The sequence below is a fragment of the Mus caroli genome, unplaced genomic scaffold (genome assembly GCF_978045245.1).
Source record: "Mus caroli unplaced genomic scaffold, Mus_caroli_1 scaffold_4, whole genome shotgun sequence".
Lineage (NCBI taxonomy): Eukaryota > Metazoa > Chordata > Mammalia > Rodentia > Muridae > Mus > Mus caroli.
This window is the reverse complement of record NW_028227259.1, coordinates 12,088,582-12,375,367: the sequence shown is the minus strand read 5'-3', so window position 1 is coordinate 12,375,367 and position 286,786 is coordinate 12,088,582. Positions and strand designations below refer to the sequence as shown.

Sequence of the window (286,786 nt, the reverse complement as noted above, 5' to 3'; positions counted from 1 at the left end):
CACTATTAGCTTCCAAGATTCAACCAGATTTTATCTGGCAAGACGTCTCTGTCCTATTCTCATAGTGAACAAGAAAAAAAAAATGTCCTAGGAAATCCTGCCAGTGTGGGGGGATAGATGATTCTCAATAGTGTAGTCTCAAATCTGGGCATTGGGTGCGGCATCTTCCTTTGTATATGTCCCCATTTTCAGAAGCATTGTTAGGATAAAAAAGCCTGGCTTCCATGTAATACTAACTTGAAATCAAGAAGAAAGTTTTGTTTTTGTTTTTATTGAAGTGGCCTACAGTGCCAACATTTCTGATTTGTTATGTATTTGAACACCAGCCAATGATCACATTTTTCTAGGTGAGGGGGGGTAAAGCTTTTACTGGTGTAAGAATAAAGAATTCTTCCTGTGTATCAAAGCAATAAAAATATGAGGCAAAATAACACCCCATTTAAACTATTTAATCCACACCAACCTGGATAAACCTAAACATGTCAACTCTTTTCTAAGATACCCATTATACACAGAATAAGCTTGATCCACAAATTACCTTTCAGACAGTTCTAATTTCTAATCACTTACCCAATTCAAATTCTTGTAAAGACATGTTAACTTTGTAGAACATTTTAATTACTGTTTAGTTTGATTGTGTGAAAATGATTTTTGAAGAGTGAAGACATTAACTGAAATTCTCTAATTTGTAAAAGCATTATAGAATAATAAGAAGCAATGTACATAACACAATGGCTTTTTTATGGCCTCAAATATGCAAAAATTGCATTCTCATTATACTGATAAAAACCTTCTCTTGTTACTCAAAAATTTTTCTCAGTAAATATCAGTATAATGCATATTTGTTGAGCATGGAAATATAGTGTATTCCTTTTGACCTGGGAGGTGCATGGCTTAGGAACTTCCCCACTATAGCAATTGCATGTGTCAGTTGGTCAGAATATATTGACCATCTGTCATCTTTTCCATTTCTCTTTGGCACTACCTGCTGGAACACTCAGGGTGCCTTTTAGTATTGAAATTATCTTCCCATTATGATCTGCTCAAGTCAGAGTGTTTCTCATTACTAGAGTGCATAACTGTTAAATCTATCACTCCTCCTGTCAGGGTTTGTCTGACAGAGCATGCCTGAGCAGGGTGATGTGAGCTTAGTGGGCAAAAATGGCAGCAGCATATCAGAGTTGCCCATTGCTACCAGTAAGTTTAAATAAAAAAAGAAAATTGGTACAACATTAAGAAACTTAGAAAAGAATGCCCAACTGAGAACAAGTTTGCATTGACCTATGAGCGTCCTTGAATCACTACAAACAAAGTTTTAATAAATAAAATACATGAAAATATTCCAGGAAGTGGGCAGATTCTATTTATGGGATTTGGTCATCACCATGGATACATCCTTAACAATGATGTTGATATTTCATTGTTAGCATTGCTCAAGGAAAACATTCCAAGAAGAATCCAGAACAACTGCAGGAGCCGTCTTTTGTCCACTCCACCACATGCCCATTCTATTTTAATTATTCTTTTTCAGTATCCTCTAATACTAGAAGATTAGCAGTTTAAAAATATTTTTCTCAACCATATTTAGAACCCAACATAACTAGATGGATGATGTCTAAAATATCATAATATTACTCCTCTCACTGAAAGATAATGAAAACAATCAACTAATACTACAATACAGATGAAATACGCTCATAAACTATTGCTTCTTCATTCACAATCCACCAAGTATTAAGGTGATAATGTCGATGCTACATGCCACAGGGAACTTGAAGATCTTGTGTTGCTGTTGGAACTGTGAAAATCCACTGTACGGGTCCTGCTCCTTAAGACTCTCTCTGAGATCCAATATTAAGTTCCATAAAATACCGTAAAAAGATAATAAAAGTTTATCGCCATGTTATGGTGATGAATGCAGATCATTTTTTGTTTTTGTATTTCATTTTCACATATATTTTCATAATAAAAATATGTATATTCACAAGCATCTATATACCTCCAAATAACAATAAGATTGTTACCTGCCAATGTCTCTATACTAGATTAAATTACAAATTCTGCAACTATATTACCTATATTTACAACCAAGTCCTGACATTTTCTGGTTATATGAGATTAGGAAAGTTTACCTTAAATAGGATTTTTTGGCCTACAGATTCCTATAGGTGGATGGGCTTCTTTCTCTCATAGGGTCTTTTTGTCTTTTTATTTTATTATATTTTCAGGTAAGTGCATATTGTACATTGAACATAAGGCTCAATGTGAGTGCTTAATCGATTGTCTGCATCATCTGTTTCCTTCTGTCTTTTGATATCAGCACGATGTATCAGGTAAGTACTCAAATAGTGACTTGAAGGATATTTACTTCATCAGCATTTTCTGCTTTGCCTAAATATGACGTTTCCTCTCCTACAATGCTTTACCTAATATCTTTATTTTTGAAATCTACTTCAAAGAGCTAAGTCCCTAGTCACAATGTATTAATTAGCCATATGCACTTGCTGTGTTTTAGCAGACGACTTTTTATATTTTATCTAAATAATCTCATTATTTATAGCTTATTTTATTGTCTTTCCCCTCATCTCCTTCATTTCTTTCAGCTCCATGTGTTCTGAGTATGAGAAAAAAAACCAAAAACCAAAGAACTGTGTTTCATACATATTTGGGGAGTTAATTAGAAGAATGCACAGCCATGCCTTTTGACAATGCCTTCAACTCAGCTCCTGTATTTTCTCTACTGTACATTGTTGCCATATTTTTATCTTGTAGTTAAAGTAGTTTGATGGGGATCCCATCCATTTTGGAATACTACTTTCTTCATCATCAGTTTTCTGAAAGGAAATCTATATGGTGTATGGTCTTGGACAAGAGCAGACTGTAGAGCATTCTTGTTTGATTGCAAGAAATTGTAGTACCATTCTAACAATGTATGAAAAAACCTTACCCACCCAAAATGAATACAATCTTCTAGTAAAAATATGGAGAACTATTAGAACATGCACCAGGTGATACTAACACTGCAACCACGAGGAAATGTTTCTCCATGAAACCAGTATAATATAGAGGAGCCAGACTGTTCTGCACTTGTGCCCATGAACAGGTCTGACACACTGGATCTCATAATAGCTACTTTCAATAGAGATCCTGCTGATTACACTGCTCTCAAACACTGGTGACTAAGCACATGGTGGGTGATGAGACATAAATCCCTCAGGGTAATTTGTTGCCTAGAAAGATCCTAGAACAAGCCCTGGAAAATGGCCAGTGGCCAGGTGCTTTCTCTTCTGATGCTGCCTGGAAGTGTCCATTAACAAAAAGGCTGGAGTAAAGAAACTGAGAAACACATGCAGACTCCCAGATAGCTGGCTGACATTTTCAGACAGCACACATTAGGGAACGTGTCCTGCCATTATGCATGAGGCTGTGGAATTTGCACATTAATATTAGTGAATCCTCATCTGAACCCACAGGCTGAATGAGACGGGCAGATATCATGGCTATCTCCCGGTAATGAAGAAGATCTATTGTCATGTCTGCTTAACTCAGGACACATAATTGCAGTATACATGTAGTGTACCTTAACTTAGACATGCTTTTGAATAACTGGGTTTATTGTACATTTCAAAATACATTCCTCCAGCTATCACTCATTTTGACCACAGTCATGTAAACTGTAGACTTCAGTCTTCACTTGCCTGAAGATACATACAGGTAAGTACCTTGGGATGGCTCTATTTCAGGGGATCAAGAAACCCATTCACAACACTTTAGGAACTCCCAAAACATAAGCCTTTGTGAATGAGTCTGGACTGCTGCTTTTCCTTCTTGTCTACTATGGCCCCAAGCAAAGCAACGATAGCCACCCAGTCTTTCTGTCTATCACACACATGTTGATTTTGCTTAAGTGTTATAAATTTACTTCTGAATAAATCACTAATTATCATATTCCTTAGATATGATTTCATAACATGTTAATAAAACAGATTCTATGAAACAGGTATGTGTTTGGGTTTTACCTTGACTGTATCTGTGTCTCATTCACTGTTGATAATGAGAGATCAATTTCCTTGTCCGCTGACTTGAGAATAATACATAAAACAAAGACTGGCTGTCATAATTGGCAGCATGGCTGGTGCTCTTCAATGGATTCAGATCATTTAATTAATATTTATCAGAAGCCCAGACGGAGCCTGGCAGTCTATGAGGTGCCAGCCAGCCCCACCCTCTCTGCCTTTAAGCCATCTGCTGAATTTATGAGTGGTAGGCAAATGGCCACCTTGGGAAATATGTCCCTAGGTGCCCCTATGCTGCTTCCAGTTTGTTATTCCTTTCTAGTGCCTTGAATAGCTTAGCCTGTATGTAAATGACAAGCAAGGCTCTATGTCTTAGGGTTTTAAATATGCTGCATCTGTAGGGTACTTGAATATCCAGACTTCTGTACTTCATAGAATACAGAAATTTAGGCTTATCATGCCAAACTCAGCATGGCCCTGGTGAGGACAGAGTGACATGGTTTCTGCCCCTGGACAGGGCTCCAGTGTGAGCCTCCAGGAGTGTCAATGGCTGCTGTGGGTGTAAGGCTTGTTTGTGTAAAAATAACATATTTCACATCCCTCAGAGGAATGTCCTCCCAGATAATGTTAATGACTCCATGATAATCATACACCAGGAATCCAGGAGGAGAAGGTGTGTCTATGTCTGAGCAAAATGGATCTTCAGCACAGCCCTTAAGGCTATGGAAAAGAACTGTAAATGCATAGGTTCAAAGCATGCAACATGAATTATGAGGGCTTCATTAATCTAAAGGTACAAAGGCAACTACAATAAAAGCTAGCTTGTGAGAAATACAAAGGCAATCAGATTCCTGCGTTCAAGGTCAGCCTGGAACACCCTGAGGTTAATCCCAGGTGTGGTAGGAATGGTCATCCTAGGACAGCTTTCCACCTAACTAGCTAATTCCTTGTACTTATCAAAGGCCAGCAGATCTCTGAATGCTTTTGCAATGTTAAGAAAAGAATGTGTGCTTGCTGTCTCTTAAGAATTGGAGTAAATGACTGGATTGATATGTAAAAACAAAACAAAACAAAAACAACAAAAACAAAAACAAAACAAAAACAACCTAGACCTGTGCTCTGTGGAGATGAGCTATCCAGAGATCTTTTTAGGTTAAAAAGAAAATTACTTGGAGAACCGACATCTCTCTCTCTCTCTCTCTCTCTCTCTCTCTCTCTCTCTCTCTCTCTCTCTCTCTCTCTCTCTCTCTCTCACACACACACACACACACACACACACACACACACACAAACACAGAGAGAGAGAGAGAGAGAGCAGGGCATGGGCAGAGCAACCTTGAAGAATAGCAAGCATGCAGAATATAGACAGAGAAATCTCCAGAGAGAAAGCATATCATAGAAAAGCAGCCTGTAAAAGTTCTATTAAGCAGAGCATAGGGTGTCAGCTTGAATCCATGATTTGACTTCAAGTCATTCTTTCTGCCACTCCCTTCTCTCAGAAACTGTTTATGAATTCCCCACACCCACACCCACCCCATGAGATCTGAAAAGGACACTGAGTCTGCTGGTGCTGAAGTTATACACAGCTGTGAGAAGCCTCACATATGTTCTAGGAGCTGAACTTAGGGCTTCTGTATGAGCTGTGCCTGCCTTAATACTGAAATATCAGTATTTGTTATTTATTTATTTATTTATTTATTTATGTATACAACTGTGAAATTTCTCTCTCTCTCTCTCTCTCTCTCTCTCTCTCTCTCTCTCAAGTCTACATTTTACATAGTTTTATGTCCAGTACATATTTGAGCAAAAAAATTATAGAAACCCCCTCTATAGCATTGCTTCAGCACAGGCAAGGTATAGCATTCCAAAATGAAGCACATTTAAAATTCAACAATCTATACCTAAAGTCCATGCTCCATGTCCGGTGCTGCACATTCCATGTATGTAAAATAAGTATAAAATATGATTCAACATTATAACCTGATACACTACAGCTTTGCTGCCCTAAAAATTCCCATGGTCAATCTATTTAGTCCCCTTTCACCTATATTCTCACCACTACTAGTTTTCTTGAGCACCTCTAGTTTGCTCTTTCATAGAAGGACACATTCTTAGAATTCATAGTAGCAAAACTTTACAGGCTGGCTTCATAATCATATATATATATATATATATATATATATATATATATATATATATATATGATCATATATGTGTGTGTGTATAATTTTCCCCTATGCAATTGGAATTTTTATCGTCTTTGCATTCTTCTGGTGTGTGTGTCTGCAGTGTACATACAATTTTATGTGTGCATGTGCATGCCTGTGTGTCAGCACCATGTGCCCATATGTGTGTCTTTTGTTGCCAGAGGCTGCCTTGAGAAGACTGTGCTCATTCTGGTCTTATTAGGACAGTCTGTTCATTGAATCTGAAACTTGGTTTGTGGAGGTTGGTTGGCCAGCAAGCTCTAAGAATGCTGCTATCTTTATACAACACTCCAGCACCTGCACTGAGTTTACAGACTACTGCAGCCATACTTTGGTTTCCATGTAGATGTTGAAGAATCAGACTCAAGCCCTCATGCTTGTACAGCGCATACCATTCAGCTACCTCCTCAGCCCACCTATTTGTTGTCAGGCATCTAAGCTGAGTCCACATCTCAGCTATTGAACAATAAACATAATGCATGCAATTTGCCTTTTAAATGCTGGAATCACTCCTTTGGATGTGTACATAGGAGTAACTTACAAGGCTCATATGATTGGTTTGCTTTTCATCTTTTGAGGGACACCCATAATATTCTTGACCCCATGACCCTTTCACTAATTTACTTTTTGTAGATAGTAAATAAAGTCTCTGTCCATTCACATCCTCATCATTAATTTTATTTATGATTGTATAATAGCCATAAAACCAATGTGAAATAAAATTTACTTGCAGTATTGGAAGTATCGTATCACAACTAACATTATTCCACCATTGTTCATACATCTTTTTGCCCTTTTCTGTTTCTCCTTTGCATAAGTATGTAATGAAATCATTTACCCATTTTGATTAGATTTGCAATGAACAGTCCCTTTGGTTTAAACTTTTAAAATTATTTTGGATAGTGATACTTGATCACATGAGTAACTGGCAGGAATTTTCTTTAGAACACAAGATGTAGCTGCATTTCCCAGTATACACAGGATTGAGGCTCAAGTCCTCAGGAAACTGATGCAGAAGGATCATATATTCGGGTCAGACTGGGTTATGTAGTGAATTATGGACTGGAAAAACACACAAACACACAAACAAAAAAGCCTACAACAAAACAAACTACCTTCTCTCATTCTATTCATCCCTTCTGTTGATCGTATATAAAATTTTAATTTGGGTAACTGTTTTTCAATTCTCAGTTTTGGTTCCTGGGCTCTTTGAGTTATGTCCAGGTAATCACTGACTGTGATGATATCTTTAAGACTCTCTTATATGTTAGACTTTAGAATTTTAGTTTCAGAATTTTAGATCATCATTAAAGTCTTGGCTTCATTTTAATTTGATGTTTCTACAGCATGAGCAACGAGGGTCAAGGGTCAGTCTCCTATTTGTGGATATCATACTCTTAAGTGATGTTTACTGGCATGCCACGTCTCCAATCTACATTTTTGGCACTTCTATCAGGAGTTGATTTCTCTGTTCTGTTTTGTTCTGTTCTGTTCTGAAAAAAAGACCTGTTTTCAGTCTGACATTCCTTCTCTTTGATCTTAGTGGTTGTTGAGACATTTAGCACGTTTCAGAACTGACTCATTCGGCTCTTTATTCCTAGAATTTATGACAAGTCCTTTTTGAAAATTGCTACCTTTTGCTGGCTCTTTTCAATTTCCTTTAATTATTTTTCTGTATTATGATGTGCTTTATTTAACCTTTAGATATTAATCATTTTGGATTTTTTTTACTACATTTATTTGGTGTATGTCGGGGGGGGCATATATATGTGCACTTCCCATGGCTTGTAAGAGAAGGTTAGACACAACTTGTAAAACTTGGTTTTCTCCTTCCATCTTGTGAGTCCCAGGGATCAATAAACTTAGGTCCTCAAGCTTAGCAGCAAATACTTTTACCTACTGAGCCATCTAGCCTTCTGTCTTTTGAACTTTTTATCAGGCATTACATAGATATGATTGATATCTATACATTAAAAATTACCAACTCTGGTGTATACAATATTATCTTGTTTCTTTCTCATGTTACTCTCTTGAGGTTTGCATGTTAAATTACATGGATACAGTTAACCGCTTTTATGTGTCAGCCTTCTTAATAGGTGACTTTCTCCAAAAAAGGCATCTTGGATGTGGGTAGTGTGTTTTGATAATGTGTGCCCAAAGTCCGAATAATATAGCCCCACCCTCTCTACAAGTTACAAAGAATGGCTGTACTCTAGTTTAGGTAAGTGAAGTACAGGGGAAAAGTACTGGTAGTGCACCCAGAGAGACTATTCCTAGATAGAAAAGGTGGCCTTGATCACAGGAGTTGTCTTTTGCACCTTGGTAGTTTCTCTGTTACTCTCAGGAGTTTCAGTTCCTATGGAGGTGCTGACCCAAGTGCAGGGCCTCAGGCAACTTTAACAATTGGGGAAGGAATGAAGCCTGAGGTTTCCCAATCTTTCCACTGCAATGCTTGCCAGTGATCATCAAGTGGGAGTGGATATCATCTGGAGCCAGGTAACATTCCTTTTAGCTGAGGCACTTGCTGGGGCAAGGGAGAGTAGACTGTGGCTGGTACCAGGAAAGATTTCTCTTCAGATCTTCTTTAGCTGTGCTCTCCAGCTAAAGGCACATTAGCCTTGGTAGGGACTCCTTGAGTTGAGCTCTTTGAGGAAAAGCTATGGAGTTCTTTCCATTTGGTTAGTGAGTGCTTTTTACAGCACTGAGTGAGTGAGGAGGTGGGATGGGCTGGCTAGTCAGCTACCTGAAGTCCTGTGAAGCCACATGGTACTGATGCAGAAACTTAGTCTCAGATGCCAGGCTTGCAATACTGTTCATGAAGGTGTTTCCTTTGCTCCTTTCCATGTGTCCTTTCCTGTTCCTTATAGTACAGCACTGTAGATACTAGAGCCATTCCATTAAGCCAAGAGAACTTTGAGGCAGAGTTGCCCTTCAACCCAGGACAATGTACCATTATGAATAACCAAATCTGAACTATCCTGAAGCATCCCAAATTCCAATAGGTTCCTTTCAAAGCATGAGAGATTGTTTGTTTGTTTGTTTGTTTTTATTTTTGTTTTGTTTTGCTATAAAATGAACTCCGGTGGGACCTATCTAAAATTTGAGAGACACATCTTCTTTCTGTCCACAACTCATCCAGGGCAGATCTGGTGTTCCAGCCAATCCACGCACTCCCAGAAACAGCACTGTTTGTCCCCAGAAGGCAATCTCTAACCCATCTTACAGAGGTCTTCCTTCCTACAAGGAAGGGCAGGCTCTAGTCAGAGACAAGCAAGGCCAGTTAACACCAGACATAACTAGATGGCAAGAGGCAAGCAGAAAAGCATAGGCAACAGAAACCTGTACCACTTGGCATGATCGGAACCTAGTTCTACCACAGCAAGCCCTGCATATCCTAACATGCCTGACAAGAAACATAATGAAAAAAATCCCATCACATGTAGGTGGTAGAAGACTTTAAGGACAACATAAATAATTTCTGTAGAGAAATACAGATAAACAGATAGAAGCCCATAAAGAGGAAACATAAATCTCTTAATGACATACAAGAAAACACAATCAAACAACAGAAATTAAAACCATCCAGGATCAAAAAATGGAAACAGAAACGATAAAGAAACCACAAAGAAGTCAACTCTGGAGATGAAAAATAGAGGAAAGAGACCAGGATCTACAGATGCAAGCATCACCAACAGAATACAAGAGACAGAAGAGAAAATCTCAGGCATAGAAGATACCATAAAAGTTATTGACACAACCTGAAAAGAAAATGAAAAATTCAAAAAGCTCCTAACCCCAAATATCCAGAAAATTCAGAAAACAATGAAAAAACCAATCCTAACAATAATAGGAATATAAGAGAGTAAAGATTCTGAATTCAGAGGCTAGAAAACATCTTCAACAAAATCATAGAAGAAAACTTTCCTAACCTAAAGAAAGAGATGGCCATAAATGTACAAGAAGCATACAGAATGCCAAATAGATTGGACCAGAAAAGAAAGTCCTCCTATCACATATTAATCAAAACACTAAATACATAGAAAAAAGAAAATATTAAAGGCTGCAAGGCAAAAAGGCTAAGTAACATACAGAGGCAGACCTATCAGAATCACACCAGACTTTTAAACAGAGACTCTAAATGCCAGAAGATCCTGTGCAGATGCCATCCAGATTCTAAAAGAATACAAATGCCAGCTAAGGCTACTATATTCAGCAAAACACTCAGTCACCATAAATGAAGAAACCAAGATATTCCATGGCGAACAAAATTTAAACAATATCTCTCTACTAATCCAGCCCTACAGAGGACACTAGAAGGAAAACTCCAGCACAAGAAAGGAAACTCCACTCAAGAAAAACCAAGAAATTAATCATCTTACAACAAACCCAAAAGAAGAAAACTATACAAACATAATACCATCTCTACCCAAAATAATAGGAACCCATAATCATTGGTCTCTCAACATCCAATGGACTCAATTCCCCAATAAAAAGACATAGGCTAACAGACTGGATACATAAACAGAACACAGCATTTTGCTGCACACAGGTCAGTGACAAAGATTGACACTACAGCAGAGTAAAGGGCTGGAAAAATTTTTCCAAGAAAATGGTCCCAGGAAACAAGCTAGAGTAGCCATTCTAATATCCAATAAACTAGACTTTCAACCAAAAGTTATCAAAAGAGATGGAGAAGAACACTTCAAACTCATCAAAGGAAAAATCCAATAAGAGGAACTCTTAATCCTGAACATGTATGCTGTACATTTGTAAAAGAAACATTACTAAAGCACAAAACACACACTGAAAGCCAAACAATAATAGTGGGAGACTTCAACAACCCACTCTTGTGGGTTTGAATGGGGGCCTGTGTCTGGCCTGGCACAGGGCTAGGGACACTCATGGAGGTGGATACAGGAACTTTGACTGGGCACACTATACTCCTTCATGGGGAGGGGGAGTGGTTGGCTGTGACCATGGCTGGAAGCACTAAGAGGCCCTCCAGTGGGAGGTTAGGCACATGGCTCTTTAGACTAAGACCTGCTACACTGCTCCAGCATGGTGGATTCCAATGAGAAGAGACAGTCCATGGTTTTAAGGCATTTATTCTAGAAAGGCAGAGAGAGGGAGAGAGTAGAGAGAGAGGCAAGAGTAATAGAGTAAGAGAAGGAGGAGGGGGGCAAAAAGCCTCTTTTATAGTGGGCCATGCCTACCTGACTCTTGCCAAGTAACTGTAGGGGTGGAGTTCAGATAGAATAAAAGGGGCTTAGGGCATTGTCCTATGTAAATGATGGTCACAGAATCATGGAGCTGGGACCTCATGTCAAGAACCTGGTGTCTGGGAGTATGGCAAATTTCCTTCCATTCCTTGCAGAGTTATCTGCTGGGTCTCTGGGTTTAAATCTTGCTAAACCAGAAAACAGGCTCCCTTTCATGGTTGCACACACTCTCACCAATGGACAGGTCATGGAAACATAAACTAAACAGAGACACAGAGAAACTAACAGAAATTATGACCCAAATGGATTTAACAGATATCTACAGAACATTTCACCCTGGAACAAAGGGATATAACTTCTCAGCACCTCATGGTACCTTCTCCAAATTGACCATATAATTGGAAACAAAACAGGCCTCAACAGAAACAAGAAGATTGAAATAATTCCATGCATTCTATCAGTCCCCACAGAATAAGACTGATCTTCAAAAACAACAAAAGCAACAAAAAGCCCACATACTCATGAAAACTGAGCAACTCTCTACTCAATGATAACTTGACTATGGAAGAAATAAGTTAACGACTTTCTAAAATTTAACAAAAATGAAGGCACAGAAGACCCAAACTTATGTGACACATGAAAGCAGTGGTAAAAGAATTCCTACAGCTGGTAAACAGCTTCAGAAAATGGCTGGATATAAAATTAACTCACATGCATACATGGTATGCACTCACTGACAAGTGAATATAAGCCCAAAAGCACAGAAGACAGTGATACGCACAGTTAGTATGAAAGTTTAACCAGAAGAAAGGCCCAAGTGAGGATGTGTCAATCCCACTTTGAAGGGGGATGAAAATAATCATGGGAAGCAAAGGGAGGGAGAGACATGGGAGGGAGAGGGGGAGGGAAAAGGTTCAGGATTGGTGGAGTGAGACAAGAGAGAAGGCCATGGGCCAGGAAAATGAATGGAAATTGCATCTGTGGGGGGTGAGGAAAAAAGGAACCTCTAGAACGTCCCAGATACTTGGGATATGAGAAGCTGCCAGGAAATAATGGGGATGAGTTTAGCTCAAATGCCCAACAGGGGGAGATTAAACCTAAAGAGATCACTTCCAGCAGATAGACAGGACCTCAGTGAAGGACCCCACCCATCAATCTTCAGTATTTTTGACCCAGAATTGTTCCTTTCTGAAGGAATTGCAGGGACAAAAGTGGAACAGAGACTGAACAAAAGGCCAGTCAGTTACCAGGCCAACTTGGGATTTATCCCATGCGCAGGCACCAAACCCTGAAACTATTACTGATGTCATGGAGCCTGGCATGGGTGTTCTCTGAAAAGCTTCTACCAGCAGCTGACTGAGACAGATGCAAATGCTTACAGCCAACTATTGGACTGAGTTCTGGGCCTCCTGTGAAAGAGGTAGGGGAAGGATTGAAGAAGCTGAAGAAGATGGCAATCGCATAGGAAGATCAACAGTATCAATTAACTTGGAGCCCTCAGAGTTCCCAGACTAAGCCACCAACCAAAGAGCATACATGGGCTGGACCTTGACGTGGCTCTCAGCACATAGGTAGCAGAGGACTGCCTTGTCTGGCCTCAACAGTAAAGGATGTGCCTAATCCTACAGATACTTAATGTCCCAGGGAATGGAGATATGGGGAAGGGTGGTGAATTGGGGGTGAGTGGGTGAATGAGGGAGTGGTGGAGGGGGCATGGGGGAGCATCCGCTCAGGAGCAAAGAGGAAGGTGAATGGGATGAAGAACTCTGGTAGGGAGAACAACAAGGGAGGCAACATTTGGAATATAAAAAAATAAAATAATTTAATCAAAAAGTTAAAATAAATGAATAAAAGAAAGACCATTGGAGTCATAGGCAACCGACTAGACAAAGAAGGTGGCATTGTTATTACATTAGATATAATCCTATGCTTATAACAAAATTTAAGGACATCTCTTCCTCTTCCTCTTCCAACTTGTAGGTGATATGAGACCAAAGCATATAAATGAATTTCTGTTACTCAAAATATGTACACTCAATGGGAACCAAGATAATAACTCAAAAATGAAATCAGACTACTGCTATAACCATTTCAGTTGATTTTACTATATGGGAAAATAAGTGAACCAGCTGGATTTTCTTGGACTTCAGGTTTATTAAAGCTAATAAAATAGTAGGTGTAGTTATATGAAATACTAAATTAGCCAAATGAATTAACAAGACATTGTGAAAATATTGAAGATGCAAACGAATAGTTCTAACTTCCTTTTGAACTACCCTGGTACTTCCCTTCTCTGTCCCCCTTCATATTTTCTTTCTTTGCTTCCTTCCTTCTTACCTCCCTTCCTTCTTTCTTTCTTTTTCCTTTTTTCTTCTTCTTCCTCTGCCTCTTCTGCTTTTTCTGCCTATTCTTCTTCTCCTCCTTCCTCTGCCTTTCTGCCTTTCTGCTTCTGCTTCCTCCTCCTCCTCCTCCTCCTCCTCCTCCTCCTCTTCTTCTTCTTCTTCTTCTTCTTCTTCTTCTTCTATTTCTTCTTTTTTCTTCTTCTTTTTCTCCTTCTTCTCTCCCTTCCTTCCCCTTCTTCTCCCCCTTTCCCTTCTTCCCCTTCCTCTCCACCTCCCCCTCCCCTCCCTTTTCCCCTCCCCTCCCCCTTCCTTCCCCTTCCCCTTCTTTCCCCTCCTTTTCCTCTTCTTCCTTGTCCTCCCTCTAACATTTAGTGAGCTTAGTGTTTGCAGAGCTAGAGCTTGTACCAGGTGCAGAGATACATATGTAGAGATTAGAGGACAACTTTCAGGAGCTATTTCTCTCCTTCTACTTTGTGAACTCTAGACAACTAACTAAAGTCATTTGGCTTGTTGGAAGGTATTTTCACCCTGTGAGCCATAGCTGGTTCTCCTTTTTTTAAAAATTAGTAATAATTAACATTTTCCACCATGACTGATGGTTAAAATCTAGGTCCTCACACATGCAAGCTAAGTGTGTTATCATTGAGCTGTAGCTCCAGCACTTTTTAATTTTGCTTTTACTTTAAGACATGGTCACATGAAGTTATTCTTCCTGGCTATAGTCTCACTATGTAACCCATTTAACCTTGAAATTTGGATCCTGTAATCTCAGCCTCCCAAGTCTTAGGATTACAAGTCTAAGCTATCTAAATACTATATGTTTTCAAAACAATTGTGTTTCTTTTATGGTATTCAGAAGGTACTCTAAGATGTGTATAATTGCATAGCTACACCCAGGTCTGTTCAATCGTTTAATTATGCTACTGTTTGCCTTCTGGGGCTTTAAGGGGATGATGTAGCATTGTTCAACGAATGCATCTAGCTTTAAATATAAACCATATAGTCCTTAGAGTCTAAGTAAAGGAACACGTCCTAGAAACAACTCCTGAGTATTGCTTTACATATTTCTTTCGGATACCAGGTCTATAACTTGTTACATATAAAGGCACAACAATTAGGGAAAACAAACAAACTACCAAACAAAAACAACAAAAACAAAAACTGAAAAGCAAACAAAAAACCAGAACCACCAAACCAAAATAACAAAAACTCATGCTCAGAAAAATATACTAAAGCTTCTCTCTGTCCAACTGCTATTTCAAGGAAAGCAGGCAGAAGTGAAGGAGAGAATAACTAGATCTTTGGATCAATCTCAAACATGAACTTTTCTGACAGGTCAACTTTGGTGGTGTTGTAACCAGGGAAAACAGTGACTCCAAGTCCTGTAAACAAATAGTTTTTTCTTTTATAGCATAGCACTCATTCTACAAGGGACTTCTTGGTTTATCTTTTATTTCAACCATTTTTATTTTATTTTATAAACATCAGTGGTGAAATGTGATGTTTATATGAGAAGCAGAGAAAAACATAATGTTAATGTAAGACTTCAGGGAAGAAGCCATCATTCCCAGAATACAGTGTCTGTGAGTCATGCTTAATTAGGAAAAGAAAGATTTTAGGCAGTCTGTCTACAAGGTTAAATATATGAAGACAGAAGAATGATAAATTCCTCTCCTCTTTAGTCTAGGATTAATTGAATCTTCCCTTAATGTGGTTCATAAAAAGAATGCCATTGGTTGGGAAAATAAAGTAATGGGACAATGAGGAAGCCATTTATGGAGTAGGCACAGCACCACTATAGGCATGTTCTTAACTAAAGCTGTGTAAATAAAATGTAGAAAGCAAATATACAAGAGGTAAGTATAGTGCTGGCCTCTGAGTGCATAAAAGAAATTAAAGAAATTGCTGCAGCCACTGATCCTAAGGTTTCCTTTCATAAAAATGTTCTATATACATAAAGAGTGATTGTATTATGACAAAAAGTCAACAGTTTGTATTTACATTTATCATTGCCTATCAGGGTTGATCTCACATTGTGCTCTTACTGCTGAGTCAAACACTTTTGTGTAAATATAACTTGAGAAATATATTTTAAAAGTATTATTTCATGGTTGGGTCACAGAGCATTAAAATAATAGAAAAGACTTCTAAGATTATTTCAGGCAAAGCAATGTGGGAAGGCAGGCCATGACTAGAAGTATTTTAAGAAGCAAGGTGGGAATGGGGCCACATTGTTAGTTGGAGACTTTGACTCCTTTCTTAAAATAACTGATATAATCCTTTAGTATGAATCTTTAAAAGAGAAAGGAACTTGAGGCAGTGAAAAAGTTATATTTGCTCCTTCTTCTTTAAATGTCATAATACCTGTAAGAATATAGTTATTCTAAACTCCAAACACAGTGTTAGACTTAGTGTTGGATTCATTAATACTCCACAGATGAAAGCTAAACTTCAACACATTAACTATTATGATTGTCTTAGTGTCGGTACAGTTTTTTCACATTGGTACCATTTTCCTATGATTTTTCTTAGTACTTCAGAATTTAAGATTTCACCTACACCATTGTCCCATATCCAATAATAATATTTTGTTTGTCTATTTATACATCCATGATTCTTATATGAGAGACAACTTCATTCTTTACTAAGGGAATCATTGATTTCAACATTGAGCACGTGTAGGTTTTAAGCGTTTGTGTGTTAGCTCATGTCACTGTGTAAATGTAATCATGCATTTAGCTAGTTTTGTTCAGCTATTTGAATGTGGCCATACCTGTATTATTTTATATGTTTGATTCATTTTCTGGAGACAGCCGAAAATGACCTTGAACTTCTGATGCCTCTACTTCTACTTCTCAAGTGCTGCTGTCAGACCCAGAACACAGTGCCAAATACTTCAGTACTCTACCATGTGAACCACACCCCAACCCCAAAATACTTTCAGCTGATACATATGTCATTTCTTATTACAAAAATCCACATATATATATATATATATATATATGTATATGTATGCAACATTTATATATATTACAGTAGTAAGTTAAAAATCTTTTTGGAAATCTTTTTATACAGCATTTGACTTCCATCTTCATTTTTAAAACCACAAAGGTCTAAAAACTATACACTATACATTAAATGAATCTAGAAAATTAGAAAGGACTTCAAAGAGTGAACCATTCATATTTCGAGATAACTCATAAATTACATTGAGGTTGGTTGCAAAGATCAAGCTAGTGAGTTTCTTTGAAGTTATTTAGCTAGGAAAATTTGCCAATCTGTATTCAGCTCTCTTTTCTGAGGGTAATATGCCTGCACTCAAAAAAAAAAAAAGTGAAAAAAAGGAAGGAAAAGAAAGCAAACATAAATTATTTTTTTTGTTTTTCTTTTCTTTTTTTTCCACAATTTTTTTTATTATGTATTTTCCTCAATTATATTTCCAATGCTATCCCAAAAGTCCCCCATACTCCCCCCCCACACTTCCCTACCCACCCATTCCCATTCTTTTGGCCCTGGCATTCCCCTGTATTGGGGCATATAAAGCAAACATAAATTATAAGAAAAAGTAAATGAGGCCACAAATATTGTATTGTATTGTGGTATATATTTTGGTGAAAATCGCAATAGTTCATTTGGTATAACATAGAAAAAATGTCATTGTACTTAATTTACATAAAGATAGATAACATCTTTTAAAAATATTAATTTATCCCTTAAAGTAGACATGCTTATTTTATTAATATGGACTGATAATATCATATACACTGACTACTTTCATGTGTTTGTCTTATGAAACATTACAGAGATACCTGTCAGACTAATATTTATTACCATCAAATCAAATCTATTTACCCAAAAGCCTCTGAATTTATTCTGAACAAGTTCTTGGTGGTTCTAAACACATTTTACATATTCTTTTTTGCTTAATGCATTGCTAGCCACAGCTAAACTTGGAGATTCATAATGTATCTCTAAAGATACCTGAATCAAGAACTTTGTTTTAGGGTGTGTGTGTGTGTGTGTGTGTGTGTGTGTGTGTGTGTGTATGTGTGTAGGAGGAGGAGGAATTTTAACCCAACAAGATGGATGCTCTGATAATATCCAAAGAGCTTCTAGGTCTGTGTGATTTGGCTGGAATGCAGACTTGCCCATAGTACATACCTTTAATCCCTCTGGCTATAATCCTTTAGTATACACCTCTAATCCGAAACAATGACTTCTAATTCAGGGGGAGACAAAATGATAAATCTGCCAAAGATATGACAGAGTGAGTCAGAGATAGTATACTCCCAGCTCTCCAAAGAGCCACCATTTAAGGGCAGCACAGGGGGAATGAGTCAGTTGAGTGAGTAGACTTCTTCTGTGCATGAAGTTCACTTCAGCCATTGGGAATCAGTGTAGTGGGTGCAATGCAATGGAGTTGAGTTCATTTATGAGTTCATGCTTTTCAGTGCAGGACAGAAGAGCCAGTTGAAAACAGAGAATAAGAAGGAGCCAGAAAATTAGAACAAATTGCCTGAGTTAGTTCAAGGCCAAGCAGAGCAATTCAGAGAGGAGCTGGGGAATGTCTGATTGAATCAGTTATTTTGGAGTGGACTTTGAGCCATAACAGCTGAATTGTATCAACCAGTCAGAGTTCAGAAAGAACTAGAAGGGGTGAGCTTATTCAGCCATAAGCATCTGAGATGACAATTACATCTGGCAAATACAGTGTGTGTGTGTGTGTGTGTGTGTGTGTGTGCGCACGCGCGCGTGTGCGCATGTGTACAGAACATTTCAGCTAAATCCTGCTATTTACTAAATTTAATATTTTAAAAATAAATTATAAACATTATAGATGAATATGAAATACATGCCTCTAATTTAGCATAAAGTACATATTTAGTTGCACTTACTCCTTTGCTTAAGTAGATAACATTGATGCATACCTAAAGTTAAGTATTATAATTATACTTATTGGTAAAATAAATGTCTTTTGCTCCCAGAATTATAGAGTGCTATTATGAGCCAGGCAAAGAGCATGAATCAAAAATCCTAAGATCCCAATTTTGTGAAACAAATGTTTTTATGTAAAGAGAATCATGTGATGCTATTGCTGAGAATACATGAACAAAGATCAAATTTCCTCAGCTAAGAAACGTGTGTTGGACCAAAGGAAGGACAGTACCTGTCTTAATCAGGTGTGAAGAGATACTGAAGAGACACTTAGTTGCTAGGAATTGTCACTATAACCATCACAACTCTTATAAGAAAAACGTTTAATTGTGACTTGGGTATAGTTTTAGAAGTTTAGTCCATTATCACTGTGGGGAAGTACAGCAATGGGCAGGCAGACATGGTACTGGAAAGGGAGCTGAGAATGTTACATCCTGATCTACAGGCAGCAGGATGTGCACTGACTTGAGCATCTGAGACCCAAAGCCCACCCCCTAATCATTTAACCTCCTCCAACAAAGCCATACCCACTCCAAGGCCATACCTCCTAATAGTGCCACTCCTTATGGGCCTACTGGGGTCTTTTTTTTTTTTTTAACCACCATACTACCAAAGTCCAACTTGGTTTAAACAATGAGGTTTGCTGGGGTTATATGCAGGATTATGGGTAAGGGCCTACTCCGGAAGGAGAAATGACTCAAAGACAGTTATCACGAAAAGCTGACCCAGCACGGGTGAAAGCACATGAAAATTGAGAATCTGGAGCACACTACATACCTTGAAGGCAGCTCTGCAGGTTAGAAATGATCACTTTGATATAGCCAAGTTTGCCTGAGACTCTTCAAGGCAGGTAGAGTTGCCTAAGCCTTTCTCCCAAGTTCCTTTACTCTTCACATAAGCTTGGAGGAAAACAAACAAACCTAGTGTATTTGCTTAGTTTCTGGGACTTCCAGCAGCTAATGAGTGCTTTAGTTCCTGAGTGTTAATGAGTGTTAATGAGTGCTTTAGTTCCTGAGTGTTAATGAGCTTCTCTCTAGGTTGGAATGTTTAACCTGTCTTTTATACTGAGTATTTAGGAGCTTCCATCCCAGATAGACTCTTATTTCAGAGAAAATTAATAAACAACAATAAAAATAATTTTAAATGAATAATAATGATAATGCAAAAATGAAATGGAAGGCAAAAGGCATTGTGTAAAGAGGATCCTTTTTTGGGGGGTAGAATAGAAAAAAATTCCAATTTGAGACACTAGATGTATGTATAGAATAGGAGATACGGGATAAAGGCAAAAAGTTCTATGTAAGAAATATGAAAATGTGGACAAAATATATTGGAGCTGTAAGACTGCTAGATTATGGAAGGGGACAGATAGACACAGTTAGAATGTGGAAGAGCATTTGTAGATTGTAGTTAGTTAACTTATAGAAAAGGTTGTATAGGTCAGATATGGTTAGCATTTGGACATGTAGATCACAGTTGGTTAGAATGGAAGAGAAAGAGTAGATGGAAGCTGGTTATAATATGAAAGAGGAAGGGTAGACTATATCTAATTAGATTATGGAAGAGAGTAAATGAATATGAAAGGGTGTGGGTAAATCATAATTGTTTATAATTTAAAAGTTGATGGCTTTATCGCAGTTGGTTAGAATATGGAAGAGGGTGGGTAGATCCTTCTCAGTTATATGGGGCCTGCATGTTATTACCAGGATAGAAAATGTGAGAGATAAAAAATGACACACTGGGAGAAGGAACAAAACCCAAACCAAGTGGGGCTTTACTGAGCTAACCACCAACTGTTGCTCTTGAAATAGGTCTTATTTATACCCACATTGGTGACAGAAGAGAATGTGACAATCTTGGAATTCTGCCTCTTACTGATCTAAATTTATCATATGAGGAGATTTCTCTTCCTCTTTTTCTTTCTGCTGTCTTTAGGCACCAGGTATTTTGTGTGTAAGGCCCCTTGATCTGTCACTAATACAGCAGCTATGGACTGTCATGATGTCAGATGAGAATAGATTCAGTCATTGTGTTGCACTACAGTTTTATTGTTAGTGTTCTTTTCAATCTTACTAGTTTTGAAAAAGATGAAAATCAAAATTTTCTCAACAGAAACTCTCATGACTATGATGTGAGTTATCAAGGTGAAGACATAACAGAAGCATATTTCAAATGAACTATACACAAAATAGAAGGCTAGAAAGCAAAGGTAAGAAAAAGGTGAGAATGCCTTACCAGAGGGGTGGCTGGATGGGAGGTCTTGTACAAAGCATGTTTTGATTCCTTAGTGGACAGCTATAAAGTATGCATTGGAAATTATCTAATTGTTTTATATAAATTGATGAATTGGAACAAAGTGGAGATATTTGCACAACATTCTAGAGTGAGATGAGGACTGGGTGAGGACAAATAGACAGGCTCTACTAAAAATAACGGAGGTTCCAATTGGATGTTAGCAAACTCATTTGGCTTGCCCAGATCTTTGGCCAAGATGGAGTCCACTATGGCATCAAGAGAGATGAACCTTGTTGAATCCAGTTCCTTCTGGGAAATAGAAACTGAAGTTCTGTTCTTCTTAGATGTCTTTGGGCATCTATGTGAAATCAGAGTATTTCTTCAGAAGAGTTTGATGGTCTTCTGCTATGCTAATAGAGACATCCCTCTTCCCACAGAATTTTGCTTACAGGAGCCCCCATTCCATGCACCAATTTCCTTTTTTCTTCTTTTAATTCAATTTTAATTTGTTATGATAATTTTTCTTCATGATCTAGATATTTGAAAATGCAAAGAAAACCAACTTATCATGATAGGTCAGGGACTGCTACTAAAAAAAATTCAGACTGCAAATGAATTATAGAAATGAAATATCAAATGGAGATCCAGTTATCAAAATGAAAGCCCTCAGCATATTAAAAGTTCACAATTATTTGTACGGAGCTCATAAAAAGTCAGCTTGCTATCCAACCGCTGTGCTTTTAAAGAGCTACTGCAGAATTTGAAGAAAATAGACGTATTTGTTAACTTCTAAAGAGGTCAAAGAACCTCCTGCCACTCTCCTTAAACAACTCTTTTCTTTCAGCCTCATGTCAACTCTGGAGATCTCACTCCCTCATTAGTCTCTCACTAATCAGCAGCAATTTTGAAGCGATTAATAAGTGTTTTCTTATGACTGGGAGAGGGTACCAAAATTCTTAAGGATTTTATATTCAAAATAATGACCATAAGGCACAATTGATACAATTTTGTACACTCTACTGGAGTGTCTGAAGACAGCTACAGTGTACTTACATATAATAAATAAATAAATCTTAAAAAAAGAAAAAAAAATTTTGGGGGGGGGTTTGTTTTTGTTTTTGTTTTTGTTTTGTTTTGTTTGTTTGTTTTTGTTTTCCTGAGACAGGGTTTCTCTGTGTAGCCCTGGCTGTTCTCGAACTCATTCTGTAGACCAGGCTGGCCTCGAACTCAGAACTTCACCTGCCTCTGCCTCCCAAGTGTTGGGAGTACACCTTTAGGTGTATGCCACCACGCCCAGCTGATACAATTAAACGTACATAAAATATATAGAACATTGGCATAAGAAATTGACGTTTATCTACAATAATAAACAGAACAGTATTACATGTACACTGTCATTTAGCTATTATTTGTTTTGTAATTTTGAAGGGACTTTAATAGAAACATCTATCTCTTGACCTTTAGGTATCCTAAAGCCCCTGATTTTTTTCAGTGTAGTGTCAAACAAGACAAGTTTACTAATTCACTGTGGATTTCATCTGTGTCTTAGTGAATTCAAGTCAATGAATCCAACCAAGAATGATTTTTCTATTCATAAATGAGAATTTTTCTTGAGTGGGCATTATGTGTTATTTAGTCAGAGATGTGGGCACAAATCTTTCTGGTAAAAATTCTTAGTAAGGGAATTCTATTTAAACTGGAAAAGAACAACTAAACAACCAAATAAACAAAACCAAGCAAAAGTAATTATTATGAGGATCAACAAAGGGAACAAGACTAGACCTTCTCAGCAATAGTCTATTCCCTCCATCGATACTCCATCTCATTTTCAAGTGATCATTAACTTTCAAACTTCAAGGACTCAGCCTGTAGAAAGAAACAACCACCACCACCAACAACATAACCCTAAAACAAATGAAGAAACAGAGTAATCCCTTCTAGTCAAGTATCTTGAAAGTCACTATTTCTTATTTGATGTTTCACTTTTACACCAAGTTAGAAGCAAAAGATGAAGCCATTTGTTTTTTAGCTGGCACAGTCAAAGATGAAATCTTTGCATATTTCTTGAATTATCTCTCTTGTTTTGCTCTACTTGCCATCTAATTTCTGTCTTTGCATTAGGAAATAAAGCAACTGGAGATTTTTATTGCACACACGTAGTTACTTGAGCACTAGTCTCTTTCCAATGGATTTCACTTACCACCAGTGAGAGCTCATTCCAAGTAACCACACAGGATCTCATATGAATTGCAAAGTTTCGTCCTAGTGAGTTTTTGAAGATAAAGAAGAAAAGAGTAACTGATGTGGCAGGCACATTTTCTCATGGATGCTGGACACCCATGTTTATTCATTATCCTTTATGGCTCCTTAAAGCTCTTCAGGAGAAAAACAACTCAAGCACTCCATGTCAGCAATACAAAGCGATGACAAAGTCAGACATTAGGCATTTTAAAGCCCTCATATTAAAAATTCCTTTCCTGGGTGAGGTGGAGGTCATGGCCCTGCTTTGCTTTCCAGATTCTCCAGAGCTTTCGAAGCCAATGTAAATGGAAAAATCCAGAAACTGCATTATCCAGTGAAAAGGAAGTCTAAAAACTGCCAAATAAGCATTGATGTGTAAAGAAACATCCTTTGAGCTGCAAATTATAGTCATGTTAACACTAGCAAATAAGTACAGTAAATTTAATGCCCTGTGCTAATTTTCTTTCTCAAAACACCAACTTTGTAGCATCCTGGTTGGTTTAGAAAATGGGTGAAGATATTATCCTCTATAGATATTTGCAAATATTCACTACTATTATGCATTATTACTGATGACCTTTTAAAATATATTTTTGAATGCGCAAGATTTAATGTTATAAAAATGATGAAAAGAAGTATCTTCCCAAAGACAAGTCAGTTTCTAGAAACTATACAAACCTCAGGGCTACTGTGATAGTCAATCAGTATGGGACCTACCTTGTACTATGAGAGCCTGTGTTTGGTTCTCCGCACTCTCTATGAAGCTACACACAACAATGTGCTTGTAATCTGAGTCTAGCCAGAAGTAGCGGTGTATATAGAGTACACTACAGGTAAATGACCTGAGTCTGTAGGCTACAGGTTTCAATTACAGACCTAGTCTTAACCAAAAAAAGGTGGTGGTGGGGTGATAAAAAATTATCTTAGGTCACCTATGACCTCCAAGTGCATAATACATACATACATACGTACATACATACATACACAAACATGTATATGTTCATACATACATACAAAGGTAGGCATGTATATAACAAATAAATAAATAGAGAAAATGTCATCAAATGCTACCCGATCTTATCAATAACCATCTGTTCTTTTAAGGAAATATTGCTCTTTGTTCTAAAAAGTTGCCTAAGCTCTAGTGTGTGTTTTGACTATATAATTTGCACATACATATGAATTGTGTTCAGACTAATTTATAAAGACTTTTTAAAACATGCTGTTATTTTGATAAATAATAGGACATAAATACTTTAATTGACTACAACTTATTAATTTAAAGGTAAAATTATTCTTTCAGTTCAAGGTAACTGATAGTTATCCGATGATAGTATTTTATAACATATATTTCAGGATGATTGAGAAAATTAAATTCTGCTCTTGTTCATATTTGTCAACTTGACATAAAATAGGGTCATATGAGAACAAGGAGTCTCAGTTGGGGAATTGACTTTCTCAGATTGGTCTAAAGATACATCAGTGGGACATTTTTATTTTTATTTTTGTCTTTAACTTAAAAATATTTAAAGTATTTTAAATGTTATAATTATGTCATTTCTAGTTTTCCTCCCACCTGTCAATATACTACTAAATATGACATACAATGCAGTCAATCCATATAATGCTATTTGTATGTATTGTTTCCAGTGTTAACCAATTCGTATCAATATGTTGTGCTCTTCCCTGGGGAGGATCAGTCCTCCCTCTTGGTTCTTAGCATCCTAAGTTGTCTGTAGTTCCTTCTCTAGGGGCAAGGCTTTAGAAGCCCCCAAACCTAAAAACCTTAGGTTTAGGTGACGGTGGTCTCTGGATGACCTTTCCTCCAATCTCTGCTCTATATATGTCCTTGCCTTTCCTTTAGACAAGAACAGTTCTGGGTAATAATTTTTGAGATGGATAGGTGGCCCCATACATCTACTGGAGGTGGTCTCCTCAGATTTCTCCCTGATGTTGGGCATTTCAGGTAATGTCATCCTCATTGAGTCCTGAGAGCTTCTCACATTCCTGGCATCTGGGACTTTCTAGTGGTTCCTCCTTCCACTCCCCCACTGCTATATATTTCTACTCTCTCTCCTGGCCATCTGGACTTTTGGGTGGGTGTGTGTTACCTCACTTAGGATGATTTTTTTTCTAGATCCATCCATTTGCCTGCGAATTTCATGAAGTCATCATTTTTAATAGCTGAGTAATATTTGTGTGTGTGTGTGTGTGTGCCACATTTTCTGTATCCTTTCTTCCATTGAGGAACATCTGTGTTGTTTCCAGCTTTTGGCTATTATAAATAAGGCTAGTATGAACATAGTGGAGGACATGTCCTTGTTATATGTTGTAGTATCTTTTGGGAATATACCCAAGAGTGGTATAGTTGGGTTTCAGGTAGAACTATTTCCAATTTTCTGAGGAACCACCAGATTGATTTCCAAATGGTTCTATCAACTTTCAATCTCACTAGCAATGGCAAAGTGTTCCTCTTTCTCCCATTCTCACGAGCATCTGCTGTCACCTGAGTTATTGATCTTAGCCATTCTGACTGGTATAAGGTCTTATTGGTGTATTAGTCTCAGGGTTGCTTTGATCTGCATTTCCTTGATGATTAAGGATGTTGGACATTAGCTGGGCGTGGTGGCGCACGCCTTTAATCCCAGCACTCGGGAGGCAGAGGCAGGCGGATTTCTGAGTTTGAGGCCAGCCTGGTCTACAAAGTGAGTGCCAGGACAGCCAGGGCTACACAGAGAAACCCTGTCTCGAAAAACCAAAAAAAAAAAAAAAAAAAAAAGGATGTTGGACATTTCTTTAAGTGCTTCTCAGCCATTCAAGAATCTGATGTGTGCTATTTACTTCTTCATTATAGTCATGCAGCACTCTCCTCATAACTTCTACCTAAAATGTCAGTTTTATAAATTTTCTATTTTATGTCAAGTGTCCAATTTTATTTTTCTAATTTATTTGTGCTTATATTTTCCAAAAGGAATATAAATTGATTCACAAATTAATAAGTAACTATGCATTATCCATTTCAGCATTTTTGTAATAAGTAAATAATATTGATCCCATTTAATTGAAGATAAAATTAATTCACAGACCCTGAAGTCCTATACAGTATATGTGTTGGGGGTCACATATCAGCTGGTGTATGCTGTCTGTTTGGTGGTCTAGTGTTTGAGAGAATTTGGGGGTCCAGATTAATTGAGACTGTTGGTCCTCCTGCAGGATCGCTCTTCTCCTCAGTTTCTTTCAGCCTTCCCTAATTCAACAACAGGGGTCAGCTGCTTCAGTACACTGGTTGGGAACAAATATCTACATCTGACTCTTTGAGTTGCTTGCTGGATCTTTTGGATGGCAATCATAATGGATCCCTTTTTTTTGAGTGCTCCATAGCCTTAGTAATAGTGTCAGGACTTGGGGGTTCCCCTTGAGCTGAATCCCATCTGGGGTCTGTTGCTGGAAGTTCTTTTCCTCAGTCTCCCCTCCATTTCCATCCCTGTAATTCTTTCAGACAGGAACAATTATGGGGTTAGAGATATGACTGTGGCATGGTAACCCCATCCCTCACTTGATATCCTGTCTTCCTGCTGGAGGTGGGCTCTGTAAGTTCCCTCTCCCTACTGTTGGGCTTTTCCTCTAAGGTCCCTTCCTTTGAGTCCCGGGAGTCTCTCACCTCCCAGGTCTCTGGTGCAGTATGGAAGGTCCCTCCAGTCTCCTATTTCATACGGTTGCCTGCTTACATTCTTTTTGCTGGCCTTCAGGGCTTCAGTCCTTTTCTTATACCCAATACCAAATCAGATTCCCCTCCCCTCACTCTCCTCCTACATGTCTACTTTCCCTCCCAGGTCCATCCTTCCCTCCCAACTTGTGATTGCTTTCCTGTCTCTCCTAAATAGGACTGAGGCAAATGTGTTCATTTAGATATGATGCACCTAACCCTCAAGAGACTGAAAGCCACAGGGAGTTTTAGGTCAGGTAGGGTGGAAGGTGAGGGCATCCTCCTGGAAACAGAATGGGGTGGGGAGGAGGTGTGGGATATGGAGCAGTCAGAGAGTGGATAGGAGGCAGGGAATGGAAAATGGAATGTAAAGAATGAATTAAAAATAAAATTAAACAAAAAGAAAAAAGAAAAATTTAATTCACAGTAATGTTACTCTGATAAAAATATAAAAATATATTTAAATACTGTATCTCTGAGCTGAATATTATATAACATAGGGATTTAAGAAAGGAGCAGTAGTTAAATAATCAAAACACAATATTTCAATGTTTAGAAAAAAATTATTGCATATATATATATATATATATATATATATATATATATATATCCAAATCCATTTCAGTATCATGGAAACAAATGTAAAAAATACATATTATGGTGGTTTGAATATGCATGGCCCATGGGAAGTGGTACTATTAGGAGGTGTGGACTATGGATTGAATATCTGAACCTGTTAGCCAGCCCTAATTAAATGTTTGCCTTTATAAGACTTGCCTTAGTCATGGTATATATGACTAAGCAATATAAAAGTTGTAAACTACTAAAACCTTGACTCTTAGCATCACTCATGAACTGAAATCAAATTCCAAATTCTAGTGAAGCATATGTTCTAATCCAGAAAGTCTGTGGAATAAATGGTTTGCTGCAGAGACTATTTTCTAACTAGGCTTTATTTTGTAAATGAAGTTTTACACTAAACAAAGCTGAAGAATAAATTAAATCATAAAAAAGAGATCATGTCATTATGAAGCAGCTCTAGGATGCTTGAAGGGTCACCTCCACACTATTACTCCTCCATACTCTTTGTGGCTATCTATGAACTATATCTGTGGTCCAACATGTCCTTGAGGAATCCTGATTTTAGAAGATCACCTACAATATAATTAATAATAATAATAATAATAATAATAATAATAATAATGCAACATCTATAATGTAATAATAGATGGAACCAAACTAACTGTCTTGCAAAATCAGAAGATCTAAACAAAGCATACATAGCAACCACAATAAGTTTAAGCTTTCAAAACAACAGAGATGAACACACACCAAGCAGAGATTTGAAGGAAAAGAAATCTCTCTTATAAAATGTTTTTCTTGCGTTTCTCCTAGTTGATAGAGTATAGAAAAAAATTCTAGAATTTGGGATCTATGAAACTGGGATCTCAGTATTGGGTAAAGATGTTGTGTCAGAAGTCAGTGTTTATGGTTGGAAAAGGCTGGAAATTGTTAAGATAACTTGAAAATAAGAGGGCTACAAATAAGAACAGTTATAAATCTGTGAATAAAGACTCTTTACGTCCTTGGCTGGACCCTTAACTGTGTTTAAGCAGAAACTCTACAAAAAATAAAACAAACCAACAAACAAAAGATAAAAAGAAATTAGAAATCTAAAGGTTATAAGTAGAAAATGCTGATAAGATTTCAATTGTTGATAGCCATACTATAAGTTACAAATTCTGAATGTACTTGGCTATAGGGGTTCAAATGAAACCATAGGGCCCATCAACATCCTTATTAAATTTCAACTCTTCAAAATCAAATCTATCTTATACACATTAGCTAATCACAAATACAGTAACCCAGCCTCTTGCCTAATTCTTTGAGAATGACAAAACTTGTTTTTGTCTGTAATTTCAACTTACTTTTTCTTTCTCTGTGGCTCTCTGTGATGCAGCACACTCTCCATTGGGGATCTGGAGTATGACAAGTTATCTTTCAATCCACATTGTCACCTGGTCTTTTGTTTACACTGGGCTTGAAGGCAATAAGGCACACATAAGCAGCTTTTCTTGCAGATGCATTTTCAGAACACTTACGGCATGGCACAGGGTCCTCCCCAAGGCCTTCCCATGAGTAGGCTCATAGTGGACTCCATGATGAGATTTCCATACCTACCAAGAGGTTACTTTCTGGAAAGTTCTAAAGGGCCAATTTCCTTTCCCAGCAGCTCTCTAGCTTTCAATAAGTCAAAGTGATTTCTTCTCCCCCAGCCTGGAGTCAGGCCTGGGAAAGAAGCCCTAGTCCATGAATACCTATCAGCCCCACAGTATTGACTCTCCCACGAATATCCTCGAGACACATTTGAACTTTCTCTCATGTTTACTTGAAGTTCTTCTACTACGCGAATCCCCTATTAAAGTCAACACATTCTCATATCAAACTTTTCCTGTTCAAATTAGAGTATTGTTTAATCTTCTAAGTAAACTCAGATTTTGACTATGCTTAGATACACAATATTAAGACATTACAAGTGATTCTCTCTCCTTTCCACATTCAGTGGAAATTAGATATTTAATAAGTGCTGGTTCTAATGTTAAATACTTAGCAAATGCGTTTTAAAAGTGGCTGTTTAAGCTAATATTTAGCACATTGCTTTGGTTGAGAGGAATTATTTAATGAATTGTCACAAAGTAATTAAGTCTTTATATTCCTTTAATGAATGAATCCTCACAATGTAACATTGTTAAAAACTATTGTGCACTGCTATGCATTTTGCTACACAGTTACCCAGCACTCAAGAGGCAGAAGAAGGCAGATCTTTTTCAGGTCCAGGCTAGTCAGGACTACACAGTGAGACCCTGTTTAAACAAAACAAAACAAAACAAAAGATCTGGGACTGCACCTTAGTGTCATAGTATTTAGCTAGATATGCCAGCCAGCCAAAACGACAAAATTTATTTTTAAAATGTTCATTACAACTACAAAAATTACAAATCAAAACAAAACAAATATTTAGCCAGACATGACATTGCACATCTTTAATCCTGGCACTCAGGCCTCAAAGGTAAGATGTCTGAGCTTGAGAGCAGTGTCTGGTCTACAAAGCAAGTCTCAAGAGCAGCATGCTAAATGAAAGCTGTGATCCTCCCAGTACCACAAGGCTGATGAACAAGAAGAGCCCTCCACTGACTGCCGCCCTCACAAAGCTGCCCATAATTTTTGTGTTACTTTGGTGTCCTTTTTAGCTAGATACCTTTAGACTTTGATGGTATCCTGTGTGCTGCTTAATTGAAATTGTGGCTTCCTGATATTTCCTTATACATGAAAGGTAATGAGACCTTTTAATATACCAAATCCACTATGAAGGAAATTTTATTAAGGCCATTAAATGAAATTCTAATAGGAATAGTATAGAATTCTCATGTTATGCCATTGTTAAACTTTGTTTGAACTTTCCTATTCTGACAACTGAACACCAGGGACTATGAGCAGTTCCTGTAGGAAACATATATCTTTAAATTCTTATTTACTTTTGACCTTATAAAACTACAATTAACAACTGAAAATTGTACATATTCAGGATATACAACAGGAAGTTCTGATATGTGCTTTAAAGAAATAACTAAGATCCTGTAGTCATTAAGAGTCATTAGAGTCATTAATGAATCTGTCATTTAAGCAGTTGTTTTATCCTATCATAAGAGGATATATACAAAGATTTCTCACCTGAGGAATACCGAATGGCTGCAAAGCACCTGAAAAAATGTACAGCATCCTTAATCATCAGGGAAATGCAAATCAAAACAACACTGAGATTCCACCTCACACCACTCAGAATGGCTAAGATAAAAAATTCAGGTGACAGGAGATGCTGGCAAGGATGTGGAGAAAGAGGAACACTCCTCCATTGTTGGTGGGATTGCAAGCTTGTACAACCACTCTGGAAATCAGTCTGGCGGTTCCTCAGAAAATTGGACATAATACTACTAAAGGATCCCGCAATATCTCTCCTGGGCATATATCCAGAAGATGTTCCCACCAGTAAGAAGGACACATGCTCCACTATGTTCATAGCAGCCTTATTTATAATAGCCAGAAGCTGGAAAGAACCCAGATGCCCCTCAACAGAGGAATGGATAAAAAAAAAATGTGGTACATTTACACAATGGAGTACTACTCAACTATTAAAAAGAATGAATTTATGAAATTCCTAGGCAAATGGATGGACCTGGAGGGCATCATCCTGAGTGAGGTAACCCAATCACAAAAGAACTCACACAATATATACTCACTGGTAAGTGGATATTAGCCCAGAAACTTAGAATACCCAAGATACAAGATACAATTTGCTAAATACATGAAACTCAAGAAGAATGAAGACCAAAGTACGGACACTTTGCCCCTTCTTAGAATTGGGAACAAAACACCCATGGAAGGAGTTACAGAGACACAGTTTGGAGTTGAGACGAAAGGATGGACCATCTAGAGACTGCCATACCCAGGGATCCATCCCATAATCAGCTTCCAAACCCTGACACCATTGCATACACTAGCAAGATTTTGCTGAAAGGACCCAGATATAGCTGTCTCTTGTGAGACTATGCCGGGGCCTAGCAAACACAGAAGTCACAGTCAGCTATTGGATGGATCACAGGGCCCCCAATGGAGGAGCTAGAGAAAGTACCCAAGGAGCTAAAGGGATCTGCAACCCTATAGGTGGAACAATAATATGAACTAACCAGTACCCCCCCACACCCAGAGCTTGTGTCTCTAGCTGCATATGTATCAGAAGATGACCTAGTCAGTCATCAGTGGAAAGAGAGGCCCATTGGTTGTGCAAACTTTATCTGCCTCAGTACAGGGGAGCGCCAGGGCCAAGAAGTGGGAGTGGGTGGGTAGGGGAGTGGGTGGGGGACTTTTGGGATAGCATTGGAAATGTAAATGAAATAAATACTTAATTAAAAAAAAGAAGAAGATATATAATGAAGTCTCCATAAGAGTTCAAGTACAGAACACGTTACTGGCTCTAGTAACTACTGTAGGTTTCTGAAACGTGCTATCTCTAATTGTAGGCTTACAATTCTTGATCAACATCTCATATTCCTGATCCCATGAGTGCTAGAACCTGAACTTGTCTCTGTTTTTATTATTTCAATTTTTCAACTAAAATAAATAATTAATTATAAGTTAATCAAGTACATTAATGTAAAACCAGTCCATGCTTCTGTGGGCAGATAAAATGAGCATTAATTCTTTATCATTTACCCCCGTTCCTCTGGGAAATTTGTCATTGGGATCTATTTGGAATTATTGATAAAGCCCCACAGATGAGTTTAAAGGGGGGATATCAGGCATTAAACCTTTGGCTTCTTAAAAAATAAAAACCTGTTATTAGACAACCTGTTAATAGACAGTCCTGGTTTTTACCAGTAAAATTCTTCACATCAAAAGAAAAATAAAGCAGCTATTTAAGGCAAATATATGAGGCTCTGGAGGAACAGGTGTGAGCTGGTCCCATGAAGTTTTTCCATGTGTGAAATACTAAACTATTAAAACACATTGCAGATCTCCTTGCCACGGTCCTCATTACTCTAAGAGTTCTTTGTCCTTGCTCAGAGCATTCTGTTTTGTCCTCTGCATGTAATGAAAACTTTGCTTCAACGGGAGAATTTGACGGATGGTAAAGTTGAAATGAGGATTATTTGAAAAAGTGCCCCCCTGCATCCTGGTCTTCATGTGCTTCATTCTCACTGCGGCACTGAAATCTTACAAGGTCCAAGTGTAAGACCATGGGCATCTTTGGAAATTACTTTTTTTTTTTTCACTCTTAAAAGTTTTATTTCACTAACTTCAGGTCAAATTTCCACAAAATTGTTTTCTGGTCAATTACTAACCTTTTTTTGGCTTCCCAAAATCGTAGTAAAAGAAGATTGTGAGTCAGTGAGAAGAGATCCCTTTAAGAAGTACTGCATTGACTCATCGTCCACAAGGCAACAGAGTTGGATATCTGACTGTTCAACAAAACAAAGCCTTAACAGCATCCATGAGTGCAGACAGGCAAACCAGGCTGTAGATGCTCTTTAGCTTGTCAGTAATCCGACCAAGGAAAACCTATTCCACACTGATATAAAAGGTACTTCCTTTCACCTCTTCTTTTCCTGTTGTAGCAACAGTTGTCTCCTTTTAATTATTATATCATGTTGTTTCTCAAGTCCTTCCTTTAGGCCATCTCCTATGATAGCACATTTTTTAAAATGAAAGAACCAGTGTTCATTAACAGAAGTGCTTTTTCTGAACCCAAAGTTGTAGTAACTGCGTTCAACCTTGCTTGCCTGTTATCACATTTTAAGATATGATTGTCAAAGCCATGTCTTTCTTAGTTATCAACTTGGCTATAAAATATACAGCAAACGGGACATTTCAGGACATGCCTCCATTTTCCTAATCCACTATGTTCTGCATTTTGTTTGTCAGTTACACCTTAACTTTCTCAGCTGATACTCGATCATAATATCAAATATGTGTTATGTCTATGTTATAGTACTGGGCATAGCTCATAATTAGTACAATCCCATCCTGCCATAAATTTTAAAATTTATCTTCGTATTCAGACCACCCACTGAGGTAATTACGAAGTCAGTTTCCTATCTCCTTATTTCTTCCCCAGTTTCTCTTAACTCAGATTACTGTCTCAGTCCTGGGAATTCAGATGTTTAACATGTTTACGAAGGAAGCAAAGAGGAGAATAACTGGAGAGAAATCAAGTATGGGGTCTTTATTTAGAGAATCCTTGATAGAAGCAGAGAATGTATTTATTCTAAACCAAACTGGGCAAAACACTGAAGGACCTAAGACAGGAAGTGGGTTTGCTGTGGTCCCTGGGGGCCAAGGGAGGGATGACACAATCATCTCTCTCCATTTCTGCCTAATGTGATTAAACCACATGATCTTTGGCCTTCTCAGAGACTTTGCTGAAGAAGAAACCAATTGGATGCAGTGAGGATGCTGTGTTACCATGTTACCTGCTCTGGGAGTTTGTATGAAACTCCATGAACTTCAGCTGTGTCAGCAGCTGGCAGTTGATAATAACTTAAATTTCTATCTAACCTAGGCAACAAGTAAATTATGGACACAAGGGCAAAGTTGCTTAGGAATCCATGGAGGCAAAATACCATACGCAAATAGCTTTTGTCTTCATCTTTATTTTTTCCTTCTGGAATTTCAGCTGTCATCTTTATCAGGCATATAATACAGACTCCCAATAGAAGAACAAACAAGGTACTTTTAAATTATAATTTAAAGTGCTTTGTATAAAACAAAACTGTAGGCACTTTGCAAATCTTTACTGTAAATGTTTACTAACATAGCTTTACTGTAAATGCTTAACATGTAAATGCTGGGTATTCTATTTTCTTAGCTGTCAGTTGGCATCTTAGTTTCCTACATATACCACTTAGTCTGGTTACAGCCCCCTTTCAGTTTCCTCATGCCCTGAAGCTGGCAAGAAGCCTTCCGACTTGGCATTATCAGTACCAGTACTTCTCTGGGGCATCTTTCACCAGTCTGCACTCCTAACTCTCTTCATCCGACCCCTTGGCTCTTTGGCTGCCTTGGCTCTGTTTAATACAAGATCCCCTGTCTGTGCTGTTTGCTGTGTGTGGGCACTCCTCTTTCTCTTCCTGGCCCTGCTGGAGGTCTGGAGCTGAAGTGTTGGAGTGCAGGACACTGCCCTCAGGGAGTCTGTCTAGGTCAGAGGCCTAGCACAGCTCTTACTGTGCCTCTTTATGTCCTGTCATGTTCATTATGGATTACAATCTTTCTGCCTAACTGAAATCTAAGATTTGGCAGAAGGCAGGCTTGAGATTGTCTAGTTCATTGTTCACTAAGCATAGTGTGCCAGATATTTCTTGGTGAAAAATTAACAAATTAATTAGAGGAAAGTCAGTTACACAATATCAGTATGAGATAAGTGAATAAGTGAATTTTGTATAAGTGAATTTTGCAATAGGAATGAACGTTTCTATAATTTTAAGCAAGTAAAAACAATTTCAGTATTTCTCATGCCATCCTCTAACATCTCATCACAATGAGTTATTCAAAATTACATTATGAAGTAAAAGTATAGTAAGTTTTCAAATCACATCTCTCAGAGAAGAAAAATCAAATCAGCAAACATTACTTACCAGGTGAAATTACCACACATTCAGAAAAGGAAGTAAAACCCGAGAAAACCCAAGATGACAAGGCACTAGTGACAGCATATGTTGGCAAAGAGGTGGAGAAGGAGGAACACTCTTCCATTCCCGGTGGGATTGCAAACTGGTACAACCACCCTAGAAGTCAATCTGGATGTTCCTCAGAAAATAGGAAATAGATCTACCTGAAGACCCAGCTATAACACTCTTGGGCATATATCTAAAAGATGCCCCACCATACCACAGGGGCACCTGCTCCACTATGTTCAGAGCGGCCTTATCTGCAATAGTCACAAGTTAGAAACAACCCAGATGTCCCACAAGAGATGATTAGATACAGAAAATGTGGTTCATTTACACAATGAAATACTACTTGACTATTAAGAATGGGGACTTCATGAGTTTTGCACACAAATAGATGGAACTAGAAAATATCAACTTGAGTGAGGTAACTCAGACCCAAAAGGACATGTGTGGTATGAACTCACTACTAAATGGATTTTAGCCAAAGAAGTACAGAATATCTAGGATATAATCCACAGAATTAAAAAAGGTTAATGAGCAGAATGGCCCAAGTGAGGATGCTTCAATCCCACCTGAGAGAGAGAAGAGAACAATCACAAGAGGCCAAGGGAGGGAGAGACCTGGGTAGGAGAGGAGATGGAGAGGAGAAAAGGGGAATATGATCAGGTATTGTGCAGGGGGGTGGGGTCAGGAGAGAAGCCCTGGGGGCCAGCAGAATGAATGGAAATATACAACCTTGGGGGTGGGAAGTGGTGGCACCCTCTACAGTGTTCCAGAGACCTGGGAAGTAAGAGACTCTCAGAACTCAAAGGGAGGGACCTTAGATGAAGTGCCCAACAGTGGGGAGAGGGTTGATTTGTAGAGTCAACCTTCAGTACAAAGAAAGGGCATCAAGTGGAGGGATGGGGTTGCATCCCACAGCGGAAGAACCCGGACCCAGAATTGTTCCTGTCTAAAAGAACTAGAGGGACAAATATGAAAAAGAGACTGAGGGAAAGGCAATCCAGTGACAGGTCCAACTTGGGATCCATCTCAAGGGGTGGGTCCAAGGCCTGACACTATTACTGATGATATGGTGTACTTACAGACAGGGGCCTAGTGTGGCTGTCATCTAAGAGGCCCAACAATCAGCTGACTGACACAGACGCAGATACAGTCAACTAATGGCTGAAGTTGGGAAACCCTGTGGTTGAATTAGGGAAAGGCTAGAAGTTGAGTAGGAGGGTGACCCCATAGGAAGACCAGCAGTCTCAACTAACTGAGACCCCTGAGATCTCACAAATACTGAGCTACCAACCAGGCAGCATGTATAAGCTAATCTGAGGCCCCTGACACATATACAGCAGAGGACTAACTGGTCTAGCCTCAGTGGGAGAAGAGGAGCCTAACCCTGCAGAAGACTCAAGGCCTCAGAGAGTGGGGAGGCCTGGCAGATGGGAGAGTGGGAACATCCTCCTGGAGAGAGGGGGAGGAGGAATGGGATGAGGAACTGTGGGAGAACAGACTGGGAGGGGGATTAAAGACTGAACTTAAAAAATAAAAGTAATAAAAATAATAATTACTATTATTATTACTATTATTACTATCTTAGAAAATAATAATAAAGCCTTCTAGAATCTAAACAAAAATACTTTCAAATCAGAGGACAGGGTGGGCAAAATAAATATTAGTATACTATATAGCCAGGGCTTATCTCTGTATGCTTCAATTCTGATCTACCAAATAAGATATGACCATTGGTCTAACAGCAATAGGATTTCTTGAGTAACCAAATGATCTCTTGCTTGGAATGGAAGTCTGTTTAACAGGGGTAAATTCCTTATTGGTACTGAAAACATGGCCAAAAGTCATGGCCACTGAAGCCACAACCCCCAAAGAATCATTAAATGATGCTAAGTGTTTTGTTGTCAAATTGCCCTCTGAATACTTATGTTCATATTCATAGATATATAGTGCTTTCAATGATGGTCAGAAAGGCTTTTTTTTTTTTTTTTTTTTTTTTTTTGGTTTTTCGAGACAGGGTTTCTCGGTATAGCCCTGGCTGTCCTGTAACTCACTTTGTAGACTAGGCTGGCCTCGAACTCAGAAATCCGCCTGCTGGGAAATCCCCGAGTGCTGGGATTAAATGCATGCGCCACCACGCCCGGATCAGAAAAACTTCTTAAGTGGGCACTACTTAATGTAGAATCAACACTATTCAGAGTATTAACTGTCAGTGCTCAGTTAAAGATGAATCATTTTATACCAATACTCTCAAGGATCAGAAAATGTAGAAATAATATAATAGCAAGGAAACAAAGAATAATGCTGTAAAATGATGTCTTCTGGACATGGCATGCCTATTGTAAACATTAACCCACAGCGGCTGTTACTGCCTATGAGATCAAGCCATTTAACATTCTGTTGCAAAGGAATGAGGGGCTTGGGAGTCTGTACCCTTAGCTAAGGAACTGCTCACAGTGAATGACTTCCAGGGAGGAATCATTAACAGCTGAGAAATTGTGGAAGAAGTAGAATCCCCTTTCCCTGGGAGTGGTTCTTTGCAGGTGCATGGCCCCTCATCTGTGTGCCTATGGCTAACAATCATTGGAAAAGAGAGATGAGAAAATAAATGAAATTTGTGGAGAGGTGTTTTGAAGATGGAAGAAGTTGGATGGGGAGATTAGGGAGTATATTTGATCAAGATATATTGTATTCATGCAAACATTTTTCAAAGAATAAGTAAGGAGCAAACAAATATAACTTTGAAATAATGAACTACTGAAGTGCCTTTGTAGAAAACAGCCATGATCAAAAACTACTTTCTCAAAATCATAGTTGGGTAACTTAAGAAATATTACTTCATTCCCAAAGAGGGAAATAATGTTATAACCCCCTCAAAGGCTTCATTCCCATACCCTCATGCATTTGCTACCTGGTTTGTATAGGAGGATAACCAAGTACGTTGGTAAATTGACAGATGCACTAACATATCTTTAGAGACCCGTACATAGATTCCCAGGGAGTCCGAATTTTGCTGCTTGTGTAAAACCAATAGAAAGAAAAGCCACAGACCCACTCTAACCTTGTGACTATTCAGAAAAGCAAAATATATTTTTTAAAAATCTGTTTCCTGAAGTTATATAAATCTGAGGAAAAACACGCGTCCGCATTACAAACTCCAAAGCCTGGCATTATCAGGAAATGGTACTGATTTTAATGTGACTGGAATGTTGTAGGATTAGAAAGTGCTATTTGCAAAAGTGAAATGGGTTTTATAAGTTGCAAATCCTCCCCGTTTTTCCATTGGTGATGAGTGTTTATCATATATTTTGCTTATTTTTTTAAGTCTAAAGCCTGTAGAACAAGCCAGGTAATAGAAAACAAAAACAAACAAACAAACAAGCAAACACCAGATTGCTTTGGTTTGTCTTTTGTAGACTGTGGTAATCAAAATGAGTTCAATTTCTCAGAAGTGCAGTTTTCTAGCACTTTACAAAATCTCCAATATTTTCTCCAAATATTGATTTCAGGTCTTCTGACATATTTCCTGATGACCCGTGATATTGTCTCACTCCCTAAAATATGAGGTCACCAGTGATTTCTGCCCTGTATATGACATGGGCTGTGAGAAGATAATAAAGAAACCACAGCAATTCTTAGCAATGCACTTTCTAATCTATCAATTTCATTTGCACAATAGTTTTCTAACAAAGCAATTAACAGCTTTCATTACAGTTCAGACACATGGCCACATGTTAACGTGTTACACTTAAGAGATAGCATAACATTCATGTTTGGTTGCATAAAGGAAACGAGTGAGTTATTTCCCGATAGAGCCAACAGTAGATTTCCAACACAAAGCTGCATTTTGCTGACAATCCCTATTGAAGAAGCATTATCTTACTACTCTACATTTGCATCTTTATTTTTGACTTGCTGTAAACAACTTTCCCCTAGGGATTTTAATTTGTTTTTATTATTTTCATTGGAATCTCAAGTCATAATTCAACTCACGTTCTGACCAATTGTTTTCTGGAAATAATTTGCACAGGCTTTTAGGCAAAAGAAAAATATAATTGGTTTCACAAGAATCTCTGCCATCATCAACTTGTTATCCCATCTGTAATCTTTTTTTTTTTTTTTTTTTTTTTTTTTGGTTTTGTCAAGACAGGCTTTCTCTGTGTAGCCCTGGCTGTCCTGGAACTCACTCTGTAGACCAGGCTGTCCTAAAACTCAGAAATCCACCTGCCTCTGGCATGCTCCAACCCGTCTAACCTTTTTTTTTTTTTTAAATAAAATTCTGATTTAAAAAAAATTAAAGCAACTTGAGGTGCATAATTGAAATATATTAGCAGAAATTCTTTTTTATAGACTTATAACTCAATATTTTTTGAGTTAGGCAAAATCGCTGTATATACTATAAAAATTTTTAAATTAAAACTATGTACAATTAAAAATAAGCACAAAGTTAGAAATAGGCTTAACTTATTGACTTGCAAAGTAAAGAAAATATGGTCTATGTGGCTTGTCAAAGCATTTGATAAGTATTTGATAAGACACAAAAGAATCTCTGGAATAGAGAGAAACACAAGGAAGATCAATGAAAAGTCAAACCATCATTACACAAACAAGAACATTTAGGAAGAGGAGCAAGAAGCCCAGGAGTGTAGAATTCTGGCAGGTGGATAAATGTTCTATATAATTTCTCATTTGCTGTGCTTTTCACATTCTCTTTATCCATATTTATTCCTAATCTTCCTGTGAGGAGAACCGTGGGGTGTTTTCTCTCGGACACATGGGACACATGCAGTCTTCAAGAGTGATTTGTTCTCTGAAGCATCCCTGACCCACCCAGAAGACAGGACTCTGCTACCAGGAATTCTAATTGGCTCAGATGAGCATGGTGTTAAGCAACTAGTATTCAATCTTGAAATCTTATTAAAAGCATCTGGAAATAAAGTCTACTGTTGTTCAGACTGCACACTCAGTCTTCATTTATTAAGATGGAATGAGTATACTGTGGGAAGATAAAAAGGAACAGAAGAAGAATGGAATGAGTGGGAAGGTGTGAACGATGAAGAGGGAACAAACAAAACCTCCAGTAGCAAGTATGATGTACATAAAACTTCAATAATGTTGTATGTTACTTTAGTTCCAAGGTGTAACTTATTTTCCTTATGTATCTTCTACTACATGTTGAGGTTCTAAGACTCATTGTCTTCATGATACTTGTTACCAACTGTATTGGCTAGTTTTGTGTCAACTTGACACAGGCTGGAGTTATCACAGAGAAAGGAGCTTCAGTTGAGGAAGTGCCCCCATGAGATCCAGCTGTGAGGCATTTTCTCAATTAGTGATCAAGGGGGAAAGGCCCCTTGTGAGTGGGACCATCCCTGGGCTGGGAGTCTTAGGTTCTATAAGAGAGCAGGCTGAGCAAGCCAGGGGAAGCAAGCCAGTAAAGAACATACCTCCATGGCCTCTGCATCAGCTCCTGCTTTCTGACCTGCTTGAGTTCCAGTCCTGACTTCCTTGGTGATGAACAGCAGTATGGAAGTGTAAGCTGAATAAACTCTTTCCTCCCCAACTTGCCTCTTGGTCATGATGTTTATGCAGGAATACCAACTCTGTCTAAGACAAATTGGTACCAGCATAGTGAGGTATTTCTGTGACAACCTGACCATGTTTTGGGGAGGACTGTGGAAGGACTTTGGAACTTTAGGCTAGAACTAGTCATTGTTAAGAGCTCTGTCAGATGTTGTATAGGAGCTTGGAAGATAATGTTGAGAACAGTGCAGAAGATGGAGGCCTGGCTTGTGAAATTTCAGAGGGAAAATTAAAAACTCTTTTCAGGGCCATTGCTATTTTGATTGTAAAGATTCTGTAGTTCTGGTTAGCTGGGGCTGAAGAATCAGCTGTGATTAACAAGATACCAGAACTACTAACGCAAAAATTTTGCATTGCTATTGACTATTGATGCTGGTTAGCTGAAGCTAAGAAATTATCTTCGATTAAGAAGAGACTGGCATCATTGAGGTAAAATCTTCTAGGAAGTGTTTTCTGAGAGCACAGTGGCTGTGTTCCAGACATAGCCAAGGTTGTACCTTGTGCTGTGACTGGACTTGGTAATGTGTAAGAGTCACCCAGGTGGTACTAGTTTTGAAGGCATGAAGAGGTCATGAAGAGCAGCTGAGGTTTGGCACTGTGAGAGGCCATGGAGGGCCTTGGCAAAGGTGCAGCCTCAGTAGCAATTGATGTCCCAGGACTGAAGGGGTCATGCAAAGGAGTTGAGGCTTAGCACCATGAAGAGAGCCTGTGAGAGACTATTAGTGAAGCCTAGTTACAGCAGAAGATGGCAGCATTTTGGAGATGCCAGTACCATGAATGACCACCAAGAACAGCAGCAACAGTGGAGTACAGGCATCTGGAGCCTAGAGGACGAGGTGTCTGCTACAAAGGGCAGAGCAGGAGAAGTGACCCAAGCCCTTGGAGGAGTCTAGAAGATTGTGAGTTGGACCCCAGACATTGAATGGTTGGAGATCAATTTTGCTTTTGATTGTGACTGTGTCCTGATATTTATCCCTCTTGAAGGAAGTATTTTAGTGGAATCCACAGTTAAGAAACTTTAATTGTAAAAAGACTTTGGATTTTAAAAGAGATTGGATATTTTAAGGAGATTGAAATTTTAAGATTTTGCAAAGACTGTAGGACTTTTAAAGTTGTTTAGATCTTGGGGATAAATAAGAAACTAAGTGTTGAGGCTTACTAGTGATGTGTTTGTGTGTCAAGTTGACAAGGGGTCAATTGTACTGGCTAGTTTTGTGTCAACTTGACACAGGCTGGAGTTATCACAGAGAAAGGAGCTTCAGTTGGGGAAGTGCCTCCATGAGATCCAGTTGTGAGGCATTTTCTCAATTAGTGATCAAGGGGGAAGGGCCCCTTGTTAGTGGGACCATCCCTGGGCTGGGAGTCTTGGGTTCTATAAGAGAGGAGGCTGAGCAAACCACGGTAAGCAAGCCAGTAAAGAACATCCCTCCATGGCCTCTGCATCAGCTCTTGCTTTCTGACCTGCTTGAGTTCCAGTCCTGACTTCCTTGGTGATGAACAGCAGTATGGAAGTGTAAGCTGAATAAACTCTTTCCTCCCCAACTTGCCTCTTGGTCATGATGTTTGAGTAAGAATAGAAATTCTGACTAAGACACCAACCATGAAAGAGAGAGGTGAGGTCTAACCACTGACTCACAAGGATGCATGCTTGTAGGAACAACTGAACCAAAACTATTCCCAATAGTACTGTGGTGAGTAAATGAAACATAATGTATACAGACATGGGACAAAAATTGCAGGCAAAAGAATATGATCTTTCAAGAATTATCACTTGTGCATTGTAATTGTGACATCCACTAAGCATTCTAACTGATTTACTTTAGGTCATTAATTTTCAAAACATTAAAAAACTAAGTGTTTGAATGAATAATAAGTATTATTAATGTCCTTTTACATATGAGGACGCTATAGTTCTAGAGTTTTGCTAGAACTATGGAAAGCCAAAACCAAGTTAGGAAATGTTGTTTTAAATAAAAAGCATCATTTTTGAAAATACATATAAAGCAACAATTAAGTAAGAGCAAATACATCATTGTTAGACTCATGTAGTATATGTGATGGATCAAAAAATATTTAAGAACACAGAATCTGATTTTATGCTAGAATAAATAGTTTAATTTTAAAAAGAAATACCCAGATGGTAAGAAAATCCTAAGGGACAATTTTCTTTATCTGGAATATGATTTTCCTTGGATCTAATTAGAGGGCTGTTCAGTATTGCTCAAGCACATCAGATTAGTTTCCTTAAGTTCAAGACATAGGCAAAGATGTCAACTGTCACCTAGGTAATACACAAGACAGGAAATGTGCTATAGAACACAGAACAAAGCTTTTTTTACTTTTTAAACCAAAGTAGCCAGAAGTTTCAAGACAGAATTTATATTCTCACAATTTTTAAATTATGTAGAATATACACCAATTGTGAGTTAAACTAGATAAAATAATTAAATAAGTGGATTAAATTGGAATAGTTACATTAAATGAATAACTAGTACTAACCATCAGGATGAACATTAGCAAATGATTCTATTTGTAATGGCACCTAAATATATATCCAACATTTCTGTATAGCATATTTAGAGAGAAAGATACCTAGATAGATAGATAGATAGATAAATAGATAGGTAGATAGATAGATAGATACATACATACATACATACATACATACATACATACATAGATGGAATTGAAGTAAACTAGATCACTGAATGGAAAGTTTTATTTTGTAAAAACTATTAAATTACTTGAATGTGCAAATTGAACATTCCTGAAATCACTCCTCAGTAGATGATTTTATCAAGGTGAGAAAATAATTTTAAATAACTCACATTAAGACAAATAAAAATGAAAGATAATTTGCTTAGTGACAAAAATTAATTAAAATTATAAAAATTATAATAAAAATCACATATGCATTAAGATTGTTATAAGGTACTCTAAATTAGACCTAACATATAAGGAACATGATATATAATAAAAGGAACCTCACAAATTGATGATGTCCATATTTACTTTTTAACATTTGTAGAGGAAAAATTGACTTGTTACCTTTTACACCAACATTAATTACATACTGTTATATAACCCTGATTTTAAGTGAACCCATAATGCTATAAGAAGAAGACATGGGGAAACATTTAGATGTTATTGGTGATTTGAACCTTTTCTTTGATGATTCTGCTTTAGAAATCTATTAGTCTTGTAATTAAATGAGTGCCTATGGGTTTCCATTGAGAAATGCATGGAAACATACACATGAAGAGAAAAAAATTCTACCTATAATTATAGCAGGTACACAATGAATAAAGGAACAAAGGACTCAATGGTAGATTAATGAAGCACATGTGATTACTCTCATCTTCTCTTTCAGAATCAATTTTCCTTCCAGTTGTCCCTCATAGCCTTGAACTAAATTCAATCTCACTTATGTTTTGAGATAGTAGAAAGAAAGTTAATTGCTAATGAGTAAGGATTCAGATAATGTTACTGAGTGTGTGTTGTATTTTATTTCCCATATTAAGCTACTTGTACAACCATATTCTCTCTAATATTTGAAAAATGGCTAAAGGGAAACTGGAATGTTCCTGGGAAATGTGATGCCCCTGGGTTTGTAAAATTGTCTCTTTTTGAGTTAACTATCTTTATTTGCTTCCTTGTAACTTGAGTGAAATATTTCCTCTGGAATGTACCCCCTGGATGAGGTTTGATGTGTGCCCTGGAAGTTATAGTGATAGAAGCTTGGTGATCACTGTGGTGGTGTAGAAAGATGGAAGAAGTTCTGAGATTGGGTCTAGTGGCCCTTAGATTAGTCATTTCTAGTACAACTTGAACCTTTAATACTCTCAGGGATTCTAGGAGTTCTCAAAATGGGTTGTTATAAAATAGAAAGTCCACCTCATCAATCTCTCTGCCTTCCTTTGTTACCATATGATCTCTTATGTGTTCTAACCATTATGTCCACTGATATAGAACAGAGTCCAAAAGACAGAGTGGATCTTGGAACTCCTACACTCTGAGCTAAACTAACTTTAATCCATACAATACTCTTCAGTAGAATTTTGCCATTGCAATAGAAAATTGATATGTTATATTAGCCCCATACATGTTATTTTTGCTTTATTTGTATTTTCCATAGCATAAACTTATTGAGAACCGAGTATACATTTGTTTTAAAATTTGTTTCCCAGAGCCTACTCAATATCCAGGACATCTCAGGTATACAGAAAAGTAGATGTTAAATAAGAATGAAGATAAATTATAAATTCACATCTCTTCATAATGTAACATAGTTCTAACATGCCAAATTAGCTCATCCAAAAAACTGGGTGACAAATTTTAACTATTCAATAGAATTTATTCTCATAAAGAAGAAAAGAGTCTAAGATTATTTTAAGTAGCCACCTTGTAAGATTTAGATCCATTTTGTCTCATGATAAAGGTCATTTAATTCTTACATGGTTAAATGAACCAAGATTCAAACTATGAGTCCCCTGCTTCTTTCCTAGTAGCATCAGCTGGACAGGCATTGAATTAACAGATATACAAAGTCAAAAAGGGTTTTGTCATAGACTCTCTGGAATTTAAGGATCAAGTTTCAAAAGACTTAAACAAGCTCTAGCAAATCTTGGCACTGGTACACAGCAATCAGAGTAGGCGAGGAAGAACCAGTTACAGTTGGGTGCTTTAAATGCTAAATTCTGTTTCAGATGAGCTTAGGCGTTATCAAATTGTCATTCTTATCTAAGAGGTTTTAATTCTCAACGATGTCTTCTAAAGCTAACCCTGGAGCCATAATTGTTATTAAATGTTAGTTTAATTACCAGGTTTCCTATAATATATTTAAAAGTAGTCAGGTTTCACAACATTTCTAGACATTTTAGAATTTTGTCACTATAATTAATAATTAAAGGAGCTTTCCTATCTATGTTAACAATGAATAAGTAAAACTCAGAACTCCAAAAGATTAATGTAATCATTATCAAATTTCTTAAGTCAAAGACACAGCTAAGGAAAAAATTCTAGCAATTAATTTGAATACTTATTTTTGTATAATAATATTTAAGGTTTGTATCATTACATACATTAGGATGTAAAAAGTTCTGTTTTAAATTCTATTAAATATAACTTCATAAACAGTGTCTAGGAAACAGAGAAAAGGCATGCATTATGAACTTTTATCCTTATTTTTTAAAGTTACTGATCTTTTGATAAAAAGTTCCCCCAATGAAAGGGTTTCTGGTAAGGTTTTCCTGTATATACAGAATTGGTTTCCAATGAATGGGGTGCCAGAATAATTCAGAGAATAACATTTTTGGTGAATGCATGTGCTGTGTCTCTGCATGGATTTATTTCTGTTGTGGGTCCATGTTCACTGTATGTTTTCAATGTTTGGTGGAGTTTTTGTGTGTTTGTGTGAGTGTCACTGGGGGGTATTGTGAAATGCTGAATATAAACAGGTCCAAATGGCAAGTGTAATGATGAACTAGGTTGGATGATGAACTTTGTTGGATTTTGAGACAATGATAATGATTTGGAGCAGGGTCTTAACAAATGAGCTCTTGAAACCCAAAGTTCTATTTTAATTTCTATGTACATAGTGTCCCAATTATAGTTTTACCTACTCATATAACGGCTGGTAGTCTGCTACCCAGTCATCATCCTTCAGGAATTTTTAACACTCATGTCTGTTGATCCTAGTCTTCACTGTGAACTCACAAACATTTCACCCCCAAAGATAGACACCCACATATGCTTATGCATGAGCACAAAATTTCAAAAATATCACCACTTACTTATCAAATATATTTATGGAAATACAGCAAATAACCTTTGTCCATAATGTTTCCTTAACCACATTTTTTGTAGTCTAATGCATCCAGCTCTAATAATTCCTGGGGTATGCTGATACATGTTTATGAATCATAGGGACCGAGTCTTGATTCATAGTTCACATACCCACCATGACTAATTTAAGTCTACCAACATGTTATCAATCATTAGAGTTAAGAAGTTAGGCATAAGAGTACATAATCAGGGTAGCATTTCACAATGCACAGACAATAGATCAAGTTTCAAAAGCATGAGCAATAGCATGTAACAGACAATTAGAAAAGTATTTGTTTGGTATGTCTATCACTGCTCACTATAATACAATATCTTTACTTATAAATTTATATAACTTATTTTTTAATAATAAACTGCTTAACAATGGTAGCAAAATTTCTGAAAATTTCACAATTATTTCTAGAAGGCTAGTACAATCTTGTTTCAAGTTCTTAGAACTCCCCTGTCTTCTACATCTCTGCCAGTTCTGTACAGCAACAAAACAACATAAGTTCAAATTAGAGGTTCTGCAGAAAGATGACAAAGGGTCACTGTCACAGTCTGCCAAAACATGTACTCAAGGTCATCGTCAGGATATCCTGTGACATTTTCATCTTTCTTTCTATAAAAGACAGCAGCAGAGCTGTGGCCATCTGTCATTTCAATGCCAGAGATGTCATCAGGTTTAAATCCAAGTGTGAGTAGGGACGCCGGCCAGGGACAGACACATCACATACCCTCTCTTGTATAACTTTCCTGGAAACACCTTCTGGCCAACAGTAGTCCTAAGAACACTGATCAGGATTCAGAATGCCAAATGCTTTTATTATTAGCACAGCCAGTGGAGAAGAAGGGACAGGTCCTCTATGAAGATCTTGTTCTGATGCAAGTTCAGTTTTGTGATAAGCTAATAAAACACGTTATCAGCTAATCTCATTATTTTCTGAAGGTCTTAAATCTCCATTTTAACAAGAGAAACAAAACGCTTAGAGAAATTACGTCATTTATTCATGGGAATAAATCACATGGAAAGATTTGAAGTTAAATGTGTCTACTCCCAAGTAATTGTACCATTACAACCTACGGTAGTGATGACATTTATAGTAAAAATTGACATTTGAGTAGCACTTATAGTCTAAGCAATAGTCTCAGTGCTTCACAGGCACTAAGTTAATGCTCATCATATCTAGACATTAATTAGCACATTTTGTCTGTTGTAAGATATTAACTCTTGCAGACATATCCTTGACTTGATAATAGGATTCATGAAAAAATGTGTAGTGTGAGTCATTGCAATTGTACTATCCATCCCAAATCAATAGTATTTAAACATACAAAAACTGACATTTCAAGATTAAGGAAAAGTGATGCATTACCCCTTTTCTACTAGAAAGCAAAACAATGAGAATCTAAACCAAGAAATACAAGAAATACGAATAATACAAAAGCAGAAATGTTATACTATGGATAGTTCAATTTGTCAAAGTCTCCAAGAAGAGTGGTAGAACATTTTATTACTTTCTTTAAGTGAGGTCATAGATAAAAGAATGCTTTTGATTTGAAAAAAATGAAAAACTGAATGATTGATCCTTAAAGGGTAAGAGACAAATTTCAGGCTATCCTTGAGGCACTCTCTTTATATAGCTCTGCGTGCTTAAAACCAATTAGAAATGAACTTGGACCTTTGGGGACCTCTGAGTCTGAACTACTAACCAAAGAACATACACATGTGCAGGCTGGATCAAGGCTGTCCTGCAGATTTGTAGCAGATGTGCAGCTTGGTCTTCATGTAGGTCCTGATCAACTGGAGTGGGGCTTATCACAAAAGCTGCCTGTCTATGGGCTATGTTCTTCTAACAGGGATTCCTTGTTAGTCCTCATTTGGGAGAGGAATGCCTAGCCTTTCAGATACTTAAAGTGCCAGGATGGGAGGATACCTGGGGCAGGGCAGACACATGCACACTCAGAGGAAAATGGAAGGGGAGGTGGGGGGAGGGATAGAAAATGAAAGGCTTGTAGAAAATAACTTCATCTTTTGTTTAGAGGCTTAAATGAGGTCACCTAGATTAAGAAGAGATTCATCATAAACATGTTCTCTTAGTTACTGACTGAAAGTCCTGTTGCATTCACCGAGACCTAGAAGACAGAGCCTCATAAGGGGACATTTCACATGGCAGGCATTTGTGAAGCCATGTTCCCTACTGCACTTTGGAAACAGTCACTCCTGAAGTTCTACATGCTGTTTTTCTTTTCTTTTTTTAATTTATTCAACCAGAGGTTTTTATCCCTCGACTCCTTCCATTCCCATTCATTACACTTCCCTTCTTCCCTAGATCCACTCCTCTATCTGTTTACACACACACACACACACACACACACACACACACACACACACATACACACAAACCAGCAAACCTTCCAGAGATATAAACCATATACAACACAGCAAGATACAAGACTAGGCACAAACTTTCATATCAAATCTGAATGAAGCAACCCTGTAGGATGAAAAGGATCTCAGGAGAAGGCAAAAGTGTCAGATATCCAGTCACTCCCACTATTAGGAATCCTATAAGAATTCCATGCTAAACAACCATAACATATATGCAGATACTCCGTGATTGCATCTTCAGTCTGTGAGTGTCTATGAACCCTGCTTAGTTGGTTCTGTGGGCCATCTTCTCCTCATACCCTCAACTCCTCTGGCTCCCATGACCCTTTATCCCCTCTTCTGGTGGGTTCCATGAGCTCTGGTTAATTGTTTGGCTGTGGGTTTCTATATCTCATCCCATTAGTTGCTGAATGAAGCCTCTAAACAATTAGGGTAGACAGAAATATATGAGTATAACATAATTACATTAGGACATTTCATTGATATTTTTTGGCTGGCTGGTTGGTTGGTTGGTTGGTTGGTTGGCTCTGTCCTAGGATTCAGGGCCATCTAGTGTCAGGCTTGGACTCTTATGGTATGGGTAATTTAGATCAGTTATTGGTTAGCCACTCCCACATGTTCTGCCCAACAATTGTCCCAGCATATCTTGCAAAGGCATATCTATGGTTTCTGGCTGAGTTGGTACCCTAGTCCTACCCAAATTCTTGCCTTGTTAGCCAGTTCAGGCTCTGAATCTTCAATCGTTAGGAGACCTGGCTAGGGTCACCCTCATAGATTCCAGGGTCTTTACATTGCATTAGATTTCTATATAGTCCCCCAAATGCTCCCCAATCCAGTTGTCTCTTTGTACTTTCTCCCTCTACCACTATCTCACCTGATCCCTCCTGTTCCCATCCCCACCTGCCCCCAGTCCACCAGAGATATCTATTATATCCCCCCTCCCCCCCCATGGAGATCCAAGCATCACCCCTGAGAGGCCTTCTTATTACTTAGCTGTCCTGAGTCTGTGGATTGTAACATGATTCTTTACTTAACAGCTAATATTCACTTGTGAATTTATACCATGATTTTCTTTCTGGGCCTGGGTTACCTCATTCAGGAAGATTTTGTTTTTATAGTTCCATCCATTTGTCTGCAAATTTTATGATGTCATTTTTTTTTAAACCTGAGCAATACTTATTGTGTAAATATATATCACATGTTCTTTATCCATTCTCCAGTTGTTTCTAGTTTTGGGCTATTATGAATAAAGCTGCTATGGACATAGTTGAGTGAATTCCTTGTGGTACAGTGAAGGGTCCTTTGGATATATGGCCCAAAATGTTATAGCTAGATATTGGGGTAGATCAATACCCAGTTTTCTGAGTAGCCATCATATGAATTTCTATAGTGGTTGTACAAATTTATACTCCAACAAGTAATGGAGAAGTCTTCCTCTATTCCACATCTTCACCACCATGAGCTGTCACTTGTGTTATTGATCTTGGCCACTTTGACAGATCTAAGATGAAATCTCAAAGTAGTTTCAATTTGTATTTCCAAGATGGCTAAGGATGTTAAACTTTTTTTAAGTGTCTTTTAGCCATTTGAGAGTCTTCTAATGTTAATTCCCTACTTAGATTTGTACCTCATTTTTAAATTGCAGTGTTTGGTTTGTTGATGTCTAGTATCTCGAGTTTTTTATATATTAACCCTCTATTTGGTGTGGTGTCTGAAAATCATTTTCCAATGTATAGGCTGCCATTTTGTCAGTTTCAATAATACTTCCTATTAGTTGTTGATTTTATTCCTCGTATTATCAGTGTTCAATTGTCTCCTGTGTCATGTATTCAAATCTCTTCCCTACTTTCTCTCCTATGAGGTACAGTGTGTTTGGCTTTATGTTCAGCTCTTTGATCCACTTGAACTTTGTGCAGTGTAATAGATATGGATCTATTTTCAGTTTTCTACATACCGACATTCAGTTAGACTATCACCATTTGTTGAAGATGCTATTCTCTCCATTGTGAATTTCTGGCTTCTTTATCAAAAATCAGATGCCTTTAATATTGTGCTGTAATAAAGCTTTAAATCTGGGACCATAATATCTCTGAGATATCTCTTCTACTGTTCAGGAATGTTTTTTTAATATGAAGTTGAGAATTGTCCTTTCAATGTCTGTGAAATGTTTTTCTGCACTTTTGATGAGCATTGTCTGGGATCCATAGGCTGCTTTTGGTAAAATGGCTGTTTATACTGATAATCCTACTGTTCCATGAGCATGTAAAATCTTTCCATCTTCTGATATCTTCATTTTTTTTTTCTTCAAAGGCTTGAAGTTTTGTCCTATAAGTTTTCCACTTGTTTGGTTCAAGTTACCCCAAAATGTTTTACTTGAGGCTATTTGTGAAGGGTGTTGTTTCCCTGATGTCTATCCGCATCCTTTTGTCCTTTGTGCATAGATTAGCTACTGATTATTTTGAGTTTGTATGTGTGTGTTTGTGTGTGTACGCGTGCATGTGTGTATCTGTGTATGTGACTATACATCATAGCTTACATAGCGTGGTGAGATAATTTGTGGGAGGCAATTTTCTACTTTGCCGAATGGAATCTAAGAATTGAACTTAGTTCTGGCAGTAAGCATTTTAAACATTTAATTCTTCTAATAATAGTAAATAGATATGATTATATTCCTTGTAATCCAATGTGATTTTCCTGTGACTCAGTAAGAAATTGTTTTTGACTCCATAAAAATAAACAATAATATTATCTACTATTTACCCATTTTAGATATTATAGTATTATTTAGTATAGTATTTAGTATAGTATTATAGTATTTATAGTGACCCATGGTTACTTTTATATCAATTATGTGTCTACTAGCTTTCTTTTCTCAGCTTCATTTAAAAGAAATGAATGTGATAAGACACATTTTTCTAGTCTTTGGGAAATTGTCCTCAACAAAACCATCTATCTTTAGCAAATACTTTTGTGTAAAAGTACTTTGCCTATTTATTTATTTTTATTTATTTATTTTCCAGAGAACAGATTGTTTTCTCTTATCCTTTCCAGGATTTTAGTTCATCACAGAGGGGAAGATACAGCCGTCAGGGCAGCACACTTTGAAGAGGCCATAGAGCAGAGAAAAGCCTGTAGGACAGATTGCCTTCCTCCCTCTTCTATTCCCATGTAGCATTCTCACACTGGATGGTGATTCCATTGAGTCAGTCTTATCTCCCTCATTAATCCTCTCCGGAACCTCCCTCCCAGACTCAGAATGTCGTGTAGTTTACTCATCCCCTAGGTATTCTCAATCCAATCAACTCAAACACTGTTCTTAGTTTGCTGGTATGCAGGCTTCTCCAGATGGTCAGTTGCTTCACACTTATTTCTAGGTGGATTACCTGATTCTGCTTCCTCTCTTAGATGTCAGTGTGTAGTTTGTTAGCCCAGACCCCTTGGTCATTTCCTTTCTGTCCAAAAGTCTGCACCTGTGGCAGATTTCCTTCAATGGCTTCATTCTGTGTGGATAACACATACAGAGAATACCACCCCCCTTTGTCAGCCAAGCTCCTCATTATTTTGAACATAGACTACTGAAAAGTTCTGCTCAGTATTGCATAATTAAATGCAAAATATCAGTATTATAAAAATCTAGCCAGTCTCTAAATCTCTCATCATTTTAATCTACTTTTGAACATATTTTTCTGAGCTATGTTTCTCTAGAACAAAACCAACAGAACAAGTATATTCTAAACAGCTTATTAGATCAAATATGTAACACAGTCAGAGTAATCCAGCAATAGCTATCTTCATATTGGGAAGGATGAGAACAGATAGTTGAAAAATCCATGAAGTTGCATGTCTCATAGCCTGATGCTGAAGCCCTGGAAGATTCCCAGAGAGACACTTGTTTTCAGTTCTCCATCAAAAGCACAAAGAAGCTTCATTCTGATAGCAGAAAGGAAGGTAGCCGTGGCAACAGAAAAAGGACAGATAAACTCCCAGTTACATGTAAAGTCAATGAAGCAAAACAAACCTCCTTTGGACATCCTTTTATCTGAGCAACAATCAGAAGGGCCACGTACAGTGCTGTGGATCTTCTCAATTTAAATTACATGATCAAGAAACTCTTTCATAGATGCGCCTGGCAGCTTATCTTCTTTGATGCCAAATCCAGTCAAATTGAGTAGCCTAATCATCAACCCAAACCTTCCCGCCTTCTTCCTATTCTAGGCTATACACTGTACCACATAAACATAGGGCCTTTGATGAAGTTCCTCCCTGAACCTAGAGTCAGGCCTTCCAGTCTCACTTGCATAACCACTTCCTCCTTTATATCTAGAGTAAACACGAGATCCTCATTTAAAAAAAAAAAGCACACACACAAAAAAAAAAAAACATGGGAAAAAAAACCTTTCCTGAAGACAAACTTAGATTAATTTTTTGTGCACAAAGTTCAGATTATAACTGAACAACAAATACTTGTTTTAAAATTTTGTGAAACCATAGTTTTCTTTGTGTGTGTGTGTTATTTATTTTTTGTCCCCAGGATGGATAGGTACAGTAATCTATTTTGTCATTTCTTCCTTGCATAGTATTTTACACCAAGAAGGTCATCAGCAAACATTTCTCAAGAGATGATGAGTAGATGAACAGTGAGGTCTGGTCTGGTATGTGATCCTTGTAAAAGAGCTGTCTTTGCTACAGAGAAACGCTAATCACGTGTCTGTTTTCCAATAGTTATGTCTACAATCAATCTTCTTTAATTATCTGATGTTTGGGGTTCTCTTCTAATGCTGCTGTAAGTATAATTAGTAGTCAAGGCATTCCCAGGCAGGTTTGCAGCTGTCAACACATTACAACAAATGTAAAGGGAGATAAAGTGATGTCACTTGGACAGCTGGCACGACAAAACTTCCTTTTGTTCAACTCACTGACCCATACTCAAGTAGAAGTGTTGATGTTCTCCCTGGCTTTGCCCTGTGCAACTTAAAAATGATGCATCATTTCCTCTTTCCTCACCCCAAACCCTCTTCTGGACCCTCAACCCTACCCTCTTTCAAAGTCTTGGCCTCTTTTTCTTAAATTGTTGTTAGCACATATGTGTGCATGTATATATACTATACATATGTATATATGTATCTATAGATCTGTATACATAATATATGTACATATACACATATACATATACATAATCTGCTCAGTGCCCACATGTTTTCAGGGCTGCCAATATGTTATTAGCTGATCAATTTATGTGCTTATCCCTAAAGGAAAACTTTATGCTCCCACTACTACTTACTTGCATGTTGTACTTTGTCTAAGGTTCAAGATATTTGAGTGATTATTTTTCCTTCCACATAAGCAAATCTATTTGTGTTGTTCAGGCAGCCATGTTGGTGTTATTTCTGACAATTCTAGGAGACAGTATATCACACAAACTTCCTGTTCCTCTGAGTCTTCCTATCTTTTTGCCCCTTCTTCCTTGATCCTTGAACCTTAGCTACAGAAGTTGTGTGCCTTCTCTATTAGCTATGATTGAGTTCCATAAGTATTCATTTTGTTTGGTTATATCTTTCTGTGATTATCTCCATCTGTTGCAAAGAGAAACTTTCTTCATGAGTGATGAGAATTACACTTACATGTGGGAATAAAGATAAATATTTAGAATGTAGTTAGAGACTAGGCTGTAGAGTGGCAGTTTCTCCCTAGACATCCAGGATTTTATTATCTCTGAGCAGTAGACTGGGTTTCCCCTCTGGTAAAGTGGGCCTTAATTCCTTAAAGAGCCATTGATTACCACCAAGATATAAGTGCCATTATTGCTCCTTTAGGGTTACCGTGCCTTTGTGGTGGCTCAACTCCTCTTTGCTTCTCTCCTTCAGACGCTTTCGTGGGCATCTTCTAAGACCATGAGAAGGTTGAGGATTCGTAGATCCTTTCTGATGATCATTTGCTTTTAGAATTGGGTTACTTTTTCCTAAGGTACAGGTTCAAAATTACAAATAGAAATAAACCATGAGTGTTCACCTTTAAAAGTTTCTGAGGGCTGGTGAGATGGCTCAGTGGTTAAGAGCACCCGACTGCTCTTCCGAAGGTCCAGAGTTCAAATCCCAGCAGCCACATGGTGGCTCACAACCATCCGTAACGAGATCTGGTGCCCTCTTCTGGAGTGTCTGAAGACAGCTACAGTGTGCTTACATATAATGAATAAATAAATCTTAAAAAAAAAAAAAAAGTTTCTGAGTTTCAGAAGGAGTATACAGCAAGAAGTAAAAGAAAGTGTAATTAACTTATTTAACAAGTCTAATCACATCAAATTAAAAGTTAGGAAGAAGTGTGACTGTAGGAGAGAGTGAATTTCGTGAATGGAAAAACCAAAGGGAAGAAACTGAGGCATGAGAAGCTATGGTGTACTGAAAGCCTGAACCCAGGAAGAACTTATAACTAGGGTCACAATAGAAAGCACATTACTGTGCTTAGAAACTTCTCTCTTATCCTATAGGAAATAAACACTCAACATTAAATAGGGAAGTGGAATACAGATTTATTTTATGCAAAGTAACAATAATGGACTAAATTGAATGACTCCATAAAAGAAGAGATTATAGCTTTCTTAACCATTCCCCATGAACCATGGCTTGCTGATTATACTTACTAAAGTAACAATAATAATAATAATAATAATAATTTTAGATCTCTCTCTCTGTAGAAAGCTCTGGTGATTCATTGGCAATAACTACCTGTGTGTAGGCAGGAACTTGGCCATGGGTAAGAGGACAGGTGATAGTGGCAGAGAGTGAGCAGGATATCAGATCTGAAGCACTGGGATATTTGGAAATATATATCACTTAAGATAATGGATATAATCTTCCAGAAATCAGAAGCTGCATAGAATCACGGATAAAGAACTAGGGTACAAAAATGTGGATCCCATTTATTATCTGAAAGGAAAGTATCCATTTTTGAAGTTTGAAAAGAAAGAAAAGAAAAAAGAAAAAGAAATGATTCTTTTCCCTCACTATCAGCACCTCCACCTACTCTGGAGAAGCCTTGGCTGCAGGAGCTATAGAACCCAAGCCTAGTCCAGAGTGCTGAAGAATCTGCAGGATCTCCAGAATTACTAAAAGATGGCATGTCTTATGGGAAGATGCTTTTTAAAAAGTGGTCTCAGGAAGCTGGAAAGAAAGCTGCGTATGTGGAAAATGGAGATACTAGATATTAAGTGACAACGTAGGTATAGGAGCAGTATAGGAGCACAAACGAGGTTGGTTCTCAGCAGGCTGGAAGCATGGAGCTGCTACTGCTGCAGCCCTTGCTACTCACCCTGCTGGGAGGAAGGGAGCTTGGGGCGGTGAGCACAGTGGTCAATTGGTTGTGCCAGTGAACCTTAGGTCTACCAGTGCTGAGAGTTAGAAGGTGTGTGATGTCCTGGAGCTTGCTCAGATCCTGCCTGGGATGCCCTGCTTAGCCAGAAGATCACCCCGACTCTGGTCAACAGCAGAATAGTGTCAGTGATGGTTCAGTATTGATGGTGTTTCAGAAACCAGAAACCTTGAGCTAGAACAATGACTGGTTACAATGAATATTTGCAAGTAAAGCTGTTTGAGCAACCAAAATATACTGTGTGACGCTGCCATTTGCTATGCCACTTAGATGTACAAATATGCAACGGAGAGGTGGGGAAGAGGTAGAAACTGAGCATTGTGTGAACACTGAACAGACGTGACAGGCGTAGAACTCTGGTGGACAGGGGGACATTAGGGCCACCGGGCTCTGCCACTGAATATGTTGCCCAGCAGCAAGATTGCCCTCTCTCTGAGCATCAACAGGATGTCTGAGATGGAAAAACTTTCATTTTCCGACTTGGGCCTTCTGGAAAGACCTCTATGGTCCTTGCTGCTCCCAATGACTTGTGGTATCCATGGTCGGTGCTATAGCTGGGGAATGTGCTGGTGTTCTGGTCCATATTGCCACTACAGGCCGTGTTGATGCCTGAGGTCTATGTGGTGGTCCACGGTCTGTACTTCTGTTTGAATCAGTGTTGATGTCCATGATATCATCAGGGTCATGAGCCGTGCTGCTGCCCGGGTCATGTTATTCGTGGGCTGTGCTTTCTCTGAGGGATATGGTGGTGTCTGTAGTACATGTCTGTGGTACATGCTGTGGCCCAGGGCTTTGTTGATCTCTGTGCTCTGTTCTGCCACAGGAGACCATGCTGAGGTAGGTGGACCTTGCTACCCGAGGCCATGTGGAAGTTCATGGCTGGGATGTCACTGACTGTAAGTGGACAAGGAAGCTTTTGTTGCAGAGCTATTGATGACTGAAGAGTCACATTTGGTAACGAGAGACTTAGAAGGCTTCTGTGACAACCTCAACTCCCCACCCCCAACCCCCCCAAAAAAGAAACAGTCTAGACAGGAAGCCATTGAAGAGAACTCTTCAAAATTGTGATAGGGACACTGAAGTGGAGCTCTTCACGTTGATGGCTTCTGGCAGAGGTGGAGGTGGAGAAGGACTTGGATTTCTGGAAGGGACTGGCCATTGGACTTTGAGCATATTCCAGGGATTTTATGTATGGGGCTTGGTAATTTCTTTTTTTTTTTTTTTTTTGGTGGGAGGTTACAGGGTTGTGGAGTGGACCTGAAAGAACTGAGAGCTGAATATGAGCAGGGTGCATTATGAGAAATTTCCAAATAATATATAAAATATTATGTTTGGAAAATCTAAATAATCTTCATTTTCCTCAAGTATCTGTTGCTACTATTTAATTAATGTTGCCAGGGACATTTCTTAATGTTTTAACTTGGCAGCAGCAATTTTCCCCTCAACCCTTTCCTTAGACAAAAGAGTAGAATATTATTATTTTTAAATGAATATAGTATTTACCGACTTAGTGTTTTACATGTAAATTATTATTTTAGTTATGGTGTCCAATTAATTCTATGTTCACTTACTAATTTCATGAACAATTTTGATTAAACATTAAACATGGGCATATATTTAGTCATGAGATAAATCTGAAAAGATGGATAATAGAATCTCCAAGAAAGGGAAAAGTAGCAATTTCTTGTCTTGAAAACTCTACGTATAGCTCAAGTTTTCATCGTCGTATTAATTTCTTAAAACTATCCTTTGACCATAGCCCCTGCAAGCCAATGTACTAACCACTCTTTGATTGCAGGAAGGAAGTGGTTCTAAGGCTATGAGCCAAGAATTTCTCATTCCATTCCACTCATTGCTTCTGTTACTGATTTATTGAGTAACATTAAGTAGCAGTTCTGTAGAATTTCCCTTTGTCCTACTGAACATGGCAATGCACAGGAAATTTCAGTAATGTGGCCACAGCCTGAGGCATGACTAAAAACTAGGTGGAGATCAAAAACACATCTCTGGCATGTCTTCACAACGTGCCTAGAGACGACTCATTACTGAGTAGCAGCAGAGAGACATGACTCAGCTGGTTTCTACAACAGACTGTCTGGGGCAGCTAAGAAAAGGCAGGCAGGCTGCAAGGAACAGTGTGTGTGTGTGTGTGTGTGTGTGTGTATGTGTGTGTGTGTGTGTGTGTGCTGACCATGCTGACTGTGGACGAGAAAAATGAATCTGTTAATTAGAACTGGGGCTCTTAGGGAACAATGTGATTATAAATGCTTGGATTTTTGTCAGTGTAGCAGCATTAAAATGAGTTCAAGTTTGCTCTGTGCTTACAGCTTTCACCAATGCTGTCAACGGATTTAAAAAGCCTAGAGGCCAACTCTTAATTTCTAGGCATTGGCATTCCTCTTTGCATTAAATATTTAGTAAAATTATGGAATTTTTCCCATAAAAAGTGAAGAATATTCTGTTGACAGACCTGTTAACTTGTTTCTTTAGAAACAGATACTAGATATGATATGGACAAATGAATAGGAGTGAGAAAACAGGCAAAGAGAGTCATCCAAGGCCACAGCCCAGGCAGCATTTAACTGATAGTGTGAATCCTAGCAAGTGATGCTGGATATGCAGTTGATGGGAAACTTGAAAATTTGACATTTATTTGTGACTTGTGTGCCACAGTCTCTGTTGTACATAGATTTTAAATGTTGTTGAAAATGAATGTCTGTGTTATTCATCATCTCTCTTTCACAATGGAAAACTGGTGACTGAGTCAAAGCACAGTCTCTGTATTTACTTTATTGAGCAACAGCTGTACAGTCCTCAGTTGTGGAAATAAGTGAATCAAGACTCCTAGGACAATTTCAGTATGGTTCTGAAACAGTGCTACAATTGTGTTTTCTGGGTCTCTACTTCTGTTACTAGTTATTCATTTCAACAATGTTGTCATGTTTATGAAGCTGAAGATGGTCAGTGGCTAACTGAAAACCTAAATTTCAACCTCCACAAAGGTGACAGCTGTTTCCAGCTGAGACAGGCAATTGAAATTTTCATAAGGCTAAGCATTCCTATTCTAGTTAAGTCTACATAAGTTTGGGCTTTGAAATTGATAGTGTTCTAGAAATCACTTTGGGTGGAGAGATTTGTCATCCAAGTATCAGTTGGTGTTTCCACACACATGGACTGGTTCTTATTCATTTTTCCATTTTCCAGGAGGCTGTACTGACATTCTTGACCCACAGGGCTTGTATTAAGTGTTCCTTGTCTACTAGCTAGTCGAGTGGTTATGACAATGACAGGAAAACTCGTGGAAAGTGGCATGTGTGGGAGAGTCCAGATTCAGTACATTACACACTTGTAGTATACTCTATAGGAACTTCTTACAGATCCTTTTTAGTGGATTTTTTTCCCCCTTTGGGAACTGAGGGGAGAGTTTTTAGGGCTTGAAATAGAGTCTGTCTATGACCACTTAACAGTGTTGAAAGACCAAAAAGATCATAAACTTCCCTGTGATCTAACTCTCTTCTCTCTGGTTGGGGAAGCTCTAGGGAGAAACATACACTAAAGAGCTCATGCAGTCACACTACAGATAACTTGTCTGTCTTATTCCTGAGGAAGCCCCTGTGCCATCATTTTACTTGCTTCCTACCTCCTCGTACTTCTTCCTACTGTTGGAATAGTAGCCTCCAGAGGTACCTCCTTAGTAAATCTGACACCATGAGCTTCTGCTTAACCTGACCACCACAAGGGAGAAGAGAATGAAAACTGGGGAATGGGGGAAGCACAACTAGTAGTTTGAGAAGGAAAAGTAGAGCATAGGGAAATAGGCTAGGAGACCACAAGGTGAACTGGGAAGAAAGGCCTACAGTATGTGGCAGCAGGGTTCAAAAGGGGCAATAGTCAAAATAGTTCAAATCTGGGGCCACAGTCTGGGTATGGGGGGCCTGAAGCTGCTTAAGCACAAGCCTTGAATGTAAACTCATTGAACAACAAATTTTAACATTTGAATTTCATAAGCACATAGTCCTTATAGTCTAGATAAGTGTTTTACTCCATAAGCATCTCCATTCTATCTATAAAATGAGCTAGAATTGTTTATAGTTAGACATATTATCATGTATGTGAATAACATATTTACTATGGAGCGACTTAGAGATATAGTTCCCCAGTTCAGGTACTAGGGAGAGAAGTTTGAACAGCTCAGGGATGAAAAGTTACATAATACTGTCAGAGTAGTAAAAAGTTTACATGACATGGAATGACAAGCATAGCAATCAACAAAGAAATAGCCACACAAAAATGTTAATAGCACTCATCTGAGAAGCTCAGATATAAGAAACAAAACCTTTGAAGCAAAGAAGGACTTTAAAAGAATAGAAAACACCAGGCATGGTGGCACGTGCCTTTAGTCCCGGCACTTGGGAGGCAGAGGCAGGCAAATTTCTGAGTTCGAGACCAGCCTGGTCTACCAAGTGAGTTTCAGGACAGCCAGGGCTATACAGAGAAACCCTGTCTCAAAAAACAAAATCAAAAACAAAAAACAAACAAACAAACAAATAAAAAAGAATAGAAAACTATGCAACAAATTACAATTTATCTACTAACGAAATAAATATGGTATCATTGGAAATACATAGTTTAAAGATATTTATTGGCATGTATGATGAGCTTAACACTACACAGAATATCCTTACGGTATTAAAAATTAGGAAATGTACTTATTCATTCAATTCTATGTTTCGTGAGCCATTTTATATAGTTATTTGACTAGAGATCATAGAAGACAGACAACTATGTATTCTTTGCATGGAATTGACATTCCATTGGAACAAAAAAAAGAGAAAACAGATTTAATTCATATTTAAATCTATATTAATCAGATGCAATAATACATAACACACACACACACTTAGAATACAGGAGCTAGATGGCTAATTGAATGGCTATTAACTTTGTCCTTACTCAATAAATTCAAGGACTCCCTGAATTTCTACGTAATGTCAAATGACAAATACTTATTTTGATACATGTTGTTAGTTCTCTAAAGCAGTGAGGAGAGAATATTCATCCAGCTCACTGAGCTTTGGGGTGAAGAGAGACATAAAATGACGATGGAGGGAGTGTTAGTCAGGTGACGAACGGATACGTTTTCTCTCTGAGGCTCTGCTGGACATTAACCTTATTGTACTTACAATTTTCTAGGCTGACTGTGGGAGTCCCGACCTCCTTCTAAGTCTAGGATTATAAATGTTAAGGTAATTTTAAAGTAAAGAAATATTCAACCAGATTTTAATGTAATCAAACAGAAACATGTTTAGAAGATAATACTGTTTTCCATCCAAAAGAAAATTAAGACTATCTTCTAAACTAAGCAAAACAACCGTTTATAATTGTTGCCAAGTTATGAGTTATCACAACCAAAACAATGAACACAAACCTTCTGCTTTCGTGCATTTGCCTTGAATTCAGCTTTTCCTGTGCATACAGAAATGAAGACGGGCAGCGTTTTATAATAAGTTATTTACAGACCAGCTACTATATAAAGAAACCATAAATACTTCCAGTAGAAAAAGATAAGGTGGCCCACACCCCCAGTGAAATGACCACACATTAGATAGAGTCCAGTCCTGAAACTGGAAGTGGAATGTTCAAATGCTCAATTCTAAAATGAACTCACCAATGTTTTTCTGCCATAATTAAAAGAAGTGTTCAGTCTCCATACTAAATTATAGTTTGACCTAAAGATACTTACAAGTATGAGTTTATCATATGGCAAAAGCAATGAAAGGCAGGTGAATAATGAACCAACATTGTTCCACATAGGCCTAATGGTTTACGGAAATTCACATACAAATAAGATAAGGTCAGGGTCAGGATCCACTTAAAACCCATTAAAATGCCATCAAAGCTACTGATCCACTGCACTTGAAAGGTCATTATACTGCCTGGTGATAAAGGAAAATATTCCTAAAGAAGCTTGTTGACAGAAAGTTCAAGACTAGTGAATGATTGAAAAGTTTTAACACTGAATACCTACATTCTTGTTAATTTATTAAATGAAAGAGCACAGCACTTAAAAAAAAAAAACTGTGAGTGACTTTAAATAGAAACAGTGTGTGAACAAATTCTGGGACTTTTTTTTTCAGTTGACTTAGCACAATCACTTATGGAAAAATTTTGGAGTGAATCTTTAAAATGATTTTTAAATGTTTCCTTATAATTTTGATATTTATGAAAGCAGATGAATACAAAATAATATCAAAGGGTCATGAGTAAAATTCAGTACATCCAACTAAACAGGATTGTCCAGTTAGATTTAGTAATCCAGAATGCCAGCATCCAGGGACTGAGACAGAGGAAGTATGTTTTCAAGGCCATCCTGGGTTATTTCAAAAGACCATCCCTCAAGAACAAACAAAATAATTTTAAACACAAAAATCAAAGGGGAGATTATATTTTGAAATTTTCATTCTGTAGATAAGGAAGAAGTACCCAGAGTTAAAAGTGAATGGCTTTTCTGGACAAACAATGTTGTTCATTTTAAGGAATTTTCAAGTTTCTCATGTGCAGCAACCTCTTAGAACAGCCAGTATTTAAATAAGTTCTACTGTGAACACGTGTGAGCACCTGCTTCTTAATGGGCAAATCTTCCTCGTGAAAGCAAGAAACAAACACAAATACCAATATGACAAGACAATGTAACAGCCCTTTCATGGAAAAAGGAGCAGGTGTGAGTAAGAGGAAGGAAACTTGTTTAAAACTATTGGCAGACCATTTGAATCAAGTTTGTTGTTTTCAATAACAGAGGGCTATCATATATTACTGTTGAAGTATTTAAATGTACAACAGTAAGGTAGACAGAGTAGAGCTATTCATAGGCTTTCAACATCTTTAAAAGACAGAAATCAGTGGGCAGATATATGTGGGTATGAGAAGGGAAGAAGCTAGCACCTGGGCAGAGGGTCATTAGGCACTGCAGAACTACAGAGAAGTTCAGGACTGCAGACATCCTTCACTTGTTTATTGATCTTGTCTTTCCCACAACTGATTATAGAACATCTGCAAATTCTGTAAAACCAATTGTTCAGCCTTCCAGTTGATTTACTTCATCTGGAAGCATAACCCAGAGACTGAATACTACTGAACCACAGTCATGGACCAACATAACTGGATAACCTAATTTGACTGGACAACTTAAGAACGTTAGAAACAATAAAAACCCAACATAAATAAGTAAATTACCTAGAAGAAATTTACTTCACAGAAGAGGAGAAAACAGCCACAAAAATAACATACAAATGTTATTTTCAAAACTTATTTTGAGACATAGTTTCATGTAACTTAGCCTGGCCTTGAACTCATTATATTCTAGAGGATGATCTTGACCTAATGACTTTCCTGCTATCACTTTTCTTTCCAAGTGTGAGAATTATAGACACTACTAAAAAAATAATGATGAAATAATTTGAAAGAAATAAAAAACAGTAAGTGGAAGGTAAGGAGGAAGCAGAAAAATGTAGAGAAAGAGGAGAAGTAGGAGAAAATAAGAAAAGAAGAAGATGAAAAAGAGAAGAAGAAGAATGGACAAAGAAGACAAACCACATTAAATTTAACATTGAAGTCATAATTGAACTGTGCAAAAGTGATTGCTCATATTATGTTGAATATAGGTTAGAAGGATGAGTTATTTCAGGAAGATCCAAAAGGAAGTTGGCTCATAGATTCCAACAAGTAAAGACTAAACAAACACCACATTGTGATTATACTTGTCTGTCTGTCTAAGCTGAAATTTAAACCCTAATTGCTGAAGATACAACATGCTTTAGATAGAGTACTTGGAGGAATTGAGTGGAAATGACCTGGAAGCCTCCTCCTACTCCTACCTCTGATTGCAGATAAAGATGCTATGCAAGCTTCATATATATATATATATATATATATATATATATATATATATATATATATGGGTATTTATTTCATTTATTTCATTTACATTTCCAGTGCTATCCCAAAAGCCCCCCACACGCTCCCTCACCCACTCCCCTACCCACCCACTCCCACTTCTTGGCCCTGGTGTTCCCCTGTACTGAGGCATATAAAGTTTGCAAGACCAATGGGCCTCTCTTTCCACTGATGGCCAAATAGGCCATCTTCTGAAACATATGCAGCTAGAGCCACGAGCTCGGGGGGCTGGGGTATTGGTTAGTTCATATTGCTGTTCCACCTATACGATTGCAGATCCCTTTAGGTCCTTGGGTACTTTCTCTAGCTCCTCCAATGGGGGCCCTGTGATACTTCCAATAGCTGACTGTGAGCATCCACCTCTGTGTTTGCCAGGCCCCTGCATAGTCTCACAAGAGACAGCCATATCTGGGTCCTTTCAGCAAAATCTTGCTAGTGTATGCAATGGTGTTAGCGTTTGGAATCTGATTATGGGATGGATCCCAGGATATGGCAGTCTCTAGATGGTCCATCCTTTCGTCTCAACTCCAAACTTTGTCTCTGTAACTCCTTCCATGGGTGTTTTGTTTCAAATTCTAAGAAGGGGCAAAGTGTCCACACTTTGGTCTTCATTCTTCTTGAGTTTCATGCGTTTAGCAAATTGTATCTTATATCTTGGGTGTTCTAAATTTCTGGGCTAATATCCACTTATCAGTGAGTACATATTGTGCAAGTTCTTTTGTGATTGGGTTACCTCACTCAGGATGATGCCCTCCAGGTCCATCCATTTGCCTAGGAATTTCATAAATTCATTCTTTTTAATAGCTGAGTAGTACTCCATTGTGTAAATGTACCACATTTTCTGTATCCATTCTTCTGTCGAGGGGTATCTGGGTTCTTTCCAGCTTCTGGCTATTATAAATAAGGCTGCTATGAACATAGTGGAGCATGTGTCCTTCTTACCGGTTGGAACATCTTCTGGATATATGCCCAGGAGAGGTATTGCAGGATCCTCCGGTAGTACTATGTCCACTTTTTTGAGGAACTGCCAGACTGATTTCCAGAGTGGTTGTACAAGCTTGCAATCCCACCAACAATGGAGGAGTGTTCCTCTTTCTCCATATCCTTGCCAGCATCTGCTGTCACCTGAGTTTTTGATCTTAGCCATTCTGAGTGGTGTGAGGTGGAATCTCAGGGTTGTTTTGATTTGCATTTCCCTGATGATTAAAAATGTTGAGCATTTTTTTCAGGTGCTTCTTAGGCATTCGGTATTCCCCAGGTGAGAATTCTTTGTTTAGCTCTGAGCCAAGGAATTAGAAAGGGCAATTTGCAAATTCATCTGGAATAACAAAAAACCTAGGATAGCAAAAACTCTTCTCAAGGATAAAAGAACCTCTGGTGGAATCACCATGTCTGACCTAAAGCTGTACTACAGAGCAATTGTGATAAAAACTGCATGGTACTGGTATAGCGACAGACAGGTAGACCAAGGGAATAGAATTGAAGACCCAGAAATGAATCCACACACCTATGGTCACTTGATCTTTGACAAGGGAGCAAAAACTATCCAGTGGAAAAAAGACAGCATTTTCAACAAATGGTGCTGGCACAACTGGCAGTTATCATATAGAAGAATGTGAATAGATCCATTCCTATCTCCTTGTAATAAGGTCAAATCTAAGTGGATTAAGGAACTCCACATAAAACCAGAGACACTGAAACTTATAGAGGAGAAAGCAGGGAAAAGCCTTGAAGATATGGGTACAGGGGAAAACTTCCTGAATAGAACAGCAATGGCTTGTGTTGTAAGATAGAGAATCCACAAATGGGACCTCATGAAACTGCAAAGCTTCTGCAAGACAAAAGACACTGTCAATAAGACAAAAAGGCCACCAACAGATTGGGAAAGGATCTTTACCTATCCTAAATCAGATAGGGGACTAATATCCAATATATATATATATATATATATATATATATATATATATATATATCAAGAAGGTGGACTCTAGAAAATCAAATAACCCCATTAAAAAATGGGGCTCAGAGCTATTCAAGCTTCTAAGGGAAAAGAGAAGTTAAAATTCCTAACCAGCTTTAAAGTCTATGGACCATAGCAATGACCTATAGAGGATGTCCAAAGATGTAATGGTAATGGTTATATGTTGAATGTAACCAATGATCATTTAATTAGAGATGAAGATTGCTCAACAGGAGGAGATTTATGCCTTATTTTAACCTACCAAAGGCTGATGAGGTAAATGGTGGTTTTCCCGAAACCAATTACATAATCAATTATTCTTGTACTCTGGGATAGGTATAGTTCTTACTTCTCATTAAAGAAGCTTATTTTACAGCAGGCAGAAACCATTACTGAATTGTTAAGTGTTAAAATATAAAGAACAAGTTTCCATAGGGTGCCCATACATTCCCAGGGGATATATCTACAATCCAGTGTCTACACCTGAGACTCAGGAAACAAATCAGGAAAGGGAAAGAAACATTTATGAGCTAGAGCACCGGGATGGATGCTGTGAGATAGTGCCTTTGGTATATGACTGGGCATTTCATCCGTGAAATCTTAACTATACAAACCTGCACAATGACTATACCAGTTGACATACAATGTGGATGAGAGAAGTCTCAAAATATTGAAGAGCTATAGGTTAACGAGATAGGGCAAGTCATTTTCCTCTAGAGAAGAGCCTCCTGATAGGTTATTCAACACCAAATGATCAGACCTACAAGCATACACATGTAACAAATTATGTGTATAGTGTTATATGTGATATATCTATACATAGATATATAACTCAGCAAGTTATATTTGTAAAAACATATTTAAAAATCTATACATATTTGTGGTGTTGGGACTGACTGTTGTTTGTGTGGTGTGTTGGCTTCTATGAATATGCAATTGATAAAAATATATACATGTATATGTATTTGTATGAGTATGCATCTGTATATGTTTGAACTTGTATGTAAGTATTATAAAGGGCTTTCTAAAAAATCAGAAACAACAAAACTTGTATACACACTCAATAACATTTGAGAAGCCAGAAGTCTATGACTCAGAGAAAAATAAAATATTTGTCCAAGTTCTTGTAAAATATTAATTTATAATAAGGAGTGTGTTTCATAAGAATGAAGATGCCAAATTTCTAATGTTAAAGCCACAGAATTAATATTACATAAATGTATCTGTTTTCTGTAACAACACACCACCAAATGGGTGGACTCGACAGCAGAAACATATCCTCTTGTGTGTCTTAGGTTAGAAGTCTATCCAAGGTGATAGCAGGCTATGTTCCCTCACATTGCAAAGAGGCTGCTTATTTGATTAAACTAGCTAAACTTACTTCAGTGTTTCCTTGGGTTCTGATCGTCTTTTACTCTTTCTTTCTTCACACAACCTTCTTTAAAAATATGCCAATCATGTTGCATTAAGCAGCCCACCTATTGTCAAATTTGATTACGTCTACAAAGATCCCATTTTCCCAGTAGGTTCACATCAGAGTAACAAAGGTGCTAGAAGTTCAGTCTCTCTCTCTCTCTCTCTCTCTCTCTCTCTCTCTCTCTCTCTCTCTCTCCCTCTTTCTCTGTCTCTCTGTCTCTCTCTCTGTCACTCTTTCCTAAGGGGAACTCATTTCATCCCATAAATTCCTTTGACAAATGCAGGCATCATCCCAAGGGCCATTGAATTCTATATTAAGATGATATGCCATTGGCCTACATGTAGATACCAAGTCTGTAGCAGGGCTATATAGTGACAGCCTGTGACCTGTGCCAACTGCTAGATTCCTTACTTGTGACTATGAATGGGAGAAAAGGACTGTAGTTCCTAAGCACAGCACTTAGTCCTTCCCATGAGTCTGTGCTGTTTACAACTTTTCCTGCAGCTTCAACTTTAGTTTCTTCAACTCCAGGTTAAGGGATGCGAGGTAGGAAACCCAAGCTGTAAATACTGAGAACTGCTTCTTTTCTAAAAAATTTATTAGATATTTTCTTCATTTACATTTCAAATGCTATCCCAAAAGTCCCCTATACCCTCTCCACACCCTGCTCCCCTACCCACTCACTCTTACTTCTTGGCCCTGGAGTTCCCCTGTACTGGATCATATAAAGTTTTCAAGACCAAGGGGCCTCTTTCCCAATGATGGCCAACTAGGCCATCCTCTGCTACATATGCAGCTAGCGATACGAGCTCTGGGGGTACTGACTAGTTCATACTGTTTTTCCACCTATAGGGTTGCAGACCCCTTCAGCTCCTTGGGTGTTTTCTCTAGCTCCTCCATTGGGGGCCCTGTGTTCCATCCTATAGATGACTGTGAGCATCCATTTCTGTATTTGCCAGGCACTGGCATAGCCTCACAAGAGACAGCTATATCAGGGTCCTTTCAGCAAAATCTTGCTGGCATATGCAATAGTGTCTGCATTTGGTAGCTGATTATGTGATGGACCCCTGGGTGGGGCAGTCTCTGGATGGTTCATCCTTTCGTTTTAGTTCCAAACTTTGTCTCTGTAACTTCTTCCATGAGTATTTTATTCCCTATTCTAGGGAGCAATGAAGTATCCACTTGTTGGTCTTCCTTCTTCTTGATTTTCTCGTGTTTTGCAAATTGTATTTTGGGTATTCTAGGTTTCTGGGCTAATATCCACTTATCAGTGAGTGCATATCAAGTGACTTCTTTTGTGATTGGGTTACCTCACTCAGGATGATATCCTCCAGATACATCCATTTGTCCAAGAATTTCATAAATTCATTGTTTTTAATAGCTGAGTAGTACTCAATTTTGTAAATGTACCATATTTTCTGTATCCATTCCTCTGTTGAGGGACATCTGGGTCCAGCTTCTGGCTATTATAAATAAGGCTGCTATGAACATAGTGGAGCATGTGTCTTATTACCTGTTGAAATATATGCCCAGGAGAGGTATTGCTGCATCTTCCAGTAATACTATGTCCAGTTTTCTGAGGAACCCCCAGACTGATTTTCAGAGTGGTTGTACAAGCTTGCAATTCCACCAGCAATGGAGGAGTGTTCCTCTTTCTCCACATCCTTGCCAGCATCTGCTATCACCTGAATTTTTGATCCTAGCCATTCTGACTGGTGTGAGGTGGAATGAGAACTGCTTCTTTAAGTCAACTGAAAACAGTTGCTTGAATACATCTCTGCTTGGAAGTAACACAATTAGGATGCAAAGTATTCTTCATTTACCCCAATTGGCATCATAGAAAACAAACCTTTGATCCTTGGAGGCATCCATACTTCAACAGCTGGATGAAGGTTGTCTCAGAGCAAGGGTGGAGGCAGAACAGTGAGAGAGGAAAGAGACAGTAGCTTCCAGGGGAGCTGACTGCATCTGTGGACAATATATCAAAGAAACACTGGGTACTGTTGTCCTCTCTCTCTCTCTCTCTCTCTCTCTCTCTCTCTCTCTCTCTCTCTCTCTCTCTCTCTGTGTGTGTGTGTGTGTGTGTGTGTGTGTGTGTGTATGTACGCATGCATGCATTAAGCTGCCCTATAAATTAGCAGCTTCAACAAGACTGAGAAGACACTGGGTCTTGAAGAGGACTTTCATGCCTGTAGAAAGTAGATGTATACATAAATCGAGGAATTTGGGATCTAAATTTTATTGTAGTGAAACCCAGTAATGAATTTTTTTTCTAGGCTAAACATAGGAAGACATGTTTGACTTTCAATGCAGAGGACATTTGTTTGTTCTTTAAGATATTTAACAACTTCATTAGTTTATGAATAGATGATCCAATGCTTGAGATTATAGCTCATTGCTCACTGCTGCCATTGTTTAAAATGTCACTAATGCCTAATTTCTTTGATATTAATAATTTTTTCCATTTTACTTTGAAAACATCTTCCTCATACTTTGGGTGCACTCAACTTATTACATTAGATTTAAGAAAAGGTTTGGAAGACATGAGATAAAAGCAAGTTATCGGTGTGCATTTCAAGTCCTGCTAGTGAAAACTCAAGGATAAACAAACTATTTTGTATGGCTTATATAAATATCTCATGCATCTAAGCCTCCCATATTCCAGGAGTACGTGAGCCCATAAACAACTTTGATCTCAGTGCTGGGGTCTGCAGCAATTGAGAATCCTTTCCAGTGGGTTTCTTATGGACACACAGACAAAAGCTAACACTGATAAACTATAGAAGGGTATGCAGAGCTATTAAATACTGTGCAGCCACAGTCAAGACTTTGATGTGTCTCTGCTGTCACAAAATCACAGTCGATTAATGTTTGTAACCATTTTGATTCCAAAGAGAAAATCTTGTTTAAAATCTTGAAAATAACATTTATTTTCCCCCAAAACATGCATATTAAGACTGTAAAGGCTGAGATTTTTAAAGCCAGGAAAAAAATGATTTTGAAAAGGGAAGTTCTCTAGATAAAATATTACCCCCATGAAGCAAATAAAAGGTAAGAATTCTAGGGTTACAGGCACACATTTATTCTAGAGGACCTTGAAGGAAAACTCCAACTGTATTTGACTCTATAGCCACAGAACAGTCACTCTCATCAGGGTTTGCTCTTGCAAAATGATAGGTGACAAGTGTTATACACAGTTATAAAGCACTAATGACTTCTTTTCTACTTTGTAAACATTAACTAAACACAAACACCTGACCTTAAAGAATTACATTAAGAATGAAAATATCGTAAATTTATCTTTCTACAGTTCTTTAGACATATTGAAGAATTCTTTTTAAAGGACAATTTAAAATCATTGATTATTAATATATTAGATAATTACACTTTTATATGAGTTCTTGGAGTAACCTATAGCTATCTAAAAATTAAATAAAGAAATAAAATGATGAGTAACCTTTATAATTTAATCAATTAAATTTAAACGTAAAATTAATAAAATTCCAGGCCTTAGAAGATTGTATCTTATTAAGATTCTAGTAAAATAAATTTAAAATGAAACAAACTAAACTTAAGTATGAGAATAAATAACATATTCAATTTCTAGAATGGATAACTAGTTTTCTCTTTATGTTATATGATTTTTATAAAATATTTTTAAAATTGTAATCTGAGAAATCAAGAATATTTTTAGAATTTTAGCTTTAAAAATATTTCAGTGACGAATTTAAAAATTAACTCATACCATTTGTTTTTAGTAATTGATTGCCAGCTATTAAAAAGTTCTTGAAGTTTGTTCAAAACAAGTATAAACTTCCAATGTGTTCTAAAGGTGGAAATACAAACTAAATACTTTTGGTGACAAAATTGTGACCCTCATAAATACATTACCTAAGATGTCTCTCCTAATCTGCATTTGTCGAATTGCCCTACTATAAAAGACAACAAAATATTTTATTTAGGTTTCAAAAGTCCACAAAACATCCTTTAAACAAATGTTTAGTTGAATTTAGCAGCCAGCTACCAAGAGGCGATGTGTGCCTAAAATTCACTCTGTTGCTAGCTGTAAAATGCCCAAGAACTCAAAAGGGACATCTCACATCATGGTAACATTAAAGAACATAGAAGAACTAATGTTATAGTAGTAAGACAGAAAACAGAAACTGTTAGCACATTATTGTATTTAATTAACCAATAAACCTAACAATAGATTTAATTCATATTTTCAAGCAAAACTTAATGTCAAACAACTCCCCAAATACATAATTAGTAGGTTAAGAATTAGAAATAAATGTCAAACATACTTGAGATATATCGGAACTGATATGTTACTATATTATAACTAACACCAAGTGATGTGTTTTGCTGAGGGTTGAAGAAAGGACTGCAGAGAGATCCATACTTGAGGTGAGCTGGTTTGCCTGAGGGTGGTTTGAGGGTAGAGAAAAGCACATGTGCAGTCACAGAACTGGGAGGAGTCATGGAATAGTAAAAAACTGAAATAAAACACACTTCACCAAGTACATTTATCTGGAATTGAAAGGTGACAGCAAAAGACTGAGTTAGAGGTGGCAGAACACTGGGAAGGGCTATGTGAACTGTGCAACTGAGGTGGACAACCACCTTTCAATCTATGAACACAAGAGTTCTAGGCAACCCAGCTGACAATTTTCAGACTGGGTCCATTCTGACTTACGGTTTTAAATCAGCCTAGCCCTGACAGTGATGAACTTAGGCTTGCATGGACCATGAAGCTGGTTTCTTGATTGCAATTAAACCTGTCTTCACTTGATCTTAGCCAAAAGGCCGAGAAGCGATTAAACCTATCTTCCAAAGCAACAAATTAGGTGTTTGCAAGGAATACACTGCATTTATGTAACTATGAATGCACTTGAATGGATGATGATATTATTTGTATTCTTTCATTACTGGTGGGGTATTTTACCTGGGAACATCTGACTGATTTTCTTTTCCCTTCTAAACATATTTCTTACATTTCTAGCTTCCTGTTTCCCATGTATGTTTTAGGTATTCCTAAGGAATCCAAAAGAGAATGAGACACTGATTTTTCTCTCAGCCTGCTTGTTCTTCCATAGCAAAGATATATTGTTTATATTTGTTAGTCTAGTTGGAGAGACAATAGGACAAGTATCCAAAACAAAATCCTTCAAGATAAAATCTTCCAAAGTAAAATAAATCCTTCAAGATCTTAATAAACTAAGAAGAAAGTAAAGGCTTTGAATCTATTTATGTACTTCTTTATTAAACACAGACACCATGAGTCTTGAAGGCAGGAAGCATACTGGTTTTTGTACAGCACAACTGAATTTGTTACCTGGGGCCCAGGTAGAAGAAGGCTGCTTAAATCTCTGAACCAGATTTCTTTTTGCATGCCGGATATACTTCCATCCTTTTTTTTTAATGTTTATTCTTGAGATTAAGGGAGCTTTGCACATGTTTATAGAGCTGGTGAAGGCCACCTGAATTTCAGGTGGTTAAGTATTGCGACTAAAAGCAGGTCAATTAAACTAAGTCAATGCTTCAGGCCCTTCAAGCTTTCTGCTCTCACCAGTCTGTCTAGTGGAAATCCTTGCTAGACAACACAATCAAGTTTGTCATATGCCATTCATTATAAGAATGTGTCTGCCAGGGCAAAAGTTGTTTGTGCAATTTAATACTCTTTTCTAGTCGAGCATTAAAAGTTGAAGAAGAGTAGGAAAGTAGTGAATTCTGAAGATTTCATGGAAAAGGCTTTGGAACACGTTGAAGGGTTATAGATGGGACTCAACTAGCTATAACGAACGGTTCAGCACTTACTTCTCCAGCTGTTCGTATGCCTCAGTCTCATTCCTCATACCTGACAACCAGATGCACTTCCACAGGCCTCCCGTAGCTACTCCAGGGAAATGGATGTGGGAAAGGGTGAGGAGAAAGCTTTAGCTACAGCAGTTCCACAAAAGCAGTTGCTTTTCTCAAAAGACTAAGACCAAGAGCATGTGTACAAAAGAAACATTATTCATTAACTATGAAACACCTGTAACTGCAGTTGTATCCACTTAATCCCAGAGGCGCAGACATCAGTCTCACTGGGCTTCCTGCCTGGTAGGTACCATAAAGACAAAGAGTTCACATTTCACCCTGTGATGAACTTGTGGATGATTGCAACATTCTTTTACCATTGCTGTCAGACACGTATGACATTTTTGAAAGCAGAACACACACACACACACACACACACACACACACACAGTCTTTCTACTGTCATTTTTTTTTCATTCTACCTTACAAACTAAATACTCTTAAACATAAACACTGTAGCTCTCACTGTCCTTTAGATGCACACACTAAACTGCATCTGAGATGTTTAACAGTGTTTAAAAAGTATTGGAAATTTAGGCATGGTAATTTTAATTAATATTTATTTACTTGCTGTGCCAGAGGGTTTTCTGAGGCCTCAGACATATTAGACAAGCATTGTGCCATTGATCTCTCTCCCTAAACTATAAATTCTCTATATACATGTCTTAGTGAGGGTTTCTATTCCTGCACAAACATCATTGCCAAGAAGCAAGTTGGGGAGGAAAGGGTTTATTCAGCTTACACTTCCATGCTGCTGTTCATCACCAAAGGAAGTCAGGACTGGAACTCAAGGAGGTCAGAAAGCAGGAGCTGATGCAGAGGCCATGGAGGGATGTTCTTTACTGGCTTGCTTCCCCTGGCTTGCTCAGCCTGCTCTCTTATAGAACTAAGACTACCAGCCCAGAGATGGTCCCATCCACAAGGGGCCTTTCCCCCTTATTCACTAATTGAGAAAATGCCTTACAGTTGGATCTCATGGAGGCATTTCCTCAACTGAAGCTCCTTTCTCTGTGATAACTCCAGCTGTGTTGACACAAAACTAGCCAGTACAATACATATACCTTGTTTCAAACTGTAATGTCAACAATAAAAGTATCTTCCCAGTGAGTCTTTTCCTAGAGAAAACTGCTGTCATTGATGGCAATTCATCATCTTTTCTTTTCCTTTTTCTCCTCCTTGTTTTTTCATGTTCTTCTTCCTTTTCCCTGAGATCCGGAAATTTGAAACCCTAGAGTCATAGAGAAAGATTGACATAAGAAAAAGATGGGCAGGGAGGCAGGCAGGCAGGACTAAACGGAAAAACAAAACAAAACAAACAAACAAACAAAAACCTGTCTTGAAAAAAACAAAAGAAAACTGGAAAAGAAAAAGAAATAAGAAGAGAAAATGAAAATATCAACAGTCACGGATAGCGAATGGCAGTGAATTGAAAGAAGGTGGAGATACACTCATCCTATTTAAAACAAAACACAACAAATCAGGAATGATTTTGATGAAGGAAATTCAAAGCCCATCAGATAGCCATTCCACTTACAGATTTCTAGGACAGGTTTGTTTGACTGGCCTGGTCTCAGAGCTTGTTTGTCTCGTTCATACTTCCAAGATATATGGTGGTCCTTGATTGATGGTGCTTCAAATTGGGACTGGTTCTCCCTAAGACGTTTTAATGAGAAAACCTTAGGGAATTAGCACCTTCCAGATTCACTTGGGGGTGGCTCCTGCATGTCCACTTTTGGAGCACTTTCTCCAAACAGCTTCTAAAATTAATGTTTTTTTCCCATCTGTAGGGAGAGAGTAATAGACAATTGCCTAAAACACATGAATCTCACCTGGATCCTGTACAGTCAAAGCGTTCCAGACTCCTGGGCAGCTTGGAGCCAATCTCTGATATAGCTAAACATTTTACACTATTGTTTCATGTTCAGGTAAGCCTGGGCCCCAGTTATGTCCTTGGGCTTGAACTTTTCCTGGCTAGTGCCTATCAGTATTACTATGACTCATTTAGAGGTGTGTCCAAACTGCAAATGTTTCACGGCTAAGTAAATACCATTAAACCCCAGGCTCACATTGAAAACTATGTACTCAGGCTTGGTAGAGAGGAACTTGGTGCGAGTTTCACAGGCTATGATTAAATAGAAGCTGTTCGTCAGACCCTCCAAAGCTGCGTGAGTTGTCACGAAAGACAGAACTGATACTCTGGGATTTTGTATACCTAGTTTTAAGTTAAAATCCCTCCTAAGTCAACATTTGATTCTTATTCAGCTTGTGGTTTGTCTTCATCTCCTTGATATTTACATAACAATGTGTAAGAAAATTCTACTTTACCTGAGTTTGTATATTAATTAGTGTCAAATAGCTTCACAGTTTTCAATTGATAGTTTAATCATCTTCCTATTAATTCAATTTAGAATTGCATACACTTGAAGATACAGATTCCGTTTTTGCTTACATCCATATGAAAACAACTGGAGAAGACTTTTAACAGTGACCTTAATTTCTTAAAAACATTAACTACACATAATGTTTATTCCTGATTGCTTTTCAATATAGTCAGATGTTTCTGGTTTGCCACCGTGGTTTATAAACCTCTGTCAAGAAGCTGCTCACATTTTAATTACATCTGTGTCCTAAAAGATAGCTTAATCCTTTTTATATTGACTTTTGAAAGAATACATCTGTTAAATAGAAGCTTTTTTCAAAATGATCTCATATAAGTTGGAAGATAATTCATGAAATATTATTTTTGACTTGTGGAGTTTAACTTGTCACTGTGTAAAAAAGTAGACTTAATTTAATTATGCATAGTCAAATGATAGTTGTATTTGCTGGAACGTGTAGTGGCATGACATCTGAACTTAATAAGGAACAATTGCTAATTATCATTTAATATTTCAGGTGACAATGGTAGAAACTTATTCTTTTACCAATATTGAAAGCATACAATTCAGTTATCCATATGCACCACACTGTGCCATTGAATGAGAGTCAAACTATTCATCTGGTTTAACTCAGTTTCCATCACATCCCCTGTAGTAGCCTCCTTTCTAATCTTTGTTTCTTTGAGAAAATGGCTGTTAATTGTATAGATAAATAAAGACACAGAACATTTGCCTGTTTGCTTTAGGCCTATTCCACTCAACCATGGCATTCTTCATGTTTGTGAAAAAGGTAGGCGTTTTCTCTTCTGTAACTCTGGAAAGTATATACAGTGGAAGTTATGGTATGGTATCCCGAATCCAGGCACCATCTCTGGGTTGGTTCACGATGACTGTAACTGGCACCCAGGCTCACTGGCTATTATGAACATTGGACCAAGGGACATGAAGAGACAGAGATGTAGATCTTCTCATCTCCCGTACTTTGGGTAATACTCAGAGGGGGGTTGAGGGGTTATATGCTAATTTTATCTTTAGTTTATAAAGATACTTCATACCGTTTTCCACAATAGTTGCCCTAATTCGTATCATCTCCCACAGTCTGTGCAAACTGTCCGCAAGTTTTTTCTTCTTTCTTTGTGGTATTAACCATTCAACAGCTTTGAAGGGTTATCTCTCGGTGGCTTTCATTTGGATCGCTCAAGTGATGAGTGATGTGGAGCCTTTTGTAGCATCTCTTGCCCATTCATGCTTGTTCTTTTGAGGGAATCTACTTAGGTTCCTTGTCCACTATGTACTTAGGTGTATACCGCAGAGATAGTCCACCTTAAAATGCAGACCATCACAGTCAGGTGAATCCTGCAACGATTATGAACTTCTTTAACTTGATTTTCATATATCTCAAATATATGGCAAAAATCAGACAATCCTATCTACTGAACATCAGAGGCGGTGTCTACATAGACACAAAGAAGATTCTGCCCTCTAATCACTAACTCCAGCAACTCTCCTTCTTGGGTCCGACTGAGCGGGGATTCTCTTTTGTAATCTTAGAGGTGTTTCCCGCGACAGCTTTGATAAGAATGTAAAGATTCTACTTCATTTAGTAAGGCAACTGAGGAAGTACACAGGAAATAAATTGCATTCAAGGGTCCCTCACACAGTGACACCTACTGGGCTGAAGCGCACAGTGATTTTTTTTTTTTTTTAAGCCTGCTCTGCTCAGTTTACAAGGAGTGAAAGTCTTTTCTTTTGATGTTCAATCATTTAATTCACTCTAGTCAGAAGAAGAACCCCCCTTCCACACACACACATCAAAGTCAGTTGCACAGCTTAACGAGTTTTCCTGAAAGCAGAGCTGCAAATAACTCGCCTGTGTGTAGATTTATGAGTCCCAAACAGCATTCTTGAAAACAAAACAAAAACGTGAAAATTCTTACAACTTCTGTTTTGGGAGTGTCCCGGAGAGGAAGGTGCTGGATATGATTCAGTGTGGAAAGGTCAGCATAATTACTGATTTCAGGACTTTAGGGAAACGCGGCAGGAAACAATAGTCAACAGATTACACTTCTGGGAAAGGGAGGTAGGTTACTCTCCTCTAGCTTTAGAAATTTTGCTTCAGGGTGAAGACAAGATCCGAGCCGGTTTAAAACGGTAACTCTTTGCCTTAAAAGGATGCAGGGAATCTTCCTCTGGCAAAACAACTGCTTTGCACTCGGATATTTACAGCCTAGCCAAGCCTGCATGCTTTTCAAGAGGCGCGCATAGCAAAACTGTCTGAGCGCGCTCAGCGACTGTTCACTGCGAAAGGCAGTGCTACGGAGAAGAGTCTAGCCTGTAGCAGAGCCTTCCCGCGCCGAGGCCAGCCTGTGCTCCGCCCTCAGGCTCGCCGCCACCGGCGGCCAGGCGCTCCCTGGGTGGGGCGGCGGCCCGTGCAGATGCGGCGGGCCACGCGGGGCCGCTGCTGCAGCCGGCTGGGCGGTGCGCCCGGGCAGCCTCAGCCGCGCGCCGCGTCGCTGTAATCGGACACCGAGCGCTCGCCCCCGGCGCCCGGCCACTTGCCATTCACTCCGTGGTGCGGGGTTGAGCGACGTGGAGAAGGGCTCCGGGTGCCCCGGCTCTGCCGCCCGGGATTCTGCTACAAAGAAACTCAGCACCGGCCGGCAGGAATTCCACCCTCCGGACTCACTAAGTCTTTAAAGGTCTTCTGGGGAAAGGACCTAGGGGACTGGAAATCCAAACCCGGAGCAAGTGGCTGACTTCTCCTGGATCTTTTCCCACCTCGGTAAGCCGGACTCAGATTTTCAGTCTTACTCAGTTACTGAAATAGAACTTTTCTGGGTCTGTGTACTGACTTGTTTTTCCTTTGGTGTGCTCAAGTCTGAGTATTTTCTTAGGAGCCCACGCGGCTCATGAGGAAAGCGCTCCGGGAGGAGCTGAGCCTGACTGGAGGCTGTGGCACCTGCCAAGACTTTAAGTTGCACCAGTGTCTTCTAAGGGGAAAAAATCGGTGGAAGCTACATAACATATTTATACTCTCGTATTTACTCATAATAGATGACCAAGCACTAGCCATCACTTTTAAGTGTGCGACTTAAAGGGACTAAGTTGTAAGGATTTGGGCGGGGGATGGCAGTCACAGCCCATCACTAGGTGGGACTGAAACTAGGGTATTCTGATAGATCAGAGCTGTCTGATCTTCCATGTCATCTAGGCGATGTTCTTCGCAATTTATGGAGCATATCTTTTTTTAGGAGAGGCATACCGGATTATGTACTGGTAATAGCAATATTTAAAAATGTACAAATGTTTCTAACTTGGTTAATAAACAGACTAAGGTTGGACATATTAATAGTATCCCTTCCCCCTGGTTTTAACTACTAAGTCAACAAATCCCAGGGGTAAAATTCTAAGGGAGAGTCACCCATAAAAATCAATTTTCTTCTAAGTTAATTTAGGGATGACAGGGTGAAGAGGTTGTGGAAGCAGGAAGAAACTGTTTCTTTTGAAAATTACCAACACAAACATCTCTAGGGTCTCCTCCATCTGTGTGGTAGAGGCAGAGAGTTTCATGTTGCACTCTTGCAGCATACGTGCTACCAATGAGACCAGTTTAGATTTTTCTTTGAGATTGCATTCTTTGTTTAATTGTCCTTTCCTTCTGTGCCAGAGAAACAGCCTTTTCAATTTTTAACCTCACTTCCTTATTGAATAGAATCAATAATGTATTTTCAATTTAAAAAGCTATATAGCACAAGATCTGTAAGGTTGCATTTCCAGACTAGACCTGCTTGTCATTTTACTGTATAATTACACTACATGAGAAGTGATGGGATTTGTGATGGCCAGTGGGGCTCATATAGGTTTGTTCTAACAGTACCTGGCCTCCCTTTATACTTAGACATTAGTTAATAGCTTATATTAATTTTATAGCTACAATTTTCAAACAAGAATATTGTCTCTTTGATTCATTGTTTGAAATTTTGATGGCGCACTCTTGGATGATTTACGTAAAATATGCCTTGGTGGATATGAGGCTGATTTATGTAAAATATGCCTTGATGGATATGGGGCTCCAGTGGATTACTCACCACGAGGTCATTGGTTTAAATTTGGCAGGAGTCCATGGTTACCTCATCTGCATCACTTAACCACTGCCTGGTCATCTGCATACACTGGCAGATAACTGATTGGGGTGATTTAATAATCAGGGATGGAGCACAGGTAGATTTATGTATGGAAACACTATTTCAGAGGCAATTAATCCAGAAGAATTAGTGAGCATGGAATGAATGGGTACCCATGAATAGGATGGTGGAATCTACTGTATTTATTAGGGAGAGTATTTTCAATCTTCAATACTCTGTCAGTATAATTGAATGGGTTCTATAGAGATGAGGTATTGAGATTCGTTGGAGGGAATCAATTAAGTTTTTTCAGATGCTTTGTTCTGCTTTGATGTCAGCATCATTTTTATGGGATGATAAAAGAATTGTCTGTTGCAAAGACTTTCAGACACAAATAAATTCAAAGGTTTCCATTTGAGAAGTAAAGTCATAGCACCTCCTACTGCTTGCTGACTGCAGACCTTAAGCTGCATTTCTCAAAGCTGTTATCTCTGGTTTACCAAAAAGTTAAAGAATATTCCACAAATCTCTTCTTATCTTTCCTCTAAAGGTATTTTCCCTTGGATATTAATTCCCAAATCAGAAGAAATGGCATTCCGGGCGATTTGTGTGTTGGTTGGAGTATTTATTTGTTCCATTTGTGTACGAGGATCTTCCCAGCCCCAAGCAAGAGTTTATTTAACATTTGATGGTAAGAAATTTGATAACACTTTCAAAAAACATTGTTGGAGGTCTTGTTTTTCTTTTTTCTTTCTTACTCAGATGAAAGCTTAACATACTGAAGAGATTCAAATCACATTATTTGGCTCTCAAAATATTACCAGGCTACTCTTTAAATGCCATGATATTTATTATTGGTTAACATTGCATTGGAGGAAGCATTTATGAAATGCGTGTGCTACCTTACGTTTTCCCCTTAAGTTTCATCTGGGTTGAACGCATATTCCAGGGAGATAATAAAGAGCTTAAAGTGTAGCATCTTCTATGTCATCTGGTTGTGCTGGAATGCAGCCCCTTCTCGACAAACTTCATAAATAGAATGGGCTACATGGGCTTTGTCACTGTAGTAACTCCAGTAAGTTCCAAGTTTTTGCTTCAAAACTGGAGTTGTTCTAAAGTTTGGGTTGTTTTTGGTTTTGTTTTTGTTTCTATTCCCCATGGTTGGTATTTTTTTCCTAGTGAGGTGAAAATTACATAAAAATATTCGGGACAGTGCATTGATTATTGTTGTATAAAACATTGTTTTCTTAAGCTTAGAAAAGTAATAATTTCAAATAGTGATTTATATAAAAAGCCATATGGTGCTTTGAGGGTGTGGTTACCAAATGTGTACATGAGGTTAATGTATACTGCTCTCATCCATTCTAGATGGGTGGTTGGGTTAGTAATGTAACCCATATTAACTTGGCAGATAAAATATGAACTAGATGAGAAATGTCTTCAGGACCATTTGTGTTTACGTTTCCAAGTTTTACACAAACCCTGTCATTGCATGTGCTTAGTTGCTTTCGATGAGGGTACTCTAAGGCCTTCACAGAGGAATTGCAGAAAGCACATTGATTGACACTTACCAGTCCTTTTTTCCCTTTCTTTTTACGTTCTTAAGTGCTCCCCTAAGGTCACCGTGAGCAACAGAGAAGCCATATTTAGAGCTTATTGAGTGTGAGCTTCTAATTGCACCTTTAACCTTTGTGCCTGACATTTACCCTTGAAACCATAGTCATGCTGTTTAGATGTGAAGAACAGGGGCAACAATAACTGCTTTGGAATCTTTCTACTTTTCTTGAATCACAGAAACATTTTACAGTTGTTTGTATTTTGTTTCTGAAGTTGACATTATCAATGCAGAGAAAGAAAGAAAGAAAGGAAAGAAAGAAAGAAAGAAAGAAAGAAAGAAAGAAAGAAAGAAAGAAAGAAAGAGAGAAAGAAAGACAGAGAGAAAGAAAGAGAGAAAGAGAGGGAGAAAGAGAGAGAAAGAAAGAAAGAGAGAAAGAAAAACGGAAGAAAGGAAGGAAGGAAGGAAGGAAAGAAGGAAGGAAGGAAAGAAAGAAGGAAAGAAACCTCAAGGAAAAGTATAATTACCTATATTTTTCTTACAGTGGAAGGAGATGACATGGTCTGGTAGACCAGTTATCTAAGGCTGGTCCCTTCTATGTCATTAACACTAACCCAGACTTTCTGTGTAAATGCAGGAGTCATTGCAACAAGTCATTAGTCACTTAAGATACTTCAGCAAATTTGTCTTTAAAGAAACAAGTACAATTTATGTTTTCCAGAAAAAGTTGTGTCTTTAGAAAACAGTGTCAGTACTCTATAGAGAATGTAAGTTATTATAGACTTTATATTGTATGTCTATTGCTTAAACAGTTTTAAATCAAAACAGATCCACAAAAGATAGGTTGCCCTAATGTGGGAGTTATGTAGACTATGGCATGGCAAAATAATCAACCTATAAATAAATAGTTCCTCACACTTGTTCATCTCAAAATTATTAGGACTCAACAGTTAGAATAGAATTACATACCATAGAGCCATCTTTCTAACTCCAATACTGATTTGAAAAGATATACCCACAAGAATAATCTAAATTAAATTCTTAACTTTTAAGATGATAGCTTCAAACATTCCTAAAATAAAGTCATAAATATTAATCAATATGTTATGAAAAATAACTTAAAGAAAAATAGTTAAAGTGTACAAGTTTCAATAATTAATTTAAGATCAAATTCTTGAGAGTTTACCATTTACCTAATTATCATGGATAAATTTCTTATTATTTAAGAGTTCCATTACTTTTAGTAACTATTTTAGAATAATGCAAAACAAGTTACAAAGTTTCCTCCAAAGTGTTTTTCATTCAGGTATTTTTTGAGACATTGTCTAACACTGTAGCTATGTGGGCTTGGAACCCATTGTGTAGCCCAGTCTAGTCTTGAACTTCTGATAATTCTCCTGATGCAGCATTATGACCATTGTAATTTTAGCCTTGATCTACAGCCACTAACTTTGAAAAGTTCATTCTTAACATCAAGGTATAAATGTTAGATGCAGGGTTGTGGGGTATATGATTGCATATTTATTTAAACACAAACCTAGGTCTTATTTTATATTTCAAATCTTTGGCACTATTTTTTGACCCTAAAGTCTGGAATTGGAAGGAATCCGAGGAAACTATCCTTGCATCAGACAGAGGTTTAGTTGTTTCACTGGTCTTGTGTCTGCAAGCCCTCTTTAGTACCTTGTCTGCTCCCTCTTTTGTCTTCTAATCTTCTCCCTCCCTGAACCTGGGTCTCCTGTCCGTCTCTTCTTGGCTAAAACATGATTAAAAACTGTTCAGACTTGTCATACTTGAACTCCAAGTAAACACTGGTGTCAATGTAAAGGTGTGTGAAAAAGAACTACCTTCAGCATCCACATTCCGTCCCTCCTTGCAGTGGAGTGATGGAGTGATAACATTTGGAGAACTGTGATTGACTGGCTGGCTTTCTATGTTGATCTAGTGCAGGTCAAGGAGATGGCTATCAGTCCTACCTGGAATGTATGTCAGATGATGTAAATTACTTACATTCCTGCTAGATGAATCCTTTATATTATTAAATGGAGACTTCTATTAGATACTTTGTAAGTTTTACAATTCTTATTTTATTCTGAATATCTTTGAAACACATAGAAATGTTCTGCCAGTGCTATTTGGACTGATTATTGTTGCCTTAAAAACCAATAAGATACACAGATTCAGATTTCCTTGCTTTATTTATGTTGATCCTTTTTTGTCCATATCAAAAATATTACAATCAGTAAGGATTTTGTGGAAAGAGGTAAATACCCGTGTTCAAGGAGAGAGCCTAGTATACTAGGCAAAGCCTTGTAAAAAGTTCTGTCTTCTCCCCAGAGGTATTCTATTATATATTATTTCCGGAAATTAGTGACTTGATAAAATGAATCAGCTATCTTTAAATGTTTAAGAAAATGTTTCTGTGCTTCAGATAATGTTTCCATATTGAATTATATAAATCCAATTATTGTGGTAAATGGTTTAAATATTATTTCTTTTTGAAAACAAAATATAGTCTTAAAAATAAAAGTTATTTATCATATTTCATTTTATCTTTCCTTAGTCTGTAGGGTCTGTAGTAATGTTCTCCACTTCATTCCTGAGATAAGCACCGTGTACACATAGTATGTCTTAGTTGATTAGCTATCTCTTTAAATATGCAGAATTAAAATTTTTTTCTCATGTTTTCTGTTAAATAATCATTAATTTATCCACTAAAATTTACTATGAATTATTTTTTTCATATTGAACATTGTTCAATATGTTTTTCTGTTGGAAAATTCCTTGCATAGAAGCTCACCTAATGGAATTTAGTTCTTTCTTCTAGTATTTTTATTCATGCTATATATTTTTCTTAAATGTCTACCACAGACTTTGTTAACGTGCATTTATTCAGTCAGTTTTTTTTTCTTATTTGCTTAGCTATTTCTTCATTTTACCTCTATATTGGTGATTCATCAATATTTGCATTTAAAAAATATTTTTGTAGATTTCTGACTTAATTTCCTGAAAGAACACATATTGTGTGTTCACAATTATGCAAAATTTATTTAAACATTTTATAACAGAATTTGGTCTATATTGAAAATAATGTATATTCTGCTTTTACTGCACAAGGTATATGAAGAAACACAAGTAGAACTAGATGGTTAATAATGTTTTTATATACTTATTTATTTTCTATCTATTTGTTTTTCAATTGCTAGCAGAAGCAGATGGACTCTTAAACTATGTATCTGTGTGTTTCTCCTTCATATTCTGTCAGGTTTTGTTTCAGGTCTTTTGTTTCCATTTTTATACTGACATATTTTGAAGAACTGTCCTCTTCAACTGTTGAATACATTTCTACTATGAAGCATCTCTGATTAGCTCTAGTAAAAGTATCACATACAGTTGTGATGTGTATGACATTTACCTTTGTATAAAGTAAAAATACCATAATTCATTTATAATTAAGTAAGGGATATTCATTATACATTCTATGATTTGATAATATGAAAATATTTGGACATATATTTAAATAGGCATATATGTATATATATGTGTATATATACATATGCATATATATACTAATAGCCAAATTCCTTTAAAGATGGCTGTAGTTTAAGCAAATTCCTTTAAAGATGGCTGTAGTTTAGCTAAGGTATTGTATGATAGAAAGATATCAAAACTTATTTTAATTCAAGATTCACTCATTACCATGAATATCTGTTTCTAGAGTGGCAGTTAGGGCTCACCACAAACAAGGAGCTGCTCCCTGACATCATGATAATATCAATTATATGTATGAAAATTGTCTATGAAAAATGAGTAAATTTCCATATATATACTTTAGAACCTCATATATATCTTCTGATATATATTATGCAAAATATATATATATGGGGGGTTTTTTGGTTGGTTTGGTTTGGGTTGGGTTTTTTTTTTTGTTGTTGTTGTTTTGTTTTGTTTTTGTTTTTTTGAGACAGTATTTCTCTGTATAGCCCTGCCCTGGCTGTCCTGGAACTCACTCTGTAGACCAGGCTGGACTTGAACTCAGAAATCCACTTGCCTCTGTCTCCTTAAGTGCTGGGATTAAAGGTGTGCGCCACCACTGCCCGGCTATATGTGGTTTTAAAGTTTTAGATATTTTTCATATCAAATGTGAATATATTGAAATCCCGAAATATTTGCCTTTGGAATGCGTTCAGTATAGAGAACTGAAAAGGGATCCAGCTTCAGCCTCACTGTGGCTTAGTCCTTAGAATAATGACTTTGATGTGAGCTTATGGGGACATGTATTATTGTTACATCAAAATAACAAACTTTAAGTAGCTATGTTTTACCACTGAGGGGTAGCTGAGATTATTAAGGTGGCTCAGTAGAGACAATCTCTTACTAAAGACATCACTATGCCCTGTGTCACGGCCCACTCCTTTACGCTGAGCACTCTTAAGACAGAAGCTTGTAAATCCGAGGGAATTCAGGGCCACCCTGATTTATAGATGAGTTCTAGGACAAACAGGACTACATAGTGATACCCTGTCTTGAAAAATGTACAAAAGAAAAAGAAATAATTTACTCACATGGAGGTTTTCTGGCCTCAGAAAACATGTAAATTACCAAGCACTACCTAAAACATAATACTAAGTGCTAAGGCATCTCTTTTGCTGAATGTATTCTTATGTCAAGGAAATAATATCTTAAACTAAATAGTATAAGACTAAGTTGGTCTAAATAAGCCATCGAAATCATTCTGTCTGTCAGTCATCTCCTTCTATTGGCTGAAGTTTAGCTGTCTCTTCACATTTTCTTTTGGCTTAAAATTCATAACTATCAAGGTACTCATGAAAAAACAGATGGTAGAGAAGTTGACTATATGAGTCTGTAATTCATTGCTGGTCTCTGCTCACTAGAATAGCAGACATCCCACTGGAAGATTGCTTTTTAAACATCAGCTACTGATTATGTTACGTGGACCTCAGAAAGGAAATGGCACTCACAGGATTGAAACTCCCTGAGGATTTCCTATTTCATATCTTTTTCTTTGCTAACACTGACAAATCTTCCAGCTCAAGCCTAAGTCTCACCACTAGATAAGAATGCAACTGGCTTCAATGCACAGAGGTGATTGAAGGCAAGTTCAGAGTTTGGAAACAGGAGCATAAAGGGTAGGGACAAACCTTGCCTCGGACCCTTGATTTACTCTTCACTCTGTCTTCCTTTTTGCCTTTTTATCCACTGCTGAATATTCAGTAATAAGCTGTGAAAGTCCTCAGGCCATGAATAGTATGCAAATGAGAGAATTTCACTTTGGATTAAAAAAGACAAAACATCTTTTATCTTATACTATCTGCCTCGTTTGACAAGCACCTCAGTTAATTAAGCAACACATAAAAGGACCCTGGAGAATTAGTGAGCCACATGCAAAGCTGGAAGAACTGTTATTGGATAATAAACTGAAAATAATGAATTAGTTTTTCATGAACTCCGCTAACATTGACATTAGCAGGCACAGTTGTTGAAAACAGATTGTCTTGTGGTTACCCCGAGAGATAAAAATAAAGCCGGTTGTTCCTGATTTCTCCATTCATTCGGAGAATGCTCATTGTGGATGCAATAAATCTGAAGTTTTTCCTTCTCAGGAAAGCAGGGGACTGCGGTGCCTTTGTAGGCTCCTTCCAGAAGCCTAAGTTAAGTGCCATTTAAGGATCTTGCTCACCTGCAATTTTTGTAATGAACCCAAACTCAACAAGGGGCCCAGAATAAATAAAAAAAAATACTTAACTCTTTCTTTCATGACAATGTTACTGATAAATGCAAATGTGGGTCAGATGTCACTAAGACAGAACACTGAGAAGGGTAACTCTAGGATTTAATGTAAAACAGCATGTTGAGATCAATTAAAAGATGAGGAGATGAGAGAAAAAGAGCAGAAACCCAGTTTTTCCTGTCTATGACTATAGGAGTCTGGCAAGCTCACATAGAGTCAATCTCATTCATAAGCCTGAATTGAAGAGAAGAAATTTAAGTTCAGGTATTACAAAGGATGACTTGAAAAATATTAGAATGGAAATAATTTCTATGATATGCTATTTATATATTCTCAGAAATACTTAGGATGTATTTGAAAGTCTGTGTATTATTCTTGAAAGCATTATTTTTATTCTTGGCAAATTTCCTCAGATTCTATTAAATCTTGTTCTGATATCAAAATATGAGGTTATGATATTATGCCAGTATAAAAGTACATAATGCCCCAAAGGGATGGAGAGGGAGTGTCTCAGATCAGACAGGTAGAATTTTGTCTTTTACTCTTCTTCTTAATTCTGAATTTTTTGTCTTCTATGTTGATAAAAAACTGTTTAGTAATTTGTATTTATTTTATAGCAGCTATCATTAACGTGGTCTCTATTGCAGGAAATATTCTATATAGTGTGTGGTACTTCGTGTTACTCTAAAAATACTGTATGGTAAGCAATATTTCTAGCCTCAAAATGCAGATCAGAAAATTAAGTACCTGGCTTGATATCCTAGGAATACAAAGGGAACATATTAAAATAGAAGTTGTCATGTCAGACTGGAGAGCTCTGGAGAGCTGGAACCATTTCTACAAACACTTGTAGAATTAGTTCCAGGACCTACTAAAATCAAAACGAAGATGGCATTTCATAAAACTCGCTCTCTCCCATTACGTCAGAGAATAACACAGCCCACTGCAGAGTCCAACAGGTTGAAGTGGAACAGAGAAAGTCAGGATAGGAAGATCAAAAATATTATGCATACAGTGTGAGCAAATTGCTCAGTGCTCTACACAGCTCAGAGGGTAGTCGTGGATCACAGTAACCTATTTATTCCAAGTATTCCAATACACAGATCTGATGGGCCTGTGGAACAGTTCAGTGAAAAGCATGTGCCAAAGAGCCTGAGTTTAATTTGTATCATTAAGTCAAATGACCCTGCATGCAGAAACTACCGAGATATGGGAGCCAGAAAAGAAGAGAGCTAAAGGGTTTTTGCTGTTCCTTGAAATGGCAAACCACTATGAAGTACCTGTGAATCCTTCTCCAGAACATAGATGTTTGTTTGCTGTGGGAAAGATCTGGTATTGTGACTGGGAGAGGAAGCAGAGCTCAGGTGAAAGTACTCTATGGAAAAACGTATCATTTACTCTCATCATTTGTCTTGGAGAGTGATCAAGGGACATTCCGGAGGGTCATGCGTCTTATGCTTTCTCGTAAAGAAATAGTGATGCTCATGCCATCTTCACAGACCTGCAGCGTTGCCTAAGAACCAGAATTTGCCTAGTTTTCCCACTTCCTCCACATGTTTTATTGGAGGACCCCTAAGAACACTATCCTTTTTGTTTTCATCCCATGACTATGAACAAAAATGATTCATAAACGATTGGGTGAAGATGCTTCACATCCCCGAGAAGATCCCAACACTCCTTTGCTTTCTGAACTTTTATATTTGGATTAGGGCTGCTTCAGTTGTCAAAGAGAACACACTACAAAGGGAAGAGAAGAGAGGTGAGACGGTTGCTAACACAGAGGACCAGCTGGCAAGAAAAGTCCAGGACAGGCAGAGCCCAGGGCTTAGCTATGTGCTATTTTAGGTCAGGGAGCAATGTGCTGAGCTATAAAAATGGCAAGTCCTCTCTTCACATCCAAGGGGCAGGCTTCTCCTCAGCCATCATTTCAAGCCTCCCTTCTTATCCAGTAGGAATTTACAGCCTTGGAGAACTCAAGGTTAATGCATGAATTCTGCAGAGTGCATTCTCCTTTTTGAAGAATTCCATGTTATCTCTTCTGTTACAGAATTTCTCTGCACAGAGGCCCTAAGAGACTGAGTCATTGCTCACCTCACACAGCTTGATAGTAGTTCTGAGAGTACTAGAGGATGGAAAAGCATAAGAAGAAGATTAATCATAAGCAGAACATGAGCCAAAGCAGAGGCACTCTACAAATCAAGGCACTAAATCCAAAGAAATAGCAGACCATGAATATGAATGTTAACAAGCTTAACTCATGATATTTTCTCTAAAGTGTACACAACACTTAGCTTCATTATATCTTAATTTTTAAATTAACTTTAATTATATTAAAATTTTAATTAGATCTTGATTTTTATATTTTAAGGCAACTACACAACAGATTTTTATCTTAGTTATCTAATTAATTTATTTACAGTACTAAAATCAAACCCAGAGTCTCAGTTGACTTGAGAAGCATTACACAACTGACCTATGTACCCATAGACCCAGGCCAGTAACATTGGAAATAATTTTATATAGCAAACATATTTCTCTTAAAGAGATTTCTAAGACTGAGACAAATCAACTATCATATTCATTACTTTAAAAAGATTAATCATTCTTTTATATCATATGCCCTTCTAAAAATTATTTAATTTTTGAGATAATAATGTAATTGCATTATTTTTCCATTTCCTTCCCTCCCAGTCTCTCCCATATCCCTCTCCTTGACCTTTTTTACATTCATTGCCTCTTTTTTGGTTAACTGTTGTGACACCACCAAACACTCATATCCATGTATAGTCCTAAATTTCAAAGTAAAATATGTTCAGTCTGTGTATGTCATGTAGGCTTCAACCTTACACATGCTAATTATTTACATTTATATTCTTTAATTTGTGGAAATTAATTAGAATTCCTCGCTTGTCTTTTCCATGTTGCTGCTCTTGTAATCAGGTTAATTTGATGTGCTCCATGTATTAGAATTCAGGTTTCCCATCACCAGTTTGTAGATGATTCTTCCTACATATTAAGTGCATCTTCCATACTGACTTGAAGTGATGCCAGTAAATGCTAAGTATTATGGACTAGCAGGTGAAGCACTAATAATAAAGTATAAAAATGACAAATACCTCAGTATTTGTCAGTATTATATAATGCAGTGCCCAAGGTCTTTCTGGCAGAGAGAGATCAAAGAAATTAAAGGGATATGATTTTACAGAAAACAATATCTATGATCTAAGAGGAAGTGCAGAATATTGACCTATCAAAATAAAAATTTGACTCAGTGTCAGGTTAACCATACTAAAAAAGCGCCTGACAGATTATTTCATCAAGCATCTTTCTTAAGATCAAATCTTTACTGTCTAAAAAAGTGAATGAATCTTGGAGAATGGTTCTGTATCCGAACATAAATGATATGGTTTAAATTAAGAGTCTGGGGGAAAAAACACATTTTAGTTTAGCACCCAGGAACAGACTGTTGATCTGGGAGCTGGCTTACCAGGTAAAGACACTTCCTGTCAAGCCTGACACTCAATCTCTTGAACCTACATGGTGGAAGAGAAGAAGTGACTCCCACAAGATATCTTTGATCTGTACACTCTGTGCTCTCCCAGTGACACATGTGTGCCTCTCTGTGCTCTTGTCTCTGTCTCTTTCGCTCTCTCTCTCTCACACACAAATATATGTAATATAAAATCTTTATAGAACAATAATACTCTGTTGAAAATAAAGAGAAAAACAAATTCTGACAACCAAACACTAATTACAGTAAGCCCATGGGAGGAAAATGATGTAAATTATTCTTTAATTTGAAAACAATCATTGGAAGATTTAATTTGTGTCATTGGGCAATCAGACACATCACCATCCTTTGAACACCATCATTGTGTATCTGTATCTAAAAGTCGTAGAAAAAGAATGGGAAGAAATTGGAGTCTCGCTGCCATTTTACAGGAATGTGAGTTTGAAAATAACCATTCTTTATAGAGTCAGTCTCTCTGGCCTCAAGAGCTTCCAATTTTGTTGATCCTTCTAGCCAGATTGTCGCTCTATAAATATAAGCATATGGGCTCCTTTCCCTTTCCCTCAACAGTAATACTGGGGACATTTCAGGAGACCAGAACGTTGAACTGGAATAAAACAATGAGTGTATTATCATCACCAAAAGAGCATTTTGAATTTTATTAGAAGAAACCAATTAAGATGTTATTTTCAAGCAAAGAGCTTGGCATGGCTTCAGAAAATTACTTTCCAGAGTCAGGCAGGGGCTTAGCTGGCACAGAGAGCCAATCTTGCTTAGAGTTTTGACAGCATTAATGCACATGCCACTGGGCTTTTCTTCTTTAAGCTGATTCTCCTAAAAGCCATGCTTCCTGCCACTGTTCTACATAATTGCCTCAATTCCAATTTCCATTAGTCCAGCAAACCTGCTGCTACTATAGTTGCAAGGCCTCTGTGTGAAAATCTAATTATACAAAACCTTTTTCAAGGCAGTCTGCTAATACCCATGATATAGCTATATTTTGAGTTTCTGATATATTAAACAGGATAAAGAATAATTGTTTATGCCATTTTTGTATTCCTTGTTATTCATTTAATCATTTTGACAGCAGTAGTGTAATGACTTGTCTATTATAGAATAAAAATGCACTTGGTGGCTTTATTTGGACACATAAAAATGGTACACGTGGATTAGCTGCAGGGCATTGAAACATTTGAATCAGAAACTAAAGGACATGATTACCTTCTTTCTGGTTATGTTCATAAGGTCTGTGTCTCCTTTAGATCTGCTTACTTTCACATTTGCTTCCTAGAAACTTGGTCATAAGCCACGTTTGTTTGGTATAGTGGGTGAAGAGCTTACCATATGAGCATCAGGAATGGAGTTAGTCCCCTAACATCCATAAGAATGATGGGTATGTAGAAGGATCAGTTAGCAATGCCAGCATTTAGGAGACAAAGACAGGATATTCCTATTCCTAGCTAGCTAGACAGACTAGACAACCTATTCTGCTAGAGACCCACAGTCATTACCTAAGGTGGAAAGTGATGGAGGACAACAGCTCCCAACAACCTCTAGCCTACACAAACACACACCAACATAGACATGTACAACTGGATATACATGGGAACATGCATACACATCCATGCACAGACATGCCTATAAATGTAGACATTTAAATGCAATGTACACTTACTTATGTAATGAAGGATGCTTGGTTTGCTATAGCTTTTTGTTTATTTGTGTATGAGTGTTGACATAATGGGAGACAAAGATGATCATGCTGACCATGACATTATTTTTAGGATCACAAAAATCTCAGCCTCCCTTCTTTTAGCAGGAATGGAGTTAGAGGAAGTTATGTGCTAAGATGTGCTATTTAGTCACATTTGGAAATCAATATCAGTGCCAAGTGGCATTTCAGTGAAATTTCCTCTAAGATGACTGGTTTCCAAATTTCACAGTCGATATATGCAACTAAGACAGAATTTAAAACACTTTCTAATACTGATTCTGAGGTGGGGAAAAGGACATAAAGAGAAAGGGGATATTAGAATTTTAATACCTGCAGGTAACTTTGCCGAAGCTCACTGCCCAGACATTTCCAGGTAATGTACTAATAGTCTGGCACATCCATGTAGATCTCATTCACTTCAAATTGGAGACTAGAAAATACAATTGAGTAGATTGTCAGAAACGTAAAGATCAATATGAGAAAAAAGTTGTCCTCTTTCATGAGCCACTGTATGTCCTTCTGTCTCATTCTTTTCCGTACCACTCATTCTCCTACCTGGTTTATGTGAGGACATCGTCTAGTAAATACGTAAAAGGAAGACAAGATGAACTACATTTAGTTTTTCAGGTATACTAGTCCAATGTTATGTTTTGTATCTATATATACAAAGAAGCAACACAACAGTCTTTTGGGAGGCTTCCCATTAGAGTAAACAGAATGAGTCAACCACACAAAAACCTGCTACACCAGCCAAAGCCTGGGGGGGGGTACCATAAAAGAGGCAAAGAGACCATACAGAGGAGGTGTTTTATGAAAAATGTACATCTTAAATGAATTCTGAATTTTAGCTTCATACCCCATGACTATAGATATAGTCATGTCTATAGCATTCCTGTAGATGTATCTCTGTTGTAGACAGAAATAGTGCATAAGTTCGAATACCAAAGATAAAGCTATTGCTTAGCTCAAGGGCTCCAAAAGTCCAAGCCAAATTGCTCTTATTAGACTTTGTTTTGATTTTACCTCCAAATTCCTGCCAGTGCTTGTAACTCTGTAGTCATTATATCTGCATGATTTATCCTTGACAAAGTTAAATTCTGGTTGCAAAATTGACTCTAAATACCCAAATCATTTAATGCCCAAGGCCTCCGTCTTTCTTCTACCTCCTCCTATAACAGCTTTGTTTAAGGATTGAATCAAGAAGGGTATCTGCTCACTGAACTGGTGCTCTTGCCTTTGTCTTTGTTTTCCTTCTTCGGAGCACAGGATCTGATTCAGGTCCCCGTCCTTGCTGGGCAAGCTCCCTACCACTGGGCTGATGCTGCACAAACTTACACCTCCCCACCTCAGCTTCCTTGAGAACCTGGGGATGTCATGATATTGTGAATATCAGGCACCTCAAATGAATTTGTCAAGATGAACTGAAACATCTTTCATACTTGATGACAAATTCTGTGCCCAGAGTTCAGATGTTTCTTTTCTGTGAGCTTTATTCTCATTGGCTCTTTGCCAATCACTGTAAGAATATAACACGTGGACTTAGAAGAAAATTAGACCGTAAATCCTGTAAAAATCTATAATTGTGAATTTTGAAAATGACAGGTAGGTTTGAACTATGACTGTAGAACAGTGATTCCAAACCATGGCAACCGACTGCTCTCACGTCAAGGCTGTTAAAAATCTTAATCCCAAGATCCACCTCAGACTAACTGGTAATTTGTTTTATTGTAAAAAGTCCTGCAGCTCTGAGCTCCACCTTTTTCTCCCTGTCTCCTTCCTCATCTTCCATCCCTATCCAGAACCCATTTCCTTTCCCTTTCCTCCCAGGGAATGAGGCTGTATATTTCTCTTATTTTAAAATGACTGTATCTTAGCTATTGTTCTGTGACAGCATGAGATTGCTCATCAAGTAATGAAGAAAGAAATTAGTGGATCACATCCTATCCTGGCTTTTCCTTCAGGTCATAAAATGTAAGTGATTCTAAAGTCTGCCCTAATGTGTTCTCATCCTTCTTAGTAAATTATCTTGACTTAGGTCTTAAATCATTTTACCAATGCTTCTACTGCCATAGGTCACTTCTTGGGTGCTACTACTGCTGTGGAGGGAGTAACAGATTCCTGTCGTAATGGACCAGATTTCTGCCTTAGTAGATTCTATACTGTAAAGAATCATTGTTCAAAGATATGTCGGAGTTTGGTCCAGGAGTCCATTAAAAATTACCCAAAATTTTATTGGAAAGGAAGATGACCCTTCTTATTATAATTATACATAAATTTTCTATGATAGTATGATGTCATTACTACATGTTCTTTGTGAAGAATCAACAGTGTTGAAAGTGAGTGTGGTATGGTGTGGGGTGAAAACGGGTTACAATAAAGAAACTTAGAGTTGTTTTGTGTGATCAGTTGGTTATGTAGACTTTGAAAATATATTGCATACAATTTGGTGAGAAATTAATTCATTACAATACAAGCAAATTAAGGTGTTTTTATTAGCTTATGAAACTTAGCTGTATGTTTACTTCTGAAAAAGGGAGTTATGAAGTAGAAATTACTTAAGCAGTATAATAGGCAGGTTCAGGTTTATTTAAAGTAGCCTAATGGATAGCTTCTTGCAAATTGATTGAGCCTATGAAAATGTCAGTATTTGCTATGGCAGACTTGTCATCTTGAAATTTTGAACATTAATTAAGATTTGTATATGTTTTCTTAAAAGCTTATGCCATTCTGAGTATCATGTCAACAAAATGAACACATATGAAACATTTTAGTTGATGATATAAACATAATATTTCATTATCTTCAATATCCCTATATTAGGGTTCTCTAAGTCACAGAACTTATGGAATGTCTCTCTATATTGAGAGAATTTATTGTGATGACTTGCAGTTTGAAGTCCAACTAACCCAACTCCAGTCAGCTGTGAATGGGAAGTCCAAGAATCTAGTAGTTGCTCATTCCCACCAGGCTAGTTGTTTCAGCTGGTCTTCTGTAGAAGTAGGTTCCAACAGATGTGCTGGCTAGTAAGTGCAAGAATTTTCTTTTTTTCAATGCCATTATGTATGCCTCCAGCAGAAGGTATGGCCCAGATTAAACGTGTATACCACAACACATGGATCTGGAGATTGCTTTGTAGCAGGCTGACCTTGATTCAGAGATCTCCTTGCCTCGGTCTCCTGGGATTAAAAGTGTATACTACCTTGCCTGGGCCTAAGCTTTTCTTAGCCACTATGCCTTAAGATCTCAATACCATGATCCAGGTCAGAAACTTGTGTGTTGCAGCCCTCCAGTTCTGGATTATAGTTCAATAGAAACATAGCAAGTTGACAACCAGGAATAGCCGTTACATTCCCTAACAGAGAACATGATCAGGAGCTTATTTTGCTCATTGTACACAGTATAGGTGGAAAAGAAAAGATGACAGTAATTTTATTAAATTTACAACAGGTGATATCTTAGGATACTATGTTTTTGAAACTATATCACATAAAACAATCTTGTTTCTAATATTCCATCCATGTATTTGTTGCTTTGATATTTAATAAAAAGATGTATTCCTCACCTTCAAAAGACATATGGTTTTCAGGAAACCTTGCACAGATGGTAGACAAAGAGAAGCAATAGACAAATAAAAAATGCTTAAGACATATCTAGGATTAAAATGTCAATATCCAGCTTGGTAAACTCTATTAAAGACTGTAAAAAAATCAAAATGTGAATTGAATAACTATACTTCCTTTTAATGGAGCACAGGGAAATTTACATTCTCAGCAGAAGGTATTCTGCTCAAATAGAAATTTTAGTATATTACAATGGTGCAGATAAAGAGAGTTATACTGTTTCACACAATAGTTGACTGATTTGTAGATTGGAACATTGTTGACCAAGCTAAATCAGTTTTAACTATAATTTGACAGTTTGGAAATCTGTGTGATTTTCTTATAATCACCATTTTCTACTTTTATTTCTCGAGTTTATCCATCTAAATTAGACGTGATAATTCCCTGTACCACCCTCTAAGTAGGCAAATCTATGACTCACTTTCCCCCACCCAATGAGAGCAGATCTGTTAAGGGCAGTGTACAAATGATCTGTTGCTGCAGTATTTCCCCGTTTATCTTTCAGTCACTCAGCCAACCGTTTATACAACATCTTCTGTCCTAAGCAACATACCCTGAAACATAAATTACACATAGATGAATACTTCATTTTTTTTCCCTCCATGTCATGTCAGCAATAAGGAACAGAAACTCAATAAACAAAGCAAAATGGAACCGAACCAGAACCAAAAAGCTCACAAGCAAACCAGTGCAGAGTTAATCGTGCAATGGGAAGAGCTAATCATTAAATGATTTCATTCATATCTCCATTTATCACACAAAGAAACTTTTCTATTTTGTATTTAATAGATGGTTTATAATGCAGAAGGAAATAGTATTCATGGCAGTAACTTATGTTAATTGATCCAAAACACAAACAATTGATTCTGCTTTGCACAACCTTTGCTAGCTAAGGCAAGCACAGAGCCACTACACAAGGCTCATATTTCTCTGCCATTTAACAACATGTAACTTTTGTAAGTTTCATTGACTAGTCTATAAAATGTAAATGATATCAATATATTCTGACCCGATATTGTAATTGTGAATATCAAATGCTGTAGTATTTATAAAACAAATGACATACAGTGAAAATGCTGAACATAATTATTTGATATAAAATACGGAAATTAAAAGAAGTACTAACTTAGGGAAGACAATAGTTGCTGGTGTAGAGAGAGTGTTCTTGGCTTCTATACTATTTGAAATCAAATTAACAACTGACACGGACAGGGCTAGAGATGTTAATGGGCAATCTTGGTTTCTCATTTTCTTGAAGAGCCAGTGGATAGTGGTGCTGGTGAGATCTAAGCATAGCTTCTATCCCAGATTTCTTTCTCCTTTCTCCTTTCTCTGACCTCTCTGACATCCTGCAGCATACAGTTTTATTCTTTGTAGTGACACACAATAACAGAAAGTTAATACCTAAATAAAATGGTAGTACCGGTAAGAATGCCATCTTCCTGATTGTATGGAGGTAGAGGAGAACCCACACCACACAATGCCACACGGGTTTTTATCTTCATTTTCCCTCAACCAGTTATGTCTCTTTGAATCTCATTTTTATATTCTTATCTTCTTTCACATGAACAAATCTTTTCTGTGTCCTTGATTATCTTTGCAGCCTTCATTGTAATTATCATTTTCCTTTCTGGGCTCCCTGAAGGAGGATAAAAGTGGCTGAGGTTGTCAGATGCAAGGCCACTCCTTAAAGCTTACATCAGTAGCCCTTTTACTACAACATTGTTTCTGCCGTTTCCATCCTCAGAGAGAGATATGAAGTGCCCATGGATATCCATGTCTCTCTCTCTTTCTTTCTCTCTCTCTCTCTCTCTCTCTCTCTCTCTCTCTCTCTCTCTCTCTCTCTCTCTCTCTCACACACACACACACACACACACACACACACACACACACATATATATATATATATATATATATATATATATATATAGAGAGAGAGAGAGAGAGAGAGAGAGAGAATGAGTATTGGTTTGTGTTTTTTCTTACTTGTCTTACAGTTCTGGTAGAACTCCTCCATTTTTGTTTTCATACAGTGCCTACAACCAATACTGAATCTAATAATTTTATCTGTCATAGAGTTATACTGTTGTTTTTCTAATAGTTACTAAAGGGGACTTATAGGTGGAAAAGAGGATATTCTATTTTAGACATGTAGGTCAGGGGAGCAGCCTAGATTTTAAGGCTGCTGATTTCTGAGTGTATGGTTGAGGGGTTTAGCATAGCCTTACAGTAGGGTTGTGGTTAGTCTTAGCATCCCAGCAACACAGAGGGGTTTGTGGATTTTTCTCATTGATACTCAGACCCTACAGAGCCTTTCCATTCACCACACATAGACTCTTTGGGTTTTCTTTTTCTTTCCTTTTTTTTTTTCCTTCAAATTTTAGCATGAGCACTGGTAAAGATGAAGAAATCCACTTACCTTAGGAGAAAAGTAGATACTAGAAACTAGTCTTAGATGGTCAGAGCAAGGGGAAGTTCCATTTGAGAAAAATTAGAAAGTCAGCAGACAGGCCAAAGTGTAGGTTAGGTGTATTAGAGGATGCCATAAGCTAATGTCTAGCAATAAATTCTGTAGCAGCCACTTCTGAAGAGTAACAGGTAGGGTGGAGAAAGAGAGTCACAACATACCCTTTGCTCCTACAGGAGCTTAGTCTAGTAGAGTGCCAGATGATCCAAGAAGCTGAAGAAATGGTTTTGTGATTTTCTTTTTACTTCATAAATGCATGCATGCATGTTTACATACACTCATACACTCACAGACACACATAGACACACACAGACACACAGACACAGACACACACACACACACACACACACACACACACATGCACATATAACTTTGACCAAAGACAATCTGAGATGTCCCTATCCTTGACGGTAGGATTGACTGAGGTAGCAGCCTAGCAAAATGATACTGAATATGGGGAGTGAAATATCTGAAATTTTCTGGCTTTAGTAATGGTTGTGTGTAGACATCAAAGTCTTTTCTATTACCTTGATGTGACACAAATGCTTATATAAAGAGGCACCCATCGTCATTTGTTTATGACCTTTTCTTTGAAGTTCAAAACGTTATAAGTTTTTTTATGACTGGATTATGTTATTAAAGAATAATAAGTATATCTCACACTAAGAATTGAAAAGCTGTTTTAAAGGAAAGGGTCTATTCCCCCGGGGAACTTGAAAATTAACGCACATAGAAACCATTACAGAGTGTTTTTCAGCACTGAGATCATGATAGCTATAGGATGGGGCTGCTACTAAGTAGAGTCAACACAAAAATAAACCAGAATCTGCAATTTCTTTTCTTGTGCTCTGTAATTTCCCTTTTTGTCATATTCTTTTAGAAAATTGTATGACATCTTAGAAGTTCCTCAAATTGTGTTTACATGCTTAGAGATAATTGAAATGCTGTGGTAGACTGTAGAAGGTTTCAAAATGAGAGTCATTAGCACATTTTCTATATAACATATTGGTTTTGGCTTTATTGAGCTTTAAATTGAAGCATCACCTTGACTTTTCAACATTTCAGTGTTATATTTGAGATTAGGACAAGTGTTAGAAAGTCCAGCAAGAGCAGGGTTTTTGGCATTGTCTACTATGTGTTTTCCAGGAGAGTCTATTCTTCTTGTCATGGACTACATTTTTAAAGACCATTTATTTCCTTACAGCTCATAATCTCTGAAATGTTTGGGATGTTTTTCTGTGCTAGTCATATAGTTTGATGTGCATATTTAAGAACCTGAATATGTTTTGTTTATCAGAGGTTTGAATTTCAGCAGATGTTAGCACCTTTATGAAATGTTTCCACTTATTGAATTTCTGGTGCCAAGAAGTGTGTTATAAAAATTGAGACATCACTGTGTAGGGCCTTGGGACACATTTCATAGGATCCTATATTGTCCATATAAATAGAAGGATTTAATGAGATGATAAGCAAAGACATTTTATTTTATTTGTCAGTATAACAGCTAAAAAACAAAAACAAAACCCATATCAAGACAAACAACAACCACCACCACAACAAAACTCAGTTGGCTTCTACTTTCATTGCTTTCTGATGTTCAAATTTAGATTTTTTTTTTCATTCATGACCACAAGTGTACCACACACCCTCTGTAGTGTGCTACTTTAAACCACATGGAGGTTACAGTTTATTTGTAAAGAATGGGGTAGGAAATGGTTTAACTAAAATAAATGTCCCTTTCAAAGAGAATGTGGGTTTATGGGATCCAAGTTTGTTTGTGTACTATTCAGACAAATAAATGACTTGGTATTAGGTAATTAAAACCAATGATGGGGCATGCTTTATGTTGAAGCCTTGTTTCTAACAGTTCATATGAGGCAAAATGCTAAACAGTATTTCTGGTACCCAAAAGGAATATGTACCACTTTCCTGTATTTGGAACTAGAATTTTGTTGCTGACAGAAATACTGGATTCCATCTAATCTATGCCTTTTATGGTATAGCTGAATGACAGCCAAAGAGATTAAGAAACTCATGATCCACCTGTCTTATAGGCCAACCACCTTCATATATATTTTAAAAAATGGTTGTAAATACAAATATCAAAATGATGTACTGAACTTGAAAGCAATAGTATATTATATTCTATACTATGTGTGATTTCTCATTTTTATGAGGTCCTCAAATTCTAACACTGATAAAAATTATTTTTTGGAAATGAATTTTCAAATGAATCAACCTAATTTCACAATCTCTGAGGTTTACAAATGATTTTCCCAAGTTTGCTTCTAACTAATTCTGCAAGAAGGGCAGAATGTTCTCTACAAACTCAAGACATTTATAGTTTGCTTTCCAATTTAAAGTTCACAGTTACCTTTAAAATGACTTTTAAATCAATAAACAACTTCCTTTAGTCGTAGTTTGTGTTTGTTTTTATTTTTTTTTTCTCAGATAGGAACTCACTGTATAGTATGGTCTTACCTTGAGGTTCGTATGTATTCTTGGATAGTTCCAATCTGTGATGTCTCTCCTATGTCAGATTCCTGAAGGTGGGATTGCAAGCATGAACCACCACATTCAATGTCTCCCAAGCATTTTATTACATAAATTGAGAAGATAATAATGTGAGTGGAGGATACATATGTTTCCTTTCTTTCCTTTCTTTCTTTCTTTCTCTCCTTCCTTCCTTTCTTCCTTTCTTCTTCCTTTTGTTCTATTTTCCCATATCTCCCCAAGCTTTTCAAATTATTGAAGAGTTTTGGACAAGTGTGCTTAATTTTGTAAATTTTAGCAGGGGTGGGAGAAGATATGGTGTTTTTGTCTTGTTTCTATTAAGGAAGCAGAAGAAATCCTGTGGGCCATGAATAGGGATGGGTAAGAGCACTGGAGTGGGGCTTACTCTCTAACAGACTTTTCATGGAGAGGGTGTACATAGATTTGGATCTTTAGCTCAAGAAAGGGAGTTGTAATGGGGCTTGGATGCTTGTTTTGAGTTCTCTTATTTTATTCATGAACTGTCAAAAAATTAGCCAAGTATCACAAAATTCTGAGTACATCAGAAATTTCCATGAAAACCAACATGAAGTCTTAACCCATCTTCTATCAAACAGATAGCACTGAGCCAAGGGATAAAACAATCTACATAAGAAGGACGGATGTGTGCTGTTCCTAAATGTTAATCTTGTTAATGCAGCAAAGCCTGAAGTGCAGTGTGGAGATTACAAGTGTGTGTTTCTCAAAGGGCTAAAGTGTCATGCTGCAAAGTTGTAAAGTAACGGTGTCGCAGTAGATGATTCCTGCATTTGATGTGTAGGACATTGGCTTAATGTCCTTAGTTTTTGGAGATAACCAATCCTGTGCTACAGATATCACATGACCTAGAACAAAATGTTTAAGAATCTTGCCAGTCTGTTCAATTTCTCTGAAGAACTCGTTCTAAGCTCTGTTTCTGCTTTGGTGTTTCTGGAACTCCGTGAACTTTGTATTTTCTCATGTGTCAATATCATTGGGCAAGTCCAGTCTCAAAAAAGTGCAGGCGTTCAGCTTTCAGAACAGCAGATTTTAAAGTAGAAAGGACATTTAATAGAGTAATTTAGCCTAATCTAAGTAAGAAGCATTGTTCATCCTGGACCCTGGGCTGTTTAGAACTGTATTCTTGAAGGTGTTTTGTTTTGTTTTGTTTTGTTTTGTTTTGTTTTGTTTTGTTTTGTTTTGTTTTGTTTTGTTTTGTTTGTTGTCTTGTTTTTCCAGATGCCTCTTGAAAACAGTCAGCTTTCTGAATCTGTTTTCCTTTTATTTTCCATACTTTTAGCCTTAACAATAGGCTTTCCATTAATAGCCCAGGGATGTGTGAGAGAAGAATCTGGGTGTAATCTCTGACAGCCTGGCAGCCTTGTAGGGCCTCATCTTCAGCTAATCTGAACTCATAAAGTCAAGAGAGCTTTTTTTTAAATATTTTTATAAGGTATTTTCCTCATTTACATTTCCAATGCTATCCCATAAGTCCCCCATACCCTCCCCCCCCACTCCCCTACCCACCTACTCCCACTTTTTGGCCCTGGCGATCCCCTGTACTGGGGCATATAAAGTTTGCACAACCAATGGGCCTCTCTTTCCAGTGATGGCCGACTAGGCCATCTTCTGATACCTATGCAGCTAGAGACACAAGCTCTGGGGGTGGGGGTACTGGTTAGTTCATAATGTTGTTCCACCTATAGGGTTGCAGATCCCTTTAGCTCCTTGGGTACTTTCTCTAGCTCCTCCATTGGGGTCCCTGTGATCCATCCAATAGCTGACTGTGAGCATCCACTTCTGTGTTTGCTAGGCCCAGGCATAGTCTCACAAGAGACAGCTATATCTGGGTCCTTTCAGCAAAATCTTGCTAGTGTATGCAATGGTGTCAGCATTTGGAAGCTGATTATGGGATGGATCCCTGGATATGGCAGTCTCTATTCGTCTCAGCTCCAAACTTTGTCTCTGTAACTCCTTCCATGGGTGTTTTAGAGCTTTTAAAAAGATTCTTTTTTCTACTCTCAATTTATTCATGAAAATCATCAAAAAGTCAAGCCAGCCAGTGTTAAAGATTTCTCTATTAAAAATGTAATACCTTAAGTGGGTAGAGGGCACAGCTATCAGATGATAGACTTTTAGCAACAAGGTTAATTTCTCCCATGTATGGAAATTCTGAAAACCAATGCTTTCTATTAAAGTATATCTACTTTGATTCATCCCATCATAGTTTAATTTTTTTCAGTTATAATAATAATAGACTACACCTCAGAAAATGATGATTTCAAAACTGAATTATTTAATCAAAAAGTGCCTACAGGTTTCAAAGATACAGTTTACACGTCTGCCCACCTTAACTCTAGATACTTGACTTGGTTAGTTATTTGTAATTACTTAGTTAGTTATTAAAAAATATCTGGGTGAAAACTTTGTTATTATTGTATAGTTCTACAAATGAATCTTTGTCCACTTTTACAATATTTAACTTATTGTTATATTTACAATTATAATGGTGTTTAGATGAGCTACATATCCATTTTTAAAATACAGCATTCTTTGGCAAAATGTGTGCTCACACAGTTTTGAGTTTATCATAGACAAAATAATATAGACTGTTATAAACAATGTAGTATCCATACTTCTTCGCAAAAGATATTTTAAAGATTAAAATACAAGTTAGAACCTCTACTATGCATGATTTGAAAATTCTGTCACAGAATTTAATGCAAAAAAGAATATAGGGGTATAATCACATGCAAATACCAGTAACTTGTAGTTTTTTAAATAATATTAAAAGGCAATGTTATAGAATAAAAACTCTACAGGATTCAAAAACAGATACCTGGATCTCGGAAGATCCAAGTTGGTTCCTAGCACTCACATGGTTGCTCACAAATCTCTCTAACTGTAGTTTCAGGGGATACAGCACCCTCTCTGTCCTCCATAAGGTCTTGCACACATATGATTAACCTGAACTCACACACACACACGCACACACATACACAAAGCCTAAAAATATAAGCCTGGGTATCTATAATGATAACACTTCAAAAATCTATATATTGTGGCTGGAGAGATGACACAATGGTTACACTGCTTGCTGTGGAATACTGAAGTCTTGTGTTCAAATTCCAGAACCCAGCTAATAAGCTGGACAGGGCACTGTATGCCTGTGCTCAGCACTGTGTGTAGTAGGAGCAATCCATCACTGTTGCTTGATGGCTGCCTGCAGATTCATCAAAACATGAGATTCAGGTTAAAAGGAAGACCTGCCTCAAGTAAATAGGACCTAAAATGATAGAGAAGAGCATTTGACTCCTTTAATTGTCTAATGTGTACAGGTCTACATGTGTAGGCCTATACCAGACACACATACATCATTCATATTGTTTAAAACCCTATTAGACCATGCTTAACACTAGACTATTTCCTTACAGAGTTTAATATACTTAGAGGATTTTAGACTTTTTTCTATAACATATAATGGCTAGTATATATCCACTTTGACATGAACTTTGTATTTAAGGTAAGCAGGTCTTTCTAGTAACTCAATATATTCGTGTTCTCATTACCTCTAAGACAAGCAAAACCCATAACTAACATCTTTATAAGGAGATTGACAGATTAAAGGTATTAGTGTTTAAACTTTGCCTCGGGTTACTGTATTATTTAAAACTATAATTTGTTAGACGCCATACAATGTTTTGATTTAGGGATTTGATTCATCCATTTAGTCGTCAGTTTAATCCTTCTGCCTTATTTTAAATTCAGTTTCTGAAGGTAGAGTTACTATGAAACGACTTTAGCATTTTTTACTCTTGTCCAGGTAGTCTCTGTTTCTGTCGTCACATTAAAATGGTTTTAAATGAGATCTTACCACTGGTGATAATTTTTCATAGAAAATTTACAACAAGATTAGAAACACTGAATTTTTAAATACATGTTTAACCTAAGGTATTTTAAATCAATTGGTATATCATACCTTAAATTTTAGACATGCTCTGTGAAATCACAACACGTTAAAATAGAATTTTTGTCATGGAGTGTTTTTATTTAACTTGTTGATAGCTGTGTGTGTAAGACATAAAGAAATACATGGCTTACTTAATTAATATAACCTGACAATGATTTTACACTTGTGTGTGTGTATTTCTGGAGATCCATTAAGCCATATTAGAATGAAAGAACTACTAATCATTATTTATTACTCAACAACACAAGATTTCCTGTCTTACAGACTTTGGTATTGAAAATACTTATTTAGTGGAATTACTAATTTAATTAAATTGTAGAATTAATTAGTGAAATGACTAATTTCACTAAATAAATTCAATTTTTTTAGTTCCACATTCAAACTCTATTACCATTTTTATTTTTAGGGACTGAATACACATTGACAGATTTTAGCGGAAAAAAATTCATAAATCTTATGACATTGCCTGTGACTAGATGAACTTTAGCTATCTGAACCCTAAACTACCAACCGTCTAAATCATTTGGCATAGTAAGACTAGTGGATGGCAGAGTTCTTCAAGGAATCTAATTTGAATGGGGCTGTTGAGATAAATCAGTGGGTAAAGGCACTTGTCAGCATATCTGGTGATCTTAGCTTCATTCTCAGAACCTAAATGGTGGGAGTTGTCCCCTCACCTCCACGTGCACACTGTGGCACCATACACAGCCACACAAACACATACACACACAGTAACACATTTAGAAAAAAGAAAGAAAGAAAGAAAGAAAGAGAGAGAGAGAGAAAGAAACTTAATTCAAGATGTAAAAACCCAATCAAACTTTTTCTCCCCATTAATTTGTGGATATGTAAAAACACAGATTGTGTGTGTGTGTGTATATATATATATATACATATATATATATATACATATATATACATACATATACATATACATATAAACATTGACCATCGTTGTATAATAAACATATTACCAAATACTAGAAATAAACCCAAACAAGTAAACAAAATATATTTTATATATTTTTGGTTGGTCTTTACTGTTCATATCTTCACTAACATAAGCATTCCCTAATGATGTTGTATACCTCTGTCTGAAGGAATCTGATAATCTGAGTATGTTATAGACTTGGTAGAATCTTATAAACACACAGCTGCTCAGTCTCAAGGGAAAAAACTGGCTCAGAAAAAGAAATCCATTCTCAGGAGGTTTGTTGGAGTAGATGCTTAGCTCAGCAGGTTTGTGTAAACTAGCAGCACACTGGGCAAAGACATGACAGATTAGAGAACTGGGTAAGGAGACTCCCTGATCTGGGGCAAAGAAACCCTCTTCTGAGGGAATTAGGTTGGGATGGAGGCACAGGACAGAGTGCATTAATGCCTTTGCTTAAGATAGGATTTGTGGGAGGCAGAGGCAGGTGGATTTCTGAGTTCAAGGCCAGCCTGCAAAGTGAGTTTCAGGACAACCAGGGCTATACAGAGAAACCCTGTCTCGAAAAACCAAAAAAAAAAAAAAAAAAGATAGGCATCTTAATGGATTTTAATATAACAAGTTTACATGAATGCAACAGTTGCTTTGAATCTACATGTTTATATCACATCTCAACGAGACTCTTCATTTTTCATTCTTAACAGTAATTGCTATTTGAACATCCCAATATTTAGAGACTTTAAAGGGGCTGATATAGCCCTCTTTCTTGTTTATATAGTAGGCATGGAGATAAAATGGGAGATGAGGTATATACCAATGTCTCAAATGAAAAAAAAAAGACATTATGTATCTTTTTCAGACACCAGGTACAATTCTCTTACAGAAATAATATAAGAAATAATTCTGAATTGCAAGGATATAAGCCAATTAGCACTCCTGATCTTCTAATCTTGAGAATTTTCCATGGTCCTATTGCAAAGGCAATGTTTTCATGGAAGTACAGTTTATGGAAGCCTTGCGTGGGAAGGATTTCATACATAGGGTAACTTCAGCACAACATAAAACATTAGGCTGACACTTCCTGGGAACACAGGGTTTCTTAAAGTGTTTTCAAAGGTTTGCTTCTGTGTGTCGCTACATTGTTGCTCCATATTCTGGTCTTAATGTTTATTATTCTCCAGTGCCTCAGACAGTTTTCCTGTATTATCAACATATACAACCTGGGTTCTGGTTGTGTCATCGCAATCTGGTCACCTTTCAGCAGATATTTATGGTGGACATCAAAGCAGTCATAAACACATAAAGACATTCCTCTGCACAGAAAAGCTCTCACTTCGCAGTTGTTATGGAACATGTGGCCAGGGTTTACATCTGCAGTACCTCCCTCTAGTTTATTTGGAAAACAGTGTTGCCATTTGTAAGGGGTTCACTGCTTATATTCGCATCAACACTTTTCCCCCCAAGCAGTTTCACTGCCTGGCCTTCCTGTTTACATGGATGAAAAATACTGTCTGCTTATCTTCATCATAGACTTGTCACACAGAAGTCTGTGACACATGCGAGGCATGTATTTATTTTCCATGTTGCCGCACAGTAGTCTTTTTTGTGCTCCATCTTTTATTAGATATTCTTCTTTTATTTTATTATTGTATAATTGCATAAACTAATGAGTTTCATTACTTTAATAATTTTCAATCCCCTATTGTCAAATCCTCCTTCCTCTTCTGTTGTTCCCTTTCCTGTACCTCTAGTCTCTCCTTCTGCCTTAGTATCTGTATCCATTTCTTTTTTGCTTTAATTATTATTGTACTTATTTTTTTTTTTCGAGACAGGGTTTCTCTGTATAGCCCTGGCTGTCCTGGAGCTCACTTTGTAGACCAGGCTGGCCTCGAACTCAGAAATCCGCCTGCCTCTGCCTCCCGAGTGCTGGGATTAAAGGCGTGTGCCACCACACCCGGCTCTAATTATTATTGTAACATGTATACTTGGTTATCCAAAGTTTCCATCCCCAAATACAGCAACACTAAATAAATACATCAGATATTCTAGAGTGTCTTATTTTGAAAACTGAGATGATGAGGTTTAAATTTTTGTAGCAATTAATGACTAACTTTGCAGGTACAGAGTCTGCTGGAATAAGAGGTGAAATCAACATTATCTTAGGGTTCTTTCTAAATATTATCTGTAAATTACAGTACTTCAAAGGTAGAGTTATAATTGAAATATTTCATACATTTAACAGTGAAACTTTACTTGTATTTGCATACACATGAAATTGCAGATAAATTTCTTTGGCATAACTTCTAGAGATAAAATCAATATAAAATACTTTTAGATTTTATCAATTTATTCTGGCATATTATTCAATTTAATAAATTCAAGATAAACATACTAAGCCTAAGAACATTTGGTGAAATAAAATTTCTTCTCCCAATGTGGCCTTGAAAATCAGTGGCAGTGATAGAAACCTCAGAGTTCCAGGAAGGAATGCCCTGGGTTTAGATATGACAATGACTCTGATACTGAGGACTTTTTAGAAACTTTTCTTGAAGGGAATTAATGATGCCTAATTGAAGAAAGAGGTGATTCTTTTGAATTAGGGAAAACTGATGGCATAAATGATGAGTTGATACTTTGCACCATTTCCTTGTGACTTAAAGTTGTTTTTTTGATGTTGGGAAGGACTCCAGAGCAGAAGTACTTGCAAAGGTCCTGCTTAACAGTCCTGAGGGCACCCTGACCCTGCACAGGTGTCCTCTGTGGGAAAAACATTGAGCTAAGACAGAAGCAGAATTGTCATTCAAAATGACATGTTGATCTTATGTCTGGATATTGAAAGCTGCCTTGAGTGAGTGAGAGACTGGTCTCAAAGATGCGTATAATAAGAACTGAATCAAAGCTGCATGTAATAAGAAGAACTGACTCTAAGGTGTGTGAAATAAAGAATGCATCAAAATTTCCCCTGAGAAGCCTATTCTGAACGATTATAAAATTATTGTCACTTGAATATTCAAATGATTTGCCTCTGATTTAGTTTTTAATAGCTCCAGTTTAGTGGAGACCAAGGACAGCTATTCCTGGAGCTGGGATTTGCCATGTGTGTGCTTAAGTGTTCTGCGACCTGCCAGAGAGTCTAAACTCCATGTTCACATACTGGGTATTAAGAATCAACTATTTTATTTTTTATTAAATTAGGGTTTACTTTGTTATAATTATGTGCATATATCTGTCTGTGTAGGGATATGTGCATGTGAAAGCAGGTGCCCAAGGAATCCAGGAACAATTATTATGTCCCCTGGAATCAGAACTGGACATGGTTGTAACCTGTATGAGAAAAGAGCAGCAACCACTGTTAATACTGAGCCATCTATATCACCCCAGAAAAAGATGGGAAAAGGATGATGTATTAGAAATGTTTGCCCATTCATGCATTTTTGATTCATTACTAAGTAAAACAATGAACTTAAAGTGATAAGAGGCATCTTAGATGACTGAGAAAAAAAATCTAACCTATGGTAATAGAAGAATGTGTTTCAAGCAGTTCACACATGAACTTTGGACCACCCTGTTTGTGCTGTGTGTCCTTATTCAATTCCTATAGATGTATTTATCTTCCATCTTTCTTTGTTGTATAAAAGGATTAGGAGAACATCACTTCCTGGTCTAGGTCTTTCCTTTATAGCTTTTTCTTTTTAAAGAAATTTTATATGTGTATATCCATTTTTATGTGGAATGCATCCAAATTAAACACTGATGTATAAAACTTTCCCAGATAACACTCAGTTTTCTATTGAATGTCTTTACTCTATTCTATGGTTTAGACAAAAAGAATAAAGAATACATCCAATTAAAACAAGAAAAGAACTCTTGAACTTAGCCATGCATGCAAGAAAAATAAATTGTTTGAAATGAGATATGAGGTAATCGTGACTCCTTCAGGGTAACACCAATTCTAGTCTGCCCTAGCATAGCTCCTGAGATGAAATTGTTCACTGACATTGTGCTTAGCTGATAACCAAATCTCCAACAAGCACTTCTATGCTTGTTAAGTGGTTTTTTATATGATTGTATTTTAACAAACATGGAAACTATATGAGGTATAGCTTACCCCATATGAAATACCAGAAAATGTACTCCTTAAAAGTTCTAGAATGTAGCTCCAACATATCTATTTGTAAGACCACAAATTGCATGCCTGGTACCACTGTTCCATTGAATACTACATACTACATACATATTTTGCTTCCTGCACTCTTGCCAGTCAACACTAGACTAAATCTCCACATCTCTGTCTTGTGCTGAGGCATTGGAGTCACCGCACTTGCACTATGAGATCACTGTCAAGAAGAACTAGGATTGTATGAATACAAATGCTGTGATAGAATAAAAGTAACTGTTTTAGTGTTACTATTGCTGTGATGAAACACCATGGCAAAAAGCAAGTTGGGAAGAAAAGGGTTTATTTGGGTACATTTCCACATCATAGCCTATCACTGAAGGAAATCAAGACAGGAACTGAAACAGGGTAGACACCTAGAGGCAGAAGCTAATGGAAAGGCCATGTACGGGTGCTCTCCATTACTTGCTTAGACAAATTTCTTATAGAACCCAGGACCAAGGAGTATCTCTACTCACAATGGCCTGATTCCTCCAACATGAATCAATAATTAAGAAAACATCTTTCAGGTTTGGCTATAGCTCGGTCTTTTTGAAGCATTCTTTCAATTGAGTCTCCATTCTCTTCCATGACTTTAGGTTGTGTCAAGTTGACACAAAAGCAGACAGTACAATAACTCAGTTGGCTATTTAATAACTAAAATTAAGGTAGCAATATACACACAACATGGATACTTTGAACAAAAGGATCATTTATATCATAGGAAAGATGAAATAGGTATAATGAGTTATTTCATCATGCTGCTTAGAACAGCATACAATTTAAAATAAGAATTATTTCCTTCTGGATCTCAAAATTTTCTAAGTTCCAACTCTGGTTGACTGCCTATTACTAAAACTTAGAAATCCAGAGCCACATTCAAAAAGGACTACTATATACTAATTCAAAATGTGTGCTTTAATATAGTCTGCAATAAACAAAAACAATTGCATCAACTTGAGTTATATTTCAGTCTTATAAGTTGCCTCCCAGAACATGAGCATTGTTTTGACAGAAACAATACAGAAAATTCCTTCAATGGAGAATATTTAATTCTTGGAGAGAGACATTTCAGTCATCTAGTCCATACACTAGCATCAGGAGCATCAGTAGCATTTTGGAACATGAATGTAGTGAATTGTATTATTGGTTGAACTGATCAAAGTCAGCATTTATTCTGACTCTTTCATGAATGGTCAGGGGAAATTCTGCATTGGATATACAGAATTGAATAGAACATAGCTACTTTTCTGTACCTTAATAATCTGTATGCTGCAGCATTTTTTCATTTATTAGAATATTTCCACTTGGGTACATACAATGTATTCAGAATATGTGCTATTAAATAGCAAAATACTAGAATAAATAGCTTCATTCATTACTATTTGTTTATTTTCCTTTAAGCTGATTTTTATTTTATGTACATTGCTGTTATGCCTGCAAGTCTGTGTGAGGGTGTCAGATCCTCTGGAACTGAAATCTCAGACAGTTGTGAGCGGACATGTGGGTGCGCGGAATTGAACCCAAGATTTTAGGAAGAATAGCAAGTGAGCCATCTCTCCAGACCCCATTTCCTCTTTAAGTCACATTTGTACACACAAATAAAGAATAAAAATCACACACAAATAGACACCCTAAGGGTGTTAAGATACTTGGATACCATTCTTTCCATGACAAATGGTTTGTGTCTTGACATCTTGTCCCTCACACTGTCTTCATTTTCATGCACTGGCTGATTAGAGGGTTTTAGCACTACTAATTGGTTATCTGCTCAAGAGACAATATGAATACAATTCAGTATCCTTATTTCAACTCACTTCTGCTGCTATGCAGCCAATTGCAAATGCAGTTAATTGTTCCCATGATCGCTAAGATAAACATCACATGTGGGAGAAAGAGGCTTAGTTTTTTCCACACTACAAATGATAAGCTCAGGCTGAATGTAGCAACCCTGGCATTCACTTTCCTAATCAACTACACATGTAAAGGCCTTTAGCAGTGCCAAAATTGTCCATTATTTTTTGTAGGGATTGTATAAATCACAGAGTGCACTCAGAGGATGTATCAATTAGATTTTCTTGGAAGCTAGTGGTGCAATGCTAGTAGTAAAAATGACTTCAACTTAATGTGCATTCAAACCTCCCCCTTTCTTACAGTTATTTTCACATATAATGATAGAAGAGTAGCTATGAAACTGCAGGCAAAGTTATATTTGAAGTTCATTTATAAAACATATTTATGTCATTCTTATCAACTCTTGCCTGAAACATCTAAAAACTTGGGAGAATGTGTGTGTGTGTGTGTGTGTGTGTGTGTGTGTGTGTGTGTAGGCCAGGGGTCGATTTTGACTGTTTTCTCAGTTATTTGCCACCTTATATATTTGAAGTATGGTCTCTCACTGAAGCTATAAATCACCAGATCAGTTTGGCCAATGAGCTATGAGACTCCACTTGTCTCTGCCTTCTCATCCTTGGGATTATAGACCCCCCCCATCACACATCACTTTTCACAAGAAATACAGAGACATCTAAACTCAGGAGGGCCCCCTACTTGTATGTCAAGCCCAGTACTCATTGAGCCATCTTTATATTTATCATAAGTGATGTGACACTTCCTAGGAACAAGTTATATTCAGTTAAATGCTACCCAGTAATAAGTCTGCAAGAATGATTTCTACAGAACAATTTGAGCATAAAGAACACCCCAAAAAACTATAATGGAGTACAGCTTTCTTCCTGTCTTAGAAGAGTGTGTAAGTGCAGATAAGTATGAGGTTGCGTTTCTGGTCTAAAGGAGAAACCACTGAAAAGCTTAGACATGTTGAAGAGTTCGCAGATAATGTAGCATGAATTTCTAACCTAAGCAACTGCGATGATGTTAAGCATTGCACCTCCCTCAACACAGTGTCACTGTGGACATTTAACACTGATTGTTTAGCACCACGTCCCACTGGTATTAATACAGATGTGAAGAACACTGATGCACAGTACTGTTATCATAGAGGGCCTTATGTTCTTATGAAATCAGATGGATAGACAACAATAGCATATAAATTAGCAAATATTTCCATATGATAGGTATTCTCACACACACACACACACACACACACATACACAGAGAGAGAGAGAGAGAGAGAGAGAGAGAGAAATTAGTGGGTAGAATAATAGCATTTAACACTATTATGGGGAAAGGAAAGCTACAATATTAAAAGCAGGCCATGAATTGAGTTAGTCATGAAGTATAGTTACTTATTGCTTGGACTTATGGTAAGATCCTCTCATAAAAAGTCTTCTCAGAGTGCTTTTTGTGTCTGGAATCGAGTCCATCATTCTTCTACCTCTACAGCATTTTGGATAGGACAATCAGATGTCTGCAGTCTCCCTACTTCCATTTCCTTTGCCTCCTGCTTTCCCTGGGAGCCAGGTATCATGTATCATGTGCTCTCCTTGCTTAGGCTGCTTAATTACTTGTACCTTGGAAACAAGCATGATTTCTGTATTAGGGGAAATATGCTCCATCACTCTGTCTTTTTCAAGAAGCCCTGCTCAAAGGATCATTTTCATTTCTATGTGTTCATATAACATCTATTCCTTTTAAAAAAGAGCCCTCCTAGGCCCAATATTGCAGCTAGTCTGCATTTTGAGATATACCGATTCTTTGTACACATTCTGGTGGGTGATATTTGTGAACCTCTCTCTAGCTTATTGATTTTTCAGTCCTTGGTAGTTAAGATCTTTCTCTAAACACCTCATTGGAAGAGTCACTACTCTCCCTACAATTCCTTTTCACATTCGTCTGATTTGAATTTTTTCATCACATTTAATACTGTAAAAAAAATCTTCTCTAGAGCTACAATGATGGTGTTGCTTCATCTCATGGGGTTATGGGTGTTAAAGTCACATTATGAATCTTACACTGGCTGCAAATTTTCTGTCCTCTTGGTTCTGCCTCCCAAGTACTGGGATTACAAACATGCATCATCATACCTGGCTGTTAAATGTACTTCCAAGTCTTTTCAAAATCATCCTATTGTTCCTCCTATTTGTATTTTCTGGGCAGCATTATACCCTGCCGTGGCCCCCATGACATGATCTTATCAAGGTCCCTTCTTTTTTTTAATATATTTTTATTACATCTTTTCCTCAATTACATTTCCAATGCTATCCCAAAAGTCCCCTATACCCTCCCCCCCACTTCCCTACCCACCCATTCCCATTTTTTTTGGCTCTGGCGTTCCCCTGTACTGGGGCATATAAAGTTTGCATGTCCAATGGGCCTCTCTTTCCAGTGATGGCCGACTAGGCCATCTTTTGATACATATGCAGCTAGAGTCAAGAGCTCCGGGGTACTGGTTTGTTCATAATGTTGTTCCACCCATAGGGTTGCGGATCCCTTCAGCTCCTTGGGTACTTTCTCCAGCTCCTCCATTGGGGGCCCTGTGATCCATTCACTAGCTGACTGTGAGCATCCACTTCTGTGTTTGCCAGGCCCCAGCATAGTCTCACAAGAGACAGCTATATCTGGGTCTTTTCAACAGAGGAATGGATACAGAAAATGTGGTACATTTACACAATGGAGTACTACTCAGCTATTAAAAAGAATGAATTTATGAAATTCATAGCCAAATGGATGGACCTGGAGGGCATCATCCTGAGTGAGGTAACACAATCACAAAGGAACTCACACAATATGTACTCACTGATAAGTGGATATTAGCCCAAAACTTAGGATACCCAAGATATAAGATACAGTTTGCTAAACACATGAAACTCAAGAAGAATGAAGACTGAAGTGTGGACACTATGCCCCTCCTTAGAATTGGGAACAGAGCACCCATGGAAGGAGTTACAGAGACAAAGTTTGGAGCTGTGACGAAAGCATGGACCATCTAGAGACTGCCATATCCAGAGATCCATCCCATGATCAGCATCCAAATGCTGACACCATTGCATTCACTAGCAAGATTTTGCTGAAAGGATCAAGGTCTTTTCTTGTATTATCACCAGTATATGTCTTGGATGTATCAATGTCTTCATATCTATCCTTATGCTTGTGCCTGACATGAACCTGGACATTGAATACTGTCAACCTTACCACCTGAGTGGCTGCCTTTGCTCCTCTCCCCCACCACACCCGCCCTTGAGAAGTCACAACTGAAAGCTTCCTCGGTCATCAAATTTGGGAAATTATATCAATTTTCATTTTGTATAATTAGAGACAAAATAAACTCCATTATTAAATTATTCAATCTCATCTGAATAGCTCAGAGCATAAAAGGAAGTTAAAGTAAAATAAAGGAGAAACATTTTAAGGTTTTCATTGTATATGAAAAATTACATGACAGGTAAGAAAATGGTTTCCCCTTGTGTGTGACTTAATATGCAATGTTTTGAGGAAAAATTTTTTCTTTCTTGTTTTATTGCTTCCAGTATATTATATCCCACCTTACATATAAATTAGTTCTTACATTTCAAACACACATTTGGGGGAAATTTTTTAAATACTGTGGCATAAAAAATATCAATGCATAAAAATCCAGATAAAAATAATTATATAATTATTAAATATGTGTAAATGTACTGTTTGTGAACAGAGAAAAATAGTGTAAATATATCTTTTTGTTGCATCTGACAACTAATATTTGCATTTAGTAAGAGTGTAAATACTGTTTAAAATATCAATGCTCACTATAGACAAGTGGCATGAAAACCCATATTAAGGTTAATTATTTTTTCTAAACTGTGTTATAAATATTTTTGAAGATAATTAAAAAAACACCCAAATTAACCAATCCCAAAGTCTACACATCTCAATGATCCTTTATACAGTTAGAATAGCCATTCAGAATAGAAGCTGTGGAGCCTCACATTATATATTTTATGCATTTATCTACCACCAAAAGAAAAAATCCAAGACAGAATTAGAACTATAAAATCAATGAACTTTTATTTCCTTTTTCATAACTTCTTCCCATTACCCGCACTCAGGTCTTTCTCATCTCCTTACATTTGGCCTTTCTTGGTCTCAATTCCTCATGGACATGAATTTACACACATATGTAAATATGTGTGCTACATCGTGCATGTGTGAGGAAGCATGCAGATACATGACACAAGATCAGACGAGGACTTCTTATAACTAAAATTTACATTATACTCTATGCTATAAGGGTGAAATATTGTCTTTCCATATGAAGTCTTTCTGTCAACACTGAAGAACTTACATTCCAAGGAGTTTGGAAACTGGAGTCAAATATTCAGATATGAGAAAGACTTTACTTATTAGGCATAGCTCACACATATCCAATGGTCACAAACATAATAAATTGGGAGTCTTGTTAAAAAATACACATTCCTCTTTGTAGAGAAGGTTTGTATGTAATTAAGTGTGTTCCCACATATTTTTTCCTGTGCTCTTCTGCTCAGGTTTACTCAGAAGTCAATTGTGGAATGACTGGAAGTAGTCTGTGCATTGACAATATCTACTGCTAAGTGGTGCCATCTGACCTGACAGATGGCACCCTGCCTGTCCTCAGTGGCTCCTGGGATGAAGCTGACCACCAGCAATAGTGGGATACAATGACTGTAGTCTATTGGGTCCAGTTTTACATGTCCCCAAAGCATCGTCTCAGGAATTGCTGGCAGAAAGGCAAGATGCAGAGAGCTGTAAAAGAGTGATTTAGAAGGGAAAAGCATGCACACTGTACTGAGAAGAGTTTTCACACTTCAGGAATGTGGATTTAGGAGACAGGAGCATGTGCACTGTACTGAGAAGTGTGTTCACACTTCAGGAGTGTGGATTTTCCAAATTGTACACCAAATGGTCAAGGGAGCCGAAAAACACGTGTGACTTTGTGTGGCCTAGTTATTATCAAAGTGTTTTAATTTATACTGTAAAGGAACCCATTTTATGATCAAAATACATTTGAACATGTATTTCAGTGATTAGAAAGCATCAATTATGTTTTAATAATTTACTAAGTGATACATTTTGTAGTTCACAACAAAAATTAGAATGCATCTCTAGAATTCCTTAATTAAAAAAAAGCCATAAGTTAGACATTCTTAGTACTTCCCATATGCAGATGAATATAGGTGAATGAAGCTGTGAGGTAAACCCCAAGGAGGTTGGGTAGAGGTTGTTTTACACACACACACACACACACACACACACACACACACACACACACACACAAGGGAGATGTTTCAGGGCTCAAAACAACCATTTGTTTCCAGAGACTCCATTCTCAGTCCTGTCTCTTTTCTCCATGCTGTCCTGCATAATCTTTTAAGTCTTAGTCCACCTGCTCATCACGATAGAACAAGGACTGATTATATGCCATGAAACCTGATAGACAGAATTCAAATTTATAAAGTTACTAAGCTATTGATCACCAGAAAAATACTATATAGAATGCTTTTTAATATAGGACTTAATAGCTTATGCTTTTCCACATATATTTGTGTATATATAGGTAGCTGTGTGTGTTAGAAACATCTAATTAATGAAAATACACATAAAAGAAGATATAGCTCAAGGTGACCTTTAATGAAGAGGATATTTGTGAAAATCTCAAAGTATGTTTTTTTTACTTATTTTGCATAATATAGATGACTTATCATTACTGTTATATGCAGGAGAAATACCCAGGAGGCTACTGATGACACTTAGCATGTATAGGCTCCCCAGTCAACAAGAACTTTGTAGTTTCTGTGGATGATTTCACTTATTCTGTAGAGCATCTCATAATGAGTGATATTTACTGTCACACCACTATGCCGGTGAAAGAGAAAGACAGATGTATGTGAAGGGTTTAGCAGCACATAAAGCAAGACAGTGACTGTGCTATCGGTGATATCACTCGTGATGTTGAATCAAGATTGGTTCCCATGGATCTTTTCTGTTCACATGTCATTCAGCTGATAGTCCTGAAAACACAACAGTTTATCACTCCATGGAACATCATAATTCAAGGACTTTGAATTGGAATGAAAAGCCAAATGCTACAACACCCCCCCCCCCACACACACACACACCACTGCTCACAGCATTTCTGCTGGACAGGAAGGTCTCCAGGGAGAGTAGCTATGTAGAGAGAGAGTTTGAACTTTGCCTAGGCGATAAGGGGTGGTGGGTGGATACTATAGCTTTCTCCTATGCAGTAGGCTCTAGGCCTGACACTCTAATTTGCTTAAGAGGATTCAGATTTTTTTGTGCAAAAAAAGTTTAGAAGTTGACTCACATCATCATTATAAAAATAGTAGCAAAGGGACTGTGTAGACTCAGCACCCAACATGTGAGACAGATGTCAGAGGAGAACTCAGGCTGCTGGCTGAGGCCTCTGTCCTGTGCAGTCTAACTCTGCTTGTGTTGTGTCCATAGTTCCAGCTGGCCTGCCCCCTGCCCTCCACATTCTCACCATAATGTCCTCTTTTCATGTTCTCCAATATTTCAAGCCCCTGGCCACTTTAGGTCTTGATTGCTGCTCTTTTTCCATGGTTAAATTTGGGGCCCTTGCATTTCTCAAACCTCAGCTCATCTTTCAGTTCTTTCATGTGAAGCCTCATGAACCCACATATTAGCTCAAAATGACTGCCACCCTTTGCTTTCAATCTCTTTATCACCTGCTTGTGGTTTGCAGTTTGTGCTTCTGGGCATTCCGAATTCTGAGACATGGAAAACACCAACAAAGGTTTCATGAGCGAGTGAGATACAGCTTTTTTTCTGTTTCCATTCCTTCTGTTGTGAATGCAGAATTGTTCAGAAAAGATACACACTTGACCTTGAGACAGGCTGAATAAAAACATGGTAAGGAATTCAGACTTCTATTAAGCCAGATGTCAAAGAGATCGATGAAGACACAAAACATTGTCAGCCTTCTTGATATTTAAAAGTCAGTTTTCGTAAAATTTTATTTTTCAGTAAAAAATGATTATTTTAGTTCACTTCGCCTTTCAAGTTTAACTTTTTATTATGCTTAAAAATATTCAACAGGTGTAGTTCAAAATTTTCCTTTACCACATTCAAACTATAAACAGGCTTGAGACTAGAACATTTGAAAATTACCTTATGGAAAAAAATCAGATCCTAAAATCATTTTACTTCTTTACTCAGTTTATTCTCTATAATGTAAGCATTATGAGGGAAGGGGTTGTGAGTGCTCACTACCTTCTTAGCACCCACAAACATCCAGAAGAGCACCTGAAGCGTAGAGCCACAGTGAGGATATGGGAGTGAGCCAATCAAGACATCTCGCTGGGAGCTTTAATGAGCAACATAACTTTGAGCTGGCTGTGTAGAAAGCTTTGTATTCATAACAGCAAACATGAAACTGTGAAATCAATGCAGAAAAGTTAAAGATCTTTAAAAAGGCAAGTTGCAGGGTTAACGCGGTATATTAGAAATATTACTCTATAGCGAAAGGCAGATGACATAAAGTTCCCATTTCCATCTCTCTTCCACTCTCCTTCACAGTCATCACATTTCCTCACAGACATTCTGAGAAGATGGATGTTTCTGAAATCTTAGTGATGTTTTTTTTTTCCCTCCAACTATAAATACATTATGTGCTAAGGACTGAGGTCACATTAATTAAGTGGAACACTGACAGAAAACACAATTTAGCTCATTAGTTGAGTACCACAAATTTATAGGCAGAGAAGTAGGTTGACTTTTACAGGAGAACATAAATTTAAGGTGGCCAAGTCTTATTCAGACATCCAATATTAAACTCTGAGCTCACTGAGGCAAAATTACACATACCCTTTTAAGGCAAGCCCTAACTGTAAAGCCAGGAGGCAAGTTGCCTGGGCTCTGGAGTAAATTGCTCTGTGGAGGTCTTTCTCCTTCACACCCAGGGGCAGGAGTGACTAAAGTAACTAGAAAGTTTAGAATGTCATTAGTGAGCCACTCTCCCAAGTGCTTCTCTCTCTTCTGCTTTTGAAATACAAATCCTATAATAGAGGGTATTAAGAATTTGGAACCTGGTGCCAAGAGACTATATTTAACTGGCTCCATGATCTTGGGTAATGTCTACAAGTCTTTGTGCTTAGGTTTTTGCATTTGTAACACAGGGTTTCATATCTAGTTGTGAGAAATAAATAACATATGGAAATATAAAAACCACCCTGAACACATAGGAAATATATCCCCTTCGATATTAGTGGTTCTTGTTGAGACAGGACGAGGAATCAGGGGTTGTTGTCATGGACTATCAGCTAAGGGACCCTGGATAACTCTGGTTGTGTCTGAGATTTAGTATCTTTGTATAAAAAATAGAGCAGAAAATAAATGTATAGTTTTTGTGCTTAAACTGATAAAAATCTCTATCAAAGGGATTCCTTGCATGAGGTAATAGGGTTCCTGGTTTTAGGCAGTTTTGAATCTTACAAAAAAGGAATTAGTACAGCCTAAGAGAGTATACTCATTCTTCAGAGTCCTCAAAGAAGCACTGATAAGATGCCGTGGTAGAGAAAACAATGATTTCCATTGGTGGAAACAGACAAAACATGGAAGAGAAACCACATTTAAGTTGGATTTTGGACTCACAAGGAGAACACTGCCACTTCCTGTGGCAGCTGAGGTCATTTCAATCATGACAGCAAGGAATGACTGGTGCAGAGGAGACTCAGGGGAGAATATATTAGAACTTCTGACACTACACATACAGGTTTGACTTTTATTCTGCAAGAAAGTGGAAGACACAAAACTCTTGAGTGTGCTAGTTCCCTTTGTCATATAGGGAAATAAAGGTAGACTTAGGAAGTAGGCAGTACAGGTGCCTGCAGTGGCCATTAAAGACCGGACGGCAGGTTCCAGTCCATAAGGTATTTGTCTCTTACGATATTTAAAAAAAGGAATAACGTGTTAAAGTTGAAACTAAGGATGCTTGAGGAAAAGGAAAGGCTATTTGTGAAAGGAAACAACTCACATATTGACACAGTTCTTTAATTTTATCCCATCTTAAATACCATCTCTCTCTGTCAGGGTTTCCATTGATGAGGAGAGACACCATAACCAAGGCAACTCCTATAAGGGACAACATTAATTGGGGCTTGCTGACAGATTTCAGAGGTTCACTCCATTCTCATCATGGCAGGAAGCATGGCAGTGGCCTGGTAGATGCGGTTGTGGAGGAGCCAAGAATTCTACATCGTAATCTGAAGGCAGTTAGGAGAAGACTCACATCCTCAGGCAGCTAGCTCCCTTCCACAATGGGTAGAGCCTGAGGATAGGAAGACACCTACAAACACAGGCCACCTCCCCATTTCCTCCAACACAGCCACACCTCCTAACACTACTACTCCCTATAGGCCACGCATATTCAAACCACCACATCATCTGACGGAAACCCTCCATCAAGATATACTTGGTTGCCAAAGGCTCCTCTGATCCATTTATAGTGCTTAGTGTAGAAAAGGATACCAACCAATCATTATTTTCCCTTTAATACTGATTGTTTTGGTGTGGAGTCTGCAAAGGTCCAGAATGTTGTGAAAGAAATGGAGCTATGTAGAAAAATACCTTCAACTCCACATTATTCTTCCTTCTGTGAAATTTGGTGTGGCCAAAAATCTGTGGAGAGACACAGCTGCTCACGTGTAAGAACTGAGCTGTGAACTCCTAGGTATGCATATCAAGCTACTCTTGTAATGAGATGCTGATTGTCTCATATTAACATTTGCTAGCTAATTACAGTTAATTGTGAACATTAAATTCATATGTGATTGCTTGTAGCACTGCCAAATTGGTATGTGTGGATAAAGAGGAAGGAGCTATACAAATTCACTCATGCCTGTTAGTGAGTACTGTGATAATTTGGAACACTAGAGTTTTGTATAAAAAAAAAAAAAGGCATGCTTTTGAAAAATTGTCATTATCTCATTGTAATTAAATTGTAGATATTTGTAATTTATTTCATTAAAATGCACAGGAGATGTTGAAATTTTAAATAGGAATTTAACTTGGCTTTTAGGAGTAGTCAGCCATGTTTTCAATATGTCTAGTTTTAAAAGTACATTTTAATATTTATATTTAGTATTATTAATATTTATGTTTAATATAAAAATAGTGTAATATTAAAAATATTACACAAAAGATTTTGCTTTGAGGAAAGAACTTGCTGTGAAATACGTAAGGTTCATTCCTGATTTATAGATGTGTGGTTTGCAGAGTATCATTGACTGTTAGCTTCAGTACTTTATGATACCTGGGGTTTTCACAGTAGCAGTGACTGAAACCATTCAGTTCTTGGCTATGACTGCTCCGTAGGGGATTCCCTGAGACTCTCAGTGCCTCCCTTCCTCATGACACAAACAATGGGGTTTGTTTAAATTTTATGAACAGCCTTTATGTTCAGAGCATACACTTGGTCATCATTAGGTTATGAACATATGATTAGCAGTTATGTTAATAAATCAAAGCTCTGTTTTGCAATACAGGAAGCCAGGACAGGAAGGATTGTCTTTTGCGCTGCTGCTCTCCCAAGTCTCCATTTCTTTTGCTGTTATTGAAAGAGAGTGTGCAGCAGCCTCTAGCATGGAAACCCAAAGTTGGTCAGATTAATTCATAGATGTCTACATGGCCTATACAGGATAAGACCAATGGTTTGGCTTTCAGTAGTTTTAAATGATAAAGATTTCATTGTGAAAAATACATCATCTATTTTCCCTAAAAATCTAACAACCAAGAAATGATTAGTCTTGTTTGATAAAGTAGGCTTCCTAAGTTCTACTGTGTTCTCATTGGCATCATCTGCCATTTTCTAAACAGTTAAACACCCCCTATTTGACATCAGTTGCACCTTCCCTTGGCTTGCTTAACCTGTGTCAATAAAACTGCCCACCTAGTAACGAAGCAGTGAATCCCGTAGCAGGTACAGTTGATGTCTATCTGGCACAGGCTGGAATGGGAGCAATAGCAGTCAGGCACATGCACTGGTAAGGATATTCTAAAGTGATGGCAAGTCTGGTCAGAGATATGGATTTGGGAAAACAGAAATATGTTATTCCCTCTTTTAAAAAAGATGTATTGCTTGACAGAGTAGCAGAGTAGTGAGCCTGTTGGTAATTACCCTGGAGGTCAGGTCAGGCAGGAGAGAAGGAAAACAAAAGGCTGGCAAGAAAACAACCAGAGGAATCAGAAGTAGAAATGGTGCTATTTTCAAGTCCAAGGTAAAGAATTCTTTTTAAAAAGTGGTAAAAGAAAAAACAAAAAACAAACAAACAAACAAAGAAAAAAATGTGGAAAACACTAAAACTGAAAACCAGATTTTTTTTTTGACTCAGCCTGGAAGAGGTTCTTAGGAGTTTGAGAGGCAGAATGAGATTTTCTAAAACCTATCACATACTCTCCAAAATCTGAATATGCTATGTGACTGGGCGAGATCTGTGTGGGTAAAAGGCTTCAGTGAAATTAAAATTGCTAATCAGGTCCAGAAAACTGTGACACCCTGTACTATCTGAGTGTCCCCAAATAATCACAAAGTTCTTAAGATGGGAGAAAAATGGAGGAAGTTTCAGAGTGGTGTGGTATGAGAAAGCAGTAATTAGCTATTGTTAATGCTGAAAACAGAGGAGGGGCTGTTTTACCTTTCTTGTCACTGTAAAAAAATATCTGACAAGAAGAAAAAGAAGAGGGAAGGTTTTTTTCTGGCTCACGTTTGAGAGAGTACAGCCCATCGTGGTTGCACAGCATGGGAGCATGGGCCATGAATCACCCCATTCATACCCAAGGAAGCTGGGACCAGAAACAGGACTAGGGTGACAAGATCTGTGAGATAGAGACCCATTTCTTTCATTTATGGCTGGGGACTGGATTATTTCTGGCCTTAGTAAATCTGGCTCTGTATATAGAAACTATATAGAAATAATAAGAAAAGAATAGTGGTGAACAGATAACTTTGAGTGACAGTCCAGTTGTTACTATAGCAACACACAATGGAAAATATTAGACAAAGCCTTGTCACTTACTGTTGTACCTTCCTATGTATTCCATATAAGGATTAAATGAATCGAATTCTCATCATTATTTTCTGGTGTAGACAAACTGTTCTACAGATGGAGACTGTAAGGAACAACCAGTCTATTTGTCCAAGGTTACATCAGGGCAGAGTAGAACAGTGTCAACTATGAGTACTTTGTATCCCTTTTGAGAGATCACAAATTTACAGAGCATTTAAAGAAATAGTCCAGAAATATTAATGTACTTACTTAGATTCAAAGGATGCTTCCTAACTTAGAAGCTCTTTGCAAATTATACCTACTGGGAAAGAGACCAGTTTCCTTCAAAATGACATCAGTTATACTCTTGGGCAGGCTGCACAAAATAATACTTCATGGTTTCGGTATGCTTTTTGTCTTCCTTTGGGGTGTATTTTTTATTACTGAGCTTTTTGCTGTTTTATTCTTTGGATTTCAGTGGGGTTTGATTTTATTTGGAGAAATAGCATGAAGTTAAATGGGTAGGGTATTGGGAAGGTCTGGGAGCACTCAGAGGGAGGGTAAAGATTATAATCCAAATATATTGTAGAAAAAAAAATTTTTTTAAAGATTTATTTATTTATTATATGTAAGTACACTTTAGCTGTCTTCAGACACTCCAGAAGAGGACGCCAAATCTCGTTACGGATCGTTGTGAGCCACCATGTGGTTGCTGGGATTTGAACTCTGGACCTTCGGAAGAGCAGTCGGGTGCTCTTACCCACTGAGCCATCTCACCAGCCCTAAAAAATTTTAAATAATAACAGATTGTCAAAATTAAAGGATTGAAGGTAAACAATGTTTCCTTTTCATGAATTTTTCTTCAAGGAACAGGCAATATGTATATGCATTTCATGCATATGGTATTATTTCTGATATATATATATATATATATACATGCACATATATATCAGATGGCATATATATCTTATGATATATATGCATATATATGTATATATACACATACATATGTATCAGATGACATATATATCTTATGATATATATATAAAACAAGATTGCTTTGTTACTGTATCACTACTTTGTAGCTCAATTCCCTTTCAGCATTCACCATTATGACTACTGTCTAAATTTATAGAACTCTTGGGAGAAGACAGCCTACTATATAAGAGTCAGGAATCCAACATGATAGAAAGATGTGAGGACATGCTTAACCTTATAATGCTATGGTTAGGGATTTCCACACCGTATTGTTTTAAATACATTTTTTTAATGGGTGGGTCTCAGTAGGATCAAGAAATCTACCTTATGGGTACTTCAGTAAAATGTGACTTCTGACTATTATTAAAGGATACTTTATTTAAAATATTTTATAAAACATTAATTATAAGATATTACTATGAATCCCATAATAACAGTAAATTTGTGATTTAGTTGTATGTTGCATAGATTAAAGAATGAAAATTCCAAGTATAAAATTGCCCCAATGAGTGTACCAGCTCGTCCTCTTCTGAAATTTCTCTCTTTTCTGAATTTTCTTCTGTGATCTGAAACCCACCCAAATTTCTTTCTAGCATTTCACCCTCATATAACTTCCTGCACATTCTCTAAGCACAGGGATCAGCTGCAAAGAACCAAGATTTGCTTCTGTGGAAAGTTCGAATCTTTATCAATTTCCTTCTCAGAAGTGCTGGTAAACTAAATAAGTAGGGGTCTTCCATGTAAAAATGAATGCCCCCATTAGTACTATGATTGATGATATGCATAAGAATTAAGGCTCACTTAAACGTATAGATGTGGCCTGGGAGAGATGGCTCAGCTGTTAAAGGCTAAGCTCACAACCAAAATGAGAGATTAAAGGTAAGATAATGTGATCTACCAATTAGACTACATTGAAAAGTTGCACGTATAAAAGTCAAGAAAAAAAATCCTTAGGCATTTGGAGAGTGGGAACTAAATAGCTCAGGAAAGAAGGAGACTCTAGAGCACCAGGTCTATGCAAATCAATGGGGATGAAAGCAGCTTTGCCTGAGTGTTTGGTGGATGCAGTCAAAGGTGTTAGGACACTTTGATCTTTATATCCCTCCTTTATTGTGTCTCACCTTCCTCAATATATTTTTTGAATCTCTAGATAATTGAAACCCTAATAATGTTCAAACATTATTGTCTTAATCAGGGTTTCTATTCCTGCACAAACATCATGGCCAAGAAGCAAGTTGGGGAGGAAAGGGTATACTCAGCTTATACTTCCACATTGCTGTTGATCACCAAAGGAAGTCAGGACTGGAACTCAAGCAGGTCAGGCAGCAGGAGCTGATGCAGAGACCATGGAGGAATGTTCCTGACTGGCTTGCTTCCCCTGGCTTGCTCAGCCTGCTCTCCTATAAAATCCAAGGCTACCAGCAGAGGGATGGTCCCACCCACAAGGGGCCCTTCCTTCCCCCTTGATCACTAATTGAGAAAATGCCTCACAGCTGGATCTCATGGAGGCACTTCCCCAACTGAAGCTCCTTTCACTGTAATAACTCCAGCCTGTGTCAAATTGACACAAAACTAGCCAGTACAATTATGTTAGCAGTACTGTTATACCCTTACATCATTTAACTAAGCTCTGAGTAGAAATTCACTAAGGAAAGGACACTGCTTAATTCAATACAGTAATCTCAGAGCCTAGTACAGTGGTTGACACATAATACATCCAAGAGGAATCCTTGAAACACTGACATCTATGTCAATAACCGTTCAGTTTTATAACTTTGTAGATCTTCTTTTAAATTATTTTATTATCTAAATTTATAGATACTTAATATGTGAAGAAAGAGCAAGATTTTGTTCTAAAGTTGGCTTGTTATATGTTTAACTTGATATTTTTCCATAAATATTTCTTGTAAAAACATTATGGATACATAAAATTAAGCAACCTTTAAGATTTGGACTGTGTAATGTATGTTGAAATCACAATCTAGAAAGCTGAAAGTAAGTATGGAAAATCATGATATTGAGTGACAAGGTTAACAAGGCTTACATAATATTCTGTACAGCTAACAATCTTTCAAAACTCACAGGTTCTGAAGCATTAACTGTTAAAAGAATTTGACAGATGGACAGATTGATCCCTCTCAAGGACAAGCATTCTAATAATTTAGAGATAATGGTTCTGTTAATAGATTTTAACAACAAAGTCTTGCTATACAGAAAATAACTTTATGTTTTTTTGCAAATTATACTAAAAATTAGTTCTGTAATGTTTATTTCCAGAAGGCAAATGGCAAAGTAACATTCTTATTTGTATGTTTTCATGTGCTCATGAAGTCATTTAGTCAACTAGATAAAAGCATTGTGAAGTAAGTGAAAATCCGTATCACATTCAGTGTGCCTTTGATTTAAAATTACATGGAAAGGTATGACACTGTGGCAAATATCTCTTCCAGAAGCAATAAGCCATCCATGCATCTGAAGTACACCCCAACAGTGACCAAAGCTCTCAATCTCCCCAACAGAATTTTCCACACCACAGAACACCTGACTTCATTGTATCTTTTGAAAAGGAGCAAATAAGCAAAGCACTGCTTGCATGGGTGGCCTGCTCTTTGCTCATCCTCTACTTTGATTGAGCTCTCGGGCCTTTTTTGTTGTTGTCACCACAGAAGAATAATGGACATGGACCCTTGACCTTTGCAATTTGGGATCTGAAACATCTAGCCTGGATTTTTGCAAGTTAAACTTGGAGCCCTCCTCCCTCTCTTCTCCTCTTTCTTTCTGACTGTGATTATTTCAAGCCTACCAAATGAGCACAGGGCAATGCCTCCGTGGCTACAGCAGCTGAACCCAGTGCTATAGGCTTCATCATATTACTCTGGCGTCTTTCCTAGTCACATCAGCTTTTTCCTGGTCATGGCTTCATCTATTGTATGTGCAGGAATTTAGGCTTGTTATTAACTACATAGTGTTGTGCTTCCATGAAAAGGAGATATATTAAGAAGGTGATATATTTGGGGAGGAAATGAAATGTATTATACATTATCAACGTCAAAATGAAATAGTCAGAAATACTCTTCAGGAAAAAATTCATAATCATGTAGGTTTGTGTGTTGGTGGGGTAGGGGTACTCAATACAGTGACTTAGGAATGACAGACAGGTGCTACACTATTGAACTATATTGAAAGCACAAATAATCTATTTTATAAAAAGCTGTTTTAGAGATATAAATTTATATAGTCAGACAATGGTCATGATTTCTGAGGTAAACATTAAGCAATAGTTAATATGTCCTAGGAAATGGAATGATAGTGAGTAGCAATTACTTTAAAACATTACAGTGCCGGGCAGTGGTGGCGCACGCCTTTAATCCCAGCACTCGGGAGGCAGAGGCAGGCAGATTTCTGTGTTCGAGGCCAGCCTGGTCTACAGAGTGAGTTCCAGGACAGCCAGGGCCACACAGAGAAACCCTGTCATAAAAAATAAATAAATAAATAAATAAAAAAACATTACAGTTTATATTCACATGGTAATTCCAGGGTTATGTGAGTAGAACTAAGATATTCAAGCAAAATCTTAGCATGTGCTCCATAAATAGACACTTGTTTTTTATACTTACAAGTGTTGTTTACAAAGGTTAAATATGGATTTGTAGCCCAATGAATGAAGTGTTCTTGAAACCCAATTATTAAAGCAAAATAATAATTTGTGTCTGGCAGACATACAAAGATCTCTTAAACCAAAACAGATGTGAGAGGCGTTATAGATTTCCCATGGAGGTCTCGTGCAGGAACATTAGCTGCCAGCCATGAAGCCGAAAGTGAGCTCTCATCACCAAATAAGGGGCTCAACTCTTGCCTTGTCAGGGAACCCCAGTGGAAGCTAAGTGGGGGAACTTAATACAGGTGCCAGGAGCAGAGGCTGTTTTGGGAAATGTGAACGCTCCTACAAGCAGCCACATGAGCTTCATGGTTGATGTCACTCCCTTTGGTTTCCCCATTTACTACACACAGAACTTAGTTCTCAAGGATGTTTAGATGAAACAAAACCATGCCTGAGCTGCTGAGCTGCTCCCCTGTCTCAAACAGGCTCTCTCAAGCATCCCTGGCATCATTTTCCCCAAAGCTACCATACTTTGAAGAAAATCTCCAGGAAATTTTTAGAAATAATAGGACAGATATGGAGTATTTTCTTAAAAGAGTCCTAATTATGAAACATGTATTACCAAACGTAGTCACTTGAGGAAATGATTGCTTTGACTGAAGACATGCAAGCCCACCATCACATCTAATTTCACATACCGTACTGGCTGGATTTGTGTCAACCTTACACAAGCTGGAGTTATCACAGAGAAAGGAGCTTCAGGTAAGGAAATGCCTCCATGAGATCCAGCTGTGAGGCATTTTTCCAATTAGTGATCAAGGGAAGAGGGTCCCCTTGTGGATAGTACCATCTCTGGGCTGGTAGTCTTGGGTTCTACAAGTAAGCAAGCTGAGCAAGCCAGGGGAAGCAAGCCAGTAAGAAACATCCTTCCATGGCCTCTGCATCAGCTCCTGCTTCCTGACCTGCTTGAGTTCCAGTCCTGACTTCCTTTGCTGATGAACAGCAATGTGGGAGGTGTAAGCTGAATATAAATCCTTTTTTCCCCAATTTGCTTTTTGGTCATGATGTTTTGTGCAGGAATAGAAACCCTGACAAAGACACATACAAAGTTTTCCCTTTGCTTTTATTCACTTCTCTTTTATTACGCATTTAAAATTAAAACCCAATGAATAAAAGACACTGTTTCTTGGAGTCATTTATCAGTTCTAGTTTTTCCAATTTCTATCTCCACTTCTGCATATAAGTCTTGGGATGTGGGGTTGATGATGACATTCTACTTAAGACTGAGTGTTCCGAAGTCCCTGACTCCCTGCATCATATCTAGTTGTGGGTCTCTGCGTTCATTCTCTTCTAGTTCAAGAGTAAGGTTCCCTGATGAGGGCTTGCTGAGGTTGATCTATGGTATAGCAGTATGCCAGTAGACATTTGTGGGAGGTGTGAACTTTTTAATTTGGGGGGACATTTTTTTATCTCATTTGCTTTTTGCTTGTTTGTTATCATTTTGGATTTGTGGATTTTTTTTTAAAGAAATACTATAGAGCTGGTTGAATAGAGTAGTTATGGAAGGAGGTTATGGAGGGGAACGTATAAAAATATGTTGTAAAATTCAATTTTAACTTAAAAATATACAAATTAAAATGAAATGTGATGAATGCTTGTATCAAGAAAGATCTTGAGATATAATTTTAAAATGATAAAAAAAATGTCAAAATGTAAATTTAAAAATCGGATAACTAAGAACTTTTTCAGACTTGGTGTGGATGAGAAGAATCAACTCTGAGGAGCCCAAATTTCCTCCTTTTTAAGGACCATCATATTCTCTCTAGGAACATCACTAAACCTGTAGAGTGGAAAGATTTCCTTCCTCTTCAGAATAAGACTCTAAAAATAAGTAAAAACATGGAATGAAGAGAGAGAGAGAGAGACAGAGACAGAGAGACAGAGACAGGGAGAGAGAGAGAGAGAGAGAGAGAGAGAGAGAGAGAGAGAGAGAGAGAAATGAGAAGCGAGAAGAGAGAATAGTGAATAGATAGCTATTCTAGCCCATGCTTGCTCTGTGAAGTGCTACCTGCAGGCAGAGCTGAAATGCTTCTTCTCTAAGCAATGGCCCTGGGCTTCAGGAGGTGACCATTTCCATAACCTTTTCCAGTGCATAACTGATAAATGAAATCTTCCGAGCTTTGATTGTTCAGCCTACTGCAGCTCTGCCTTCTTATGTCTGTTTGTTCTCACGTGCTGTGCTTTCATTTGCATTTGATTTGTATGCTTTTCTTTGAACATGAGCGAACTGTAAGCTTGGAGAGATTATGTCCATCATTATTTAATGCTTTCCTCACACATAAAAATAAGAATTTTCTACATTCAAAATTATGTTGGTTTATGAATTTGCAATTTCAAACACTAATATTAAGCAATTTCAACAGAAATATACTATTTTTTTCGGTTTTTTTTTTTTTTTGGTTTTTTTTTTTTTTTTTTTTTGGTTTTTCGAGACAGGGTTTTTCTGTATAGCTCTGGCTGTCCTGGAACTCACTTTGTAGACCAGGCTGGCCTCGAACTCAGAAATCCGCCTGTCTTTGCCTCCGGAGCGCTGGGATTAAAGGGTGTGCCACCACGCCCGGCCTTGAAATATACTATTTTCCTATACATTATTTACAGAGATATCTCAGTTTGGAAGATGCTTATATACATGTCCATATAACGGATATTTTCCTGTGGAGTCTTGTGCCTTGTTATCTTTCAGTCCTGGTGGAAGCTCTGCAAACGAATGCCCCTATTCCACCAGCGTGCAATCCAGTGTTTCTCCAAGCTGCTCTAGTCTCACTGTAATCTAGAAGATGTGCACTCAAAGGAATTGTGACTCTATTGTTTAAGAGATTTAAGCACCTACCCTCATAGGAAGTTCTTTTAGAAGCTCTCTTCATCTGAAGTTATTTTGAGAAGTACATCTTTGAGAAGAAGGATTTTTTTTCCTTCAATATGGCTTGCTGTAAATGTGATTAAGGTAAAAGTAATATTATAGAGCAGAGCGAAACTGTGCATATTATGATTCAGTTTTAAAGCATTATGGACATCTTGAACGAAAAACCTATTTACTAAAACGTACATATTGTGACCATAAATTATTCATACCTATAGTATCAAATATCACATTTAATAAGTGCATACTTAGGTAAATAAGGCACTACAATTCACTTTTGAGTTAGTGAAAAACCTCAGTGCAATTAATAATGAATTTTGAGTTCTTTATTATTTTCTTCAAGTTTACTCCTATTCATAATCAAAACATTTTCTTCAAGTATTGGTAAATATCAAGAATTTACACCTATACTCTAAAACTATTTTCTGATAGATCTGAATGTTTATACATATATGATATCAGGTTGTAAGAATATTTCTTGAGTAGAGAACTATTTATATCAAGTAATTACTACTAATTAAAGCTACCAATCCTGGGGTGGTGTGCAGTTCGTTGGTAGAGCTCTAATTTAAGATGCACAATGACCAAGATGCAGTCTCCAGCTCCAAAGCTACAAAGTAACCCTGGCTTTCAATGCCTGATACAAATACTTTTTAAAATATGGATAATTCTAACATAGCCTCCATAATTTAGCCAGGAGCAATGCACTTTAGGTCTTGGGTTTCTGGATTGTGAAGGGGACTTTCCTTATGGGAAAAGAACCACAGACACACCACCACCATCACCACCACCACCAACAACAACAACAACGACGACAACAACAGCATCATCATCAATAACAACAACAAAAGCTTGTCTTTTTCCTTCTCTTTGTCTAAAAATTCCCTGAGAAATTTTTATCTCAAGGGATTAATAACATATGATTCATGAGCTGTCCTGATATTTAAACCCCCTGTGTCATTAATGTAGCACCTACATTACTTGAAGCATTTACCAACTTTTCTAAGAAGTGCTGTTTATGGCAAGGATATGACCCTGACAGAGAAATATACATATACAAAGAAGGGAAAGCGAAATCCTAGTATCTTCCATTACAAGAGCAATGGGTGGAAAGGTCGAAGTGGAGGTGCAGAGATTTTCTCTTCAACTCCGAATGGTGGAGAAGTATGTGAGGTGAGGGTCACCAAAGTGACAGAGCCTTCCACTTCCTGGTAGCATGTGGTGGTTAGGATGAAATAAGAGGGAGGAAGAAGAGAAGGACACAGTGCAGAGATTGTATTGACTTTTACTTGAAGCTCAATCAAGGGTCGTGATTTTCCATGCTGTGAAGGAGAAATGGAATGGCCATTTCGATTGATAACACTTTGACTTTCAGCCATGACTCACCATGCAAGGGCTGAGTTGCCCCTTGTTCCCACCACACTCGGGCCTCGGTCAGATAAAGGGTCACATACAAATTCTCTTCAGCAGTACAGTTAGGTTCAGTTGAGTTTTTGCTGGGAACAGAAGTTCCAGGAAGATAAATAAGAGAAGGCTGTAACATTTTTATAGAAAAAAATTACATTCACAATGTCCCTTTGTTTATTAATCCCTTAAACACTAAGCCTGAAGGACAAAGAGTATTTTCAGCTTAAATTCCTCTTCTTACCGGCTTTCCCCACCACTGGGTTGCTTGCCTTTTGCAAACCCCATGTAGGGCCATCAGCACAGCTTTGATTCTGTGCATCCAGGCAGTACCACCCTCTCTGCCTTTACTAATCCTCCCTGACCCAGGGTTATAATTTTGCTGGTTGATTATTAATTAATCTTTCTTGTCCTTTTTGTTCTTGTGTGGGTGTATTTTCTTGTCTCAAAATTAAAAATGCTTCACTTGCTCTTTAAAAGAAAATGGAAAAAAATCATCAAATATCCCAAAATACGACTTTGAAAAGTTCAGTTTAAGATTTAGTGCTCTGTCAAAGTCATTATAATCCTGACACTTTTATATAATTACAACAGTTGAGATTTCCCTGAACATTTATGGTGATCTTATTAAGAAATAATAAAAATTAGCTTGTTAAGAAATCATAAAAATAATTAAAAAAAACAACTTAAGTTTAATTAACTACTATTGATGGGAATTTCTTTTGCTAACTAATAGAAGGCCATTGAAGTTGTGTTATGTGATTGTGTATAGTCCAGACACCTCTCTACATATGCCCTCTCCTAAGAAGCAAGGAAGAGATTATAAACTTATCTTGTACATACATTTCTGATAATGACACTGCTAAGTACATACCAAAGTTAATTAAAATTTAGCATGATTGATTGAAGGTTTGTTTGGTTTTTGTTTGGTTTTGTTTTCTCAAGACTTTTATGTTGAAGTGAAATTTTACACAAGCAAAAACTGCTGTAGTCCTGGTTCAAAGTAGTACTTAGCATCTCATAGAAGGTAAACTGTCAAACTGTGTGTCTTTTAATGTGGACACACTATTGAAATTCCTGTGCTCTCACCTTCTTCACCTGTAGCAAGAGAAATATATCTCTCACCTGAGAGTAACCAGTCATTGTAGCTTACCAAGAACAGCCGTACCTAGTTGTACTAATTGTTGAGAAGTCCTTATTCCCAACTTTGGCTCCCCATACACTTGAAAATGATCCATGTGATATGTTCTATTGAGATTAATGTATACATACTTTACTTGCATGTTAATATAATGTTTAAATGACATGATTTGTAAGCAAGGAGATACAGAAATATTGTTAATCAATTGTATTGATTACATGGTATTTTTATTATAATTCCAGTGCAAAGAAATATAAGTTGCACAGGAAGTTCTAGAGTCACAGACCACTGAAGCAGACGTAACAGACAATGGAAAAGCATGAGCATATGGGAGGCATTCAAAGTATCTACAGGCCATCTGATAATGTCTTATATTTATCTGCATACAGGCCATCTGATAATGCCATATTTATCTGCATTTAAAACCCTGTGGTCTCTCAGTGAGCCCACATTCCAAACATTGCATAGCACTACAGTCATAAAATGTGAAAATAGGAAGTGATACTGTTGGTAGAAAATTTGCTTGTCTTGATCTTTCAAGTGCATATTTTAGGTAAATGGCATGCTATGAACCAGGCATTAGTTAGCTCATTTTAATTGCTGGACTAAATATTTATTGTCTAGATAAGTGTTAACAATATTTTAATCAGTGAAAAACAGAATGCAATGGATGCCCACCTTCTTTCAAGATATAAAGAACTATCTAGGTTGAAACATACTAGGTGACTTTTTTCCATATTGGTACTCTCAGCCATTGCCAAGAACTTTGGGCTAACACAGAGCTGACACTTAAGAGGTTCACTTTTAGCTCAGTACAGGGTCAGTTACAAGCCAGGGCTGTAGGCTTTCTCAGGGGAGATCCTACCCCATCTTTGAACATCATCACTTGAAAGTGACAAAGGGAAATGACTGCTCTCTAGAGGACAGTCATAAGAAGGGATATAAGCTCTGCCTTTTTATGCACACGAATAATCTACTTTTTTTAAAGTTCATGTCAGGTCTGCTTCAAAAGTCATCTCAGCCAAAGACAGATAGAAAGTCTTGAAGGCTTTTTGCTGCTTTAGTACAGAGCATTTTGTTTGGGCTGATACAATGTTGCATAATAGTAAGAGAGCCAAGAGTGTATTCTTTTTAATCTCAAAAACCTCTCTAAAAGCACAAATGTGTTCCTTCAGAATCTTTCTTTATAATTTCTAAGTTATTATCACACCATATGAGGGACAGCAAAATAATTTCTTCAAAGTACACTAAAGTTTTTATTATAGATAATGCAGCATTATTTTTCACTGACAGGATGCCAGAAACAAGTTTAGTTTCTGGCTTTTTATTTATTTATTTATTTATTTTAATCTGTTTTATTGCCCCAAATACATTTGTGAATAGCAAATGGCCAAAGCGAATGTACAGAAGGATAGGACAAGGCATTTCAACCCAGTAACAGGAGTAAGGACAGGAATAAACTCTTCTGTAGAACAATGCTGTGGTAAACTGGTACAGGAGAGGGTCTTGCCTCTCCATGGGAACTTCTGGCAGACATCCAGTCAGAAGCTCTGATGAAGGGACTCATCTACTGACAAAACAATGTGCCTAGGTCTGTTGATGGCTGTGCAAAGAAATGCTGTATTCTGGCCACACAATCTATTGTGCTTGCATCTCCACAGGACAGTGATAAACAGAGGCATTCTGGGCTTTAAGTGTGTGAAAGAGCAAGTCATGTCAAACGAAAGTGGGCAAAGGTCTCCTTCTGCCTTAAGTTTTCCCTGTGCCATGTTTTCTCTATCTCAAGACCATGACAAAGGTCTTCTGTATCATGGGTTTAGATATTTTTTGAGATGAATTTTCACAGTTCTGTCTTTATCATACATGTCTTGCAGGAACAAAATTCTAATCAGTATTTTTACCAACACATCTTTTTTCACCTGTATCCTCACACCTGTTTATCTTCCTTCTCTTGAGTATCTCTCCTGGAAAGGTGGAATGATTTCTGCGGCAGTTAATAGCACCTACAATTATGAAAATGCATTTTGTTATTCATGAGGAAGAGGTTGTGATATGATATTATACAGTTAACTCATTTAAAAAGGAAATACTAAAACTTTAAAATCAAGGAAAATATTTTTTTCAGCCATGGTACTTTTTATATATCTTCCAGGCAAAAGCATCAAATGTAATTAATTTCAGCAGTTATGAAAAGCTAGGTTTATAACTTCTGTGGTGTGAAATTTCAAGTGGAAAAAAAATCTCGTTATAAGTGGTATACAATGAAGGTCAAGTAAATCTCATTATAAGTGGTATACAATGAAGGTCAAGTAAATAAACTTGGATACTTTTCCCTAAAGAACAGTAAAAAATAATAATAATAATAGTGTAGATTCTTCCAGAGTATAGAAGATTGAGCAATTATCTACTCATGGTACAATTAGGTAGACACACTTGAAGGCTAAATTTAGAAGCTTAGCTGCAAAATGATGCTGCAGATAACATTCAAAAGATGGATTAAAAGGCAGTAGTATCTGCTGCATTAAGAAATGTGTCGCTGTGAAGCATGATGGGGAAAGGGTGTTGAAGTGGGTTTCTGAGTGAACTTATCAACTCCTGTGTAAAAGACTGCTTTTAGTTCCAAGGGAGAACTTCCAGACTTAGAAAATGACAGACCTCCTTGATCTACATTCTACAGCATAAGTGTCATCAACACGCCCACCCTGCATTGAAAACTGAATGCAAATATGGCATGTAAAATGACAATTTTCTATAGAGTACATGATGGCATAAATTATGAAAAGGGAAGAAACACTAAATAAGAATCCGAAGAAAGGATAAAGAAAACAAAGCTAACTTTGGGGGAAATTTTACACTTCACTGAACTATGTCTCTTTCTAAATATATTTCAGAGAAATAAAAATCTTAATACTTTGAAGAATAGAAATGTCATTAACTATAAAAACAGGGGATTCAGAATTTATTTTAGTCTAAAGAAGGAAATGAATGTTTCCACAGACATGCTAAAGGCATGAATTATTTGGCAGAGTAGAACAGAGTGCCTGCCCCTGACATGACTGAGCTTGCTTTTATTCCTTGTCTAAGTAGTCCTGAAGGCAATAGAACTATCATGTAAAATTAACTTTTAAATGAGTAGACTTTCAGGATTGCTATAGAGTAAATAGGGGAGGAACTTAGGAAACTTCACTTTCTTTGTATGTAAAACATTTTATTCAAGGATACACACTTCTATCAATAGTAGCTCCTACTTAGAGCTACTGTATCAGTTATGCAAGTGTAGGTAAGGGGAGCGTATCTTCAGAAAATGGATAGTACTTTGGCAAGATTACCAACTCCAAACTAAAGAAATTCTGGCTTGTATTTGGATGGGTGAATTTTAAGTTTTCCATTGCCTTAAAATTTTATTTTTACTGTGTGTTGCATAATTGAAACGAATACCCTAAGGCACTTACCCTTCCCCAGAGACCATCTGAGAGCAGTCTATACTGCTTCCAACTTAAATTTCCTGCCTGGTAAATGAAAACTGCCACACAGCACTTAGACTTGTGATAAACAGCTCTTTCTGTTCTCTTTTCCTTTCCTATCTCTCAAATAGAACAGAGAATTAAAGTCTTTACCAAGGTCAGTTTAAGTAATTGTCATTAAACACACATAATCAGCCAGTCTCTTAAAATATTTGAGACTTTCTAAAATAAATGCAGTAACATTTTAAGCTGTGCCCACAAGTATGGATAAGTGAATCTACTTTGCCTAATATAGAGCCTATGAGACCCACTCAGTGTATAGGAATTCTACAGGAGTGTGCTACAGTGTTGAGAGCTCACAATGGGTTTGCACAGCCCTTCTAGAACATTCGAATCATATGTTCTAGTGCTACAAAGACATCCTTTCCATTTCTCCCTCAGCAGGGTTTTGTTATTAGGTGACTTTGAAAATGTATGGCTACTTTAAGGATGATTAACACTCTGGCCAGAAGATGAAGATGATGTCAGTAGTTACAGTGCTCAGAGAGATACAGTACAAATCCACCTATTCTGCTGTAATCTGTTGACTTTAGCCTAAGAGACCTGAGAGATGGAGAATATCAGTATCCTTAATTTATCAATAAGCAAATTAGGCTCCAGAGACCAGAGTAACTACTAATTACACAAGTGTGTGTGCACCTTTACCACAGGGCCCACATTGTAGACTCTTCAATACCTTATAAGACGATAATAAGGTAAATGTTATTTCATCTGGAGTTTTCCACAGCAATGTGGGGGACACATTTTGTCCATTAGTGTTATTGGTAACTTTTAGAGGAAAATTTGCCAGATGGGCCTTTGGAAACAGAGCTGAGGGTCTTAGGATAATATAAACATGAAATACTGTGTAGGAAAACAGTTTTGAAGCTCAAATAATTGATCACATCATGAACTTTTCAATGGCTGTTCTATGTAGAGTTTTATGAACAGCCCTGGAAGTAGGGGGAAGCTTGTCAGTGCAGGGGTTTACACTGTCGGCAGGGTTTCTGGAGCTGCCCTGTTTCCATCTCACACATTGTCAAGGCTCTTGCTAGCCTCCTGAGGGAACGGGGGAAATGGCAGCTGTAAATTACCACTGATCTTTATGAGTTCTAATGGATCTTGGTTTCAAATATGGGGCACTGTTAGCACTCTTCACAGATGCATAGACTTCCGTGCACATTCGGATAGTTAGGTACTGACACCAGTTCTGCCTCAAATCATGTATGTAAAAGGAATTTTAGACAAGTTCAGAAATAATTGAAGATTGTGAGATATGACTGTGTTAGAGAATGTTATCAGCACTGTTTCTTTTTTTATTAGATATTTTCTTTATTTACATTTCAAATGTTATCCCCTTTCCTAGTTTCCCCCTGAAAATCCCCTATCCCTTCCCCCTGCTCCCCAACCCACACACTCCCATTCCTGGTCCTGACATTCCCCTATATACTGCGGCATAGAGCCTTCACACACCAAGGGCCTCTCCTCCCATTGATGACCGACTAGGCCATCCTCTGCTACATATACAGCTAGAGCCACAAGTTCCACCATGTGTTTTCTTTGATTGGTGGTATAGTTCCAAGGAGCTCTGAGGGTACTGGTTAGTGCATATTGATGTTTCTTCTATGGGGCTTCAGTCCCCTTCAGCACCCTGGGTATTTCTCTGGCTTCTTCATTGGGGACCTTGTGCTCCGTCCAATGGATGACTGTGAGCATCCACTTCTATATTTGCCAGGCACTGGCAGAGCCTCACAGGAGACAGCTATATCAGTCAGCACTGTTTCTTTACATGAGATGTTGGATGATTCTTCTTAAAACGAAAGCCCTGATTTCTGAATCTCATAAAGAAAACAACCTTGGGAGAACGTAGGCTGACTTTGGGAGTGGCCTTGATCCTCAGGCTAGATTGATAAGGTTAACAGATATTGATGCGAAGATCCTGTAAGTAACTCCTTGTGAAAAGAGCCATTTTTATCCCTAAGAAATTTTACATGCAATTTGCATATCATTTTTGCATTGAAATATGAAAAATCAAAGTTCCCACAGGGACAGTGATGGAAGCCAAGCCCCTCGACTGAGGATAATCTCACCTTCCACAAAAAACCAGGGGACTCGCTTCCTCCAGACACCTGCACTTTGTAAGAACAAATTAGTAGGATTGTTGTGGTGGCTAGACAAGACACTGCTTGTCAAATATTAATAGAATATATAGGTATTTTGTATTGATACAATGCTGGCACAAATTTTGTTGTGTGAATGGTAGATTAAAAAGGCAAATTGGACAAAATCAAGGAAATTGTTTCTATTTTATCATTTACTTTTATATTGATAATAAGAATTATTTTTGTAAAAATTTTGAGGAGTTAAACTCATTTGTATGATAGACTACACCATAATAAAGATAAGAAAATATTACATCAATTTTTATTAAGTACAATTAGTACTTAGACAACTCAGGATTCATAATTTAAAGCCTGAAGAGTACAGCAATACTTTATTTATTGAAACTCCCATTTTGATGTGAGGAGCCCCAGCTATGACTGACAACTACAAGACTGGGGTCCGTCACACTTATCTCCTTACTCAGTTAGCTCCACAGTCCCAGCAGACAGGCAGTATTATAATTATTCAGATAGGGATGCTTAAGCACCAGCAGTTTAAATAACTTGCCGAAATCAGCATTGCTAGCCAAATGCAGAGCCAAGATCCAAGGATAGATCTATCTTCCAAAGCCAGACTTTGTTCCAGGAAAATGGATTCAATTAGCAACAAAATCCATTTATCTGTATGGTTTTTGAGTAAGTTGATTTTAAACTTGGATTGTCTAAAAATGTAATTTTCTGCAAAGTTTTAAAAATACACCCTTTGTTATTTTTATGTTAATTATTGCTGAAGTAACAAAGGCTGCAGCGTATTTTAATCTGGGGAAGTACAATGTGTTCATCTGCGATGAAAATAAACCAGAGGCAAATACCTGACAGGAACCCTGCTTGCCTATTCTTCAGCCTGTACAGCAAGACGGCTGCCCAGACTTAATTGCATTAAACCACCTAGATGGTTGAGGAAACAGTCCTTCACCTCATCACAGCTATTAAAACCAGCATTTGATCAATAAAATAGATTTTGCTTTTAAGGCTCACAGTTTAAAATGGCTATAAGTAAATGGAATAAAACATTTCCATACATTAAAGTATGATCCTGATTCATCAATATTCAGATTAAATTTAATATTTCTGACACTTGCTGTATCCTCTTTTACATACACTTGTTTCCACCACTTATGAATGTGCTTTGTTCCCTTTTGTACGTTGAAAATGAAAAGGACGGCCATGGTTAATGTTTACGCCATGATGGCAGAAGCATTTGGTAAAATAAACTTTGAGTTCTACTTTCTGACTCTCTCCTTGAAGAGCATGAAAACAATGATAAATGTTATGTTTTCAGAGCAAAAATAAAGAAGTGTAACACTGAAGGGTTTTTTGTGGGACACTGAGTGATGCATTCTCAGATATCATCCTGAAAAAGAGAAAAATCAAATGTTTTCCCAGTGTAGTATGAAAGTAAGGAAATATATATGATTTAAATCCACACGGAACAAAGGTGGTTCCATTGTTATTCTGTGGATCCTTTGTTATTCTCTTGAAAATAATGAAAAGGCAGTGAAGCACACTCCCAATAGCTGAGCAGTAGACCCCACCGTACTGACTGATTTTATGTTTTAGACTGTGTCTCAAGAGACAAAGAGAAGACCACATGGAAAACAGAACAGGGTCCTGCGCTGAAGACTGACCAATGTGTTTAAAACAAGTGAACTTGTCCTCTGTAGCTCTCCAAATTTGTGTCTTGTTTTAAAGCCAAGTGCAATAACTTGGCTAAACAATGAGTCACATTGAACAAAATAATATTTAGATAAAATGGCTGTCACTTTAGGGTAAATATCTCCATATCGCTTTGTTCATAATATCTGACACTTTAAATTTGAGGTAGTGCAATATGCAGTTTATTACATTTTTTCCTGTTCTCAAGTTAAAAATGGGCTTTAAAAGGCATCAAATGAAAGGGTAGTTCAAGAACTCGCAGTGGTTGGGGGAGCCAGGTTGTTCAGTCCTGAGTAAAGCCGGGTGGTCTTATTTTGAAGGAATTAGAGATAGAGAAGTTTTGGCAGTGTGCAGCTCCTTCCCAGTTAGTAATTTGTGTTTCCCTCTTCATATACTTCACTCATTTGTTAGGTACCATACAAGCAAAGCCTGCTTGAGGTTGTATATGCACCACAGTGGTTTGTTCAGAAAGCTCACACACCCTGAGCATTAACCAGCGGTAATTACATGTATATGAACTTACAAAACACTGAGAGACCTATCAGTACTCCCCATTTCCAGGCGAATGAATCATTAAGAAAATTATTTATAGGTCAATATTTCCCAGATCCTTCCTATGTGTATTTTATCTGTGGAAGCATGCAATAATCCTGGCATACACACAGTCTCTTCTGTATGCTCTTAATATTTCATTGAAAACAATCTCATACACTGTTGTCACTAGCTAAGACTGCCATTCCAAAACTTCATCCATGATTATCTTGCACCTTCTCAAGCTATTTGTTGCTATCTCTAGTGATGTGGGAACAACCTGGCAACTCAAGTTTGGCAATTATTTAAGATTTGCATCTTTAAAGTCTGTTTGTGAGAGTCAAGGAATTTGTAGCATTCCCTTTGCACATTGATGGGGAGATGCTTCCACTCAGAGCATCAATCCAAATTGCCTTTGTTAATCCCAAATATGCCAAACCACCCTTTGACTCTTCCTCAGCCGGTCTAGTTTTCTATGCAAGCTCAGTGTGTTCTCTGGGTAATGCCTTTCACTTCATTGACTTTATTTGTCTTCGGGTCACTGTTTGCTAGACACTTCTTGAGCCCTGATAAAAGGCAGCTATCCTTGGCTTTAACCATTTTTCCCCTTTACTTCATTTTATGCATTTAATACACTGAGCTTTATCATTGAGAATGGCTCAGCTAATATTTGTTGAATAAAAAAAAAAAGTCAAGTATTTCCTTCTGTCTAATTAGGAAGCCTTAGTCATTTTTCTCTAGTACTACAGGGTCATCTTGTTCAGTGTGTGTGTGCACACACGTGTGTGTATCTACCCTCAGGTGACCTTCTTTGAGGGTACCAAGATTTTCTTTCTCTTTTTTTGTTTGGGGTTTTTGTTTGTTTGTTTGTTTTGTACTAATCCATTGACTAAAATATTTGTTGAAAGGTGAAATAGATATGCTTCAAATAATAATTTATAAAGTAGAGCCAAATTCATTATGTATAAATGTAGGCTTTTTGTGTAGAGAGACTCACGGCTAGAAGTACTGAAGATGTTCATAAAAGTCAACTGTGAAGACATCAACCAACATGTAAGACCACTTCCTTTCATGTCTATTAATTCTACTCTCTAGAAGTTCCACTCCAAAATTACCACGTGTCCTACAAGGTCCAACTTAATGGAAAACAAACAAATATGGGAAATGTGGAATAGACAAGTGATAAATGTCACTGTTAGAATCATTGCTGATGCTGTTACAGTGGAAGGTGGTAGGAAATAGATTCATGTTTCTTTTCTAGGGATTTGCTCACCAGAAAACATAGGTCCAGTCCTCAGCCCTGCCCAGTGCACACACACTGCTTGAAGTATTTTTTTTTTTGTCATTAAGTTTGTTCAACCACTCAAAGTCTGTGAATATTCATGTTTTACATTATTCCTTTCCTGATCTTATTTGAAATTGTTAATTAATTCCTTTAAAAACAACAACATGAAAAAAATAGCCTACAAATCTTTAAAACTGTATGTAATCAAATATATTAAGAAAGTAGTATATTTAATAGATGTCTAATCACTAAAGCAGTTTCTTTTTTATTAGATATTTTATTTATTTATATTTCAAATGCTATCCCCTTTCCCCTCTGCTATTCTATCCCCCCTATTCTATTCTATCTCCCCTCCCACTACTTCTATGAGAGTGTTCCTCCACACACACTAAAGAAGTTTCTAATAATCTCTTTGTCTTTGTAATCATGCCTCTTCTGCTACACTGGGTACCTTGGGACCACTGTTGCTGAACATCTTGCTCCAGCGTATCTTTACCAGAGGAGTCCAGAGCGGTCAGGGGAAAGTGTGTACTGTTTCACAAGTGTATTTCTGTATTCACATCTCTAATGGGAATGCTGAAGGAGGTGTCTTCTGAGCAAGGAGCAGCATGAGTATGCATACTCAGTACATTTATGCTATCCTCCTACAGCTTAGGAATAGCTTCAGATTTGAGTCTCTTTCCAGAAATTACTTCCTTCCATTTCAGAGTCTTGAAAGGCATCTGAGAACCAAATCTTCTTTACCTCAAGTGATCTTGACCATTAACTCCCCAACAAGGATCCTACTGTTTGTGCCCAGACATTCTAAATGAGCTTAAAAGAAAAATCAGAAGTTAAGATTTCTTATTGAGTTAAAGCACTCATCAGAAATGCAACATGAATTTGATAGAGAAAGAAAAAAATCTTGTTCTTTGGTGTAGCACCATCTATCTTGAAAAGAATACACACTATTAACGATGCAACTATATGTCTAAGAAAAGGTTTTAGAGATAATTTTTATTCTTTTAAGATTCATAAAAGAATATATAAAGTATATCAGACCTAGGGATATTCCATAATGATATAAAGAAACATTTGTAGTGGATGACAGTTGTAATCAATATAGAAGTAATTTTTTCATAGATATTTTACTGCTGTATGAAACATAAGAGCTCATTCTAGTTTTTAATTCCTTAGCCTGCTGTGTCCCTGTTACGACAAAAAAATTAAAGGAGAGAGAAATAGTTCAATTTATACCTGGAGTGGAAATATGCCATCGTCACTGGAAATACATGGCAGCAGGAGTAGGCACAATTCACCCACAGCTGGAAAGCAGAATGAGGCATACTTCTTCAGAGCTTGCTTTCTCCTCTTTCAGTGGGGACACACAGCCCTAGTTTGCTACTACCACATTGTTGTGGATTTGGCTTATGGCTTATATAATGTTAACTAGGTTCAATTACATGGGAATTCGCACATCTACATCCAAGACACCATGGGTCCCTGTCTCCAGTTGACTCTAATAAAGTTGCTGGTGGCCAATAGCTGGTCAGGGAGACAGAGTCAGGACTTTAGATTTCCAGGGCAAGGGAACTTTGGGAAGAAGGCTTGAGTATGGCCATGCTAGGGAAGCAGGAGGATTAGGCAAGAGAGCTGCAGAAGACAGAGTAAGAGTCATGTAAGAGCTGAAGAAAAGCAGACCCAAGGGCCCTCCCAGATTGGGTCTTGGCTAGCAAAGATGGAGTGTAGATTTTAGTAAGTAATAATTCAGGGGTATTGGAAGAGAGGCATTAGCACCATGAAAATTTGGGAGTGAGGGGCCCTGCCATTGAGCTGCTAAGGACATATTAGAAATAAGGCTGCATGTGTGTGTCTTTCATTCAAGAATCCAGAGCATTTTGGCAGGTGGTGAGGAATGCACACCACCACAGGCAAGGTGATTTGAGTAGTGATATTAATTAATATAGCACCACACGTACTGCAAGTCAGCCCACCTCAATGAACATAACCTAGATAATCCCTCCTAGACATATCCAGAGGCTAACTTAGTCTGTATAAATCCTCACAGTCATCAAAGAGGCTTGTCTTCCACTGGTCCCTAGAATGTGGCCAGTAGAGAACATCAACCATCCCACTAAATGACAACATCCTCTCTTAAGTTTTCTAGATGCTGATTTGAAGGCACAGAAGCAGTGTGTGAGAGAGACAGAGAGCCTGAGGGAGGGAGCGAGAGAGACAGAGATCTGTGAAACACAACATAAATGGAAAAATACTTTAGTCTCATGTTTAGAATCTTAAGTTAAAAAAAAAAAACAAAATATGTTTTAGCAATGGAGTCTACTTCATCTTCTGACTTTCATACATAACAACCTGAACTTTTGCAAAACTTTCAAAAGAGGGAAAAGCCCAAAGGGAAAAAAGCAAATATCAGCGACAGAAGACCTGCCAGGATCTGAAAACGCACACCATTTTTAACAACTCAGCCCCATTTAAATTATGTTTAAATTCTTACTTGAGTTATGCATATAGTTAGAGAATGGCAGGAAGAATCTTGTGATCCAGAAGAATAATGTATCTCATGGCCTTGAGGCACAAAAATGTAAGGCAAGTTTAAAGATGAAAAAAGAAAAAGCCAGAAATTACACTAGTAGCACTGACTGGGTTTTTTACTGAAGTAAATGCTAGCTAACCCATAGCAGGCATTGAAAGACAGGTTAAAATGTTGGCCTTGTTTCCATATGTAATAGAATGCTATTTGAGAAAGTTATTAAGTGGGAGCTTTAAAGTACAGTGAGCATATAACTTACCATCTAGACCATGAGTGTTTTGAGAATCAAAGGGGCATTATTGGCAATTAGGCTGGAAAAACAGGCACAGACTGGGTCTGTCTGTGGCCAACGGGAGTGAGACTCGTTTTTCATAAAGGCCCCTGTATGTTTGTTAATCTTCTCCCTTATGCAATGCCTGGGAAATCCATTTTGCGTCACAGTTGCCTTTCCCTGGCCAGACTCACTGAATAGAGCTGTTTCCCTTGGTCCTTTTTTTATCCATGTGCTACTTTCGTTCCTTTGCTGTAATCTCATTCATCCATCAACAAGCAGAAGAAAGAACCTTTTATCTTCTGCATGAACCATGCATGACCATACTCTCTGCACCAAGCCTCCAGGCCCTGGCACAGATTAAGAATGGCACCGCTAAGCTGTGACATTCTTGGGTGCCAGTTGCTTGCCGTGTGGTCTTTGCATTTTCCAAAGGGGCAAAGAAAATTCAAGACATTGAAGCATTTACATTGCTTCTTTCATTCTGCACAGACTCATGTGCAGGGCAAGAGCATACCAGAACTTCAAGGGTGCTGTGTCTTTGTGTTTAGAAAAACGCTGACACCATTGCATACACTAGCAAGATTTTGCTGACAGGACCCAAATATAGCTGTCTCTTGTGAGACGATGCCGGGACCTAGCAAACACAGGAGTGGATGGTAACAGTCAGCTATTGGATGTATCACAGGGCTCCCAATGGAGAAGCTAGAGAAAGTACCCAAGGAGCTAAAGGGATCTGCAACCCTATTGTTGGAACAACATGATGTACTAACCAGAACCCTGGAGCTCTTGTCTCTAGCTGCATATGTATCGAAAGATGGCCTAGTCGGCCATCAATGGAAAGAGAGGCCCATTGGACTTGCAAACTTTATATGCCCCAATATAGGGGAATGCCAGGGCCAAAAGAATGGGAATGGGTGGGTAGGGAAGTGGGGGGCGCTATGGGGGACTTTTGGGATAGTATTGGAAATGTAATTGAGGAAAATATGTAATAAAAATATTAAAAAAAAAAAAGAAAGAAAGAAAAAAAAAAAAAGAAAAATGGGGTTGAAGCTATCTGGTTCTGCTCTCAAATTAAAAACCATCTTTGCTTTGCAGATATTCCAGTCTTGTGACCTGGTTTAAGATGACCAGAGAAATTCACTGAATTGTAAGGGTTTGGGGGAGGTCCCAAGGCTGATACAGAAGCTTGGAATAGAAACTGAGTGAGGAGAGTGTTTAAAGCTACATTCCTTGCTCTCCTGATGAGCCCACATGTGGCTGCTATTTGGGGCTGTTAATTTTGAGCAAATGTGATTTTAACAACCTGCCTGCTGCTCTCTGTTTACATTGGGAATTAAGCGCTATAATTTTACTGAGCTGCCCTTCCAACTCCTTACTTATCTAATGTTTTTTTTTTTTTTTCCCCTGAAGGGACAGGTAAAATTCAGTTTCTAACCCAGTTTCCAAACAGTGAGCCTCAAGGAGCCTTCTCTACTTAAAAACCTTTCTAAGACAAGACATCCGGAAGAGGAAATTATCCTGTCAAAATCACTACCTCTGAAGTGAAAAGCACCAAAGCTTTGCTATCTGTTGTGTGCTTTCTGCCTGAGGCTTGGAAGACGTTTCTCCCAAGACTTTCTGCAGGCTAGCTCCATAAAAGTAATAGAACAAAGGGCGGCGGGGTTAAATTGTCACGAGAGCTTATCTTCTTACCTGCATCACGTATTTAAGCAAAGCATCTAGCCTACAGTGCTAAGCAGGCCATAAATATGTGCTGAATAAATAAACTGATAGCACAGCCTGAGCTTTAAATATAATTAATGAGTAACCATTATATCTGCCTCTAACTGAGAGAATCCTGGGAATTGATTTTCACTGCAATATTTCTTTACCTAATCAGGACTTTTCTAAAAGACAGAAGACAGTGTAGTATTCTTAGTAAATGATTTCCCTGAGTAATGTTTATCATTCATAAAAGGATCCCCATGCATTCAACCAAGATCACATATCTGAACATATAAATACATTTTTAATGAAGAACACTCTTCACAATATAGTTGCACAGCCTCTCAACACTAAATTATTACTATTGCTGATCTAAATTGCTTCTCATGTGGTTAGGTATATTGCATTACTGACAGACATAATATATTACATACTGACCCATATTCTCATTGCAGGAATGATATTTTAACTACTGCAGTCTGGGGAGCTTCTCTTGCTAGGGACCCTGTTGTCCTCCCAGTTTTAGTTACAGAGTCAGGGCTCACAATGATTTCTATTATAGAAATGTTCATCTGAGCATGCAAATGTTAGGTAAGCATATTATTCTGGAAAATTTCCCTGAAACAGCTTTTGCCTAGAATACATTACAGTAATTTTCCATCATAGACATCTACTATGATGTGGCTATCAGGGCAGGAATATGTATTTTTAATGCTCTTTCCCAGGAGATTTTCTCAGGACCTTGAAGACCTATACTGCCCTTGGTGGAGCCACTGAGTTTTCTAACTTTTCTAGTGCTACAAACTGTGTCCTCAGCCAAGCTCCTTCTCAACCATGTCAGCATTGCCTGAAAACAGTGCCATGGCCATAATTCTGAGCAAACGATATTATCATTATTGACATTTAAAAGAAGTACAGGCTAGCCTCATCTGTGGCCTTGTTTAGAGACAGTTCTTTTTTTTTTTTCTTTCCTTCTTTTTATTGGATATTTTCTTTATTTACATTTCAAATCTTATCCCCTTTCCTGATTTCCCCTCTGAAAAACATCCTCCCCCTATCCCCTCCTCCCTCCCCTTGCTCACCAATCCACCCACTCCCACTGCTTCCTGGCCCTGGCAATCCACCACACTGGGGCATACAGCCTTCCTAGGACAAAGGGCCTCTCCTCCCATTGATGTCTGACTAGTCCATCCTCTGCTGCATATGCAGCTGGAGCCATGAGTCCTACCATGTTTGCTCTTTGGAGGGTGGTTTAGTCCCTGGGAGCTCATGGGGGGGGGGGTACTGGCTAGTTCATATTTTTGCTCCTTCTATGGAGCTGCAAACCCCTTCAGCTCCTCCTCGGGTCCTTTCTCTAGCTCCTTCATTGTGGATCCTATGCTCAGTCCAATGGATGGTTGTGAGCATCCACCACTGTATTTGTGAGGCACTGGCAGAACCTCTCAGGAGAGAGCTATAGAGACAGTTCTTACTAAAGAGAGTGATGTCTTCCCTTCCTGGTAGTCCAATAATTAGACCAGTCATTTGTTGGTGTGACAAAGCCACTCTGTTATGGCTCCTCACGTTGGAGCCACATAGAAGAAAAAAACAGTTTCTTGGGTTGTTCTTTTTGTGAATGAAATTCTCCTTGCTTTGAACTCCCCCTTTTTTCGTGCCCACAGTTCCAAAGTTCAGCTATCACTACTCACAATTATTTAAGTAGCATTTTAACAAAATACCCAGGGCTTCAATCACAGAAGTGACAGTTGTGAAGTAAATTTTCCAGGATAACAACTGTCAACTGCCAATGGGCTATAAATAATTAAATCTGAAGATGCTTTATGGTCAGAAAAGCCAGATAAAAAAGGTCTTTAAGTTGATGTGGTTACTGCCCAGTCTGGCACCAACTTTGTTTTCTGATGAAATAGGTAGAGAATACCTGCAAATTCCATTCAGTATTTATTTCCTACCAAGGACCACATGCTTGGCTTTATTTTAATGCAGATTGGGCAACCAAATGGTGAAAGAACCTAATGAAGGAAGGAAAGTGGTGGAATGAAGAAGAAAAGAGAAGCATTTGAGAATCTAACTACACTGTTGTGTTAGGCAGCTGAGAAGGTGACAGGAGCTGTAAATACAAAAGATAGAACTGTTAGCAAAAGAGCCTAGTCAAGGTTTCTACAAACATACGGAGGCTTTGGCTCTGAATTAGCCCAGCAACTGTGCTAGTCCAAGTTTTGCCTGAAACTACTCATCCAGAGTTAATATTATTAATTTCATAATGACTGGAACTTCAACATTTTTACTCATTTTAAATCTCTTCATATGTTAATTCATTTGTTTCCATGGGACTAGTCATGGGATGTTACTGATGCAACATGTGTATGTGTATACATATGTATATATACATCTATACATACACATATATTATATACACATATATACATATTTAACAACAATAATCAAAAATAAAGACTATTGTGTGGATATGAATGGAAAAGGTTTGAAGCAGATGTACGAGGACACAGAAAGAAGAAAGGACAAAGTGATGTAATTATATTTAATTAAGACACAAAAAATTTAAAAAATTAAAAAGAAAGGTAGCTGAGCAATCCATAAGCAAGCCACGGGGAGTCCATTACTGCGCAGTGCTTCTCCATGGTCTGTGCCTCAGATCTTGGCTTACTTTTCCTGCTTTGGCTTCTCTTAATGCTGGACTGTCATATGGAAGTGTAAGCAAAATATGTAATCTTACACACACACACACACACAAACACACATACCATAAAAACTAAACTCAACTCATTTACTGAAGAAGAAATGGAGGCACAGGAAAGTTAGTTTGTTTATTTTTAAACACAGCCATATATCCTATTTCATTATCCTTCCATGTTATTGGCTAACACTGTGTGACTATATCATGGCACCATTCTGAAGTGGTGAGCTGAACAACCTGGCTAAACATGAGTCTGCTCGGCCATCCAAGGTGTGTCTGATGCACACAGATGGGATCCTTTGCTTCCTATAGCAATCTTTATTCTGTTTTATTTTGCTGTAAGCCAAACTGTGGCCATTAACAATTGTTCTAGAAATATGACACATGGTCTATGCCGACAAATGAAAAATCAATATGTCATGAAATCAGAAACCTTAGAAAGGTTTAGAAAATCTACTTTCAAAGATCACCACTGTTTAAGATCATCAGCACAAGAGCAACGGAATTTAAGGACTAAAAAGCAGTCGTAGGTTTTGCCTCTGAGCCTCGTGCCTGCAGAGAAAGCTGCCTGCATCATGAGTGTTGATTTCCTTATTGTTCCAGTGTCTTCCTTGCTTTCAGTGTTCAGCTCACAGAAAGATGTTCAATGTACAAGGAGCAGATTAAAGGGCCCAAGTCACTGATCATTGGGAGGTTATAAATCTGAGGATGCAAGTAACTGAATCCATGCATTCCTTTTGACATATTCATAGACACATTATCATTCAAATGATGTTGTCTCTTGAAGGAGAAACAGGAAAATAATCATTTACAAGTAGAGTATATTAAGTCAATGGAAATTGCTTTGAGGACATGTGTCAGTTATTCAGTTATTTGGAGATGATACTAAAATGGCCAATGTACTGCATTTGAGAGCAAGACATGAATAAGTAACATACTCTTCACATTATTGATTTCTCTTCCTACTCACTGTAGATATTTACATTTTAACTGGCTGATGGCTTCTGCTAATAAATATGAGATTCTTGTAAATGAGAATAATCTGTGAATCTTATGGAGTCAGCATGAACTTTAATTTGCTGATTTATTTCAGCAGAAAGTCAAGAACTAAAAATCTATGTTAACAAACATTACTTTTAAATTTAATTCTAAGACCTTTGTATATGACTATTTCATTTATATCACTTGTTTTCCTCCCTCCTCACTCTCCAACTTCCCCATGTTCTCCACTTCCAAATTCATGTTCTTATCTTCTTTAATCTTATGTGTGTGTGTATGCACACAGATATGCATACACACATTTAATGTTGCTTGTATGTATATGTCCAGGAATGACAAACTATGTGGGTACTTGTAGCTAGAGGAAATTGAATCTTCCTTTCTTGGCAGCCACTGACCATCAGTAGCTGTTCATCTAGCAGGAGGATATTGTGGAGTTTCCTCAGTTCATGTTGAAATGTCAATTTGTGCTGCTCTTCATCAAGCCTGTTCAGGCACCTCTATTGTTGAGAGTCTATGGGTGCCTTTTCATTGTCTAGAGGGAACTTTCCAGTAACAGGCATCCTAATCCTATGGTTTTACAATGTTTCTTTCTCCCCTTTTCTAGTATTATGTGTGCTTTAGGTGGAGACTTTGCACTGCTGCTGTATTCAGGGGTTTTAGACACCAAACAAACACTTATCCTCAGCATTTCAACCAATTGGAAAACTCTGTAGTAGTCTCCATCAGATGCAGAAAGCTTATTTGAAATAGAGTAAAAATTACACTATTTACAATGGAGTTAGAAATTGTATTAATTTAGGGAAATCACCAGGCTCTCCTATTTAATTCATGACTTTTTCAGTCACAAGTAGGTATGAATTCCCATTTCCTCAGAAGGCCTGAAGTCTAGTTTGACAGCTGTTGGTTATGCTAAAGTTAGTAATAAGTGGAAACATTAGTATTGTGGAAGATATGTTTATGTTTATTTTTGCTTTTTTGGTAAAGGTTTCTCTAAGAATTTTCAGTATAATCATAGAATTATAGAACCAACACACCTTCTTATCATTCCTTGTTTTCTATTTCAGAACTTCGAGAAACCAAAACCTCTGAATACTTTAGTCTGTCCCACCAGCAGTTAGACTACAGAATATTACTGATGGATGAAGATCAAGACCGGATATACGTGGGGAGCAAAGACCACATCCTGTCTTTGAATATCAACAATATCAGTCAAGAACCTTTGAGTGTAAGTTTATCATTTTCTTGAAGGATATCTTGGTATTATAGTTATTTAAAAAAATTCAATGTAATGAATATAATATGTAATGGATTAGAAAACCAGAAACTACTAAACACATGGAGTAACACACACACACACAAACACACCCCTCTAAGTTATTTTTTACATCACAACTGAAACAAATGTTTAGTTCAATTCCTCCCATTTCATTTAAAATGTTTTAGAAATCAATTTAAACTGCTGATGAATAAAAAAATAAACATGTCTTGCATGTCCTGTATATTTATGTATTTAAAAGAAAAAGCAATGTGCTGAGGGAAGTTTCCCATGCAAGGCCTGGTTCAGATAAAGGAAGAAGTACCATATCATCGATATGTATCCAGAGAGTGTGAGGAATAGTGCTATCAACTGCATGGATATTTGAATAATCATAACCTACATTTGTCATTTAATTTTCCAGTAAAAAAGCAAAATTAACCATCAGTGGAATAAAAGCAAAACTGTGTTAACTCTTAAAAGAGTAAAACGATCTAAATTTATTATAGACAGGACACTGCACACTTATTTTATTAACGGCTGACAACTCAAAAAGTATTTTTCTCTGCCACACATGACCCAGTGCAGTGATTTAGAATGCAAGAACAATGCTTCAGTGAGACTCTGTGGTTATGTGTTACACTAGTGTGTTTCATTGTTAAGGTATATGGAAGCCCACTTTAACTAAACCTGTCAGTCTAGCTGTGTGCTTTACCAAAGGTAGCCTTGAACTAAGATAGCCACATAAACCTGACCCATAATGATATCAGCAGTTGGTAAAACTATAAGTCCAAAGGGCAAATGGGCATTGTATTTTGCACATTTATCTTTCTAATACCTTTATTTAAATACACAATCACAAATTCTCATGTGTTATTGAAAAGGTTTTGTTAAATAAAAACGGATTGGATAAGCAAAACATAAATGGTATAATAACACAATAGCCCAATAATTTGAATTCAGAAGGTATAGGAAGAATTTTGAAAATCAAAAATAGTAACTCCTTAAAGAAATCAGATAGTCAAAAGCAAACTAAGAATATGCTGTTAGTGTGGACCTGATACAAACTTTATTTTTCTTTCTGAGCAGGTTTTCTGGCCAGCATCAACAATCAAAGTTGAAGAGTGCAAAATGGCTGGCAAAGATCCTACAGTAAGTAGTTAAAGCATGCACACACACACACACACACAAACATACACACAATACATATAAACACAGAGCCCCTCTTTGGATACATCATATATATACAAATATTCCCACCTACGCACACATTCACACTATACACCACACATGCACACATGTGCACACACACACACACTTACACACAGAGATAATTAGTCTTCAGATGTACATACTTAGAGAACAGTGGAATCTGAGATTAGTGGTGTTAGGGAGCCTTGGCAGGACTAATGTTGAAAGTGTAAATGTGGTGGGACTGGAATTCTCGTACCATCTGTAACTTTAGAATTCCTGACTGCTTAAACTTTCCAGCCATGCTTCATTATTTAACACAGACACTTTTCATGATTGATTTCACCAATAAATCTTGTACCAAGTGGCTCCAACCTACAGAACTCTCAGCAGGCTGCTGAAATAATGATGCTGTGAGTGTCTGGAGTAACTCCCAGATACCATGGGAACTATTCTTAAGATTCTTGATAGAAAAATAGTCATGAGCCTGCAAATTCCAGATAAATAAGTCAACAATGATGAATAGTACATTTGTTAATTAAAACAATTGCAAACCACAATCAAAGCAAATATTGACAAATGGGCAGCTCAACACTTGTGCAAAATGGATTCCCTTAACTGGACTTCAGTAGAGAGTCAAGTAAGGAACCTGTATTGATCTCTGTGCATGACTTACTCTCACTGACACTAAATTATTCTTGAATATTGCATAAGAAATGCATTGAGCTAGTCTTTGATGAACACAATCATGCATATACATATATATATATATATATATATATATGCATTTTTGCTTCAAATCATGACAAATACCATGATGAGATTAGTATCAAAGATACAAATGCCCTTTGACAAATAATTTGATAAAAGTTCTCTCTTTTCATTTATATTTACTCTCAATTTTTCATTTGATAAAGTACATTTGATAAAGAACCAATTGTATATTTAGCATAATTCTAGTTATGAAAGACATAATTGGTGTAAACATGGACCTATTTTTGCTTTTCTTCCCCATATCTAGTTGAAAAACTTTGACCTATTTTAAATAAGCAAGAAAATAGATGCAAATTAAAGAATGCAATAGAAAAAAAATATTGTGTAGGAAATCTAATATACTTACACTTATGCATCTGGTTTTGAGATCATATTAAGTATTAGCATTAACTTTTTGTCTAGAAAAGTCTGACTGAGCACATTGCAGTAGAAACAAGAGGTGCTGAAAGGATTGATGTCTATATGGAGCCTTGAAAGGAAGTGCTCCAGAGAGGTATTGGGATAGGCCAGTCACCATCAAAATGAATCCATAATGAGAGGAACTTTTTTCAGTGTGACAATCTCTGAAGACAGTCACAGATAAAAGCTTGTGTAAAGACTGAGGAAAGTCCAGGCAACCAAAGGCTCTAGAGCAATGACTGTCAGTCTGTGGGTCCCAACCTTCTGGGGAGCAGTTAGACTTCACAAGGATCCATAAGGCCATTGGAAGATGCAGATATTTGCATTGTGATTCATAATGGGAGCAAAATCACAGTTATAAAGTAGCAACATAGACAATTTTAAGGTGGAAGTGTCACTACAACATGAGGAACTGTTTCAAAGGGTGGTAGCATTGGGAAGGTTGAGAACTGCAGCTCTAGAGTGAACGATCTCACAGTAATAATCCACAAGAGTTCTTGCAAACCATTTCCAAGCATGACCCAGGCCTAAGTCTTACATTTTCAATTTATATTTCATCCAGAAAACAGAAACAGAAAAGAGGTAGAAGAAACAGGACAACACATAGTTATAATGTAATGGAAGCCTAGTGGGTAAAAATCCAGGAGAAAAATTGGACATTTTGTTGGCCATCCAGGGAAGCAACCGAATGTGGGGCAGTGCTATGGACAAAGGTGCTGTTCTGGGGGTATTCTTTCCAAAATTGCCCATGTGGTGAACAATTTTCCTCCACTTCCTCGTGACAACAGTTTCTCACTGGTGCGTGTCTGATCATGTCGTGCCTTTCACCACAACAATATCCCATGGCAATATTACTGAATTTCCTGGTACTTTGTTCAAGAAGGTTTCATTTCTGATTCACAGCAATTGCTACAGGGAGACTATGTAGACTGCACATTCAGTTTCCAAATAGTGATTTTGATGTTTTTCTAATGTGTCTTAGCCAATTCACTTGGCCATTTTCCCCCTTTGGTGAAATAGAAACCTATTGTTATATGTTTTGTGATGATTAAAAGTTATTTAATAAAATCTTCAATCAATACATGCCTGCATTTCCCCACAATTCTACTGTGCTGTAGTATCAAGCATGCATATTGTTAATTCTTCTGTATAGCCAGTAGCGATACACTTGGGAGGTCATCCATGGAGAGATCTGTTCTATGAACTTTGATGACTAAACTGAACGGGTTTTGATTTTGCAGATAAAACTATTAAGACCTTGGAAACAATAGTCTATGAAATTCTTTCAGCTACCTATACTACCTGTGTAGGAAAAGAGAGAATCCAACAAATACAGCTTGTGTGCTATGGGTGCAGCCCTTACAGAGACCTCTTCTTAGTTTGACTTCAAGAGAAAAGGCTAGAGAATATAAAACAACCGGCAATAGATAAAATGAATGTTCTATAGACAACATATTGTGTTTTACTTCTCAATGACACCAAGTGTTTGCAAATACACTCACAGTGTTGAAATACCTGCTACTGAATTATGTACTATTTTACTTTTAGAACATAGAAATTGACTATTTTATTAGTTGTTTAAGAATTTCACACGTTTTGTTTGTGTTCATCCTCTTCACACACACACACACACACACACACACACACACAGGCACAGTGCTGGAATTGGCTTAGCATGAATAATGGAATTCCCATCAGGCATGATAAGTGACACAGGCCATTACCTGGCAAGAACCAGGGTAAGCAGATACCTAGTGTTAATGGTCTGGCTCTAAAATGCTCCTTACAGGCTTCTGTTTTGATGTCTCAGTATTCATTATGCGGCACTATTTTAAAGGTTAAAGTACATTTAGGAGGTGGCCCAAACTGGCACAATAAATACTAGCCTTGGAAAACTGCAAGCATTTTTGCTTCTGAATTTCTCAGTCGGCTTCTTGGTCCTGGCTGTGTGAACACTTGCTACAAGTTCCCACCTCCACAGAGCCACAGCACCATTTTGCCATGCTTTCATATCATGATGAAACCCCCCAAAGTGTGTGTGTATATATATATATATATATTCATATATATATATATATATGAATAGCCCATATATATGAATAGCCCATATATATGAATAGCCCATAATGTTGTGGGAATCTCTCAGACATCCCTGTCCAACAAATCATGTGAATGGGGGAACGCTTTTGAGAAAACAACTCAAGTCAAAAAACACACCAAGTGATTATCAAATACCTATGAGACAGCCCTGAAAAAAAAAACATGTAACACACCAAACACACACACACACACACACACACAGAGACATGGACACACACAGGTAACAACAAATAAAGAAAAATGATTCTGAAAGAGAATGGAGGTAGAGATAAATAAGAAGCATTGTAGAGAGAAAAAGGAGGGAAGAAATGATGTAATTATATTAATCTCTAAAAAACCAAAAAATTAAAATGGAATAGTTCATATTTATTTATACTAAAGTCTTCAATACCAAATCTTTTCCATATTAGTATTATGAACAGGACTAGTACTAATCTCTAAAGGACACATGGCCTACCCAAATCAAAATGTTCATACTACTTTATTAATATGTTGCTCAAAACAAATGTTATTACTGTCATTTTCCTGCTACAAAATTTGAACCATAGAAAACCTATATAATGGACTTAATGACATTTGGAAAAACTTAAAGCCAGAGTTTAAAACCAGGTTCTGTTCTGTGATCTGCATATTTGGTTAGATTTAATCCTATCAGTATTAAATCCTATCAGTATTCTGTGTATGTGAAGACAATGACACAATGACAGACCAACTCCCATGACTTCCTTATGTCATGGCATGGGACTCTGAATTCAATGTAATCCTAGGACATTCACTCCAAAATAAAGAAAAGCCCACCAATGCATGCACTTGCTTTGTTTTTATCTGTTTATTCATTTCTAATTATAGATATGTGTCTATGTCAGTGTGTGGTTATGTGCATGTGAGAGCCTCCCTGCCTAGGCTAAAAGTTGATTTCCAATCCATTGGAGCTGGTGACACACCTGGTTGTGAGCCGTTTAATGTCAGTGCTGGCAACCAAACACATATCTTTTAGGCAAGCCACGGAGCTATCTCTCCAGACTCATGACTTCGTTGATTGATTGTACTGATTTCATTTGGAAAATTCTTTCATTATGTATCTTGATTGTTAACATTATTATACCAGACCAAGATGAAATTATATTTATTCTAAAGCTTTATACTAAGTTCATATATGAATATATTGATGCATGTATGTACTAGTATAGAACCCTATGATGACTTCGTGGATCTTACCACAGGATTGATATATTCTCCTCTTTGTTTGAAGGCAGAAAGTAGATTAGGCATTCAAGTGTTCCTAACCCTAAATACAGTGTCTTAATAAATATTTGCTGAAAAGGATTTTACACAGCAGTTTATGTCAGAATTGATAAGGTCAAAAAATGATGCTGTACAAGGGAAAAGCAGAGCTCTCAAGATTGCCTCACCTGTTCAGCATCACTTGAGTATTCTCTAGAGGAGGAAGGAGGAGGTGCATTGAGTATCACATAGTAGAAATTTGTCTGCTGATAGTGAAAATGCTGGAGAAAATATAGACAATAGTAGTGGCCAGAGTCCCAGTCCAAGGGGAAGACTCCATTTAATCTCTTTTGGAGATAAACTTCTTTATTAGTAAATTGAAATTCAGCTACTTAATTGAAGCATTGCTGTGAGACTAAATGCAATCAAAGTATGTGGATAGAGGAGCCTGAAAATGTTAATAATATAAAAATGCTAAGGTTGCATAAGTATTAATAACTGTAAAATTAAAATGTGGGTTCTTAATCTGTGATATATGATAAGATGGGTAAAGGTATGGATTAATTATTATACATGTGTTTGAAACCTTTCTTACTGTAGCTATCTATATGAATAAAGGCAACCAAAGTATCTTTGGTTTATTTTTCTAAGGAAACTGAGATGCAAAAAGAAAAAAATAATGAATCATGAAAACTCCTTAAGAAAAATATACAAAATGCTCAATACATATCTGTTATAAAGTGAAACATTGAGTGTTCTAGGAAATCATAATAGTAAAGTAGAGGAAATAATTACTCCCATGCCTCCTATCACATAAGAAAGAAAGTATTATCGATAATAAATAGACATATGCATAGGATGAAATAAGTATAGTTCTATGAATGAAAATATAAAATGTATTGTTGACTTTTTTCCTTTTACTATAGCAACGATTTATCCAAGTCAGTTGTCTACAGAGCTCAAGGCAAAGCAGCTGGAGACTCCCCTTTCTAAGTTTTCACTGAAGCATGTCTTGTTGGAAGTTAATGTATAGAGAATTCCAGAGTGACTAAACTTGAGTGTGAAAAAGATAACCACATGTCTCTGCCCACAAATCTTACACAGACATGTAATACACACACAATCTTACACAGACATGTAATACACACACACACACACACACACACACACACACACTACTCTTCAGTGAGGCAGTTTATTCCAGGTATTATGTTATCATCTTTGGTTATATACTTAACCTCCGGGTACCTCTAAAAGCAGGGGTCAAGAAATAACACTGTGTATTTAACATAGCCTACTACTGTCTTAACTTTAAAATAAAGTGTATAGTCTGGGTTTTAAGGATTAATTTCTTTGACATTAGAATTAAAGTTTTATTAATAATTTATAGTAGAAATATTTGCTTAGAATTCCCATGCACAAAAAGAAATATATATTTGCTGACAAGTAAAAATGAATATAAAATTGATGGAATATATAAGACAATATAAATTTTTAATCAAGTTTAGCTTTTATTGTAGCACTTTGTTGTACTGTGTAGTAACATAAATACTAGCTATATGGTGGACCCAGAAACAGTGAAAGAGAAGCACATATTATAAACTATACAGAGAGACAATGCCATTAAATTTGATATATTTATAGCTTTTATTACACAATACTCACCTCAGATGATAAAAGTATTTTCAATAATGTTCTTGGAGAGAAAAATGACTTTGTAGAGGGAATATCATTCTGTTTCAGGCTTGATTAATTTATAATCAGCAAAAGTAATGAGCTTATCATCTGTGGAGTTTGGAGTGATTAATTTGGCCATGGAGAACTTACAGACTCCTGAAAGGTCACAGATAATTAGAAGTACAGCAATGACACCCTTGCCCATTTAAACTGGAACCAAGTGAGAAACAGGAAATGAAAAGCTTATTTAGTGGGGATGCTGGACAGACAGAATGATTCCACCATCCTTTATAGAGAGCTGCAGCTTTGCATGTATTCTAAGATGACTTTCATGTATTAAGTAGAAAAGGTGGCCATGGCTACCATGGTGAACTCATGATAATATGGAATATGAGTGAGCACAACTTCACTTCAAACATGTTTATACAGTGTGTGTGTGTGTGTGTGTGCGCGCGCGCGCGCGCGTGCTCAGTGTATGTCTGCATTACTCTTTTGAATCTATCTATCTATCTATCTATCTATCTATCTATCTATCTATCTATCTATCTATCATCTATCTATTTTTCTATCTATCATCTATCATCTATCTATCTATCTATCTATCTATCTATCTATCTATCTATCTATCTATCTAGTTGTGTGTGATTTCTGTAAGTACAAAAAAACAGAAGTGGAAGTCTGAGAATGTATTTTTTTTCTCTTTTCTTTTTTATTTTTCTTTTTTCTTTTTTTACACTGTACTTTCTGGGGATGAAACTCAGGGCTTCGGGCTTGGTGAAAATAAACTTTGCTGTTGATTCACCTTGCTGACTGGATGTTGTATGCCTGCATTTCTGAACTTGATCATATAAAAGAATGAGCTTGTAAAACTGTTCAGCATAAAACCTGACATAGGTTCAGCTTAGGTGACAGATGAGCTGTTAAAGCATTTAGCATGTAAGCAGCAAGTGTGAAGACCAGGGTTCAAGTCCAGAGAACCCTTGTAAATGCTATGCTGGGTGGACTTAGTGGCAGAGTCACCTGTCATTCCAGTGCTGAGATGGTGACCATAAATTTTTCAGAATAAACTGTCTGGCCAGTTTATCCATATTAGTGAATTCTAGTTTTAACTCTATGAATACGTTGAAGAGTGATTGAGAAAGACTCCTGACATCAATATCAAGTCTCCATACACAACAAGCACACATATATGATTGTGCATCAACACAACCACCTTCCCACATATGTATGATGTAACCTCATACAGCATATGAAGCATTGCAGTAAAAATGATTTATTTTAATTGATACTGCTTATTCACAACACAGATGATTGTAATAAAGCAGGTTGTTCTCTTATTGTTTTGTTGTTGTTGTTTTGGATTTTTTTGTTTCTTTGTTGTTTTTTGGTTTTTTGTTTTGTTTTTGTTTGGTTTGTTTTTTTTTGAAGATGCCCCCTAACAATAGCATTAAACAGGTAGAAAATGTGCAGATGAACATGTCCAAACTTAGACTCATTAACATGTTGTGGAGAATAAACTCGAGAGCATTTTCACCTAAATTCCCCGAATTGGGAAAGATGAAGTAGAAACAGCAAAGACTGTATGAATCCCTCCTTTTTCCACCTGAGCTCTGTAAGAGAGGCTTTGTCTGTTCTAGTCACAGAAAACGCCTGGTGTCCTGAGATCACCAGCTTAGGTTTGGTAAATCTCAGTTGAGGTATCCTTCTGTACTAATGCTGTAGCCATCCACAAGCAGCTAGACTTTTCAGCTGCCAAATTTCAACATCTGATTTCTTCTTCTGTAAGTTAGATGGGTGTTTCCAGATTGCCTTTCAAGTTGTATACAGTTTCTGTAGGATTTGATAACAGCAGAGGTCAGCTTCCACAGCAGAGCTCAGGTTAGCAGAGCTGCTGTAGACAGTAGGAAGATGTGGACTCACTAAATGGCTTTCTTTTGCCAGCATGGCTGTGGAAATTTCGTCCGGGTTATTCAGACCTTCAACCGTACTCACCTATATGTCTGTGGGAGTGGAGCGTTCAGCCCAGTGTGCACTTACCTGAACCGGGGAAGGAGGTCAGAGGTAAGCCTGACAGTTTCTACTGTCAGTTTTGGTGTTACTGCCAGAAACTTGATAGTATTTTAGAATTAAAGATTTGGGGTTATCAGTGATAATAAAAATATTTTCATATTTTTAAACACAGAAATATATTTTATATTGATGTTGTCTGTCAAGGGAAGCTAAATTGTGTTTATTGGACTTTCAAGTTAGATGTTTTTACTATTTTCTAAACATACAAACTTTAAAATAAAGGAAAACTGTAATTTCATATTGTATTAAATATAAAGTATTAAATTCAGAAGCAAAAAATACCATGTTTATTCTTATTTCTTTTAAATATATATTCATTTCACTTATATTTTAATTTCAGTTCACCCTTATGGATATATATTTTAAGATGTGTTTGAAACAGGATATTACATGTTTTGTTGAAAAATAACTTTCTAAATCGATAAACCATGCCTTCATTTAAAACTAACATTACCCTATGTTCATTCATTCTCACCTCACACTTTTATTGCTTAAGGTGATATGACTTACTATGGTGTGGTGTTTGCGTAATACTAGTCAAACAGTCAGTTAATGTATAGTCAAACAGAAGGCTGGCTGCATTTGAACTGTGCTATCAAAGGCTGGGTTTGTTTGCCCAGTACAGCAGAAGACTGTAGAAGCCATGCAGAAAAAAAAAAGCCATGCATGGAGCCTTACCCAGCTTTGATTCTTTATTTCCCATAACACGGTTTTTTAGAAACTGAATTACGTAAAGTGATCTTTAGTTTGTTATTTAACTTAAATTTAGAAAGTCCAGTTCCTAAGTCATGTCTTAAGTGGCTTTTAAAGATCAGAATTGTGGATATGGAGCTCCAGATATTTCTGTTCGTGTTCTTTTTGAAATTATTTTTCCTTAGTCAGCAGCAATGTCCTTTACTGCTAACATAGGTGGACAGAGATTACTGTCTAGTACATTTCATATAATTTATATATGAAATATATATATATATATATACTCATATGCAATTAGATGAATAAAAGTCATATGGTCCTCCTTTTTCTCACCATTTAATCTCATTTCCATTTTCAGACAGAACTGTTTCCTTTTGTTAAGTTATCTCTGTACTGTAACTTCTCGGATTTCTCCTCCTCTAACCATAGATAAACTTCTCAGGCATGTAGCTTCTCCTAACAACTCCTCTTCCAGTTATCCAGGCCTTGTCAAACATTTTACATAGAGCTCTTCTTCCACACAGTCAGAAAACCTGATGAGCGGCCATGTTGACTCTCACCTGCTCTTTTTGTCACTGTGACTTCATGTATAATTAACTGTCACCAATTGTATGCCGCTAGAGTTGTGCATTCTGCTCATTTGCTTTGGCTACTCAGGACCTTTTTGTTTCTATATGAATTTTAAGTTTGTTTTTCCTAATTCTGAAAAATGCATTATTGATATTTTGATTTTGTTGAACTTGCAAACCACTTTTAGATATAAAGCCATTTAAACAATGCTAACTTTGTGGATTAGTAAGCATAGGAAGTCTTTCCATTTTCTAGTGTCTTTGTACAATTCTCTCTTGAGTATACTAGTCTTCACTGTAGAGGGGTTTGCCTACACGGTTAAGCTTATCCTCGAGGTAGGCTGGAAACTTTTGTGAATGGAATACTTTTCCTAATTTCTTTCTCAGCAAGTTTGCTGTTTGTGTACAGAAAAAAATGCTGTTAAGAACACAATGAGAATGGTGTTGTACTCCTTGCTGATGAGAGCTCCTGCATAGCTGCTTAGGATTAATATGGTGGGGGGGTTGTTTCAGAGGGGAAATGAGGAAAGGGGATAAAATTTGAAATGTAAATAAAGAAACTATCTAATAAAAATGGATTAAAAGAAGATGTAGGCAGCACCACTATAACCCAGCTATTCTACTTCTGAGTATATAGAGAGGACACTGCCTTGCTTTCTTTTCTGTTGCTGAGGTAAAATACTCTACTCTGCCTAATGCAACTAGAGAGAGAAATGGTTTCGTCAGCTCACAGTCCCGAGTCACAGGGAAATCACAGCAGCTGTATCTGAAACAGCTAGTCACAGAAAGGTTGACAAAGACAGAGAAAAAACACTACATATTTCATCTCACATGCACATCATAGAGTTTAACTTTATGTGCGAGGGGGGCAGTGGCGTGTGGGTGGTGATGGAATATCTGAGATATGATAGCAGGAAGGGAAGAGAGTGCTCAGTGGGTGCAGAGGGACAGGTGGATGGAGTCAAGGGAGGTATAACAAAGTATGTATATAAATGCCATAGAAGAGCTAATTCAAATGTTATTAAAATGCAAAGTTAGGACTCAAATATTACAAAGTCAAGTGCACAAAAACTTAGAAAAGAAGGATTACTGACGAACCAGGGAAGAATAGTGCTGAATTCTTAGGAAGTAGATGAAGAGTCTTATTTCTTATTTCTTCTTGAAGTAGATTATTCATATTTCACCACTGTAGACTGTAACTAGACTGTAATCAGGATCATGGAGAGGAGATGATGCCAAGTGGTGAAGGAATGAGCCACTAGAGACCATCTAGGCTATTTTATCAGTTCCTCCTCTGCCAACACTGCCTTATCCAGGGAAATCAGCTCCTGCCTCTAGGACCACAAGCAAGATTATTCAATTTTCCTGCTTTCTTTCAGTTTTATAATTATTTTCTTCATACAGCAGATGTGTTAGGTGTCAGGAGGCTGAATTTGCATTCTCTTTTTATCTTCACTTAGCTATTATTGCCTTGGGATAACTCCCACTATATCATACTTCATCTATCAAAAGCAAACTAATATTTTCTATAAGTAAAGCAAACTTCTGGCTATGTATTTTGTCCTCATTTAATAAAGCCATTTCTAACTAGCCTCTCAACTCTGATTACCATGATGCAAATTCTCTTATATTTTAAATTTTTTTTGCCATGACCATTGAGGTCAACGAAGGTCAAATGATTGTCATCTACTACCCAGATTTTATAAAATTAAAATATAATGACACAATTTCCCTCTTTCTCATCTTCCTGATACTTCTCCCATCTTCCCCTCTGCTACAACCTCTCAATTTTATGGCCTCCTTTTATTTAACTATTTTTATTTCATGTACAAATAAATCTTGAAAACATGTTCCACAAAAATTAAATAGCAACATAGAGCTTTAGGGTTTTTAAATTTTATTTTATTTATTTATATCCTAGTAGGTGACCAATTTGTCCTATTCATTATGTCTTTTGCCTTACAGAAGCTTTTCAGTTTCCTGAGGTCCCATTTATCAATTGTTGATCTTAGAGACTGAGCCACTGCTGTTCTGTTCATGAAAATTTCTCATGTGCCAATGACTTTAAGGCTCTTCCCCACTTTCCTTTTTAATAGATTTGTATGCCTGGTTTAGTTTGAGATTCTTGATCTACTTGAACTTGAACTTTGTGCAAGGTAGTAAATCCTGATCTATTTTCATTTATCTACATACAGACTGCCAGTTAGACCAGCACCTTTTATTGGAGATACTTTCTTTTTTCCACTGTCTGATTTTGGATTCTTTGTCAAAGATCAAGTGTTCATAGGTGTGTGGGTTTACTTCTGGGTCTTCAATTCTATTCCATTGATTGACCTGTCTCTGTTCCAATACCATGTGATTTTTATCACTATTCTTCTGTAGTACAGCTTGAGGTCAGGGATTGTGACTCCCCCAGAACATTTTTTATTGTTGAAAATTGTTTTGGCTATCCTGGGTTTTTTGGTTTTCCATGTGAATTGCTCTTTCCATGTCTGTGAAGAATTCTGTTGAAATTTTGATGAGGAATAATTGCATCTTTAGGTTGCTTTTGGTAAGATGGCAATTTTCACTATGCTAGTCCTACCAATCCATGAGCATGAGAAATCCTCCCGTCTTCTGTAGTCTTCTTCAATTTCTTTTTACAGGGATTTGAAGTTCTTGTACAGTTCTTTGACTTGCTTGGAAAGAGTTACACCAAGATATTTTATAATATTTGTGACTATTGTAAAGGGTGTTGTTTCCCTTGTTTCTTTCTCAGCCTGCTTATCATTTGTATAAAGGAATGCTACTAATTTGTTTGAGTTAATTTGTGTCCGACCACTTTGTCACTTTGCTGAAGTTGTTTATCAGTTGTAGGAATTCTCTGGTAGAATTTGGGGGGTCACTTATGTGCACTATCCTATCATCTACAAATAGTTATACTTTGAATTTTTCCTTTCCAATTTGTATCCCCTTGATATCTTTTGGTTGTCTAATTGCTCTAGCTAGAACTTTGAGTACTATATTGAGTAGATGGGGGAGAGTGGGCAGCCTTTTATTATTCCTGATTTTAGTGGGATTGTTTCTAGTTTCTCTTGATTTAATTTGATGTTGACTGTTGGTTTGCTGCATATTGCTTTTATTATGTGTAGGTATGCACCATGAATTCTTGATGACTCCAGGGCTTTTAACATGAAGGGGAGTTGTATCTCACCAAAGGCTTTTGCAGTATCTAATGAGATGATCATGTGAGTTTTTTCCTTAAGTTTGTATACATAGTGTATTACATTGATGGATTTTTGTATGTTGAACCATCCCTGCATCCCTGGAATGAAGCCTACTTGATCATGGTGAATAATTGTTTTGACGTGTTCCTGGATTCAGTTTTCAAGAACTTTATTGAGTATTTTTGCATCAATATTCATAAGTGAGATTGGTCTGCAGTTCTTATTCTTTGTTGAACCTTGGTTTGGTGTAGGTATCATAGGGACTCTGGTTTCTTAGAATGAATTAGGTAGTGATTCTTTTGTTTCCATTGTATGGAATAGTTTGAGGAGTGTTGGTATTAGGTCTTCTTTGTAGGTCTGCTAGAATTCTGCACGAAATCATCAGGCCTTGGGCTAATATTTTTGGTTGAAATGTTTTTTTATGACTTCTCTTTCCTAAGGGGATAAGAGATTGTTTAGTCAGCTCACCTGACCTTGGTTTAACTTTGGTACATGGTATCTGTCCAGAAAAAACATCCATCTCATCTAGACTTTCCAGTTTTTTAGAGACTAGGCTTCTGTAGTGCCTTCTGATGATATTTTGAATTCCCTCAGTTTCTGTTCTTAGGCCTCCCTTTTCAGTTCTGATTGGTTAACTTGGATACTGTCTCTGTGCTCTTTAGTTATTTTGACTAAGGGTTTATCTATCTTGTTGATTTTTTTTCTCATAGAACCAGATCTAGGGGTTTTTAAATTATTATTATCATTCTTTGTATCATTCATTTTGTTCCTAACTGGTTGATTTCACTCCTAAGTTTGACTATTATCTGCCTTCTACTTTTCTTATGTATGTTTGCTTCTTTCTGTTCTATACCTCTCAGGTGTGTTGTTAAGCTGTTGTATGGAATCTCTCCACTTTCTTTATGAAGGCACTTAATGCTATGCATTTTACTCTTAACACTGCTTTCATTTTTGTCCCATAAGTTAGGGTATGGTATCTCTTCATTTTCACTGAATTCCAGGAAGTCTTTAATTTCTTTTTTTATTTCTTCCCTGAACAAGTTATTATTGAGTAGAGTTGTTCAGTTTCCAATGCTATATGGGTTTTGTGTTGCTTTTGTTGTTAATGAAGACCAGCCTTAGTCCTTGGTGATCTGATAGGATGCATGTGATTATTTCAATCTTCTTGTGTCTGTTGAAGCTTGTTTTGTGTCTGATTATATGGTCAATTTTGGAGAAGGTTCCATGAGGTAGTGAGAAGAAGGCATATTTTCTTGTTTTGAGGTGAAATATTCTATAGATGTCTGTTAATTCCATTTGGTTCATAACTTCTGATAATTTCACTGTGTCTGTGTTTAGTTTCTGTTTCAATGACTTGTCCATTGGTGAGAGTGGAGTGTTGCAGTCTCCCACTATTATTGTATTAACTTCAATGTGTGTTTTAAGCTTTTGTAAAGTGTCTTTTATGAATATTGGTGCCTTTGAACTTGGGGCATAGATATGCAGAACTGAGACTTCCTCTTAGTGGATTTTTCCATTGATGAATTCCCATTTCATTTAATAACTTTTTGTTGGAAGTCTATTTTATTAGATATTACAATGACAACTCCAGCTTATTTCTTTTGACCATTTGCTTGGAAGACTTTTTCTTAGCCTGGTACAGTGAGGTAGTGTCTGTCTTTGTCACTGAGCTGTGTTTCTTGTATGCAACAGAATGCTGGATATTGTTTATGTATCTAGTCTGTTAGCCTGTGTCTTTTTATTGGGGAATTGAGTCCATTGACGTTGAGAGATACTAAAGACAGATGATCCTAAAGACAGATTATTAGTTCCTGTTATTTTTGTTGCTGGATGTGATATTATGTGTATATTATTGACTTCTTTTGGGTTTATTGTGAATTGTATAGTTTCTTGTGTTTTCTTGAGTGTAGTTACCCTCCTTGTGATGGAGATTTCCTTTCAGTATACTCTGTAGGGCTGGATTAGTACAAAGATATTGTTTAAATGTGTTTTTTTTCATCTATGGTAAGTGAGAGTTTTGCTGGGTATAGCATCCTGGGCTGGCATTTGTGATCTCTTAGGGTCTGGATGACATCAGTCCAGTATATTATGGCTTTTAGATTCTCTGTTGAGAAGTCTAGCATAATTCTAATGGGTGTGCCTTCATATGTTACTTAGCTTTTAATATTCTTTCTTTGTTCCGTGCATTTATTGTTTTGATTATTACATGACTAGAGTATTTTCTTGTGACCCAATCTATTTGGTGTTCTGTAGGTTTCTTGTACAAGTATGACCATCTCTTTCTTTAGGTTAGGGAAGTTTTCTTCTTCAGTTTTGTTGAGAGAGGCAAACAGGCTATAAGGGGTGGGAGAGTATTGGGCCCACTGATTTGGCCCAGGAGAAATGTGGACCTGAAGGAAGATGGACTTGGCAGGGTGGATAGGTCCTATGTCAGCTGGACTCTGTGGGTATTTGGATGTGATTCTCACCTATGTCTGGTTACTGCGGATCTGCTGAGAGGCATGCAGACTGTAGGGTGTAGAGTGTACCTATCTGGCTGATGATCTGCCTTGGTGGGAAAGCAGACCTTAAGGGAGCTTTAGTTTTAAAATATCTTATTTTAGAGACATTATAATCATTGCTTAGATTATTTAATTGTTGTTCCTTTTCTTCTTTTGGATAAGGCTCTACAAACATATCCAACTATCTGTATAATGATTTTACATTTTCAAGAGTGGCTTAATGATGTTGACTTCAGGAATGTTGTTCTTAGGGCTATAAAGTGTGATGAGGGTTAGCCCTGCTGATATTAGAGCATAGTAATTTAGAAATGGATTGTTTCATAGAGGGCAATTAAGTCTTAATATAGCACATTGAAAACATAGAGGTAGAAAGCATCTTTTGAAGATGGTTTATTTTATTTGATAACAATCATTTAAAATAAATTAATTATAATTATGTTTCGTTCTACTCACTGGATAATGTAATATTATCATCTGATACATTTTTCTACTACAAAGGACCAGGTATTCATGATCGACTCTAAGTGTGAATCTGGCAAAGGACGATGCTCTTTCAACCCGAATGTGAACACTGTGTCTGTTATGATCAGTAAGTAGGAAATGAAGGGGGAGAGGGGATTAAAGAATAGAGAACACACAACTTATAAATTAGTTTATATGTTTGAACTAGTTATTGATGTACATGAGAAGATCATGAATCGGTGTGTGTTTATTTGCCTTGTCAAAGGTTTATCTCCATAAAATTGCATCTCATTGTTTGTGTGGATCTCTCAATGTACTGTAAGGATTTGCTATGTCCATTTGATTGAAGTCACAAAATAATAGAGAAGTTTCAAATATGTCTATCAGTTAAATGATGATCAATGTTATGAATTAGAATAACTCTGTTTTTTACAATACACAAAGCATCTGCTCTCTCAAGCCTGGCGGTCTTTTGCTATTTAGGGTTCTTATTTAGGACATATATATGTATACATATATATAATCTGTCTGCTGCTAGAGGCACTGAAGATATGAAGAAAGACATGAAGTCAGTTTGACAATTAGGCTTTTGTAAGGTTTTAGATATAATTGATAGTGTGATATTTGATAAATGGGGTTTGAAATTTGTAAGCCAACTTCTAAATTTCTTTCCTTTCCCTCTCGGGTAAGTATATATAACCAAAAGCTGTGTTCATCAATATTATTGAACAGTGGAGATTTACAATCCCTGCTTTTATGACTAATAAGCTATAACAAAATGGGAAATGATATTGTGTTATATTGACTTAATAGGCAAATCTGTGTACACAACAAATATTCAAACAAATGTTTAAACAGCTGAACTATTTAAAAGTGCTTGATTCTTATTTTCGTTGTCATTTTCTAAAGTGTCATCATGGGCTTGTTGTTCCTCCTGGGAAGAAGAAATGGATATCAAGAGGCCTGTCATTCTAGGTTCTTAACTGATAGGGGCTCTCATACAAAACCTGATGGGATCATTTTAGAAACATTTCATTCTGTAGTCTGTCCTGTCCAACAGGATTATTGAGAATGGCTCAAATGTCCCAATCCTGAGAGCAATCTAGAGCATTGCACAGAAGCAGGTCAGGTCAATGGGTCAAACATGAGGACTTGACACTCGCTCCAAATGTTGTCCAGCTGTTTAGTACTAGAAGGCTATGTTGCTTCTTACCAAATCAATATTTACAGCTCCATACTTAGGATAAAAATTTAAATTAATCTTCAAAGTTTCTAATGATATATATGTATATTTGCATGTGCATATATATTTATTCTAATGACAAATATATCATATACATTAATTTACATATGTGTAGACACACATATATATGTAGATGTATATTAAACTAATTGAATAGGCCAGTTATGACAATTGTTTATTTCTTCCCTATTGGTTTATTTTTTACAACAGAGTTATGGCTGAAAAAGTGAGCTGTGTTTACATTACCAGTAGCCTTGTACCACCGAAGATCAAAATGTAGGATTTAAATGATTAGTTTGTTCACCAATATTGTTCATTACAATATTATTGTACTTTCTGTGTCATCAGGTAATAAAAGTACTATGTCCATCTTTTAGGCAAAATCCTAAGTTTAACATGTGATGCGTACTGTTATGATTGTAGCTCATTTCTGATAATTTATGAATAAAAACGTTAAGATTCAGTGTGTTGAATGACATGGCCCTACATCCAAATTTGTTCCTTACTTAAAATTTTGAACAAGTAATTTTTGAATTTGTTCTAACCATATAGAATTATCACAATAAGAACATATTAAACCAAGTGTTTTGTAAATTGTAGACAAAAGAAACTAATTGATAACTACAAACCTCTACTAATAATTGGGACAATGTATTTTGCTAAAGCTCCTTGAATGTTAAAGTGAGCTCAAAATGCATTAGAATTTCTCTGACAAATTTTCCTTTTTCCTAGATGAGGAACTCTTCTCAGGAATGTATATAGACTTCATGGGAACAGATGCTGCTATTTTCCGAAGTTTAACTAAGAGGAATGCAGTTCGAACTGATCAGCATAATTCAAAATGGCTGAGTGGTAAAGAAACATTTACTCCATTTTCTCCTCTTATATCTTACTTTAAATTAATATTTAATTATATGTTGGTAATAGAAAAAGAAATTCAAAACTAAAATATTAGGATCTTACATGAGCAGTTATACTTCTATACTCAAAGTGACCAATATTTAAGATAAATAAATAGCCATCATTCGTATTCCAATTGATTGATTTATAAATGATACAATAATTGTAGAGCTGTGTAAATACAAATGTCAGTGATAGCCATCATGAATACTTCTACTTGTTAAATGGTAATATGTTTGTGTTTGTTTACACTAAGAACCTATAGTGATAGAGAATTAGTTATCAATTTTTATTTTTAATTTATTCATTCATTTTACATTCTAGTATCAGCCACCCTCTCCTCCAAGTACCCCCTCACACAAATCCTCGTCCTGGTTATCACCTCCTCTTCTCTTCTGAGAAGGGGAACCACTTCTTGTTTGTTTCCTGTCGTCATCTATTGTCCTGCCCCATCCCCTATCATCGTGTCTGCTCCCCACTACCCCACTACATCAAGTCAATGCAGGACTAGGTGCATCCTCTCCCCAGAGGCCAGACAAGGTGTCCCAGCTAGGGGAATGGGGTCCATAATCATCAACAGAATCAAAGTCAGCCCCTACTCCAGGTGTTGGGGAACCCCATGAAAACCAACCTGCACATCTGCTATATATTTGCATCCCTTGCTCTCTTTAGTTGGTGGTTCAGTCTCTGGGAGCCCCCAAAGGTCCAGGTTACTTGACTCTGTTGTGGATTCCCTGTCCATTTTGGGTTATATATTACTGTCTTAGTTAGGGTTTTACTACTGTGAACAGACACCATGACCAAGGCAAGTCTTATAAAAAATTGGGGCTGGCTTACAGGTTCAGAGGTTCAGTCCGTTATCATCAAGATGAGAGCATGGCAGTATCGAGACAGGCATGGCACAGGCAGAGCTGAGAGTTCTACATCTTCATCCAAAGGTTGCTAGTGGAAGACTGACTTCCAGGCAACTAGGGTGAGGATTTTATGCTGACACCCACAGTGACATGCCTACACCAACCAGGTCACACCTATTTCTACAAGGCTACACCTCCAAATGGTGCCACTCCCTGATCCAAGAATATACAAACCATCACAATTCCTTTTTAAAAAAGTGACTAATATAAAATATAGGTCAAAGGTATAATGATTTTATGCTAATACTTGTTTAGTTTCAAATTCTCTGGGCCACAAAGAATTTACACACTGAAAGGAGAATAATTTGATTTTCCTGTAACATTACAATCAGTCTCTGTCATGTAGAGGGGAAGGAAACCACTGAGCGCTTGCCATTCAACCCCCAGGGAATCTGCAAGCTCACTCAAAATTGCCTATTTAGTTAATGATGCAGTTTACCATGAATCACCATAATTAAACATTTTATTTCACTGATAGGACAACTTATGAAAGCACTGATTGTCATTTTACTTCTTCACATTATTCTGTCAGTGTATCTAGAAATAGAATGTTCTAAAAAGTTGTTTTGTTCCTGAAACAAGGAAAGCTTCTATGGCTGCACTAACCACAATTTTTCCCTTGGGAAGTTTACTCTTCACTTCATTGGCCGTCATTTAAGGAAAGAAAGTGTTAGGGTTCTCCTGCCCCATCACTACTATGACCTCCTCTTTTCTCCTCCCCCTCCTCCCCCTCTCCCTCCTCCCCCTCCCCATCCTTCCCCTCCTCCTCCCTCTCCTCCTCCTCCCTCTCCTCTCTCTCCTCCTTCTCCCTGTTCTTCTGATTAAAGTTGTATCTTGTTTCCCTTAATTGAAAAGACTTTTTTTATACAATATATTATGATTATAGTTTTCCCTCCCCTACTCCTCCAGTTCCCCTCCATCTCGTCTCATCCAGAGCCACACCCTTTCTATCTCTTATCAGAGACAAAGAGGCACCGAAGTCATACTAATAAAGTAAAATAAAATACTGTAATATAAAGAAAAACAAGTGAATTCAAATAAGACAAGACAACCAACCGTGAAAACGAGCCAAAGATAAGCACAACAAACTCACATAGACACAGACACTAACACATTCACACACACTGAAGAGAGTGGATGTTCACAGTCAGCTATTGGATGTATCACAGGGCTCCCAATGGAGAAGCTAGAGAAAGTACCCAAGGAGCTAAAGGGATCTGCAACCCTATTGTTGGAACAACATGATGTACTAACCAGAACCCTGGAGCTCTTGTCTCTAGCTGCATATGTATCGAAAGATGGCCTAGTCGGCCATCAATGGAAAGAGAGGCCCATTGGACTTGCAAACTTTATATGCCCCAATATAGGGGAATGCCAGGGCCAAAAGAATGGGAATGGGTGGGTAGGGAAGTGGGGGGCGCTATGGGGGACTTTTGGGATAGTATTGGAAATGTAATTGAGGAAAATATGTAATAAAAATATTAAAAAAAAAATAAAAAAAAAAATAAAGGACAAAAAAAAAATGAAACAAGTATAAACAAAGACCTATAAGGTAAAACTGACACAAACCAAAAGAATTCCCTGACCTAACATTAGGGGATAGAGCCCCTCCAAAAATCCCATTGAATTGGTATTTTTGGACATCTACTGCTAGGCATAGGGCCTGCCTCTAAGAGTGGTTTGCTTCTTGACTTCCTTGAAGAAAACAAACATCTGTCAAGCTAGAGTTCTAGTTTGGCATGTGTGATACTCTCCATGAGGTATGTTGATACTACTTTTTGCAATCTTGCCTATATACAGTGGATTATTTAATGTTGAAATGGGTCTGTGTCTATTTCAAAGAATGGTATGTGGGTTTTTAATCATGAGAACATTATCTTTGTATCTCTTTTGCAGAACCCATGTTTGTGGACGCACATGTGATCCCAGATGGCACTGATCCAAATGATGCTAAGGTCTATTTCTTCTTCAAAGAAAGACTGACTGACAACAATAGGAGCACAAAACAGATTCATTCCATGATTGCAAGAATATGCCCTGTGAGTGAGCTAGAATATCTACTTAAAGAAAGATTTTAAATAATCTATATGCTTTCCGATATTTATTTGTGTTTTTATTGCTTAACGTTATCAATGAGTAAACTATAGAAAGAAGATTTTTAGTATATCATGCATTTTACAGTGTGTGTGAGACAACTGTACCACATCTCAGTAGAAATATTCAAGGAAATATTTTGATTATTGTTCTAAACATAAAACTAATTTTGGCTAGTTTTGTAATTTCCTACTGTGCTGCATTCACACAAATGGGACGTTGCATATTACCAAAGAAAACAAAATAATTCTTGTAAATAAAAGACACTTGAATCTCAGTAAGGCGTAGTTATGGTGGAACTGAATATACCAGTGGAAAATTTAAAAATACGTTTCTACTTTTAAAGAGCAAATCATCAGTATATTGGCAGTGTATATAAAAATATTGTCTAAAATTCATGACTTTATCTTCTATAGGCTTACTATAAACTTTTGTTGGCTTATTTATGATAATTTGTCAGATGTATTTATTGAAGTGTCCAGTTCCTACTTATCTTTTATTACCTCAATATTCTGTGGACTAGAACACAACTATTTCTTAATAATTTTCATCAAAATAGCAAAGTTCACAGAAATGAAAAGGCCATTGGACACAGGGGAAGACAAAACTCATCAGTAGACTGTATGAAAGAGCAAATCCAATGCTCTGTGTGTTAGCCAAGAAAATGTATATAATAAACAACCCACTCAGAAATACTAAGGATTAAGTAAAAATACTGAGAGAACAGAGGTAAAGTAGAACTATATATAGCCATGTGATATGGAATATACCTATTCTTCTGAATATAGTAAGCTCCGAAAGCTAAACATATTTTCATTTATATTTAAGAGAATAAATACTTGCTTTGGGAAGAGGCAAATATTTATCTATTCATCACATATGAGAGTTTATGTAACATACTGTAACACTTGAGCCATATACTTGTATCTCCACACAGTCCATTTGTTTCTGGCATTGTACTATAAAAGATTATATAGCCTACTCTTTCTGTACAATGACTGTATTTTCTAATCTTCATATTACAATAAATTATGAATTAGAGTTTAAATTTAAAATTTAATACTCCAATCATCTGAATTGTGTTTATAAAATGTTTTCAGAATGACACTGGTGGACAACGTAGTCTTGTCAACAAGTGGACCACATTCTTAAAGGCAAGACTTGTATGCTCAGTCACAGATGAAGATGGCCCAGAGACACATTTTGATGAACTAGGTGGGTGGATGTAAGAATTCACATTGTTCCTCAGAAGACTTTAGGAGCATCTAGTGGCTTAATGAAGTCTCAGAGAGGATGCATCTTCCTTGGATATTTACAGTGTAAAAGGTGTTTCACCTTGAATGGGGAAATCACGCACTGCTCACCAGTATATTTAGTATTTTCATAATTTCTTTTACCATTGAGTATACTGTTGGACATGAAGGAATATAGGGTGGAAGGACTTGTATAATTTATATATAGGTAATATGTTTACTTCTTTATATATAAATCAATATTACATATATATGTAATATTCTGATTTAAATTTAAAAATTTTAAATCAGATTATTATATAATATCCTTAATTATATTCTGATATGATTTAAATCAATTTATATAATGACATGCATGTATATTTATATAACTACTACATTTAGTAGAATATTTAGTAGAGTTTAAGGAAAATGGTCAATTATAAATTACAAGCATTATGCTCCTAGCTTGGTTCTTCTTGGTGATTTAGACTAAGTATTCCTCCTATGACAGAAGGCTTATGGTCTCCATATCAAATAAGGATTAGTAGTATAGCTATGAATAACTTTCTATATTAATGTGATATGTTATATATCATAATGCTGTGGTAATTAAGCTTCATTAAGAAGCAAATCTTTTTAAACATTGTCCATTGAAATGTATGAGACATTCATTCTCAGATTTTGATTAATATGAGTTGAAATATAAATATTTGTTACAAAATCCAATGTTATAAACCCTAAGGAGACTGTTGCTCACCTTAAAAGGGACTTACTATCAAATAATCTTTGGTTGTTCAGGAGTCAAAATTCATGTGTGAATTTATTATATTATAAAAACATATGACTCTGCCTTATAATATCCTTTAAAGTCTTGTTAGAGGAATTGTATTAGGTAAGATATTCCTGAAAATTTTAATCATAAGCCTATATAAAGTTCTATGTCTTATGAAGGAAGGGCCTTATGAAAAATATTATCTTCAGCATTATAACTTTAAATCATAGGTTGAGAGGAATTTGACAGTTTCATTATTTCAAAATTAAAAAAAAAAAGTCCTTTACTGTTTCATCAGTATAGGATTTTGAGAAAACACAGAAACAAGCAACAGGAGAACAGCTGTGTCATTCCCACCATAGACAACTATGTTTTCTCTTGTGTCTTGTAGAAGTAAGGTTTTCAAATGTCCACATTATGTACAATTTGGGGTTTTCCTCTTAGCATTTATACATCATCATTTTCATAGAGATATAGTCTACATAAATGCCCCCAATGCCAGGCTAGCATTTTATTTAAGTATGCATCATCACATTATACCAAATTGTATTGATTCCAGAAACAGCATCCTGAGGACTCCCTTTCATACTTGAAATTTGTGTCTTGGGGTAATCAAAACTAAGCAATTAAAATGTCATTGAAAGATTAAAAGAATGTCCTTTTCCTTTGTATAGAGGATGTCTTTCTGCTGGAAACTGACAATCCAAGGACAACACTGGTGTATGGCATCTTCACCACATCGAGGTAACTGGAGCACTCACAGCTCCTCATTTAAACAGTTCCTGCTCTTTACTTGTTCCAGATTACCAAAATATATTTGATCTTACGGAATTCTTTCAAAAAAAGTTTGCAAAGAGTTAAATTGTTAAAAACAATTATGTGTTGTTCTTTAGAAAAAAAATGAAACTATAAATTAAATTGAAGAAGTAAAATGCTTGAAGTAAATACTTCAAGCATTTAAATAAGTAAATATTTAAATAACAAAAGGAAATTCTAATAAAATCTATAGAATCTTAGGTTTTAGTAATGATGGATCTGTTTCTTTCCTGAATTTTGGCAGTGGTAGCACACAAGTATATACAGAGAACCCATAAAAATGTGTATATTTAATTATTTAAATTTTATAATAACTATGCATTATGAAAACTAAAAAGAAGTTTGAATTTGCATTGCAATAACTTTCAGTTCTTCACTAATCTACATCCTTTATTATGAGGATCGAACAAAAACTGAACTGGTTCTATTATTCTATAATATGATAATATTTTTGCATTTCAAAATTGGCTTAATAGGAGTGCAATGTCAACTTTATCATGTTTTGCATGCCTTTCTCATAGACCCAAAATTTCATGTGTACATTTTTCTGTAGATTAGTTTTGTACTAGGGTGTTAGTGTGAATTCAGTCACAAACTCCAGATGTGTCTATTGAGCCTTTAGTTGTATGCATTGGTTCCTTGTTACTTAATAGAAAACTTCAAAGGAGTTATTGAAACAATTCTTTTATAAGTTAATTTTAAATGAGGGAATTGCCTGAGGAGATGCCTCAGTGAGAAAGAGATCTTGCTGTCCATGAGACCCTGACCTCTATGGAAACACACGTTTAGCCCTGGGATTGTTCCAGATGTAGAGAGGGTGGGTCCTGAGCAGTTTGCTGTTTAACTAGTGTCATCAAAATGGCAAGTCTCAGGTTCATTGTGAGGCCCTATATTAAGGGAATAAGGCTGGCAATGATAGAGGACTGACTTTTGAATGCACACATACAGTTGTACACTCGTGGACATAATATGTATAGACATATGCATATGTGCAGTCACTCATACACCACACACAAAATAGTTTTAAAAAGGAGCATAAGATGTGGTGGTACAATTGTAAACTGCTATGAGCCTTTCATAATAAAAGAGTTGGCAGGAATAGTGAAGAACAATCACTTATGTTTGCCCTGGAAGAAATTCAGACAGGCCTCCCGGACAGTAGGCTCAGCTCCTGTTCTAGCAGATAAGTAGTCTCACATTGCTTATCAAGCAGCAAAACTGCCAAAATTTCAATCAAATATTGATTTCAATATAATTATGTTCTACTTTTATATTTGTCAAAAACATGATTTCAATTATTCTGACCTAATGATAATGGAAATAATTTTTATTAAGAATGTAAACAAATTTATGACTAAATAGACCTTAATAAAATGGCCTTGAATCCTTTGGGAAAGCATGGGTGTGCTCACATGCCTGACTTTGCATGCATCTTGTTATGTGAGAGTACTTATGAAACGCTGTGTGTGCATGCATGCGTGCGTGCGCGCATGTGTGTGTGTAAGCCAGAAAAAAATCTCAGTTGTTCTTTCTCAGGAGTCATCATCCAACTTGCTTTTTCAGACAGAGATTTTCAGAAGTCTGCAGCTCACCCAGGCTGCAGGCTGGACAGGTTGCAGGTGAAACCCAGTGCATGTCTCCCCCTCAGTGCGGTTATCAACACACTTCACTAATCACTCACAGTTGTTGTTCTTTCTTCTGTGGGTACTGGGGATTGATCTTAGACTCTCATGCTTGCAAAGTCAGTGCTTTATCAATTGAGCTCTCTCCTCATCCCCATCCCTGGATCTCTTTCATAATGTGACTAAAGGAAAAATACACATACAAAGACAACATGGACTTCTCCACTTGCCAGTCAGGCTCTCATAGAAGAACAGCCAAGTTATGATAATACTACTGTAAGGAAACATGATGTTCACATATTAATGGGAATTAATAGAGCATGAAATCAACATTCTGTTTGTGGTTGATTAGAGTAAAAATTCATAGTTTCGGTTTTTTATTTTATTGAAAATAGATTTTTTTCCTCACATAATATATTCTGATTACAGCTTCTTTCCCTCTACTCCTCCCAGTTCTCCCCAGATCTCTCACATCTGGATCCACTACCTTTCTGTCTCTCATTAGAAAACAGACTTCTAGGAGATAGTAATAAAATTTAATATAATAAGATAAACCAAAAACTAACACATCAACTGGACAGAACAAACAGACAGAAGTAAATAGCCCAAGAGAAGACATAAAGCCTGACTCACTCATTTGCACACTCAGGAATTCTATAAAAACATTAAATTGGAAAGTCATACTATATACGCAAAGGAACTTTTGGGCGAATAGAGATAGGAAAAATATGCAAGTAAATGAATGTTAAAACAACATTCATAAAATATTTTTTTGTTTTTAAAATGGAAAAGTCCTGACATGACAGTATTGAGACAGGAACCACCAAAGATGTCCTTGAGTTGATTTCCTGTTGGCTATCACCTGTTGGGCATGCAGCCTACCCTTGAGAAGAGGTCATTTCCCCAGTCAGACTCCCTTAGAGAAAACTAAATTTGCATTTGCAAGGGGTTATCAACTGGAGTTTGCTTCAGAGAGAAAGATGGGGGAGGGGTCTATGTCTGCTTCTCTTAGCTGTTGGTTCTCATCTAGTGCAGACCCATACCCTGGTCTCTGTGAGTTCATATGTGCTCTGATAATGTTGATTTAGAGGGGTTTGTTTCTTGATGTCTTCCTTTCATTCTGGCTCTTGCGCTAGACCTTCCACTGAGTTTGCTGAGCCCTGTGGGGAGGGATTTGATGGACACATCCCTATCAGGGAAGAGTGTTACAAGTTCTTTTACCCTGTATAATATCCGGCTATGGGTCTCTTGGTTGGTTCCCCTCTGCTTGAGAAGGAAGCTTCTCTATTGCTGGCTGAGCAAGGCACTGATCTGCTTCCCTGGCCAGAGTGCTCACATTCACATTGTTAAATTCAATCATCGCTGAATATTTGTTGCTGCTAAAATAAACTAGAAATTTTAGAATTCTAATTTTTGGAAATGTTAAGAACTTTGTTCTAACTTATTATTGTTTACTCCTGAGTTAATTAATTAAATATGGCAATGGTTTGTAATCTATTACTTATTTCAAAATAACTGGATATTATTAAATTTTTAAAGTATACAAAAGTACTTAGCTTTTAGCTAAATATCAGCTTTTTATTTGAACACTACTTATGTGTAGTATATATTTTTATCACAGGCTTCTTTATTTATTTTGTGACACACACACACACACACATATATATATATATATATATATATATATATATATATATATATATGCATGACACAGCACACATGAAGGGTCAGAGCATAACATGTGGAAGGTAGCTTCCTGCTTCCATATTGTGTGTTAACAGAATTCAAACCAGGTTGTAAGACTTGGTGGCTGATGTGTTTACCCACAGAGCCATCTTACCACAACAACTGTAATATATTTTATGAAAAATAAGAGACTCTTTTTTTCATTTTCAGCTCTGTTTTTAAGGGATCGGCAGTGTGTGTGTATCATTTATCTGATATACAAACTGTATTCAATGGGCCCTTTGCCCACAAGGAAGGGCCCAATCACCAGCTGATATCCTATCAAGGTAGAATCCCATATCCTCGCCCAGGAACTGTAAGTACCCCTAAAATGTACTCTCATCATACTTAGGCAAATATTACATTTACATTATTAAATATAACTGTGGTCCTATGGGTATGCTCATTATAATTTTTCAGGTTTATGGTTCCAGATTAATCCTTTTGTGGTTTGAGATTTTGCTAATATGCCATATATGTTATAAAATGTGTTATAAATATGTAAAATATCTGCAATTTTTATAAGCACTATAATTACCAACAAAATCGCAGTGAGATCCCAAAGCAACTTCGTTAAATATGATAGAGATTTTTTTCTAATTTTAAAGCTCTAACGTTGTAAATTTCAGTTGAAGACTAAATATTTTAACACAATTGCTAGCACGCGTACGCATGCATGTGCACAGACACACTTACACACACACACTCACATACACTTTTCTTTTCTTTTCTTTTCTTTTTTTTTTTTGTTGATAATGTTCCAATGTATAGCCTCAGCCAACATAAATAATCACTAAGTAGGCCAGGCTGGTCTTGAACTCACAGAGATCCACCTGCCTCTGCGTCCCAAGATCTGGAATCAAAGGCATGTGCCACCATGCTAAGCCTGCTAGTTGTGTGTGTATGTGAGTGTGAGTGTGAGTGTGTGTGTGTGTTTTATATTTTATATTAAAATTTTCATTTTATATATGATCACATGAAATATTAACTTAGAGGTAACTCAATTTAACTATTTTTAACTTATTTGTCTGCTTGAATTAAGAGTAGTTAATTGAATAAGATGAGAGAGCATTTCTTTTAAATCCTTGTCAAATGAACAGGCACAACTTTCTAGGACCTTTGGGAATAAGGTTAAGTGAGTTCTAAAAGGAAATTTGTGACTGGGAATGTTTGCATTAAAAAGTTAAAACGGAATTAGAGAGATGGCTCAGTTCATAAGATCACTTCTTGCTCTTGCTGAGGACCCAGCACCTACGTGGTGGTTCACAATCATCTCCCACTCCAGCTGCAGTGAATCTAATGCCCTCTTTTGAGTTTTGTGTGTACCAAGCAAACACACGATGCACATTCATGTAGGTGAAACACTGACACATAAAGTAAAATTAATAAATACTATAAAATGGTCTGGAAGCAAGGCTCAGTAGTTAAGAGCATTTGTTGTTCTTGCAGAGGACAAAGGTTTGTTCTCAGCACCTATATGCAGGTTTACAACCATTCATACCTCCACTTCCAGGGGCTCAATGCCCTATTCTGAACTTCCTATGGACCAAGCACACATGTGATGCACCTACATTCATGCAAGCAAAAGACTGACAAATCTCATTAAATGAATAAATCTAATAAAATATCAAATATCTCAAATAACTTACCCTGTGCTTAAAAGTCTAGGAAAAGTAAGGCCAACATAAGTTAAAGTAGTAGGCAGTAAGAATAAGAGAGATCATGGCACATTTGTTTGTTTGTTTGTTTGTTTGTTTGTTTGCTTGTTTGCTTGAGCAGAGTTTTTCTTTGTAGCCCTGACTATCCTACAATTCACTCTGTGTACCAGGCTGGCCTCTCAAGTGCCAGGATGAAAATATGAGCCACTACCATCTATCTTCATGGCAGATACTAACGAAATGTACATGTAAAGAACATGTACATGCAAACAAGCAAGCACAATATGGTTAATAGATACATGAGGTTTACTGATCCAAAGCTGAGCTAACAAGGAGAAAAGGAAGACTCACAATAATTAAATTAGAGACTACTCCACGAAAATACATATAACAGGAAATACTGTTATATCCCAGATATAAATCTTGATAATCTAGAGGAACTTGATAAATTATTACACACATATGACCTGCTAGAGTTAAATCAAGAAAACACAAACAACAAGGAACAACACACAAGGAGACTGAAGCAGCAATAAAAACTCTCCCTACGAGGAGGACCAGATGTGTTCACTGCTCCATTCTACAAAACTTTTATGGAAGAGCTGACAAGATTACTGATCAAGCTGTTCATAAAATTTTTAAAAAAGGAAGGAACACTACCAACATTATTCCACTGAAGTAGTATTCTCTTGAAGGAAAAACCACATAAAAACGTAATGAAATTAATTAAAACCTATGAGCTGCTCTCTCTGATGAACACAGATAAAAATATTCCTCCCCCGTTTTATTTATTCTTCTTTCATACAACACATCTCACCCACAGTTTCCCTTCCCTGTTCTCCTTTCTGTCTCCCCCAACCTCAAGTCTCTCCCAGATCCATTGCTTCTCTCTTTCCCTTCAGGAAAGTCCAGGCCTCTAAGAATGTCAACTTAACAAAACACAACAAGCTACAATAAGACTAGATCCAAACTCTCATATAAAGCCTGGATGAATCAACCCAGTAGGAATAGAAGAGTTCTAAACATAGTCAGAGAAATCCCCATTTCCAACGTTAGGAGTTTCACAAAAAAAAACCCAAGCTAAACAACCACAGTATGTTTGCAAAGGGTCTAGTCAGTTCTACTCAGGCTCTGCGATTGCTGCTTCAGCCTCTGTAAGCCCCTGTGGGCCCTGCTTGGTTGACTGCGGGCCTTGTTCTCATGGTGTCCTCAACCTGTCTGGCACCTACAATTCTTCCTCCCACTCTTCCCTGTGGACAAGTATGTTCTTAATAAAAGTCTTAAAAATCATATTTAAGATATGAATCTTACTAGGCTTTCTAATGTGTTGATTTACTTTAATTTTACAGGACAAAAGAGCAGTTTTATACTGTCCAGTCCTTTGTTTTCTGAATGTTTTAAGTTATCCTGTGAAGTTTTTAAATCATCCACTAAGTTTAAAGAGACTCTATCTCCTGAAAATTAAAAAAATAAAAATAAAAGACTTAGACTGAACACATTGGTGTGTGTGTGTGTAGAAGAAATAACTTTTGGTTACTATTGAAAATTATTTGAATTGCTATTGATCCCTAAAAATATTGTACTTAAAATATTATAATTATCAAGTCTAGCAACTAGCTTGATTTAATTCCCTTTGAAAAGAGTATCTCCTTGATGTTTACAGCTCAAAATAACCTGGGCAGAACACTGACTAACTGCTTCTAAAATGAAGAAAAACTATCAATAGATATAGTCATGTCAGGGTACTTAAGTCTGATAGTAGATCGGAAGCAAAACTGACCTAGGAGGAGAAAAGGTTGAGAAAATTTCATGGGAGTAAAAAAATCTTCAAATTACTCTATATATTTCCAGAAGCCTCAATAATAATTTATTCAAGGATGAATTATAATCGTAAAATGATTAGTATGTGACCTAACTAAGTTTATACTTTAATACAAGAAAGTAAGCGGTGATAGTGATCTGGTGTAGTTTCTCCAGTACGTGAACAGATAGTACAAGAGCAATGAGCTTGCAAACTCAATAAAACTCTATGCACCCCCTCCTGTTACTTAAGTGAAATCCCCATAAAGCATTTAAAAAATTTAAAAAAGTACATTTATTAAACCAAGGGCTCAGATGCTCATGAACAATGTTCTGAGGCTGTCTTTCTTCTCTCCCTAAACTGACATTTTATATGATTTGTTCCTTTCATTAACCGAAGACATCCAAGCAGTAACTTAAAATTAGCCATGGTGGGAGATATTCACGCAGCTGAATCAGCCTAAGTTCCCACTATGACTCTTTACCCATGTGGCACCTAAAAGCCACATGGACATGTGTACAAGGCCCTGAGCATCACACAGAAAACCACTGTTGAAAAGCAATCATTGTGTACACTGTGGGAAGAGATCAACCCCTCTCCACAAATAAACCAAGGCTAAATTAGAAAATTCTGCTAACAGTCTCATTTTTTAAAAGCTCTTAAGAATAAGCATTTTCCTCCGTTCTAAAACAGTGTGGAATGAGCCAGGGATTAGTGACACACATCTGGAACAGACTCTGCAAAAGGGGAGTAGTCAGTACTTAAGACATGTTTCTATAATGTGGTTTCTTACATCTGGTCTTGAGACCACAACAGCTCCTCTAAATCCAGAAATTGTCAGATGAGTGGTCCTTAGGGAATCAAAGGGGCAGGGTGGAGGAATGACCCCAAAACTCCTCCTAGAGAAGTATGCTTCCCTGAAGATCTGGTCACTCCACCCTGAGCCCAGCAAAACAGCATGAAGTCAGCTTTCTAACTCAGTTGCCAGTGGAGGCCTCAGCTCAGTGCTTCCTGCTTCTGTAGCCAGAAGATCTTTAGCCAAGTGAACTCGAGCAGTCCTTTACCTCTAGGGTTAACAATGCTGTTCCTGTCTCTGAAGTCTTCCCAATGAGGGATCAACTGTGATTGTCATTCTTCATTTCTGCACACAGTAGTCAGGTTGCTGGGTCAACCTCATAAATATATAACTTTGTTTTTAAGTAAAGGACACGGGCAGAAATCTTATACCCCCATTCTCGTGTTCCCTGTAGGTGTTTCCTTCAAAGCAGGGTGTGTAGCTGTGCTAGCAAATAGCCCAACCAGCAAGCACAAGTTAAGTGCTGGGAAGACTGCCAATTGTGTCATAATGTTTTTCCATAAGTATCTCAAGTTTGTGGAAGAAACAAGACACCTTTGGTATGTTGCAAAGGGCATCCAAAGACTTCAGACTCTCTGTGGCTGAGCTAATGCGTTCCATTATCCTGTTGCTGTGAGGATAAAGCTTCTGTAGACTCCATGTAACCTGTACATCCAGCTGAAACAGAACCTAATAATGTGTTCATTCTAAACTCCCATTTAGACCTGTACCAGAACCGTATCCTCCAGTGTTCCAAGGACAGTTCCCTAAAGAGCTCAGTCTGTTTGCTGTTCTCCAAGTTTCTTCACTGATCCTAGAAGTCATATTTACCCATGATTCTAAATTTGTTTTCTTTTCTTTCTTTTTGGGATTACAATTTCAAAATTATATCTTTCCTTTCCTTTACACTCTCCAAGGCCTCCTTTACTCACTTTCAAATTCATGGCCTCTTTGTTGTTTCATGCTAGTTGGGCTGTTTGCTAGCACATGAAATTTATAAATTTTTAGTATTTATAAGTGTGTGTGTACTCATAAATACTACCTTCTCAGTCCTGTAATGTTACTTTTATATTTATTTTAGTGAGGTGTGTGTGTGTGTGTGTGTGTCTGTGTCTGTGTTTTTAGGTAAATAGGTACGTAGGTAGGTAGGTAGGTAGGTAGGTAGATAGGTAGGTAGGGTCAATTTTTAGCTTCTACCATGTAGGTAGAATGGAACTCAGGTCATCGAGTTTGGCAGTAAACTTGCTGAGCCCTCAGTACCTCTGTAAATTGGTTTTAAAAATACTGACTCATTCATGTTTATGACAATTATTCCTGAACCATGATCTGTCATTTATATTTTATGTATGTCTCCAGCCATTACTTTGTTGTCACAAAGCTGTTTTTCTTCTTTATTAGTGTGCTTATATCTGTAAAGCCATAATCTCTTGTTCTAATGTTCACCACAGGACTCATCAAATGGCATTTAGAAAAAAATAAATATTCAAAGCATATTTATTCATCTATTGCAGTAGTCTAGAACTGCATTGGAACTGGTGGACCTCCATCACAGATCTGAGGAGCAGAACATGGGAAGACTAGCGGCAGGGGTGCTATGACCACCTGAGTGTAACCCAGGGGTTAGGGACACAACTGTTAATGCTCAATGTTAATGTTAATGTTAATGACAATCTTTGTTTTCAGTTTCTCCCTTGGCATTTCATCATTAGTCAAAATGTCTCAGAAACTGGTATTTACCTCTGCTTCAAAACAGGATAGAATAACTGGGAAAACAATACTTGAGTTTATCTAAAATTACTTAATGCTAATCTGTATGATAAAAGTAACCTACAGAATGGAGTTGTTTTATGATAATGCTTGTTGATTCTGCTATCATTTTCTTTTTGTATTTGCATCATTTCTACCCCTTTGCCCCTTGCAAATTCTCCCATACCCCAACCCTCTCAAACCCATGACCTTTTCTTTAATTATTATTGTTTCTATTATCATTGTTGCACACACAAAAACTTATATGTCCAATGTGTTTTAGAGGTGATTACATGGGATTGACTAGCCTATTAGGGTCAGGTCTGACTCCACCCCCCACCCCTTTTCATCTAGTGGTAAGTTCTTGTGAAATTTCCCAGCTGGTATCCATTATGCAGGTCTTGTTTATGCAAACAAATTATTGAGATCTCATAGGATCAGCTTTTCTGTCATGTTTAGGGAACACTAGCTAGAAACCGTTGTCTTCAGACTCTTACTCTTATAAATCTATTACCCTTTCCTACTTGGGGCTATTCTATCCTTAGATGGAGGGTTATATTGTAGATATAGCTGGGTTTGGGTACCCTCAATCACCTACTCTTTACATTTTGACCATTTATGAGTCACTGTAATAGTGTTCATCTGCTCAAAAAACCTTCATTGAGGTTTGACATCCTTCATGAGGGATGACAACTGTACTTATCCATAGATATAAAGATATAGATTTACAATGCCATTAAAAATTCGATTGTTCTAGGAGAATTTCAATGTAGGGTTCTCCCCTAGAGTCTATGATCCCTCCAGCCTCAGGCAGTTGGATAAATACATAGTAAAATAATGGTCCCAATTTAATTTACAGACCCTTAGTTCCGATCAGATAGTTAAAACTGGGTACCTATCTATTATCCTGAACAACAATTAACTCTGAAAGAGTGCAATTGAACTGCTGAAATTTCTTGAAGATAACTTACAATATCTCAAGGTCCCAATGTGCATACTTACCTATACCTTAAGATGATACAAATACTATTATACACTAAATATTTGGCAGGATTTCACTGAGGAAATGCACCAGTGCAGATAGAGTTTGAGAGGAGGAAGACAACTTTTTATCTTGTCACCATTTTCACAACTCAATTTGCCTTGAATGCTAATCTTATGGCATGAAGCAGGGGAATGTATGATTCATACCATAATTACTTCTTTTCTAAACTTGAAAATGATGTCATACTGGGAAAGTCTTATTTCTAAGGGAGGAGTACATTGTGCATCCATAGCAAAAGTAGAAGATGAGTCACTGATTATAAAAATGTAAAGATCACTGATTAGGGGCTGGCAAGATGGCGAAGCAGGTAAAGAAAGTTGTCTTGCAAACTTTATCACCCGAATCGATTCCTAGCACCTATGTAAAGTAGAAACAGAGAGCTGAATCTGCAAAGTTATCTTTACAGCACACACACACACACACACACACACACACACACACACATACACACCACCACCACCACCACTACCAATATCAATAACAATCATAATGCATATAACAATAAAAATAGTTTTTGAAAACTATTGATTTCTGTTACCTGTTTAACCAGCATGATTTTGAGCAACCTTAACAAAGCTTTCATTAAGATCTTTATTTTTAAGTAAAAGTTCTAAATAGGATACTGAAAATTTAATAAATCATCACTTACACGTGTATAACAATTAGTGGAAAAGGAGCCAAATATTTAAGAGAAAGCAAGAAAGGATATAGAGGAGAGTGTGCAGAGAGGAAAGAGAAAGGCATAAAATTAATTATAGCATAATCTCAAGGAACAAAAGAAAGAATTATTAAAGGAAATCATAAATCATAAATCAAACTAACAATTGTAAATTGTACAAATTGCCAAGCAATGTGTGTTAACTGTGGAGGTTTTACAGTGTACCAGCAAGAGTTCCTATAAACACTTAGGAAGGTGGCTCCGCACAGCAAGCTGTAATTAGTGGTGTCTTCTGCATGTCTGGAGCTGCAGAAATTGCCCTTGCATTGTTCTTTCCATAGTTTCATTCAGTGCGCATCATATTGCCCTTTTTCCACTTTGTGTGAAGAATGAGGGTTGAAAACAGCAGAACCCATACTTTGAAGAAGAATGGAACACAACTGTCAGCTCAGAACAACCTCAACTTAAATTCTTTGTCCACATTTGGCCTTCATTTTAGGAAATTTAGAAGCAGGAATATTGAATTTTTTTTCTTGTAATGAAAACATATTCCCAGATCATGGGAATATTCAGGGACAGGCTGACTTTTATTATTTATTTCATGAATCTTTTCATTGTTCCTGTTGATTTTCTCTAAAAACAGAAAGTGTGTGTGCTTGTGTGTATGTATGTTTGTATATGTGTGTGTATGTGTCTGTCTGTGTGTGCCTGTGTGTGTGCGTGTGTGTGTCCTATAAAAAGTTTTGGTTGAGTTGATTGATCTTGGTCTAAAACTTCCTGATGACAATAGGTTTGTATTGAATTCTGCTGACAGATTTGAGTGAATGTTTGCCTGTCGTGTTGACACAAAGACCCTGGCATCATTGACTAGCTAATGCAAAGGTTTAACACAGAGGATGGTAAATCTTGCTTGGTTTCCAGTGTAGCTCCTCTTTCTTAACTAAATCAGCAGTAAAGATCTGACAGATTTCCCCATTTCTGCCTTCTGTTAAAATCTAGCAGTGTTCATCCTATGTACCTGATAGAAGTAAACAGTTCATTTTAAGGGTTGCTGTCAACTTTGAGTGAGGCGTAACATTCTAGAGGGTCACAGTCCTTATATCATATCACAGTTACCAAGATGCTAAGAACAGCAGTTTTGTAGAACCTCCTTAAATATTACATAAAAACTACAGCAGAGATAATTTATTTCAAGAGAAACATAAAAGCCATCTTTATTTCTGAAGATACATTTTGAAGTATTTAATACATTTAGGCACATGTTCGTTGTACAATTGTATTTGACAATTTGGCTCACAGGACTTAACTCTTGAATGCTATTGGTTACTGTGTTCGAACTTCAAGCTTCAGCAGTTCCATTTTACCTGAAAGTTTGGTCCTGGCTAACAGTGGGAACTTCTTCCTCTGAATCCATTGTTGGGTCCCCTTACAGAACTGTGGATCCTTCCCAGTTAGTTGTCCATGTTTTTTAATGTCATCACTGCTTCCTGTCTGTGAAAACTTGAGGCTCTTCTGGATAGAAGGGAATCTCCCATTTTATCGAGTCCTTATACCAAGATTGCAGCCACCACCATCTAATGAACACAACTACATTTATCAGACAGTAGTTGTATTGACAGTTTTGTTATATGCCAATATACTAAACAGAATTGACAGATCTAATGCTCACTAACACAGCTTACAATCCAGACAACAAACATGCAAAAATGATTAAAGCAGTCAAAATGAAAACAATTTCATAAAGGGTTGTGAGGGGGAAATCCAGCTAAGGAGACAGAGGAGAGATGAACATGAGCTAGTCCCATAGATGTAGTCATCCTGGAAGAAGACTGGGCCTAGGCTGGAGCAGAAGCTGTGAGGTAGACAACTGTGGGTGCCAAGATCTAAAGAGAATTGTGCCTGACATTCTGGGATAGCACTAGCTATAGAGGCAACCTGGATTCAGTGTAGAGAGGAGATGGCAGGCCATTCTAAAAGCTATTGGTGTTTTGCTTTAAAACCAATGGACATGGTAGAACTCTCTTCCAGAATAAGTTATCAGATCTCACCCCCAACACTGAGCTGAGCTCCAACTTCAAGATCTCTCTAGGGAAGGGAGATCATCTGGAAAGAGATTCTTTTACATCAGAATTCCAATTAAATATGACAATGGCAATCTAATTTATTTTTATATGATCGCAGCACTAGGTTGTGCCCACGGGTGTTCTTGCCAGCAATAAACTTCTGGATACAAAATAAGAAACAGAGCAATGACTGCTGAAAGGAGTAAAAGGTTAGGACATTTTCAAAGGTGCATCACGTCTTCTGTACAAGCGCTCTGGGACAAGGAGACAAAAATTATTCAGTTACCTAAGGAAATGCATGTTATAGAGTAACTTTCTACAGACAGTGAATTCTCTGTCACTAAGATCAGACTCTTCCTGTTCTTCTCAGCAGATCTTCAATGTACTTTGAACAAGTCAAGTTGACTTTTTAAGTGTTTTGGAAACGATTATCACGACAAAGGGATGCTTTTTATTAATTTATTCCTTTTCTTTATTATACTTTTTTCAGTGCCCAGGAGGGGCCTTTACACCCAATATGAGAACCACCAAGGACTTCCCAGATGACGTTGTCACTTTTATTCGGAATCACCCTCTCATGTACAATTCCATCTACCCCATCCACAGAAGGCCTCTGATTGTCCGCATAGGCACTGACTACAAGTACACAAAGATTGCTGTGGACCGTGTGAATGCTGCTGATGGGAGATACCATGTTCTGTTTCTGGGCACAGGTAGGTGTTTAAGCTCATGTTGTACTGTTAAAGACTATGCAGAAATTTAGATGAAAAGGTAAGACCAAAATACTAAAATTAAAAGGATATCAATGTTTCCTTTTGTTTGGTCTTTGGCGAGGCATTTAGTCTCTACCTGCCTCCTTTTCTACAACTGTAAATGGAGTTAATAAGTTACTTATGAGGCTGTGATGAACAACCGAAGTTCATATACTCAAAGCATCCAAAATAGTTCCTTAGCTGTATTATAGTGAAAAATAAATATAAAGAGGGCTAAATTAGGGGCCAGAAGGGAGTTTTAAATATGATAGTATCCTTCTGAATGGAGCAGAATCTGTGACTTCTTAATAATGACTTGGAGTCATTTTCCAGAATGAAAATGATAGACAAGACATTCTCGTCGGTAACCTTGGTAAGCTGCTTGAAGTATAGACAGATATTTGGAAAATATTAAAGACATTTGGAAAATATTATGGCTGCTCTTTTAATAGAGCCAGCATCCTAAATTTTCAATTTTTTTTTACGAGAAATTCAACAAAAATAGTCTTATTTACAAAATCTTTCCTTACTGGGGACAATGAGTGTTTTATAGCATTAGTTCTCACAGTGTGGTCCTCAGACTAGCAAGATCAATATCACCCAGACCTTGTTAGAAGTACATCTGTAGGCAACTCCGCCAAGAATGGCAGATATGAAACCAAGCCATCTGTGCTTAAGCAAGCCCTTCTGGTGTTTCTAATGCACACTATGTTTGCAAAGCACTAGAAGGGAGAATGTAGTCTCTGCATGATGGGTAGAAAAGATTACAAATTCCATGCCTGCCTGATTCCACTTACACAAAGTCTCCGAGGTTCCTCTATATTGTCCAAGCAGCAGGATCTCACACACTTTCTGCCCTTGAGGCAGCAATACAGATCTCATCAGTTGTTTTTCTAGAATGTAAAAACAACTCCATGAAGTATGCAGTGTCTTCTAATTAAGGAAACAGACATAAAACATGCCTGTGAAAGTCACTGTAAAATGTGGTGGTTGTGGAACATGTAGTCTGAACTGAAGGAGTAGTGCTAAGATTTCAACCAACTTAAAAAATGTGGTAACTTTTTCTTGGCTAAATAAAAATTTCAGCCTGCTTTTCTTATGAAGTTCTTATTTTATACCTTCTTATGACAAAAACCCTGGATCTGAATCTTCCATTCACACATAATTTTTGTTTGAAATCCTAGAGACAGAGAATCTTCTAAAATGTATTCTTTGGCACGCCTAGAAGAATCTGGAAGAATTCTGGTCCTGCTTTGTTTCTGTGGCTTCTGACACATAAAATCCTTCCTTCCTAATCTAATCGTTCCTTATCTCTTGTCTATCCTGCCATCTCTAGGACCTTTGCTGTCAATCATCATCTCAATCCCTAGATCCTATTATTTCATCCTACACCAATTTTGGCTTAGGAAGCTTCTTCCCACACACAAAGCACTAGTGAGTATGCACCCTGCTGCCAATGCTATTTCACTACAGACTTCTTGAATGTTCTCATGCTTTGACCACTAAAATACCTCCCTGCCCTTGCACTTTAGAATCTATCCTTGTTTGTTACTTCATCCATGGGGCATACAATCCTTGTCCTCATTCTTCTTGTACATTGGTGTATCTGGAGGTTCTTTCTGTCTTCTTATTCTTATAGATTCTTTGACCACATTTAATTATGTAGCACGAGCAAACAAATTTTAAATGTCAGTAATCCTTGGCAAATGAATGGATGAATTTTGATTTCAAATTCTGTGATGCAAACTCAGTTTATACTCTTCCAAGACTTTCTAACTAATGCTTAATATGCGTTCCCATATTGCATTCTCTAGGGCATATTGTTCTCATGCTTTGATTTCTTTGTAACCTATAGTTTCTCTATAGGCATATCACAGGCATTTGATTATGTCCACTCTTACCCAGGCTCTCAGAAGACAATATTCATTTATATAACCATATGGTCTCATACATGATTACTAAATTAAATTAATCGTTTCCTTTAGAACGATAAAATATTCAAGGTGGAATTTTCATGAAAAAAACCTATATTTCTCAAAAGACAGTGCCATTTTGGAGTTCCACTTCTCTCGGTGTCTGTTAATTAGATGTTTGTCGTCTGTTTGCTTCTTTTGAAACCTGTTTAGGAGGTGATTGTTGATGTCATTCTAGGATTGCTTTCTTGTGAAAATCTACATAATAAATGTAGATTTCATGGGTGGAATGTTCAAGTCTTTTAAAACTGTTCAGCAATGTTGATTTAAATAGAAGAGAGCAAGAAGTATTCTGCAAGGATGCTTTGGCTTTTCTTCCCACATAAGTCAAAGACTTTTTATGTGTGTATTTAAACATGTGTGTCATTTCAGAAACTGTGTTTGGGCATATGCTTTTAATTGTAGTGGAGACTTCCCTAATGATTGTTACAAAGCCTCAGGAGTGTCATGAGAACTCTGTCCAAGTAGGAGAGTGCATGTTGCGGCAAGGCCTCTGCCCACAGCACCATTCTGGAAAGATGGCCACTGTCTTAACCACTAACCATTACTTATGTTGACCAACCAGAGAACACTGTAATTTTTGGACAAATGTTTCAACATTTATGAAGCTGGGATAAATAGTACACTGATATGAAATGACGTTTCTTTTAAAAATATTTCTTTGTGTATATCATCAGAGAATCAGTTAACCTTTTCTGAAGTGGCTTTTGAGAAAACCATTTAATCATTGTCTTAAGTGTAACTAAATCTGTATGTAAGTAGGGGGAAGTCAAGTTCTTTGGATGTTGCCAAATTTTTTTTAAGTACAGGAGAGTATTTCCATTGTCATAAATGAATATGGTGCAGTGATTATGGTGACAATGAGGAAAGCTATTATCATGGTTTCACTTACAGTCTGCTATCTTGAGACCTTCAGGAGGATTCAATGCAAGTGTCTGTTATCAAGAGAGTTTCCATAGAGAAAACTAACGTGAAAGGTCATTGGTATTCAAATAGGATAGCATGTAATTATGTAAGTGTACCCAGTATGAGTATTATGAATGACACTGTAGTTCACAGAACCTCCAATTTGGCTGTGTAGGCTCAAACCCTGATTATTATTTAACTCATTATCGTTATAAAATTTAGCTGAGTCTTGGATGCTGATAATTAAACTTCATCATCAGACTAAATTATCAGGCTATGGCTCATGACCCAACGCACAAAAAATAAATCAAATTTTTCTTTGTGTGTCATGAGGTCAGAAGAAAATAATTAAATAAAAGGAGAGACAAGAGAGACAGAGAGGATAAGAGAAGAGAATCAGCAGGGTTGGAGATGGGTTACAGGCAGCAAAGCCTATAGAGATTCATTGGTCTTTTATAGAAAAAAATACCTTCCCTTATTTGGGTTGATAAACATAGAAATTCATAAAATTAATCTTTAAAAAAGTATTTTCTAATCCATGGAGACTGTGTAGATATTCATGTTTTCCCAAATAAAATTTATTTTGTGGTAAATTATATTTACCACATGCTACTTTAGTAAAGTTTTACGTTGAGTATACTTAATTATTTTCTAAAAGTTCTGGCTAATAACTTTTAAGAAATTGTGTGTGTGTGTATAAGTAAAATCAACTATTTGTTTTATTCCTTAATATTCAATTTCCTTTTTAAAAAATCTTAGTCTTTAGGAAGGTTGGTAAATGCTATCATGGGATTAATAATTCTCCTTTAAGTTTTCCACCTACCACTAGCATCCAGACCACTGACCCAGAGCAGACTTTATTACACAGTCAAGAGATTTTTGGCTGTTTTCCTTTTACTTCTGGAGTTATGAAAATATTTAAGTGTCTGGGTAAGGTTCAGATACATTCTGTCAAGTTTCCATTCTTAGCACTACACGTGAATCAGGATGCGATCTTTGATGAAAAGGTTAGTGTTCTTGTGAATGGTGTCAAAGATTTAGGATGATTTAACAGCATTGTGGGATTTTTAGGGTAGGATCAGTGTGAGTGGTCTTCCACCACAACTCCTATATGGAATATACCATTTCATGCTTCTTATTAGCTTCCGTTTAACTGGATGAGTACTGAGTTGAAATGCTGGCTCCAGGAAGTCTTCCCAGTAGGCAGAGTTTTGAAGTGTGTGCCACATGTGTGAGCAGAGCCTGGAAATGCCGGCTTGGCAACACCGCAGAATAACTGCTTTCTTTATAACTAGAGGTGTTGGCAGTCACTGCTCTTGAAATGGCATTCTGAATGAGCTGCTGCGCCAGGAAGGCTGAGTTTCAGGGAACTCTCAAAAATACTCATGTAAAATTTGATAGCTGTAGAAATGTGTTTGAGTTGGGAACAGCCTACCATCAATTGAGAACTACACATGAAAATACTCCAAGGATGATGCACACATTTCTCTGTCATTTTGGAGCAGAGAAAAGGTCTCTTTAAAATCAGTGGGCTTTTATAACAAAGGGGGTTACTGCTTGTCACAGCGGATCTCCAGAGAGTAATCAGGGCATACTTGGAAACACTCACACATGCTCATGAAGGTCTATATGCATGCACACACACTCATCTCATACATACACAAGAAATCTATTTAAGATAATAAATTATTCTATGGGATGATACTTTACTAAAACCAAAATATATTTATAATCACTGAAAATAATTATTTCAAACACAGCATATCTTCCTATATGCCATTCTTTGGGAATGAATTCTTTGTAAGGTAGAAAAAGTCTCATAGGTTATCTAGACTGCCTAAAATATGCACTGATTACATTGTGTTAAGTAAATAAATTAATATTAACCTTTCCGAGATATCTTATTATTACAATGATGCTTGCTTTTCCCAGGCACATGAATAATTTTATTTAACCATCAAAATTTTTCTCTGAGGAAGTATAAGAATATAGGCTCCATTGAGTTGGAAAGATAACTTGGCCCTTAAAGGCTAGTCTCAAAACCAAAACCTGAAGATAGACTTTGTGGGTTCAGGTGACTTGATTTGGTATATTTATTATTGAGCACCAAGTTACTGGACTGAGATATATCAGGAAAAGTAGCTGCCTTATAGGAATTACTTTGGTGAGTGAGAAAATGAGTTTTGTGTATCATCCAACATTAGGTCAGACATCATTCTAGGTCATGTAAAATTATTTCTGTGTTGGCTGCAACAGATTCAGAATACAAATAGCTGGTGACTAATTTCACATTGTAGACATTTATCTTCAAGTTCCTATTTTGTTTAGCATAGACTATTTACATTTCTCTTTTACTAAAGATAATTTGATTTTCATTTTCTTATTTGACTTCAAACAACATGTTTTACCTGCACTTGCCAAGTAGATGTTGCTGATGAATTGACAGAACACTGGCCTTGGCATTTCTTTGTGTGAACAATATCACACACTTAACCTCATCTAACTGTTGTCACCAGGTCCTACATGTGAGCCAGATATACCTAACAAGGCGAGAGAGAGAAGACAAAGACACACTTTTCAATGAAGCACACTGGATTTTTGTGTGTAAATTAACTGCTAAAATTTAACCTGTAAATTTAATACACTCTTGTCTGCTATATTCCATTTTGACATGAAGGTATACACTTTTTTTGATGGAGAAACGTAGAACTTCACCTGAGTTTTTGGAATATTGCTACATTTATTGAGATTATACCTGTATCCAAAATGTTTCAAACATTTGACCAAACACATAGGAAAGCCTGCCAAGTTTCTTTTGCTTCACTTGAATGGATTTTGTAAATGGATTGATGTATTTGAAGGGGTTCTGAGTATGCAAGAGCATAGAGCTCTCAGCAAGAGATGGAGTGATTTGCTCTGTTTTCTACTTAATCACTGGTATTTTCTAGCTGGTTTGAGGACAACTAGAGTCAAACCTCATCACGGTTGCCTCTGTTTCCTCCTGCTCACGTAGGAGCATCAGTGCTGATTTATGAAGTCTGTTGTCTGTGTGTCAGGCATAAATCACCATGCTAGGTTTTTCTTCTTGCAGTACTGCCAGCTTCCTGGGGACAGCCCTCGAAGTCCTTGTCCTAGAAGAAATGCCCAGCAACCTGGACTTCCTATGACTCCCCATAGGCCTGTAGTTGTCTGTCATGTCTGTAGTGAGTGTTTGTGTAGGAATCAGGTCTGGCAAAAACAAAATGATTGCTCTTGGGAATGTTTAAATTTTAGAAAATTGGAGGAAATGCTTTTATAATGCAGTGGACATTAAAAGTAGAAATGTTTTAACACAGAACTTCTGAGCTAAGTGTATGGGACTAAAATTGTACGTTTTACTTTTCAAATCTGCATGCTTAGTTTTCTTTCCCACTCATGCAGTTGCAGAATATTGAACACCCAAATATCTCTTCCTCAAAGGTCAAACTGGAGATGATGGCACTTAATTAGCAAAGGGTTTCCCAGGTGTGTTTAATGTTTCTGACCTTGAGAAGGGGGACATTTTTGCAAACAGTGTGAGTGTGCTCAACACAAACTTGTGTCTCTAAGAAGGAGAGAAAGAGAGAAAGAGAGAGAGAGAGAGAGTGAGAGAGAGAGAGAGAGAGAGAGAGAGAGAGAGGAAGGAAGGAAGGAAGGAAGGAAGGAAGGAAGGAAGGAAAGAAAGAAAGAAAGAAAGAAAGAAAGAAAGAAAGAAAGAAAGAAAGAAAGAAAGAAAGAAAGAAAGGAAGAAAGGAAGAAAGGAAGAAAGGAAGAAAGAAAGAGAGAGTAATTGCCCTTGGCTATAGTAAAAAAAAAAGATGGAAGGCATAGGAAACAATGTCAAAAATGTAACACTGATGTCCCTGGAGATGGAAGAGAGCAATCATGTATGGAGGAATATAGAAGTCTCTAAACAATTGTAAAACACAGGAAACCAGTTCTCCTTAGAACATACAGAATATAAGGCTGAAAATATTTATTTTGGCATACTGAGATCCATGTTGAATTTCTAGTCACCATAATACTAAGAGGAGCAATGTGTGCTATTCAAAAACACTAAATTGCTAATAATTGTTTATGTAGCAATTAAAAACTAATTCAATCAGCTTTTGAATTGTAGCGTACTTCATTAAATATAAACAACTTTAAAATAATGATTAAACAAATATTCTGTTTTTAGACTCTGAAAGGAAAGCCAGCACTGACTAATGCATAAAGATAATATTATATTTCAATTTAAGCTTCTTTTTAAATTTCTGAGATACAGCACAATAACAAACTACAAGACCTTGTAATCACAATGCTTCATTGGCTACATTAGGGTAGACAGGGTCACATTCTCCATCTGTTAAAGCTGAGAACCATACAATGCACGCAGTCATGAGACTGAGGTTCTATCAGACAGCATTTCGCTATTGCCTACAGACAACATCACGTGCTCCTCCATGAGTTGAACAAAGGGGTGACTTATAGGGTATTTACTTTAAATATGCCAGACACACTTATATTAAATTTAAAGCATTTTTATGTTAGGTTTTAATGTATATTTTGCAAACATGCATGCATGTGCTTTCATGATGTAGCATGTATGTGGAAATCAGGATTCCGACTCAGTTGAGCAGTGACCATCGCCCACTCAGCCATTCCATCTACCCCATAATACGAATGCAGGAAGTACATTAAAATGGCCAAGAGGAAAGATAGCTTTTTGTATAGCAAAGGTATGAAAGGGTGCCTATATAAAATAGAACCTGGAATTTGGAGATAGAAAGGGATTATCTAAATTAAAAAATATGCAGAAGAAGAGATGAGATGATAGCAAATTCATTATCATCACATGTACACACATATGCACACACACACATACACACACACACACCGTGGCTTTGCTAATAGTTAACACTGAGTTAACTAATTGAAATTCTTCCCTTTTAAAACTCTATAAACAGAGAATTTGGTTAACTAAATGGCTTATTTAAGATTGTGGTATCTTCAGAAACAGTATTGAAATAAAGCTGATTTCTCCCTCACATTGGTTTGAAGTTTTGGTGGACTCTCCAGATGGATAAGTCAAAGAAGGTGTTACTACAGATGCACTTCAGCAGAGAGTGCTGAGCTACAGATAGAGATAGGAGCCTCATTAGCCAAGTATGTGTTAGATGAATCCCTGACAGTGCTGAGACCCAATGAGGAATTGTAATTGTAAAGATGTAACTGAGAATTCCATGGATGAGTAAGAAAGAGTATTTCCTAATAAGAGTGAAGATTGATGATGAAATAAGTGTAGAATCAAAAGAAGTGATATTATACTGACCTTCCGAAAAGAGCGGGGCAGGCAGGAAGATGCAGTGGACAAGATCGTTACATTTGCATGTACTTGTTGCATGCTAGTTCCCACATTACACTATCTTCTTATAGTCTCATTGAGGAGGGAATAACCATTTCATTAGTATATAAAGTGTTGCGGCCCGCCCGCGGACCACAACACGAACGGTTCAACTGAGAATGGCAGTTCCCTGCAAAGAGAGGTAACTAGATAGGGCGGAAGAAACAATGGAGTCAAGACAAAACTCTGATCAAGACTCAATTTAATATTTCCAGACACTCAGTTTATAAAGGAAGGGGGAGGGAACCCAATTTCCCGCCAAGTAACTCAGGGTCCAGTAGCAGGACGAACACGTGTGTGCCTCCAGGCAGCAGAGGGCAGGTTCCAGCAGTGGGCGTGGCAGGACGAATGAGCCGGTAGCTCCACCCTAGAGCAGGCAGGTTCCAGGCTGGGGGGAAGGGAGGCCACATTTCCCCCCATTAGATAACAAAACAAAAATAAAAAAGAAGGGGTGGCCTGAGGCAGAAAAATTATCTATGTTCAATAGTTCTGCCTGAGTTCCTAGGGCTAAAGAAAAAACCTATTTCCGTGGGATTCCCTAACTATTCTAATGGTAAACTGTATCTGGCTGAGACTGTCTTAAAAGCACTAACTGAAATACCAGCACTGGGCTGTAGGCTCTGACTTTATAATGCTAATTAGTGCTGAATAGGTAGCTACCTGTTTGCCTTTTAAGTAGGGCGTTGGAACCCTGGCTGAGTTTAGCTAAACAATTTTAGAATAACACTGAACTGATAATTAACCACAATTTTGGGTGACAGGCAGGGGAAACAGTGAGAAGCGATTAAGACTGGCTGGCTCCTAGTACAAGGCCAATTGGCTTTTTTATTTTTTGGGTGGGAGGCAGTGAAGGGCCTGCTCTTACAACAGCAAGGTCTCCAATCTCTCTCCCCCCTATTAATTAAGTTTAAATAGGCAATGCTTAACAGAGGTGATCAAATGATTTTCTCATCCGTAGATGAGTGGGCCTTTAACCTTGACTTGGGTGGACATTAACCTGATTCCTCCCGTGAGTATCGTAACAACTCACATCTGTGGCTCTTGGTATCTTTTGGGGAGGGGAGGCAGAGCCGTAAGTATTTTGGTTTTTAGCTGGAGTCAGATACCAACCTCTTTCAAATCAGGTGTGTCGCACAGGGAACTCAGAAACGGTCAAACTGGACCTTCCCTCCGCAGTGATCTCCTGTGCCAAGCGGTACCCATACCGTATTCATATGATTATGAATCAGTATCGCAATTCTGAGTTATTGCGAGGTCTCTATGTGAGACTTGTCAACCTCAGATTTAGCAAGGCCTAGACAAGAATTATGTCAGTATTAACACCATTAATTTGGGTTAAAATAGGAGCTGAAAGTCTTTCCTCTTCATCCCTGTTATTCCCAGTAGCCTGAGGAACTAAGGACACCTTGCAGTAACAGCAAGGGTGAAAAGCCAGAGGCCAGCTAAGGGACTAAGCCTATATCTATCAAAATAAGAACTAATCTTTGTAAATATATATGAAATTTCTACTTCCCTAGCTCTCCTGGTAAATCTAAATCTTATCTTAGACTGAAAAGCCACATGCTGGGATGTCCCTGGAAGGGAGATTAGCAGAACCACCTGTTTGCTCTTAGGGGCGGAGAACCGGAGAATGTAGATTGACCTGCTTGAGAGAAGGAAGAATACTAAACAATTAGAGTGTAGTAATGTAAATTTTCTGTTTGGAGAAGTCAAGGTACTTTATTTAGATGCAAATTGTAAAGCTAAAGTTTATCTCCGGCCTTTTGTAGGGGAATTGGCTCAGAGGAAACAGTGTTTTGTGAGCTTCCACTCCCAGCTCAAGAGGAATTTTAGTTTGTAGAATGATACTTACGAGGAGAGACAGAATCTGTGTTTACCTGACGAATTAATCTCTCTGGTAGCCACCGTGCTTCATCTTCATCTCGTGAAAAAACACAAACCGAGCCTCTTCCCCAAATTAGGACTGGATCTGGACCCTTCCATTTATTAGTCAGGGCGTCCTTCCATTTTACCAATGCATAAGAATTAGAAGTAACTGGGTGCCAGTGGCGTTCCGCTGCAGACTGACCTTTAATGTCAGTTTGCAAAAAGTTTAGGACAAATAAGGTAAAGGCAAGGTGAGCCTTTGGTGACCTTGGGGGATATGCTCTGAATTAACTTTACTAGGTAATTTAGAATATAGGAATCTCTAATAATTGAACTGAATATTAGACCAGTCTAAGATTGAGTTAGAATGGCTGGTCACACTGAAGAAGAGTGAAAAATCATTATGACTCTATTAAATGACTAATTTTACTAAGTCTGAATATACAGTCTCTGATGTACTATTGCCATAAAGTTAAAAGGCTAGAAGCTAGTCTAAACTGGAAAAATGACAAGCAAGTATGGATCTAAAACATGAATTTAATCTTTTAGTCCTTTTAATCCGGACACTGAGTTAACTTACCTGTCAGCTCAGCACACGAATTACCAATATGCTTCTGTAGAGTTCTGTGGAGAGAACCTGTTTTTCCCTTTCCTAATAAGGTAGCTGTTTTAGGATTAATCTATAAGCCAATAAGTAGATCCTTTTAAGATACTAAAAAGCACTTATTAAATTTGACATTTTAATCTCAAATTTTGAAAATAAAGGTATGTTTTAAATAGTGTGCATGGAAATGCACTAAATAGTATATATGGGGATACAATTTCTCTTTTTTGTCTTTTAAGAGGTTAAAGTTTAAAATTTTACAATATCTAACCTTTTGAATTAATAACTTTTTGGACAAGACATTTTAAATATTTGGCTGTAAAGGGGCAGTGACTAATTGCACTTTCAATTATTTTTCTTAAGGAACGGTTGTAACTAGAAGGCTAGAAAAGTTATTAAGAGTCACACGTGCATAATTTATTTATTTATTAACTAGAAATATGTATAAGCAATTGTAAATTTGAGAATTAATAGTATCTGAGGGACGAACAATTTTAAGTAATTATGAGCTCAGAGATATAGCATTGACTATTAATATATAAATTAAGGTTTGATTGTTCAGCATTTTAAAACACCATCTACAGCACACAACCAGATTATTTGTGCTGGAATAGGGGCAACTGTGTGTCTTAAGACTCCGCTCCACAGCAGCTAGTTGGGCCCACGTGGGCCAAACGATCGGCTGGGAGGATGAGAAAAATGACTTTACAATAATGTTTTTTCTGGCCAAAGAATTGTCTTGGGCACAACTAATTTTTAATTACCAATTAACAACAATTATAAAAGCTTTCTTTATTTCCTGCAAAACCCCTTGCAGCAAACCAAAACACCAAATAACAAAAGGATACTGTCTCTGAATCTTTTGGGTGAGAGCAAGGATTTAAGGTAAACTTCCCTTGAGAAGCATTAGTTAATAAAATACTTTTCACTTAGGAAACAATATATACTGAAAGATTAAAACTTTTGGCTTCTTGTAAAGAAGCAGAAACAATAAACATTTTTCTTACATAATGTAAAGCTATATTAGCCATACATAGAGGCAAAATTTTCTAGTGATTACCAGTTTACTAGAAGCAAAAATCTTTGAATTTAAGCATTATTTTAAACATCTGAATAGATCTGTAACACTGTTAAAAAGAAATTTTCTTGAACACAGGGAAAAACTTTTTTAGGCATTGTTTGCAAAACAAAAGAAAAGGCCACAAGCCGCTCTGGGACTGCCCAGAGCCCTGTATTGACTCAAAGGTAAAATACTTTTTAATCTGAGCATTAATCTTAAATTTGCAATCAAACTGCAAGCTGCAGTCAATGGAACAATGGCAGTTTTAACCATAATTTTTAAGTTTTTGTGCAAGGTTAGGATAATACAACTTTGGGAAAGCAAAACCTATGTTTAAAACAATTTATCACTGTTAAATCAATATTAGAAGCATTACTATCATATTACGAAGTTTGGATATCAATTAATACCTATGAATACCTATTAAAGCAAGCTTTAACGCTTTAATAAAGAGGCATTGCTTTATATCTTATCTTAAATTTTACTATTTAGGATAGGAACCACATTAATCATTATCTAAACTAGAAATATCTTAAGAGACTCAGCCTCTGAAGCTTAATCTCAAACTTTAACTCGCTTCAGGGCCTCACCAACTTTCTCTCAGGTTCCACAATCTATCGTTTCTTCTTCTTTGAACCATGGACAACAGCTATCTATCTTATCTAAAAAATTTCTTACTAATTGTACTTCAAGCCTTACTCCTTTTTCCTTAAGCAACTCCTGAAAACTAAAAACAATTGCCTGATCCATGATTTTGAACCCTTCTTTCTTCCACCTAAGCAGTTTTCTAAAAAAAACTGCGGCACACCGCCTGTCTCCGTATCTAGTTCCGATTTACGAACTGCTGACCCCAAGCAGAACCAGTGTTGGGTCAGCACTGCTTCAAACTTGTTCGTATCCTATGGCATCCCCAGCAACATTTTACAAAACTGAAATTTTTTAGGCTAGCGCTAGCATGTGTACCTGTCCGTTGCTCCGATGCTCCTCCTCCGATACGACGATTCTTTCCTTTCTTGTGGAGCTCCACACAGCAGTCGTTTCTCTTAACATCCCTCTGCCATTCTTCAGGTCCCAGTTCTGGCGCCAACTGTTGCGGCCCGCCTGCGGTCCACAACACGAACGGTTCAACTGAGAATGGCAGTTCCCTGCAAAGAGAGGTAACTAGATAGGGCGGAAGAAACAATGGAGTCAAGACAAAACTCTGATCAAGACTCAATTTAATATTTCCAGACACTCAGTTTATAAAGGAAGGGGGAGGGAACCCAATTTCCCGCCAAGTAACTCAGGGTCCAGTAGCAGGACGAACACGTGTGTGCCTCCAGGCAGCAGAGGGCAGGTTCCAGCAGTGGGCGTGGCAGGACGAATGAGCCGGTAGCTCCACCCTAGAGCAGGCAGGTTCCAGGCTGGGGGGAAGGGAGGCCACAATAAAGGAAACCAAACTGTAGGGAAAGGCCAACAAGGGGAAGTTAAGGTGGGTCTGGATATGACCACAGGGCAATGAGGGCTTCTTTATTTGTAAATCTAAAACTAAGGTTGTTTTAAGCCATTGTGTGCAAACAATTTGAATGTCAAAGCTAATGCAGATGAGTGCATCTTACAATTAAAATAGTGCTGGAAAGAAGCTCATTAATGACCATACAACCCTTTGATTTCAGAAGAGAAATTCTGTCCCTGAGTAATATATGAGATTTACTAGAAAGGCTTATCTCAGTTCTCTGTTTAGAAATGTGTTGTAGCTTCCAGAATAGGACCTGAAGAACCTTACATAATACACTGGCATTATTTGTAGAAAGTAGGTTTGTTTGAAATTTGAACTTATTTTTAAATGTACACATATGTGTGTAAAGTATTTGTGTTTGCACAACACATAGATGTCATGTGTTATCCTCTATCACACTTCCATAGTTTTATTTGTGACATAGTCTTTCTCCAAGCTCAAAAATCACCAGACAAATAGCATGGTGGGACAATGAGCTTCAAAGATTCACCTGTCTCCCCTCCCTGGCCAAGCTAGAGTAAGAGATGCTTACCACCAGGCAAAGCGGGTGGGGAAAGCAAGGGCAGAGACAGGAAAACAAAAGGAATAGCAAGAAAGGGAAAGAGCAAAGCAAAGAGAGCAAAGAAAAGAAAGAAAAGAAAGAAGAAGGTGTTAAAAGAATAAGTTGAAAATAGCTTTAGTGACAGATCATTGCTGGAGCTGCTGGTGGCAGTTTAGAAATTAAAGAACAAAGCACTGCTTTATAAGATTGGATGTTGTGACAGGTGGAGAGGCTAGTAGTAATAAGGAGAGGCCAGGAAAAGGAAGTCCGTTTATCTACGCTTTCTCTAGAGTTTTCAAGGAAGGTTCATACAACTTGTCTCCTTTGATTTGAGCAGCCTGTTAGGTGTGTTGGGAAATTGTAACATCTGTATTTTGTAGACAAAGGAATTTTTTAGGCCACAATTTTGGATTACATGGATATGAACATGATTTACTGATCAGCCGTTCAAGATGTGCTGCTCACTGGGCTACTAGGCAAGCAGCTGTTTCGCCATTGGATGCTTACTGCAAACAACCATTACAGAGCAGAGCGGTGCTCATCCCAGATCAAAGTTCTGGGAAACATGCTTTCCAACAACTGCTGTTGGGGAAACACAGCTGTGGTATCCTTAATTAGCAGGGAACCCTAAGCCACTCCTCTTCTGGGGATGTACAAACTGTGTACTTTAAAACATGGTCTGATTTCACTCTGTAGTTTTACGTAACTCAATCTCCTTTTTGTTTGTTTATTTGTGTTAAGTTGTAAACATTTATTGTAAAAACGTGTTTACAAAAGAAGAAAAATAAATTACGGTTTACCATCCCTTATTTCAAATCAAATTGTTATCATCTAACCATCTCAATCTAACTTTTCTTTTCTGGGAGTTAAAGACTTAGAAGTCTGGGAAAATCCCAGGGGAAGTATTAGGCATAGCAGAGTCAGCTGGCAAAGAAATGCTTATTCTACCTTAATGATCCTGGTTACTGGGCTGTTTGTTTGTTTGTTTTGGGTTTTGTTTTTGTTTTGTTTTTAGGTTAGACCTAAACAGGGTCTTGCTTTTAAATATGATCGACTTAAATCTCTGTCTTTGGGGGAGACCAGAAAGTTATCAGTGTGTTGATAAGATCTGGGTAAGGCTCACATTTTGGCTTCCAAAAACATTGCTTTCCTTCTTCCCTCCCCCCAACTGCAGAACCTCCCATATATCCTCTCTGCTTGTTCACAGTGAAGATACCCATCACCTTGTCCCACAAGTCTTTCCCAGCTGCACTGTCTTCTAGTGCTCCAAATTCCAGTGTCGGCTCCTTACCTCCATGTGATCTCTGTGCTGTGCTTGCACACTCAGAACCTCATTTTAGGAAACTGTCCCCTAGCAGGGTGAACAGTGCTCCTGAGGATGGAATCCTGTGCCATATGATTAATGGTAATAATAATAATAATAATAATAATAATTATAGAATTGCCTCTGGGCCTGTAAAAATGGTTCAACAGGAAAATTCATGTTGTATCCAAGCTAAGAAACCCAAATTTGATTAATATAAATCATATGATAATCAGAGAAAATATACCTCTGATCTCCTCACTTACACCATGGCAAATGTATTTGCAACTGAACACTAATACATGAATACAATTAATTAATGCAATTAATTATTGATATTAGAAGGAGTTTCTCATATGGTTTACCTTACAATGTTTCCTGTAGGAAACTTTTTTAGCTTCCTTGACTCCTTGTGGCCATTGATCATAAGTGCTGTCAAGAAAAATTGTCCTATATTTCTTTCAAAAGTATTTGAAATCCCTCTCTCCTTATTGCCATATCCACTCCAGTTTTAACCAATAAGAGTACTATTAGAGATTGAATATTCTTGTGAAACTTTATAATCATATGCTTGAATTTTTAAGTATCTAAAATTTACTGATAATAATTTCTCATAGAAGTTTTATATAATATTTATTTCATTGTACATGAGATATTTGATACATTAGTGGAAAGTGGGTTATCTTAGCCTAATGTATACAAAATGGAAATAAAGTTCCACAAATATAGATTAGAAATGATTTGTTAGTTCTACTTATGATGAATATAAGCAACTACAAAGAAGTTAAATACATTTATGACAATTATTCTGTTTGAGAGTCTCAACCACTTGAGCAGGCATATGTTTCTCTGTAAAGTTTATACATATGTAGTACTTCTAAAACTGCCTTCTGTAATTTAGCATGGGAAACATCATCTGTATTTTTAGTAAACTCTGTAGGTGACTTTGGCTGAGGTGATATGAAGGGCATGTGTTTGAAACTTTATACAATTGAACATGACTAGAGGTGCTAAGGAGCCAAAAACTAAATGCTATCAGCAAGTGAAACTGAAAATCAGTTAGTTCTATGCTGCGTATTTATTTATAATGCACAGAGGAGTTTTAGCTTTCTGAAAGGTTCTTCCCCAAGGAAACCTGTTTTAATTTAGGTGTACACGTACTTGAACCATTATATGACCCGAAAGACTCTCATGACAACCAACTCGAGAAAAGACTGATGGCTGCTGGTGGCTCAAGTGTGTCCCCTTAAAAGGAGACACTTAAGATGCTACTGATGGCCAAGAATTGAGTAGGGTCAGCACCTATGACTGGGGCTGATGAGATTGTCAACAGTTCTTCTGTCGTCTATCAGGACTGTGACAAAGACACTTGCTTCCCCCTTTTATTTTCACATTATAGAAGTAGCAACAAAAGAATACAGCAGCAGTGGGTTGGTGATCAAGCAGGGAAATGATTTCCACTTGGAATGGATGTTTAACCTGACTTCCAAAGAGGCAGCCACTTAGTTAGATCCGGTTTTGAAAACTGCTGAGGGAGGGAGTTTAGTTACACTTCTTTAAAGCTTCCATTTGCCTGAGATTTTACAGCTTTGCCTCCGCTCTATCATTTTGGTGCTTCCATAAATGACATGACTCTGAAAATGATAATAAGGGAGTGTGGACATCTAACATACTTGTGTATTATTTTCCAATGCTTGACTTTTAAAACAAATACTAGACCTTGCATGACAATTATCTCTACCTCGATTCACTGAGGTAAGAATGGAAAAGGGAGAAATTAGTGTGTCATTTGGGATTATGTGTTTGTCTTTTCAAAAGGGAGCAAGGACAGCATCTCACCTGACATGAATGATTACTCATTAGCAAGCCCTCAGAATCACAACTGTGTGCATCATTTGTAGGATATGGCATAAAATAGAATTCAGTGTCTATTCTTAAAAAAAAAAGTTAGCCTTTAAGGATAAGTGATAAAGGCCACTAAATCAACCTTGTGACCTCCCTGGGCACAGGTGCCTATGTGACTGGGTCACACAAGGAGGAAGCAGGCTTGACTAGAATTCTTTCAGGAGTTAGCAACCACTGAGGGGGAGGGGGGACCTAGACCTGATTAAGGAGGCAGAGTTTCTCCAATTCAATGGCAGGCACAGCTTGTTTCCAGGGAAACCTGGGGACTTCAGTTAAAATGCAGGCAGGGGGAAAAATACCAATGATGACTCTGGTGACCTGCTGAGTAAAGAGCTATGCATCATCACTTGCTTGAGACAACCAGCACCTACTGTGTAATGCATGCAGACTCTGGGTTAGACAGAAGAGCTCGAAGGATTATTGCTGTGATTCCTTGTATTACAATTTCTAAGAAATAAAAATAAAGAATCAGAAAGAATGCTTATTTAGGGAAGTTTCTTTATATGTTGGATAAAGAGGAAATTAAATAACAAATGTATATTAATGATTCTTCTGTTATCTTTGTGTGTAAATTTGCATTATGGAAATCACTTCTAAAGTTTGTCTTGGTAAATCACACATTCATGAGTGCTTTAATCTATTTAGGGATCTATTATCTATATAGTCTAGATGAAGAAGATAGGTTCAATAAAAGACAGATAATTCAATATATCCACAATTTGGTAGGTCAGATTCATAGAGGTAAAGTGGTTTCACCTTCTGAGGATACCTTATGTGCCAGACCAGACATGGTTTTACATGATTTCTATATTATTGTTTCTTAGTAAAAACTCAACCAAAATGGCCACATACCTTACCCAGGCTAGTTAACACAACAAAAGACTTCCTATTTGGGAATTTAGAGAGCAGAACTTCACTGTAAGCATCTTTCAGCTCTGTCTTCTATGAGGCTAACACTCCCAAGGGGTTTCATGCACAGTAGCTGGAAGGACTCTAGCAAGGCTATGTGGAAGTATTTAATACCCAGATGAAGGAGACTCATGCTGTGGCCTACTCCAATGCCCGAACTTGTTTATTGGCTTTCTCTGTGTGAGCACAGAGGCAAAGATGCTGTTATGGGGGGTCTCCTTGGAGCTGTTGAATGCAGAGGTATCCTTTACTATGTAGACTCAGAATGGAAGACATGTTCTTTCCAAAAGCTGCTTGTTGATATTAGTGTAAGGATGGAAAAGGGTTCGATATAAGTTGTAGAAAAAGACACCCACTGTGAAAGTATTGACTGTGTACACACAAGCCAAGTGAAGCTGGAGAAGAAACTGAGAGACTGCACCACTGTAACTCCATTGTGAGCATGATGCCTTTTCCAAAGAAAAAAACCATGGTTTTATAATGGTGAATACTTTCAAAGAAAGCCATTCTTAGTACCCCTAAAAGGAAGATATCTGATAACCATATTTTCTTCAAAGGGAACGATACAGAGATGGCTTTATGTGGATGTCAGTACTAGGGAACTTTATGGCCATTCTGGAATGTATATCTCACAATGCCTAACATTTTAATGTGAACACTCGACTTAAAACCCATAAATTTTAGACCATGGGCATTTGATTCTATTTATCTTTTTATCTTTACAGTCTTACTCACTATCGACCTTTGATAATTTTCTACTAAGTCAATGAGCTTAAATAAATGGCAGATAACCAAAATCTACTTTATTTTTACATAAGTTATACATCCTAAGATACTGTAAATGTATTTTCTACACAATCACCAGTGCCAGATAAATTTTTAAAAATCTAAAATAAGAAAACCAAAAGACATTGTATAATGTACGTTTTGTTTTAATGAGTCAAATGCATATTCTTCACCATATTTTATGAGCCATTTTTTTCATATTATGGATAAGTAGAGTATCTCTACCAAGAACCTTTTAGAAGTGACTGATGATTCATAAAACAAAATTGCTTTTATAGTACATTAACATATTAGAAAAATAGCAAGAGACTTCTGACAGATCTGAAAACATTTAATTATTTGTCTTTTATATTGAAAAGTGGCTATTGTTCACTTGTTTTGTAAATGCACTGTCACTTGAGACATGTATACATTAGGCAATGGCTAAAGCAACCTAACTATTTGAACCTTTCACAGCTGTGTTATGTCTTTGAGAGATATTGCAATCAAAATACACTTTGGTGGAGGAAGTCTCTGCCACTGTGGAGAAGGCTGGAATGCTAGTAGTCCTTACACACTAAAATAAGGAGCCAGAAAATGTTATGACATTTATCATGCATAATGTCAATCAAATTAAATACTCCCACTCTTGCCCTGATTTTTCTAAGCCCTTGAAGATCATTGACTCACGTATACAGCAGGAGCATCTACATAAATGTATATGCATGTATGCACAGAGACAAACACACACACACACACATACACACACACACACACACAAACAGAAAGAGAGAGAGAGAGAGAGAGAGAGAGGTGGGGGGTAGGGGAGAGGAAGTACACATCTTTTTCTAAGATATCATGGTCTCCTGATTTTCTGATTAGGACTTTTGGTTATATGCAGTTCTTCTGGATGTCTCTACTGATCATTTTGATGGGTAGTCCTTTGAAAATGAGGAACTTCTGTAACCACATTCATCTATTTTCCATTAAAACATATTTGAGTGGCATCTCTAAGAAGTTCCTTAATTCATTACCTGGGCTGATTCTAAGGGAGCTGCTCAGAGAAGCAAATATTGTGTTTGTAAATTGCACAAGGCACGTTCAATGCTCTGGAACCATCATTAACTTTTGGTTGGCTTTACACAGTATATTGCACTCACAGAATAACCTTGAACACTTCTGAAGTCACACTCTCATGTGCTGCACCCTTCTAAGTCTAGTGATTGTGCTAGCATATACCAGCTCTTTCTGTTCTGCCTATCTTTTAGTAGTGTTTTTCTTTTTTCAAACCATTGTATTGGTTTGTACCATTTTGTAAGCCATAAGAACTTTTGTAAAGCTTTTGATAAGGTTCATAAAATATGAATTGTAAACATAATTACTACTTTTAACATTAAAGTAACTTATTAACAGATTGATACCAGTTTTAGGTTGTTAAGATTTAAGACTTGTAGTATCAAAAATCCTTCACAGTTTGCTTCTAGGTAACTCTTCTTCTGGACATTTCTCAGTGAAATTTGTTAAAAAGTCATCTTTTCTGTTGAGGATGGTGGATAATTGTAAACTCTAAGTTCATAGTTACAACTGAGAATGTTTATAACTTGATATTTATTATTCATCTTATGAATTATTTAAAGAGTAACTTATTTTAATTAGTCCTTACATTTTTATTTACCAAATTCCTTAGAGTTTTTTTCATGTTCTCATTATTAAATCTGAACTAGTTTTCTTAGATCTAAAATTCATGTAATTGGTAAAGTAAAATAATCATGTGCATAAAAGTGTCTGCATGACTTTATAAAACAATCTGAATTATACATCTCAGCTTAGAAACTATTTTCTGTAAGTACCATTATTATTCAATACGTCTATAGGATACAAGAACTTTTTTTTTTTTTTTTTGGTTTTTCGAGACAGGGTTTCTCTGTGTAGTCGTGGCTGTCCTGGAACTCACTCTGTAGCCCAGGCTGGCCTCGAACTCAGAAATCCGCCTGCCTCTGCCTCCCGAGTGCTGGGATTAAAGGGGTGCGCCACCACGCCCGGCTGAACATTTTTATTGTACATTACTTTGGGCCATATAATTTCAAAATTTCCCTTATATCTTAAGAACACTATAAGAAATATTGTCAAATGATCAGTAAAATCATATCAGTATGATTATTTCATAACTTTCTTTTACCAAAAACAAACCACACTTATTTTTGTCATTTCAACTGTACATTATAATGGAAGTAAGATATTTTACCTTGTATAAATTGATAATCATCGTTTGTTGTCCAAGACTGGTGACTTTATGCTATTTTGATAGCCAACCATTTCTTTAGGACTTCCTCAGAAAAGGAAACCAAAAGGAGATTAAATGTTAACAAAATGATAGGAGTATCATTTTATAATGCTAGCCTGGGGAAGTAGGAATGTTTTTCATGGCAAAACTTAACGCTTCCTATTATATTTCAAGAATATATACCTGGTGGACAACTTCTTTTAAAGATTTATGCATAATTGTGTGTTTGCATGCGCATGCAAATGTGCACACACACATGTATACACATGTATGTGAGTATGGATTCCTGACTGACAGCTTTTGATTTAAGACATGTGGATAACGTTTATAAAGATATGTGTGTCCTAGGATAGCTATGACTCAACACTAAGCAAAATATAAGATCCCATATTTTCCTTTCAGTTGTATCTATCCTCAATTTAAATATATGGGATTAGACAAATTCAGTGTATTATAGATGTTTGACCTGTTTGAGGACTGGGCTCTTGCATTAACACTATTCAGGGTCTGAAAGCAATATTCTACAGCATCTCCTATCTCTCCCATCTAGATCGGGGCACCGTGCAGAAGGTCGTAGTCCTTCCGACCAATGGCTCTGCCAATGGGGAGCTCATTCTGGAGGAGCTGGAAGTCTTTAAGGTTTGGTCACCTCTACTGTCTATCTCATCACATGCATGACGACATCATCCCTTTCCTCTAGCCAATAAAAATAGCCAATAAAAGATTAAGTAAGCAAATGTAATAAATTTGAAGAGCAGGAAAGCATCAATTAAAAGGAGAGAGAACAAATATTTTCATGAAGTATTTTCTTACTCTTCAAGTGATCCCAACATAAAAGGCTGACATTTTTTTACCAGCTATCATCACAACTCAAAGAGATTTGGTCATAATTATTTTAAAAAAATGATGCCCTCTGGCCAAGGTCTAGGGGAGTCTGTAATGAAGGAGGCTTTATCATTCCCTTCTCATGCCACTGTAACCCGAATGCTTTGACATTAGTGATTATAGATAAGCTTCCTCATACTTTCACAAGCAGTCATTTCCAGAAAAGCTGCTGCTGTTCGATGGCATTTCACTCAAATACCAAGCTGGTTAAATAAAACAAATGTCCCTTCTTAGCACTTGAAGGCTTATGTTCTGTCCGTACTTTAGATTCCACTGTATTGTAGTCCTTGAAGCTTCGGTTTTTAAAAAGGAAATAGAAAAAAGAAAAAAAAAGCACAAAGTGTCCCCTGGAGCATTTCACTTCATTAAGATCTCTGCCATTCATGACATGGGTCCAGATACCCCTTTCTTCTTGATAACTTAGACAATCTGACAGGCTGACCTCCAGCTTCCTATCTGCCTACTTAATTTCCCAAGTGCTGCAATAACAGCCTGAGGCCACCATACACTGCTGCCTGTTTTTCAGGTATCTGGGAACTCACAGAACCATTCCTTGCTGGTCCTAACTAGCTGCTTCCTTCCTAGCATGACCATTGCTCCTTTATAATGGTCTTTGTCTGGAACCCTGGGGAAAACACAGCAAACGAATTGGAAGGAAACCTTAGTGAGGCATCTAGGCTTTCATAGACTGTTCGTTACAGCTATGCCAATTAAGAGACATGGGATACTGAAGAGCGGAGCTAGCCTCTGACTGAGGATGTTGTTACTCGGTAGTACCTCGGAACTCCCAGAAGTAAACACTCTCTCTCCCACTTATGTTTTGCCTAGCTGACTTGACTCAAAACAGATTGTCTCATTAAGATCATTATTGTGCTTACTGAAGATATTGGTTTCATAAGCATCTAATTGCTTAAGAAACGACACTGGTAGATTTTGCAATTAAATTTTAAAATTGAAGAATATAACAATGAATGGTGTCCAATATCAGTTGGAGATTCTCCGAATACTATCCAGGGTATTATTACATTTATAACTTTTAGTACGTGATTCTAAATTGCACTAGGGTTTTTGTGACGATCACACTAAGATAAATATTGATCGACAGTATCTATCCCAGCGGGTTTCACCTGCTTTGCTTTGTAAAGAAATGGAATGTCTCACTGCACTAACTGAAATTGTATTGCATAGTACACCTGTTTTCATGCAACCAACCAGGAACAAGTTGATGTTTCCTGAAGAAAATAAAAAGTTCTATAGCATAAACACTTCATTTTTAATACTGAAGTATCAGTTTTGGTTAGCAGATAATGTTTAATGAAGTGAGTTTGACACAAGTCTAAACATATATATTATGGAAAATCTGTAAAGACGTTAATGTTATTCTGATCAAGTGAGAACTATGTATGGACTGTTACGTGATTTGTTCTGTTGTTATCATCAAGAAAAGAAGCTCCCAGTGGAAATACACAGTCACAATTCACGTACGGGACATCATTTGAAAAGGTGTTTGAGCTTACTTGCTGATGCTTGTACTGTTATTGAAACAGCAGAGTCAAAAGTCACTATTGGCAACTGCAGTAATTGTCTTAGGCATGTGTTTGCGTCACATTTTTGAGGTGAGGTTAAAAAAAATCATTGGGTGTGTATGACATATTATGATGGTCCTGTAAGGATAAAATAGATTTAAGTAGAAAATATCCTTAGTTAAGTGTCATATGGACATACTGCAGAAATATCAGTGTAGCTTTTCAAAAGAATTAGAGGAATTATTACACAGCACAGAACCATAACCTCCTCTTTAATCCTTTATTCATGTTTCTGAAGGTGTCTAGTTTCTTTAAGCTGAAGTTGAAATGAGATACAAGTTTAGCAGTTGATTCAGTGATTGTAAACCATCACATCGTTGCACATGTGTATGTGAGTATGTTAATGAAGGATAATACAAATCATGGCAACTGAAAGTTAGCGAGATCACCACTGTCCATTTTAAATGTTTACAAATATATGCAACCCAAAGGAATTAGAGTGGTGGGAATCATTGGATTTGGGAGCTTCACCCTTCTTGAATTAATCGTGGATCAGCAGCAGAACATCAGAAATTTAACTTTAAGTTTAAAATTAGGAGGACAGTGACCTGCCCTGCAGGGAGCGCCATCTTGGCTCCGGGACTCCACCGAGCTTAGTCTCTACAGGTCAGAGTGGGGACCACGGGGGCAGACGGCTTCTGGGACAGGCAGGAGCCACAGAGCCGCTGAGGCAGCACCCTTTTGGGGCCGCAGACTTCCGGCACCCTCCCAGCCGGAGGACAGAGACCTGCCCTGCAGAGAGCGCCATCTTGGCTCAGGGACTCCGCCGAACTTAGTCTACAGGTTAGAGTGAGGACCACAGAGGCAGACAGCTTCTGGGACAGGCGGGAGCCACAGAGCCGCTGAGGCAGCACCCTTTTGGGGCCGCAGACATCCGGCACCCTCCCAGCCGGAGGACAGAGACCTGCCCTGCAGAGAGCGCCATCTTGGCTCAGGGACTCCGCCGAACTTAGTCTACAGGTTAGAGTGAGGACCACAGAGGCAGACAGCTTCTGGGACAGGCGGGAGCCACAGAGCCGCTGAGGCAGCACCCTTTTGGGGCCGCAGACATCCGGCACCCTCCCAGTCGGAGGACAGTGACCTGCCCTGCAGGGAGCGCCATCTTGGCTCAGGGACTCCGCCGAACTTAGTCTACAGGTTAGAGTGAGGACCACAGAGGCAGACAGCTTCTGGGACAGGCGGGAGCCACAGAGCCGCTGACACAGCACCCTTTTGGGGCCGCAGACATCCGGCACCCTCCCAGTCGGAGGACAGTGACCTGCCCTGCAGGGAGCGCCATCTTGGCTCCGGGACTCCACCGAGCTTAGTCTCTACAGGTCAGAGTGGGGACCACGGGGGCAGACGGCTTCTGGGACAGGCAGGAGCCACAGAGCCGCTGAGGCAGCACCCTTTTGGGGCCGCAGACTTCCGGCACCCTCCCAGCCGGAGGACAGAGACCTGCCCTGCAGAGAGTGCCATCTTGGCTCCGGGACTCCGCCGAACTTAGTCTACAGGTTAGAGTGAGGACCACAGAGGCAGACAGCTTCTGGGACAGGCGGGAGCCACAGAGCCGCTGAGGCAGCACCCTTTTGGGGCCGCAGACATCCGGCACCCTCCCAGTCGGAGGACAGTGACCTGCCCTGCAGGGAACGCCATCTTGGCTCCGGGACTCCGCCGAGCTTAGTCTCTACAGGTCAGAGTGGGGACCACGGGGGCAGACGGCTTCTGGGACAGGCGGGAGCCACAGAGCTGCTGAGGCAGCACCCTTTAGGGGCCGCAGACATCCGGCACCCTCCCAGTCGGAGGACAGTGACCTGCCCTGCAGGGAGCGCCATCTTGGCTCCGGGACTCCGCCGAACTTAGTCTGTACAGGTCAGAGTGAGGACCACAGAGGCAGACAGCTTCTGGGACAGGCGGGAGCCACAGAACCGCTGAGGCAGCACCCTTTTGGGGCCGCAGACATCCGACACCCTCCCAGCCGGAGAACAGTGACCTGCCCTGCAGGGAGCGCCATCTTGGCTCCGGGACTCCGCCGAACTTAGTCTGTACAGGTCTGCTGACAGAGGATACTCAGAATCCCCAGAAGAACAACCTCTGAACAGAGACAACTATAACAACTCCAGAGATTACCAGATGGCGAGAGGTAAAGGTAAGAATCTTACTAACAGAAACCAAGACCACTCACCATCATCAGGACCCAGCACTCCCACTTCGCCCAGTCCAGGGCACCACAACACACCTGAAAAACTAGACCTGGATTTAAAAGCATATCTCATGATGATGGTAGAGGACATCAAGAAGGACTTTAAAGAACTACAGGAGAACATGGCTAAAGAGTTACAAGTCCTTAAAGAAAAACAGGAAAACACAACCAAACTGGTAGAAGTCCTTAAAGAGAAACAGGAAAACACATCCAATCAGATGATGGAAATGAACAAAACCATACTAGACCTAAAAAGGGAAGTAGACACAATAAAGAAAACCCAAAATGAGGCAACACTGGAGATAGAAACCCTAGGAAAGAAATCTGGAACCATAGATGCAAGCATCAGCAACAGAATACAAGAGATGGAAGAGAGAATCTCAGGTGCAGAAGATTCCATAGAGAACATGGGCACAACAATCAAGGAAAATGGAAAATGCAAAAAGATCCTAACTCAAAACATCCAGGAAATACAGGACACAATGAGAAGACCAAACCTACGGATAATAGGAGTGGATGAGAATGAAGATTTTCAACTCAAAGGACCAGCAAACATCTTCAACAAAATTATAGAAGAAAACTTCCCAAATCTAAAGAAAGAGATGCCCATGAACATACAAGAAGCCTACAGAACTCCAAATAGGCTGGACCAGAAAAGAAATACCTCCCGACACATAATAATCAGAACAACAAATGCACTAAATAAAGATAGAATACTAAAAGCAGTAAGAGAAAAAGGCCAAGTAACATATAAAGGCAAGCCTATCAGAATTACACCAGATTTTTCACCAGAGACTATGAAAGCTAGAAGATCCTGGACAGATGTTATACAGACACTAAAAGAACACAAATTCCAGCCCAAGCTACTATACCCAGCCAAACTCTCAATTAACATAGATGGAGAAACCAAAGTATTCCACGACAAAGCCAAATTCACACATTATCTCTCCACGAATCCAGCCCTTCAAAGGATAATAACAGAAAAAAACCAATACAAGGACAGGAACCACGCCCTAGAAACAACAAGAAGGTAATCCCTCAACAAACCTAAAAGAAGACAGCCACAAGAACAGAATGCCAACTTTAACAACAAAAATAACAGGAAACAACAATTACTTTTCCTTAATATCTCTTAATATCAATGGACTCAACTCCCCGATAAAAAGACATAGACTAACAAACTGGCTACACAAACAAGACCCAACATTTTGCTGCTTACAAGAAACTCATCTCAGAGAAAAAGATAGACACTACCTCAGAATGAAAGGCTGGAAAACAATTTTCCAAGCAAATGGTCTGAAGAAACAAGCTGGAGTAGCCATTCTAATATCAGATAAGATTGACTTCCAACCCAAAGTCATCAAAAAAGACAGGGAGGGGCACTTCATACTCATCAAAGGTAAAATCCTCCAAGAGGAACTATCAATCCTGAATATCTATGCTCCAAATACAAAGGCAGCCTCATTCATTAAAGAAACTTTAGTAAATCTCAAAGCACACATTGCACCTCATACAATAATAGTGGGAGACTTCAACACACCACTTTCACCAATGGACAGATCATGGAAACAGAAACTAAACAGGGACACAGTGAAACTAACAGAAGTTATGGATCAAATGGATCTGGCAGATATCTACAGAACATTTTACCCTAAAACAAAAGGATACACCTTCTTCTCAGCACCTCATGGTACCTTCTCCAAAATTGACCACGTAATTGGGCACAAAACAGGACTCAACAGATACAAAAACATTGAAATTGTCCCATGCATCCTATCAGATCACCATGGACTAAGGCTGATCTTCAATAACAAAATAAATAATAGAAAGCCAACCTTCACGTGGAAACTGAACAACACTCTTCTCAATGATACCTTGGTCAAGGAAGGAATAAAGAAAGAAATTAAGGACTTTTTAGAGTTCAATGAAAATGAAGCCACAACATACCCAAACTTATGGGACGCAATGAAAGCATTTCTAAGAGGAAAACTCATAGCTCTGAGTGCCTCCAAAAGGAAACTAGAAAGAGCACACATTAGCAGCTTGACAACACACCTAAAAGCACTAGAACAAAAGGAAGCAAATTCACCCAAGAGGAGTAGACGGCAGGAAATAATCAAACTCAGGGGTGAAATCAACCAAGTGGAAACAAGAAAAACCATTCAAAGAATCAACCAATCAAGGAGCTGGTTCTTTGAGAAAATCAACAAGATAGATAAACCCTTAGCCAGACTCACTAGAGGGCACAGGGAAAGCATCCTAATTAACAAAATCAGAAATGAAAAAGGAGACATAACAACAGATCCTGAAGACATCCAAAACACCATCAGATCCTTCTACCAAAGGCTATACTCAACAAAACTGGAGAACCTGGATGAAATGGAGAAGTTCCTAGACAGATACCAGGTACCAAAGTTGAATCAAGATCAGGTTAATGATCTAAACAGCCCTATATCCCCCAAAGAAATAGAAGCAGTCATTAATAGTCTCCCAACTAAAAAAAGCCCAGGACCAGATGGGTTTAGTGCAGAGTTCTATCAGACCTTCAAAGAAGATCTAATCCCAGTTCTTCACAAACTATTCCACAAAATAGAAACAGAAGGTACTCTACCCAACTCATTCTATGAAGCCACAATTACTCTGATACCTAAACCACAAAAAGACCCAACAAAGATAGAAAACTTCAGACCAATATCCCTTATGAATATTGATGCAAAAATCCTCAATAAAATTCTTGCTAACCGAATCCAAGAACACATCAAAACAATCATCCATCCTGACCAAGTAGGTTTCATCCCAGGGATGCAGGGATGGTTCAATATACGGAAATCCATCAACGTAATCCAGTATATAAACAAACTCAAAGACAAAAACCACATGGTCATCTCCTTAGATGCGGAAAAAGCATTTGACAAGATCCAACACCCATTCATGATAAAAGTCTTGGAAAGATCAGGAATTCAAGGCCCATACCTAAACATGATAAAAGCAATCTACAGCAAACCAGTAGCCAACATCAAAGTAAATGGTGAGAAGCTTGAAGCAATCCCTCTAAAATCAGGGACTAGACAAGGCTGTCCACTTTCTCCATACCTATTCAACATTGTACTTGAAGTCCTAGCCAGAGCAATTCGACAACAAAAGGAGATCAAAGGGATACAAATTGGAAAAGATGAAGTCAAAATATCACTTTTTGCAGATGATATGATAGTATATATAAGTGACCCTAAAAATTCCACCAGAGAACTCCTAAGCCTGATAAACAGCTTCGGTGAAGTAGCTGGATATAAAATTAACTCAAACAAATCAATGGCCTTTCTCTACACAAAGAATAAACAGGCTGAGAAAGAAATTAGGGAAACAACACCCTTCTCAATAGTCACAAATAATATAAAATATCTTGGCGTGACTCTAACTAAGGAAGTGAAAGATCTGTATAATAAAAACTTCAAGTCTCTGAAGAAAGAAATTATAGAAGATCTCAGAAGATGGAAAGATCTCCCATGCTCATGGATTGGCAGGATCAACATTGTAAAAATGGCTATCTTGCCAAAAGCAATCTACAGATTCAATGCAATCCCCATCAAAATTCCAAATGAATTCTTCAACGAATTAGAAAGTGCAATCTGCAAATTCATCTGGAATAACAAAAAACCTAGGATAGCAAAAACTCTTCTCAAGGATAAAAGAACCTCTGGTGGAATCACCATGCCGGACCTAAAGCTCTACTACAGAGCAATTGTGATAAAAACTGCATGGTACTGGTATAGTGACAGACAAATAGACCAATGGAATAGAATTGAAGACCCAGAAATGAACCCACACACCTACGGTCACTTGATCTTTGACAAGGGAGCTAAAAACATCCAGTGGAAGAAAGACAGCATTTTCAACAAATGGTGCTGGCACAACTGGTTGTTAACATGTAGAAGAATGCGAATCGATCCATTCCTATCTCCTTGTACTAAGGTCAAGTCTAAGTGGATCAAGGATCTTCACATAAAACCAGAGACACTGAAACTTATAGAGGAGAAAGTGGGGAAAAGCCTTGAAGATATGGGCACAGGGGAAAAATTCCTGAATAGAACAGTAATGGCTTGTGCTGTAAGATCGAGAATTGACAAGTGGGACCTCATGAAACTACAAAGCTTCTGCAAGGCTAAAGACACCATCAATAAGACAAAAAAACCACCAACAGATTGGGAAAGGATCTTCACCTATCCTAAATCAGATAAGGGACTAATATCCAATATATATAAAGAACTCAAGAAGGTGGACTCCAGAAAGTCAAATAACCCCATTAAAAAATGGGGCTCAGAACTGAACAAAGAATTCTCGCCTGAGGAATACCGAATGGCAGAGAAACACCTGAAAAAATGTTCAACATCCTTAATCATCAGGGAAATGCAAATCAAAACAACCCTGAGATTCCACCTCACACCAGTCAGAATGGCTAAGATCAAAAATTCAGGTGACAGCAGTTGCTGGCGAGGATGTGGAGAAAGAGGAACACTCCTCCATTGTTGGTGGGATTGCAAGCTTGTACAACCACTCTGGAAATCAGTCTGGCGGTTCCTCAGAAAATTGGACATAGTACTACCGGAGGATCCAGCAATACCTCTCCTGGGCATATATCCAGAAGATGTCCCAACCGGTAAAAAGGACACATGTTCCACTATGTTCATAGCAGCCCTATTTATAATAGCCAGAAGCTGGAAAGAACCCAGATGTCCCTCAACAGAGGAATGGATACAGAAATTATGGTACATTTACACAATGGAGTACTACTCAGCTATTAAAAAGAATGAATTTATGAAATTCCTAGCCAAATGGATGGACCTGGAGGGCATCATCTTGAGTGAAGTAACACAATCACAAAAGAACTCACACAATATGTATTCACTGATAAGTGGATATTAGCCCAAAACTTAGGATACCCAAGATTTAAGATACAATTTGCTAAACGCATGAAACTCAAGAAGAATGAAGACCAAAGTGTGGACACTGTGCACCTTCTCAGAATTGGGAACAGAACACCCAGGGAAGGAGTTACAGAGACAAAGTTCGTAGCAGTGATGAAAGGATGGACCATTTAGAGACTGCCGTATCCAGGGATCCATCCCATAATCAACTTCTAAACGCTGACACCATTGCATACACTAGCAAGATTTTGCTGAAAGGACCCAAATATAGCTGTCTCTTGTGAGACGATGCTGGGGCCTAGCAAACACAGGAGTGGATGTTCACAGTCAGCTATTGGATGTATCACAGGGCTCCCAATGGAGAAGCTAGAGTAAGTACCCAAGGAGCTAAAGGGATCTGCAACCCTATTGTTGGAACAACATGATGTACTAACTAGAACCCCGGAGCTCTTGTCTCTAGCTGCATATGTATCGAAAGATGGCCTAGTCAGCCATCAATGGAAAGAGAGGCCCATTGGACTTGCAAACTTTATATGCCCCAATATAGGGGAATGCCAGGGCCAAAAGAATGGGAATGGGTGGGTAGGGAAGTGGGGGGCGCTATGGGGGACTTTTGGGATAGTATTGGAAATGTAATTGAGGAAAATATGTAATAAAAATATAAAAAAAAATAAAGTACAGTTAAATATTAAAAAAAAAAAAAAAAAAAAAGTTTAAAATTAGTTGATAATATTTAGGAAGTAAAGTTATCAAGTGGTTTTCAGCCAGATTAGCATCAAAGTGAATCCTTTCACAAAAAGACCCTTATTATAACTATATATGTCTCTGTTTTTACCAATGAGAACTCTATAGGATGGTTTACCACAGCAGGTCTTTCCTAAACAACTCTTGAGAGGTGAATAGTAACATCTCGTGCAGAGTTTGCACTATCATGGCCTCCTCCTGCATACAAATCCAATGCTCAAGTCAATGCTCCAAACACTTTTTTGAATGATCTCATTTGTCCACTTTCATTTTAATGATCATTGTTATTAGTGCATGATAATTATACTTCTTTCAAATTTAAACACGTTATATGAGTCTATCGATAGCCCCAAAGAAGAAATATACACGTCACAGAAACTATATGCACTGAAAACAGATATGACTTTTGAATTTTTACATCTAAAACCGCTTCTAAAGATAAAATGAGCAAGTAATGTATATTTTCTAATCTTTTAGAATCATGTTCCCATAACAACAATGAAAATCTCATCCAAAAAGGTAAGAACTGTTTTTATGTCATATTCTATGCATAATAAAATATTACAATCAGGATAGTATGTTTCTAACTTCGGAAAGATGAGTTTTATTATTGACAAATAATCATCCAGAATTCTCTCTGATTTGACGTAGACCTCACTTGTCTGTCAGTGAAAACTGATTCGAAGATAATGAGAACAAACCACATATACAAAAGTCATTCCACCTTTTTATATATGCTATATCCTTAACTATGATGGTATGTCCATGCTAATAAAAATCAGTATTCTAAAAGGAGGCAGCATAATTTTTGGGCTACTATAATGTCAAGACATCCTCAAGGACTAGAGTGAATAATCCACCCACTTCTGATTTCCTGCCAGTGTTACATCTTTAAGAGAATTATGCAATGTTATTTCCTACAGTTTATGTATATCTACAAAACCCTTACTGTACCCTATCAAAGGGATGTGGATTTGGAAAAGGACTGAGTGATGGTGATTATCAAGAATTAAGTTAATCTAAGTTTCTTAAACATACAAATATTCAATGATCACAAAGAGGAGATGGCAGTTCTAATTTTTCATGTCTGTGAAGCACCCTGCTCCAATTCCTAAAGCCTCAAGGGTTACCTCCCTACAGTCAGAATGAGTCATCTTCACATGTACTTTAATCTCTACTTGACTATAAATTATAGGGAAGTTGTTTAACTTCCCTGACCTAAGTTTCTACATCTAGAAAGCAATGCCTTTCTCACAAATGATGTATGTAAATTGCCTAGAATAAAATGGCACTAGCTAGTGCTGTCTTTAAGAACCTTGGGTTCTATTTTTCTTGGAACACAGACTAAAGATGTTAGATGTTTGAACAACTGACTTTATAATTGCAGTGCTCTTTGCCATATCCAACATACTAGACATGATGTGGTACTCATAGTCAGACTTCTGATCTTTACACTTGACTGAGTTTTATGAGAACAAATAAATATGACATAATGGAGCTAAAGATCTCATCTGTAAAAATGTTTGCATGGTGCATAACAAACATTTTCCCAAGTAACAAAAAGTCATTTGTCATTTTGCTAATGTCCTATGGAGCTGATCTCAAGTCAGAATTGTCTTTGAAGCCAGCAGGGAAGCTTTTAGTTTACGATGGCTTAATGGAAGGACACAATATAGAAGCAAGATTCAAAGTCTTCCCAGTCATTTGTGTGGCATCCTAGTCGTATATAAAATGTATGTCTCCGCGTCTTAATAGGTCATTTGTTATGTTGGTTTTCAACATCTTATACTGCAGATGGTTTAAAATGTTTCAGTGAAGCAGTGAATGTCACAGCTAGGGTACTGACTTGGTTTTCTGAACATCTTTGGCTTTGCTAAGTACTTTATTACTCTCTGAGGTGGGAACACTGCAGTTTGCGAAGAGAATGTTATACCTGTTTAGTTATGAAATTGTTTTTCCTAGTACTCAAACTATTTAATCATATATCTTGTACTTTTGTTTCTTTCAATTTACTCTTTGTACCAAATTGCAAAAATATTGACATTACTAAAAAATTAAAGTACATAGAATAAAACTACGTTTTCCCTTTTCTCAAATAAACTAGGATTGTTAAAATATTTTAATGCATCTGATACTTTCAATTGCCTCTCTTCTTGAGATACACATTTAGTTGGCAGTAAACACTGCTGGAATAGAGGCCTCCTGCATAATAAGTGTGTTCTACCACCGAGTTACATCCCTAGCCTTCTTTTTTAACTTTTTATTTTGTGGCAAAGTCTCAATAAGTGCCTGATGTGGCCTTGTAAAGTCACTCTGCAACTAGGCAAGCCTTGAACGTGTCACTCTTCTGATTTAACTGATCAAGGATTAGAATTACAGATCTCTGCCACAGGGTCCAGTGGTGACCATTTATGCTCAGTGTTCTTGGGTGAATGATAATTGGCAAAACACAGAAGAAGCTGTTGTTTTCTCGAGACTTAGATGTATACATAGAAATCTATCAGTTTCCAACAATTTCTCAAAAATCAATAAACTTGAATATTGTATTTATACTGGATACAATAGGCTGAAATATTATTCCTGTGATTGGAACTGAGACTTACCGATTGTTAGTTTGCTCATTGATATTTTTCTTTTCTTTTGTAATTAATCCATATTCATTGTCAATTCACTTCTGAGCATTTTATTATCCCTGGGACATTTATGTCATAGAAGAATACTACAACAATGAATTCATACAGTATATACAATTCTTAAATAATTAGTAAAAATCTGTTTTTAAAAAAATGTCTCAATGTCTTACAAATGAAGGGGTAAACTATTTTTTACTCTATTATGGTAATAAAGATTGCTAGACAAAGAAGAAGTTTTGAATCATGTTTAAATGTAAACCTTTATATTAGGGCTGGTCACATAGCCTTACTAGATAGCAAGAGGTTACTTTGGGCACAGCAATACCACAGAAGCGAGAGGAGGATGGCAACTTTCCACCACAACTCCAGGTGCAGTGACTTACTGAAAGGATTATGGCACAGTGTGATACAGAAGTACCCAGGATCCTCCTCTGGCCTCTGCATGAGAACACAGGCACACACACTGATGTAAGCATGTCACATACATGTACATCCAATCCAAATACCCACACAGAACAAACAAGTACATTTTCCAAATAATTGAAAAATAGTTTTAAGTATTATGTTACTTTCAAAGACATGTATCCAAATGTTGTCACTTTAAATATGACTGATTATCGAGAACATTTTTTCTTCTGAACACAACTGCCTTTTATTTCAAAACTGACTTGTGCTGCTCTACTTGAAGATTGCAAAAGCTTTCTTGTCATTTGCTAAGAGATGGCATTCAGAGGAAAAAGAAAACATCATAATTTAAATCTGCAATAAATAGGTCAAATCTTAGAGAACAATGGACCCCAATGTTTAAAACACATTGCCATTCTACATAGTACACTAAGAGGTATTTTTTTTAACAGAAAGTGGTAATATTATAGGTATATAAATATAGGAAAAGTCTATTTATTTTGGCTTTATCTTCTCTTTGGTTCTTGTTTTGAGTCTGTTTCTACAGAAATCCATGGGTTTGTGGCTATATATTATGTGTTCGTGCTGAAAGCTTTTTAACTTTTACCTCTGAAATAAATCATCATGGTTCTTCTTGTAGCAACAGTTGTACGTGAGCTCCAATGAGGGGGTTTCCCAAGTCTCTCTGCATCGCTGCCATATCTACGGCACAGCCTGTGCGGACTGCTGCTTGGCAAGGGATCCATACTGTGCCTGGGATGGCCACTCTTGCTCTAGGTTCTATCCCACTGGGAAGCGGTGAGTGCAAGCATGTGTGTGAACATCCAAATGTACTTCACAGGGCAGGGTAGTCAAGGATGAGTTCTATGGCCAGTTCTTTCTAAAAGACAGTGCAAAATGAAGCCATGTTTACCATGGCATTCAGCTTTTCAGGGATGACTACAGTCTTAAGAAACATTGAACTGTCCAGGAAAATTTCAGGTTTTTAATTGTTATATTTTGATAATTTAAAACCATTTTTATTTTTAAATGTATCTTCTCATCCTGCAAGTCCTTTCAGATCTTCCATCCTACTCACCCAACTTCAATTTTTTTCTCCAAAATCAAAAACTCAATACAATACATCCCTCTAAAACCAAGAATACAAAATAAAACCATGACTTAAAAGAAAACAAACAAACTGTAACTAAGTAAAAGCACACACATGCACACACACACGCACACACACACACATACAACTTTGGAGACCATTATAGTTGGTTTTTAAGCTGTACAAGACCCATGCTATTTTATTTTCATATGCCAAGGGCATCTTGTCCCTTTTTTTCTGTTAATTCACCAAATATTTATCTTGAAACAAATCCTTTTCAGACACTGTTGTAGAAAAATATCTACAAAATATGAAAAACAACAACAAAAATAAGAAATCCGTGTTTAGGTAAAAAATAGTCGCCAGAGAGAAGATAGACCCCAGATAGAGAAGGCTGCCAGTATGTCAAGTAATCACAAGGACTCTGGATGGGAGAGTGAAAGGGGGTTATATTATGGGGGAAGCAGCTTCTGAAAGGTCAAGAGGATGGTCAGAAAGGGCCATGGTTGGAATAGAAAAGTAAAACCAGGAGAAAAATGTGCGAAGGGCAATACCAAGAAATTCTCTGGAGGAATAGCACTCTAGAAGTGTGCTAGCAAACATTCAAGAAAAAACATCAAAGATCATAACAGGACTTGGTAGCCTATAAAAGGAGAAGGAAGGCTGGAAAGAAATAAGTTTGCAATGCCAGGTAATGAGGACTGTATCAGTAATCTATCAGAACTCAGTTTTGTTTATAACGGAGGTGGAGATGACTGATTTAGGGGAACATACTGACATTATCTGACTCTTGGTTCGCAACACAGCCTGGGTCTTTCTTTCCTTGGAAGCAGTTGAAACACAGCAGAAGGACAAAGGATCCAGACGTCGGTTATAATCTTGGTCACATACAGGAGTGGTTTGTGTGGGGATGGGAGAGGCAGCGGTAGCAAAAGAGTGCTCTGCGTTTGTATACTCGCGTAAGCACTTTGTTGAAGTATTTGGCGTGGGAGCTTAGAAAACTAGAGAGGTAAAATACTCCCAGTTTCTGAAAGGCAGAGCAGTAGGAAATGTGTGATGTCTGAGAGTTAACCCTGTAAACGGAGCAGTTATGAGGGAGAAAGAAGACATTAAACCACATACGCCTATGAGACACTCCCGCAAGGCTATGGAGTGGAGAAAGAAGTGTGAATCTGGAGTAGAGAGGAGTGATCTTTACATGCATGAGTTTGAGGACGACTCCATCTTTAACCCAGAAGTCTTACTTTCTCCTCAGATACCCAGTGTTCTCCCATATTTGTCATAGGAGTTGGGCAGGAGGTCCTTCGCTTCTATCAATTTTCCTTCCCCAGCAATTGTTTTTATTTGCATTGGCCAAAGAGATCAGAACCTGAACAAGGCATGTGAGGGAGTTAAATTTCAAACATAATCTCAAATAAATTTGATTTTGTAGCTGTCAGTAGATTCTTCAACAATATGTGCTTTCTAGTTATAATATAATAAAAGTAGTATTTTGAAAGTGTCCCCACAGCTTTTAACCAGAGGACACATTTTTCTTCGTAAGAGTTCTAGAGCTAAGTATAGTGTCTCTAACACCAGAATTAGAGTCCTGACCCTTTAGCCAGATTTAATGCCAGACAAAACTCACACATGATACTTTCTGCAAAGTAAAGTGGGAATTATAAATAGGATATAAGCAACAGCCTATATGTAAGTATATATGCTTGTAATGTGAGAAAATAAAAGGGCGGGGCCTCTTCCTTGCAAAGACTTTGTCCTAGGCTGATAGGAATCCTAATTTTCACACAAGCAATGCATCTGAAGTAAAACTTCATTCCATGTGAGGAATATCAATACATAGTTGTGATGCTGCCTCTCCTATTGCAAATCCAGTTACATTTTCTAAGATCTGTACTGTAGCACGGTTTCATTTTGCCATTCGACCCCCACAAACCATACATTTTATCATGGCTCTTTATATACAAATTATTGAAACTGTCTTACATTGATTTCTCTTCCTATTGTGCCTAGTATTAAAACATACATGCTGGTCTGGAAAATAAAGTGTCAACTCTTTAAATAACTGTTTTGAATATCTCAAATTCTATGACAAAGACCTACAAAATACAAAACACACACATACATGTGCACACATGCACATGGGGGGAGGAGGGTGTGGAGATGAACTTATCCGTATTTATAGCTTACCCAGATTTCTTTCTGGCTAGTATAATAGAAGTTTCACTAATATTATCTGTGTTCTTTAAACATTCCAAAATATTTTCAACTCAAACATGTTTGGGGAATGTAAAGTGTTTTTGCAGAATAAATTGATTCATTCTCCCTATTTTTGTTTATACAGATTAAACAGTAGTTGTGGAAAAGACCATTTTTTAATATTTTCAGTATTCACTTCCTTTTCTATTGGTGTTATCTGTCTTTATTGTCCTGGAATTATCTCTCTGTAGCAAACACTACATAGATGGATTTATTGTAACTAAAGAAAAATTTACCTTTTACATACAAGCAGAGAAGTACAGTTACAGCCAAAAAACAAAATCCATACATTTACACAGCATTAAATACTGTCTAAATGATTTCTTTAATTTGAAAGAACCAGGCATACAGCAAACAATATATACATTTTCTCGATATCTGTGTGTATTAGCCTGAATTCAGGCAGATAGTAAATGTAAGATAGGGTAATCAGTTCAATCTTTATAAACATCTTTTCTGTGAAAGTAGAAAATGATTTCATTGTTTATCCAAAAGAATTGAGACTAATGATGAAACCTCAGCAAACTGAGCCAAATCCCAACTCCTACATGTAATCTAATATCATGCTCCCTACCAGCATGGCGCTGTTACACGCCAGGAATGTTTGCAAGAGAACTGACACATCCCAAAGGCTCTCGCTGATCTCATCATTTGAAAAGTGTTATAACAAGGGTTTCCATTTGAATGTCTGGAAGTTGATGTGGCAAGTTCAGTTCGCCTAGGAGAGTTGATGCACCGTGAATGAGTAGCACCCCATGGTGCTGACTACAGGACAATAAATTTACACATTGTGAATGGTATTGAATATCTAGAATCAGAAAGTGGCCAGGTCAGCCATAAGAACACTCAGAAAGTGTTGTTTTAGTATATATTCCCAGGATGTACAATAGTAAATAATGCAGATCCCTGGCAGGAAAACTGGCATGGAGCTAGTCGAGAAGAGGACACTGACTATATTTCATTATATAAGAGTGAATGGTATGTCTGCCAATCTGTGTGTGAGGGAGATAATATACACATAAATAATGGAATTATAAACCAATATTTCTTTTAACATATTGGCGACCATAAAGTACCTACCCTTTTTGATAATTTTACATGGAGATTTTAAAATTATGGGTGACTGTGAGATTAATTATCACTGTGTACATTTTTATTTCTGTTAATTTTGTTCAATATGTTATCATCAGGCCAAGATATTAGGACTTAACACATAATCAAATTAATACTATTCTCATTTATAAACCATTTAGCTGTGCATTCCCAATATTTAAAGTGAGGGCCCATATGATTTTCAGTGTTGGCTATATGTATCCAGCTGCTCCCCTCTCCATTATGAAGTCGAGACTAACAGACCTCATGAAACTGCAGTGCACACAGTGAAATCCATAGTGAGCAAATCCAGATAATTTATATAACGAATCTTTCATTGACAAGGGTTCTATTTAAAATGTTTTTCCACAGCCAGGCATGGTGGCGCACGCCTTTAATCCCAGCACTTGGGAGGCAGAGGCAGGCGGATTTCTGAGTTTGAGGCCAGCTTGGTCTACAAAGTGAGTTCCAGGACAGCCAGGGCTATACAGAGAAACTCCGTCTTGAAAAACAAAACAAAACAAAACAAACAAACAAAAATAATAAAATAAAATAAAATAAAATGTTTTTCCATTAATATGTTCCTAGCAAAGAATCTATTTGACTGGGAGCAGAGTAAACCTTAAAAATCTCCTACTAAGTATTTTGGGGGACAGAGAAACTAGTATAGCCTATACATTTAATGATGATATTAAATAAATGTCAGTATCATTAGAATAAGAATATTACCTTACTAATAGGGTAAGATATCATATCTATATCTAATTGTCTAAAGGTTTTCATATATGTTCATATATCTTTAAATTTGCTAGTCTACTGTATAAATATATGTATACTTGTATGAGAAATGTATGTTTATTGTTTAGGTGTTTTCATGTTAGTGCATTTTGGATTAACCACTGTGAAATAAAATTTAATGCAGTTATTTAGACAATCTAGTATCAACTAGAGATTTTGTGGCTGTCAGCTCTCAGATGATTCAAGGAGAGGGAATGACTAGATGCCAAGGAAAAAGGGGTCCCACCTATCACACAGTCACAGGCAAGGTCAGACCCCTGAGTGAGATAATGAGACTCTCCTATCGGCTCTCTAAATTAAAGCCCAGGCAATCTGAAGGCTGCCAAATTTAAACCATAATATTTTTAATGTCATTAATGCCAACTTTTTTGAATATTGTTCTGCACTTACAGGAGGAGCCGAAGACAAGATGTGAGACATGGAAACCCACTGACACAATGCCGAGGGTTCAATCTGAAAGGTACAAGAAGGGAGGGAGTGTTAATCAGGGTGCACAGAAACAACATTCTGTACGTCGGTTAGTAAGGGACCTTCACCCACGACATTCACTCAAGAGTGTATCCTCCTAAGTTTATGATTAGTATTTGTTAATGATAATTATTTACGTTTGTAAGTGTTCTTCATATGGAACCACAAGACACAAGACTTCTGGAGCAAGCGGTTGCTAGTGTATGAGTGGGTAGGTCTCATGTACAAATGGCCAACACAGATTTTCTTAGCTACTTATTTCTTTCTGAGGAAAAAACTGTAATTTTAATATTGACTAACAACACAATAAACACTATTTTATTGAAGAAAATAGATGTAAGAAAACATTTATGACTTTAGTTATTTTGAACAATAGTACTTAGTACTTAGGTTAGCGATTTTGAACCTCTGTGCTGTTTAGAGCATTCATACTTCATGACAATCTGCCAGGCATTGTATGATGCTTACTGTCTTCCCAAATTTGTACCCAGAATTTATTGACAATTCACTAATCATCCCCTGTCCCCTAGTGCTGGCCAGGAGCTGTCCTCCTTTCCTAAGCGTCTGAGTGTTCTAGATACCATGTACAATGGACGCACACAGAATCTGCAGTTTCATTTCACTCTTTTCAGATTTTCAATCTCTTGAAAACACATACAATTTTTCCTATTTATAGAATTCATTATATGTTCATAGCACAGTTTGTTTATTTACTTATCCCTTTCTAAAGACATATACTGTTCCCAGTTCCATAGATGCAGAGAATAAACCATCAGAGGTCCAGACTGAGACTCAATCGCAGGCCTATGTCCTGTTTCACAGTTAACCCAACGCTGTCCTGACAAAGAGTCCATTTTGTTAAACTATTCCTTGATCGCTTTCCTCCTCAAACAGCTCTTCCTTCTGGCTGCCTGGAGCTGCAGGCATGTGGCTTTAAAGATAAAACTACCCTGAAATTTTCATATAATAAACTTTATAAAATTAAAACAACAGCAGCAGCTGAAGGGGAGAGTGTCAGCCAGGTCTGTAGCCTCAGGAATCAGGTTTTGGGGACAGCAGTCCTGGGCTAGAGAGGAAGACTCACAGTTACCACACAGTTGAGCCTGGGCCTTCATGTAGCAAAGAATGCCATTCCTCTTCTATTCTCATTCATACTATGGTAACTGCAAGATCTCACTATGAGGTAGATTTTTATTCCATTGTTTTCTACATCTAATTCAGGGGCATGCATCTGCTTTGCATATGTTATGCACAAAGCATTTTTATAAAGCATTATGCCAGTTCCTATTTATAATGTCCATCTTGACAGTGGTGAGAACGGTGGCATTTGTCAAGTATTTGTGCTAACTTTGAGCTTTGGCTCAAGTACTTTCTTGTGATAGCCTCATTCATTGTTTAAAACCTATATCAACATCGATTTCTATCCCTGATTTATAAATAAAGCAGCCTGATGCTCATTTAACATCTGTCTCATTTCTGTAAGTACTTTGTTTGCTGTAAAGCTTTTATTGAAGTTTTAAAATGTTATAATCTATGATTTAGAAATGAATAAAATGAGCACAGAGATGGTTCAAGTAACTTGTCTCATGTTACACAGCCAGTAGTGTGGGTGCACAGGAATTTATCCCGTGTTCCTCTTACTCTAAAGCCTGGCTACTCAATCATTGCATCACACTGGATATACTGTGCTTTCTGGTTGATCTTCTTCTATTCCACACTGAGTATGGTTTCATGGGTGGCATGAACCCAGATCCCATTTTGCCTGAAACTTCACACTTCATTCACAGTGTATTTCTTCATATAGCACACCACACACACACACACACACACACACACACACACACATACACACACAAATGTGTGAATATTATATTATAATTCTTTGTGACTCTTAACCACTTTGCACAACTGAGAAAATCTAACTAAAAGGCTATTATAATTAGATAGTCATATAATAATTAGATAACTAAAGCTACATTACAATCCTCAGTGCAGAGCAATAAATGTGTACCAACACAACCTTAGATAAATTGTTTTAGGGTTTATATCATTTTACATTTAAACAAAACTGCTAGAGCCTATGGAAACATTTTATCATGAAAGTGTGCCTACTTCCTTTTGGTGACAGCCATCCTGAGCACAGTCTTAGAGAAGCATTCACATAGAAGAGTCATCTTTGAAATCAGTTCTCTCTGACTCTGCTGCGATTTTTGCTTTTCAGCATACAGAAATGCCGCTGAAATTGTTCAGTATGGAGTAAGAAATAACAGCACTTTCCTTGAGTGTGCTCCCAAGTCTCCACAGGCATCTATCAAGTGGTTGCTGCAGAAAGACAAAGACAGGAGGAAGGAGGTGAGTGGCCGGCCCCCACCTTCCCAGCCATCCATCACTGCTGTAGAAGGAGCACTAAATCACCACTCCTCAGGGAGGCACAGATGAAACTGGGAAAGAGAAACATAGAGACATCCTTTTGATGTCAGTGGCATGTCAAGTGCCATCTCCTTTAAAATCCTTTGCCCTTAGAGTTGAAGGATTAATTAGAAATACTCTATGCCAGCCACCACTATAGCCTAGTGTTTGTAAAAAAAAGAGACAAAGTAAAAAAAGAAGCATTTGTGAAAGATACAAAATGTGTTCAAATTCAGAAGCTAAGACTGCATACAACAGCACCTTTGTGTGACTCACAAGATTAAAAGACCTTTAAAAAGGTTCCATTTTCCTCAGCAAGTAATTACATTGAACTTTAATCCTTTGGAGCAAGGAGCATTTTTTTTGCTGTGTGGTCATGTTTCCATTGTATTAGAATTCATGACCCTTGTATGTCACTCAGGTAATTTATGCAATCATTGTATGTGAGACCATTGGATTTACTTATTAGTATGGGAAAAGTCCCCTAGATTTGCAAATAAACACATTCTTACCCTAAATTTTCAGTTATTATAAAAAATTTAAAAAGAATGACATTGCAAATTGGCATAGAGCAACACATACTGAATTCCATAATATTGTTAGCATCTGTCTTGACAACTAAGAAGAAAATATTACATACACATATATGCAGCCCCTAATTCTAAAGTTGCATGTTGCTAATACACTCTGAATTTTGGTGGAGCCAAGTGAAAATTGGACAAACCCCTGCATTTGTGTGGGTTCTAATGAAGGTGATTATATTCCTGTGTATTGTTAGTTAAGTCTGTGCAAGGGCACACTACTGAAACCTGTAGTAGACAGATACTCTCGAAGTGCCTGGGACTTCAGCTCCACAGGAAAAAAAAACATGTCCAACTCTCACACTTGTCTCTATTCAAACATGTTATGTAGTCTTTCACAACTTGAATGCCGTGAGGCTGAAACATTAAATCATAGGCTGATGACCATTTATACAAATGGAGATTCAAGTCTGTAGAAGAAAGGACAGGGTGGATGGGCTTTAGACCTCCCTATGTCCTCTGAATTAGTTTAGATTTTGTTCAGGGGATTTAGCAGAGAATCCAGTTTTGGTTCCCTGCACCCACATCAGGAAGCACACAAACTCCTCTAATTCCAGTTTCTGGGAATCCTAATCACTCTACTCTCTGCAGGATGGAACATGACCCATAGTAACTCACTCAAGATTACACATTTTAAATCTAAATACAATCTTTGACTTGGACTCTATTAACAATGAAATGTATTTTTGTACAGAACTTTCATAATATAAAAATATTTACCTGTAATGCATTACCTCTTAATTTTGGTGATATTTCTGTTTTTGTTAAGAGAGAGAGAATCCAGAATATAGATGTCATCAAATTTCCCTCCTCATGTATTATAAATCTTTTCATTGACAATACAACACCTACAGTTGTAAACCAAATTAATGACTTATGTATGTAGCCAATATCCAGCCACTGATCTCTTTCTGTTATATGCCTTGTAGTGACTAAACATTATCACATGTTTTTATTACCTTGTAGAAATAGCATTTCTTGAAAGTCTTGTAAGGTTATGTCCTTGCAACTTATTTTTAGACATTCTATAGTGTGTGATAATTGGATGAGGCTATTGAAAATATTCAAAATTCTGTGTGTGTGTGTGTGTTCTGAAAATACTTATTGAAATAAAAAGAAATGAACCACATCATATTTGTTTTGGGCTTTTACAAGTGAGTAATTTCTCAAAAATAAAAAATAAGTTTAGAACTAGATACCATATTAGAGTTCCTTTAATACAACCATTTCCATTGAATCAGGTACAAAAACAAAAACAGAAACAAAACAAAACAAAACAAAATAAATAAAACAACCTACCAATTTTGTGTTTGTGAAGAGTGAAACTGCATTTGGCTGCAGAGAACTGACTTAGTTAAGGTTACTGTTGCTAAAAGAAACACCACTTTGGGAGGAAAGGGTTTTATTTAGCTTGCACTGCTTATCACTGCTCCTCACTGAGGGAAATCAGGAGAGGAACTCAAACAGGGCAGAAACGTGGAGACTGGAACTGATGCAGAGGCCATGGAGGAGTGCTGCTTACTGGATTGCTTCCCCCTTCCCCCTTCCCCCTTCCCCCTTCCCCCTTCCCCCTTCCCCCTTCCCCCTTCCCCCTTCCCTTTCCTTTTCTTAGCATGGATTATATACTATTTTATTTTTAATGTCATAAGATATATAATGAAAAGAGAGCACATCAGTGTGATGCATGTTCTTTCCGTTTAATATTCTTGTCCAGTACAATACACATTAACCATAGCCTCCTCCCTTCCCTCCACGTCTCCCAGCTACTCCTCCCACCTTCTCTCTCTCCCTGGGATTCACTGCTTCTCCACTTCCCTTCAGAAATGGTAGGCCTGTCAGAGATATTAACCAAACGTGGTTTAACAAAAGGAATATGCCTAGACACCCATCCTTATATCAAGGCTGGATATGGCAAATCAATAAAAGGAAAAGGGTCCCAAGAGCAGGCAAAAGAGTTGGAGACACTATACTCCTACGGCTAGGAGTCCCATTAAAATTCCAAGCTAAACAACCGTAACATATAAGCAGATGACCTAACACAGACCCCTGAAGTATTTTGGATTGTTTCTCACTACTTCCTTGTAGAACTCAGGACCATCAAGCCAAGGATGATGTCACCAACAATGGGTAGGGTTCACTCCTGTCAATCATTAATTAAGGAAATGACCTACAGAAGGAGCTTATAGAAGCATCTTCTCAAGTTGAAGTTCCTTCCATTCAGATAACTCTAGCTTGTGTCAAGTTGATAGCCAGCACAGAAACACATTTCAGGTTTTCTTGTTGTGTCTTACTGCACTATGTCTTAGTTCAGAACCCAGGGGCCAAGATTATACACTGAAGAGAAAAGGGTACATGTTCAGTGGATCTAACCAGAATGCTGTATACTTTAAGAAGGAAGATCTCAATGCTCTTGCCTAGCTGTGAAAGTCAACCATGCATTGTATATGTTGACTGTGTTATGCTAAAAACTTAGTATTCCATTTGGGATATTCACTGTGTTTCTCTCATAGGTTAAACTGAATGAGCGCATTATAGCTACTTCCCAAGGACTACTGATTCGCTCTGTTCAAGATTCTGACCAAGGACTCTACCATTGCATTGCCACTGAGAACAGCTTCAAACAGACCATAGCCAAGATCAACTTCAAAGTTTTAGATTCAGAAATGGTGGCCGTTGTGACAGACAAGTGGTCCCCATGGACATGGGCTAGCTCTGTGAGAGCTCTACCCTTCCATCCAAAGGACATCCTGGGGGCATTCAGCCACTCGGAAATGCAGCTCATCAATCAGTACTGCAAAGACACCCGGCAGCAGCAGCAGCAGCTGGGTGAAGAACCACAGAAGATGAGAGGGGACTATGGCAAGCTGAAGGCTCTCATCAACAGCAGGAAAAGCAGAAACAGGAGGAATCAGCTTCCAGAGTCATAAACATTCATCCATGAAGTTTTGCTTCCAGGAACAAATGCTCTGTCTTCACTTAGTCAACTATTAAATAAAATCTTGTGCTTTACCCATGAGAAATTTCTGACAAAAGCTGGAGACTCACTCTAAAGTGCGTTCTCTGTGAACTGAAAAGAGCATGCATTTTCTTGTATGATACAGACTAGCACTAGACATGTCATGGTCCTTGTGGTGCATAAAAATATTTAACTTATCCCAGATTTTATTTATATCTTTATGTGTCTTTTCTTCAAAATCAATGCGACAACAGAAGCAGAACTGTTACATCCTCGGTTGAGCGAGGGCCATAAATTTCCCTGTGCTCTTCCTTCTGTGCTCTAGGGGTTTAGCTTTCTAATGGTCACTGGTTTTTATACATGAAAAAGAATTCCAGTTCACAATTTTCACATAGTAAATGTCATATAAATGTGTGTGACATCCAGTGTCATGTAGGCTACACAAATGACAGGGAAGAGAGCATCCAGATGTTACGTAAAGTCAAGAGTGACTCATAAAGAGACAGTGATGAGTTCATATGCTTCCAGTGATTTATCTTCTTGCTTGTTCCTTTCTTTAAGATTGTAAGATGTGTCGGTTGCTGATATCTGCCATCCATTTTTGTTCTCTTGTTTCAGAAAAACAAAATGAATAGCCTGTACCATCCTTTGATGGGAGATCTATCAGTGAGACATTGATATTTCTACTGTTATGTTATCATCTTCCAAACAAAAGCGCTTTGTTTTTTGGAAGTTATTTAAGTTATTATAGACTTACATAAACTATTGCATTATTTAATTGATTTACTGTTTTGGTTTTAATCCCCTAGTCTACCTGGAAAATTAAAGACAACAGGGATGCAGTATTATTAAAGCATTCAACGTTTCCATGCAGAGTGAAGCTATCCAAAGGGAAAAAGAAGATCAAAGCATACAATTTGTCATGTAAAGGAATTAGTAACATGTAGCTTGTTTTCCATGTTAATAATCAAATTCTAGGAGTAATTTGTACATCCAAGGAACCAGTTTCACAAAGCATAATGATTTTTCAGGCAAGGTATCATGATTTGTAAACATATCTGTGATGGGAAAGTGATTATTACATCAAGAAAGAAAATCTCAACACATTATAAACAAAACAGACTTCTTCTTTTAAAGACTATTTTCACCCAGATATTTTTTCCACTTGATAATACTTCTTTAGGAATGTTGATACACATGTTTAAGGACCTGTGTAACCATTGGAAAATTTTAGCACTATCTTCTACTTATATACTTGGATTGTTTCATGAGAAAAGTATAATACTAAAATTAGTTTCTCCAATTTAAATGAATAAAATATAGGAGATTTTCTTATATGTCTTTTAATTATACAACTTTCACTTTATTTAATTTTATTTTAATATGTTTATATTTTCAGATAAAAAGAGAAGTTTTACTAAAACACCATTGAAACATACTTCTTATTAACAGTCCATCTAGAATGTAACTAAAGGGGATCTATATCATTTTATAATGCTGTGGAAAAAACTCCAGGAAGTAAAACTATGGATAGCAGTGTAAGTTGGTAGTAGACTACGTGTTTAGCATGTACAAAGACCTGGGCTCAAACAGAAAGAAAGGAAGAAAGATACCGAGGAAGGAGGGCAAGCAGGAAAAAGAACAGACTGACTGGAGAGAAGAAGGGCAGGAAAGAGGTAAAGAAGGCAAAGAAAGATGGAGGGAATACATTCATTATCAGAAGATTAAAAAATGTTAGTTAAATGATGGTCAATTCTGGTGTTCTTAAGAGTGCACCTCAGTGTTGTAGAAAACACCAGTTATAATAGCATAAATGTACCCAAATGTGTACAGTGCTACAATAATCTATAGTGTTAGCATATGCAAACGGTTAGCATGTTTAAAATGTTCACACTTTGGGTTTTCTTATACATATAAAAATAGCCATGTGCTCACATGTGATGCTAACACCATCCTCTTTCTGTGTTTGTGATTAATCTATTGTATGGAAAGAGCTAAAGTAAAATGATTTCCAAGGCACACTTCTCCTTGCTCCACTTACCTTCAAACTGCCAGTCACTGATGCTTAGATCTATGCTATTAGTTGTTCCAATTATCACCTCCTGGGTTTGTTTTTAACCATAATTACATTTCAAATCTTCATTTCTTTTTCTTAAAGATATAGAAATTACTGTGCAGCATAGCCCGGCCAAAAGTAAAACATATATATCTCTCAAAGACATAACGAATACATATTGAGTATGGGTGATTACTCGGTTTTATTTTGTTTACTTGGGAAAATTAATGATTAAACATGTTTTTCTTTTGTATTGTACATAAAATTACCTAGAAATGCACTTTTCCTCCAAAATGTAGGTTCGTGAATAGACGTAGCATGATGAAGCTGTCTTTACAGTGAATGCTTATAGTATGTAGAGAAAGCAAACTAGATGTAGTTACCACATGAGAATTTAGATGTTGAAAAAAATAATTTGTCTGGAAAAATAAAGCATTCAATCCCGCCCCCAAAGATGTCTTTCACTTTTCTTTTTAAGGTGGTATGTGTTAACGTGACAGAAACTGTTGAATTGTTATTATCATTTAAAGAATTAGTTATCCAATGTTATAAAAACAAACCATTAAGTGCTTCAGAATTTAACAATTACGGTATATGTATTTCTAACTATTAGACCAGCAGTTTTCATTCAAGTCCAAACTTGAATCATCCAGTGTCATTCATCTCCTATGCATATTCATAAAAAATATATTAGCATATGAAAATCAACACATTTTTAGACTCAATATTTTATATTTACTCTTGCATATATAAAATTTTCATGATATATTATGTCTATAATTTGAAACAGTCATAGTTTAGGAATGTATATGATTAAATCCACTCTACCTACATTTTAATTCCAGGCTAATGATTTTATTTTGAGAAAGATTTTGCGTTTCTCTCTACCTCAGCATTCTGCATGAGTCCCCACCTGGAAAGTGTTTGGACAGAACACATCATATATGCACATGTTTTCAAAAATGTTTTATGACATTGCCATATTTGCTAGAGCAATAAGGAGGATTTGTATTCTATGTAAAATTCAACATCAGTCTTTCAGGAAGAAAATCTGTGGTCAAAGGATCAACTGGTCCCTTCACAAGTAAGAAAGGCAGTTATAAACACGGGAGGAGGAAGCCACAGATTAGCACAAAGAGCCCATCTGAGTGAGAGGACCATTGCCACTTTGTTCTGTCTGTTCCAGGGGAATCTATCTACATCAACATGAGCAGTAAGAAACAAATACTTGCTGAAGCATCACATCCAACATGATTACTCAGCTTTCCACTGATGGTCTTATTGTTCCTCAGTATCTTTCTCACATACGAATTAAAAGTTGTCCTTTAAAAAACATAATTTAATGAGCTTAAAAAGAAGCTTTGATATATTTCTGATCTTTTATGCTTCTTATCTAAATGAAATAAATAACAGTTCTGACATGTTTGGGGCTAGTTAAAGCCAGGAGAGGGAGCCAGCTTTACTGTGTACTTAAGGCTATTAAAAAGCAAACCGTCTAGACAAAGACATAACAAGACCAAGCAAAACAGAGTGCTTATTTAACTGGCTAGTTAGAGGTTTGGGTGGATATCTATGCATAACAATACAGTCCTGGAAGATCACACACTATATCTATATACATGCCAACTGGTGAATTTTTCCATCAATCGGTTGTTCACATTGGTGATCATTAATAGACATTCTTATTTTCATGGTTCCACTATGATAATATCTTTAGTATACAGGCATCAAGAGGCAGAAGAGCAAGCGTCATAATGTAACAAAGGTTGTCTTCTAGTGACTCTAATGTATTTATTGATTCGCCTCATAAAGTCCTACTTTCCAAATAGTTAGAATTGTGTATTTCTCAGGGCTATTATGTTGCCATGCCTGAGTGTTACTTAAGTAAAGTGCTATTAAAGAATGACATTATAACAAACATATTACAGCTGTTTATTCTAGGTAGGGTTACTTCTCAACCCCAAGAACAAAAAGAGGGTGTGCTTTTATTCAAATGCTTTTCTTGCTTTTGAGTAATTAGTGTAAAAAATACATTTCAAATAGCTTATAAAATCAAAACTGAATTATTTATTCAAGACACAATGGATATTTGATGAAATTGTTATGAAATTACGTCACCGCACTTGCTACTCTGGGTGGCATTCCATGTGCACATGACACTGTGTCTCATGAAATGGAATGATTTCTCTCTTTTCTCAGGTCTTGTCATAATTTCATTCCTCCATTTCAAATAAGAAAAACAAGCTACATCTTTTACTTTTCTTTGTATTCATTTTGAAGATAAATCATTATCTTCTTTACTAGCCATTCGCATCTCAGATACTAGGACACAGAATGTAGACTGATGAGATCATTTGTTTTGAGGCAATAGGAACTGGCAGTTGATAGGAGTGATATGATGCCAATAGATTGTGTCATGGACAGGGAAAGATGGCCACAGGAAACAAACTGTATCAGAGACCCACAAGCCTTGGACAGTCCTAGTGATTTCTTTATGGACTTGTATGTATAGGTGGATTTATGTACTTATATTTACATATAGGCTACATTTAATTTATTAGATATTAAAGAAGAAATTTCAATTTCTGCTTCAAATATCTATTCCACCATCTATGCTTAGAAATATTTCCAAACCCCTCTCAATAAACTATTACATTTTTGTTTTAAATCAAATTTTGTTATTATTGTATGTGGATAGATTGCATTATTGTATGTGGATATATATATCCACATACTATATATATATATATATATATATATATAGAGAGAGAGAGAGAGAGAGAGAGAGAAGTCATAATTCACCTACATGAGACGGTAGGCATTCCTGCTCCTAGAACTCTGGCTCTTACTTCTCACTCTCTTACCTCTTACCCCTCACTCTCACCCTCTTTCCTCTCTCTTTGTCTTCTTCCCTCCTCTCTCCTCTCTCCTCTCTTTTTGTCTCTCTCTCTCTCTCTCTCTCTCTCTCTCTCTCACCTTTTCTACAATAAAGCTCTACACCATAGAATGTCTCTGTTCATCAAGGCTCACTGCACTTGGAGGATGGAGCAGGCTTTCTCCTAATGAGCCGTTTCTAATCTTCCATTAGAAGGTCTTCCTGTGCTCCAGTCAAGATCCGCTGCCCTCACTCTCGCAAGTGTTGGGAACCTCTCTTCCCTCATCCCTCTCTCACATAACCCTGGTGGCTTTAGCAAAGTAGTTCCAGGGATCCCCAGGTAGAGCTGCCCCTTAGCCACCCCCCTAAAGAGTGGGTCAGAGGCTTGAAGGCCCACCCAGGGCTGAGTGGAAAGTGTATGGCAGATCTCCCACACCTGACTGACCAGAGAATAGGTGGAGCTCATTGATGAAAGGGGTTTTCCCTCCCCCCTCTTCTTCTGGGCCCCCTTTTGGTTCCCACAGATAGATAGATATAGACATAGACATAGACATAGACATAGACATAGACATAGACATAGACATAGACATAGACATAGACATAGACATAGACATAGACATAGATATAGAGATAGTTGTTAGCTAACGTCTGGGTGCTGGCAATCCAATCCAAGCTTTCTAGAAGAACAACCATTCCTCTGAACTACACTCAGTTCTCTTCTCAGCCCCAGCAGAGTAGGATCTTATTTCACACAGTTCAGTCCTCTTGATGGCTTTGTCCTTATAATTAACCAGGTATTTTGGAGCATCAATCTGACTTAACCCAGGAAAAAAATCTAAACACCACCATGCAAACTTATCACTGCTGCTCTTACAGCAGCATAAGGGTTTCCATTCTTCTTACAAATGTTCGTTTATGGAACATATTCTCTGACAATTTCCATATGAAATTCATTTCATAATTATCTGTTTTCTTTTCAGGATGTTATGAAAGACAATACCAATGAGTAGTATGCCCTCTGTTTGTTTGTTTATTTATTTGTTTATTCATGTACAACCCAATATCTTCCCCCCCAAACCCAGCTCACCCCTCACATAGTCCCTCCCTCCATTCTCTCCTCACCTTTTCCTCTGAGAGGGTAAGGACTCACTCTCAGCATCCCCCAGTCTGAGTCCATTTAGGTAAAAGGGATCCACACACAGTCAACAGTATGAGGAACAGCCTCTGCTCCATTTGTTGGGGAGTCATGAAGACCAAGCTACACATCTGCTACATATGTGCAAACATCCAGTTAGACCAGCACCTGTTGTTGAAGATGCTTTCTTCATTTTTAGAAAATGATTCCTTTCATTTAGATTTTTCAATTTAGTGGAATACAGTCTTTTGAAGTAAGATCTATTGATTTTATGAATTTCCTTAGTGTCTGTTGTTATATCTACCTTTCTATTTATGATTTTATTAATTGTAGACTGTCTGCCTTTTAGTTAATTTGGCTAAGGCTTTGTCTTTCTTCTTGATTTTTTAAAAAACCAGCTCTTGGTTTCATTGATTCTTTGAATTGTTCTCTTCGTTTCAAATTGATTAATTTTAGCCCAGAGTTCCTGCCATGTACTCAACTTGGATGTCTTGGCTTCTTTATGCTTTCTATGGGTTTCGACTGTTCTGTTAAGTCACAAGTAAAAGATTTCTCCAATTTCTTTATGAAGGTGCTTAGTGCTATGGACTTTCTTCTAACCAATGCTTTCTCTGTGTCCCATAAGTCTGGGTCTGTTGTTCCTTCACTTTCATTTAATTCTAGAAAGTCTTTGATATCTTTTTTTATTTCTTCTTTGTCTCCTTTGTGTGGAGAGTTATTCAGTTTCCATGAATATGTAGGCTTTCTGTTGTTTCTGTTGTTAATTCCAGCATTGTGCCATGGTAATCTGATAAAATGCAAGTGGTTATTTCTAATCTTTTTATATCTGTTGAGGCTTGTTTTGTGACTGAGTATATGATCAGTTTTGGAGAAGGTTCCATAAAGTAATGAAAACCAAGTATATTCTTTTGTGATTGTGTGACCTATTCTGTAGATGTCTGTTAGGTTCATTTGAGTCATAATCCCTTGTTACATTATTTCTCTTTATAGTTTTTGTTTCAGTGATAGGGCCATTGGTGAGAGTGAGGTGTTGATGTTTCCCCATTAATGTGTATGGTTTGATATATGATTTAAGTTTTAGTAATTTTTCTTTAGAAATATTTGTTGCCTTTCATTTGGAGCATAAATGTACAGAAGAGAGAAGTTCTCTTGGAGGCTTTTTCCTTAGATGAGTGTGAAGTGTCTTTCCCAATCTCTTTTTATTACTGTTGGTTCAATGTATACTTTATTAGATATCAAAATAGCTATTACAGTTTGTTTTTTGGATCTGTTTGCTTGGAAAACTTTTTTCAGCCCTTTACTCTGAGATTCCTTTGTTGCTTCAGTCTATTTTTTGTATACAACAGAATGATGGATCCTGTCTATGCATCTAATTTCTCACTCCATGTCTTTTCATTGGTGAATTGATATTGAGAGGTATTAATGGCCAGTGGTTGTTAGTTCCCTTTTTTTTTATGTTGGTGCTGTTAGTGTGTGTGTGTGTGTGTGTGTGTGTGTGTGTGTGTGTGTGTGTGTGTGTGAAAAAGAGGGAGAGAGACAGAGAGAGACAACACAGAGATAGAGAGATTCTTTTCTTTCAGTTTTGCTGTGAAAATAATAATTTCTGGTTTCTTGGGTATACTTAGCATCCTTGTGTTATAGTTTTTCTTCCAATATCTTTTGTAAGGCTGGATTAGTGGAAACATTAGGCTTGCTATTATGTCACTTGGCCTTTTCCCCTTGGAGCTTGGAGCTGTCAATATTCTTTCATTGTTCTGTACATTTAGTGTTTTATTCTGTGGTAAAAGGATTGTCCTTTATGGTACAATCTAGTTGATGTTTTGTAAGGTCCTTTTACGTTTATAGCCATTTATTTCTTTAGGTTAGGGAGTTTTCTTATATGATTTTGTTGAAAATATTTTCTGAGTCTTTGATTTGTGAATCTCTTCCTTCTTTTCTCCTTATTATTCTTAAGTTTGGTCTTTTAATAGTGTCTCAAATTTCCTCATGTTTTGTGTTAGAAATATTTTAGATGTGGCATTTTCTTTGGCAGATGTATCAATTTCTTCTATCGTATCTTCTACACCTGAGATACTCTCTTTTGTCTAATATATTCTGTGGGTGATGCTTGTGTCTGTAGTTCCTGTTCTCTTTCTAGATTTCTAGGTTTTCCACATCCAGGATTGCCTCTTTTTTGTTTTCTTTATTGTTTCTATTTCCACTTTCATGTCTTAAATAGCTTTGTTTCTTTCTTTCACCTGTTTGATTGTATTTTCCTGTATTTCTCTCTTTCTCCCTCTCTCTATCCTCTCTCTCTCTCTCTCTCTCTCTCTATATATATATATATATATATATATATATATATATATATATATCTGTGTGTGTGTGTGTGTGTGTATATTCATTTTTATCTTTAGAGGCCTCTATACTCTTCACAAGTTGAGATTTAAGGTCATAGTCTTACTTTTCAGGGGGGTTATATCCTGGGTTTTCTATATTAGATTAGCAGGGTTCTCGTGGTAGATATGAAAATCCTAGCAACCATGAGGTCTGCTCCGTCCCATCTAGCTCCATCTTCTGGTCCACACCTCTACCTACATTCCTGGATCTGCACTCTATTCCCAGGGCCATAGCTCTGTCTCCTCCCTCGTTTCTTTTTATAAAAGGCATGGATATCAACCAGCCCTGGCAAATCAAGTTATAGTAAGACTAGGTGCATCTTTTATGGAGGCTAGATGATGTGAAAGTAACTTTTATTCTCCAGATGTAATTTTCATCTTAGAGGCTTACTGCTAAATAAACTCTCCTTTTCTAGTTCTTTCTGAACTAGGACTGGCTGGTTCAACTTAGCTGTTCTGGCTCAAACTTCTTTACAACTTGACTGACTCAATCTGGCTTCTTTTGGCTTCTCACTGAATTTCTCTGCGTGGCTTCAAAATAACTCTGCCAATTTGTTCTAATGTTCTGGGTTCTTTTCGTTCTCTAGTTCCTTCTGTCTTCGCCTTCTACCTATTTCTGTAAAAACTGTCTCTCAAGCTTGCTCTCTCTCTCTCCCCTCTCTCTGTCTCTCTCTCTCTGCTTTTCTCTTAAGTTATGTCTCTTTCCTTAATGTTCTCCTGAGAATTTAGCATATCCAAACTCATTCTGTCAAATCTATCACTTTATCAGCCACTCAATTATACTTGACTTGAAACACGACTGCTTTCTTCTAAATATAAACTTATTAAGGGCGTGTCTATCTTCCAGTCAGATCACACAGATCCAGAAGGTATTTGGATGTGATTTCTTGCCAGAGCACCCATTTGCTGGATTAAAATTTCTGTACAAGATGAGGCAACCCAGTAGCAAGAAAGGGTCCTAAATGCAGGCAACAAACTCATAAAGAGCCTCTGTTCCTGCTGTTAGGAGTTCCATATGAGAACAAAGCTACATAACAGATGAGCAGAGGGCCTAGATCAGACCCATGCAGGCTCCCTAGTTGCCAATTGAATCTGTGATTCCCCATGGGCTCAGGTTACTAAGCTATTACTTTTAACTATGATAATCTTCAATTATAATTCAAATCCTAGTCCTATTGTCAAGGTTAATTGAGATTTTTCACATAGAATGCAGAGGAATTGCTTGAGTTAAAAAGAACATCTTAAAAATTTTGGACATTATTTTTCCTGATTCTGCTATTGAAAATACTATTTGTTAATTATTTCACCAAATGTTTATGGAACACTCACTAGGTAAAAAAATGCTGACATAAATATCTTAGTAGAAAATATATTGATAATTCTATTGGCTTCCATGCATACAAAGAGATATAGCCAACTGTAACAGTCTCTTCTCTGAAGCACCTGTGAAATAGAGAGAAGAGATGAAATGCACTGATTTCCAACCCCTGGGGGTTAGAAAGAGTTGCTCTATGGGAAACACCAACATCAGAAAGAGGTAAGAATGCTGTAGTCGTGATCCTATAACATATAGAAACTGTCATGGGGGGGTAGGTTATCCAATAGTATCCAGGGGAATAAATAGCATAGGTTTCACTATGGGAACCAAAGCAGCCATGGTATAGTATGGATGCTAGTGTCTAAGGCCAGCTATGTCTTATGCACAGTGGATCTAAACTTGGAAGCTGTGATTCCATCTCTGGGTGACAGGTCACAATAAACATTACCTGAAGATAAAATAGTGAGGTTCAATTTATCAATTCTCTGTAAGGCCTTGTGCTCATTTCTCAATCCTGATATTATTTACAGGGAAATGCATTTTGTTTCTGGATTTGGAAACAAGCTATCTAAGTGAAAGGGCATTTATACAATGGAGTTTGTGATTTTGTGATAAAGTTTGTGATAAGATATTCCTTTACAGAAAGGGCAGCATTATTTATTTGTGACCTCAACCTTTAGTTAAGGACCAGGAGTCTATACTGAAGCAGAACACCCAAACTGTTATGTCTCAGTGTAACTTCTCCACAGAGGGCTAGGTTAGTGAAGGGGAACAATTTCTAGAAAAAAAATGGTATCCAGACTTCCTTGAGATGTCTGCAACCAGAAGTTGGCATTGAGGATGGAAACTGAAGAATAATCTAGTTTCCTTCTCTGTAGCAGAATAATTATGAGCTTTGGGGGATGAAATAATTTAAGAAAGATTAATCTGAGGAAGAGAAAAACAAACAGCAGAATTATGTGTTTGCCTGTCATTGGGTGTTAGCCTCCATTGTCACCAACCCAAAAGTCAGGAACTGCCACCAGGACTAATATTAGTCAACAATATCAGAGGAAACTGCTTAAAATTCTCTGAAGTGTTAACACCTTTTTATAAGTTAGAAAAAATTCAGGTGAAGCTTTTCTAGGCGTGCTTTAGTACTGTCATTCCAATGATTGAGGAAACGGCAAACACAGCTTTGTTAAGGCATTCTATGCCCTCTGACTCTTTCTGCTGGCCCCGCATGGCTTGCCCAGTGTTATATCACTCACCCTCTTCCATACAATCTATAATTTTTTTCTCTTACCTATTAGTGATTAAAGGTGGTGTCTGAATTGTGTCTTAGTCTTTGTTTCTGAGTCAGTGCCAGCTATGGAACAGTTTGTTAATTGCTTAAAGCATATGTACAGTATGTACTTGAGGTTTTCACTCAGTGAATCCTTGTAGACACAGTTAATCAATAGAGTATTGCTGGTACTTTATAAACACAAATTTCAGAACATGACCAATTATTGGTTTGAAAATCTGTATAAATATCTTTATGATAAGTCAAACATTTACAAAGCACACTAATTGGGCAATTAAAATACTAGTGTGAGCCACCATGGGAAACTGCACCATGTTTCTTTTCCTAGAGTAAATGTTGACAAAAATAAAGCACAGATTATACAGTATGGAAATGAAACTATAGGAGAAATATTTAGTACATAGCACAGAGGGCAAGAGAACTTGATATGAAATCAAGTTTTTCTCTTCATGTGCTGTTTTCATGGTGTATTTTTTAATCTATTAATCATAGAAACACTTCTCTGGTAGACATAATTACATGAATTTTGCAGTTAGAAAAATAAAGCCCCAAATTTAATAAGAACGTATCTGCTGAACTAGAGACCGAACAGCTACATTGGTTTTCTTGTATTTGCCCAAGTAACAAGTCCCCAAAGAATGGAACTTCACTACAGTCATCAGAAAGGTTCTAACAACAAGGAACACCTAGCAATGAACAGGCAGACTAGCTTAGAATTCAGTAAAGTTGGTGTGGAAAAAGAAGGTCTTTTCTATGAGCTTTGTGAATGCATGAATACCCATAGGCACATAAAAAAAAATAATCCACATTGATCTCAAGATACACTCAAGGTTTACATGTGTGACATATTTATGAGAGAGAGAGAAAATGTAAAAGTTATGTGCCCTTGGATTTTGAGAAAGGTTGATCAATGTTGGAAGTCTGAGACTCATATGTAGGAAGGAACAGATGAGATGCAAACATTTATTGTGAGTGATCAGTTAACAAATTGTTGTCCAGTCTGGGATATATATACGTTTGGAGATACAAGAGTCAATGAAGCGAAGAGGTCAATGAAGAGTGCTCATCATGCATTTGTTTTAAAAACTTGCCATGGTATTCACTTTTAGGTTTGACAACTTGTTTGAAACCTTCCCATGCATTATCACCTTTGACATTGTAGATACTCTTGGGGGTCGATGCCCTATTATCTATTTGTTCTTCATTTCACTAACTGAAAGTCAACACACTCCACAGATGCAGGCAACAGTAACACCTGATTACAAGCACCTGAATCATGTTAATAATATCTCTCCTTTACATGTGCATCATGTAAATAAAACCAGAATGCCCAGTTTCTCTACCACATCCCAGTTTGCTGAAATGCATACCACAGCACTATGATACTTGGTCTTCCATCCATACCCTACCTCTGTGAAATATGTAAATGCTTTCCTATGTTCCAGTATGTTGAGCTTTGCTATCTCCTTGGCTCTTATATCATCAATCACTCTAAGCTGAATGAAATCCTACTTTTATCTACCCCAGCCTCTCCCAAAGGGGGTCTCTGGTGTTATGAAGATCTTAAGACCTCAAGACCAAATTATACAGAAACCACATCAGTAGAAATCACATTAATAACAACAGTTTAACCTTTTCAACAGTTTGTCATGCACATTGAAATTTTTCTTCTAATATATATATTGCTAAAGCACAAACATTAGCTTTTGGTCAAGTAATTTTAAATGCATTTTAATTTTGCCATATTTATAGTTTATGAATTTATTTTTTTAAGAACAAGTTTTAAAAGTAAAAACATGTTAAGAAAGCTAACTAATCGCTGGGGGTTGTGGTCAATCCCATGACCTTATTTATCCCATGTTCAAACCTACTGAGACTGGTAATATTTCTCTTTTACAAAGGAAGAAGCATAAGGATATTAAGAAACAATTAACAATAAAAAGAGCAGAATGTTCTAAAATTGGTAATGTTTTCATTATGCAGAACTATTATATTTGTTCTTCCAGACTTTGGCAAGCATTAATGTTGGTGCTAAGAGAGAAGGCATCAGTGTAATGTCTATAAATGAGGACTCCTGGCTTTTTCTATCTGTACATGTTCACCTTTGTAAATAATAACTTCATCATTTGATGCTAGAATATCCACAGAGCATGGAAAAATAAGTTTTAAATTTCAGAAAATAACTCTGTCACAAGAAAATTAATAAATAAGATACTTTACATATATGGATATACTTGTGAAATCTGCACACATTTTAGAAAGTCTTTGAAGCAAACAATGTAAGGTTCGACTTTAAAACAAAGATAATGGCAAAGTAAATACTTTATCAGGATGTGATAAAGCAGCTGAGGACAGAGAACAATTTGTTTTGCACTAAGTGGTTCTCACAGAACAGAATACTCTGCAGTAAAAAGCATGATGGCAGGTGGGAAAACCAAGGTGGTCCCTGGAGCTGTCAAAGGAGAGCATTTTGCAGATGATAAAGTTGGGGCCTGCAAAGAGGTCACACATTTTGCAACAAAGCCAGGTTCTCAGTGTCTCCATGTAGGGCTTTTTTTCCATATACTCAAGTGACCCAGAGACATGGTTATGTAGCAGAAAAATACACACACGACCAAACAGTTATTCTTCTAGGCTGTCAGCATCATATTAAAAAGGGGCTTGAATTCTTGAAATTCCAGTTCATGGCCTGGCAGCTGCTCAGTAACCATGTATAACTAGGCCAGATTTTTTTGGTCAGTCTCCTTTGGTTTTTCTCAGCTACACGTGGCTTTAGTGTGAAACGGGGCCAAAATTACAGAAGACTATTGATTTTCATGGATCTACAGCTGCTTGGGTAAGAAGTGAAGGGCCTCAGCCTCCGAGTCAAATTGGCAACTTTCTCGAGATTCCTCAACAGTAGTTAGGGATTCTCATGTCAGCATCCCCTTCATTTCAATAGGGTGTCAAAAGGGAGATGAGCAGTCACAGCTGTTTTTAGGAAGCCATCGGAAAATAGCCATTTAAAGAGCCGAGGTAGTCCTTGTCTTGTCTTTGCAGGGATGGCAGCACATCAGCACCTGATTGGAAGTATTAGTCTGACATTACCTGATGTCGCCCTAATCGTCCCTGTCTCTTCCTCTGCCTACCACTCCTTCCATCTATCTCAATTGTATTGCTACTGAAAGTTGACTGTAACCATCAGTCATTACTGAGCCTTGTGGTAATGTAGATTTTTTAGACAGCAGGATCTCCACTTGTAACATCATCCTCAGAGGTGCTCAGACCAACAATCTCTAGGACATTGAGTGGCAAGGCTCTTACTTTTATAATCAATGATAGAAAGAATAAATGAAAATTATAAAAGAATAGAGTTCACCTTTTTTTTTCTTCCCTGTACTTCTCAAAGAAATGTTTTTCTCTGCAAACAGGCATATCAGCAACTGAGAATATACAATTATATTTTTCATTCAAGTCCTGGTACCTTTTGAGTTAACATATGATGAGGATTTTGCCAAAATGGTCAGTTTGGCTTACTTTTCTTAGCAGACACTTGGTAAGTTGATATTATTTTGATATGCTCATTTTCAAATCAAGTTGCTTTCACCGAGATATTATCTGAATTCAGCTTGGTAAGATTGTGAATGTTTATGAAGTAGTAGCAGCTCGCTTGCTCCAGTGGGTGAGCAAGTTTGGAAGCTCCAGTGGGACGAAGCTTCCCAAGGGAGCATCTGCTTGCCATTATGATGATGTTAGCAATGTCACCTACTGCAGATTAGTTTAACAGGGACATAGGAAGAGAATGACACAATTTGCCTTAAAAATTAAAAATAACCATATCCAGGGATCCATCCCATAATCAGCTTCTAAACGCGGACACCATTGCATACACTAGCAAGATTTTGCTGAAAGGACCCAAATATAGCTGTTTCTTGTGAGACTATGCAGGGGCCTAGCAAACACAGGAGTGGATGCTCACAGTCAGCTATTGGATGTATCACAGGGCTCCCAATGGAGAAGCTAGAGAAAGTACCCAAGGAGCTAAAGGGATCTGCAACCCTATAGTTGGAACAACATGATGAACTAACCAGTACCCCGGAGCTCTTGTCTCTAGCTGCATATGTATCGAAAGATGGCCTAGTCGGCCATCAATGGAAAGAGAGGCCCATTGGACTTGCAAACTTTATATGCCCCAATATAGGGGAATGCCAGGGCCAAAAGAATGGGAATGGGTTGGTAGGGAAGTGGGGGGCGCTATGGGGGACTTTTGGGATAACATTGGAAATATAATTGAGGAAAATATGTAATAAAAATATTAAAAATTAAAAAAAAATAGAGGGGACTACTAGTGAGATGGCTTAGTGATTAAGATTATTGGCTTCTCTTCCAAAGGTCCTCAGTTCAATTCCCAACACCATGATGGCTCAGGACCATTTGTAAGAGGGTCTGATACTCTCTTCTGGTACTCAGATGTACATGCAGAGTGCCCATAAATTTAAATAAATAAATAAATAAATAAATTTTAAAAACAATCTTAAAAGAGGCCACTAGAGGTAAGGCTCAGTGATTAAGAGTACTGGGTGCTCTTCCAGAGGTCCTGAGTTCATTCCCCAGTATCTACACAGTGACCCACAACCATCTGTCACTGTAGTAGTGCCATAGTGCCTGATGTGGTTCTGATGCTCTCCTCGTGTGCAATAACTTACATGAAGACAAAATACCCACATATATAAAATACATAAATAAATGAATCAATAAATCTGAGAGAGGAAGAGAGGGGTGAAGAAAGAGGAAGAGAGAGATGAGCCTACGAGAAAGAAAAAAGTAAAAAAAAAAAAATCTCAAGGACAAAGAATGATGAGGACTTCATCATCTTCCTAGCTTTATCAAACGGTATCAAGTCTGCATCAAGGCTTCCTTTTCATTTATTTATGTCTCTGTCACTTTATGTTTTTTCCTTCAGACATTAGATCATGGTCCTATTTTTAAAATAATTTTTCTTCATAATAATTGATTTTCAAAACTAGATTCTGCATTTCAGAGGAAAAGGAGTATAAATATTTTCTCTATTAAATATATTTTCAAAAAAAGTCTGTACCATGTGTACAACTTTTTAATTAAAAATAGACTAGCTAATGAAGCAAGTGTCTTTAACCACATTTTATGAATAAAGTTGCATTAAATTACAGCTCTCCTGAGGAATTATCTACACTTCCATAGGAATTTGACCTGATGAGATAAAGCCATGGTAAAGCAACCTTTAAAATCTAGTTTGGAAGAAACTTATAGTAGAATCCTGATGAAGCTGACAATTAGAAATGACTCGGAGAAATAAAGAAAAGTCAAGCCAACGAGAAGGCAGAAATAACGGAATTTCATTTGAGGACTAAATGGATGTGAGGCGAAGCATAGAGCCGGCATACATTTCCCTTCAGGTTACGTGAGCTAGTGAGCAGAGGAGGTAAAGCAGAGTAGCCGTGAGGCCGAGGTTTGAAACCAAGCAGCATTGATCAGTCAGACACCTGCGTGTGGGAATGCACAGGCAAACCGAGAGCTTGAAAATCCAGTTTTAAAATTAAGGAACAAAATTTCATATCAAACTTGCCATTTTTGAACCATCAAGTTTTCGGCTCTTGGTTTATGATTTTACCAGAGTAATCCCACACATTCCGATAAACAGCATTTTTGTAAAGCGTTATTTCTCATGATATCCTCACATTACATATAACTTAAAAAATGTACATATACATTACTAGATGCTGGGTCCTCATTACAATGTTATCATATGACTATATAATATGCTTTGGCCATATTCACCCCTCATTGCCTCCTCTAGCCCTTTACACCTTCACACCGCCACTCAGTAGACTCTCAGCTTCTTCCTAAATTGTCTAAATGGATCCTACCAGGAAGAGAGAAATCAGTGTTTGCTTTTCTGAATCTGTAACAGGATGGTGTACTCATTAGCCTCCAAGTTTCATTCTTTGTGACAAAATGAAACTTTATTGTGTGTATGTCCACATCATCTTTACACACTCTATGTTAGTAGAAACAGAAGTTAACTCCATTACTTGGTTACTGTGCTTAATCTAGCAGTAAATATGGATATGTCTATATCACTATAGTAAAACAGTGACTCTTTTAGGTATAATCCCAAAGTGTCCTGGTTAGATGGAAAGGGGTACTTTGATTACTATAGATATTTCTATATTGATTCCATTACCGGTTGAGCTAATCAACATTATCATCAAATGTTTTTATAGGTAATTATTTTCATGATACCTTGCTGGCACTTGTTTGCTTTTTAGATGACAGCCATGCAGGCTTTGGTGGAATGGGCTCTGAGTGTAGTTTTGATTTGGTTTTCCCTGTTGGCTAAGGAGGGTGAGCATTTCTTAATGGATTTATTGGCAATTTCCATTCTGTCTTTCAGAAATTAACTGACTCTTTCATTTGTCCATTTACTAGTACAATGAGCTATGTTTAGTGTAGCTATTGTCTTACATAAGTTATACATTTTACATATTATTAATAATTCCAATTGTGTGAATATCTGTTAAGGAATTTTTCCATTTTGTATACTGTCTCTTCACACTGATATTCATATCTTTTGTAGCTCAAAAGATTTTTAATTATTAAAATACTTTGTCTTCTTTTTTGCTACTATTAATTTCAAAGCTTAGGGTCTTATATTGTTTCATTTATTTCTTTGTTAACTAAGTTTTGTACACTGTAAGAAATAAGACTGCAATATCCATCTTCTGTGTGTGACTATTCAGTTTCCAAAACACTATTTGCTGAAGGACATTGTTATAGGTTGTTGTTGTCATCTCTTCTATTTCATTTCATAAATCTATGTCCTCTCTCTCTCTCTCTCTCTCTCTCTCTCTCTCTCTCTCTCTCTCTCTCTCTCTCTCTCTGTGTGTGTGTGTGTGTGTGTGTGTGTGTGTGTGTGTGTGTGTGTGTAGCTCTGTAGTATAATTAAAAGTCAGGTGTTAGAAAACCACAGACACTATTTATTTCACTCAGGGCTATTGGGGTTAATTAGGGCTCTAATGTGTTAGAAATTGGAGAGGATATACAGACATATAAAAGATTGAGACTGGGATCTAAAGTAATATGAGCAACATCTTTTGAGTAATGAGCCTAGCAGTTTTGTCAATAGCCCAAGATCAGCAATGGCATATGTTGTTATTTAAGAATGACAATGTGGATCCTTGATCTGTGGTCTCCTGTGTGCCATGCTTCACTGCCAGCAGAGGCCAAGCACAATTGCAAAGCTTGGGGACCTGAAAGAGGATTGTTTCTTCTGTGCTCATCATTGGGTATACTTACAAACATACAGACTCATGTTCTTCCCCTCACAGCCATTTCCACAGTAACAGTTATCCGTGGATACAGTACTAAGATAAGCAAATAAAACATTTTCGTAGTTAATGGATGGGTAATGATGCCATCAGTTTTATCACTTCTGAACTTCATCTTCAGACACTGTGTTAAGATTACATTCAAATGTGCATTTAAGTATCAGATACCACCTAGATGTCAGGGAGAAAGAAAAATTAGACTAGTCTTGGCAGTCTGAAAGAAAGATGTTGTCAAAGGTCATCAATAAGTCTGACGAAGCAGTGCTCATTAACAGTGTCTGTCAGCACCTCCATTTGGAAGTAATTTGGATATTTTCAGTGACCCAGTCAGCTCCCATTGGCTGGGTAGTGACCTTGGCCGGGGTGAAACCTATTTGCTCTAGCTCCTACAACCTACTGTAGGTAGAATCCAGGATCACAGATGGTAGTGGGTCAGCAAAAAGGAACTTGTCTGTCACTTCTATTGAAGATGAAACTTCTCAACAGTGCAATTGAACTGGCACAGGGGTTGTGGTTCACATGAGTCATAAGAGAATTGTTCAAATTTCCTTAACTTTAAACTCATGTTGTACTCTTATGATCTCAGAGTTCATGAGTTTGATGAATACATAGGAAAAACAGCACAGCTACTTGAGTTTAAGGGACAGCTTTACTTTTCAAAAATCAATTCCCACAACACTTACCATGCACTCATTTCCTGAGCAAATAAAGAGCAGTTTCTTTGACATTTTTACTCCATGCTTATTAGCAAATTGAATTGGCTTCTATATGAGAAAATACCTTAGTCTTCTCATGGACACAGCCCTTCCCATATCACAAAATCAGTATAAAATATTTCTATAGTAGAGTATAAAGTGGTGCTTTAACTAGATTTTGAAAGTAATAGAACAATTAGAGAAACATTAAAAATCCTGATAAAGCCTCGATCTATTTTGTACTTTTCCAAGTTATATAGATATCTAAAAACTGATGTATGTATATACACACACACATACACATATATGATCTTGAGTGGCATGTAGCTCTGGGCTTTGAGTCTTAGTAGTTCCACAAAAATATAATTGGCAAAATTCCTAATGAAAATGCATATATGCCATGATAGGAATGTATGAATGGAATGATTAATCAATGTGAAAATATACACAACTTTCAGATAATGAAAGGGTTTTTAGCTACCATGAAATTTCTAAGAAATGGAATATGCTCATTCCTTTTGACTGCCAAAATCTAAAGCTTTCTCTGTAACCCCTTTTTTTCTGCCTAGGCTTCCTTGAAATACTTTTTTAAAAAAAATCAAATAGAATGAAAAAGGCAGGAAAGAAGGGGAAAAACAAGTGAGAAGAAAATAAAATATTCATAATCACCAAATTACCTTCAACCTACCAAAGAATAGAGAATAGCAAGAGAATTTGTCTCGTTCACTCTTAAGACATGTCAAAAGTAGGCAGATGCTGCAGATGAATTATGGCCTGCTCTGGACTACTCAGTGTCTGCACTCACTGTTAGAGAAGCTTTGTGGGTGCTGAGGCTCAGGACAAGTCCTTACCAAGAACTTGTGGAACTTTGCTTAGTGATGAGACAGATGATGCTTTCCTATTCTTGCCTAGAGAAGTAAATGTACTGCCAAACATAGCACAACCCTTCCCAAAGAACCCTGGTATACAGGTGTGTGTGTGTGTGTGTGTGTGTGTGTGTGTGTGTGTCTGTGTCTATATCTCTGTGTGTGTGTGTGTGTGTGTGGGTGTTATTGACTTTCTTTCTAAATATGCTCACTTCCTCTAAAACATATACCACCATTCAGATGGCTGTAAAGATGATACATCTCATGCCCTGAAAGTCTCTAACAGAATTTGTGATACCTCCCATTTAGGTGAAGGGGCTTTTATGAAAATTGCCTTAGCTCATCTAATTTCTTTTCTGTTTACACTTTATTAATGTGTGCCTACTTTATTGCACACATTGTCATGGTCAGCAGCAACTACATTAGGTAATTAAGAGAGTGATGACAGTATGTCATGAGATGCAACTGAATCTGTAGATTCAATCAGTAACTACCTGAAAGTGCCAAGCATGGCAGGTAGGCAGGTATAGGGAATGCCACACTGTGTCAGGATGAGAACAAATTGATTTATGGCATAACACAATTTTCAGATGTAAGAGAAAAATAGACATTGATTCAGTTGATTCAGAGCAGGAGAAACAATTATATTTGTCATGGTTTATCTTCCAAAGATGAGCTCTAAACATTCTTATTTTCTCAGTTTGAAAGAAATAGCCATTTCTGAAGGGCTAATACCACTAAACACACAAATCACTTTATTTGAATCTTTATAGTTCTATTGGCATAAGAGTTGTGCAGCTGTTGTTTGCAAAATTGTCATTTCTTGGGTTAAAAGTTCATCCTACATAAGCAGGGTATGGTCACTGCTCAGGAATCAGATGACCACACCAGAGCTACATTCTATGTAGATCATATAATTTGTTTTGGATGGCCTTCCTTCCAGATGCTAAAATCTGGTGTATTTGTTAACAGTTGGCTTCAGCCAGATTCACTCTGGAGTTCAGCTACAGCAAACTAATTAAATGGGATCCATCCCAACACATATGTCTCCTCCATGCTGAAAGTGATTTAGGCTTTCAGTGTCAGAAAGTGACCCCTCCATTGGTTTGTAAAGTCAGCACTCAGAAGTGTTTGCAACCCACAGGAAAACCTGAGCTGCATACAGAATTCTTTTAGAAAAGAATGAAAGGACACTTCAGTAAATTCCAAAAAGCAATTCATATTTAAGATTCTTTCTTTCCTTCCTTCCTTCCTTCTTTCTTTCTTTCTTTCTTTCTTTCTTTCTTTCTTTCTTTCTTTCTTTCTTTCTTTCTTTCTTTCTTTCTTTCTCTCTTTCTTTCTTTCAGAACACATTCAGAGGCCTGTTCAAGCTCCGTGGGGTGCCTTTGGAGTATGTTTGGAATGTAAACATTTGCTGGAGTTGCCAAGCTGCCACCTGGCTTAGTATGTGACCTTTTATGGAGTTCGCAGTAAAAAGGAATCCTGGTGATCACCAACATGTGGCTTACCCTTTACCAAAAGAAAAATGAGAGAAGTGAATTGAGTGACATGCTCATGTGGATTTGACTTCCCTCAGGCTTCCCCACCCTCTTGTAGAGGAGGATCCATCACAGGTGCAGCTGAGCCATGTGGCACTGGAGTCTGTCTTCCTCTATTGCTTTTGTATCTGCCTCTCCTCCTTTTTAACTCTATCTTTCTCTTTCTTCTCTCTGAATTTTCTCTTGTCCTTATTTCTCCAATCTCATTTGTAGCACCATCTGTCAATATTAGCCCTGACTTTTATGAATATAAATGGCTTCCTGCTGGGGGGGAGGGGTAGTAACAAACAAAGGAAAAATGTCTACTGAATACTCATTCCACGTAAAATTTAAAGTATAAGTCTGGAAAAAAAATTGTTACCTACAGACAGTAGAATTCATGGCCGCTGGTTTTGTTTTTTCTTATGTGGAAGCATCATATCAGGTGATTTTGAATCTTTACTATAAGTAATGTGGCATAAGATGAACTACTTAAAGCAGTTGCTTTCCTATCTTCATCCTTCCTTCTCATTTGATTTATATAATTATTTTACTCATTCATTACTTCCACGATATACATGGGGAAGAAACACACACACACACACTCCAGCTGGCATGAAAGTATACTAAAGAAATAATCTCATTTAAATGACAAAAAGTTATTAATCTAATCTTTAATGTTACATATTAAGACTTAGTATAATAGCTACAAGCAAATGAATGTTGAAGAAGCTATGAGATAAATTACAAATATGTATTGTAGTCTTCATTTATTATCATAGAGCCCTCAAATTAAAAGAAAAAGAAAGCAGGAGAGCAAAAGGCTACACGAGAAAACATAAACAAACAAACAAACAAATAAAACAGTTAATGCCAGATGGGAGAAATGCGCTATATGAGCTGCTAGTTTGTCTAGATAAAGACTGGCAACGAGGATGACTAAGAAGAAAGCATAAAGTGGAGTGTGATCAGCAGGTATTGGCACAAGGAGAGTGACTCATGCTGATACAATGGCTGGAAGACACAACAAAAGAGCTGACTGAGCATCAGCAAGAATCACCACTCACTAACATGGGTCACAAGATGTGAACGGTCAGCTATGGCAAATGGCATAACACAGTTGGTTTCATTTAACTACATAGGTATTAAGAGTATAGTGTTAGAAAGCAGGGTCAAAGGAGGCAGACTGGATTAAGCATAGTTTAATTTGCATACACCACATGTTCCCTCCTCCTAAACCATGGTATCAGCTAACACCGGGGGAGAACTGTAAAGCTTGATTAAAAAGTATTTTGCCTTGAACTGTAGGTGCTATGGTCCAATTTCTGAAAGAAAGACTGAACTCTTTATAGGATTCATGCTGAAAGACTATAAAGAAGGACTGGTGGTGGGAAGGAGAATGGGGTTTCTTGAGAGTGGGAGGGAAGAAAAATTATTTGTCCCTAAATGCAGACCTCTTGGCTCCTGGAGACATGACAGGCACCTAAAAAGTGACAGACATTTCAGACAAAGATCTTGTTTGATGGAGGCTCCTACTATAAGTCTTCCATCTTTGAACAGCAATATTCATAAAAACCTTGACCCTTACTCTTCTGAAGTCCCTATAGGAGTTAAAGCTGTCATAATAGCATCACCAAGACCATCCCTGGTGTTCAGAAGAAATAGTTTCTAAAAGTTTGTGTGAGTAAGGGAGATATAACTTGCTTATGGTGATAAGAGTGCAGCTCATGTCAACAAAGTAGTCACAGGATCTATTTATACACAAGCACACATGCATACACATATATACACACTTACACATGCACACACACAAGCATGTGTATGCTCACGCACAAGTACACACACACACATGCTAATGCTCATACAAGCACACACACACAAACATACACAAGCTTACACATACATACACACACACACACACACACACACACACAGAAGGGGAGAGAGAGGAGGGGGAGAGAGAGAGAGAGAAAGCACTTCCCAAGTTTATGAAAGAAAAGCTGAAATTATTTGAAAATTAAGAGGTAAAAGACAATACTTGGAGTTAATTTAAAATATCTCAGCATTCTTTCCTTAGTTGGTACACACAAGAACCTTTGAATCCTCATAAAACAATTGTGCAAAATGATCCTATGACACAAGAACATTTTATTGCATGTGTGGCTTTTCCATAAATTATATGTCTATTTCCCAGTTCACCCATTTAAATGTGTACTTCAGTAATTTTCAGCATATCCAGAGTTCTACAACTATTGAAGAGGTCAGCTCAGGAACTTTAGAAATTCCACCAGATCCCTCCCCTCTGGAAGGACCTGACCAATTACGTTCCTCAGACACAGGGAGGAGGGACCGACCAGACCAAGGCAGCTCATAGACACACACATTCAGTGACATTTGACCACCCACCACATTCCCTATAGACCGATCAGTTTATAAGTCACACTGTTCTGCCAATCACATTGTGCCTAATGGTTGCTGCCTGGAGAACTGCATAAAGGCTCTCAGGACAGGCTGCGCGTGGTCATTCTCTCAACATGTTGGAACAATACATTCCTCTTGCTTTTTGCATTGATTCCTGGCTCTGCGTCATTCACTCAAGAAGTCCCAAGTAAGCTAAGGCTCACCAGAGCCTTACACTGTCACCATGATTGATTTCCTGTATTCTTTTAACTCAAGGCACCCTGTAGTCTGTAGGGTGTTATCTCTTACTTCTTTCTCTCTTATTTTTTAAATGTTCTATTGGGTGAATATGCCAACATTAACTGTTTCCCCACATATGAATTGGTGGATATTTGAGCTTATTTCACTATTTAATTATCCACACACATACACATACATAGATGTATGTATATACATATATAATGTACATAAAATTAATTCCCTTACCATGGTCAAATAGCATTTTCCAATCACTTGGAATCATTACAGGCTCATGTTATCTTCATTAACTATTTAGTTCCTAAATATTTTACTATAAAGTTGTACTAAAATGCATATCTTAATAAATATCTTACTATTTTAGTTTACATATTATATGCATTAGAGCTTAATAGCTAAGTGTAACATGTTAGTACATGTTGTTATATAAGTTCTCTCTCAACATGGTTTATACACTGTACTGTCATACTTCACAGCACCCACATTCCTAGTTAAGCCTCTCAAAGATTGCTGGTTCTGAGCAGGTTCAGGTTTCATTTTTTTGACACAATACCTTCTATATGGAGGAGATAAAGCTTGGATGGCTCTTATTGCCTCAATGAATTGTTACTGTCCTTTCACTTTGTGGCACTAGCCACTACTCTCTGTCAGTGTTGCATGACACCACTAACGTGGCACGGCAACATAGAAACAGCAAACCTACATGTCCAGAGAGAACTCTACTAAGCAAGCATGTCTAAGTAGAGCACCTTACATTCAACGCAAATATGTTCTCCCTCTTCCTAAGAACCCAAAGCTCTTCCATGCCCAGATAAGAGGACTCAGTAATCTCTCAGGGCACAACACTGAAGACGTCTGCGCACACCATTTTTGTAAGGATCCATGATTCTCCAAAGAATGACACCCTGGACTCAAATAGTATGTAAATGCAAAGAGTGTTCTATGGAAGTCCAGCATACTGGGGTCTTCCATTACCAGAATAGGGAGACACCCAAGTGAGCTTTGGAGGCATGATCTAAAGCACTAATATTAGGGAATTATGGGGTAGGTGACATCTATGTAAATCTGTTGGGTCCATCTCTATGAACATTCCATTACTGGGATGTAGGAGTTGGAAATTTGCTGCAGAGGTCCAGAAACTGCTGCTGACCTATTGCCTTCACCTCAGGACAGGGGACTGGGCAGCTTCTGAGGTCTGGACTTGCCAGGAAGGGAATTGCTTGTAGGGCTTTGGTTCCCGCATCTGCTCCAACACAAGGCTCAGTCGCTCTCGGAGGCAGGACATGGGAAATTTTTACCTCACTCACCCCACGTCAGGCAGGTGTGGGGCTGTAGTTCAGGGGGTGGGAAAGCACAGTCTGCAGTGTGGGACAGCCAGAGCTGTTTCAGGGTGTTCAGGCCTGCAAAGACGGGGCTGTCTGGCTCTCAGGCTCTCAGACACCCAGCCACTGCTGGGAGCTGATGAAGAGCTGAGAAAAAAAGTGTCCTACCCCCTGCGGGCTGGAATGTAGCCTAAGGTTGGGTGGGGGGAGCGGTGGAGGGAGAGAGAAGTGCTGGCTGATCCCAAGGGGATAGTCCTTGGCTTGATGGTGGCTGGCTTTAGCTGTAGGCTTGGGCTTGGCTTTGTGGAAGCCTTGGCTGGGAGCACAGAGAGGCCTTCTTCAGGAGACCAGACAGTTGCTCTATAGATGAAGGCCTTCTCCATGACTCCCCACGGTGGATCCCAATGAAAAGAGACCGTACATGGTTTTAAGGCATTTATTGTCATGGCAGAAAGTGGATGAGTAAAACTGTACCCCACTACTCAGGGTGGGCCGGAGGTTAAATACCTTTTGCAGGGAGGAGTGTCTAAGAAGGAAAGCTTATTGTCTAAGCCTCCAGGCCTTTAGGTATCTCATTAAAATGGAGATCTGTCTTGAGCCTATGTGACCACAGGTCACATCTCCTACCTGTGGAGGGGCTTGGGGCTTTGCCCTTATGTGGCTGATGGCCACAAATCTATGGGGGGCTGCGGCTACTGATAGGGGTCTGGTGCCAGGGAACAGGCGAAACACCTACAGTCCCTTCAAAGTCTCTGGGGTTTAGAGCCTTAGCTCAACCAGGAACAAGGGTACCTTTCACAGTCCCACAATTGCCCGGTTCTTACAAGCAGAGATTTAGGCCTAGTCTCCTTTACTGCCCATTTGAAGCCTGTCATCGCATACATTCAGGTTTCTCCATGCCAGTTTCCTCAACACACTCTGACCACAGCAGGTGAGTAGGAACCTTTCTCCTTTTTGTGTCTTCCAAAACTGGGTCCTTCTCAGCTGAGTCATTTCAAGAACAGAGTTCACCAGACTATTGTAGTTAGTTGATGTTTTCTTTAAGTGTAGAAATATAAGAAAATCTGGTCCCTAGGTAATCAGACCATCTTTAATTAATTTATTATTTTTATAAAGGAAATTATACCTTATTAGGTGCCTCTTATCTTGCAACTTCTCCATTTATAGGGGCTCTTTAGCAATCATGTCAAGCAACTTAAGTACTTGGCTGGTGAAGAAAAGAGGTTAACTGCTTTCAGTCTAGATAAAGTAACTGAGTTGAACTTGATAGTAGTGTGTTCAGCTGATGAACCTGTGACCTGCTTATGTTAACCAAGCACAGATTCTGCTGAGCTAAGTCTACAGGGGAATCAGCACAAAATGTGGGTGATGATCAGCTTCAGCATCCATATTAATGCAAGCCAAATAATCAGCAGTTCCCTACTGGAGGCATGCACATGGCTGTGTGATCCTGTCTGTAGCAACGTCCTTAGGAGTACCTTTTTTATGTACTACACTGATATTTATCGGTGGCAGAATAATCTAGCAGTAAAATAACGTTACACTCTGAACTCTTTATCCAGCATCACAGTTCGATGCGCATCACCCTTCCCTTCCTTCTTTGATAAGTATCGTTAATGGTCATTGGAAATAGTACTCAGACCATCAGTGGAATAGTGTCTTTAACAATTTACGTTTAATTGCGTTCAACATGAAGTAAGTCTTGCTGAATTAGAAAGCTTCCTTGTTACCTTAAAATACTTTTACTTTGCTTCTTAATCCCATGAAAAGTTAACATTCTTGGAGTTCCATTTAGTGAGGTCCTCACTCAGTTAGCAATAGCTAAAGAAAAATATGGGTGTGACCCTGGGCAACAGAATGAAAAAAATTAAGTCTTGGCTGTGTATAGAAAGCTTGGGGATTTAGGAAGTGATCGGCTGTCATTCTACACCCTGAGCCCGTTGCACTCCTTAGTTCAGAAAAGCTGAAAGGTTTTCTTGTCCAGCACAGATGTTAATCGCTGTTGGCAGTGAGAGATATCCAGGAATTCTGGGCTGGACTTGTAATTCTCCAGGTCCCTCAGCCTGACGCAACGCCACTAAGGATTCATGACTCAAGAAGATGATGAAGAAGTTGGCAGGATCCTGATCACATTCAAACCAGGGGGAAAAGGGCTCAGGTGGGTGTGCCTGACCATGAGGTGTGTGCTATGCTGCACGTGCCACAAAGAACTTATGGGAACAGAACCACTGGATTCTCCTGAGACCCAAGGCATCAAGCTGAGTCACGAATACACAGAGAGGAGGACAGTTAGGTCAGGGAGAATTGAATTGTGAGCCAGAGATGTTTGGTAATAATAAATAGAAATTCATACCAGGCACGACAGCAGCATTTATCACACTTTCAGCATTTGGAAATGCTTGCTGTTAGCATGATTATTATAGCTCTGACCAGAAATCCCACTGTTTGCATATGGCACACTCATGTTCTTACAATACTTCCCAGAGCTCTGTCTTCTTTTTGGCATACAGCAAGACTATCCCCTGGTTCAAATTCTTCAGCGTTGGTTAGGCTTTTACTCTCAGGGAGAAAAATTAAAAACAATAAAATGACACTTTAAAATTACTTGCTATGTGCAGGAAACACAGGTAAAATGCATAGAGGACCCTGTCTCAAGAACTTAGCATCCACAACATGCAATTTAGATGTGAGTGAACCCAATTGGTGTGCTAAAGTGATTTAGATTATCTAAAAAATTATTTCAATTGAAAATAATAAGAAATGTGTTTAAGGTTGGTAGCATGCTGTGTTGCTCTGCAGTAAACAACTTATCATCAGGAAGGTGCCTTGAAGTACCCTAGGTTCTTCTGACACAGGGCAGAGTCAGCATTGACCACCATGCTATACCCTCATGGGCTGACAAGAGTCAAACCATATTGCTTTGAAGTTGTACATTTTAACCAGTCTTCCTGTTTACCCCAGTTCTTTGCCTATAGATAAAAAAAAATACTCTTCTCTTGGCTTTCTGTGCTCAGTTTTTAAAATTGCACCTCAAAGTTAAATCACAGTGTTTGATTTATTCACTTAAGACAATGACTTCCAGGTTTATTGGTGATATTGCAAATGGCATACGTCCTTTTGGTAAGACCCAGCTCTGTTACACTGTAGCAATCCCACCTCCATAGCTACTTAACCTATTTCTTTATCACTGTTCAACATTTTATCACTGCCCACTTTATCACTGGGCAACATTGCAATAAACAAAAAGACTGCCTTTCTATGTTTAATTCAAGTTCAATTATTTTAACTAATGTACTAAATACAAAATTTCATGTAGTTAACTTTACTGTTCTCTCAAATGAATTATCTTGGCAATGACAGACTTATTCACACTTAACAGGTATCAATTGATATTTTGATCCATATATTCATTGTGCAAAACTTAGATCAGGTTAAACATATCTGACTCTTAAACATTATAATTGTTATGCTGATTCCATTTAGAACCTGTTCTTATAACTGTGAAGCTACTACTGTGACTTTTTTTGATCTATATGATAAGAATAGCATGCCAAAAAGTTTTTCTCAATTATTAGTACTCTTTGACCAACAGTTCTCAGGCTCTAGCCTCTTCTGTCATAAATTCATTCTACTCTCAGTCACAATGTGATCAAGGTAAAAAGAAATAATCGATATACATGTCTGTATCACTTCTGTACATGTCTTATTTCACTTACCATAATGACTTTTAGTTGTATCTACATTGTTGCAATGACAGGACCTGGTCATTTATTTATAGGGAATACAATTCTATTGTGGGTAGGCACCATATTCTCTGTTTATCTATTGAAAGAGCATTAAGCCTGTATTTCTTAGCTTTTACAATAGTGTACTGATGTTCATGAGGGAAGGGGATATTAATTATCTCTTTAGATATATACATAATATATATACATATATATATACACACACACACATATACATAAACTTACTCACTTTACATCCTGCTCACTTCATCTCTCCCACAATCCTTCCCTCATCTCCTTTCCCTTTCTCCTCTCAGTGGGTGGGGCCCCCTGGATATCCCACACTCTGGTATTTCAAGTCTTGTCCACTTCCTTTCTCACTGAGGCCAGACAAGGCAGATTAGCTAGAAGAACACATCCTGCATACAGGTAACAGCATTTGAGATGTTCTACTTTTTCAGGAACCACATGAAGATAGAGCTGCATATCTGCTACATATGTAGCATTTGGACCCAGGGTCTTTGGTTGGTGGTTCAGTCTCTGAGAAACCCAAGGTTCTAGGTTAGTTGATTCTTTTGGTCTTTCTGTGGATTTCCTATCCCCTTAGGTACTGCAATCCTTCCTTGTATTCTTCTGTAAGTGTCCCCAAGCTCTATCCTCTGTTTGGCTGTGGTTGTATGCATTTGTCTGAGTCAGTTGGTGGGTCAGTCATAGCCATGCTAGACTCCTGTCTACAAGTATAACAGAGTGTCAGTAATAATGTCACTGATTGGTGCTTGCCAATAGGATGGATGAGTCTTAAGTTGGGTCAGTTATTGGTTGACCATTCCCTCAGTCTCTGCTCAATCACCTGTGCCTGCATTTCTCAAAGACAGGATAAATTGGAGGTTAAAAGTCTTGTGGGTGGGTTGGTGTCCCTATCTGGCCAGGAGGCTGCTCCCTCAGGCTACATATCTCTAAAGCTGTGAGTTGTAGATAAGGACAACCCCATTTATTCTTGGGTGTCTCCCCTTTCCTAGGTCCCTATGACTGGATATGCCATCTCTTGTCCTCTGCCCCAAATGTTTGCAGCTTTCCATTAACTCTCATGGCCATTGGACCATTCCCCCTGCCCCTCCCACACCTCATCTCCCACACCCCCTCACTCCTGTCCTGGTCCTCAATCCCACCCAGTTCCCTCCCTCCATCTGCCCTCTACAACCACTCCATTCCCTCTTCCAAGTGAGGCTCACACATATTAGCTTGTGCCCTTCCTGTCCAGCCTCCTTGGGGTTGTGTGTAGCATGGACATACTGTATTTTATGGCTAATATCCACTTATAAGTGAATACATGCCTTGGATGCCCTTTTAGGACTGGGTTACCAATATTATCCAGATGATATTCTAAGAAACATCAATTTACCTCCTAAATTCATGATGTCTTTGTTTTTTATAGCTGGATGGTATTCAATTGTGTAGATGTACCACACTTTCTTTATCCATTCTTCAGTTGAGGAACACATCTGGGTTGTTTCAAGTGTGGATATCACAAATAAAGCAATTGAACACATGTGCGATGGTAGAGCATCTTTTGGGATTGCATTGAGTCTGTAGAGTGCTTTAAGTAAGATGGTCATTTTCTCTATATTAATCTTACTTATCCAGAACCATGTGAGATCTTTACATCTTCTGTTATCTTTTTCAATTTCTTTCTTCAAGCATTTGAAGTTCTGTCATGCAGAACTTCTGCTTACTAGATTAGTTATACCAAGATATTGTATATTATCTGTGGCTATTGTAAAGGGTGTTTTATTAATTTCTTTCTCAGCCAGTTTAACATTTGTATAGAGGAAGGGTACTGATTTCTTTGAGTTAATTTTGTATCCAGTCACTTTGCTGAAATGATTTATGAGCTATAAGAGTTTTCTGGTAGGATTTTTGGGGTTGTCTCTGTATAGTATCATATTATCTGCAAAGAGCAATACTTTGACATTTCCTTTCCAATTTATATACCCTTGATCTCCTTCAATGGTCTTGTTGCTCTGGCTAGAACTTCAAACACTATGCTGAATAAATAGAGTAAGAGTGGGCAGCCTGTCCTGTCCCTGGTTTTAGTAGATTCACTTTAAGTATTGCTCTGGATAGAAATTCAAGTACTGTATTGAATAAATAGAGTGAGAGTGGGAAGCCTGCTCCTGATTTTAGGAGAATTACTTTAAGTTTCCTTCCATTTAGGCTACCAACTTGCTGTATATTGCTTTGATTAATTTTAAGTATGTGCCTTGTAGTCCTGATTTCTCTAATACTTTCAACATGAAGGGGTATTGGATTTTGTCAAAGACTTTTCAGCATCTAATGAGAGGATACCATTATTTTTTTTCCTTTCAATTTGTTTATATGGTGGATAACATTGATGGATTTTTATATATTGAACAATTCCTACATCTCTGGGATGAAACCTACTTGATCATGATGTATGATGTTTTTGATGTGTTCCTGGATTCAGTTTGCTAGTATTTTATTGAATATTTTTATATCAATGTTTATAAGAGAAATCTGTCTGAAGCAGAGATATATTTTAGATTTATCTATTAATTAGCTTGACTTAATATATAATAGATAACTCTCTCTCTCTCTCTCTCTCTCTCTCTCTCTCTATATATATATATATATATATCACTGTAACCCATAAATGTATAGAAATATTTTAACTCCTTTTAAATAGTCTATGTATAAAATAAATTAAATAGCATATGGATGTTTGGTAAACAAAAAGAGAAAGATAGATGCTTTTTATGTTGATTTCTATACCATTGAGCTTTATTGAATACATTGATTAGCTGCAAAGTTTTTGTGAGGCCTTTAGGCCATCTGACATGTGCTATTTCATAGAATGTGAAGTGGAATACTTTTGTTTTTTCTGATTTAGCTGTCTTTTATTTCTTACCTGATCTATACTTTTACCAGAGCTTACTAGAGCTATGTTGATAAAGTAGTCAGAATGAGCATTTTTGCCCTTACTAGACCTTAGAAGAATATTTTCACACTTTTCACCATTTAATTAAGATGTTAACTATGGTATTTTCAAAACTGGCTTCTATGGGTTTGAATAAATTTTTCTCTGAGTCTTTACTAAAAACCATGTTAAATTTTGTCAAATACATTATATAATTTATCAGTCGATCTATTAGTATAAGGTATCACATTGACTGACTTGCTTTTGTATCCAAGGACAAACGATTTTTTTTCATGTTATATGATCTTTTGGATGTATTGTTAGATTTTGCTCATAGCATTTTATTGGAACATTTGCTCTCGTGGTCATCATAGGTATTGGTCTATCATTTTCTTGTGGTGTTTCTATCTGGCTTTTGTATCAGTGTAACTCTAGCTTCACAAAGAGGAGTTTGGAAATCTCCCTTCCATTCTATTTTACTATGTACTATGTGTGAGGTTAGAACATGTGGTTTTATATACTATGTCCCAGTCTAAGTTCTTTTGAAATGCTAACTCACTACATCTTAACCCCGTGGATCAGATTCCATGAGAATCACTATGTTAGACATGAACAAACTGAAGGCAGGAAAATTAATCTGTTTCTCCCATTGTCACAAATATAGTAAGAAACGGATCAAAGATTTATAGACAGACATTTTGGATCAAGATTGTCCTGATGTTTTAAAAAAACACATAAAGTCTATGTCAATTCTAGTAACATAGACAAGCCAGAACAAGTTTATATGGTGTAAGAAACATTCATACTAGCCTAGTTAAATATTGAATTACACGGGCTGTCTACCAAGGAGTTGAAACTCAATTGTGGAAGAAAGAGATTCTGTAACAACCTCCAGCTCAACTTATTTTCTCTTTTCTTGGAGTATCAGAATTTTGTTATCTACTAACAGAGTAATTGCTTTGAAGAAAGCTTATTGTTTGTAGTTTTTTGGTTTTTGTTTTTTTTTCATTATTTGGTCGAAATAACCTTGGCAGGCAAGCATTAGAGTCAAAATAATCCCATCAAAAGCAGATTGGCTTCACAGGTTTACTTTGGTGGTATCTTATACTAAGTTATTATAGTGACATAGCTGTGTCTTCACAAAGTCTAGCAGAGAAAAAGACATGGGTAAAATACACAACAGAGGCCATTCTCATGGCAGTAATTTTACCTATTGGTGTCAGCATGATAGAAAAGAGCTCAGTAAACTACCTGGAATACAAGCTTCAATACTCGTTAAAAGAAACAAAGAAAAAAAAATCCTCTCCTGATAGAGGCTTTAAGAGTAGTGAAATGAAACACTAAGCAGGGCAAGTTAAAGTCATATTTTGATATGGCTCCTAAAGACTTTAGAAGACATTCTTCAAACCCATATTCCTCCTATCTGGAACCCAATGTGAGGCTCTTGCCAGTGTCTGTCGTCAGGCACTTACATTCCTGTAACAGAAGAAAATTTCAGTCTTTGAGTTTGAATGAGGTGAAAAGCAGAAAATCCAAGAAATTAGAATTTTAACAAAACAGGACAAGTGTTTGAGAGACCAGATCTTATGTGGGGACTCACTGGATCATGAATGTTGAGTTGAAATATATGGACTTTTGAAAACTTGCCAAGAGATGCTGTCATAATGTGGCACTTAGGCAACATTGAAAGCATAGAAGTACAGAAACTCATAAAGTCCAAAATACCTGCTTTTTAATTTTCAGTAGAAGCACTTATTATGTTACAGTATTTATTTATTTGTGTGTGTGTGTGTGTGTGTGTGTGTGTATGTGTGTGTGTGTGTGTGAGTGAGTGTGTGTGTGTGAGTGTGTGTGTGTGTGTGTATGTGTGTGTGTGAGTGAGTGTGTGTGTGTGTGTGTGTGTGTGTGTGTGTGTGTGTGTGTGACATGTGGAGATCAGAGGACAACTTGCAGGATTAGGTTGTCTTCTTCCATCATAAAGGTCCCATTTATTAAAACTCATCTGGGCAGGCCTGAAAAATTTGACTGGTCTATATGATGAAATTTATCCAGACTCTGGAAATAATGATGTATTTTCTCTTCTACATTTGGCACTTAAATCATTCTTTGTCCACCAACTCTGCTCGCCCCTGTCACAGCCCCTTTAAAGGTCTCCCATAGAATGGATGCTGCTAACCACCAGGCCATTTTTAAAGCTTTCTAAAGCTCCATTTTCTCTTGGCTCTCTGAATGCTCTGCTCTAGCATTCCTTCCAGTCTCTGTCAGAAGTGCTTCTTCTTCCAGCCCATCATTAAAGTCAGTGCTCCTCGGATTTCTGTTTAGACTACTTTATATTTTTACTGATTCTCTTGTCTTGAGTAATCTCATACAAGTCCTTGGCTTTAGTTATCTCTAACCAATTAGTCATGTGATCATACTCATTTCCTGCCACTTTCCATCTCTATAGTCCCTTCCCATTACAAGACCTACATACACCTCAAAAATAGCAACATTTCGAAAGAAAAGCATAATGAATCTACATGATTCATTTCCAATTATTTTTACTTATACAATGGCTATGCAATGTTTAGCATATCAGTCTATCCACCCATTTATACAAGAGTCTACTTTTAAAAGTTCTATATAAATCCTAATTTAATTCCCTTGGTATTTCTTGGACAGAATTTATGTCAATTTCAAACTTCACTGTCATAGTTCAGCTTGCCAGTATCTTACATCAAACTTATTAAAGAATCATCCATTTAATCCTCTAAGTACACTATTTCTGTAATATTATTGACAGTGTCAATCTCCCTTGGAAAATCATGCATTGCCCTCAGTAAGTCCAATTGCCATTAGCTAGCTTCTTTGGGTCTTTCCCTATTCACACTTTTCCTCTTACCAGCCCCCTCTAGTCAGTCTCTAATTCCCCTTAAAATTATACCAAATGAGGTAGGTTTGGCTCTTTTATTTCTCTCTGTCCTGTGAATCTTCATATGATTTTAACTCTGTCCAGAATTGACCCTTATTCAATTTCATTCATAATTATGTTTCTCATACTTGGTTGTTGTCCCTTGGTGCCATAGGCTTCGATCCTACCTGTAGTGCAGGAGATAACAATACAGTGGCAGGTCCTCTTCTCTTATTTTCATGCCCATGAACTAAGGTTTACTTGGACTCATCTTCTAAACAATAGGCTTAAGTGGAGGACTCATTCACTCTTATCAACAAAAAAGGAAAAGCACAGGGTGGAGCCTTGTAGAGAAGTGCTAAACTAATTATCTCCTGGCTCGTCTGCCCTGTATTTTTCTACTTTTGCAGTTATATTAATTTCCTTTTATTAGAACAAAAAGCCCTACATTTTGACCAAACAAAATTACTAAGTTGAGCCTTGGGGTAAAAATGAAAACAAAAAATAATTCTTACTATAATTTACTCTATGGCTCAAAACAAATTTAATATAGTGTTATTTCTATAGACCACTGGAAAAAAGTAAAAGTCTGCATTTTGAAAACACTAAGGAGCAATAGTATACATATGTGTGTGTGTGTGTGTGTGTGTGTGAAATACATAGAAATATATATGAAATATATATATATGTATATATATATATATGTGTGTGTGTATGATGGAAACCAATAGATACATGTTTGCAGTTAATCTCTCTAATGTTAACAATCTGATATTTTTGTTTCAGTCAGTGACTACTTATGTGTATATAATTCTTGCATTAAGACATAAAAATAGAGTCTTTGCTTTTTTGGGTTGGCATACTTAATACTAACTCATAAATAATAAATGCCCAGTTTGTTAAAGTATTTATTAATGAATCATTATTTAAGGTATTACCTTAAATATGTCAAATAATGCATGCTGATAAATGGTCACTATAGAGAAATAAGCCACACCATAGCTACCACTTTGTTAGTGACAGGAGAAGCTAAAATCTCAACTAAAATTCTTGACAGAACATTCACTGTAGTTCTTAGATTGCATGTTAAATCTAGATTTATCCATCCTTTGTTCTGATATTTGCATTCTGTCTCCCAAATTCCTTCTATTTTCACCCAAGACTACTACTAGTGAAAATGTTTTTGAGCCATTTACATGGATCATTTCCTATTTTTATAGCCTTTTTTAGGGTAATAGGCAAGCGATCTATTGCCTCTCCAGAATGTCTTTGGTAATTTTGTCTTACCTCACTGACTAGTAAAATACTTCCTAGAAAGTATTATTATATGCCTCTTATTTCCTCCATAGCAAATAAGATGAATCTAGACACAGCAGATATTCAATAAATATGCTTTGATTAATTGAGTGCATATGGACTCTCTTCTGTTTAATGTTTACAGTATTAATCACCATCTGTGGCTCTTCTGAATTCTTCTATAGTTAAATACAAAGCAAGCATGTAATTTCAGATCCTCCTCTGTCTGTCTGTGAAGCCTTCAGATAAATGGAGACTCATAGATCAGATTTGTAGATACCCGTTCAAATGTTTCTTTGCACTCTATTCTTTCCTACCAATGCCTTGCTGACTTATATAGGTTGGGGGATATATTTAAAAAGAATCCTTGCTATTGCCAGCAGAGTGGGCTGATAGGCAAGGCACTGGCAGGCAATGGCTGGATTGTTCTCATCTTGTGGAGACTCTCTGACTCAGTATTCTGAAATCTCTCCACCCAGCTTGTTAAGTTTCCTCTGGCAGGTCGTTACCACACCAGCCCCATACTTCAAAATTCCCGTGGCCTTTTGTGGTGCCCTTCTGGCAAACCCACACTTTGCCGCTGTACCTTTCTCTCTGGAACCCGCTTGAACTGCCGCATGAAGGAAAATACCACACAAACTTAGTTCAGAATCAATGGTAACTCAATCGCTGGGCGCATCAACTAGAATCCTAATCTTGTAAACCATATAAATCTAAATCCTCTGATGGATTTGCCATATAAACCAGGAGCTACATCTTGTCCTCTTGCTATCCCAGTCCAAAAGCCCCTATCTCTCTCCTGCCTACTCTCTTCCGCCCTCCAACCTGGAAGTCCCACCTACTTGCCCAGTGATTGGTTCCTTCATTCATTAGGGGATGGTTCAAAAGAAGTCACCTGAGTACATGACTCATTCCTCATTCCAGATAACCCCTACTGGGAAAGCAGAATTAACATCAAAATACAAGCAGCGCCAGGGCCATTCACAATGTATATACTATTATATATGTTAATAATAATATAATGTTATATGATATAATTATATATTATATAGTATGGATGATAAATATAAGTGGTAAACAAATTCTCTTTTATTTACTGCAATATATAGTCCTACAAAAAAAAAAAATCTTGTGCCTTTAACCTACAACTCTTCCCTTCAGGAATACTATGAGGTTTTAAATGTTTCAACTTTCAAAGGTTTTTGAAAAAGAACTTCTAGGGTGTTATGTTTCAGAGGTCATGCTCTAGAGAAAACATAAAATAGTACTTTTTTGTGGTGCATTAAATAATATGAAAGCTTGGGAAAAATGATATAGAAGAAATATCTGTCCTACATCTGGCTGAAAGAAATGAAGAAGGGCAGAAACAACAGAAATTTGGAAAATGAAAAGGAGTCAGCTGGTTTGGTTTCCTACCAGCTCTCAAATTATTTGCAGTTTAATTCATAAAACCAAACAACCATAGCCATTCATTACACCTCTCCTTTCGTAGCTATTTACAGGCAGGTCAACTGTCCCCACCACGATCCCAACTTTTATGTTAAAACCTTAAATCCCAATGTGATGGTACATAGAAATGGGGCCTTGGTGAGGGAATCAGGATAAGATAAAAGCATAAGGGTGAGAAGCCGGGTTGATGGGCATAGCTCCATTTGTAGAAAGAATACCAAGCATTCTCTGTTTATGAGCTGTCATGTAATGTCACTATGAGAAGATTACTATAATTCAGGAAGACAGCCTACAGCAGAACGTGGCTTTTATGACACCTTTATCTCAGACCTCCAGCCTTCCGGTTGGAAATGAAGTTTTGCAAGAATGGCCCTCTAAGATATTTAATAGTGTTACCCAGTAGTACAAATTATTTCAGATCTCTGTGATAGCAGGATGATGATTGAGACTGGAACCATCCAAAAAGCCCCCATTCACCTTCATATTGAGGAAGATGGACGACTCATCTCTTAGTTGGGAATGGAGGTATTATGAAACTGGAGTCATTTTCCTCTCTCTATGTTGTCTTTCACAGAATGTAGCCAAGCTGATCTTACAATGACCTCAAGGTCCAAATTGTCATGTTTTAACAGAAAGACAAAGCTATATTATAGGATTTGACCTGTATAAAGCAGTAATCAATTCAGCACATGCTCTTAAATTAATTATTGAAGCCAACACATACAGAGGGAGAACCAGGATCCCTTCCTGGATGGAAATAGCAAAAACCACATACATATTCTAAAGCCACTATAGGCACCCTGTGGAAAATGATCTGCATATGTTCACATGGTGTTAGTTGGGAGAAGAAGTAGCTGATCTAATAAAAAACAAAGTGAGAGAGTGATTGCATAATTGTTAAATTATAGTTACCATTTTGTGCTTATTCTCCTGGGCTCTTGTGTGTGCTTCTCAATGCACTGGATAAACTGAACCTTATATCAGAGTACAAAACAGGCAACATTTTCATCTTCTTTGAACTTTGAGGAGCCCTTGTCCCATCCTCAGGGGAATAAGATAGTTGATGTTCATATCTGTTTGTAATGTCAAGGAAGTGTTAGTGAACCCCTCCCAAAACAGACAGGAGCTGATCCAATTGCAAATCACAACAGGGCCTTTATTCAAGCTAGCTTGGGCCCCTCAGCCCAGTGCCTACCTGCAGGATTGTTTTGGTGGAGATGTGTGCCCACATCAGTTGGGGTAAGGCTTTATAGAAAGCAACAAGTGGGGAGTGAGCATTTCTAGCCTGGCAAGCATCTAATTGGAGAGCTACTGTGGCCTTTAGCATAACTGACTGGTGCTGGGAGTCAAACCACAAAGTTAACTTCTATTTCCCTCTGCATTGGCAGTAGTCAGAGAGGGAGCAGGCTTGGTGGGAATTAACCTGGAAACACTGCATTATTGGGGGAAATTGACTCTGGTCTGTTGGGGTTAGTTTAGAAAGTGGAGCTAGGCTTTGGTTTTGTTGGGGGGAGGGGAGGTAGTAACTTGGAAACTAATGCTAGGTACCAGCCTGTTAATTTACCTGAGTTCAAGTTTTGTAAAGTGGAGTCTGAACTTAAGAGATTTGGTCTCTCACTTTGACCTCTTTTACATTGTTCCCTCCATGGGTGTCCAGATCTGCTGCCACCAGTTCTAGAAATCTTCAGGTACAAGCCTGTCAGTCAACACACTAGCACCATATTTTGCAAGACCTGTCCTTATCTCTCTCAACTTTTCACATAAAAACAAACACATATCTCTCTTTAATTTTTCTGTTTTGTGGCAAATCATTCTGAAAGTAGTCTTTCTATTTATTTCTTCCCTGGTTGCACATTTATTTATTAAGAAAATCCAAAAATCTTGCGTATTCTCTCAGATGATTGAAAAATAACAAGACAGTTTAGTCTGAGATTTTAGGGACATTCAGTGACAATTAAAATGTAAGGGGGATGAGGTGCTTCCTACCGAGACTCAGTATTCGCTAGCTAGAGGCAAAAAGAAAAGGAAGGGAAAAAGAAAGGAAACAAAACGAAATGAAGGAAGAAGGTAGGAGTAGGAACTATACCAAGACCCGAGTTTCAATCCATTCTTTATCCAATATAACAAATGAGCCCCTATATACATATGTAGGCATGCCATGGCTTCAACTAAAAGGTGTTTACAAAGTACATTATATGAAGCACCTATACATATGTTCAATTAGTGCAAGGTTTTATGTCAATGAATTGAATAAGCCTTTCAAAGTCAGCAGCCTGTTCTTACCACAGAATGACTTGCTCTTTGTTTTTTCTCGGTTTGCTTTCTCATTGAGCTAACATTAGATTTTGTCTGCCATCTAGTGGAATACTGACAAATCACATGTAAAAATTTTCTTTTTTTTTTTTTTTTTTTTAATATTTTTATTACATATTTTCCTCAATTACGTTTCCAATGCTATCCCAAAAGTCCCCCATAGCGCCCCCCCCCACTTCCCTATCCACCCATTCCCATTCTTTTGGCCCTGGCATTCCCCTATATTGGGGCATATAAAGTTTGCAAGTCCAATGGGCCTCTCTTTCCATTGATGGCTGACTAGGCCATCTTTCGATACATATGCAGCTAGAGACAAGAGCTCCGGGTTCTAGTTAGTACATCATGTTGTTCCAACAATAGGGTTGCAGATCCCTTTAGCTCCTTGGGTACTTACTCTAGCTTCTCCATTGGGAGCCCTGTGATACATCCAATAGCTGACTGTGAACATCCACTCCTGTGTTTGCTAGGCCCCGGCATCGTCTCACAAGAGACAGCTATATTTGGGTCCTTTCAGCAAAATCTTGCTAGTGTATGCAATGGTGTCAGCGTTTAGAAGTTGATTATGGGATGGATCCCTGGATACGGCAGTCTCTAAATGGTCCATCCTTTCATCACCGCTACGAACTTTGTCTCTGTAACTCCTTCCCTGGGTGTTTTGTTCCCAATTCTGAGAAGGTGCACAGTGTCCACACTTTGGTCTTCATTCTGTAAAAATTTCATTCTGTAAAAATTTTCAAGATTATCCTTGTAGGAGTTCAAACCCATTTGTCTGTACATATAGTAAGTTTCTATCTTGGTTCAAACTTGTTACATTATATGTCTAGAAATTTATTGATTTTTTTAGATGGTCTTGGGTTTTTTTTGGTTTTTTTTTTTCAGAAAACATTTTCAAAACAGTATATAACTACTCTCTGGGTATTGCTAGTGTTTTTATCTCTGCCCCTGCCCCACGCCTCCCCCTTCATTCTCTCTCCTTAGCTTGGCTGCTTGTCCATTTTACCCAATCTTTTAAAAGACTCAAACCTTTGTCTTACTGATTATATTTACTTACTTTTTAGTTTTTAACATTGTTTTTATCTTCGGCTGACAGAATTTGTCTCTCTCTGCTTTTCTTAAACCTTAAGTTTCTTTGTTTAGTTATTTATTTTAATATTCTCATAATTAATGTCAGCATTCACAGCTTCAAATGTCCTTCTTTGATCAGCTTTTGTTACAATTCAGTAACTAATGAGTTACACTTTTGCTTTCATTGGCTGGGGCTTTGTTGTTGTTGAGATATTTTTTGTTTCTGTTTTTGTTAACTTTCTTGTTGATCTAACAATTAGCTCTCTGATCATTTAATATTTCTTTCTTGATCTTCAATTGTTTGCCTGTCTTCTTTCGTTCTGTAGTTTGAGTTTATTTTTACAATTTTTGAGTTTATTTTGAGTTATTTGAGGTTTCAGGTTTTGAGTTTATTTCTTGCTGACCAGATAAAATGTACAATTTTTTTTACAGATTTTATTTATTATTATATGTAACTACACTGTAGCTATCTTCAGACACACCTGAAGAGGGCATCATATCTCACTATGGATGGGTGTAAGCCACCATGTGGTTGCTGGGGTTTGAATTCAGGACCTTTGGAAGAGCAGTCAGTGCTCTTACCCACTGAGCCATCTCACCAGTCCTCTGTACAAATTATTTTAATTTTAATTTTTTGTTGTTATTTTGAGACAGAGTTTCTCTGTGTAGTCCTGGCTGTCCTGGAACTCACTCTGTAGACCAGGCTGGCTTCAAACTCAGAAATCCTTCTGCCTCTGTCTTCCAAGTGCTGGGACTAAAGGTGTGTGCCACCACTGCCTGGATATTTTAATTTTATTATGTGAAATTTGTTATATCTTGTAAAACATTTTATGTGATTAGAAGAATGTATAGTCTGAGTCAACTGAATGGACTATTGTGTGATGTCCCTTAAGTCCAATTAATCTCTAGTGTCATATGACTCTGGAGTTTCTTTTTTATGTATTATGTAGGTATGTATGTATATATGTATGTAGTGTGTGTGTGTGTGTGTGTGTGTGTGTGTGTGTGTGTGTATGTGTGTGAAGTGTATCAAGGTTCTGGGTGACCTGGTAGGGCATTGTAATCACTAGCTGTTGTTGTGTTGAGGTTTATTCTACCCTTGTTTTATGACATTGGGTATGTCTATATCCACTGAATATGCTCACAACATGGGCAAGATCCACCTGTGGCTGGGCTGAGTAGAGCAACACTGACTCTACTTTATGAAGAGAAGAGATTTGCCTGCTAGCACTTTGGAGGGTCAGTTCAGCTTCAAGTGCTTCACTTGGAGTGCTGAGGCTGCAATGTGCAGGGTAGAGCCACACAGTGAAGTCTCTGATTTCCTGAAACACATAGTGTATGCTCTGCCCATAGAACACAACAGCTGGTATCCCAGAGTTGTTCCTTAGTCGTCTGTGATGCTGGAATGTGCAATTTCTAGGCTTTGCTAGATGTTCTGGATCTAGCGTTTTGCCTTTATTGTGTGGAATAGCACTTTCCACTAATTTAAGACATAGACCGTCAAGGAAAATACTCTCATCTTGACACTATAGGGAGAGGGAGAATATATGGAGATTCATAGCATTGCCTGACTTCAGGGTTGGGAAAGGTATTCCTATTCCCATGCAGGTATGGTGTACTGTTAGCATAAATAGAGAATAAAGCACTCTATTTAGCTTCAGAGGAAAAAGAATGAAAAGGCGGGTTGCCCATGGACTAGAACTTGCTCTAGCACTTAGCCTAATTTAGTGGCACAGCACCATAGGCCATGGTCAGGAGGGGGCACACAGCATCAGCTCTATCTTTAGGACAGCTCATCATCCATATGATTAGAAACCTACCAGCTGGCAGAGCCCATAGAGGCTTTAGGAGGCTCTGACAGTAGAAATTGGAGATGTCCTAAGAAGCAAAGAAGCTGTGGGGATGTCACCTCCAAGTCTTCCCTAAGGGAGAAATCATTTCTGACTCCTGTTTGAGCCTAGAGGTGGAGTGAGGTAATAGATACCCTGTGAGATTTTTTATTTTGTGATCTCCTGAGTTCTGGTGTTTGTGTGTGTGTGTGTGTGTGTGTGTGTGCACTAGGGAATTCTGGTTAGCCATCTTACTGTGTTCTCTGCTGCTGTGATTCTTTTGTCTCGATACTCACAAACTATAATTAAACCCACAAAAATAATGCTGGATACTCTGCCTGGTGTAAGAGCTGTGTACAAGGTAATTCTGTAGCTCTTGGCACAACAAAAAGGCATGGAACACTCAGAAGAGGAAAAAGTTATTTTGATTCGTGGTTTCAGAGAGTTCCATCCATCAGGATGTGGAAGATATGACAGAGAAGCCCATTATGGGCAGGGATGTAGAAGACATAAGATGGGAAAGACATGAAGGTTCTAGGAAAATATACCCATAAATATCCATCACCAAGACCTAATCCCTCCAACTAGCTCCTCTTCTCAAACCTGCGAGAAGCTCTCCATATAGAGACACCAGCTAGGGATCAAGTATTTTAAACAGGAATGTCAGGAAGACATTGCAGTTTCCAACTCTAGCAAACGGAGACTTTTATTACATTTTCTAAGTCATTTTCATGGAATGATATATATTTGTAGTTTTCAGGAATCTTAAAACTCATCATTGTGCACAATGGGTGTCTGGTGATAACAGTCTTAAAATGAAATATGAGGGCCATTCTTTTTACCACATTGCACACACACTTAGGAAATTCTTCTTGGACCACCAAAGGAGTTCCTCAAAACACTCATTTCTCCAATGTAATTCAGTTATGGCTGCATTTTTTAATTTCTCATATCACTCAATATAATTCAAAAAGAAAAACTAGAATATGCTGATACTGCAATTTGGTGCTATATAGATACAAGGTAAATAATGGATAGTGGGTTTTGTTTAATCCTTTAGGTTTACAAAATGACTGGGCATGTATACATTCACATGGGAAACCTATCAGTGAAACAAGGTTATTTTATGTTTTTATACAAGCACATCTGTTGATACACAACTACATATGTCAACATACATGTCTGTGAGTATATCAAAAGCATTCTGAATTTCTCAGCCAGTTCATTATTCACAATTTTGTATGTAATGGAAATTTTTTGATATAATTTAAACACTTAAAGTTGAAGTGACTTTTTCAGATATTATACTATTTTTCCCAGAGCTGTTAGTTATGTGGAATAAACATGACTGGTATAACATAGAAACCTTAAAATAATGTTTTATTTGTGTTGATATTTGTACAATATGAATTCTGTAACTCACTACTACAAATATCGGCTAGAGAACGTATGTGTTTCATACAAAAGTTTACAAAAACACTGAAGTAAGAGCGTTATGGAGTCTAACAACATTGATATTGTTTGTTTGGTGACTACAGTTCTATTAATGTGCAGTACTTCCCAAAAATTTTATTATAAGGACACTTTCCCATTATGTATCTGTTGCTATATAGGTAAATATGGTAGGAGACACCATGTGTGGGTTGCTTTAGTTCTTCAAGGTGAGGATTTCATTATGTCAACATATTTAAAACTTGTTTCTTTCTTCCTGCGTTCTTGTTGTTGTTGTTGTTGTTGTTGTTCTTCTTCTTCTTCTTCTTCTTCTTCTTCTTCTTCTTCTTCTTCTTCTTCTTCTTCTTCTTCTTCTTCTTCTTCTTATAATTTTTTATTGGCATGTGCTCATAGTGATAAGCTTTATAAGACATTTTAACTTCCAGATGTTTCCCATGCTCTTGCCATATATACCCTTATGTGCACTCCCCTTCCTCTTTCTGTTGATGTGTAATTGAGAAATGTGGCACAAAGTGCAGAGAGAAAAAGTATGCAGTCATTGCCAGTGTGAGACAACTACCATGTCCCTGAAAACATGAGAGAAGAGAGCATAAATGGCATTTCAAATGCTGCTATATTTGTTTGTATATACACATGAATATATGCATCTGTGTGTTTAAGTGTGTGATATATTTCCCCCACTTTTGTTCTTCAAGAAAATATTTATTTTATTTAAGTGTGCACACACGCGCGCCCGTGTGTGTGTGTGTGTGTGTGTGTGTGTGTGTGTGTGTGTGTGTGTGTGTGTGTGTGAGACACTTATGAGTACAGGTGCTCATGTAGGCTAGAAGATGGTATTATCCTTTGGAATTGTGAATGTCTAAGTTATCTCACTTTACCTATGATTATATATGGCTTCATCTACTTTTCTGCCAACAAGATAAATTTATTCCTTATTCTTGACTAAACCTCCATTGTGTCTATAGAATATATGCTATATAGAATAATAGATGTATGGATATATAGATATGTATTAATAGATATATAATAATATATAATATATATTATAGATATATAATAATATATATCACATTTTCTTTATTTTCTCATGGAGAAGACCTTAGTTGATTCCATAATATGTATTGTAGATGCGCTATAATATGAAGAGATGTAATGGTGCTACAAGAAATATGACTAGAACAAGAGTTTTGTAGCTATTGGTAGCTCAAGAGACAACCTTAAAAGCTTTCAGCTTGGTGAGATTCTTAAATTCTTTAAATTAGCATTTAAAATATATGGTTTTAAAACTATGAATCTTCATAAAAATCTCCAAGACATTCCCCAAGGCACTCCAATCATGCTCCTAAAGTCTCTCTGCAGTTAGGCAGGAAGTGGGCTGCCTACAGCTTCCCACTTGCTCTACGTTTTTATCAATAGTTCTAACAGTTGACATGGGTATGAAATTTCCTTTGTACTTCTGCAGATTATTGAATCATCTGACATGTGCTTCCACAAACAAATTCTTAGAATTCATGGTGTTTTCCCTCCTAATTGTATCTAAACAAGCTGATACAGAACAGTCTTGAGGGACCATCACTGACTGTGTCACAGTAGTTTCCCAACTTATCTTTGACAATCAGGTATTCAGACTATGAGGAAATGATTCTGGAAGGCTGGGATAGATTTACATACATATTGTAAGATGATGGCTAAAGTTGGCAATAGGTAATGAATTTAAATAATGTTCAAGACTATTTCCTGTATGTGGCATTTATAATTTGCTCAACCTTTTGTCTTTCCTTCATTTTCTGTGTGCTTATTTACTCTAAACAAAGAGAAAGTTATTTTTAATCTAAGTACGTGCAATAGTATTGAGTAGAAAATTAACTTGGCTAATATCCACTTATCAGTGAGTACATATCATGTGAGTTCTTTTTTGATTGGGTTACCTCACTCAGGATGATGCCCTCCAGGTCCATCCATTTGCCTAGAAATTTCATAAATTCATTCTTTTTAATAGCTGAGTAGTACTCCACTGTGTAAATATACCACATTTTCTGTATCCATTCCTCTGTTGAGGGGCATCTGGGTTCTTTCCAGCTTCTGGCTATTATAAATAAGGCTGCTATGAACGTAGTGGAGCATATTAGCCTAGCAACTTAGAATACCCAAGATATAAGATACAGTTTGCAAAACACATGAAACTCAAGAAGAACGAAGACCAAAGTGTGGATACTTTGCCTCTTCATAGAATTGGGAAGAAAACACTCATGAAAGGAATTACAGAGACAAAGTTTGGAGCTGAGACGAAAGGATGGACCATCTAGAGACTACAACACCCGGGGATCCATCCCATAATCAGTCTCCAAACGCTGACACCATTGCATACACCAGCAAGATTTTGCTGAAAGACCCTGATACAGCGGTCTCTTGTCAGACTATGCCGTGGCCTAGCAAACACAGAAGTGGGTGCTCACAGTCAACTAACTATTGGATGGATCACAGAGCCCCCAATGGAGGAGCTAGAGAAAGTACCCAAGGAGCTAAAGGGATCTGCAACCCTATAGGTGGAACAACAATATGAACTAACCAGTACCCCCCGGAGCTCGTGTCTCTAGCTGCATATGTATCAAAAGATGGCCTAGTTGGCCATCAGTGGAATGAGAGGCCCATTGGTTGTGCAAACTTTATATGCTTCAGTACAGGGGAATACCAGGGCGAAAAAGTGGGAGTGGGTGGATAGGGGAGTGGGGGTTGGGTATGGGGGACTTTTGGGATAGCATTTGAAATGTAAATGAGGAAAATACCTAATAAAAAAAAAAAAGAAAATTAACTTGGCACCTTACTGGTATACCGTTAGGTATAGTTGCAGAGGTTTCAGAACAGAATATTTCAAACAAAATAGAAAAACAATGTATTAATCAGTTTAAAAGGATTCAGTGAGAACCCAGGGTAGAGAGGAGTAGGTTTATAAATGTGGACAGAGCACTGACATTGCCCTCTCTGTTTCTTCTCTCTCTCTCTCTCTCTCTCTCTCTCTCTCTCTCTCTCTCTCTCTCTCTCTCTCTCTCTCTCTGTCTGTCTCTCTTGACTATGGCATCAAAATTTACTTTTGAAGTGGATCAGGGCCACATCTGAAGAGTACCCAAGGCCAAACATATTTGATGTTTGTTTGTAAAGTCCATGTTTTCAGCAGGAGGAAATTATGGCACATATATGACACACGTGAATACATATGTCCAGGACACTGCATTTCTCATGCACAGTCACAAATTCTCTCCACAGATATTTCCAACAAAAATTGTAACATGTATCTTACAGGTTAACCTGGATTTTCCTTCCACATTTTCATCTACGCTTGCTTTCCTCTTTATTAATAGAGCTAACATTCTTAAATAAAACAAAAAAGATAAATGATACAGGTTAGGGGCACTATGTATTCTGACAAAATATTATTCACAGGGGCAATTTCTATTTCATTTTAACTCAAATCTCCTCTTACTTTTTTAGACAATCTCCAGTATACTGGGAGTGGCCTAACATGAGATGGCAAAGAATGGAAGACACAATATTAAATTTTTAGTTCATACAGCCAAAGTTGCATAAGTCTATAAGCTGTAAACTTGTTTCAGGTTTTTAGAGCTATCTATTGGTAAATATGCAACATTGGTACATCCTGAAATTTCAAATTGACCCCAGCAAAAAGAAAGTTTTTAAAATTTAGTTTCTTATGTGTGCCAGGAGATATTAAAGATTTTCTTATGTCTATTTTCATTCTTGATTCCCATGGAGCTCAACAAAAATTAAATTATCTGCTTTAATGGCTAGAAGTGAGACTATGGGAAACTACTTTCCTTACCTCTTCTCTCTCCCAGGTTTATAGACCCATCTTTCCAAAAACACCTTAGGCTTCAGCTATTAGGGATGAAGATAAGATTAGAGCAGAAATACCTTTAACTTGGTACCTTGATCCATCATTCCTTTAAGCTCCTTTGTGCCTGCCACTCGGCACATTGGAGTTCATATTGTTGCACAGCAAAACACAGCAGGCAACAATATGTTTCTCTTTATTTTTTGGTTCTTCCTGTTCACTACTCTGGAACAGACATACAATGACTCTGTGACCAGCACAAGCTGTGCCAACATTAACAACTGTTAACTAGTATGACATTCTGTATACACAAAATATCTACTCCAAACTATTGGATCCTGAAATCTTTCCTTTCCAAGTGGATTGTTTCTGTTTCAGCAGACTTGTAAGGCACACAACAAACCTCACTGTCTTTAAGCTCCTCCTCACCTGAGGTCTACTTAGTGCAGTGAATGTGACTATTTGTCAACTATTTTATTGAGAAAATCACATAACACATTACAGCAAACTGAGGGAACATAAAGTTAGTACGGTTTTACTCTCCACTCTGCCATCCAGATTAGCTTTACTGCTGCCTGCAAATATCATTTTACCATCTGAACAGAGTAAAATGACAAGCAGAAGAATATTTATAGCAGCATTCTCAAATTGGTTGGATTTCATTTCAGTGCAATATGCTTATCCAGCTTTGATCTCTTATGTCCTTCTGATCATAAATCAACTTAATATCAGCAACAAGGAAATAAAAGTCTTTCAGGTAATCCAGCTTCCTTAGACTTCACCCCTCACTTTTCAAGTCCTTTGGCACATGTGAGTCTGTTATGTACTACATTGCACTACTAGTTTTAACTGGTATGGGACCTGAGATCCTGTATTTTTAACAAGTTCCTAGATGATTTGGAGGCTGCTAAGGCAACAGAATTTAGATAATTAAAACAACAGTACCAAATATTTATACCTGTCCTAGCTGTATTGTAGACTCCCTTCAAAACTATGTGCAACAGAAGACTTAT

The 286,786-nt window shown here is 37.4% G+C and overlaps 1 protein-coding gene across 1 annotated transcript; it reads left to right on the top strand.

The window, feature by feature from the left end:
* Positions 1–77,948: 77,948 nt before the first annotated feature.
* Sema3c (semaphorin 3C) lies at positions 77,949–240,320 on the top strand. Its single transcript, XM_021161998.3, has 18 exons — positions 77,949–78,641; positions 80,534–80,674; positions 152,558–152,718; positions 153,838–153,900; positions 162,055–162,174; positions 169,651–169,741; positions 171,590–171,709; positions 174,568–174,710; positions 175,866–175,980; positions 177,447–177,516; positions 181,107–181,251; positions 191,232–191,454; positions 213,062–213,150; positions 223,308–223,349; positions 226,509–226,666; positions 231,497–231,564; positions 233,794–233,924; positions 237,073–240,320. Exons 2-18 carry the CDS (start codon positions 80,572–80,574, stop codon positions 237,487–237,489), a joined length of 2,259 nt encoding a protein of 752 aa, XP_021017657.1. The 5' UTR covers positions 77,949–78,641; positions 80,534–80,571; the 3' UTR covers positions 237,490–240,320.
* The last annotated feature ends 46,466 nt before the right edge of the window (positions 240,321–286,786 follow it).

Excerpts from the sequence above, each read along its gene's own strand:
- Sema3c (XM_021161998.3), top strand. The coding sequence starts at position 80,572 with ATGGCATTCCGGGCGATTTGTGTGTTGGTTGGAGTATTTATTTGTTCC. Across the intron at positions 152,719-153,837 it reads TCAGTCAAGAACCTTTGAGT|GTTTTCTGGCCAGCATCAAC; the intron begins GTAAGTTTATCA and ends CTTTCTGAGCAG. Across the intron at positions 171,710-174,567 it reads TAATTCAAAATGGCTGAGTG|AACCCATGTTTGTGGACGCA; the intron begins GTAAAGAAACAT and ends TCTCTTTTGCAG.